Genomic DNA, 288,358 nt, shown 5'->3' with positions numbered 1-288,358 from the left:
GTGTGGTGGGATCAGCTTGGGTGCAATTCCCACACTGTGTCTTCAGTGTTGTCCCCTGTAAGACTATGGGTCAGTGAGGGATGTCATGTCTCATAGTGGGGCCGGACATGTGGTCTTCTCTGTGGATTGGCTGCTCTGAGTGGGAATATCATCCTCAAGGCTTGGTGGGCCAGGCTGTGCTCCACTTTCTCTTCCTCCCCCTTCATTTGCTCCCGTGTGCTCTGATCAGACATGCCCCTCTCCCGGAGCTGCAAATTCAGTGCCGTCCTGTGAAATAAATTCTTCTGGGTGGAGGGGCAGGTGTCCAGGTAGCTGGGATTGGGGCTGGCCCCTCAGACCTCTCCACTGGTTCCCTATTCCATGCTGGCATGTTGCACTCACATATTGGAGCACTGGGTTGTAGTCTGGTCCCTCTTTCCCCGTGGAGATATAAACAATACCCTCCCCTAAGGGGACTTTTCTATGGCCTCCCAATATTGTATTGTAAATCACAGAGTTTAAATTGTGTCGGGTGAATCCTAGAGACATCCTTCACTGGGAGGGGGAAGGAGAGGGGCTGAGTCTCAATTGGCACAATTGGGACACAATTGATACAATAATGAAGATGCTTCAAATGGATGAAGATACTCTCCCTACAGAGGGCCTAGCCCTCTAGAGGGGCTCTGCTCACATGGTCAGGAGGGGAGTTGGTAGCCCCCATCCTGAACAGCAGCAATAGTATCAGAGAGGTTTATATTTGGAGTTAGAAGAGGGGGGATTTCCTAGGATCCATAGTGATGGGCAATAAACCAGTCAATGTTTAATACGAACCCTCATGATGTAGTGGTAAAGTTTTGGGGTGCGATCTGCATGGTCAGCAGTTCTAAACCACTAGGAGTTCCGAGGGAGAAAAACTGAGCTTTCTGCTCCCATAAACAGCTACAGTCTCAGAAACCCACAGACCCGTAACTATTTATAGGCTTTTCTGTTTTTGTCATTGGCTTTCTTGTTGTTTTTAGTTTTTTGGGGGTTTTTGTTGTTGTTGTTGCTGTTACTTTCTTGGTTTTGTCTTCCTTTGTTGTTTGGTTTGGTTTTGCCTGGATTTTGTGCTTATTAATATCTCTGCATGTCTATCTAGGTAAGATAGACAGGATAAACAATTCAGAGACAAAAACAACAGGACCAATGATTCTGAGGGACACGGGAGAAGGGGAGGTTGGAGAAAGGAAGGGGGTGGTGTCAACCAAACTAGGCACAAGGGAACAACAAATGAACTAAAGTCAATGGAGAGAAGGGTTTAGGATGCCTAGTGGGGCTTAATCAAGGGCAATCAATGTAGCAGCGAGGAATTACTAAACCTGAATGAAGGCTGAATATGATGTTAGGACAAGAGGAAAGTAAAAGGAAATAGAGGAGAAAACTATGAAGCAAAGGGCATTTATACAGGTCTAAATACAGGCATGTACATATATAAATATATTTATATATAAAATGAAAGGGAAATAGATCTATGTACTTATATCTACATGTTAAGGATTAAGGTAGCAGATGGACATTGGGCCTCAACTCAAGTACTCCCTCAACACAAGAACACTTTGTTCTAGTAATCCGGCATTCTGTGATGCTCACCTTCCCAACACGATCACTGAAGACAAAATAGGTGCGTAAGCAAATTTGGTGAAGAAAGCTGAGGGTGCCCGACTATCAAAAGATATAGCATCTGGGGCTTTAAAGGCTTGAGGATAAACAAGGGGCTATCTAGCTGAGAAGCAACTAAGCCCACATGGAAGAAGCACCCCTGCCTATGTGATCATGAGGTATCAATGGGATCAGATATTGGGCATCAAAGACCCAGAACAAATTACATTAATGTGAATGAGGGGGAGTGTGGAGTGAAGACCCAAAGCCCATCTGTAGACAAGTGTACATCCCCGTACAGAAGGGTCACAAGGAAGAGACAATCCAGTCAGAGGGCAGTATAGCACCGATGAAACATACAACTTTCCTCTAGTTCTTTAATGCCCCCACACACTATCATGACCCCAGTTCTGCCTTAGAAATTGGGTTAGACCAGAACATGTACACTGCTACAGATAAGAGCCTGCAACAGAGGAAACCCAGGATAGATAAGCCCCTCAAGGTCAACCATGAGAATAGAGATACCAGGAGGATAAGGGAAGGTGAGGGGAAATGATCAGAAGGATCAACATTTAATCCCCTCCCAGGGGGGTGAACTACAGAAAAGGGGGTGAAGGGTGACAGAGGACGATGTAAGATATGAAAGTAATAATCTATAAATTATCAAGGGTTCATGAGGGAGGAAGGGTGGGGGAGGGTGGAGGGAAAAATGAGGAGCTGATATCAAGGGCTCAAGTAAAAAGAAAATGGTTTGAACATGATGATGGGCAACATATGTACAAATGTGCTTGACACAATGAATGAATGTATGTATTGAGATAAGAGATGTAAAAGCCCCCAATAAAAGTATGCAATAAAAAAACAAAAAGGGAGAGTTACCCTGGAGATCTGGAGAGGGAAAGAAATAGCTATGAAAGTGAAGTAGAATTATATGACTTGTTGAATTTAATCACAAGTAAAATGAAAATAAGCATTATAAAATATAATGTAATGCTTCTTAGATTAAATGAATATGAACAACAAAATCGTTTGGCAGAATCTTTCCACATTGAATTACAACATTATCAGTTACAATATAACGGATGATTTGGCAGAAGCCTCTTTGATTTTTCTTCTTCTTGAATCGCTACCATATGTAGCCTGCTTCGTGTACAGTAAGGCAGGGGAGTCTTAGTGGGGCAACCCTCACCCCCACATGTCTGGACTCTGGGTTTGGGTCTCAGCAATGCACAGCCACTCCCCATTTGTCTGTGGCGGCTTGCCTGTTACTATGATGCTGAACTGCTTGCATGCAGCTTCCAGACTAAGACAGACTAGGAAGAAAGATCCAGTGACCCTTTTCTGAAAATGAATCAACGAAAACCTTATGTATAATTGCTCCAGTTGTTAAATAGTTTCTGTTTTGTTGTCCATTGAGGTTTTCCTTTGTTTCATTGGGTCACAGTTCTTGCACTGCATGTTTGTTTTCTGTCTTGTTTTGTACGATTTTCTGTATATGAAGCCCAGTTTAGGGAAACCTAGAGAGACAAAAACTGGATCAATAGATCCAAAGGGACCTGACAGGGGAAGCAGGTAGGAACTGAGGTGCTCACAACAACGAGTACAAGGAAGAAGCTATGTCCTGGAATTGACTACACTGATGGCTGCCCAACTCCTGGGAATGTGATTGAACTATTGAAATGGATGAGATGTGAATTGTGCCTTAGTGAAATTGTTAAAAACAAATAAGCCCATTTAGTAAAAAGAGAACAAGCATCTATCTTGGAGGTACAGCCAGAATGCCCCACAGAAGCAAGAATGACAAGACTTATTTCATGTACTTTGAACCTGTTATCAGGAGAGACTGGTCCCTGGAAAAGGACATCAGGCTTGGTAAAATAGAGGGACCGTGTAAGAGAGGAAGGCCCTTGACAAGCTGGGTTCACAGATCCGACTCAATGACACCCAACAATGACAACAGCAACAAGTCCCGCTACCTAGCATGAGGCCCTTCTCCAGGGACTGGTCTCTCCTGGTCACATTTCCAGAATAGGTGAGACCAAGTTTCACTCTCTGTATTAGTCTGGGTACTTTAGGGAAACAAATCCACAGAAACTCATGTATAGGAGAGAGTTTTATATAAAGGTTAAATGCGCACCAAGAAAACATCCCAACCCAGGGCTGCCCAAGCCCACGAGTCTAATGTTAACCCATTGACCCATATGTCCAACACCAATCCACAAAGTCCTCCTCCACCTCACAAAACAGACACAATGATGCCGACTGCAGGAGGAACGCCGAATCAATGAATGTGTAAGCATCTCACCATTGTCAGGGGTCTCCACACGGCTGCTCCAGTACCCGGGTCTGCATCGGGGTAGGTCCTTGTGTCTTCTCCTTGGGGATGTTTTGCAGGAAGTGAGCCTTGCAAGCTGAAGCAGGGAACTGCCCAGGCAGCGGCACCCTGGTCCGACCATCACAAAGCAAGAGACCCGAGAACTAGAAAGGCAAGGCTCACTGAGCCATTTATCACTCCTCCCTTTAATTAACCCCACATGTGTTTATTGGCCAGGTTGGCACAATAAACTACCTCACTCCTTGCTGCAAGGAGAATTCTGATTGTACTTCCAAGACAACAGAGCCGTTCTACTCCGTGCTGTAGGATTTTTATGCACTGGAATTGACTTGACAGCGGTAGGCTTGGTTTTACGTATTTGGGGAGTGAAGGGTGGGGGGTGAGTGGGGGTGGCATTAAACAGGAATATAGTTTGAGTTTCTCCTCTTTGGAACCCCACATATTGTGCTTACAGCCCAGAAATGGGCCCCCTTCCTGTAGGTCCAGAGCCCCTCGTGTTCTTGCCATGGAAGTGACTTTCCACTCTGGTCCTAGAGCCCAGAGTTCCACTGAGTGTGGCCTGGGAGCCTGGTGGCTGGGGGCCCAGTCACAGCCATACCCAGCAGTAAGTTCCTGAACTAAGGTACAGCAGGCACCACTGTTGGTGAGAGAGGCAGCCAAACCTCCCCAGTCCCCCAGCTGCACTCGCAACTTTCAGAACGGGCCCATCCCGCCTTGTTTATGCATTCAACCTATTCCAGAGAATGACCAACTCCCATTCCTTGGGGGAGAAAAGTGGAGAGTAAGGACCATTGACCCTCACTTTCCATTTGGGATTGGAGATCCATCGCTGTGGATAAATTCCCTCCCGGGCTCCGGAGCCATGGCCGGCTGCCCTGAGTGGCCGTGAGATGGGCCGCATGCTTCGAGAGAGGGCTGAAGCACCGTCCCCAGAGCTGTGAGCAGTGTGGAAAGAAGGCGGGGTCTGCTGGGAAGCTGGGCAGCATGACTTCATTTGTACACAGCAGCCCAGAGGCCCCCAGCTGCACTCCCTTGAGTTTTCTCCCCCTTGTCCCGCTAGAGTGGAGTTTTCCCAGCTCTCCTTGGCAGACAACTGCATGAGTACCCTCCCAGAGTCCAACTGTGGCAGGGCCTGGGCTGAAGCCGAGCTGGGAGGAAAGAATCCGGGATGGCCTCACCTAGGACCTTTGGGAAGACATGGCATCCTCCTGCCTGAAAACAAAACACAAAAACCACTTCTGCCCTAAGGGTCCTGGCTGGGTGAGGTGAAACGAGGTGAAGAAAGAATCTGCACAGCTGCCTTCTGGGAGCTGGAGGAAAACACTTACTGGCTATTCCTATGCTAGTCAAGAGCAGATGGTTCTGTGAGATCAGCCTGTTCAAGACAGCAACCCAGTGCCTCCCACAGAGCAGTGATAACAGCTCGTCCTGCCTGAGCACCCATCCGGTGCCAGGTCCTGCTCCCACAGTGGTCATCCCTGCGTCCTCCCAAGAGCCTATGGAATGGGTCCTGGCATCATCTCCATGTCCCACAAGGACCCAGAGAAGGGATCTGAGGCACCTAACTTGACTCAGCTCTAAGTTACAGATTCAGGACGCAGAGCCTGCAGGGTGCTTCTGGAGTGCGGCCATTGACCATTGGCCATTCAACCTGCCGCCTCAGGAAGACAAGACAGGGATGGCCATCGCTTGACGCCTTCATGAGCGCGTGTTTAACAGGAATCAACACAATTTCTCATGGTTCATTAAAATCCATTCTAGAATTTCAATGCAAGACTCAGTCTGGTATCAATTCCTCCTTGTAAAAAGCAATGGAGCTTTTCCTTGATCCCACATTTAGTGTGGGCACACCAGGGTGATGTGGGTATTGTCAACAAAGCCAAAGACTTCAGTCTGCCCCGAAAGAAACCCTGTGCTGGGGATGGGAGGTAACTGGCCCTCTGGATTGGGCAGGAAGTCATCTTGGAAGCACTGTGTTCAGTTTCAGGCATATTGAAAAGCTAGGTTGTCCAGAAGACACAAATCAGTTGCACGAAGTTGTAGAAACCAAAGTGTTCCAAGAATGATAGAACGGGTTGGGACATTTTTGATAATTTGGTGGAAAAATAACTCAGATGGTAGATAATAGGCATCTTCAAACACAGGAACTCCTATGTGAATGAGGACTTAGATTGTGTTGATATCACTCCAAAGGATGGATCTAGGTTCAGGAGAATGTAGGCAAGTTCACGCCAGACTCTTTCTGAGTCTTAGAAAGACTCTCCTAACTTCTAGAGCTTTCTAACCAGAGCAGCCCAACAACACGGCCAGCCAAAGTTGAGAAATGACCACTTCAGCCTAAGGGGAAAAGCCTGATCAGAGACCATGGTTAACAAAATTGCTGTGTGATTATCCATTCTTCGTGTTTTGTCAGGAGCGTGCATGGGAAGGATGGTCACATAAGGCATTGAGCCCTGATTCTTTTTTCAAGCCCTAGATGTAGCAGGTATTTGACCTGAGTTGGGTCCCTTTGTGTCAAGAGTTAAGGAAACCTATGAGACAATGCTGATCTAAAACTTAAATCTAAGGGGCAACTAGGGGGTTCTAGACTGGACTTGAGTCTCAGGAAAGAGTCCAACACAGACTTGGAAGTTATGCCAGTCAGCATGTTCATGGCCAGAGGCTGACATTTAGCCAAACCCAAATGTACATTTTCTTCTTCTTTTTATTATGTGTTTCTTTTACTTCACTCTTTGATTTATGCATTCTCTTGTAAACAGTAAAACGATGGACGTAGGAAATAGCAACGAGAATGAAAAGTAATATCCTCCATTTGATGGTTAGGGATTCTGTCAACTAGACCCTCCTGGGCAAGGGTAAGGACCAAGCCCCAACAGAGTCATTGGTTTTGATAGAATTGCAAGTTTAGAGGAACATTGTAAGAATTCTCATTTACACAGATCTTCAGTTACTCCGTTATTAGCGTTTTTCCTGTAGTTGCTTTATCGTTCTCTTGTTTCTCTTTCTCTCCACCCACCTCCCTGTAATGCATTTTTTACTGGAACTACTTGAGAACAAGTTGCAGACATGATGTCCACTTGCTTCTAAATACTGATGAAAACATCCTGTTGGGAAACTAGAATAGTGCAGCTCGGTGGCTTTCGCTAAAACCAGCTTGGAAAGGAGAGGCGCTAAGAAAGTAGCCTTGAGCTTACATTCACTTGGCAAGCTTTTCCTCTGTTCCACTTACGTAAAGTCAATTGTGTTAGGGCCCGTTCTGACGAATGCAACCCTACGTGTATCAGAGTAAAACTATGCTCCCACAATGTTCCAGGACTGGTGGGAAGGTGGTAGGAGATTGCCAGGCCTTTGTTCCGCAGGTGTCTGTCTTTTGGTGGATTAGAACTTCCAACATTTCAGTTAATAAGTCAGCGCTAACAAAACCAACCGAACTCACTGCCCCTGAGTCCATCCTGCCACACAGCTACCCTGTAAGACAGTAGAACTGAACTGGGCCCATGGAGTTCCGAGGTTGTCAAGCTTTCGGGTACCAGGAGGCCTTACCTGTTTCCCCACATTTTTATCTGCTGACCTCAGAGTTAATTACTGGTGGTTTTGAACTGCTGACTTTTCGATTCACAGCCCAGCAAGTAACCAACGGTGGGACTCAGCTTGTTCGCACTGGGTTGAGAGAACTGATCCCCAATTTTTGTTGAGTTGCTAAAATGGCCCTTGCAATCAGGGTTCTTTCTAAGGTGGAAGGTAGGTCCGATATGGAAATCATCGATGTAGATTTCTTACTCTTTTTTAAAGTTCATCTGGACGGCAGCACATTCTAAGCATCCGTAGTAATGTGCATTCTGTCCATAGGTAGAAAAAAAATTAGATGGAACTCTGCTTGTAATATTATTTATTCACTTCATAAAACTCATTATACTTTTGATGAAGCACTGCACTTTTATCCCTTTGCATTTGTTACTTCAGTAAACAAACATATAACGTAAAGAGAATAAGTGTCCAACAACGCACTGTCATTGGTTTGGGCTTTGGGTTCACCCCAAAATCCCACAAGATACTATGAGTGAATTTGCATATCTGAACGTGCTCAAAGAGCTAGAAATATTGTTGGAACAATTGCTGTAAGGTCAGCAGAAGTGGAAAGAGGTATTTCAAAGATGAACATAATATGTTCAGAGAAGAGAAGTTGCCTATTTCTAATGTATCAACACAATGCCTATTGTCGAATTGGCCAACCTCTTAAGGAATGAGGTCCTACTCCTACAGTGAAAAGACGGTTAAAGATAAATCACACGGCCGATGATGCTCAGATAAAGTGAGGAATATTGCAAGTGAGGACTCCAATCAAGAAGTAGTATGGAAATAACTTTAACAGTTTTATTGGATTTGGTGGGCTTTATTTAGTATTGTTCATTAATACTTTAAAACTCTTTCTTATAATCTAATTCTGTGTACCTCTTTCATTGTTCTTATTTAAGTATTAATTTATGAAATAATAAACTACCTTTTGGTATATATTGTTTTATACTTAAAATAGTCATTAGGGGAAAGCCCTGGTTGTTAAACTATCTGAATTCCACTACTGCTTGTAGCCCACTAGCCCACCAGGGTCCCTTGGTTGCACAGTGAGTTATGCCCAGGCTGCTAACTGCAAAGTCAGCAGTTCTACTCCATCATCCTCTCCATGGGAGAAAGATGAGGCTCTCTGCTTCCATAAAGATTTACAGCCTCAGATCAAGGACTCAAAAAGAAAGTAAATGTTTAGAATATAATGATGACAACATATGTACAAATATACAACTGATGTATAGATTGTTATAAGAACTGTAAGATCCCCGAGTAAAGTGATCTTAAAAATAAACAAACAAACAAACAACAGATTTACAGCCTCTGAACTCCAAATAGGGGCAAGTTCTGCTTTGCCCTATAGGGTCACTTGAATCAGAATCAACTGGATGTCAGTAAGTATATTTATTTCCAAACCAATCTTACTGCCATCAGTCAATGCCAACTCATAGTGACCCTAGAGGACAGGGTAGAACAGTCTCTGTGACTCTCTGAGACTGTAACTCTTCATGGGAGTAGAAAGCCTCATCTTTCGCCCAAGGAGTGGCTGATGGTTTTGAATTGCTGACCTTGTGGCCAGTAGCCCAGAAAAATCTCCCAAACCCCCTTTATCTGCATTATACAAAGGATTGAGAAAACATATCAGATAAGAGAAGGGTAGTTAATGCCTCTGGTCCCAGCCACTCCATGCAAGAAACCGCAGGCCCACCATTGCTTCATAAAAAGGCAGATGACAGAGAAGGCAGAGAATCATCGTTAGCATGTTGATGCTTCCTTAATTAATTCTAAAACACACTTTAAAATGTATTATGTCTTCTAAACCAAGGTGTATCTGACACATCAACAGCACAATTACAATCAGCAGCCTTTTCCATTTTTTATTAGTACATCAAAATAGTGGTTCATCCTATAAGTGACAGCTCCTTTTGATTGTTAAGTGCTGTCAAGTCAGCTCCAGCTCATGACAACCCCTGTGTACAACCGAATGAAATGCTACCTGGTATTGTGTCATCGTCACCACCATTGCTTAGTTTGAGCCCATTGTTGCAGCCACAGTGTCAATCCTTATCCTTGCCCATCTACCTGTTCATCACAGACCCTCTACTTCACCAAGCACGATGTGATTTTTCCAGAGACTGGTCTCTCCTGATAACACTTGCAAAGTATGTGGGACAAAGTCTCACCATCTTTGCCTCCAAAGGAGCATCCTGGCTGTCCTTCTTCCAAGATAGATTAGTTTATTTTTCCGACTCTCCATGGTACAATATGCTTCACTGGTAACTTAATCCAAATGGAACAATTCTTCTTCAGTCTTCCTTAGGCAAGGCTCAACTTTCACACACATATGAGGTGATTGAAATGCCATGGTTTGGGTCAGGCACACTGCAAGATAAAATCCTTGCTCTTCAAAACTTTGAAGAAGTTTTGTGCAGCAGATTTGCCCAGTGAAATATATCATTTGATTTCCTGACTGCTGCTTCCATGGACATTGGATGTGGCTCCATGAAAAATGAAATCTTTGCCAACTTCAATATCTTTCCCAGTGATCATGATGCTATTTATAGGTCAAATTATACAAATTTTGGTTTTCTTTACATCACACCTTAATCTATATTGAAGGCTGTAGTCCTTGATCTTCATTCGTAAGTGCTTCAATTCCTCATTTTCAGTGAGCAAGGTTGGCTCATATTTACAAAACAGGTTATTAATAAGCCTTCCTACAATCCTGATGCCGAGTTCTTCTTCATATACAGAGTACAGCTTCTCGGATTATTTGGTCAACATACAGATTGGATAAGTATGATAAAAGGATGGATATACAGCATTCTTGATGTAAACCACTCAGGATTCCCTTGTTCTTTTCCAACAATGGTCATGGACAGATCCCGCACAGGCACAGCAAAGTGTTCTGGAGTTCCCATTTGTGTTTGTCTGAGTATTCTAGAGAAACAAATTCATAGACACTTACATATATGCATATAAGAGAGAGTTTTATATTTAAAACATTTTTCTATTGAGAAAACATTCCAGCCCAGTCCATATCAAGTCCAGAAGTCTGATAATACCCCGTGGGTCAATACCAGTCCATAAATTTCTCTTTAGACTCACTCAGCCATAAAATGATGCCGAATGCAGAAAGATCACAGCCCAGTGGGTGGAGAGTCTTGTGGATTCAGTGGTGGTGGAAGCATCTCAGTGCTGGCGTGGGTCTCCACATGGCTCCTCCAGCACCAAGACTCTGGCTGCCATCAGCCTGTCTCCATGTGGCTTGTCAACAGGAATGCCTCACAGGAAGTCAGAATGTGTGCCACCTCCAGCGAGCTATTTAACTCCTTAGCACCTCCAAATGAAATCATCAAGCTGCGACCTGATTGACAGGCTAGACTCCACCCCTCCATAAGTTGACACCAGATTATGTAACTACCACACCGTTCTTCTCAATGCTATCCATAGTTCTTTACAATCTCCATAGTCAAATGCCTTTGTACAGTCAATAAAACACAAGCAAAAAAAAACCAAAACAAAAAATTTAAAAAAAACAAAACACAAGCAAACATCTTTCTGGTGTTCTCTGCTTTCAGCCAAATTCCATCTGACGTCAGCAATGATATCCCTGGTGTCATGTCCTCTTGTGATCCAGGCTTTTAAATGTCTGACAGCTCCCTGTAGATGTACTGCTGTTTCGATTGTTGAATGATCTTCAGTAAAATTTCATTTGCATGTGATGTTAATGATAAGGTTCGATAACTTCTGCACTTTGAGGAGTCATCTTTCTTTGGAATGGGCACAAATATGGATCTCTTCCAGTTGATTGGCCAGGTCTTGGCCTAGGCTAGGGAATTCTTGCACTGCTTGATCAACTTACTGAATATTTCGGTTGACATTCCATCGGTCCCCAAAGCCTCATTTTTCACTAATGCCTTCAGTGCAGCGTGGACGTCTTCCTCCAGTACCATCGGTTCTTGATCATATACAGTCTCATGAAATGGTTGCATGTCAACCGGTTCTTTTTGTTACAGTGTCTTTATGCATTCCCTCCATCTTCTTCTGTTATTCCTTACATCACTCAACACGTTACCCATACTACAACTCAAGTTGCAACTTTTCCTTCAGTTCTTTCAGCTAGAGATATGATGAGTAATCCTTCCTTTTCGACTTTCTAAATCCAGGTCTTTTCACATGTCATTACCATACTTCATTTTGTCTTCTTAAGCCACCCCTTGAAATTTTCTGTTCATCTCGTTTACTTCACCATTTATGCCATTTGCTTCCGCTACATTAACCTCAAGGGCAAGTTTCAGATTCTCTTCTGACATCCACCATGGCCTCACTTTCTTATTTCTTCAATGACCTTTTACTTTTTCACACATGATGCTTTTCATGTCATCTCACAGTTCATTGGGTCTTCTGTCATTAGTGTTCATTGAGTCAAATCTATCCTGGATATGCTCTCAAAGTTTGGTTGAGATATAAAGTAGTATTTTGGCTCTCATGGATATGTCTTAATTGTCTTCTATTTCAACCTGAACTTGCATACGAACAACCAGTAGTCTCTTCTGCAGCCCTGTCCTTGTTTTGACTGCTGATATTGAGCTTCTCCACCACTTCTTCCCATAGACGTCGTCAATTTGATTCCTGTGTCCTCCATCTCATGAAGTCCATCTTTGTTTCCACACCAATGCCATATTTTCCAACTACTGTTCCTTCGTCTTTGTTTCCAACTTTTGTATTTGCTTGCTGATAATTACTGATGCATCTTGTTTGAGTGTTTGATCAATTTCAGACAGAAGAAGCTGGTGGAATTCTTTGACTTCTTCATTACAAGCATTTGTGGTCAGTGTTTAAATTTGAATATTAAATGTATTAACTTGATTTCTTTATATGTGTACAGATATTATCTTGCCACAGATTGCACTTTAAGGGAGATCTTGACATGTCCTTTTTGATAATGAATGTGATGTCATTCCTCTTGAATTCATCATTCCTGGCATAATAAACCATACGTTTGCTTAATTTAAAATGGCTAGGGTATTCATTTTTGACCACTTCCAATTTCCTGGAGTCATATTTTGTGTGTTTCACATTCCACTTTTTTGTAGATGTTTATAGCTATTCCATCTCATTGTAAGTCATGCCCAATCAACAAGTCCACGCCCTGACAGCTTTACTCCATCCCTGTCATTAGGATTATGGTCTGCTCTACTTCGAGAAGGCCGCTCTTCCTTGGTTGTATTTTGAGTGCTTTTGGAGACCGAGGGGCTCAACTTCCAGCGCCGTGACTGAGAACGTTCTGTGGTTCTTCATTGGGTTTTCAGTGCCTAATCCCTCTGAAGCGGACAGCCTTGTCCTTGCCATCTGTGATTTATAATCTAGAAACTCTGGTGAAACCTTTACACCTTGGATGACCTTGCCTTCATTTTAAGTACCCAGGGAAATACCCACGACACCGTTTCAACATCACAGCATCAAGCAAGCCTCCATAGTCGGGCAAACTGTCATGGATGTGGTGGGAGAGCTCTGTAGATTGCATGACATTCACTGTGTGTGGTTTTGCTTGGTTGGTCTGTTTTAAACTCTGGTTCTGCGCCTGCGCATTGCGAGGAGGAAGGAAGAAGCTGTGCGGTATCGGGCTTTGGTATCAATTCCTAAGAGTCCTCTCGATTCCTACCACATGGCGTGCCACGTTATTAGTCACGTCTCCAATTTCCTGTTTCCCAGCCTGCCGACAGGTGTCTACTGATGGATGCCTGCTCACCCTGCACATCCGGGACTTGCAGAGATTGTTGCTGCATTTCTTCTCGCATCTGGGTGCACGCATGAGTGTGTTCGGAGAGGGGAAGAGAGCCCAGTGCTTACCCTTCAAACCAATAGATGATCATAATAGAAAGGCCAAGGAGAAAGCCAACTTCCAACCTGGTGGCACCGGCAGGCCCCAGCTTTCTTGGTTACTGTCTTGGAACACAATGTATCCATTTAGTTTCCTGATTACAATGATTCCGGTAAGGAGGGTTCTCCTCCAACCCCAAAGAAAGTGATTGGCAGCAATGGGATGTCGAGAGCAGATTGTGGTGGCACAAATCTTTGACTTGCTAGTGAGTTTCCTTCATTCTCTTTTGATAACAGACACAGCCCCTTGGCTAGAGGGCGAGTACCTGATGCTGCTTTGACCCAGTAGGGTCCTTCCACACGCTTTGCATAAAGGACTTTGAAGGAAAACTGCTGTCTTGTTGTGGGGTTAATTTGAGGCTGATCAGTGCCAGCTCCTCTACCACACAGAGAGAGCGGTTCTTGTTTTTGCAGAACTTAGCCAGATACCACATTTATGCCTCTCTGCCACAGGAAGTCAGTGCATTCCTATCTTGCTTAAACAAGCTGAAGTGAGGATTCTGTTTTTTGGAACCGATACAACATAAAGTATGCTAAACCCCTAGACCAGTGGTTCTCAACCTGTGGGTCACGCCCCCTTTGGGGATCGAATGACCCTTTCACAGGGGTCATCTGCTTCATAACAGTAGCAAAATTCCAGTTATGAAGTAGCAATGAAAATAATTTTATGATTGGAGGATCACCACAACATGAGGGACTGTATTCAAGGGTCACGGCATTAGGAAGGTTGAGAACCACTGCCCTAGACTATCCTTTTAGTTTAGTTGTTCTTTTAAAAGTTATGTATGGCAAGCATACAAATCTGATACTTGCATGGGCGTGTTCTGTGTTGACTAAAAGGAGATTCCTGAACATTTGCTACCTGCTTGGGTTGAGAAATTGTGCTGGTCATGAAAGAGCCTGATGTGGATTCTCATCAGAAGGAGGGCATTATCTTGGCCTGAAGGTGGATCACAGGTACCCACAAGACTCTATATTTACCCAACGTCTTCATCTGATGGGGCCTGGGGCAAAGGTCTGTACCATGAAGATGGGTGAGCCTGAGGACTGCAGGTTCTGAAGGTGCGAAGAGTTACAGGTGGTTGTCATCGTTGATAAGGATCTGTCTTTTTGGCATTTGCCTAGCTGGTTGTTGCTCTTTTCTGGGCCTGCCCTAGAACCGGAGCTGAGCCCAGAGAACCAGAGTTAAAGGACAAACTTGAATTATTTGATGTGGAGGGAGGGCATGCATTCCACGTTGTCTAAAACCGATACAGCATTCATTATTCAAGAGTTAAACTGCCTGAGAACAACTCTGCTTTGGGAGAGGAATTGACTGATTTTAAAGCAATTTCTATCCATTTTGATTTTGGTAGAGATCCTGTGATAAAGGCTTTCAAGCATATTGAACAGCTCTGAGTTGGCATGAATCCAGAGATCATTTCCATTCGCTACATTAAAGGCAAGTGAGAGATGCGTGGCATGCAGGAGACCTTTGAATTATCATCAGGTCACAGGTATTGCCCAAGGCGGGTCTCTTATGTGGGCCAACATGTTGTTAGGTGTTGCCAAGTTGGTTCTGAACCATAGTGACCCCATGCACAACAGAATGAAACAGCTTGATCCGGTGACATCTTGGAATTGTTCCTATGCTTGAGGCCACTGTTGCAGCCTCTGTGTTAATCCATCTCATAGAGGCCTGTCCTCTGCTTTACCCAGCATGATGTCCTCTAGGGACTGATCTCCTGCGGCACAGGGTCCAAAGCACGTAAGATAAAGTCTCGCCAGCCTTGCCTCGAGGAGCACTCTGCTCAGGCTTCTCTCAAGATGGATTGGTTTGTTCTTTTACAAGTCCACGGTGCTCTGAATATTCTTCACCAGCACCACAACTTAAATGCATCAATTCTTTATTCAATGTCCAACTTTCACATGCATAGGAGACCACTGAAAAGACCATCGCTTAGTTCAGGGGCACCTTAGTCCTCAAAGTAACATCCTTGCTTTTTCAATTCCCTAGGCCAGCGGTTCTCAACCTATGGGTCGCAACCCCTTTAGGGACCACCTGATTCATAACAGGAGCAAAATTACAGTTTTGAGGGAGCAATAAAAATACTTTTATGGTTGGGGGCACCACCACATGAGAACTGTATTAAAGGGTCACAGCATTAGGAAGGCTGAGAACCGCTGCTCCAGGCTAACATAAGCTCTGGGAAACAAGTGTTTATTTATCCACACAAAAACAAACAAACAAAAAGCCTAGATCAACTCCATTGCCGCTAAGTTGATTCTGACTCAAAGTGACTGGTAGAACAGGATAGAACTTTCCCATGGATTTTCCAGATTGGAATGGAAGCAACTTGCCATCTTTTCCTCTGAGGACCATAGGTTGGTGGGGGTTGAACCAGCCAAGCACTTTAACAGCAGTCTCACCAGTGCTCCTTATTTACCCAGTTGCTCAAAACAAAACAAAACAAAACCAAAAAACTTAACTGATCTAAGTACTCTTTTAAGGGGTAGGAAATCATTTCCAGAGAATCTCTCAAAAACTATTGAACAGAGATGTTTACTATAAACGTAATTTCTAATCAGGTCAAATATTTTATAGTTGGTTTAAAAAATTCAGTCCGCAAGGAGCCAGTCTCTATTCAAGATTCCCGCTCCCCCCCTTTTCTTTTTATCAATGACTTATGAGGCATATTCCACAACCCTCCTCCATTCAAGAACAATTTGATTGGGAAAGGTGAGCATACTATATTTTCCTTTTTATTCCCAGAATCCACACTCTGAAAACAACATAACGATACTTAAAAATCTTCCTAGCTGGTAAGAACAATTCGTGACTTTATCGTGAGTAAACCCGGCGTGGGAGTTCATGATTTCAACTCCCAGGTCACCTCTCCGGAGGAGCTGTGCGATCTTGAGTTAATCACATAACCTCTCCCAACCCTTGAGATCTGCAGCACACACCAAGTACAAAGCGAGCAGTTGGCCAGCTGTCAAGGCAGCACAGCTTTGATATTCACTCTTGAGGACCCCGGAAACCGGGGGGGGGGGGGGGGGGCTTCATTTCTGCCTGGTTACAATACATCCCACCGACTCCCATCTCCTGGGTTCACCCTTTTTTTCCCAGCCTGGAAGAGAAATCCTAGTTGTCCCCCGTGCCTTGCGCCTGTAGCTTGGAAAGGAAAGCCGCCGGCCGAGCGCCTCCAGCAGCACGTTTGTAGAAAACGCCGGGGCCAAGCTGTGGACTGAGCCGCGGATGCGCAGCCGGGCGGGTGCGCCCGAGGGGAGGGGTGCCTCGAGAGCGTGCGCCGCGGAACGTGGCGCGGCGGCACGCGGCCCCGGGGCCGCCGCCCCTGCGTGACAGGTGCCGTGAGAAGCGCGGCAGGGGCGGCCGCGAGCAGGCCGAGGGAAGTGCCAAGAGCCGGCTTGCCAGCCCCGGAGCACAGCACGCAAGGCCCAGCTCCGCACGCAAGGGGCGGAGTCCGCACAGGAAGTTTTCCACCCGGCCTGGGGACGCAGCCAGTGCGGCCGCGCCACCCGTGCGCGGCACCACCTGGAGCGCTCTCTCGGTGCCCGTCAGTCGGGGCTTCGGGCGGGGGGCAGGGTTTTCGGGGATCTCGCCGGCGCCCTCGGCGGAAAACCTTGGTGCTGCCCAGGGCCTCACCTCCGGCGCTGGCTTGTTTGGGACAACATAAAGGGGGGGGGGGGTGCATGAGGGATGTAACCGCCCCGCAAACAGGCTTTGCTCCTTTCCAAACGCACAGGTTCCCTTCCTACAATCGGGACAGCCAAGACCCCAGAATACGTTCATCTCCGGGAAGGCAGCTTAAGGTTTTCCAAGGGGAAGGGGGGCCCGGCGAGCAAAACACACTCTGGGTTGTGGCGCGCGCTCCCGCGGGGAGCGCACCTGGAGGGGCAGGTTGGGTCCCGTGACATCTGGCTCAGGGATGACCGCAACTGCGGGGAAGCCGGAGGAAGGGAGGCTTTCCGGCCAGCGCAGGACGCACGCCGCCGCGGCTGGGGGAGTCGCCTGCCCCACGCCCGTCGGAGTGCGCCGCGGCTGGCTCCCGGGACGGCGGGCGCGCGGACCGAGTGTGGGTTGGTGCGGCGGAGCCCTCCCTGTCCGCCCCGGGCTCCGCCCAGCCCTCCTGGACCCACACTCTCCTCCCTCCTCTCCCGCCCTTAAAACCAGGAGAAGGGGGATTGGCGCGTTTGGATTCTGGAGAGACTGTGCAAAGGGGCCACATCTGTGCGACCCCAGCTGGGAGCGTCGCGCGGGCACGGGGAGTGGGTGCCGGGGGCTGGGGATTGACGCCACGTTTGGACTTCCCAGGCCCTCTCCCCACGCTGTTAAGAAAACGTCGACCTTGCCAGGACCCCAGGTGCATAGGGGGTCGGGCCAAGGAGGCACCTTTTCGAACCGACCCTGGCTCCCTTTTTCTGAGTCGGCCGGGATCCCGCGCTGCTGGAGCCTCGCCTTCGCGCAGGTCAGTCTCCTCGGATCCCCCTTCCGTGGCCCGTCTCTGAAGGGGCCTCGCCTGGAGGGTGATGGTGGGGCTCGGGGCCCAGAGAGTAGGCACCGCCTCCCAGCGCTAAGGTGCAGGAACCGTTAAGCGGCTACAGGCTGGGCTGGGGGAACTGAGTCACCCAGAAGAACACGCCCCTTCCCCGCTGGGCCGGGGACTGGGTTGGGGGATGCGAAGGGGCAACTTCAGGCACTTCCCCCGAGTTGCAGTCTTGCCCTGTCCCTCACAGGACTTCTCTCCACTCAGTGACCTCGCGGTCACGGCCTTCGGACGCCGGTGCTGCTTCTCCTGCATCCTTGAGACTAGCGCCCTCGCCCTTCTGTCCCCAGCATGGCCACCAGCCTCAGCGCAGAAGATCCGCGGGCGCCGACCCCGCTGTCCACTCAGCAGACCACGCTGCTTCTCTTCGTGGCCGTGCTGGGCGCCGTGCACGCGGGCCTGTGGCTGCTGAGGCAGCGGCGGCGGCAGTCCCTGTCCGCGCCCCCGGGGCCTTTCCCGTGGCCGCTGATCGGCAACGTGGCCGCGGTGGGCCAGGCGCCGCACCTCTCGTTCACGCGCCTGGCGCGGCGCTACGGCGACGTCTTCAAGATCCACCTGGGCAGCTGCCCCATCGTGGTGCTGAACGGCGAGCGCGCCATCCGCCAGGCCCTGGTGCAGCAGGGCGCCGCCTTCGCCGACCGGCCGTCCTTCCCCTCTTTCCGCGTGGTGTCGGGGGGCCGCAGCACGGCCTTCGGCAAGTACTCGGCGAGCTGGAAGCAGCGGCGGCGCGCGGCCTACCACACGGTGCGCGCCTTTTCCACGCGCCACCCGCGCAGCCGCCGGATCCTCCAGGGCCACGTGCTCGCCGAGGTGCGCGAGCTGGTGGCGCTGCTGGTCCGCGGCTGCGCGGGCGGCGGCTACATCGACCCGAGGCCGCTGACCTTGGTGACCGTGGCCAATGTCATGAGCGCCGTGTGCTTCGGCTGCCGCTACAGCCACGACGACGCCGAGTTCCGGAAGCTGCTCAGCCAGAACGAGGAGTTCGGGCGCACGGTGGGGGCGGGCAGCCTGGTGGACGTGCTGCCCTGGCTGCAGCGCTTCCCCAACCCCGTGCGCACCGTTTTCCGCCAGTTCGAGCAGCTCAACCGCGACTTCTTCAACTTCATCTTCGACAAGTTCCTACGGCACCAAGAAACCCTTCTGCCGGGCATGGGCCCCCGGGACATGATGGACGCGTTCATCCTTTTGGCAGGGGAGGAGGCGACCAAGGACTCGGAGGGCGGTGGCGCGCGCCTGGACTTGGAAGACGTGCCGGCCGTCGTCACGGACATCTTCGGCGCCAGCCAGGACACCCTCTCCACCGCGCTGCAGTGGCTGCTGGTCCTCTTCACCAGGTAGCGCTTCCCGGGGCGGGGAGCGGAGCGCCTTTTCTTCTTTCGGTTAAGGCCCCAAGAGACCAGAATTGGCTGAGGTCGCAACCGGAGCTCGAGGTTTGGCAATGCTCCCAAGGCCCTCACCCCTCGAAACTAAGACCGCACCCCAAAATCGGAGCCTGGGAAAGCGAGACGCGCGGCACACGCACGCCCTCCTGGCATCTCGGATTTTGGTCTCCCGCTTTCCAACCCCACCCCTGTTGAAGAGTGGGGACAAATTTAGGAGGGAACCCCCTTAGAAAAATAAGATTTAAAGTGCCGGGCAGCTCTGCCCTGGTCCCCCTCCCCGGCTCGGGCAAAGCCTAGCTGGGATGGTGCGGAAAGAATGGGCAACGCGGTGAACACATTTTTAAAGAGCCTCAGTCTAATCCGATGCCGCCCCCGTTGGCTCCGGGGCGCGCGCCGCCGGCCAGGAGGAAAGGCCGGGCTCTGAGACCGGTGGCCCGGCCGGCAAACAGTCTGCCGGCACGGAAACCCTGGGACCGTGGCCAGCAAGCAGCAGGCGGCCCTGGGTGTCTAAAACCACCGAAGGGCGGCGTCGAGGTAGGCTCACTGACCCAGGGCAGAGCTTCTAGAAAGACAAATGGGGCGACGAGAAAACCCTGCAGACCGCGCTGTCCCTAGCCTTCTGCATAGCGCCCTGGGCCGCAGCCGGCGCTTTCTTGATGAAGAGCACCCACCCACCTGTACTAGGCTCCCTGCACACACGAGTTGAGCTGGACTCGTGGTAGGGTTGTCAGGGAGGGGCGGGGGACGGCACACGCTCATACTAAAAGAAGAGAATTGTTTATCTGAAATTCAAGTTGTATGAAGGACCCTATCTATGATCTGGCAACTCTACCTCAAGGGCCAGATGTAGAGCTCGCGGTCCATCTTGATTTCTTTGCGGGGGAGGGGACCCCTTCCTTAGCCTTCTAGGGAGCAGTTGTTAATTGAATCACCGTGTCTTCCAACACCTAGCGACCCTAAAGGATGGAGTAAAACTGCCCCATAGGAATTCTGAGACTGCTCTTTTTAGAAATCCACGGCCACCGTGTCCCCGCTGGCTGCTGGGTTCCACCCTCCCACCCTTCAGTTGGCCACCCTGTGCTTAAAGCACTGCCACTTCAGGAAACTGGGGGTGGGGGTTGCTGAATCAAATGCACTGTCAGAAGTATTGGGAAGGCATGGACATTTCTTCTAGCCACCTGTATTCTGCTAGTGACTTTCTACTTTCACACCTCATACTTTTTGTACGCTGAAGTTCAAATCACATTGCAGCGTTAAGATCATAGAGAAACATGGAAGGGTCAGGGGTCCAGTATCAAGTACTATTACTACTGGTAGACACTGAAAAACAAGAAAGAAAAGACAAGAATTTGGGGACCACATTAAAATCAATTGAACTAAACCCATAGTCTCCGTGGAGTCATTTCTGACTGAGTACAACTGCTGCTTAGAATTTCTGAAGCTCCGAATCTGAAATTGACCAGTTTCAGTTTTCTCCCTAGGAACCACTGGTGGGTTTAAAATGCCTACCTTGCGGTTAGTGGCTCCATCCTTCCTGCTTTTAGGAAAAGATCTCGGGACAGCTCTGCAAGCTACACCACTACCTTTTACTGAAAGGTAGTTTGTTTTGGCATTAACTGCTTTCACCCCACAGCACAGGCAGTCAGGTGGTTGCCAGAGCCGTCCCCAAAGCTTAAACTACTTACCACATGGCCCTTTGTTCCACCACATATGTTCATCCCCTCCCCCCCCCACAGTTGCAGTAGTTAGGTACTTTTGTAAAACTTCCTTTACTGTTGTGGATCCTTCCCCACATTTTCACGTGCATTAAGTAATTTTGGGCAGTATGTGACTTACCCTAGTCCAAACCCAAAGCCACATCTTGATGATTGATCGGGTCTGCCATAAGAAGTGTACCTGTCATTTTGATGATTCCCTTAAACCTGTGAACTCGGTTCTCAAACGTGCATTTGTAGTCACGAGTCACTGAGATTAAACGGGGACTGTGTGGGTTGTTGCTTGTAATGAGACCTTGTTTCTCAGAAGAATTTTACCAGTTTAGGTAGGCAAGCATGAATAACTCTTACAGTTTGTCTCTCAGTCTCACTGACACAAGACCTTGTTTTTGTCCTCCTTATTGTGAATATTTAAGCAACCATCATTTGCCTGCGATCATTATCCTTCTGGGAATATGATTTAAATGTACCAAACAGCCCTTTATTTATTAATATAACAATGCTCTTTGTTTAAAGTTGAGAACAATCACTGGCTCAGATAAAGAAGCGTGGGATTAAGATAACTTGTAACGTGCTTTTCTGGATGAAGGATTAATTTCTCTTGCTTCTTCACCCCCTCTTTTAAAAACTGAACAGGTACCCTGAAGTGCAGGCTCGACTCCAGGCAGAACTGGATCAAGTGGTGGGTCGAGATCGCCTCCCCTGCATGGATGATCAGCCTAACCTGCCCTACATTACGGCCTTTCTGTACGAAGCCATGCGCTTCTCCAGCTTCGTGCCTGTCACCATTCCTCACGCCACCACCACCGATGCCTCTGTCTTGGGCTACCACATTCCCAAGGACACTGTGGTTTTTGTCAACCAGTGGTCAGTGAATCATGACCCAGTGAAATGGCCTAACCCGGAAGACTTCAATCCAGCCCGATTCTTAGACCAGGACGGCTGTTTGGACAAGAACCTGGCCAGCAACGTGATGCTTTTTTCCTTGGGCAAACGGCGGTGCCTTGGGGAAGAGCTCTCCAAGGTGCAGATGTTTCTTTTCATCTCCATCCTAGCTCACCAGTGCCACTTCAAGGCCAACCCAGAGGAGTCCTCCAAGGTGGACTTCACTTACGGCCTGGCCATTAAACCCAAGTCATTTAAGATCAACGTTACTCTCAGGGAATCCATGGAGCTCCTTGACCACGCTGTCCAAAAGTTGCAAGCCGAGGAAGATGGCTTGTAAGGAGCCAGAGGCTAGCTAAAATCGCAGAAGAGCACAAGCCTTGGGGGATGAGAGTACGGTTCTAGTTTTTCTCCCCAGCTCCTCTGTGTCTTTCGCCTCTGAGGCACGCAGAAACCAGCGGATCTGCAGAGGGGCGTGCTCCACCCAAGGACTGAGCGGCTGGAATGGAGTCACTCCTTATGAGCACTGAGCTGTGTAGGTGCCCCTGGAAGATTCTTTTGTGTCCAGCAACTAAAATGACTCAAGGAATTATATCATACTGAATCCTGCTCATTATAATGTCTTGAGAGAGCATTAATTGGAGTTACACACATACTCACAAAGGTATTTCATTAACCTAATCTTCTTGAGGAAGATCTCAGATTTATCCTCCATGAAATGAAATATGCTCCATAGAAATTTATATTATGAACAGATCAGAATATATTGGTATTATGCAAAGGTAAATAATTTCTGTGCACGGTATGTGATTGAGGGCAACCGTGAAAATGGGAAAGGTCAGCTATTCCATCTCCATCTTTTCTAGGAGAAAATTAAGAGAGGTTGTAGTGCTTATGGATAGGTTTACCTTTCTGCCTATTGATGTACTTTGTCAAACAAGTCATCAAATTGATTGCTCAAAACAAGTTGATCGTTGACATCGTGACTACAATGGGTTTCAGTGACTTTTTGTGTTGACTTTAAAGTATTAAATTTTATACTGAAGTCTCTCTCCATTTCCAAAATTATAATATTCCAAATAGGAGGAAAAATCACCTACCTAACAAAGCTTTAAATTCGGTGATTATGCTCCACTGATTATTACAGTAAGCCTCCCAGGTATAAATGAAAAAGTCATCAAATCATGTTAAATATATATATAGCAATAATTACATATGTATTCGTGTTAGTATTATTTTGTTAAGAAAGGTTAATTCATATAGTATGTTTCTAAAAATTTCATTGCAGATCAAAATTACAACAAATTCACCCAATTTTGCTCAAATACATGAAATGCACCTTATTAAATTAGATGTAACTGAGGTCTCATTGGATATCACATAACCAAGCTTGAGAAGTCTCTTCTCAACCCAAACATGAATGAGAGTAGACAAATCTCAAATTTGTTCCGTACCATTTTCTAAAAGTTATGTTCATAATGGAGAATTTCCTTTTGAGACATCACAAATAGATCTGATTATGTTAAAATGCCAAACTCTTAGCATGTGTACATTTTAACTTAGTTCTAACGCCATCTATCTAATTATAGAGCATCGAGTCAAAGAAAATGGAGGGCTGATCATTTGCTGGGGAAACAAAGAAATTTCGCCTTGTTCTATCTGATTCATAGTGGAAAATACAACAAACTGTGTTTATTAGGTTAACCTTATTAAATTGACTTTACTAGGTTGTCAAGCCAACTGCTCTCAAGTGGATTTCCACTCGTAGCCTGCCTACAGGGCAGAGGAGAACTGAGCCAGAGAGTTTTAGAGGCCGTAAGTAACGAGGAGGAAGAAATGTTATTATAACTGATTTAGAAATGGAAAAAAGACAGTTCTGTTTTGTTTCTTTTCTCTCTTAGACTGATTTTTTTTTTTAAGGCAGTGAATGCCTACTTTTTTCAAAGTCTGAAGATTGTCTTGCTGGCTGTTTTGTTTCGTTGCAGTGTATGTGATCCAATTAGTTGTGCTGTTTAGAATGGCCAACCCAGTGAGCAAACCCTTTGGTGGCCGTGCAAACCTAAAACTTGAGTGAAATGTGTATGTCCATTTGATGTCAGTATCCCAAAATTTTGTTCAAAAACCGATGGAAGATTTCAAAACTACAAAGGGAAGGTGGGCTGGGTTAATGTGCGTTGGCTATGCTTCAGAAAGGAAGTTCTACAGTGTCTCGAAGGCATAGGACTTTTTATGTTTTACTCAGTGTTTTTGGTCTCTTTGTTTTATCAAACTTACAAAGGGTGGATTGTATGACGATTAGTTTAGGGGAATCAGAGGAAGAATAGATGAGAGGGAAAATTATTAAACATTTTCCCATCCGCTCCAAATCACTTCACTGGAAACCAAAAATTCAAAGCAATATTTGGTGTGAAGATGTCAACTCACAAATTGACCTTTTTTGGGTAACTGTACACAGTCCCAAATGATGGAGTCCTGTGCTGTCTTTAAGTAGAACAACCAGTGAGGTACATCAGTTAGTCAAATGGTTGTCTTAATATGCATAGATGGTGTACTTTTCTGTGCATAAAAAAGCATGAGTGTTTCCAGAGACACGAAAACATCTTTAACATATTAATGCAGTAATAATAAGGCTTTGATATTCATGACAAAGCGAGCATTTGTTGTTGTGAACCATTGTGTGTACCTCGGGTTTTTAATATAAAAGGCTTTCCCTTGGGTGAAGGAAACCCATGGGCTGCTTGCCCCTGCGGTGGGGCAAATAGTCTGAGTTGACTGGCAATCAAAAAGCTGGCACTTTGGAGCCACCCAGTGACACCATGAGAGAAGAGTTGTGGAACAGTCCGCTGCTTTAAAGGTTCCCGCCAAGAAAACCTTAAGAAGCAGTTCTACTCTGGGCTCTCCAGGAGTCCCAGTCGACTCGGCAGCACAAAGCACAAAAAGCTCAGTCGAGCTATTTTGTGATTTGGAATTTCCTGTAAACAGGACGCGCATTCAATTTTTGATGAGCACTTTCATGGCTGTATTTCTTGAATATGAAAAAGCATGTCAGTATTTTCATAAGGGCATTTAAGTGAGTAATGGAAATCGGGCTTGCCCAATACCTTGCCATTCTGGGGGCACTAGTTAGGCCCAAATGTTAGCTGGGTCCGACTCGATGAGACACTCGGTTTGGGCTGCCTTAGCCTGTTTACTCTGGTTTAAAGGCAGGCGGCAGCAAAAATAATCTGGTACCAATCTGGATGGTTCCTTAAACCAGCCGGGCCCTGGTTGTGCCAGAACCTCTTAGGCTATAGTTCCCATCCGGGGGTGGGGGTGGGGGTGAAAAAGCTCTGCTTCTGTCCAGAGGCTTCCAAAAGCTCGTGGAACAATGGAATTCAAAGATAAGGGAACCATCCCACAAACCTCGGGAAGCCGCCTTGTAGAGCAGAAAGCAGACAAATGTTCAGGAAGGTCACCTGATTGGTACGCCATCTGTTTGTAGCCTACCCGAAGGACACCCAAGTCAACAAAAAGCGAAGCTTGGAGGTAACAGTAAGCAAACGACTGGTTTTATCAGAAAACCTGATTTGACTCCTGCCAGAGGGCCAAGCGTCGCTAACGCCAGGAGAGCTGTTAGAACAGCACAGAAGAGCTGTCACTGTAGTCGCTCAACTGCAGCTGCTGGTGAAATGTGTGCCTGGTTTGTACTTAAAAAGCTGCCTGGGTTTCTAGCAGAAAAGGGTTCGCTCCCCGCAAACAGAAGATGTCTCAGGTCTGTTTTGTGGGTGATCCAAAAGCTTTCGTGTTCCAGAACTTAGCCTCTACCTGTGAAATGTGACAGCCTTAGAATTTACAGGTGCCATTTGTAATCGATCGGAGAATTGCATAGCAAGGCCTTCATTTTGTATTTCAGCTGGGACTCAATCATGTGAATAAGAAGGTACCTTTAGTAGTTGATTACTAGAACTCAAGGAAGACGTGTTTTAACCTTTTCGTAATTTTGTAGCCGCGCGTCATGCTTTTTATAGGCACAGAGCAATTATAGAACACAGTTGGAGATTTGGGGGATGCAGCAATAATATTTGGTTTTTACCGCTTGATATTCTGTCGTAGAAGAATTTATATCTGTAATTATGATAGCACATCATTGCCAAAATAATAAAAACTGCTTCCATAATCTTGCTATGCCGTTTTGTTTTTATGTTGTTGCTAAGGCAGTCTAGTGCATTTGTTTACTTCAGCTGTTTATATATGCTTGAATTAAAATGTTAAAATTGTAAATGTCGTATTTGGTGCTTCAACATTGCTAGCTACATGATTCTGCTTCCTCCCCCTCTCCCGTGGGCCTTCAGTATCCAGTAACCTACCAAATTCCTGATCTCCATGTTTTTTAGTTTATAAGAACAATCCCTGGAGTTAAATTCTAATAATGAGCAACGTAGCAAAATTTCACTGCACCAGATGATTCCAAATTGATTCTTTGAAGCACTGAATGGGTCTTTTTGGAGAATGGCCCTTTGTGTTAGGCCCGGTTGACTAGTGAAACAAACCTAGTGACACTAATATATGTGTAAGAGAGAGCTTTATATCAAGGAGTAATTATGTATTAAGAAAACAGCCCAGCCAGTGCAACTCAAGCCCATACATCTGATACTAGTCCTTAAATCCCTCTTCAGACTCAGGCAGCCACATGCAATGATGCAGAATGCAGGAAATCGCTGGCTGGTGGGTGCAAAGCCCTATGGATCCAATAGTGGTGGGAATATCTCCAGGGCGCTGGCTGAAACCAGGGTCAGTCAGCAGGAATATGTAAGCAAAGAGAAAAGGGGAGGTTCCCAGGGCCCTCCCTATGAGAAGGCCACACCCACAAGGAGGCACCAAATGACAGCAGACCCGATGGATGGGCTGAATGCCACCCCTACACTTCTTATATATCTTCAAGTTCACATGAAATTATGTAACTACCACACCCTTGAATCAAAGTATTATGTTCATATCAGATACGCAAAAACATTTCCTTGATCTCATGAAAAATTTGCAATTTTGAAGCTTGAATAAATTGAGATATGTAAGGCCCTGCATCTCTGCTTCATTTGAAAGAAGCAGGCCAGGTTCTGTTTTACTCTCTCATCCGCACCCTGATCCACAAGTTTATTTTTAAGGTATGTATGAGTTAATAAATGCAAAGTGGCTGATAGAGGAGATGGGTGAGAGTAATGTACCCTGTGTAAATCTGTTTCTGCTGATCTTTTGACCTGGCTGAAGACTCTTCAGCCTTCATGACCCCAACCTCATCGACGGCAGGGCTGTGCCAGGCCAGGACCCCACCCCTCACCCCCCAGCTCTTGTTGCTTTGCCAACAGGAACAGAATCATGAAGTCAAAGTGCACCAGCCCCCACTACTTGCTAATGATGATGTTTTGGACTTCCCTTTAGCCCCAAGAGAAATGATTCTGAACTGGCTTAAGAGACGGCTCACTTGTTTCCAGATGTGCGAGGGTAAGCTCTCGGAAGAGGTCCTAAAGGTTCAGGACAAGTAAATATTTTCCCGGGAAGAAAATTCCTTAAATGCCTGTTACAGGTCAGATTTGTGCAAAACTGTCAAGCGAAGTTGCATTCTGCTCCGGCAATCCTAGAGGGGATGCCACTGAGTGGGATCATGGGAAAGGCACGCAGCTTTGCGCGTGAGGCAGGCGGTTGCCAAATCGTAGACTTTGCATCTAGAACCCCAGTCTCAGTCCCTTATTCTATACAAGCGCTGCGGGAATTTGGACTGAGGCATTTCTCATGTCTGGTTGGCTCAGTGAATCCCATATTCTCTGGTGTCCACTTTTGGCCTATTCGTTCTAATTCTGCAGAAAGGAAGAGAAAGAAGGAAAAAAGAAATGAAACCTATTCCGAACTAGTTAACTTTAGCCTGAACAGGCGGATGACAGTAGTTTGAATAGCAAGTCATGAGCAAGTCCAGTGGCTGATGGCTGTGCTTGCTGCTCCTTTACCCACTTACCCACATGTTAGAGGAAGAATGCTTTGGTCTGCATTAACCTTTGTAGGCTGGTCAATGGACCTCCTGCACAGCCACTGCCCTCTGGCAGCGGAAGCTATGATGATGCTGAACAGGCTTCAGCAGAGCTTCCTGACTAAGATTAGGAAGAAAGGCCTGGTGACCTTTCCCTGAAAATCAGCCACTGAAACCCGTGTGCGTCACAATGGTTTATTCTGCAACTGATCATGAGGATGCTACAGGACCAGCCAGTAGTTTCTTTTGCTGCCCATAAGGTCGCCCGGAGTTGAAGACATAATGGTCACTAACCACAAGAAGACCTGTCAAGTTCAGGGAAAGAAACGGGACAATCATATGCTGCCCAATCATTAGTTTTACTTCACTTTCATTCCATAACAGTCTCACAAGGGAAGCAACGCTCTATGTCCCACCAGCCATACATTTTAAAAACGGCCCTGTCTGTACATCAATTGTATAAAGCACATCTGTACAGATGTGCTTTATACAATTGATGTATGTATATGTATGAACTGTGATAAGAATTGTATGAGCCCCTAATAAATTGTTAAAATTAAAAAAAAAATTTTAAAAAAAGATAAGAAAAAAAAAGAAAAGAAAATGATTAGGGCAAAGAATGTACAGACGTGTTTTATACAATTGATGTATGTATATGTATGGATTGTGATAAGAGTTGTATGAGCCCCTAATAAAATGTTTTTTAATAAAATAAAATAAAATACAAAAAAAAAAAAAGTCCCTGTCCTGATTGTCCCTGAAGACGAATGAACTTCCACGCCATTGTCTTCCTACTAAAGCTTGCTCACGTGCTTGCCTAGGGTCTCGCCCGACCATTTTTTGGCAACATGGATTGGATGGAAGTTTACAGAGCCAATGGGTTTCCCCTCCAGCAAGTCATACGCGGTTTATTTCGCTACATGGACTGCAATCCCCACAATGCAACAGCTCCCTTCCCAGTCCATCCTTTCTTATCCCATTTTTAATGACTAAGCGGTTCCCTGAGCAAATGATCTCCTTTGCCAGGGCACATTCCACGCTGACTGAAGAGGTGGGGGAGTGCCAGGAAGATTCTCAAACTGCCCCCTGCAAAGCCAGCTAATGGAAGCCATCCCCAAAGACTTGCTGAGAGAAGAGAGGGCTCTTGGAGTTAACGTACTTGACAAGGAGGCTTTTTTTAATTTTAAATTTATTTATTTATTTATTTTTGACAAGGAGGCTTTTACAATGACCATGGACAAGGGCCTGCTGCCGCTCCCACGGTATGTGTGCTGAAGGACGCCCAATAGATTCTCTGCAGCCTTTCACGGACCTTTTCCTGGGATGTTTCCCGGATTCTAATTCTGGCCTTGAATCAAACTTGAGTCAAACCCTGGTCTCGGTGGGGAGCGGGCAGCTTACTGATGACTGTTTTCACGACCTGCCGCCCCTTGGTGGGGTCACTGCGTGGGCAGGTCTGCTTCCCTTGCGTGGCCTTGCCTTGGTAAAGCAATGCAGCAAAGTGATTGTTGTGTTTCCCACCGGCTCTTGTTCTCTGGCAGGCCTGGGACAGCAGCAAGCAGATTACCTCCAGGCTGGAGCACCGCAGTTCTGTCTCCACGTGTCGTGGAAACTGCTCGTGTTCACTGGGATTTGCTGGGTGTTCATGAAATGAAGACTCTGGGCCAGCCCTCTGCGGCCCCTCCTGTTACCCTCTCTCTGCACAGTTCTCCGCTGAACAACCTTCAGAGACACAAAGGGAAACTGTGCTCTTACTACTCTGCCCAACAACCATCACTTAAATTCAAGGCTCTGTGTCTGCAGCTTTCTCTCTCTCTCTCTCTCTCTCTCTCTCTCTCTGTGTGTGTGTGTGTGTGTGTGTAAACAGGTCGGACAAAGCAAGAGGAGAATAAGATTGATCGTTTATATGATGATATCTCCATCAGGTTTTCCAGGAACCTTCTGCAGTAAAAATACCGTACTCTGGTAGCTCAGGGGTTAGAGCACTTGGAGGTCGGTCAGTGGTTGGAATCTGCCCACTCTGTGGTAGGAGGGAGGTGTGGCAGTCGGCTTCTGTACAGCTGGACGGCTTTAGAACTTCTATTCCTGAGTACGCCCTACCCTGCCCTTCAGGGTCCCTATGAGTCAGAATCAACTGTAGTGCCATGGGTTTGTTGTTGTTTTAACTGCAGTAAAAAGCAGGAGCCTGCCTGCTACCTGCTTCAATTTCTAACTTCAGGATATGGTTCTGGAAATGCCCACCATCATGGCTTTGCTGACAAAAATAGCACCGGGTACCCCGCCTTCTCAGTTACCCCGATCCCGTAGGGCTCATCTGTCTGTCTCCGTGACAGCGTGTTTGGGAGTGCAAGGACAGCAGTAGAGACCCGCCCACGTGGCTCTGTCTCATATCTTTGTCCAGCATCCTTCCTGCCTTCTCGTTTGGGTTCCAGTCTTCTTAATGAAACTTACTCTGACCTCTTGTTTCATGCTCAACCTGCCCTTGCAGGCCCATCCAAGGCCCTTTACCTTGCCATATATATATATATATATATATATATATATATATATATATATATATATATATATATATATATATATATATATATATTTCACAGCTCAGTCCCCTTTTAATGTTACATAGCTTTAAACTCACAGAGGTGAGTTGTATTTTTATGCCCATCCAAGGCCCTTTACCTTGCCATATATATATATATATATATATATATATATATATATATATATATTTCACAGCTCAGTCCCCTTTTAATGTTACATAGCTTTAAACTCACAGAGGTGAGTTGTATTTTTATGCAACTTAAAAAGTGGAATATGCAGTGCTTCACTACCATTAATAAACATTTGGATCAAAAATTTCAGAGAAGAATCCTGCTCAAAAGCGGGGAAAATACAGAATAAATTTTAAAACTCTAGACTTTGTGGCAACATAGAGGCTGGATTGAACTCTTAAAATGATTGCCCTGAGATGTCTTTAACCAAAAATACCTTCTGATGTCTTCTTAAAAACCGAACATTCTTGTCCTTGTTGTTAGGCGCTGTCAGATTGTTTTCGACCAATAGCCACCACTTCCTGGTCTTCCACATCCTTACAGTTGTTGTTATGTTTGAGCCCTTTGCTGGAGTTACCAGGTCAATCCAGAGAGTGGGGGGAGCAAAAGAAGACTGTCTCAGCGAGAAGGATTGACAAATCCATCAGCAGTGTAGCTAACCTAGCGAGTCAAGGTCAGCCTTGAGCACGGTACCCTCTGAAAATCTAGAGGCAATCAAATTGACAACAGCAAGGCAAAAGATTGTGTTGGGACCTTCAGTGACAGTGAATTCATGTTAATGGGGGAGGAGCAGCTCCGACAAGGAGGACAAGAATGGTGCACAGCTAGTAGAATGTCATCAGTCACTAAATTGTCCGTGTAGAGACTATTCGTGCATGATTTGCTGTGTATATTCTCAACAACACCAATAGCCCAAATGATATATTAAAACATGTAATATCCAATCTCCCTACTATGTTTTCTACAAAATGGCCAATTGGTTTGCATTATAATTTACATTAAGATTGTCTGATCAATACCTGCATAAACAATCCACTCAAGAGAAGACAATAAAATAGTTGTTTATGGCCCAGATCCTGGTGTCACCCACTACAGTAACCCAAAGTACAAGGGACTACCTACATTTATTTTAAAATTTTTTGACTATATACAGTTAAGGGAACTCAAACTGAAAATTCAGTTCCTAGTTATGACATCCAGGAGTCACAAGTGGTGAGTGGCTACCTCAGGGGACAGCACAGAAAGAGAATTCTTTTCTTGTGGCAGAAGATTCTAATGGGTAGGTCTGCTGTAGATGAATTAATTGGTCACTTTGTTGAGTATTGACAACTCTTAATTTAGTATCTATATTTAGGCACCCTGGTAATGAACAGGAGCTTATAGAAAGGATTCAAAATCTGTGCCTCTTTTTAGCATATGAGTCTGCATATAAATATAAAATGAAGATCTATAATTAAGAGCCTTGAGGTAGATACCGATGAAGAGCTACAGGAATACAAGAAGGAGCTATTTTGTGTTTTACAATTCAGGGTAGGAAATCAGGGAAAACTTCTTGGAGGAGAAAGTCCTGGAAGCGATAACTAAGAAATAAAATCCCTGCACAGTCAGGATCTAGTATTAAAGTTAAATCCAAAATAGAAGATTTGAAGTCATGGCTCCTATGACTTTAGCTTCCTGCTCTTTCTTCTCCCCCACCTGTGGGCTGGACCAAGTAACCCCTCAAACAGACTGCCATCAAATCCCTTATGACTCACAGCGACGCTGTGTCAGCAGAAATAAAGATTTCTGCTCCCGGTGTCCTCATTAACAAAACCAGGGCCGTGCAAAAGTCCTGTGCTTGTGCAGCGCTCAGCCAGCCAGGGGAGAACAAAACATGTTCCCCTGCCCCTTGAAATTGCAATTCTTTTAATGCTGCTGCTGCTTGGGGGACACAGCTTGAAGTCCTGAGTGTGTGAAGGACATTGAATGACAGAGGATGGTGTTTAGGTGCCCAAGGTCTCCACCCTGGGCTCATCCATCCCTTTTCTGAGCCTCATGGAATTGTCTTTTATTGAGTAAAATAAACTGAAAGGTCAAAAGAGCAGGCATGTGAAAAGCACATTTTTCCCCAAAGGTGATTTAAAATGTGAAGCGCTGTTGGGCTGCCCAGGGCTCCGACGCTGAACACTTTTCAGACGGCTAATCTCAAGGCCGTCAGACGGCCTGAGCGGCTCCATTGACTGCCAGCTATCTTGGAATGTGAATGTTATACCTTTTACATCACGAGTCAGCAAAGTGTGGCCCGTGGTCCTAATCTGCCATGCTTTTGCACGGCACAAAAGCTAGGAATGATTTTTACAGTTTTCAATGGTTGAAAACAATCCAAAGGAACATTATGTGACATGTGAGCCTCATGTGAACTTCAAATAGCAGTGTTCCTGAGAGTTACCCTGGAACACAGCCACACTCATTTGGTTCCTTATTGTCCATGTCTGCTTCCACACTATTATGGCAGAGTGGAGGGTGACAGAGACCACATGGCCTGAAAAAACCCCACAAAATTTACTATCTGGTCCTTTTCAGAAAAAATTCGCTGACCCCTGATCTACATCATCAATTCCGCAAGACACCGATTCTTAATGGTAATAACTGCCTCATGCTTCTAAACACTTCAGTGTTGACAAAGCACTTCCACCCGCGTGTTGGCAATTACAGACTTGCACGGCCCTGGGCTGTGCCAGCCCCCTCCCCAGCTAATACTTTACGGAGAAGCTTGAACCCACGAGGCTAATCAATGAAGCCACAAGGGAGTAGAAATTGACCTAAAGCATTTTCCACGAGAGCACTATTCCCTATTATTTCAAGATATGCTTTATTGTAAACTAAGGACGACATCAGCTAAAAGGAAGGTAACATTCAGACACGTGCATCTTAATAACACTGCTAAAATGTTCCTAGAAGGACCTGTCATGCTTGTTCAATTATCTTCTCCCTGAATGATGTTGCCTCTGTCATTTTCTATCACTCCAGACTATGCCTCAGTTCCACAAACGTTACACTCTGCCTAAGAGGGTGGAACCAACCAAATAAATGTCACCTTCTTACAAAGGGACATTGCAATGGGCTTTTGGAGAATTCGAATCTGTTCTGACACGCAACCCCCTAAATGCAAACCTCTGGATGATGAGCTAATTCTGAATCATCATGTGCCCATGTGTCACAGAGGACAAACCCCCTCTGTTACTGAGTCAATTATGACCCACAGAAACCCTTCAGGACAAGGTAGACTGTCCTTATGGGCTTCTGAAGCTATACATCTTGACGAGAGCAGAAAGCCTCGTTATGCTTTTGAAGAGGGGCTGTGGGTTCCAAACTATTGACTCTGCGGTTAGCAGCCCAAATCACAACACAGCGCACTCTCCCAAGGGGGCTTCCCAAGTGTTCTGGGAAAGCGGGATTAAAAGGCAATGAAAAATCCCCAGGTTTTTTTCCTGAAGACCCTCATATAAGTGACCACCACACAGTTTTATTGGTGGAAGCATCTCTCCAGGCCTCTCTTGCAGGTTCTTACACGTAGCTCATAGCAAATCGAGTATAAGACATATACAGTTATCCAACCAGCTCTCATCTACTCAGCATCTTATTTATGCTCCTACATGTTGTTAGCTACTGCTATAAAAAACATAAAAGCAATGATGTCTCTTCAGAGGAGCTCATTAGCTACATACGTATCTTCCAAAAAATTCATGGACAAATTCCATTGTCATAATTTTATTTTTCCACAAACTTTTTTACATCCTTCACATTTCAGACTCAAATGTCCTTTAACATGGTGTGATGGATGTTTTCAGGTATGTGTGTAGATATACCAAGTAGATCTATCTCTATATATGTATATCAATGACAGTTGGACGCTGAATAAGGAAGGCTGAAGAGGAATTGATGTGTTTGAATGGTGGTGCTGGTGAAAAATATCGAAAGAACCAGGGACTGCCAAAAGAACTAATAACTCTGTTTTGGAAAAAGTACAGCCAGAATGAGTCTCAGAGGCAAGGACGGCAAGACTTCATCTCACCTACTTTGGACATGTTGTCTGGAGAGACCAGTCCCTGGAGCAAGACATCATGCTTGGAGAAGTCGAAAGGCAGCAAAAGAGAAAGGTTGTCAACGAGATGGATTGACACAGTGGCTGCAACAATGGCCTTAAGCATACGAACAATTGTCAGGATAGCACAGGACTGGGCAGCGTTTTGTTACTTTGTACATAGCGTTGCTATCGGTCAGAACAGACTTGATGGCATCTAACAACAACAACAGCAACAACAACAACACACATATACAGATTTGCTCTTGAGCTGGGCTGGAATCATCTTTAAAGATTGATTATTATGAAAAATCAAAGTTCTATTATCCAGGAAGTAGAGACGTGGGATAAAAGATACGTATAATCGAGAAGATCTACAGAACGTGGAGATAAGGGTTAGGAAAGGCTCCATAAGAGAAGGAGCTCTATGAACTGGGCCTGGAAAGATGCATTGGGGTTGACCAGAGAGACGTCATCACAATTTGGGCAAGGGGATAAGAAGATGCTGGGTGAGGCCCTGAGCTATGGAAGAGCCTGCGGTTCCCTGCAGGGTCCCACAAGCCTGGTACAGGACTGGCAGCTCACATGGGGCCAATCGCTATTCCACGAATGACTTTAATGAGTGGTGGCAATCCACTTGGGTGGGAAGTGTGTGAGCATCATTGTGCAGAGAGGGTGCTGGTTGTCAGGGAACATAGCTGGGAACATTGTTGGGGTTTACCGAACATTCAGCCCATTGCTGCTCAGCTGATGCTGACCCTTTGTGAACCTAAAGGTCAGAGTAGCACCGCCTCTTAGCATGCTCCTAGGCTGTGATCTTGACGGAAGCGGGCTGCCACATCTTTGTCCGACAGAGCTGTTGGTGGGTCCAAACGAATGACCTTGCAGTTAGCAACTAAATCACCAGGGCTCATTCCATTCTTCTGCTTTCTGGTTAATAGAACTTCAATTTTTCTTAGATACTGAATCTTCAAAGATGATGAGACCAGCCCACTCAAGAGTATGCCCTTATTTGTCTAACTTAATCATGGTATTCTCATTTCCTTCCCTAATCCGGGGTTTCAGCATGGACCCGTAACAGAGTCTTGCTGATGACTTGCAAGGGCAGAACCTACTGAATGGCTTCCCGGAGGCCTTGGCTGCTCTCAAAAGAAAACACACATCAGAAGTGGTTTCTCTTCTTCTGCAAGATGCTGTCGTGTCTGGGTGAACTAAGGAAAGTCCCTGGGTTAAAACTGGACGTATGGACAACTCCTGCTTTCTCTTCACTTCAGGCTTTCAAAGTGGTTTTGTTATGGCTGACAAAGGGAAACAGAAGCAGACGTGAATGTGGGTGGTTACCTTTTAAAGGACTCATGGCAGCAATCAGACCGGGAAAAGTATGGGACTGAGTCCTGGAATGAGAGACTTGAGGAGGTGGGGCAAATCCTTTCAGAAGACTGATGCGTGAGATTGGATTATTGTCACAAGTGGTACCACCTTTGAGCTTCCTTTGACTGGGCTGAAGGAGGAAGAACCGGTTGGAAGCCCAGCTTTGAAACAATTGAAACACTTGTAACCACAACAAATCATTCAGCGCAATTGCATCCCCTTGCTGCAAGGGCAGCTTTTGAATCATTGACTGACGCAAGCTTTTTCTTGCACTAAAGTCTGGTTAAATACACAAAGGCTTATCTGGTTGAACATCCAGGAATTTCTTTGTCCCCCCACCCGAATCCTTTGTGATGGGCAGAAGACAGAGCCACTTATTTATGGAGCAAGGATGACAGTCTATATGACGTGTGGGCTTGGTGCGAGATGATCCAGTGGGGAGATAAACAGTGTTATGAACTGGATAGTTTAATGGCTTCAGAGCTAGCTGAAAAAATGCTGGAAGGAATGTCCCTTAAGAGAGGTGGTAGGGAGGTGAGGAGACGGCCCCTAACTGGGCAGATGGTCATGCTGTGGACCACAGGATGATCCAAAAGGGATCCGAAAGGGATGGAGAATCCAGGAGTACAGCCTGGAGCAACAAAGGACTGGCAGGAAGAGTCTCTCGGTTGCCATGAGTTACGGGAGCCTGCTGGTTTAACACACGAGTCATTCTGTGAGAGAAAGATGAGGTTCTCTGCTCCCATAAAGATACAGCTTTGGAACCCTTTGGAGCAAGTCTACTCTGTAACATTCTCTCTGTGAAATGCTCAATAAAAACCAAAACCACATTGCTGTTGGGTGGGATCCAACTCATAACAACCCTAGAGGACAGCGTACACATGCCCACAGAGAATACCCCACACTGTAGCCTGAACTTACACACGAGCAATTGATGGTCTGTTCCACGGTCAGGCCCTGGCCTGGTTTTAACCACGAATAGGGAGTCTCTCCATCGTCCCTTCCCACAGATACAGTCCGTTTGATTCCTGTGTAGTCCATCTGACGAGGTCCAAGGCCTCAGGGAGATGGTTTGGCAGAGTGGCTACAATGGCTTCGAGCATCAAGAACAATCGTTGAGGATGGCGCAGGACTGTTCTGTTCTGGGTAGGGCTGCTATGAGTCAGAACCGACTGGATGGCACCTAACAGCAACAATCAGGGGAGAAGACTGCCACATCGTTCTCCCATGGCGGGGCTGGTGCATTCAGACTGCTGACCTTTCAGTTAGCGGTGGAGCGCTTAGCCACTGCACCACCAGGGCTTCGTATCAAAACCAAGAGGGACTCAAAATGCTCAGTACTAAGTCTTGGATTTTACCCAACTTACAGATTGTCACTATTTCATGGAAGCACAAGTACTGAGTCAGAGACAAGGGACTGTATTACTCAGAGCATAGCAAACAGCAGGCACATCATATTTGCTCTGGCTCTTTATACTTTCCAGGTTCCTTAGCAGTGATGTGGAGTGTCCCACCTGACTTTTGTACATGCAGTATATTTGTTTCAAGTCCATAAGCCTGATATTAGCCCACATGTCCAATACCAATGTATATAATCCTCTTCAGACACACGAAATCCATACAATGATGCTGACTGCAGGAAGATCACAGACCAGTGGGTGGGAAGTCTTGTGGATCCAGTGGCTTTGTGAGCCTCTCAGCACTGGCAGGGGTCTCCCTGTAGCTGCCTCCTGAAATGGTGGCGTGTGGATTAGTTCTTTTTGGTACAGTGACTTTGTGTAATCTTTCCATCTTCTTTTAATTCTTCCTGCATCATTCAATATTTTGCCCATAGAATCTTTCAATATTGCAACTTGAAGCGTGATCCCCCCCACTCCCCAATTCTTTCAGTTGAAGATATGCTAAGCATGTTCTTCCATTTTGGGTTTCTAATTCAAAATGTCTTTGCACATTTTATTATAATATTTGGCTTTGTCTTCTCAAGCTGCCCTTTCAAAGGTTCTATTTAGCTCTCTGACTTCATCCTTTCTTCCATTTACATTAGCTATTCTATGATTTAGATAAAGATTCACTCTCTTCTTTGTCCATACTGATCTTTTCTCTCTTTGCTGTCTTTTTCATGACTTTCTTCATGAATGATGTGCTTGATGTCCTTCTACAGCTTATCAGGTCTTCAGTTATTAGTGTTTAATGTGTCAAATCTGTCCGTGAGATGTTCTTAAAATTCAGGTGAGATAGATTCAAGGTCGTATTTTGGCTTTCATGGATTTGTTTTCATTTTCCTCAGCTTTAACATGAACTTACATATAAGCAATTGCTGCGGCTCCACAGCCAATCCTGACCTGATTTTCACTGCTGACATTGAGCTTCTCCAGTGTCACTTCCTACAGATGTAGACCATTTGATTTCTGTGTATTCCATCTGCAGAATTGGCAGGTTCAATCTCTTCATCACTAGCTTTGCTGGTTGATGCACAGAGCTGAATAATAGTTGTATGGATTGAATTTCCTTGAAGCCAGATAAATGTAATCCTATTGCAGACAGCACTGTACTTCAAGACCTATCTTGCAATGTCCTTTTTTTGAGAAGGAATCCAATGCCATTCTCTTGATTTTGTAATTCCTGGCATAGCGAACCATATGATTTTATTTGTAAGGTAGCACATCAGTGAAGGTGATAGAACCATTAATGACCAGGGGTGATACAGTAGTTGCAATGATAAACTTGAACAGACCAACAATCATAAAGATGGTGCAGGGGCAGGCAATGCTTAGTCTTGTTACATAAGATTGCTATAAGCCAGATCCAGCCCAAGGACAATGAATGGCAACAGCAATAGTTTTGAACAACAACAGAGCCTTGGTATCTGTGAATTGGGCAGTTGGGGATTTGGTGACTGAGGATCCACTCTAAGCGGGGACTTAATCCGCCACAAATTTGGATCCCATGGGTGACTTGGCCCATGTAGGCTATTGAATCCCATTAGCTAGGGAGCCTAATCCATTGCTCGCAATCTCTCCTTGCAAAGTTTACTTAACTTTGAGTCCTAAAGTTCTAAAATTCTTGAGAACTGATGAACATTAAAACCAAACCAAAAAAAAAAAAAAAGACTGCTACTTCTTGGGTACTAAAAAAAAATTCTTAGAAAAGGGCCCCAAAAGAAGAGCGATTGCTAGCAACAGCAAGCAAAAGCAAAAGCAGCCGTTGGAGGAGGCTCTTTAGCCAGCTTCATAAATGTCTAAAAAGCATCTACCCAAAATGCAAAGGTCTGTAAGAATTTTCTTTTCCACTGGGCTGCTTGTTGTGTACACAGGGGATTTTAAAACTCTACCAGCACGATGCAATATATTAAAATCATCATCTATAATTTGTCAAGGGTTCATGAGGGAGGAAGAGTGGGGGAAGAAAGGGGAAAATGAGGAGCTGTTATCAAGGGCTCAAGTAGAAATAAAATGCTTTGAAACTGCTGATGGCAACATATGTACAAATGTGCTTGATATAATGGATAAAGGGATGGATTTTGATAAGAGATGTAAGAGCCAGCAACAAAAGTATTTAATAATAAATAAATAAATAAAAGTCTATCACCATTCAGAGATGCCTCCCACCATGTCCCAAGTAAAGATGAAGAGTCTACTTTATCTTAAGCATCCCCTCCTTAATTTTATTTTTTTCCTATCCATTTACCTGACTGTGCACTAAGACTGGCAAATAGAAGGTAAACATCAAACCAAACTCAGTCAAATTGCATAGATTCCAGGTTAATGAAGCCTGAGCTAGCGACGTTTCATGTGCGAAAGTTTCTTTTAATCCCTGTCCCTGGTGTCAGCGATGTTTCTCCTGAGAGACGCGCATCACCCCCCGGGCACTTCCAGCCACACCAAGCCAGGTTACAGCTTGTTCTCTCCTCTCCACAGAGCATAGTCTGGCACGTCTCTACAACATGCCCTGCACGGGCCCTTCCAGGTCATTTCTCCAAGTGTAAGCTTCACAAAAGAATCCCCGGTGCCTTCCTTGTGCACCGCTTCCTGTCTCACACGTCCCTGTCCTTACTCAGGCACCACCCATTGCGGGGTTACCCAACTTGAGTTCTGAAGGTCAATGATTCTCTCTCTGCCAAGAAACCGGATTCAGGATAAAGGTGACTAGTCTTCCTAATCCAATATTACATTTGGAAGCCATTTCTTGTTTGGAAACACTGGGAGGGAGCGGAATGATAAAATGGGAAAGTTAATCAAGAACAAATAGTGAGAGCCTCTCTCTTTCACTTTGTAAGCAATCTACATCTTTTCAGGGAGAGCTTGCTTTCACCAAATGTGTTTTTCTCGAGTCTTTGTGTGTCTTGCTTCATTTGAGCCTAACACAGATCTTGTGGATAACAACACTTACTGCCGTTGGTAGCTGCTCTTGAACCGATTCCCATGAATGGGGCTACCATTGGCTGATTTTCTGAAGCAGACTGCCTGCTTGCCTGAGCCTGGATGCCCCTTGGCAACTTGTTGGGCCTCATGGCAACATCTGAGCCTCCGCTCGCACAGGGAGGTAGCTGTGCATGAAGTGCCCTGATAAGGGACCAAACCTAGGGCTTCCCGAGAAGGGGAGATTTCTGCCACTGAACCATCAAGGCACCATAAATGTTGTTGCTGCTAGGTGCCATCAAGTCGGCTCTGTCCCGTATCGGCCTTATGAACAACACAACAAAACACCGCCTGGTCTGGGGCCATCCTCTCAGCCTCCTAGGCCTGAGCCCGTGGCTGCAGCTCCTGTGTCAGTTCATCTCATTGAGGACCTTCCTCTTCTCACTCTTCCTCTGTTGCACCAAGCATGATGTCCTTCTCCAGGGACTGGTCTCTCCTGACATCGCCAACGTATAGAAGACAAACCATAGATAACAACATAAGAGTAACTCAATGGAAGAACGCGTAGTCATATTATGTTCATTCAGTTAATGAGGCGATTAAGCAATTCACTTCAGTGCCACACAGAGAAATGGTCCTTTGTTCTTACATTAAGAAATATCTATGGAAGTTAATTCAGAATTGTGTTTCCCCCAATTGCCAAGTTCTTAGTGAGGTAACTAAGAACTCTATTAGAAATTAAACCAGGAAAGATATGTAGGTAGGCTTTCTGCCCAACTGAAAATTATATTGCATCCTAGTTGGGCTGGACCTATGCCCTATTGGCTTTGAATATTCACCCCACAAATGCCACCCTCCATGCTTCACCCCCCCAACCCCCCAAAGGGAAAAAACAGACACAAACCTCAAACCATTGCCATTTGGACTCTTTCAACTCATAGTGATCCTAGCGGACTGAGTAGTCCTGCCCCTCCCAGTTTCCAAGGCTGTCCATCCTTACAGAAGCACACTGTCCCATCTTTCTCCCATGGAGCAGCTAGTGGCTTTGAACTGCCAGCTTTTTTGGTTTGTCTAGCACTTAACTGCTGTACGACCTGGACTCCTCAAGGCTTTCAAAGACTCTACTAAGCATCTGAAACCTGAATTGCATTACTTGCTTTTCAGGTACAAGAGAAGGGAATCAGAGATATTGGAATCACTGATGGGGACATGTGTGAGGCATTAAAACAAAATTAATATTAAGACACCAATAGCAAATGATTGTTTGACAAGAACGTGAAAGATGTTCCAAAGGAGAACAATCTTCTGCAGATTATTATATTCAAGCCTCCCTAAATATAATTACTAGTGATTATATATTGCCGTGGATATGGGACAGAATATGTTCACATAATAACTTGTGAACATGCAGAATGCCATGTACTGTTCTCTTGAAGAACTATTCAGGAATTGCTGCTTTTAATCTGCCCTTGGGAGATTTTGTTGATGAAACTGACTGCTCATGGATAATTCCTTCAAAGACCACAAGGTTTAAGGCAAACTCTCTTTATTAGTGAAGTTGAACTGTTGTTGACTTACAAATGACTTTCTGGAAACTAGCTCTCTGGAGGATTGAAAGTGGGAGTATTTGGGAGGGGTCATTTCAGCCCATGTTCCAGAAGAGAACTGAAAATATTCGTTCCTCCGAAGAATAAGAGGGGCTTTGATTTTGTTTTCCTCTTCAAAACACAAAATACATGAGAGCATGCCGGTGAACACGGGTCATCAGAGCAAGAGAAGGAGAGTGGAAGAAGCAGGCAGAAAGGAGACGTGGGTAGGCGTGACGCCCAGAGAAGGTCTCACATGATGGGGTGTGTGGCACACAGGGACGTGGTCCCACTTACATGGAGTTCATGTAAAGAGATATTTTTTGTCCCCCCACCCAACCCCAGGTGTCACATCTGAATGCAAGTTGTGCGTCCATCATCTTTTGTGCCTTTGTGCAAGTTACTCAGATTAGTCACGTGGGGCTTTGTGGATGGTTGTGACTATCTGAGTAAACCATTCATGCTAAGGGGTTATCTCAGCTCAGGGTGAGGGATCAAGCAAACACTCAGCAAGCGTTTGATACAGCAGGAACAGTCCTCTGATCTGTAATTACAGTCACTATTAAGTACAGAGGCTGGGGAAGTACAATGAAGAAATATATACCAATCATGGCCTCTGCTGTGGAGGAGCTGACAAGTCAGCACGGAGAGAAATGTGTCAGTCATCGTAATCTAAGGCTGAACTACACCTGTACCTCTGCAACCTTCCCGTTCCACACTCAGCAGAGATTTAGGGACTGCTGAGTACCCTAGGGTGTCAGTCATGAGACCCCCAGGCGGGACCCCTGCGTTTCCATTGCTCCTTTCTTCGCCCTGTCACAGCAGAATAATGGGGTCTACTCTCGGGGCTTTGTGGCTTTTGCTGGGTCAGGAAGAAAGCAGTTGCTCCTACTGAACCCTGTTTTCCCAGCCGTGACTCGCCCCCCAGCCTGGCTACAGGGTGATAAGCAACAAGGCCTCGCACTCTCAAGGAGCCAGCCCATTCAAGGAGCAGCTTCTGAGAAAACAGGATGGAACTATAGTCTCCATAGTTTACAGACTAGAAAATTCACCTACAAGATAATTCATGTCAATCAGCAAGTGACCGGAAGGCCTTGGCTAAATGTTATTCATTTATGACTCTATCACCTACGAAGAAGCTCTAGCAGCCCTGTGGGTAAGCTAACCACAGAGCTGATGGTTCAAAATCAGCAGCCACTTTAAGGATGAAAGATGAGATTGGCAGCCTTGGAAACCTATGGAGCAGTTATGTGTTGCGTCTAGGGTTTCTATGACTCAGAATTGAGTGAATGGCTGCGAGTCACCCCCCATGACCGTGGACAGCTGGAAGCTGGTAGAGACACCATTCCAGTTTGGTAAACGATCTGAACGAGTTCATTAATCCATTAAGGTGACACATTAAAATCTATTAGGAACTTGTAAATGGAACTGCAGTCCACCAGCTCATGGCTTTGTCTTATCCTCGAATCTTTCCTTGCAAAGTTAATAAAGACGCTCTTTCCCATCATACCCAGGTGGACTGAGAAGGGTGCTCTCCAGAAAGCCGTGGAACTCTTGCTTTGCAGGTGAGCCCCTCCCTACCCTCAGACAGCAGGTTTCCTGTGAGGATTTGTGACTGGCCTCCCAGGCATTTGCTATTTGGGTCCCCTTCCAACTTTAGGCCATCCTCTTCCTTTGGACAGTTGGGCAGTGGGAGCTCTGCCCTGGGCTTGTGAGGGTCTGCTCTGTACCAGGCAGGAGCAGTGTGCATGGTAGGAACTTTCTGGGGATGCGCTGGTTCTCTTGTGCCTCCCTTCGGACAATAAGGGCACAGGAGGCCTGTGCCTCTCTGGCACCCTGGATGCTGCTCTTAATTCTTCTTCAGGGATCTTGGAGGAGATGAAGAGAGGAGAGAACAAGAAAAGCTGCTGGGGAAAAAAAAAAAAGCAATCCTTTCAGCAAGACCTGCTCGTTACCTCTGCCCAGACCCTAGGCCTGTGGTTGCTTGTTTTTCCAGCACCTGCTTATACATTAATATCACAGTGAATCCCATAGTTTTACTCTCCTTCTTGGCATAAGAAGGAAAACACAAGAAAAAGCCGGACATGCAGTCTCCAGCAAGGAGTACGGAAGCAAAGCTCCCTAACCTTCATCTTTCTCCCATGCAGCAGTTGGCGGATTCGAACCGCTGGCCTCACGGTTAGCAGTCCCACGCTGACTTCACAATAAGTCTCTGCGTTCATTGGTTCCTTGCTGCTTGCCCACTGGGTGCCAGAAGGAAGGTGGCCTCAGAAGTTCTAGTCACACATGAGCTCTGCCCGCGTACTATTGCCTACGGCTCCTACTATGTGTAATCAGCATCTTCTGTTCTGACGCACTTTTACTGGTATCTGCTGCGACAGGCTTTCTTCCAGAGGGTGTGGACACAAAGATGGAAACTTCCTGGTTCCTGTCTGGCTGCACCAGAGCCAGGATGTTCCAGGGAGAAGGTCCAAGGGCCTCCAAATGTGAAGGCTCCGAGGGGAGCGGGCAGAGAGCTGTCGCCAGCCTTCCACCACGCGGGAGCCAGGACAGCATTTCCCAGAGAACAGTTTACACAACGCACGGGTATCAGTTTCCCCTTGGCACTTACTCCCTGGAACCGAGATAACAGAGCCCCATTGCACAGACTCAGGGTGGGTGGGGTAGGCAGTGGGGGGGACCCGACCATCCTTCTGGGAAAGCCGGCAAAGTGCTTCTGCAAGGTTCCTGCTGGCCTTTGGGACTCGCTCTGTCTGTGTGACCTCCCACCCTGAAGCCAGGGCCCTGGGGTGAAGCCCCCCCCACTGCAGGCCTGGGGGGGGGGTCCGTGGGGACCTTTCTAAGGTGCACCGGAGCTAATGAAGAGAAGGTGGAGGGGAAGCAGAAGAAAGGCCAACAGAGAGGGAAGAAGTGTACCCAGCGCTGTGCACCAGCCTGGCACAGAAAATACACCACCAGTAGGCATCACGGGTTTTGTTTTGCTTTGGGCCAATTTACAAAATCCCTGGGAGTGTCCCATTTTTGGCATTGGGGGGACTCCTCATTCTCATCACCTCAGTTTGAAAGATAGGTCTGGCTTTGATCTCAGCTCAGGCAGGCCCAGTGCTGTGACTCTGTATGGGTTATTCACCCGCAGGGAGCCTGGGTTTCCTGCTGGGTTTAATGATAATGACCTTGTGGGCAGTGTTCAAAGAGCTGTGTACCACAGAACTGAGGGCCACCATTCCAGGCCGGGTTCTGTAGGTATTTGTTGAACAACAGCATCTAGGGGAGTACTGACAGCTTTTCCCAAGTTCTTACTGGTTATGGGAAACTCTAGCGGTGATGTTACAGGCGTAACCAGACAAAGAACAACATGGAAAAGTCTGAGCTGGGACTTAGCCATAAGAGTCTGTCCCTCTGGGAAGGAAGCTGAGAAAGAAGAGTTTCCATTCCACGTTCTCTATGCTTGTGATGCATTTCTGTGACTTTTCGAACAAACCCTTTCCCCAGAGATATTTTTATCCCATGCTGCAGAGGAGAAAATGCGCTGAAGGTTAAGTCCGTTCACACAGGCAGCAAGTGTCAGGCCTAGATTTGAACCAGATCCCTCATTCAGGGTCTTTACCTCTTTTAAATAGTGATACCCTCCTCCCCTCATTCCCTTAGGTATCATATATCATTCATCAGGCTCTCCAAGATGCATCACTGCCTTGCCAAGTGGCAGGCAAATGAGGCGGCTTGCAGGGTAAATTTACCTGCTGGTGAGTCCCTGGCTCTCCATTTCAGCACCCCTTGGGGAAGGGATCTGCTCTCCTGCTCGATTTTCAGAAGTTCTCACAGGCCAGGACCCCTGTGGAAATCAGAGGGGACGACAGGGAAGTGAGACCAGGTTGCAAGCAAAGCTCCACTGAGAGCAAACTGTAATTCTTCCTTTGATTTTACCCATGAAGCAAACTCTTCATTTCTGTCTGTGTTTGTCTTTCATGTCATCTTTATGGGAACCCTTTCAGCTGGACCCTTGGCATGCCCAAGTTTATGCCGAGTCCCTGGGCACCTAGTACAGTGCCCTAGAAGGCGCTGGCTGCTCCTGCATGCTGCTGTGATGAGCTTTCCAGGATTCCCCATCAAAGCACGACTGCATCTTCAAGTTGTTCCCATCAACAAGGGCCCCAGGTACATGTGCCCCACGAGGCTCATCTTCCCCCACCCACCCTCACTTTATACATGCCTTCTTCTCTTCTGAGTCTTGATGTTGTTCCTGGTTGGCACACCTTTCCCTGCTGTGCTGCTCAGGATGAAATGATGTTGGCACCTCTGATCTTTACTAGGAAGTTACTTTGTGTAGTTCCGGGAACAGTAGTGCATCCTGGGAAGGCAGTGGTGTGTACGATGCAGTGGGTGTTCTTGGGGGAACTTGTGATTATGGTTTTGTGGGAGAACTGGAACCCTGGGTGTGCAAATGGTTAATGTGCTCCACGGTTGGATAAAAGGTTGGTGGCTCAAGTCTACCCAGACGTGCCTAGGCAGAAAGGCCTGACAAGCAAGGTCTATAAGTCATCCATTGAAAAGCTCACGGAGCACAGTTGGACATGTGCAGCTGCTGTGAGTTGCAGCGGACAACGGCAACTACCTTTTGTTTCTTTGTGGGAGGGCTGAGCTCAAGATACAGCTCCATATTGCCTGGTTACAGTAGATCCAAACAGATTGTTTAACACATTTACAAACTGCCCTAGCTCTGTCACCCTGTGTTTCGTACCATCACTCTGTCTCACACTGAGAAAAGCAGACTAACTAAGCTAAGGAGCTAAGTAGCTCTTCATGAAATCTCACACAAGACAAATGCAGTCATACCTATATGGGTGTAATTTCCTTTTCTCACCAGTGCTTTAAATCATTAGCTAAAGCTATACTGTTAGACATACTAATGATATTTTCAACAGAATCACCGTATGCCCCATAAGGATGATATATAGTGTTCTCCAATAAAATGATAATGATGTTTAAAGATATATAGACACCATAGATAAATGAATGGATTTGAGGCTCACACGTCAATTGTAGCCAGGATCTAAGAGCAATTAGTTCTTATGACATGGCCCTATTCAATACTTCCTTCATGAAGAGATCACTGAAGATATTAGTGCTATTACAAAGTGTGATGAAGAAATCAGATGGTGCCCGCTGTCAGAAAGAGTAGCTTCTACAAGGCTAGTCTTCAACAAGCAGCCATCTAAGTGAGGCATCGTCTAAGTTCACATGGAAGAAGCACACCAGTCTGTGTGATGCAAGGATTTTAAATAATAACATTAAAATCTGGAGGAAGGAATGGTGTTAGTTCTTAAATCTTGAACATCTGGTTTGCGGAAGGCTATGGACGACAGTGGCAGCCCAACATCCATTTGCAGGATCCTCACGTGGATTAAGCTTCCGATGAATCCTCTCTGACCATAATCCTGGGATGTGAATGGCCTTGAAGAGTTGATTATGGAAGATGTACTTAGGTTAAAATGTAATAGCACTTTATCACTTGATCTCTCTTTTGACCCATTTAAAAGTCCCAGTTTGTAATAGCGTCTGCCTTCTTTGCAATTGTTTTTCTGTTTTAGTTTGTCCTTGCTGTTCAGCTTTCCTTATTTCTTCTTTGTGTTTTGTATGGTTTTTTGTATATGAAGCCTAGGCTAGGCAGAGCTGTAGAGACAGTAACTGGGTTAATAATTACCAGGGGGTAGCATGGAGCCAGAGCATGGCGGCGGAGTGGTTGTCAGTTGGGCTGCAATCCACATGATTGGCAGTTCAAAACCACCAGCACTCTCCATGAAAGCAAGACTGGGTTCTCTACTCTCATAAACAGTTACAGTCATGGAAATTCACAGCGAGGGAAGTTGAGGAGACATGGGGAGCTAACAAGTATGAAAAAGAAGAAAATGTGCTAAAGTTGATTGTGGTGATGACTGTGCCACTCTCCTGAATATGTTTCAATTATTGAATTGTATGATATGTGAACTTTATGCCAATAGAACTATTTTAAAACGCAGCCATAAAGCCAGAAGGTTTTAGAAATGGGGGTCATGAGTTGGACTTGGCTGCTCCCTCTAATCCCCTAAAATCCTTATCCAGCCATAGGGGCAATGGGATCCAAGGTACTCTGTCTTACAGGCTGCCTGTGGCTCCCTATTTTCCACTAAAGAAAGGATAAACTCATGGTTCCAGGAGTTTCCACCCCTTGTAACTTGTGGTCAGGACACAGGAAACACTTTAACATTCTCCCAATTCATTTTCCAAGGCCATGAATAAACTCTGTCTTCTGTGTGGATTTCTTTCTCTTTTACTGTGAAGGCAAACAACCCATCATCCGAGGTACAGTTCCAATACATCCTTCCTGGGAAGGTACTGAAGGTACTGAAGCCTCACCTCTGGTGAGAGCTGGCGTCTCCCTCCTGCATACCCCTCTCAATCTGAGGTCACTGGATCCAGCGCCCGAGGGTCATCATCTGCAATTTTCCCCAATATTTTTCTAAGGGGTTGTATTTTCATGAAGAGGAGAAGCTAAACACCACAGTCATAAAACAAAGCATCATCTGGCAGATTCCCTTATAAATAAGTATGGCTGTGAGATTTCAATACGGGCATTTTATGGACCCTGTTGTGGGAACCAAGCGGCAACCGCCTTCACCATTGCAAACCAATGCGAAAAGCAGAAGATTGCAAAGTGGCACAACATCAGGTGGTGGGCCAACAATGCTCCCCACCCCTCCAAGATTCCCATGTTCATTGCAGCTGTAAACAAGATGAAGTACTTTGAAGTGGGGCAGATTACCCTGGATTACCAGGGCAGGCCCTGCTTCTCAGCCTTTAAAGCTAAGAAAAGGCAGAGAATTGGCCAGAGAAAGGCAAGCAGGAGAGATTCTAATCATGAAAGGGACTCCACCCACTGTTAGTGTTTTAAGGTGAAGAAGGAGGTCATGAGGCAAGGTATGCACATGGTCACTAGCTAGGATTCCTCTTCAGCTAACAGGCATCGGGGAGATGGAGACGTCAGCACCAACCCCTGAATGAGAAAGGGGTTGAATTTTTCCCGAAAGCTTCCAGAAAGGAGCACAGCCCTTGACTCTGGCCCAATGAGGCCCACCTCAGACTTCTGGCATCCAGAGCGGGTGGTTCTGGGAAGCAGGAAAGCACCCCCACATTACAGAGCCCCGCGTCTTAAAGCACCTGGTAATGACTCTGGTGACTCAAGGCCTGCTTCTGAAGATGATGAGATATTCTAGAACGACCACAGAGAGAACACTCCTTTCCTTTGGGGGTCCTCCAGCAGTGGTGGCCCATCCAGCAGCGCCAGAGGGTGAGTGGTGGACACTGGGATATATTTTGAGGGATCACTTCTAAACCCATGTCACCTCTTCAAAGACTTCCTGAGCCCAGGATCTCGGGTGACTCAGAGTCACAAGGCTTTGAATATGCTCAAGCACTCACAGATCTCTGTGGAATTGTAGGCCTTGGTCCTGAGTGGTGCTGCCCTTGATGAGCTATTTAAACCATTGGCTCCTGACTGGCTGTTTTAAAAATACAGATTCCATGGTATTCTCTCAGAAATTCTGACTCATTAGGTCTAGAGAGAGATTCCAGAAAAATATTTTAGAAAAGCTTCATAGGAGGTTCTGATGATCGGTCTTGTCGGTTGAGTCACTGTCAGTTGTTAAGGGTGGTTCCTATCCACTTTGAACTCAGAATTATGCCACTGTGAGGCTAAGTCCCTCTACATCTCTTTGCCAATCAGAGGTGAGCCGGAGCACATGTGGCAGTTCTATAACATACTGTCAACTTGAGCGAAGGGGTGGAGTCTAACTTGTCAATCAAGTCATAGCCAATGAGGACTCTGTGTGGGCATGTATCTTCCTCCTGGGATGCAGGGACATACACTATCTCTGCTTTGTAATCCCGTTGACAAGCCACATGGAGCTACTCTGATGGAGCCAGAGCCCTGGATCTGGAGGAGCCTCATGGAGACCCACACCAGCGCTGAGATGCTCCCACCACCACTGGGTCCACAAGACTTTCCACCCACTGGCTTGTGATCTTCCATTGCAGGTGTTGCGTGAGTCTGAAGAGGAACTTATGAACTGATATCAGACATATGGGCTATTATAAGACTTATGGACTTGATATGGACTGGGCTAGGATAAAGCTCTTTCATTTTCTTTTTTTAAAAATCATTTTATTAGGGGCTCATTCAACTCTTATCACAATCCATACATACATACATTATGTAAAGCACATCTGTACATTCATTGCCCTCATCATTTTCAAACCATTTGCTCTCCACTTAAGCCCCTGGCATCAGGTCCTCATTTTTCCTCTCCCTTCCCTCTCCCCCCTCCCTCATAAGCTCTTGATAATTTATAAATTATTATTTTGTCATATCTGGCCCTGTCCGACGTCTCCCTTCACCCACTTTTCTGCTGTCCATCCTCCAGGGAGGAGGTCATATGTAGAACCTTGTAATCGGTTCCCTCTTTCCAACCCACCCTCCCTCCCTCTGCCCTCCCAGTATCGCCACTCACACCCCTGGTCCTGAAGGTATCATCCGCCCTGGATTCCCTGTGCCTCCAGCTCCTATCTGTACCAGTGTACATCCTCTGGTCTATCTAGACTTGCAAGGTAGAATTTGGATCATGATAGTGGAGGCGGGGGAAGGGAGGAAGCATTTAGGAACTAGAGGAAGGTTGTATTTTTCATTGTTGCTACATCGCACCTTGACTGGCTCCTCTCCTCCCCTAGACCCCTCTGCAAGGGGATCTCCAGTGGCCGACAAATAGGCTTTGGGTCTCCACTCTGCACCCCCCACCTCATTCACTATGGTAAGATTTTTTTGTACTGATGATGCCTTATACCTGATCCCATTGTTACCTCATGATCACACAGGCTGGTGTGTTCTTCCATGTGGACTTTGTTGTTTCTGAGCTTGATGGCCTCTTGTTTACCCTCAAGCTTTTAAGGCCCCAGACACTATATCTTTTGATAGCTGGGCACCGTCAGCTTTCTTCACCACCTTTGCTTATTCACCCGCTTTGTCTTCAGCAGTTGTGTCAGGAAGGTGATTATCATAGAATGCCAATTTAATAGAAGAAAGTATTCTTGCATTGAGGAAGTACTTGAGTGGAGGCCCAATGTCCTTCTGCTACCTTAATACTAAACCTATAAATATATGCACATAGATCTATTTCCCCATCCTCATATATAAATATATTTTCATATGTACATGTCTTTATCTAGACCTCTATAAATGCCCTTTACCTCTCAGTTCTTTCCTCTATTTCCCTTGACTTTCCTCCTATCCCACTATCATGCTCAGTCCCCACCATGGTTTCAGCAATTTCTCTTGGTTACATTACCCTTGATCATGCCCACCAAGGCCTCCCACACCCACCTCACCACCAATTTGTGTTACTTGTTGTTCCCTTGTCCTCCCTGGGTTTGTTAACACCACTACCTTTCCCCCCACCTTCCCCTATCCCATTTTATCCCCTTGAACTGTCAGTCCCATTGTTTTTCCTTCAGCTTATTCATCCAGCCTATCTTATTTAGACAGACCTGCGGAGATAATAACATGCACAAAAGCAAGACAGAGCAAAACCAAGCAACAACATACAACAAAACAACAACAACAAACCACTGACACAGAACAAAACAAAACACAACAAGAAAAAAAAGCTTGTAGTTAGTTCAAGGATCGTTTGTTGGCTAAAGCTCTTTCTTATACACATATGAGCATCTGAATTTGTTTTCCTAGTTAGCCCGGACTAACACAGCATCTCAGTGGAATTTAAACTGGCATATTTCCATGATAAGATTTTTAAAAAGAGAATAACCATTTCCATCAGTGGATTCCAACTCATGGTGACCCCAAATGTAGCAGAGTACAACTGTCTATAGGATTTTCTTGGCTGTCATCTTTGCAAAAAATATATCACCAGATCTTTTTCCTGCAGCCCTACTGGGTGGGTTTGAACCACCAACCCTTTAGGTTGGTCAAGGGAAACCTGTGAGCACCACCTAAGTATAATTTGGTAGGTTTCAGAACCATTTGTGCTTTTTCCTGTAGACTCTCTCTCTCCATGTACTTTGCCTATTTCTAAAAGATGGGCGTTGATCTTCTTCTTATTGGTTTGTAAGGCATCATTAGTAGGATTTATATCATTTTCTGTGATATAAATTGCAACTGACTTTCCAGGTTTGTCTTTCAACTTTGCTTCAATACATTTTCCATATAGACACTTTCTTTGTTGCATTTTCATGTCATAGAGATTTTAGTCTTTTTATGTCTTCCGGATGTTGAGCTGTAGTAAGCAAGACCATTCACATTCCTAGGTTATAAATTCTCTCCTTTTCCCCCCAAGAACTTTTATGGCTTCCTTTTTATTTATTTCTTTGGGAATTTATCTGACTGTATGGATTTGCATGATTTATATTGGTATTTTTCCCACAAGGCCTGATGACGTTTCTGAAATCATCCATTTTACATATGCCACCTTTATCATATATTAAATTTCAAAGTGGACTTGGCTGGAAGTGTGAGGTTTCTATTCTATTTCATGCATCTGTTTGTCTGTTCATGCACACACTGCTTTAATTATTGTGGGCTTTCTTGTATCTAATTCTTGTGATTGTTCTGCATCACTCTACCTTTGCAGAAGTTTCACAATTGCTCTCCTTTGTTAGTTTTTCCATTTGTAACCTTAGAGCACAGACTGATCTTGGATTTGTATTAAAAGTATATTGAATTTGAAGCTGGTCTTTTTCTTAACCGAGGAATACAATGCTAAGTCTAGGATGCTTTTTTTCCTGGTGGTTACAGTGTATCTTTCTATTTGTTCAAACCTGAAGAATACTCTTGGGTTTTGTTTATCTGTTAGGCACGAGTCTTAGGTTTGCTCCGAGATATCTCGTTTAGTGCTTATGGTAAATGAAAAATGATTTTCCATGACATCTTCTGAGTTATTTGTGTTTGGGAAGAGAAATGGACTCCTATCCATCTAATTGATGTTTGCTGCACCATCTGGGTAAATTCTACAACTGCTTAGAAATGATTTTGGCATTAATTCTAGAAGCCTTTTTACATATCCATTTAAGTTAGTGTTATTTCATGCTAAATATATTCTAATTTAGTTGTCTTTTCTAATTGGACCCAGAACCTCCATAACAATATTAAATAATAATTTGATAGTGTCCTCCATGCCCTATTCCTGATTCACTAAGTAAATTATCCCTCAGTGAGCATGAACTCAGCTAGCCTTTTCCAGGCTAAGAAAACATCTCCTTATTTCTACTTCGTTACTTTTTTTTTTAATATGGGAAAAAGGTCATCTTACCCTTTAAAATGCTCTGCATTTGTATATGTTTTACCATTCATTTATACAGTAATAGTAGTGTGTGTGATTTATAAATAAATAAATGTAAGTATATCAGGGATGCTAATGCCTCTGTAACTGATTCAAGCATGCAGTCAATGAAGTTTAAAGGTCATGGGTTTAAAGGGTTGTAATAAAATTACTCGCATTTGCTGCATGCACCTATATACATGTCTGTCTGCATTTGCTGCATGCACCTATATACATGTCTGTCTGTCTGTCTGTCTGCCTGTGTTTATAATGAAGAAGACTCTGCAGGATCTTGAACGTTCTAGGATCATCATTATGGACACTGATGTCTTATCAGCTGGGGGAAGTTGGTTAACATTGAATCAGTCCTGGGAAGCCCGAGTTCTCTGGGAAAGCCTGATTGGAATCTTTCTCCACACTGGACAGTCGTGTCAGAGCAGTAAGACGCAATGTGCAGGGCTGCCTGCCGTCTTGACCTCTAGAGTGAAGACATCGTTATAGGTCCAAAGCAAGGACTCAGAGTGAGCCTGTCTAGAGCCAGCCTCTCTGGATCACACCTCACGCGTATGAAGAGTCATGGTGGAAAGACATTCTCTTTGGCAGAAGCAGCCTGGGAGCTGACCTTACATTGGGCGGACAAGTCAAAAGGTGAGGACCAGATCTCAAGAAGACCCTCTGCCTGGCCTCAGCGCAGTGGTGACTTGCTGTCGGAGCCACAACTAGACATCTTCCTGAGCAGATGATTCTGAAAGTAAGGCAACACCCAAAATGAGAAAGGCAGCCGGAGGGGTAAACATCTTAAATAGCAGAGTCTTTTCATGGGATGCCTGGCTTTCTGCACATTGTTACTGAACCGAGATATGTGTTCTTTACAAATCAATGCATGCAGTGCAGAAACTCCAAACAATGTGCTGATTTATTCCATAAAAGATAATTCTCCATTCGGTGTGGTTTATGTTTGACATTGTCAGCGAGACGAGATGGGAAAGGGATTGCAGCAAATTCTGGGGAGGAAAAGTTTGGGTTCATATGAAATGACTTCTCTGATCTATGGCAAACTCAGTCACAGCCTCTCTCGGTCTCTTTCCAAAACGCAACTCATTGTCAAGTCGAGACTGTCTCCCACGGAGATCCTGGTGGATGTAAACTGTCAGTCATGCAGTTAGCAGCCCAAAGTCACAAAAATTGCCATTTTAATTCAACTTTAAAAGTGTTTACTGAGCACCATGGGACCACAGGCATTCCCTGCAAATAGCAGGCATGGTGTCTAGGTGAAAAGATGGGGGTCAAAGAGTACTTGGAGGTGCCTCAGAAGAAAGGTCTTGACTTTCCCCAATAAATCAGCCGTTGAAAACTTTCTGGAGCATCTGTCTCCCCTGACACATCGAAACGGACCCAGGAGCAACTGCTGTTTTGAAAAGGGAACACTGAAGCAAGATTCGGTGGGCGTCTTTTACCTTGTTTAGGAAGGAATGTGTGCACGCACGTAAACAGTAGATAATTCAAAGACTGAGTAACAAAAAGACAAGCACAGGCTGCTTTTCGAGTTCAGAAAACTCATGGCTCCGTGTCCAGATGATGTCAATAGAGGTCATGTATGTATGGCATGATAAGAAGGACTGACTCCCACTTTCCTCTCAATGCCCTCAAGCCACAGGCTCAGTTTACGGACTTAACCTCCTCTCCTGGGGATGTGTGAACTCCTTTATCATGCGCTCACTCTTGAGTGGGAAGGGAAGGAGAGCTACTGTTAATTTGCCTCTGTGTTGCCAGTGTGAAGGCAAGTGACAACCTATTTGCAACTTCTTAAATTTAGTGCTACGAGACTAGTCAGACCAACTAGATCAAGGGTGAAGATAGCAGATGAGAACATGGGAGAATGTTCTTCTTGAACACTTTGTTCTATCAACCTGGCATTCCACAATGCTCACCTTCCCAACACGGTCACTGAAGACAAAGCAGGTGCATAAGCAAATGTGGTAAAGAAAGTTGATAGTGCCCGGCTATCAAAAGATACAATGTCAGGGATCTTAAAGGCTTAAAGATAAACAAACGGCCATCTAGTTCAGAAGTTAAATAGCCCACATGGAAGAAGCACACCAACCTGTGTAATCACGAAGTGTCGATGGGATCAGGTATCAGACATCATCAGAACAAAAAAATCATATCATTGTGAATGAGGGGGAGTGCAGAGTGGATACCCAAAGCCCATCTGTAAGCAACTGGACATCCCCTTACAGAAGGGTTGCCGGAAAGAGACAAGCCAGTTGAGGTGCAGTGTAGGAACAATGAAACAAACAACTTTCCTCTCATTCTTAAATGCTTCCTCCCCGCTCCCCCCCACTATCACGATCCCAATTCTACCTTACGCATCTGGCTAGGCCAAAGGTTGTACACTGGTACAGATAGGAACTGGAAACGCAGGAAATCCAGGGCAGATGATCCCTTCAGGACCAGTAGTGAGAGTGGTGATACCAGGAGGGTGGAGGGAGGGTGGGGTAGAAAGGGGCAACTGATCACAAGGATGTTAGACCCCCTCCCTGGGGGACAGACAATAGAAAAGTGGTTGAAGGGAGATGGACAGTGTAAGACATGACAAAATAATAATAATTTATAAATTATCAAGGGTTCGTGAGGGAGGGAGTGCCAGGGAGGGAGGGGGAAAACGAGGAGCTGATACCAAGGGCTCAAGTAGAAAGCAAATGTTTTAAGAATGATGATGGCAACAAATGTACTTGACACAATGGATGTATATATGGATTGTGATAAGACTTGTATGAGCCCCCAATGAAATGATTTTTTAAAAAAGAAAGAATGTTCTTCTTGATGCAAAGAATGTTCTATCAAGCGATTCAATTTAAGATCACTATGAGTTGGCACCACGCACCCATTAGAATAGTTATTATTAAAGATTGAGCTTGACCATACCAAGTAGCTGTAAGGACAGGGAGCAACTGGAACATTCATACATTTCTGGGGGAAATAAAAAAGGGTACAACCAGTTTTGAAATTTCTCTACCTCCCTACCCACCCTTATGCTTCATTAGGCAGGTTAATAAGTTAGCAGACCATTGAGGCTTAGACATGCTTAGGACACAGTACTTTGGTTAGGATAGACTCTTCCCAGCCATGCTCACAAACAGACCTCTTTCTGATCCTCAGCTATGAGGCCTTTATGACACTGCCCTACTCAATGCTACGAAGCTCTCTAGTGCTGCTGATAACGGCAGCACTTATCAATGGGCATGCCACTTAACCCTAAACTTTAGCCTGAAAGAACTCAAGTCTAGCTCCGTGGATCAATAAACCTAGTGCCCCCAATTAAGTGCCTGGAAGCATCCTACTCCGCAAGCTAACTTCCTGCCAGACAGCGTTCTGCTTTAGGCACTCAACACCCTGAGCCAGGGAGTCCACTGCTCTGTCTTGTGTGCTTGATTCCATTGCTGCCATTCTTCTGCCATTCCTCCCCTTCCCTCCGGAACCTCGGTGCTGTCTCTTGGATCAAGAAAGTTCAATGAACAGGGTTATCAGGGTCCAAAGGAAGAGCTCCACCCCTCTTTTCTCCTGCTGGTAATGAGATTCACCCTTCCTGCTTCTGAGATGGCTCATTTCATACCCAGAAGAATGGCAAAATGGACCAATCCCCATGTTACCATTTGATATTTTTACAGTCACAGTTATCCCTGCTAACAATCATGAAAAGTGGAATCATATCACCCTATCAACATCTTCTCCCACCTTCTATTACTTGGACCCATCAGGAAAAAGTCATTGGTGGGAGTTAGAAGGATCATGTATCGCAGAGCCATAACCAGTGATTTATTGTAACCTGGTGGTCTTGGGGATGCAAAGAAATGTCACTTGGATAGTCTCTAGCTTGATCCTGCACGACTGCAGCCCTGACCAGTCCTCAATTCATAAAATTAGCCAGTTCCCTGCTTTAGCTGGCAAGGCTCATTCCTTGTAAGACATCCCTGAGGAGAAGGCACATGGACCTATCTGGATGGAGCAAACATATGGAGAGCCCTGTCGGCACTGAGCTGCTTACACATTCACTGATTTGGCTTTCCTCCTGCAGTCGGCATCATTGCGTCTGTTTTTTTTTTAAATTTTAACAATTTATTAGGGGCTCATACAATTCTTATCACAGTTCATACATATACATACATCAATTGTATAAAGCACATCTGTACAGTCTTTGCCCTAATCATTTTTTTCTCCTCTTTTCTTTTTTTACATTTTATTAGGGACTCATACAACTCTTATCACCATCCATACATATACATACATCAATTGTATAAAGCACATCCATACATTCCCTGCCCCAATCATTCTCAAGGCATTTGCTCTCCACTTAAGCCCCTTGCATCAGGTCCTCTTTTTTTTTCCCCTCCCTCCCCGCTCCCCCCTCCCTCATGTGCCCTTGGTAATTTATACATCGTTATTTTGTCATATCTTGCCCTATCCGGAGTCTCCCTTCCCCCCTTCTCTGCTGTCCCTCTCCCAGGGAAGAGGTCACATGTGGATCCTTGTAATCAGTTCCCCCTTTCCAACCCACTCACCCTCCACTCTCCCAGCATCGTCCCTCACACCCTTGGTCCTGAAGGTATCATCCACCCTGGATTCCCTGTACCTCCAGCCCTCATATGTACCAGTGTACAGCCTCTGTCCTATCCAGGCCTGCAAGGTAGAATTCGGATCATGGTAGTTGGGGGGAGGAAGCATCCAGGATCTGGGGGAAAGCTGTGTTCTTCATCGGTACTACCTCGCACCCTAATTAACCCATCTCCTCTTCTAAACGCCTCTATGAGGGGATCTCCATTGGCCGACACTTGGGCCTTGGGTCTCCACTCTGAACTTCCCCCTTCATTTAATATGGTATATATATATACATATACACATATATACACATACATACACACACTTATATCGTTGTTTGTTTTTTTTTTGCATGATGCCTTATACCTGGTCCCTTTTTTTGTGAGATGCAGGAGGACTTTGTGGATTGGTGTTAGATATATGGGTTAATGGGTTAATGTTGGACTTGTGGGCTTGGGCAGCACTGCGTTGGGATGTTTTCTTGATGTGCACTTAACCTTTATATAAAACTCTCTCTTATCCATGAGTTTCTGTGGATTTGTTTCTTTAAAGTACCCAGACTAACACATTATGAGAAGTGAGCCTTGCCAGCTAAAGCAGGGAACTGGCTAAGGCAGCTGCACCCTGGTCCTACCATCATAAAGCAAGAAACCCCAGAACTAGAAAGGCGAGGCTCACCAAGGAATTTATCCCTCCACCCTTCAATTAACCCCACATGTGTTTATCGGCCAGGTTGGAAAAATAAACTAACTAACTCAGGGCCTTCAACTGCTGGGATACAAACCACCTAATACTAATCTCATGAAAGGACCTCATAGCAACATCTAAACTCATATTTGCCTAACAAATGGGGTGCCGTAGCGGAGCCAGGTTGACACATAAGTATCCAGGATATCTGGCGTTTTCCTTGGTCAGTTTCATATTGTAAGGTGTGTGGCTAATGGGAATATTGAGAAAACATTTCAAATGGGAAAATAAGGCCAAAAGATGACTGCCAACTTGACATTAGGTCATTACCTAGTAAGATTGTCTAATGCTTATGCAATATCCTAAAGAGATGTAGCTTTCATGAATCACGCCCAGTGGCGTAGTTCTGTGACATTGCTGCCTAAATGTTGGGCTGCTGACCACAAAGCTCATGGTTCAAATCCACAAGCCACACTTCACAGGAGAAACCCTATGGAGTGTCCTACCCTATGGAGTGTTCTACTCCGTCCTATAGGGTCACTAGGAATTGAAACTGATTAGAGGCAGATTTTTGTTTTGTTTTTCATATAGATATTACAAGCTTGATACTAACGTGTAGGAAATCGACAAATTGCAAATGATTTGCAAGTAGAGCTTCTTTTTTTTCTTCTCTCTTTCCCAGTGCGACAAAGAAAATGAGCTGGAAGATGATGGCTTTATTGCTCTGTTTCATTTGTAATTTAGGAATTGTATCCCATCATTCTCTCTCTTCCTTTTTTTCAAGGACTCCCATATACATTCTCACTGTGTTTTTTTGAGGACTACATTTGCAACAGTTGGGAAAGTATATTTTAACAGAGCAGGGCCGTCTTCCACCAAATGGAAGTGATTTGGCTTTCATTTACTAACCACCCATATTTAAATACTTTGTGGGCAACATTTTTACTATTTAAGTAATAATTCCCATTGTCTTTTAAAGCACAGCTTTAAGGTTTTTGTTTTGTTTTTACAAAAGAATATGAGCTGGCTTGAAGTCATACAGTATTTGGCTCATTGCTAATGGTTCTCTATCGTCTATAAATGTTCTCTTGACGGCTGTTCTTCATATAAATCACTTTCCAATGTTTCTCGCAGGCTTCTGGCCAGATTTCTTAGCACACACACACACAAACACACACACACACACACATGGGCTGTTTTCTTTTTAAATTTTATGTAATTGCTAACCACTGAAAACATGCAAACTCTCCCACGGAGTGGGCATGGAGGAGTGGGGAGGCTCACTGGAAAGGAGAACAGAGTAATTTACCTAATCCTTTCCTTTGCCACAGGGGGAAAGAAGTGGCTTCACACCACCAGACTTCAAACAATTTGCATGAAGCTGTTGTCTGCCTTCTGGCCCTCTCTTTCATCCAGATTTTCTTGCAAATGTTGAGCTGGGAACAGGGCGTCAATAGTTTGAAACTATCAGGTGCTCAAGGGGAGAAAGATGAAGCTTTCTGCTCTTGTAGAGATCGACAAGTCTCTGAAACCCACAGGGGCAGTGCCACTCGGTGCTCTAGAGTCACTGCCTCAGATTCACCTCGGTGGCTTTGGGTCTGCTTTGGTCTCCTGAGGCACCAGGTATAACAGTTCTGTGGGAGTTGATTTCAGCTTCGGGAGACACCCTGTGTGTCCGAGTCAAACTACGCTCCATAGCACTTCCAGTGGAAGTGTGGACGAAGTAGATCACCACGCCTGCCTTCTAAGCACCTCTGGGTGGGCTTGTGTTTCCAATATTTAGGTTAGCAGATGAGCACAGGAATGTGAGCACTAAACAGGAACGAGAAAGTGCCCTCATTCTCCCAGGTGCTTGGGACCCAGATCACAGGCTCAGCCTTCTTGGAATGGCTTTGGCCCCATGCGGACGGAAGATCTAGTGGCAGACAGACTTTTGGCCAGAGAGGCTACAGTCGACATTTGTTCATCTACTTACTCAAAGAAGGCTCTTCTCCTAGCCTTACACACAGACACACACACACACACACACACCACCACCACCACCGCCACCGCCACCACCACCACCACCACCACCACCACCACCACCACCACCACCACCGCCACCACCACCACCTCCACCACCACCACCGCCACCGCCACCACCGCCGCCACCTCCACCACCACCACCGCCACCCCACCCCCTGAAGTAGAATAAAGAGTCTTTCCAGGTCATTCCTAAGAGTTTATCTTACATGGACACTAAACTGCTTATCCAGAGTTCATCTGTTTTCAGTTCCAAATACTCATTTTTTTCTCTGTGGGAGATGTGTTTTTAGCTAAGTTAACAATCAAATTTCAAGACGCCTCTCTGTCTTTAACAACATCCCTTTTAGCTGCCTTAAGCACTTTGTTAAATATATATATAATTTAAAGCAAACAAAAGAAAAGAGTTAGTCCTTAGGGACACTGAAATCTAAGAAGATTTCATTCTGTTCCATGTCACACTGCACAGGGCAGGCTAGAAGTCAGGAGACCTGGGTCTAGCCCCTCTCTTCATTAACTAGGCATGTGACCTTGGCCCCTTCCCCGGCCCCTCCTGCTTCCTAGGAGGAAGATCGTTTCACTTTCTTAATCTACTGCTGCAAGTTCAGAAGGTTAAGAAACAGACCTATGGCCATTGAGTGAATCCTGACTCCCAGCAGCCTTGTACTGTAGAGTGGACTGTCCCCTGGCTGTCCAAGGCTGGGGGATTCCAATCGGTGGCCGTGTGATTAGCAGACCAGGCCTGAACCACTATGTCTCCAGGGAGTCTTCACCATAAATATACAGCCGAGTTGATGTTGGGTTTTACTTTGCTCTTAGGAAAAAAAAATCCTGAAGTGTTATAATAAACATACTATGTGTGTTCTCTGGGTCTCTAAAGTCCAAAACAAAACAAAACGTTTGCCATCCTATTCTTTTCCCAGTCTGCTAGCGGTGGGCTCGAGGGAGAGCGAGCCCCCAAAGGAGCACTCATTCTTACCCGGATAAAATCCAAGCCCACCTGACTCAGCTAAATCTTGTTCAGCTTCGCACTGGGGCAGGACTGGTTACCCTATTACTAACACAACCGACTGAAAGCCGAAGCCTAAATATGGAGTGAAAATTATAATTGGGTTTTAGGAATCTCACCAAGATGAATGCTGGAATGTACTCTGTTCACCATTTCATGTAAAAAAAATAGAATGTAGTTATTTTTTGCATTGCTTTCAGGGAGTAAGAGGCATATTAATTACATGTTGGGTAACCATCAGCCGCTCAGAGGGAGAAAGGCTCAGGCTTTGTGCAGTGACAGGCTTGAAACCCCAGGGGATGCTGTGAGTCAACATGGAATTCAGTTCCATTTGGGTTCCACTCCCTTCAAGGTTTACAGTCTCAGAACCCCCAAGGGGCAGTTCTACCTTGTCCTAAAAGGTCGCTATGAGTCGGAATCTCCTCTATGGCAATGACAGAGAAGACAGGACCTTGTATTTGCCTCTTTTCTACTCTGAGGCGCGGGGGGGGGGGGTGGTCCCCAACCCCTTTCCTACCACACTCCATCTCTCTGTACCTCCTTTCCTGTGTCCTGTTAGATCCGAGGGTATCTGTGGCTTGTTCAGTGTTCCATTTAGAAATTTTAGGAATAGGTGAAATGTTTGTGTTTGTTTGTTTTTATTTCGATTTAGTTCAACGAGCACTGAGTAGACATATCTGCTAGGTCCTTGCCCTTACTTGGCTGAAGATCTAAGGTAGGTTATGCTAAAATGGGACACACACACGTCTAGCATTTGAAGAAGGGTTTTGTGGCGGAACGTCCGTCACTTGAGCCGGGCCTTGAGTAGGGACAGAGAATGCTGGGTGGACACGAGAAAGATAGTCTCATAGGCAGAAACAGTCATGCAAGCAGAACACTGAGCAGGTTGAGCAAAGAGCCAGCCAGTCTGTCTACAGTGCGTGGCGCTCGGCGAGGAGAGGATGGGTCTGTGAAAGGCAGTCTGGGCGGGAGGGAGCATGAGGCTCTTTGGAAGCCTGCAAAGGACCTTGGGGAAGGCATGGCCATCTTCTGCTTCCTGTTTCTCCATCACAAGTCACCTGGAGGCACAGACTCCACCGCATACTTCCAGCATCACTCAAAGCACTTGCGTGGCTCTAGTGTCTTAATGCAGCTCGAGACTTGAGGGACCTCACAGGATGCATAGCCCTGTACCCAGGAAGAAGGCTTGGAAGCTGGAAGATCAGCTCCAGCCTGGGGGCTCCTTCATCTTTCGCCAGGGGATGTGGAGGAGGGCTGAACGGTAGGCTAATTCTAACCCCTACTTCATCAGGCCCCATGTGCTTTTGGAGGCTCAATGCTGAGCTTCAGACCCTGACCGTGGCTCCAGGGAGAAGGGTCAGAACAAAGTGCGGTTCGGTTCCCTGCTCAGGTCCCCTACAAGCCCTGGGTTCACGCTTTCCGCGATGAGCCCAGGCTTCAGTTGAGATGGGTGCGAACCACTGATGCCAAGAATGAGCGGAACTGGACCAGCAGCTGCAAGAGATGTTACCTTCTCCCCAGGGTGCTCAATGGACCAGAGTTCCCCGAGGATTCACCCTGAGAAAGAAGGGCTGCTGAGAAAGTCACCCTGTCCAAGTTGGGTTTCTGTGCCAGCCTGGCTCCCCCTCCTCGTGGGTACCTGTGGGCGGGGTTTAGCCTGTCAGTCAGGTTGCAGCTTGATTGGAGGGCAACTGAGATAAATGGCTCTCTAGAGGCCGGCTTCCCTCTCTCTGCTTCACTTTCCTGTTGACTAGCCACTTGGAGCCACGTGGATGGCATCCACCACCACTGGATCTACAAGTCTTTGCACCCACCGATCTGCGATCTTCCTGCATTCTGCATTGTGTGTGCTGCCTGAGTCTGAAGAAGGATTCATGAACTAGTATTGGCCTTATGGGCTAATATCGGACTCATGGACTTGATCTGGACTGGGCTGGGATTTTTTTAAATATACAATTACTCTTTGATATAAAACTCTTTCTTATATATACACACGAGTGTTCCTGGATTTCTTTCTCTAGTGATTCTGCTCTAACACACACCCCATGCCATTTGCCAACAGAAAGTGAGGCAAACTGCAAGGATTTCTGACTCCCTCGTAACGCACAACCAATTCAATCAGTCATACTACAGTCTGACCTCTTTCTTCTCTATAGAAAAAAATGGCATGAAAACATTGAGGTCATGAGATGAAGTGAAAAAAAGGGATGTGGCAAAATAAAGGGGGGTGGGAGGGAAAGTATCCTAGAGCTATGTCATACCGTTTAAAAATAATGAAATATTACATTATTTTTCTGGATTTTGTGTTGTCAGTTTGTTAAAAAAGTTATAATTTGTGGTGGTGTTTTGTTTCTTTTTTTAATCCTAAATAAAGTCACTGACATGCCTCATTTTTTTTGTGATTCTGCATTCTTTCCCTGAAAGGCTCCCCACGTTGTGTGAGCTTCAGGCCTCATGAAACTTGAGTCGGTTCCTGGATGGTCTTGGACTATTAGCTCAGTGACTGCTTGATTAATTGCAATGGCAAAGAACACAGAGATCCCGAGGCTGAAGAACGCTTGGGAAGGAAAATTCATTTCAAGTACAATGACAGAGTAAATAGTGGAATTAATGGCTTGGCTGGAAAACACTACCTTCATGACTGGGACCTCTTAAAACTTAGGACAGTTAATGTCAGATTCCAGACGAGTTCCACACCCAGCACGCCAGTCTGCGTGACAGGAAAGGCCTACTCAGGATCTGTGAGCTAGAATTAGGGAACATAATAATTTCAAATGCTGTTTTCACATGTAATTTTCATCACATTATTTTCCCAATCAAATTTTACAACATAAAGTTAATTGAGTTGTGTGAACATAAAGTACACAGGAAAGAGGAGAATGATCATTAAACTTTTCACATATAAATGATATCTGAGCTTAAAGATGCTTGTGATGTATTTTAAAAGTTACTTTGGAAATTCAATGGAATAATTTCAGAGCACAATTAACTCGTTCTGTTTTATAGAGTGAGTGCCTTTGCAACATAAAAATGTTTTAAATCAAATAATTTGAGCTTGGTATCCATATAAAGGAGCCCTTGTGGCATAGTGGTTATGCGTTGGGGCTGCTAACTGGAAGGTCAGCAGTTTGAAACCACCAGCCGCTCCTTGGGAGAAACACGAGGTTTCCTACTTCTGGAGAGTTACAGCCTCAGAAACCCACAGGGGAAATTCTACCTGCCCTATAAGGCCACTAGGAGTCAGAATGAACTCAATGGCGGTGAGTTGAGATCTGTCAAACAGTGGTTTCTAGAACTGGAAAGGGTGGGAGGCAGTGGATTTTTAAAAATACGTTAAAACGCTGTGGGGATGCAGCTTTCCTGTTATAATAGCTTGCAAAACCGGAAACATGGACAACGTATGAAGCAATGGCTTCCAAGGCATTGGGCAGGAGGAAAGGAAGGACAGGGAACCTAGAGAGAGATAATAAAAAAGGCAAACCCTGCGTTTGCCCAGGGCTCGTGCTTTGAAAGCTTCCAGGCTATGGAGCACAGAGAGGGAAACCAACTGGAGTCCAGGAGGCTCCTCATGTTGAGGGGACAGACCGGAGTCTGGGCAGACCACAGTGGTTAGAATGCTGGATACATGAGAGATGCACCAATGAGAAACTGGTGCTTCTCAGAGAAGAGCCTGGAATATTGAGCTTGTCAGCGCCAGACTTAGATAGTTCTCGTTGCCTACCAGCAAGATTGGAAAACCTCATGAGTCATGCAAGGTGGGTGAGAACAAGATGATCTTACCTCCATCGTGAATAATTAGCACTAATTACCACATGTTGGTCCTGCTGACCAAATAATATCAAACTGTCTCCAAGTAATTTTACCGTGTCCCCAATCACTGCTCGATCATATTTACGTTGTTGTTCGGTACCATCAAGTTGACTCCACCTCATAATGACCATGCTCACAACAGAACCAACAGTGGACAGTCCCAGGCCAGCCTCCTGATGGTTCTTACGTTTGCGCCCATTGCTGCAGCCACTGGGTCAATCCATTTTGTCAAGGGCCTTCCTCTTTTTCGATGCCCCTCGACTTTACCCAGCATGACGTCCTTATCTAGGGATTGGTCTCACCTGATAACAAGTCCACAATACTTCAGACAAAGTCTCGCCATCCTTGGGCCTAAAGAGCATTCTGGTTACACTTCTTTCAAGGAAGATTTATTGGTTCTTTCGGCAGTCTGTGGTAGTTTCCATATACCTCTCCAGCACCGCAGTATAAATGCACCCATTCTTCTGCAGGCCTCTTTAGTCTATGTTCAACTTTAACATGCATATGAGGTGACTGGGTCAGGCACAGCATAGTCCTCCAAGTAATCCCCTTGCAAATACGGATCTGTTCCAGTCAGTTGGCTAAGTAACTGTCTTCCAAATTTCCTGGCAAGGACCAGTAACTGCTTCCAGTTATCCATCATCTTGTTGAAACATTTCAGTTGGTATTTCAGCAATTTCTGAGACTTGTTTTTGACTAATGCTTTCAGTGCAGCTTGAAGTGGTGGAAGTTTGATGAGTTCTTCTTGGTAATATGACGATGTATTCTTTCCATCTTCTTTTGTTGCTTCCTGCATCATTCAATATTTTGCCCATGAAATACTTTAATATTGCTACTCAAGGACTGACTTTTTTCCCTTTAAATTCTTTCAGTTTCAGATGTTCTAAGTATGTTCTTCCTTTTTTTTATTTCTAACTCTAGGTCTTTTCACATTTCATTATATTTGTCTTCTCAAGCTGCCCTTTGAAATGTTCTATTCAGCTCTTTAACTTCATTATTTCCATTTGCTTTAACTACTCTACAATTAAGAGAAAGTTTCAGAGCTTCCTTTGACATCACTTTGGTTTTTTCTTTATTTCTTGTCTTTTTAATAACATTTTACTTTCTTCACAAATGATGTTCTTGATGTCTTCCCACAGCTTATCAGGTCTTCTGTTATGTGTTCAATACATCACACCTGTTCTTGAGATGTTCTAAAAATTCAGGTGGGTAGACTCGAGGTCATATTTTGGCTCTCATGGAGTTAAAAAAATTATTTCTCAGCTTGAACCTGAACTTAAATATAAGTAGTTGAGGGCTTGTTCCATAGTCAGCCCCTAGCCTGGTTTTAGCTTCTAATATTAAATTTCTCCATCATCTCTTTCCACAGATGTAGTCAGTTTCATTTCTGTGTAATCCATCCGGAGAAGTCCATGTGTATAGTCACCGTTTACGTTGTTGAACAAAGATACTTGCTATGAAAAAATCATTGCTCTTGCAAACTTCTATCATGCGATCTCCAGCTTCATGTCTATCGCCAAGCCCTTGCTTTCCAAGTACTGTTCTTTGCTTTTTCTTTCCAACTTTTACATTCCAATCGCCAATAATGATCCATTACGTGTTTGATCAATTTCTGTCTGGCCGTTCTTCAATGTGATTGTTGCATAAATTTGAGTAATATTTGTTTTGATTGGATTTTTTTGAAGGCTGCACTCCTTGATCCTCATCAGCAAGTGCTTTAAGTCCTCCCCTCTTTCACTGGGGAAAGGTCACACACACACAATGCCCCCCTGCAAAGAACAACAACGACAAACCCTACCCTCCAGTCCCAAGTCCAATTCCTAACAACCCTACAGAGGGTTTTAAAGGCTGTCACCCTTTATAGGAGCAGGTACTCTCATCTCTCTCTTGGGTACATGGTGGCTGTGAGTTGGACCTGACTCAGTGGTACTGAATAAAACATCTATTTCATAAAATGTTTATAGAAAAATATCTTTCTGTGTGCCACCTCCAGGCATCATTGCTACCATGCGAAGCTTCCTGAAAGAATACCCTCTTGCTAACAAAACCAAGATCTATTGTAATTTTATTTCCATTTCTCAGATCACCAGATTTAATATCTTCCTTTTGTTCTTTCACTTTATGAACAGATTTATACTGTCACATTTTACACTTTTTATTAGTATTGATTTAATTATCTTCCATCTCCATGAAAGCCAAAAAAAATACTCACTTCAGTTCATTTTATTGGTCTGATTTATTTTATTCAAATATTCTGAAGACTATGGTTTATTGATAGTGAAAATAAAAAGCATACATGTTGATAGATCTTTTTGATAATAAGTTGATAGTAAGTGGAACATGATTAGTTCTGTAGTGCTATTACTGGAATTAATTTTTCAGAATTTTGATTTTACTTTCAAATCTGAGCATGTTACCCTTACACGAAAATTAAAAAGGATAAAAAAAGCCCCACAAATTTGATTAACTTAAATTTTAGTAGACCACATCTGATTTTTTTTGGAGAGTAAGTTCTTTTATTTATCTCTTCAAGGAGGTGATAATATTTTCTGTTGCTTTCTGTATTTCTTTATCCTATAAAAAGAGAAATATGCAATTACATTACGTAATTTCACACACTCATCTTAATATTCTTTGTGCTTTGACATAATTTTTGTTAAGTGAGGGCATATTTTTAGATCACCCATTACAAGGAGATCTTGAATTTCTGAGAACATATTATAATCATGATCTATGAGATTATGGGTAATGAGCGTGTTAATTCCAAACTCTTTCTTCACTAGTTTGGGAACACTGGGACACAGGAATGACAGACTTTCCTTATAAGCTGACATACTGGATTCTATCAATACATAACATCATGATAAACAGAAGAGACCGAAGTGGCCAAGGATTTCATTTTACTTGGATCTTAGAGCAAAGCTCATGGAAGCAGCAGTCAAGAAATCAAATGATGGAAGCAGATAACTTCATCTTTCTCCTGCATAGCTGCTGGGGTCTTAAAACGATGCCTGGGTGCTTACCAGTTAAACACTCACCCAACTCTGACCGACTCCTGGTCACACTCCTTGGAATATATTATTATTATTTAAATGTCTTTGATGGCTGGGTCACACTCTCTCCCCACACCACGCTCTACTCTTGCTGTTGGAGACTTCGCCATTGCCCCAGACTGTGTATATAAAATGCTGGCCTCCTCATCTCCGTTCTCCACCATTCCATGAGCATACCCTGGTTGAGCCAGGAGTCAACACGGTTCTTCCCCGAAAATATGCATCCTCTTCTCTTGACAAGGAGTCCAGGTGGTGCAATGGTGAAAGTGTTCCATGGCTAACAGAAAAAACGACCCACCATTTTGGGTCATTTATTCAATTACTCTCAATAATGATACCAACTTTTCAACATCAATAGGTTCTTTGAGCGGTTTTCTCTCACGTAATTTGCTCTATCAGTCTGTTCTTATCTTGTCTCATTTTCTATCTACTTAAAGTTGTCTTAGAAAAACCCTAAACCTCTTACTTCCTCACTGGTACCCACCCTGGGTCACAACAAACCTACAAACTCGTGTGCTTCTCCTCTTAGTTTGTGACAAAGAGGCCCCAATGTGCTCTGGGTGCCTTTTTCTCGGATCCTTTTCCACAAGATCTTATCCCTTTCTCTTGACAGTCTTTCTTTGTGGTCCTTTCCCATTACTGTTGTAATATGCTCCCACGTTTCTCATCTCAAATACTCACTCAACAATTCCCTTAACATCTCCCTATACCCCTCCTTCTCTCCCCATCAAAGTATTCGGAAGGGTGTCTAGACACAGTGATTGCACTTTCTCGTCTCTGGCCCCTCTGCACACTTGTCTCCCCTTTACCAGCCTCTTAAAAAGTCTGGGATAAGGTCAGCAATGTCCAGCACAACATGGCACTGAGCAATGTCATTTCAGTTCTTTGCTTCTTGACTCTTGATAATATCTGACATCGTTGACCACTTCTACATCCTTTGGTTCCTAATGCAACTTTTGTCTCTTCAGCTTTACCTGCAGATGCCTCTCCCCTTGCCCATTTACTTAGGTGGGTGCTTCCCAGCAGTCGATCTTCATTCAGTCCTCTGCTTTACACACACTATAGACGCTCAACTAATCCTAGAAGATGGACGATGAGGAAAAAGAATAAGGTATCAGGATGGGAGGAAGGCTTATCAACACCTCTGATACCGATGCCACAACCTTTCTCGCTACAGGAGAGGAGGGCTTGCAGCACTTGCTGGTGAAGAGTAAGGGCAGCGGCCTTCAGTAAGATGACAACTCAGTGTAAAGAAGACCCAAATCCTCACACCTTGACCAATAGGAAACATCGTGATAAACGGAGAAAAGACTGAAGTTGTCTAGGATTTCATCTTGCTTGAATCCGCAATCAGTGCTCATGGGAGCAGGAGTCAAGAGATCAATGATACACTGCCGTAGGTAAATTTTCTGTACAAGACCACTTTAAAGCATCGGAAAGCAAAGATGTCACTGACCCAAGCCATGGTATTTTCAATCACCTCATATGCATGTGAAAGTTGGACATTGAATCAGGAAAACTGAAGGCCTTCAGGACCACGATGAATCTCCTGTTGATTGCTGATCCATATCAGCTGACCCATATCAGCCTCAATAAGAAGCAGTATACTTGAAGCACTCACAAAGCACACCTCTTCCTTTGTGGCTGCTTTGGATGCATTGTAGTTGGCTGTCATTAGAGCTTGTCAGCTGTTCACACTCATAGTGAGAACATGTGCAATAGAAAGAACCACTGCCCCGTCTGGAGTCATCCTCACCATTGTTACATTTGAGCCCATTGCTGCAGTCACTGTATCATCCTCTTTTTGACAGACCCTCTACTTTCCCAAACAGGATGTCCTCCAGAGACTGGCCTCTCCTGACAAGGTGGCCGGAGAACCTAATACATTGTCTTGCTATCCTCATACCACACTGGCTATACTTCTTCCAAGACAGATCTGTCGGTTCTCCTGGCGGTCCACAGTACTTCCAATCTTCTTTGCCAGCACCATCCTTCAAATGCATCCATTCTCCTCTGGTCTTCCATAGCAGGCAACTCAAATCAACGTGGCTCGGGTCAGGTGCACCTTAGTCCGCAAAGTGACAGCTTTGTTCCTGAACACTTTCAAGAGGCCTTGTGCAGCTGTAGACAACGGGACACACTCTTGCAGAAGGGTCACGGGGAGGAGACAGGCCAGTCAGGGTGCAGGGTAGCAATGATGAAACATACAACTTTCCTCTAGTTCCTAAATGCTTCTTCCCTTCCCCCCACCACCCACTATCATGATCTCAATTCTACCTTACAAATCCGGCTAGACCAGAAGACGTACACTGGTACAGATAGGAACATGATCCCTTCAGGACCAGTGGTGAGAGTGGCGATACTAGGAGGGTAGAGGGAAGGTGAGGTAGAAAGGGGGAACCGATGACAAGAATCTACATATAACCTCCTCCCTGAGGGACGGACAACCAAAAAGTGGGTGAAGGGAGATAGACAGTGTAAGACATGACAAAATAATAATAATTTATAAATTATCAAGGGGAAGGGAAAATGAGGAGCTGATACCAAGGGCTCAAGTAGAAAGCAAATGTTTTGAGAATGATGAGGGCAACAAATGTACAAATGTGCTTGACACAATGGATGGATGGATGGATTGTGATAAGAGTTGTATGAGTCCCCAATAAATTGTTTTTTTTTTAAAGAGGTCTTTTGAAGATGATTTGCCCAATGGAATATGATTTCTTGACAGCTGCTTTCGTGAGTATTGATTGTGGATCTAAGCAAAACGGAATCCTTGACTTCAGCTTTCCCCCCATTTATCATGATGCTGTCTACTGCTCTGGCTGTGCATATTGTTTTCTTTGTAATAGGCTCGGAGGGCAGCTGGCTTTGACTTTCATAAGCAAGTGCTTACCTTCAAGGCCTCCTCGCTTACAGTAAGCAAGCTCATGCCATATGCTTATCACATTTATTAATATGCCTTCCTCCAATCTCGGCTGCTGTATTATTCTTCATACTGTCAAGCTCTTGGGATTATTTGTTCAGCATATACATTGTTTTAAGTGTGGCAAGAGGACACAACTGTGATTCACAGGGAACCGGTATTTACTGCCCTAGGAAAGTCTATTTATATTAGAAGGGTGACCAAATGTCACAACCCAATATCATCATTATAAAATGTAGTTTTTGCTAGCGTCGTACCCTGTCATGGTAAAGTTAGATGCTTTAAGATCATACCTTTTCAGTTTATACCTTCTCAGTACACTCTAAGCCAATGGGCTTTCATGCTGCCTCCAGGCAAGTACCTTCCCAGCTGCGGATGAAGTCATCACTTCATTCAGCAATCATTCTCATGCTGCCTAGACATGGGAGGGAATCCCTAGTACTGTGAATAAGGAGTGTTTCTCAGGACCCGCGGTTACCTTCCTAGGGTCAAGCAAAGTCCACATGAATAATAAAAATAAAGCACTTCCAAAATTGGAGGTGGGGGAAGGGGATGGAAATCTGCTTACAAGCATGAATCTTGGATCTAGAACCCAAATGGCTGACATTCCCAATGTCAAATAGCAAAGTGATGAGCTTAGAGTTCCCTGATAGGGAATGAAGACGGAAGAATTTACAAATGCCCGAGAAAGCTGTTAAATGCGCTGCAAATTCACATGAGGTGGTGCACCTGATGGCTCGGTACTCATCCCTAGGGGTAGCGGCACTGAAAGACATTTGGAAGCGAATAAACTAGCCAGCCAGACCAATAATGGGATATGCAGTACATACTCTTTACCTAACACTTCCTCATTTCCAACATTTGACATCTATGGTAACAGTAAAATGTTTACTATCCATTTTGCACACGTGCCTGGAAGTAACAAGAGCTGTGAAGAGAGTGCAGCTCTGGCTGTGATGGAATTTACATCAACTTGGTTAGGCCATGATTCTCAGTGGCTTGGCAGTTGTGTACTGATGGATTTGGCCGTTATATAGTGATGTTGTCATTCTCCATTTTGTGATTGAAAGTGATCATCCTCCAGTTTTGTATAATGCTAATTTTGGCATCATAACCTAGTCTTTAGAACTTGACCATGATGGTGAGGAGTGAGGGTCATTTAATCTAGCGAAACTCGAGAGACGGGGAATACAACATACAACTCACTTCATCCTATTGTCTCATTGAAAAAAGAAATTGAGTACATGTACAGTTACTTCCTAAGAATATCAAGCAGAGATATCATAGAAGAAAATAAAAACTGTCATGCAGGAAATATTTACTAATGCGGTTTGGCTTATTAGTATGCACTGCAAATGACTCAATGGCACTGAACAACAACATTTTGCTTGTTGTAGAAATACTTCTAGAATGTCTAGGTTTTTTGGTTACATTTAGTATCAGGCCTATTTTATCATCATCATCACTGTTATTTTTTTGTACAATACGTAGTAGTCTTGATCACTTCTACCAATATTAATGAGTGTTTATTATGTACCATGCTCAATATTTGGCACTGGGAATAAAGTGTGAACAAAAATAGACATAGGTACTACTTTCATGGGACTGTTTAGCGTGGTGCATGGACATTACATAAACAATGGTATAGATCAATATAACATCCCAACTGTGCTAAGGGATATGGTAAGTACAGGGTGCTGTCTTGACTGGAAGCAGCGAGGAATTCATTCCTGAAGAAATCACTCTTCCACCGAGGCTTGAGAGGTGAGTAGAAATAAGGCTGATGAAAGGAGAGGAGGGTCAGGTGGGAGTGTTTCCAGGTGAAGTGATCTTAGGTACAAAGGGTGCATGTCAGGGAAGACCCGGATGCAGAACAACACATCCCTAGTCCTGGAAGGACAGGGAGAGGGAACAGATGAAGTCTGAGCTATTGTGTTGGGAGCTGGATCACAGTATAAAAGGACACACTTAAACTTGGACGTCATCCTAGAAGCAGAGGGTTTTATGTAGAGAAGTGACAGATGGAAGCTCATGCTTTCAATGTCGCCTTGGCTGCCCTAGTGAGCCAACAATGATCTGGTTGGTGTCCCTGAGTTGAGAGGCTACCATAATGCCCAGTGTATGTGAGTGAAAGCAGGGTCCTGACCCGAGTCAAGCAGTGTGGTGGTCCAAGGCATGCTCTGTAAGGAAAGTTCAGACCGTGGTGACTGGGTAGATGTCTGGATCGGATATGCTGAGGGAGGAGAAGGTGTCCATGAAGATTCCCAGCTGGGAGAATGGAGCTGCCATTTACTAAGAGGGGGTTTTGTCTTTTTAGGAAGAGCATCAACAATTGGTGATGTACTTTACCAAGCGCAACTGAAGCAATGTAACACGATAATTATATTTGTTTTTTTAGTAGTAGCCGGTATCTACAGGCCAATAAAATGTGAGCCTTCATTTCTAATGTTCTTCTGGCCTGGGAAGCCATACTCTGATGGGTGGACTCACGTGCGGTCTGATGCTGGCAATCCCTTGTACATTCATCCTGTAGCTCTAGTCTGGACAGCCAATCTTGTTAGCTTTCTGTTGTAGTTTAACCCCCAGTCCCCCAGCATCACGTTGTCCCATTTCCTGATTTCTGACCCCCAACAACAAACCCTGGGTATGTTTTAACTGCTAGCTTCATCTCAATACAAGAGATCTTCTAGTGGCTAGTTAGTTATCCTAAGGGGAGAGAGCAACTCATGTTCTTGTTAGTATTTGCTATGAAGTCAATTATGACTCATGGTGACCTCGTGGGGTCCGAGTGGAACTGCTCTAAGGGATTTCCAAGGTGATGGCCCTTTAGGAGATGGTCAGATCCACTTTCTGAGTGGGTTCACATTGGGCTAGAGCTTAACCCCGGGACTCCTTCATAGTAGACATAAAATTCAAGTAGAAACGATTTAGCATAAAATAAAACATGAAATGTATGTAATTCAGTTGTCTATACTTTAAGCTTGGAATGGTATCAGTAAGTTAATAGCCCTCATTGTCACTGTTGGGACTTACCTCTTTGGTAACTGAAGAAAGTGACAATCCCAATTTACAGAACTCCACAGCATCCTTCTTTTTATTAAGATCTATAGAGCACTGGAGGTGAAAGATAGTCAATATTAAAGGCAACCACGCTTTCAAGGAAAAGGGTTCTACGTAATCTTAAAATGGTTCTCATTACCTTTGCCAAATATAAATAATTGGACTTGGAATAACCAGGATGCAGTTCTTCAGCCTGATTTTAAGATCAAACACACAGAGAACAACAAGACAGTATTAATGACAACAACAACAAATGAAAAAAAAATTCAATAAATTAACTAAGTTGCCCTATATACTTAGTTTGGCTGGCTCACATCTGATTACGTCAGTTCAAGTGTCCTTTGGGTGGAAACAGAAAGAGCTTTTGAATTTATCCAGCAAAGGCAGTTAATTACTAGGGTCATAAAGCTTCCAAAGCAATGCTATCCTTCCTTCTCTACTCTTCTGAGTTTTTTTTTTAAAGTAAAAACACCAGGCGACACACTTTCTCATGGACAAAATCTACATACTTCAAGTCTATCTAGGAAGTGACAGTAAAGTGTGTCCAGTATCCAATGGCAAGTGTCTTCCACTCGATTAAGAGTTTATTTCTCATAATTTCAGCATATCCCATAAAGGCTGAGTCATATTTGAGGTTCATCATTTCAAGCACTTCGGAGGGAAAGACAGATCCTCAAAACAACCCCAATCTCTCTTTAAAAGAGCAAAAGCGTGTAAGACACAAAAAAATAGTAATAATTTACAAATTATCAAGGATTCATGAGGGAGGGAGGGGGAGGAAAGGGAAAAAAGGAGGAGCTGATACCAAGGGCTCAAGTAGAAAGCAAGTGTTTTGAGAATGATGATAGCAACAACTGTACAAATGTGCTTGACACAAGGGATAGATGTATGGATTGTGATAAGAGTTGTACAAGCCCCAATAAAAAGTTTAAAAATAAGAATAATAAAAACAAGTTGAACTCTTTAAAAATAAACAAACAAATAAAAGACCTGTAGCTGGCTCAACTAGTAGCTGGAGGGCCGGTCTTCTGAACCCATACAGAAATGTCACCAAGCCTGGCTTATCTGCTCCTGAGAGATAACAACCTTCGAAACCTCTCTATGAACATTCAAGTCTCATGGGTCCAAACTGACTCAATGCTAACTGATTAGCAATGACTACGAGTTTCTCCGTGGTGTACGGACGGTGCTTGGATGACAACCCAAAGAGTGACTGGGCACGCCCGGAACATGCCTTGTAAAAAAGCCTGGCGGTCCGCTTCCAACACATTATCCATGGAAATCCTTATGGACCAGAGCTCTCTGAGGATGCCCATAGCATCACCAGGAGTCAGAAGTGACTTGCTGCCAATTTACACCAACTGCCGACCTATTTGCAGGTTTTAATAAGTGAGAATCTCAAAGGCCTTTTTCTCTCTGTTTGCCCATCTTTTATGGTAAATGCGCATTTTGTCGGTGTGATGCGATTGCTGCCAGAGGCAGCGCTTCTTGGAGCCTAAGTCAATCTTGGCTTCAGAGCGTTTCCGCTGTGGCAAGCTTCCCCTGGCCCCCAACCCAGGATGCAGAGCCCACTAGAACAGGTATTCTTTGAAAAGTTTACCCCTCCCCCAAAGGCTTCCACTATGAAACACTAACAAAATAGGAATTTTCAAATTTAACAGGTGAAAGTTTCTGCTTTTTCACTTTATCCTCAACTTTAATCTGATTTCCAAGGGTAACCATGATCAACATACAAGCTACATGACCTCACCAAGCATATGCAAACAAACAAAAAATTGTTAACTTTTCTTTTTCTAATTAAAATGCAATTATTTCCGCATAGTTTTTGGCAACTGCTTTTTTACTTAATACGTATCACAGATATTTTGCAGGCAGGAAGTGTATGAATTAATTTATCTCAAATTTTAAGTTACGCAAAACTAATCTATAGCCACAGGAAGCACCTCAGTCGGTGGTTGCTTAAAGCAGGCAGTCGGGGGAACTGACTGCAAGGGGGTTAAAGGAAACTCCCTGAGACCATGACAATGAACTCTATCTTGAAATGGTGCTAGTTTCATGGGAACGTACGTGGTCACACTCACTGAACTGTATACTTCAAATAGGTATATCTATCTTACTGTATGTAAATTATACCCCAATCAGGAAACGAAATACAACTCCTGGGATCACTCCTAGAGATTCATAATTAGTCTGGTTGTGGCCTAGGCTGATGTTTTTTAAAGCTTCCTGGATGATTCTAATGTTTAGCTGAGGATGAGAAACATGGCCCAAGGCAACCGTGCTCAAATTCTGGCTAAAGTGGGAAGCATGTATAGTTAGAAAAAGTTCCCACAGAGGACCAGAAATCACCGCTGGCCTCAAACCACATCCTTAGATGCTCTTTCTCCAGATTTCTCCCACCGGGAGAGGAAAATGAATAGTAGTTAACATTCCTTTTCTATTAGAGCACTTTATGGGCTGAACCTGGGGCCAATGCCTGGGGCAGATAGATGATAGATAGATAGATAGATAGATAGATAGATAGATAGATAGATAGATAGATAGATAGAGATATATCCTGTCATGCAATATGCACAGAAAGAAACCAAGGTAGATGTGCTATGTCCACTCACAGATAAGTCATTTCAGAAGTGGAGAAACTAAAGGATTTAAACAACAAAGAAGATCAGACAAGGCTCGGATCCCAAGCCTCCACCGTTTGACTCTAAAACCAGGGCACGAGACCTTTCATCTCATCCCAAGAGTTACCATTATCAACCTGCAAGATACGGGACCTTCCCCCAGAATAAGCAAATAAACAACCCCAAAATAGATAATTTTTTCTAATTAAAATGTGATTACTTCCACATATCTTTCAGTAACTTTAAAAAATTATTATTTAATAGTAATACGGATACTTTTCTGGCAGAAATAGTATGGATTCATCTAGCTGAGATTGTAAACGTCATAAAACAAATCTGTAGGACCAGGAAGTAGATCAGCAGACTCGACTGGATGGCTCTGGACATTGCCTCTCAGTGCTTTGCCTTTTTGTGGAGGTTGGAGTGAGAAGCAGGGGACTACAATCCAGCTCCAACACTCTCCCCGATGGTGGAATTTGAGGCTCATGCTAGATTTTCTTTCTTCTCTTCCACCTCCCTGAATTCCCAGTTCTTCCATGGTGTCCACCCTCAGCAATTGTAGTCATTATGGGAAGGTGGTATCCCGATGCCTCCAGCTCCACCACGAAACACATTCTCCAATGGAAGAGGGGTCATGACCCAATGGGATAGGGTCCCCAAGGTTTGCCAGGGTGTTTACATTTTAATGAAGCCAAATTTGTTACTTTTCCTCGAGCACTTACTACATGCTAAGCACTCTGATTTATTTAATCCTCACAAAAACCGTATCCGGCAGGCATTATCATGACCCCCATATTGCTGATGATCTTGAGAGCATCTAAGCAACATGCACTCTTAGTCAGCCGCAAAGTGTCAGAGCCAGCAGTCGGCCAGGTAGCTTGGTTCCAGAGTTTGTTTTCCTCATTGCCTCTCCATTCTCATGCCTACTGCTACTTTTAGTTTCCATTGTGCACTATTCCAGGTTCATGAAGCCCCTTAAGGCATTTTGTGCAGTGCTGTGGAAACCCATTCCTCAGTTATCACGTTCAGACTATGGGGGAATGAGTTTCAGGCACAAAGGGCACTTTGGTTAAACATGTCATTCAATCTCAACTCATGCCCATCCTCCCTGTGCAAATCAGAACCGCTCCATGGGGTTTTCAACGCTGTGGGGCCTTTGAGAAGCGAGTGCCAGTCCTGTCTACTGACGCACCTTGGGGTCAGTTTGAACGACCCAATTTCAGTTGGAATTCGTAGCGTGGTCGTTGTGTTTTCCAATTTAAAATGGAAGAACTAATTTTCTGTGGTTGAAAAATGGCGAAGAAGTAGGGATACTGCAGTCATGGAATGCATTTGTATCTTAGTTGCAACTCTGGTTTATTATCATTGTGCGACTGTAGACATGTCAAGGCCCCCAAATCTTGATTCCCTTCTTTAAAAACAGACAGACGCCTTTAAATCAGAAACATATGACTTTTATGCCCTGCACTCTCTTCTGTTGGGCTCTGCTTGAATTCAGAACACTCATGTTTCCACAAAACACCCAGGCAGCCACTGGCAGTTGCTCAGAGATGAAGAGTGAGGTGAAACTTATTGTCAATATTAGGGAATATAATTGCTAAATTTCCAACCTGCTCTAAAGAAGTCAATCTAAGAAAAAAGATCAGCAAGATTTGTACAGTACAGTGTACAGCCTGCTTTTCTCTATGAGGTTAAAAACCCAGATGGGTAGTTGGGGAAAGGAGACATTTTCATAACCACAATATTCCACCATAGGCCCCAGAGCAAGATGAAGAGGTTAACCCAACAGGAAACAGACTAAGTAGAAATAGTCCATAGTAACATGTGCCACAAACACATAATGCTTTTGAGAGTTTCGTTCGCATGTTGTCGCTAGGTGCCATCACTTGGTTTCCATCAATAGCAACCCTACGGCAAGCACAACAAACTGCTGTTCAGAAAGGTGCAATCCACACATTTGTTCTTAAATTTGAGCCCCCACTATGTCAATCCATGTTGTCAAAAGTCGTCTTCCTTTTCAATCCCCTCTCCTTCACCAGACACGATGTCCCTCTCCATGGACTGTTTGCTCCGAACAGTATGTCCAAAGTACTTGAAACAAAGACACGCCATCCTTGTCTCTAAAACAATTTGTTTGCTCTTGTGACAGCCCGTGGTACTTCCAATATTCTTAACCAGTACCATCAATCAAATGGATCCATTCTTCTTTGGATGGCCAACGTACTGGATATCCTTCTTCCTATTCAATATCCTACTTTTACATGAGACAATGGAAAATGCCATGGCTTGGGTCAGGCACACCTTTGTCCTCGAAGTGACATCGTTGTTTTTCAATACTTTAAAGTGGTCTTCGGAAAGAGAATGGGTTTTCTACTCCCTTAAAGAGTTACAGTCTCAGAAACTCATGGGGACAGTTCTACCCTGTCCTTGCTAAGAGTTGTAATCAACTCTATGACAGAGAGTTTTTGAGACTGTTTTATTAAGTGTAAAGGTTTTGAATCTCTTCTAACATCCACTTTTGATCTTTTGTTTCTTTCTTGTCTTCTTTTTTTTTTTAGCATATGCTTTACCTTTATTTTTTTGAGTGCAGTCTTTTTTTTTTATTAAAAAACATTTTATTAGGGGCTCATACAACTCTTATCACAATCCATACATATACATACATCAATTGTATAAAACACATCTGTACATTCTTTGCCCTAATCATTTTCTTTTTTTTTTATCTTTTTAAAAAAATTTTAACAATTTATTAGGGGCTCATACAATTCTTATCACAGTTCATACATATACATACATCAATTGTATAAAGCACATCTGTACAGTCCCTGCCCTAATCATTTTTTTCTCCTCTTTTCTTTTTTTACATTTTATTAGGGACCCATTCTTGTCTTCTTTTTATGGGGGTGGGTGGGGCTCAAAAAGGAGATTCAGTGGTAAGGTGTTAACTCTCGCATCCATCATTTACTTTACAACGTCTTCTGTCTGATAGCAAGGTTGTTCACATCACTGGACTGTGGTCAGAGGGGTTCAATAGAGGTTGAATCCATGTGGGGACCCTGCAGATGGACTTTTAGATTCCATTATCATCCATACCCTTCTGTAAACTGGAGATTCAGCATTTGAGCTCTAATCCTGTTCCCTCCAGATTGGGATTTCATTATTCACAATCCTTGGATCACACAGCTGCTGTGGTTCTTCCACACAGACTTAGTTAAGGCCTCACTTAGATTGGCTGCTTGTTGGAAGACAAGACTTTAAGACCTCAAACAATATTTTTTCTGATAGCCACGCACCATTTGATTTCTGCACCACACTTTGCTATCACATCATGTCTTCAGTGATCTCCGTGTGTGTGCAAATCTCGAGTAGGGCCGTATTATAAAAATTGTTGTTAGGTTAGGGTTCTGATTAAATGGAAGCCCCAACTAATTCATATATTTATGGTTTATATATGTCTCTTGTTCACATTAGAATGATCATTCCATAATGGTTAACATTATAAATTATCCTCATAAAGCAAAAGGTGATTTGACTAATAGTATCATCAATATAGCCATTGGTATAGATTTTAAGACATTGTTGAGAGAAATAAATGATCTATGGATAAGCTGACTTTTCAGACAGCAATACATGAATTATTGGTCTATACAGATTAAAAGCTTAAGTGACTGGGCACTATGTACATGAACTGCAAGTGTTGGGGACAGGGCGAAACTTTCAATAACACCAACTCACAAATTCAGAACCAGGCCTGGCAGAATAATTCGTGTTGTCCAAAAAAAAAAAGCATTAAAATAGTAAATATATGGTAGACCTGGAACAGTGGTTTTCAACCTTCCTAATGTCGCAACCCTTTAATATAGTTCCTCATGTTGTGGTGAACCCCCCAACGATAAAATTATTTTTGTTGCTACTTCATAACCTTAATGTTGCTACTGTTCTGAATTGGGTGACCCCTGTGAAAGGGTCGTTCAACCCCCAAAGGGGTTGCAACTCACAGGTTGAGAACCACTCTCCGGGAGCATCCATTGGGCAACCTCAAAGTCCAATGACCAATGATTGTAACAGATGTCGTCTTTTGCAAAAAAGCAGACTATAATTTAATTCCTAACATATAAAATTGCTGTACTAATAACAAGGCATTTGCATACCTTGTTATAGCAATTCTTTATTCTTAGACAATAATGAAAATACTGGTTGACCTCATGCACCAAGACTTTACAAAAAACAGTCTCCAACTCGTCTCGAGAACTTGTCAAGTAACTTTTCCTTTTGGGTAAGAGGACACTGACTTGAGTAGGCACCCCGTGGGAGAAAGCTGTGGCATCTGCATCTGTAAGCATTCTCTGTCTTGGACACAGGGTGGGGCAGTTCTACCCAGTCTTTCTGGGTTGCTATGAGTTGGAATCGACTAGGCAGCAGTGCTTTGGATTTGGTTTATATTATGAACTTCCATCCATTTGCTGCTTGTTGCACTCTGGTGGCTTGTGTGTTACTGTAATGTTGGACGTTATGCCAATGATCATTCATATGCCACCATGATGCCCTGTGGCAGACAGCATCCAGTGGAGCTCCAAAACTCACATGGGCTATGAAGAAAGGCTTGGCATCCACTTCTACGAGTTCGTGGTGAGGACTCAATGAATCACAACAAAAGACCGCCATATACACTGCTGGGAAAAGATCCCTGTGGGTGGTAAGCACTCAAAATACACAGTGCAATGCACAATCATGAACTCAAGCATACCAACAGTCATGAAGATGGCACAGAACCAGGGAAGGTCTCATTCTCTTACACATGGGGTCACTGTGTCACTATGAAGTGGACCTGACCCGGTCTCAGACAACAGCAACAACAATCTAGTAAGTTAACCAGGAGCATTTGGCGCCACGTCTACTAACCAGGGTATGGCTTTTATACACACACGCATGCCTTGGAAGGCTGCTCCTAGAGATTGGTAGTGGGGTTGTGAGAGCTAAAACCTTTATTTAGACCACTGGCTTAGTTGTTGGAAAGCAGATTCTGATGTACAGGACATACAGTGTCATAACCAGGTGCTCCTACTGGTTTCCATTTAAGGTATTACTCACATTACAGGAGGCTCACAACAGAACACACCAGGACTAGAATGTAAACTGGGGCTTCCGTCAGAGATGTATGTGGGGAAGAGAAAGACTTGCTGGCAAAAAGGGTGTCAAGGGCTGATGCAGTGGGGTAGCCATTTAGATTTTTAAATAGAGATACACAAAATATACCTTAAGGAAATTGTGCAAAGCTTCTCCAACGGTTGATGTTGGTACTCTTCCAAACAGAGTAATAGCCATTTTTTTCTCAATCCAGTTAAGTTTTGAGACCTGAAAATAAAAAGCAATATAATCCTTAAAAGCTTGGTGATATTTGACTGAATATATATATATATATATATATATATATATATATATATATATATATATATATATATATAAACTGTATGAAAGAACTTCAAAAAGCTTATGTGAAAATGCCATTATCTTTTACTTCCATATTTCTATGAACTTTTGAAGCCCCCTCAAATGTATAGGAGAGCAAGTTGAAAGTATTGGTATTAGAGCTCCACTTCATACAAGCATAGGCTTATTACAAAGAATACGTGTCTGAACATGTGTCTCTGATCAGCGGATGGCTGCAGACAAGTTAGCTCAGCAGTATGTCTATTTCAGTGTTTTTAGGGTATCTTAAAAAAAAGGTCCAATCAAAAGAACGGCTTCCAAAGGGATCTTCTGGGTCAGTTCAATTTAAGGCAGAGGTCAGCTCCGAAAATTACAGTGGCGTTTGCTGTGGATTCTCAAGAGGTGACATGGATAGATTTTCCCAAAGGAAACCATGGGTTTAGCTTTTTCTTTTGAAAAAGATGCCTGTCCTTATCACGTAAAACAAAATTAAAATGCTTGAAAGAGCTGTTTTATATGACTGGAAAAAAGAAATATGAAAATAAACTTCCTTCTGGAGGTACGAAAATTAGAGAATGAATTTAAACACCCTCAGCCTATGTAACTTGGCTGTATATTAAGGTGATTATCCTTGCTCAATTACATACTTTCTCATAGCTAAAGGAATTAAAATTGCCAGAGTCGTGTGGAATTAAACTTGTTTTATTAAACTTAGTAATAATCAAAACATTACTAGTCAGGAACTTTATTGGCTGCAAAGTTATAGCTGAGCTTGCATTGATGGACCCCTGAGGAGCCTTGGTGGTATAGTGGCTATAAGTTGGGTTGCAATCCCCATGGTTGGCAGTTCAAAGCCACCAGCAGCTCCGCAGCAGAAAGACTGGGCCTTCTACTCCTATGAACAGTTAGACTCAGACACCCACAGGGGGTTGCTATGAGTCTGCCTTGATCGCAGCTAGTGCCCCTTTCTAGCAAATCCTTCCTTCCATCTTATTACTTCCTTTGGGATCATTTCTTTCTCTGCACTGGTCCCTCCTTTTGTTAGTTCCTTTACTGGGAGTCTGTAAATTGTCTAGTCTATTTTGATCACATTTTTAGAAGATCATTTAGCTAGATATAAAATTCTGTATTCTTACAACTACTACTCCTGGCACTGGGAAGACAGAACTCCTCAAGGCTTCTGTCGTGTCAGGGAGAGATCAGCTTGCAGTCTCATTTTTGTTACTGCATAGGTTGTGCTTTCCTCTGATTGCTATTAATATTTTGTCTTTGCACTGCACTCTGCATTTTCACGTGGATGTGGCCTAACTAGATATTTAGATTCATGGGATTGATTTTATTTACAGCACAGCTGCTAGAAAACAAGACACACCGAGTGGAGGTAGCCATCCTGGCACAGAAACTCAATATCATTTTAAATGTGTCATATCATCACAGTATGTCCATGTACAGTTGATAAAGGCATTCAACTTACAGTATAGCAGTATCTTCCTTTGAGGTAATACAAATGGGGTTCTTCAGGTAGTAATTGGATTGCTTTATCAAGATGTTCCTGAAAAAAAAATTGTCCAAAGGAAATGACATCTTCTGAGCTTCAGATATGGCTGAGTGTGACTCCACCCAAACCCTGGAGGCTCTCAGTGGGCTTTCCAATGTTGCCTCCTTTCCCCCAAACAATCTCTATCATGTTACAATTAATTCATACAAGTCATTCAATTTTCACAAAAGGACTGCATGCAGCTAGAGCTAGAGCTATGGTTTAATAAGATCATATATAATTTAAAGTCAAAATGTCACTCTAACAATAGGAAACATGCAAGTTAAATGCATCTACCCACAATTAACCTAGTTCGGTAATGCAGAGGTGGATTCCAGCTACCAAGTGACATGCAACAGGGTGTGAGGAAGGAGAGAAGATCAAAGCGGAGAGGAATCCAATTCCCTGGCATTGTCAAGACGCTCACAAGAATTTGGAAAGCAAGGAAGAGCTGTTTGCCTTTCAGATAGTTAGTGACCCTGAGAGGGTATTTCTGAGCTGTTCTAGATAGAGGAAAATTATAAATGATGTGCATGTGGATTGCTTAGTTCATTTTTAATTTTTAGCTTGGCTCCTTCTTTCCCGCACCAAGTAGTAAGCAGAGATTGGTCACTAATGACTCACACTCGTGTTTATCATTCGTGGAGTTGGTGAGTTCATGACCAGAAGACTAAAGATCTAATTCACGATCTTTGAAAATTGATACTCATCTCCTATGGGGCTTCCTTCAGGCTAGAAAAAGTTCATCTCTAATTGTCCAAATGGATTCTTTTTGTCATGGTACAGCTTAAAGACTGAATTTTATGTTTCAATTGTTTAAATTGAAAAGTTGAATCCCTATAGTTTAATGTATTGAATAATTAAGACATGATTATGAAGCATATAGCTGTAATAAGACATTTTAACATCAAAATATACCTTGAAGCGATGGCCATAGTTGACTTTGTTTTGCAAACCCTCAAACTCAGATACATAGCCGCACAAAATTGCAAACCTGGAAAGGACAGACACAGCGGATAGTGTACACCTTTTAACCACACAGTACCGATGACACATGTAAAATTCTCTATAGCAAAGCTTCTTAAAATAAGGCTCAGGACCCTTGTAACTGAACATGGGCGAGGGGGTCTTGAAAAACCTGTCAACAGTAAAAGGTTTCTGAACGGGCAACAACCAAAAATGAACTCAAAGTGAACGGCGTAATGAATCCAAGGTGTTCCTGGCAGCGCTGGACAGCTTCAAATTCTTGTTGAAAGGGGTTGCGAGTGGAAAAAGACTGAGCAGCTCTGGTAAAGCATCCATCAGTCGTTAGCAAAAGTACTTACAGAATATCAATGTCCTAAAAACAGCAAGTATTTGACATCAACCTGAGGCCCGTGTTCTTATCAATAACCAGGGGATACTAATACCTCCTATGCATACCTCTGTTGTGAGGGTAAATGAGCTAAAATGTGTCACGTGAGGAGACCAGTGCCTAGTGCCCAGTGAGTTTCAGAAAAGGTGAGCAGTCACCATCAACAGCAACATCGCACCGATGCTCTGGGCAGAAGGTGAGAACCTAGTCACATGAGCATGAAACTGGAAAATATTCTGTAGCTATTGATTTATAAATCTTAAATGCTATTCAAAGATTCCCAACTTTTTAAAACATTCCCCTCTTTAATAAAAGAGTAAAAATTCATGTTCTATTTTAATATCATTTGAAAATAAAAATCAGTACCATGACTAAACAATGTTAGAGCAATTTTAGAATGTTTTTTTTCTAAAAAAACTCACCGTCTCCCTCACCCCTTCACGAAATTGCTACAATGCTAAAGTGGTGCATCCTAGATTATTTAACTTTTTCCTCTGGGAATGCAAAATTTACATATAATTATTTGACTATAATGTGGGTATAATATTAATTAATTAGCTTATTTACTCTAAAATTGGGAATGTTACTTTTCTCGTGCAAAAGGTCTCTGCCTGTGCAAATGGCTTATGAATAATGCAGCATTTCTTTCTTTTCAATGCAAAATAGCCACTATGTAACTATTCAGAATGTAGGTGTTCATTTTTACTTCCATTATCAAAATAACAGATAAAATGTAATTTTGGATGTTATTTATCTTGATCATTTCTGCGGATAAGCATGACTTCTAAGCACACAAATGAACAGCTTTCTTAATTTAGCAGAAATGCCATTTCTGGACACTCACCAAATTCAAACTCACTGCTATCAAGTCCCTGTTGACTCAGTGACCTTCTAGGGCAGGACAGAACCACCCCATTCTGAGACTGTAACTCTTTTGTGCCAGTTATCAGAGAAGATAAATTGTTCAAGTCTACCCCAATATTCTGGCCTACTTTGTGTTAAGGCCATATCCTCGATAGCTCCCTGCCCCCTTGATAGCTTGCTATGCCAAGCTGCCCTGGAAATTTTCCACCCTAAGTTTGTAGCCTTCACATAACTCTCTACCGCCACCCTGTTCCAGGATGTTACTGTAAATCTCATTCCTAGAGGCTATGTATGTACCTCCAGCCTGGTCCAGGATGTTACTGTAAATCTCATTCCTAGAGGCTATGTATGTACCTCCACCCTGGTCCAGGATGTTACTGTAAATCTCATTCCTAGAGGCTATGTATGTACCTCCACCCTGGTCCAGGATGTCACTGTAAATCTCATTCCTAGAGGCTATGTATGTACCTCCACCCTGGTCCAGGATGTTACTGTAAATCTCATTCCTAGAGGCTATGTATGTACCTCCACCCTGGTCCAGGATGTTACTGTAAATCTCATTCCTAGAGGCTGTGTATATACCGCCACCCTGGTCCAGAATGTTACTGCAGAGACTAATGCTTCCTTCAGCTTCTGCAATCAGCTAGAGTGGAAAAACAGAATGCAGCGGGAGTCTTGCACTCTGCAGCTTGAAAAACGGGATAGGGTTTTTGCCTTTCTATACCCTAACTGCTTGCTATTCGGGGGTGCAGGGGTTGAAGGCATGCTTAAAAACAGTCTCCTAATTTGAATTTACTCTCTCGTGGCATATAACACGATCTCTATAAAAGGGCATCTTGTTTGGTAGAGAAGACTGCCAATGAAAATGGGGACCTTCACCGAGATGGATTGACATGTAGTTGTAATTTTAGGTTCAAATGTAGCGGTAATCATAAAGATGGAACATATCTGGGAATATTTATTTCTGATGTATATATAACGGAATGTCACTGTTTTGGAATGAATTGTGTCTCTCAAAATCCGTGTTGTAAAGCCTCACCTCTATGTGGTTACCATCTTACTTAGGAGTGGGTGTGTATTTGTTATACTAATGAGGTGTGGTCAGTGTAGATCGTTTCTTGAACCAATCTCTTTGGGGAATAAAGAAAGATGTAGGTGGAGATGGGCTAAAACAGAGACTGAGACCCTGGAGATTGCTAAGGAATCAAGAAGTAGAAGCTAACGAGAGGAAACTCCTGCAGAGCCATCAGATGATGAAAGGCGACAAGGACCTTCCCCAGACCTGGAAGACTTATCCTAGAGCTGGTGCGCTGAACTTGGACTTTACAACTGTGAGCAAATAAATTTCTGTCTGTCAAGGTCCCTCGCTGTGATATTTCTGTTTCAGCATCACTTGATACCTAGAACAGCCACCAAGATTGGGAATTGCCTCAATGACAACTAAACAACAACACTAACGATTTCACGCAACTTCCTAAACCAGACCGACTTTCATGTCGGTTTCCACATCCACTGCTAATCCATCCAGCAGTTGAGAACCTCCGAAAATCAGATATTGGGAAAGCCGGCACTGTCTCCCAAGAGTTCCAGATTTTGGAAGCAAGTACAGTGCTCCCTAGACCTCAACCAGCCACATCCGGAAGGTCCTCATTTTTATTATGAGCGCGGTCATTTCCTGACCTGTTCGGATTTCAAACCTTAGGTTAATTACTATTTAAATGAACAGTTAATTTTCAAATAGTTTAGATTAACAGAAAAGTTGCAGATAGTACAGAGATTTCCGTCCCCCTTCCTGTGTTCATTTCCCCTGTTAACATCTAATATTACAATAGGACGTTTACCACAACGGAACTGACTTCACTGCACCAAACCTTCACCCAGCACCGCTGAGGGGATTTCTACCCATAAGAATCCTGTATAGGATTTCTGAGGCTGTAAATATTTACCAGAGATGAAAACCTCATCTCTCTCAAAACAACTAGTAGCCAATGCTTATACAGGATCTTTTTTGGGCTTTTAATTCTTTGGGAAGTCTGTAACTCTTAGACAAGAGGGTTCTTGCGCATCTTTCAGGTTGGTGTGGATAATTCCAATGGACCGGGCGCCAGCTTCAGTGAGCTGACGTCACTTAATCAGGTGGGAAGATGGGTGGAGTAAGTCTAGCAAATGGAAGAAATGTCGTTTGCTGTCCTTAGTAGCGCTGCCACCGGACCCTTGACCAACAGGGTGTGAAAATTATCTAACAATATTGTTATGATCACATAGACGTAAAATTTTGCTGAAGCTGATCAAAGACCAGTGCATCATTAGAGAGCTGCAGAAGCAAGCTGGATTCGGAAGAGGATGTGGAATGGGGGCTGTCATTGTGGATGGATCTCGTCGGAAAGGAAAGAATACCAAAAAGCTATTTAACTTGAGCTTTATTGAGTGTGCAAAGGCATTCAGCAGGGTGGATCATAACAAATGATGAATAACAATGTAGAGAATGGGCACTCCAGAACACTAAGTTGTGCCCTTGGGCTCAAGTCCTGGAACAAGTGTGAGGATGGCGCAGGACCAGGCAGTGTTGTGCAGAAGGTCACTGTGGGTCAAAACTGACTCAAACCTAACGAGAAGAGCAAATGGTGCTTATGTAGAACCTGTACATAGACTAGGAGACAGCGTTCACACAGAACGAAAGGGTTACTGAGTGATTTGCAATCAAGAAAGGTGTGCGCTAGGGTTGTATTCTTTCACCATACTTACTTAATTTGTATGTTGAAGAACAGAGGATCAGAACTGGAGGAAGCATCAATTACAACTCAAGATCTGCAGCTGATACAAACGTGCTTGCTGATGAAGATCAAAGATTACAGTCTCCAACTTAAAGGAAACAAAAAACCTCACAACTGGACCAATGAACATCGTGCTACATGGAGAAAAGATGGAAGCCCTCAGGGATTTCATTCTGGTTAGATTCACAATCAGCTCTCCTGGAAGCAGCAGCCAAATCACGTCTGTGCTGCACTGAGTAAATCTGCTGCGGAGATCTCTTCAGAGGGTTACAGAGCACAGGGGCCACTTGGACGACGAAGGTGGGTCTGACCCAAGTCATGGCATTTAAACATTTTTTCACTAATCATTTTATTGGGGGGCTCATACAAATCTCATGACAATCCATCATTTAATTGTATTAAGCACATCTGTACATATGTTGCCATCAACACTTTCAAAGCATTTTCTTTCTACTTGAGCCCTTGGTGTCAGCTCCCCTTCGGCCCCCTCCCTCTACCACCCACCCTTGTGAATCCTTAATCAAATACACATTGTTGTTGTTATTTCATGTCTTATACTGTCTGCTGTCTCCCTTCACCCACCTTTCTGTTATTTGTCCCCCTGGGGGGTGGTCTATATATCCAACCTTGTGAAATGTTCCCCCTCTCTCCCCTTTCTAACCTCCCTGTCACTACCCACACCCCCCTATGATGTCACTATTCCCAGCACTGTTCTGAGGGCTTTATCTGTTCTGAATTCCATGTGGCCATGGCCTTCTTAACAGCCAAATATGTGGTAACTGGACAATGCATAGGGGAGGCTAGAGACGAATGGATGCATTTGAGTGATGGAGCTTTAGAAGAAGACTGAATGTACCAAGGACTGCAGACGGGACACACCTGTTCTGGAAGAAGTTTAGCCTGATTGCTCCTTGGAAGCCAGGGTGAAAAGACTTCCGCTCTCATACTTTGGACATTTCATTGGAAGGCCAGTCCCTGGAGAAGGACATACTGCTCAGTACAGTAGAGAGTAGGTGAAAAAGATGGATCGACCAACGTGATGGAGCGACAAGCATCAAAACAATTGCGTGCGGAGCAAACACAGGCCGTGCTCCATTCTGTTGTTCACAGGGCCTCTAGGATCCGGAACTGAATGGTAGCAGCTAACAGGAGCAACGACACTGTGAAACAAGTGAACTAACAAAGGACCCAGTCGTTTTCGAACAACTGATTCCAGCTCATAGCAACCCTACCGGACCATGTGGTGTCACCCCACAGGGCTTCCGCGGCTGCACATCTTTCTGGAGGCAGACTGCCATACATCCCTCCCACAGAGTGGCTGCTGGATTCACACCACTTACACCTAGCTGAAATTTCTGTTGTCCACAAGCAATCTGACTCAAGGCCTTGTGTTAATGCAGATGTATGAAACCAATTTCTCTATCGACCCGCAAAAGAAATCCTATTTAGAAAAATGCATGTGAGAGCTAGTTCATAGTATTTGCTCTTTTTATAGATTTACCAAATAACCCAACTACCGTAATTATTTGCTATAGCCTCAAAAGGAATAAATACTATGTTCACTGGTCTATAGTGATAAGATTCATCTTCTCTTTTCTGAAAACAGGGGCTACTTATACACATATCCAGGCTTGTATTTTGTTCTCTGAGTGAACAAAATACATTGTAAGAGAATAAAAAGAGAAAAAACCCCGCATGATTTACTACATGAAGTAGATGTATTTTCCCATGTTCATAATTTATCATGACTCGGACTTCTCGCAATATTATTTTAAATCTTTAAAGCCTGAAAGATTTATTTATCTTCCTATATCTGACAAATGCAAAGGGACCTGATCCCTTTTACACAAAGGATTATCACATCTTTTTTTCCCAATAATTCCATTGATGTGCGAGTGCAAGATTTTTAAAGTATTGTTCACTAAGCAATGTAACAAAGTTTTCTTTAGTAACTTCTCTTGGGAAAGCTAGAGTATCAATCTAAAAAGAAGTCCACAGTCTCCATCTAGCGGCCATTCGAACTGTACAGAGTACAAATTCTGCATTTTCTTGGCATTAAAATGGAATCTATCCTTAATAACTGTTTCAATAACTACAGAACCAACTCTGTGAATTTCCCTGCCACGCTCGTTATTGCACACTGATGCTATTTATACTGGGAGACAGTAGAGGTAGTGTAGCATCATAGCAGACAGACTGAGGAGATCAGAATGCAAGATCTGGGTTCTAGTTTCTGTTTTTCTACTTATTTTGAGGCCCTGTTACTAAACAACACATGCACACTGCTTGTTTTCTCTAGCTATACAATGGAAACAGAAGGCCCGTGATTCATATGCCGTAAGGCAAGCGGATATAATCTGTGACCAGTGGAGAACGAGTCATCTGTGAGGCATGAACTAGCAGGGCCAGGCCTCTTTGCAAATAAACAGCAAACCCACTGGTGTTTCTATTCTCTTCATTTCAGAAGTTTTAATGAGAACATTTTGATCGACAGCCTAGGTCGTCTTAATGTTCCAACAATGAATATGAAAAGTAAGCCTCTAAAGAGAACGTTCCTCGTATATTAATCCTTTATAATTAAAAGTAAAAGCAAATAAATAAGGTAAAATAAAACGCAAACTGCACCAGTTGCTGTTGAGTCCACTGAGTCCCGGGAACGCCAGCGTGCACAGCGAGAGCTGCTCCAGCGGGGTCTCAAGGCCATGAACGTGCAGAAGCAGATTGCTAAGTCTTCCTTTCAAGGTGCTCTAGGTGGACGTGAACTGCCAGCCTTCAGTCCTAAGAGAGGAACCTGTGCCACCAGAAGCTCCTGTCCATCATAGCAGTCACTCTTAAAGATGGTATCTTGTTTTACCATTATCCTAGACCTCTGCTATTTAGTTAGATGAGGACTCTTACATTCAGTAGATGACTATATGAAAGGATACCCTCCAAGAAACAAAATTGCGCTGGGCAGAGCATAGCTTTTGTAGAATGTGTTTTTCCCACTTGGCGAGAACCAAGCAACCAGCTCTGAGTTAGTGCACCTGGTGGCAATGCCTGGGAAGGTTCTCTGTTCCAGGAAAGCAGTTTCTCTGGAACTTCATTTTTTGTGATGGCTGATTTAAGAGAACACTGTGCGGCTGTGAAATTTTGCGTCCTGCTTGGGGAAAATGCCGCAGAAACTGTTGCAATGTTAATCACAGCTTACAAGAACAGTGCTATGGCAAACACTCTAGCATACATGTGATTTTTCTCATTTCAAAAAGGGTGAAATGTTTTTTGATGACATACCTCCTTCTGTTTGGGTCGGCTCATAGTGCCTTTGGAGTTCGTCCCACCAGGTCAGCCTGCTAATCAACATTATGGCAGTGAGTTTGGTTTGGGCTTACCGCCTCATTCTCACATGGTAAGACTCATTCTCATTCTATTTAGAGATTCTGAAAAGATAGGTCAACCATCCTAAACCTAGGATCTGCCCACCTTGTCACATGCAAGCCTCCTAATTACTGGTGAGGACATATGTCACTGGAAGAGGCTGTCCTATAGGTAATACAGTAATGAGAGGGGGGTGGTCTAGGGACATACACACAGTAGGAAGGGGAGGGATTGGGGTTATACATTCCCTATTCCCTAGATCTCCATAGGAACCATTATCAGTAGGGTATAAACCCCACTTACTGGAACCAAATAGATGTCTGCAGGCATCCACTGTCTTTAACAGCAGGGAGTGGGGCCTGACATATAGTCTGGCAACTGATCGCGCTCTGGGAAAGGACAAGAGAGGAAGAGCAACCGAGGAGGAGCTTGGCCTGGGTGTTCTTCTGCTTGCTCATGCGGCAAACCAGCTTCAAACACTTCCCGCATCACAGGATATCATTGCTTGCGCTTCACACATCCATTCCTACAACCAGAAGAGCAGAGGTGCCCCCACACATCGTTCATTCATTAGTACATGTTGTATAGTACATGTTGGCTGGCAGATGCTTAGCCACTCAACTCTTAGCCAAAAGGTTGATGGTTCTAATCCACTCAGATGGTTTCAAACTCACTCAGAAACCTTGAACGACAGGACTGGCATCTGCTTCGGAAAGCGCACAGCCTTGAAAGCCATCAGGTGAACTTGGCTATAGAAACAATAACTAAGACCTTTTGATATCTTATCTACGCAGATGCTAACTGCCGAAAAGCCTTTCTTCTTTCTGGAGTTGTGGGAGAGGTGTTGAGGGCACAGAATAATACAATGCATAGAATTCTCACTGCCATTGAGACAATGCTGCATCACAGGAACCCTGTAAGGCTGCCCCTCGCTATGGGTTTTGGAGGCCATAATAAATCTTGACGGGAGGAAATGGACTCAACAGTCTCCTGAGGAGCAGCTGGTGGTTTCGAACAGCTAACCTTATGGTTAGCAGCCTGGATTGTAACCCACCACACCACGTGGGCTCCTCAGCCTGTGTAATAGGGAAGTTCTTCGATTCATAAAGCACAATAGCCTATTGTCCATGCATGACAATGCTAAGGAAGTCATGCTACGATTCTGCTGGCCTTAGCCCTTCCCACATCTCCAGGATTTAGAAGGTGGAGAATCCATGGGGAGGAGTTAGACAGTGGATTGAGTTTTTGCGGGCAGAACTGTGAGGGTCCTGTGGGTTCCACCCTACACCTTCTCACGGGAGAAGGCGCATTTCATTAAGATGCATCTCATCATAACTAGCAAATGAGAGCAGGTTCCAAAGCAGTGCTCCTGCTTTGGGATGTATCACTTGCAGCTGAAAAGCTATAGACACCAGGATCTCTGCAATCAACTTGTTTTTCGTTTGGGTTTGGGTCCAGAGAAATGGCCAGAGGTGAGTTTGTGACGAGAGCGTGCCCTGCTGCTGGGAGAGTAAATCCACGGCACTGCTTAAGGAAAGGGTCTTGTGGTTCAGAGTCTAAACCAAACCTCAACCCAATGATGCCTACTCCAGTCCAACCCCCAATGACCCGATAGAACTCGCAGAACTACCCCAGAGGGTTTCCAGGAAAGCAGACTGACTCAGCTTTCCCCTGAGGAGCCTCTGGCTGGTGGGTTTTTGCTAGCAGCTGGGTGCTTAGCCCCCGGGATCCTTTGTAAACACACAGGACATTCACCTGGACTCATCTAACTTATTAAGCTCCCTTTGAGCTGTATTATATTTCAAATCACTTTTTTTACCTGCAGAATTTGTGTAAATTCATTGGCTTATCACGTTATTTTAAAAATGATGGAAGCCTGTGTGATCACGTGGTTCCAAAGGGATCAGTTATCAGGCATCAAGGAACAAAAAAATCATATCATTGGGTGCACACCTCCATGATACGATCGCCGAAGATAAACGGGTGCAAATATCTTACCATAGTGAATGAAGGGGGAAGTGTAGAATGGAGACTCAAAGCCCATTTGTTGGCCGCTGGAGATCCCCTTGCAGAGGGGTCTAGGGGAGGAGATGAGTCAGTCAGGGTGCGATGTTGCACCAATGAAGAATAAAGCTCTCCTCCAGTTCCTAAATTCTTCCTCCCCCCCAACTACCATGATCTGAATTCTACCTTGCAAGTCTGGATAGAGCAGAGGATGTACACTGGTGCAGATAGGAGCTGAAGGCACAGGGAATCCAGGGAGGATGATACCTTCAGGACCAGGGGTGTGAGGGGTGATACTTGGAGGGTAGAGGGTGAGTGGGTTGGAAAGAGGGAACCAATTACAAGGATCTACATGTGACCTCCTCCCTGGGGGACAGACAACAGAAAAGGGGTTGAAGGGAGATGTCGGACAGGGCAAGATATGACAAAATAATAATTTATAAATTATCAAGGGCTCATGAGGGAGGGGGGAGGGAGGAGGGAGGGGAAAAAAGAGGACCTGATGCAAAGGGCTTAAGTGTAGAGCAAATGCTTTAAAAATGATGAGGGCAAAGAATGTATTGATGAGCTTTATACAATTGATGTATGTATGGATTGTGATAGGAGTTGTATGAGTCCCTAATAAAATGTTTTAAATAAATAGATAGATAGATAGATGGATAAATGATGGATACACTTTACTCAGAAAATAAAAGATTTTGATGAAAGGTTAATTCCCGAGTGTCACTGCGGAGGAGGCTCATCTTTTGAGGGAGTCTCATTTGTGACAATCTGATATTTCACTAGGTCTTATCTTGACCCCGCCAGGCCAGCTTCCCGAGGATTGGCCTCAGTGTCAGATCACATTCGAAGAAGGAGCTGTTCTGTGACTAATGCTCGGGGCTCGTAGCCCAGGTTCTTCCTTTTGAGGTTTGTCATCATCATTCTGCCCTTGGTTTCATTCCAGCTTCCTTCCCTCCTGGAGCCAGTACAGGCAGACTTTGTTTTATTGTGCGTGACTTTACGTTCACTTTGTAGATACTGCATGTTTTACGTGTTGAAGGCTTGTGACAAGCCCAGTCAAGCAAGTCTGCTGACACTGGACTTCCAGCAGCACATGGCTTTGTGTAACCTTTTGGCTGTTCTCACAATATTTCAGACTTTTCCATAATGGTATGGCACACGTAAATAGACTCTAGTGCAGTGGTTCTCAACCCGTGGGTCGCGACCCCTTGGGGGGGGTGGAGAATGACCCTTTCCCAGAGATCACTCGATTCATAACCATGGCAAAATTACAGTGATGAAGTAGCAACAAAAATAATTTTATGGTTGGTGGGTCACCACAGCATGAGGAACTTTATTAAAGGGTCGCAGCATTAGGAAGGTTGAGAACCACTGCTCTAGTATAATATAGATATAACTTTTACAGGCACTGAGAAACCAGGAAAGCCCATGATATCCACCTTACTGTGGTGATCTGGGCTTGAACTGACAGTACCTCCGAGGTGTGCCCACACTCGAAAGGCAACAGAGTGGCGTGCTAGATTTTTCCTCTGGTTGAGTGCTAGGACAAAAAGAGTTGCAATGAAGAAAATATTTTGCCCACGTACAAGCTGAAGAGCACACTCGTATAACCCGCCCTTTGCTTTAAAGACGTAATATATGGCATTTGTTGATGTATTTCAGGATTCCTGACTCCATATCCCTACTTAATACTTTCACTCTTGGCTTCTCAGACTTATTTCTCGATCTTTGGGGCAAAAATAAAAATGCAAACCCTGGCTATGGGCAGAGACACCTGATTGGTGGTGGTGCTCTTATATCAGCCAGGGACAGAGCCAACTTGTCCTTTGTTCATCCTAGCTTGATGCCTGGATTGTGGCCAGAGCTGTTTCATGCCTAGGGCACATTTAAAAAGTTGTCATATACATGTTGTCAATTTAAGTGTCCTCAAGTTTTTGGAGGAATTTATATTCATCTCGTGAAGGTTAGTCTCAAATCTCTTGTCTACTCACAAGGAGGAGGAAGGCCTTTGTTTTTTAATCCATTTTTGATCTGGTGAGTTGGATACTTAACACAATAAAATTTCCTCCAGTTGCTTCATTTTTTATTCCCTTTTCCCACAAATTTACTATAAAATAAAAGATATTTAAATATCTAAAAAAAATAAAAAATGCAAGTTTTTGTAGCATGTTTCATAAATGCATCCAAGTATTTGGAATTTGTAGTTAAGCAAAACAAGTCAATCATATTGACTGTCTAGAATAACTGAGTGAGAAGCTTGGCGAATGTGCCCCCAACAAGCAATGATGAAACTGGACAAAACTGCCAAAACAACCATGTAAGGACACTGGAAATTGACCAGAGGCATGCAACAAATGAAGAAGTATTTATTCAAGAAAATCTACTGAACTTTGGAACAATACAAACAATAGGAGTCTGATGTTGTTCCCTGATGCTAAGACGCCCATTTCCCAGCTATTAGAACTTCTGCTGCATAAATTCTGTCAGGAACAGGCAGGGCCAGTCGTCTGCTGCTGGAGACAACTAATTGAAGCCAATTCCCTGTCGCTAGAGACACTAGGATCACGGTGGTAATATAATCCAAGAAGACTATCATCAGTGACAGCTGTCGGGGCTTTGATAACAGCATGCTCCTCCCTGGGGGTGACACAACGCGATCTGAATTCATGCTCAGCAGAGACCACAGAGTCCGCTCTCAAACTCACTGCCACGGGGTCAATTGGTGACTCATAAAGACCCGCTGTGGGTTTCCAAGGCTGAAACTGTTTATCGGAGTAGAAAGCACCATCTTTCTCCTGGTTAGCACCTGGTGGATTCGAACTGCAGACCTTTCAGATGGTACTCAGCTGAACGTGTAACCACTAAACCATAAGATCCCCAGTGACTCACTAATCTTGAACTAAATTTAAGGCCTTGAAGGAAGTAAAAGATAGAATAGGCTTGTACATTGCCTGAACTTTGGATGCATTCCCTAAACTACAGAGACCCACAAAGAACAGAAGCCTTCAAAACTCAAAGTGTTTCAGCACAATTTTTGACCATTTATTGTCTGATGGTGATGTTATTCTGACCCAGGCGTGGTCAAAAGAGGTCAGGGTTGAAAAGAAACAAAGTAGAGCAGAGGAAAAAAGAATTACCAATGTCTACAGAGCCATAGAGTGTGGAAGGAAATGGAGGGCATAGACTTAGGCCAGGCAGTCACTAAACAAACACCCTCACCCCCCCCCCCCCACCAAATCTAGTAACACTACTACCCCTTGTGTGGAGTCAGAAACCAGGGTTCCAGTAACATTACCTAAAATGCACAGTTCTCACACAAAAAATTACACAAGCCAATAAAGAGAGAAAGGACGACCCATACATAGGATAAGAAAGAAGAAATGCCCAAAACTATAGAAACAAGGTCTGAGAGGAGCAAGAGGTTGAACTGAGAGAAGAACTTCGACGGAGCTATTTCAGAGTCGGAGAACTAGAGGAGACCATGTTTACAGACTCAGGAGAAACTACAGGACAAGAGCTGCTTAGGCAGAATTCAGAATTAAAAAGTTAGAAAGCGTTTTTTTAACGAAAGAACAAGAAAATTCTGGAGTTGAAAAGTGAAACAAGACATTCACTGGAGGCGCTCTTAGAAGATCGGAGCTTGCAGAAAAAAGAACTTGTAAACGGGAAAATTGGTCAATGGTCCCTCTACAATCTGGCAAGCACGGGGGTGGGAGTTGAAGGGGGGAATGAACAGCGCTGCGGAGAAACATGGGGCTCCATTACACACACCCCGGAGTTGTGGAGGCTCAGTGGGTGTAGCCCTGGGCCGCCAAGCCCATGATCAAACCCACCAGGCCACTCTAGGAGAAAGAGGAGGCCAAGGGATAGTGGTATGTTCTATTTTCTCCATTGAAATTAAACAGAAGTGTCCAATAAGGTAGGAACTCTAGTGGCTTAGTGGTGAGGTGTTGGGCTGCTAACCTCGAGTTCAGCAGTTGGAAAAGTTGGAAACTCGCAGCCTCTCTGCAGGGAAAGATGAGGTTTTTCTCGCTTACAGTCACAGACTCAGAAACCCACAGGGGCAGTTCTAGCCTGCTCTGAAGGCTAACCAGGAGTCAGAATGGGCAGTGATTTCCAGTGGGCATGAGGTGGAGAGGGAGTATCAAATATGAATTCTAAACAAAGCAAAACTTTCCCCTGGTTTCTGTTCTACCACCTACCTCACTGCATAATGAATGAGGTGTTAATGGCCAGCAGGCAGCCAACCAAGGCCAACAAATGATCTCAATCCCCCAAGCAACAGAGGAAAGAGAAGCAAAGATTACAGGAGACAATTGAGCGGTTCTGGGTGCCCCCAAGAGCAGTTGCCTCCTGGATCAGGAGAACTGGATAGTAAACATTTTGAACCAAGATTCTGTAAAAGAATCTCGATCCAGAGAAAGAAAATGCAGAACAGAACTGAGATAGTTTATTGTGCCAACCTGACCGATAAACACATGTGGGGTTAATTGAAGGGCGGAGGGATAAATGGCTCGGTGAGCCTCGCCTTTCGAGTTCTCTGGTCTCTTGCTTTGTGATGGTTGGAACAGGGTGCAGCTGCCTTAGCCAGTTCCCTGCTTCAGAGGGCAAGGCTCACTTCCTGCAAGACATCCCCAAGGAGAAGCTGCATGGACTTACCCCGATGCAGCCCTGGGTGCTGGAACAGTCGTGTGGAGACCCCTGCCAGCACTGAGATGCCTACACACTAACTGATTTGACTTTCTGCAGTCGCCTCATAGTGTATGTTTTGTGAGATGGAGGAGGACTTTGTGGATTGATGTCGGACATATGGGTTAATGTTGGACTTGTAGGCTTGGGCAGCACTGGGTTGGGATGTTTTCTTGATGTGCACTTAACCTTTATATCAAACTCTGTCTTATACATGAGTTTCTGTGGATTTGTTTCTCTAAAGTACCCAAACTAATACAAGAACTTTCAGATTCTCATGGACTCCAGATAACATGAGCCTATATTTAGAAAATCCCTGGGAACCTCCAAAAACAGTACCAGAGCTAGTAAACGTATTTAGCAATGTCTTAGGACTGGAAAAAAAAAAGAAAAAATGAACATATAGTAAAAGCATCTGTATTTCTACATACTAGCAATGAACACATCTAAAACAAAATTAAGAATACAATCATATCAAACAAATATAGCCCCCCAAACCCATGGAATACTTAGGCATATGTGTAACAAAAGAAATGTGAGACTTGAGTTGTTGAATGCCACTAAACATTGTTGTAAACTATTAAGGATTTTAAAAAACAGTGCCAAAATAACCATTTTGATCAGTCTATGTCTAAAATTATATCTAGCAAAGAATATAAAAATAATTTGGAAATTTTAATGACTAAATATTATCAATTTAAACATACTACACACAGAAAATTTTACGAGGGGGGTTTAAAAATTAATAGAAAAATTGAATTATCACCAGCCTGTTTGATCACGAGGTGTCGAAGGGATCAGGTATCAGGCATCAAAGAACAAAAATCCTATCATTGTGAATGAGGGGGAATGCAGATTGGCGACCCAAAGCCCATCTGTAGGCAACTGGACATCCCCTTAAAGAAGGGTTGCAGGGAGACGATGAGCCAGTCAGGTGCAGTGTAGCAACAATGAAACATATAACTTTCCTCTAATTCTTCAATGATTTGCCCCCACATACTCCCATGATCCCAATTCTACCTTACAAATCTGGCTAGACCAGAGGATGTACACTGGTACAGATAGGAACTGGAAACACAGGGATCCAGGACAGATGATCCCTTCAGGACCAGTGGTGAGAATGGCGATACTGGGAGGGTGGAGGGAAGGTGGGGTAGAAAGGGGGAACCAATTACAAGGATGTACACATAACTTCCTCCCTGGGGGGACGGACAACGGAAAAGTAGGTGAAGTTAGACGTTGGACAGTGTAAAATATGACAAAATGATTTATAAATTATCAAGGGTTCAGGACGGAGGGAGGATCAGGGAGGGAGAGAAAAACCTGAGGAGCTGATACCAGGGGCTCAAGTGGAAAGCAAATGTTTTGAGAATGAAGGTGGCAACAAATATACAGATGTGCTTGATACAATGGATGTATGTATGGATTGTGATAAGACTTCTATGAGCCCCCAATAAAATGATTTAAAAAATAAAATTTAAATTCTGCTAAACTCTAAAAAACACAAACAAAAAAAAGAAAATTTGAATTAGAAGGTAATGGATTTCTTTTCCCTATGAACTATTTGAAGACCTTTGGTAGGCAGTTTAGTTTTTATTCTTTCTAGGTACTGTTTAGAGGCATGGCACGTTTTTAGTTTATTTTCAAATAAAATGTTATGGTAAAATATTCTTAATTTAAATTTACCATGTTCAAAACCCCTTACCTTGGTTGATTCATTTCAGAAATTCTCACTGAATGTTTACTCTAAATGAATTAAAAATATGAGTAAAAAATACACGAGAATAAACAGAACAAGAATAGTTATGCCATCTAGGAAAGATTTTAAATAAATGTGTTTGACAGGTGAATTAGGTCAATAATATTTTTTAAAACCTGCCGTAGTTTATGAAGAAGCACATTAAAATGTTCAAACACTGCCTACATTATGAATACTTACCACATATGACAATATCCATTCGTGGGTGCTTTCATAACACCTTTTTCACCCAACGTTTTTCCTGAAAAATAAATATACGTATCCTTAGCACCTGTATGTAAGTTGATAGGGGTGAATTCTTTAATTAGGTAGGTAGTTATTCAAGGAGAATCCCAGGACTGGATGCACAAGCAACGTTTGGACACTCAATAGAACAAATTTTCAACCACACAGGAGACCTACGTGTTCACAAGTTCTCAAAGCAGGACCAGCGATCTGTGTTTCAGTGAGTATAATTCTGATGCACATTCAAATTGAAGACCCTTTGGATTAAGTGATTTAGCCAATCACAAGAAAAAGCATAATAGAGTAATCCATCCGCCAACATTACAGAGGGCCTGCTAATTGGCACATCATCTGAGCTTCTAAACCAAAAACCAAACCAAACTCACTGCTATAGAACTGATTCTAACTCAAAGCAACCCATAGGACTCAGTAACCCTGTGGGTTTCCAAGACTGTGGATCAGCAGTTCTCAATCTGTTGGTCATGACCTCTGTGGGTCGAATGACCCTTTCACATGGGTCACCCGATTCACAACAGTAGCAAAATGACAGTGATGAAGTATCAATGAAAATAATTTTATGGTTGGGGGTCCCCACAACATGAAATGCATTAAAGGGTCATGGCATTAAGAAGGGTGAGAACCACCGCTGTAGATCTTTATAGGAGTAGAAAGCCTCTTCTTTCTTCCATGGAGCAGCTGGTGGTTTCAAACTGGCGAGTTTATACTTAATAGCCCAACACTCATAAGCCACCAGAAACACAATTCTTGACCTCTGACAGTCCAATGGGAAGAAAGGTAATAAACAAACAAATTATAGGCAAAAATAAGCCATGTAAAGAGAGCGCCTGGCAGAGCACCTCTACCTGAAGAGTAGGGGAGTGTTTTCATCATCAACAAGGGACAGGCTCAGTGACCTAAATAACAGCCCACATCATTTTGTTTTGTGTAAGATAATAACGTTGAATAATGCCATAAGTACTTTAGAGAGCAGTTTGTATAATCGCTAGAAAACATCAAAATGGCTATAGCAAAACAGAACTGTTTTTAGAAAATCTCTCTCAAAAGTGGTTATTTTGTCATACTCTGTCACCTTTTTATTCCTTATTCCATTTTTCCCTTGACTAAAATATGCAATGACCTGTAAAATTCTGTCCTCAATAAGTGGTTGAAATAATCTTCATAAATATAGATTAAAAATTTAAACTATATAGCCCTATTCATCTTGGGTGGAAAACTACATAACATAATTCTTTCTTGCATAGATTAAAAAGTGAAACATTTGAGTACTAACCGATGTTCCACTGTGGAATATATTAATGCACTGTCATCAAGTCAATTCTGACTTTCAGCAACCCTATGTAGTGTACCTGAGATGGTAAAACTTTATGGGAGCAGACAGCCTCATTTTAATTCCCGTGGAGTTGCTAGTAGATTTGAACCACTATTTTGGCCAACGGAGTCACTAGGGCTTCTTGGACATATATTAAAGGAGTTAGTAACTTTTAGATGCATAAGTACTCATTAATGTACAAACATTAAAACTAAACCAACATTTCGGCTAGCTAGAATGAAGACTGGCAAACTAATTACACAGTTGAAGTTTGAAAGAAAGCGGATTCTCTTCCAGAATCATATTTTGTAACCTATCTGAATCATTCATAACCATCATTTAAGTATGAGAACTATAGTAATGCTCTTTTTAAACTTAAGAGTCATATTTTACTTGGGCTGCAAATTATGATCAGTCAAGATGTGTTGCGTAGTGGTACGCCCCACCTTGAGTTTCATGAAAGAATTCCACTCTCCAGTGATGAAGTCTTCTCTAGCATATCAAATGTCAATCATGTGCTGTACTGGATTTAACATGGCTTTTCAGGCCATAGTCTCTGTAACCTGTACAAAACAACTTTGTCCTGATGTGGCTTGGTAAGGGAGGGTGGGAAAGATACAAATAGTATTATATGATCAGTTGTGATTTATTAACTAAGTTCATTGTCATTGTAAAAACTTGGAAATCTAATAATGTGAGTGGTCAGTTGTGCCATTTTGCTGGGTTTTAAAAGAGCCAGGAACAGACAAGGGAACCTCACTATCAACAAGAAAGAAGAGCCAGTGGTGGAGAGCATCCATCATCTGGACCCAGATCTCTGTCATTGAACCTCTTTGATCAAGGAGACAGAAAGTTTGACCCCAGAAGCACCAGAGGACAGATGACTACAGGAGAGAGTGAGCGTGAGAGAGTAGTGGGGATCCAGGCCCACACAGTGAGCAAAGCTGAGTGCCTGCAAGCAGAAGCTCACCCGTGGACTGCCCCACATCTAGGACTGCCCCACAGAGATGAGCAAACCTAGAGTAGAGTGCTCTTTGGGCGTTTACCAGCAGAGCTAACGGAGCTGTGTAACACTGCCCAAGCAGGGTAGTGGCTAAGGGACTGTGAAGCTGAGAGATCAGTGACATGAGCGAGATGTGACTGGAGCATGGCTGTGAAGAGACTGCCCTGACCGGAAGAATTGTGTCCTGAATATGCCGGAACCTGAGCTGAAACCTGAGAATGTCCCTAAGAATCCCCATAATCATGAGTATAGTGTGTGAGTTCTACATGGCCGTTGCAATGAACTAAAGACCCCAGATGAGAAGTGGACAGTGCTGTGGGAAGGTCAGTCGGTAGCAGAATGGGTAAGGCAGGTTGGAGGCGGGAGGCATATTGAACCTCAGCCTCAGGAATGATCCTTGGGCAACGGATGCTGATGGTGGCGATTATCCTTCCCCCTTGTGTAGGCAGAGGAAGTAAGCAGCAGCTCCCATGCCAGGCTTACAGCCCACCCCCCATAGTGAATTTCCATACCCTCCCATGGATGGATTTATACCTTTGCCTTCTCAGCTCCAGTGCACTATGTCAAAGGTTTCCTACTTTTAAACTGTATTATAATTGTTGATCGCTGTGTTGATGTCTTTCATACAACAAGTTGCAGGAGTGTCTTCATTATATTTGTCGTTCATTTCCTCCTTTTCCACCCCCTCACCCCTCACTTTGATACTGTTCCTGGACAGAGGAATTTTGAATAAAGAGTTCTTAAATGAATAATTTAAAAAACGTGTTTCAATATCTTACACATCTTGAGGCTTTATTCCTTTTCCTTTGGCACTATAATTTTTCACCATTTCAAAACTTCATTAAACTCCCACTCCATATAAAACCAGAGATCCAAAGTGGTGTTACCGATGTGAAATGGTGAGTTCCGTAAAGGAGACTTCCCTACCTCGACCTCAACCTGGCCACCGTATCCTCCTTCCTAGCGTGCACCCTGCAGTGTCCTTTAAGAACACTTACGTCTCTTGTTTCTCTTTGTTGACCCTTGAGGAGCCGTGGTGGCATGTGGTTACGCATTGGGCAGTGGTGACCTGCAGGTCGAAACCACCAGGGGAAAGACGGGCTTTCTACTCCTGTAAAGTGTTACAGTCTCAGAAACGTACAGGGCATTTCTCCCACGTCCTATAGGGTTACTAGCAGTCAGCTTCGACTGGAGGGCAGTGAGTTTGAGAGGTCTACAATTACGTCAGGAACACTGCCGCAAAGCCATCGTACTCCTTTCCGCACCAAGCTCAGACTAGGGCTAGTGCTTATGAGGGAAAAAAACGTATTTCATATTGAAGACCATCGGAACAGTTTATATACTTTTATTTTTTTCTCCATAGATATCAAAAGAAACTGGTTTCTCTCCTTTGATGACATTTTCATTTCATTTGCAGTTAACAACTCCCTTTTCTAGAATTCCATTTGGTATCTGACCTGCAAGATAGATTGCTCCAGAAAAACTGGCCCCCTCTCCAGCTGAAGGGGAATACATAAAAAAAAGAAGATGGTGGGAAGAATTAGCCATCTCCCTCCAGGGAGACAAATCCTAGTGCAGAGGGCAATTTGCAAAGGAACTGATACGTGGAAGGAATGCTTGTGAAGTCTGACAGACAGGTACAGTTTTACAGGAACACTTCCTTCTAGGAATACAAAGAGGGAACTGGGAAAGGAGGTGAGAGCAACATCCTCTTCATTCATAAGGTGCTCGGGTAGTTTAGTACATTTTGCATTGGGCAAACTCAGCAGTTGGAAACCACCAGCGCAGAATCCCGTATCCCACCTGAACTTGAACTTTTGCCAGCAGTGGTCTATGGAGACAGCAGCCTGACATAGTGTTGCCTGGTGATGAGAAAGCGGGCGACTCACTTATTCTCAACATGCTCCAAGTGAGTATGAGGATACTTTGTCTCACATACTTTGGACATGTTATTAGGAGAGAGGAGTCCCTGGAAAAGGACATTTCACCTGGGAAAGTACAAGGATGGCAAAAAAGAGGAATATCCTTGACAAGATGGATTGACGCTGTGGTTGCAACAACGGACTCGAACATAACATCATTGTGAGGATGACACAGCGTCTCATTCTGTTGTACACAGAGTCAATGAGGCGGACCGATTTGACAGCACCGAACAACAACATACTGAATCAGCACGTATTAATCACTTAGCTCAAACAGTGATTAGTGCAAAGCTCAGCTTGTTGTTTATCAAGATAAATTCTGGGGGGGGGGGAATAGCATAGTAAGTATAGCTTGAGAGAAGTTACTTCTTTGTAGTGCCTAGGTTAATATGTTCCTGGAAGGAAGCTGTGTTGTATTAACTGTGGTGAAGGACTACTGCTAAAACAACTGTACTCTGCCTGGAACTATTTCTCAAATAGTAACACTGGAAGTCTTGTCTTTCTGTGATTCTATAAAACTGAAATAAGAACTTTTTTTAGTTGCCTACTATAAGTCAGATTTGACTTGAGTTTGTTGGTTTGGTTTTTAGTTTATTCTAACATGCAAGGAGCCCTGGGGTTCAATGTTTAGGTGCTCTGGATGATAGCCAAAAAAGTTAGGGCATAGGCCAACAAAATGATTCTGCAAGAAAAGACCTGGCAGTCTTCCCTGATAAATCTTAAAGCCTATGAAACCATATGAGGCAGTTCTATTGTCATGTGAGGTCATGATGAGTCTTAATTGACACAGTGACACTTGATAATAACATTCTAACATGTTCATTTTTAAAATAACCATATTTTAGGTTTATAAATAATTTATATATATCTATATATTTGTATATACATATATGTGCATGTGTATATATACACACATATATTAAGCAGGATATATTAAACAGATTAAACTATTATCAATCTCTTTCATGGTTTATTATAGACTATAATTGCCACTCCAGGACAAGCTTTAAAAAATACTCACCAATATTAGCATAATGTTTCTTTTCTTGTGCATTTGTAGATAAATCATACATGTCCGCGTAAGCACGAGTTAGCCGCCAAATAAACTCTATTTCTTCTTTAAACTGAGAAAAGAAAAGAATTGCTCATTGGTTTACTACTTGATTAACTCATTAATCAGACCTCAATGTAAATGTCTTCTAGTGCAACTTTTATAATTCCAACAGGTGAATTGGTATTTACAGATGGTTGAATCTATACTAATTGTATCTATCCAAAAGCATAGAGCACTGGTGGAAAAGTGGATTACATGCTGGGCTGAAACCACAGGGTCAGCAGTTTGAATCCACCAGCCACTCCATGGGAGAAAGATGAGGCTGTCCGCTCCTATGAAGATCTTTAGCCTAGGAAATCCAAAGAAGCAGTTCTACTCTGTCCTGTAGGGTTGCTTGATTGAGGTATATGGTTTTTTTTTTTTGTCCAAACCCAAAATCAAACCCACTGTCATAGACCATTCAGCCTCATAGTGATCTTATGTTGAGTTTCCAAGATAGTTAATCAGCCCAGGAGCAGACAACCTGACCTTTATCCTATGTAATGGCCGGTGAATTTGAACAACCAACCTTCTGATTAGTAGCCCACCACAGAGCCACTAGAGCAAGTATTAATATGTACAATGTTAAATTCAAATATTCATGGCTAATCTATATGGCCTACTATCTCCACCTATGTGGAAGAAAGACTTGATAGAGCCCATCAGGCACCAAGGCTCCCTTACACTATTGTTCTCCTAGGGCTACTCCATATCCCCTACCTACCTATACACAGCTAACATAGCTGCTGTCCCTACGATTCCTCGATGAGCACTTCTATAACATCTATAAGTTAAATCACATATACTCAAAAGTGTAGCCACAATGTTTGTTTAAATCACCAATACAGTCCAGGGTTGGTTTGTTTAAACAACTTTCAAGCGAGGTATTTAGAATTGCTACCGATTCACATACAAAGGTTAGACTTAATTTGCTCATGGGCTAGAAACAGTAGTATGACATCGGGAGTCATTACTTGTCTATATTATAAAATATTTATTGAATATCAAGATTAATAGACAATAACATTAAAATAACAATATATGATTATAGCTCAGGTTCTCATTTTTATGACTGTAGAGCCTAATAAATTCTTACATTTACTTTTTAATTAAAAAAACCACTTTGTAGAAAAATTATATATCTCCCATATAGTTGATATGGATTGTGAAATAGTTATGGTCATAATATGAACGGAATATTAAATCCAAGATGAAAGCTATGCAAACTTGTTGTTACCGATCTCGTACCTTTTCCTTATGGTCACAAAGTAGTTCAAAGCTCTCCACCTTGCCAGACTCGGTCGTACGTAAGTGATCTGCCTTCTGCAGAAGGGCTTCTAAGGTTAATTTCTCCACGTGTGCGTTCAATGCCTTAGGGACCGGAAAGCCCTGCTCTTCTGTGTCAGTATTCGCGGTAACATACCTAGAATTATAGAAATGATTGTCAACACCTTTAAACATGAAAGTAAAACCATGCCACCCATTATGGAGACCCTGCGCTGCCAGCTCCTTCCACTCAGAGGAAAAGCCCCAATCTTAACAAAAGCTCACAAGGGCTCGTCTCCCAATCCTGTGACCGCTATGACCCCATGTTCTGCCTCTCTTCCTCTTACTCATTCAATTCCATGCTGGCTCCTCATGTCACTGCCATTGGTGACCCCTTTGTTGGACTGTTCTTTCCTCCAGAAGCCACATCCTGGTGCCTTCCTCTCCTTTGAGTCTCTGTCGCAATGTCTTCTATATGTGCCCTATTCAGACCACTTTATTGTACACTGTGACCTCCTCACTCCACCCCATCCACACTCCTCTACCCACATCTCCACTCCTCTTCATCACGCTTGACTTCCTTTTGCCACAGCAAGTATGCTTTTCTAACATAATCTGCAACCTACTAATCTCTTACACGTGCTGTTTCTTCAACTAGAAAGTATGCTGCTTGACGGTAGTTTGTTTCTATCAAAGGTCTATCAAATGCTAGAACAGCAATCACCTAGCACAAAATGGATATTCAATGAAGAGAGTTGAATGGGTAACACAGAATGATAGGACCTTAGCAGGCTCTCTTCCTTACCCAAATTCTCTTTATATATATAATAAATGGTGTTCTAACATTTAGCTTTAAAAACAAAAACAATGCTATTCCTGACATTTCATTTCTGGGGATATCCAATGCAAACAATATTTATTCATTTAACCCACCCCATATTCTAAAAATATTTTAAGGATGTATATAAATATCCAAAGCCTGCTGCTATTGAGTTGATTCTGACTCAAAGCAACCCTCCACAGGGTTTCCAGGGTTGCATATCTTTATGGGAGAAGATAACCTCATCTGTCTCCCATGGAGCTGCAGGTGGATTTGAACTGCCAACCTTGAAGTTAGCAGTCCAATGCTTACCAGACAGTATCACCAGAGAACACAGATTAAAATATAATAAAATTCACTAGAAGTAGAAATTAGGAAAGAAAGATAAAAGCAAATATGAATAAGGTTAATAAAGAATACTATGACCTGCTCTGTAAACCTTCACCTAATTCATAATAAAAAGTTTTCCAAAAATTCAATATACTATGATATCAATAAAAATACAGTACCTATAAGGGACAAAAATGTGCTTCTCTATCTCCTAAGAGTCTATATATCTTCTAATACAATTAGTCAAGCAACTCTTTCCCCCTCCCCCTTGAAAAAAAACAACAACCAAAAAAAAAAAAAACAACAAAAACCCTCGCTAATAAATCAATTCTGATTCACACACAGAGACCCTACAGGACAGAGTAGAACTGCTCTTTTTTTTTATTTTTAAGACAAAAAGCTAACAAGAATAGCCAAGAAAAACAAATAAGAACTTCAGTTGAAAAGCAAGCCATAAATCATACTTCACCCCCCTATGTGAACTTCTAAGAACCTCCATGAAAGAGGAGACTTCCCATGGGCTGGGGTCACTCCTTCAGGACAGGGGGAAAGGGAGATGGCCATCCACTTGATGTCATACAACACTGAGACAGGTCTCAACAAATAAACAGATCTTTCACAGGAATAGGACAGGAACTGTGTCAGTCTGGATACTTTAAAGAAACAAATGCACAGAGAGTTTTATATAAAGGTTAAGTGCACATCAAGAAAACATCCCAACCCTGTGCTGCCCAAGCCCACAAGTCCAACATTAACCCTTATGTCCGACACCAATCCACAAAGTCCTCCTCCATCTCACAAAACACATACTATGATGCCAACTGCAGGAGGAAAGCTGAATCAGTGAATGTGTAAGCATCTCAGTGCTGGCAGGGGTCTCCACACAGCTGCTCCAGCACCCAGGGCTGCACTGGGGTAGGTCCATGCGGCTACTCCTTAGGGATGTCTTCCAGGAAGTGAGCCTTGCCAGCTGAAGCAGGGAACTGGCTAAGGCAGCTAGCTGCACTCTGGTCCAACCATCACAAGCAAGAGACCTGAGAACTCGAAAGGCGAGGCTCAAGGAGCCATTTATCTCTCTGCCCTTCAATTAACCCAACATGTGTTTACTGGCCAGGTTGGCACAATAAACTAACTCAGGAACCTTACCGGAAAGCCAAGTGAAGACCAGGGTATGGGAGCATCTAGATTTCAGAGCAGGCATCTATACTTCTGTTTGTGGGTCAATGGAGTAGGTCAATCTCACACCAGAAAGGGATGCTCAACAATCAGTGTAGAAGATCCAAGGGGATAATAAACCCAGTACTGTGTTCCTGGTTAGACACTTGAATTTGTTTCTAGCCAACCCTTGGTGAACCACAGCATGAACTATGCACTATGATGACCGTAGACTCTGGCCTTATGGGGAACACGGGATCCCCCATAGACCACATCAAAAGGACTTGACATGGAAACTCCACTGAATGAACTGGGTCCTGCCTCAAAATTACCTGGAGCCCTTGGACTTAGACTGAAATTCCCTGATGAGAGAGAAACAAATGACAGCCACCCCAAGACTGTGGAATAAGGGATCATTGGACCTTGATTAGGATCCCTGACTTGGTGGTCGTCAATGAAAGAAGTCCCAGAACACCACAAATCAACTATCTTAAGGCCCTCTTTCTATTAATATGACATCTATTAATCTGATTGGCAAGGATCTACCCTTATAAGGAAGATTAGAAAAATTTCGCTAGCATCAACCCAACCCCCATGGTCAATGTAAACAGAACTCAATTATTTAAGAATTCAATCTCTACAAAGCATGGATTGTTGCTTCCACCCGGGTTATATTCAAATAATCTCCTTTTTAAACAGTACCTTAAATTCTATGCCATTGGATAAATTACTGATGTTATCAATGGAATTGCCAAGGGGATGATATATATATATATATATATATATATATATCATAAAATGAGAATGGGACAGCTAAAATAAACCAGTCATACATGACCAATGGACATGCAGGTGAATTCTGAGCTCCCACTTGATGCTAGCCCCAGCCCAAGAACAGTTAGTTCTTATGACATGGGCCTGCTCGATACCCGCCTTCATGAAGTGTTCACTGAAGATATGGTGTTACAGCAAAATGTAGTGAAGAAAGCAGATGGTGCCCAGATATCAATTGGAATAGTGTCTGGGGCCTAACAAGCAGCCATCTAAGTGGTGGCATTGACTAAGTCCACATGGAAGAAGCACACCAGCCTGTGTGATCCAAAGAGGACAAATAACAAAATCCAAATATGATAAAGGGAAAGGCATCAGAGCTTAAATTGTGAACACTTAATACATAGAAGGCTTTGGAGTACAGTGAGCATCCAAAATCCATCTGCCGATCCCTATTCAGATTAAACCTCTGGCAGAACCCTCTGGCCAGAATTGAGAAACTTGTACAGACTTACTATCTGCCTGAGATTATTGTAAACTTGATTATGGAGGACGGAACTCCAGTACAATATGATACCTGGTCAGTTTACCTCCCTTTTGACCCATCTTGACTTTGCTCTAGCTTTAAATATTTCTCACTTGTACCACACATAAACTTTCTCTCTGGCTTATTTTAATATTGCCAGTAGTTTTTCTTTTAAAAAAGTTTTTTTTATTGTTTCTCAGTTTATGAAGCACAGAAGCGCAGCTGAAAAGCGCAATAACTGATATAATAACTTATCAGGGATGGGTAGAGTAGGTGGGGAGTTGGGGCACAAATAATAGGAGAGTGCACTAGAATTGATTGATTGCCACTCTTTTAAAAAGTGACTTAACGATAGTCACAGGCGCCAAGGCTGAGACCCTCCATGGATCTTACAGGGAGACCACCTCAAATTGGCACAACTGGGAGACGTGCAGGGAGAGGAGACAGGAGGACTTGGAGATGGATGAGGGATAGCGTGGACGTTCAATTCTCAGTGGCGTTGGGAAACTGCCCCCCTCCTGGAAGTTCTGAAAGTGAAAGGGCTTGTGGTCAAGGGAGTTTGGGAAACATGGCCCACAGGATCTGGGAGATGCCCTGTGCGTGTGCACACACATGCGTGCACACATGAGAACACACATGCATTCACATGGCGCTGGATTTCCTGCTGTTTCAACAAGGGTATGAACGGAAAAAAAAAGTGACTTAACTCTGGAAGTATATTATATGTGAATTTTATATCAATAAAACTATTGAAAAAGGAAAGAAAATATGAAAAATTAGAAAAAAAATTTAAATGGTTCATAAGGGAGATCAAATGACAGGGTGCTACATTTTAATCTAACTGCATCTGCAGCCATCCACTTTCCAATGGAATCTGCACTGTAACCAGGCCATTCCCATTCCTGGTCCTGGGTAAGAGGGGATTCCACAGGGCCTGAATCATGCGTATTTCCCCTTCACTTAAAAAACACTGAAACGGCTTTAAAATGGGCCTAATGGAAGATCAAATGGTAAGATATTACATTTTCACCTAACTCTTTCTGCCATGTCGACTTTACAACGCTGTCTCTCTGATGGCAGAGCCCGTAACTATGATCGGAGGGGATTCACCAGAGGCTAAATCCCTGCTGGACCCTGCAAATGGATTTGGGGTTCACTGTCATCCATAACCTGCAAACCGGGTGCTCACCATTAAAGCTCTGCTGCCATTTCCTCCTTCAGATTCTATCATTTACGATCCTTGGATCACACAGGCTGGTGTACTTCTTCCATGTGGGCACAGTTGACACCTCACTTAGGAAACTGCTGCTTATTTGAAAACAAGACTTTAAGACCTTAGATACTATTCTTTCTGATAGCTGAGTATCATCTAGTTTCTTCACCACCCTTTGCTACAGCACCCATATCATCTGTGATATTTTCATGAGGTCAAGCATAAAGCAAGACCATGTCCATAACATGAGTCCCCTAGGGTAAGTACAATCGGCACGGCAGGAAAGGAAGAATAGACACTTATCTCACGATACACGGGTGGAAGCATAGGGAGTTGAGGGGAGGTAGACCAAACCCAGGGAGGTACATGTGAGTCCAACATAAAGAAGGGGAAAAGGGGGAAGGAGGAGGGAGAATGGGGATGAGGAGAAACTGAGATGATGACATGGGGGGAATAGGGCACTAATCCGCCCAGGTGGTTGTGTCCCCACAGAATCAGAATGTGTAAACAGACCCCACCATGATGCACCAAACCAGGAGGGCAACGTAATACGTGGAGGAATCCATAAAAAGACTGGACTACAGGGCCGGCCCCAACCAGAACCAGTCTGACCCCCACCATTCAAGGATGTGTCACAGAGAAAGATAATAGAACTTCTGGTGGGGAAAAGGAACCAGCCTACCATACCCAGCTGGAAGTGGAAGCAAAGGAAGGGGAAGAAGGGAGCAGAGCACACCCTGGCCCATCAAGCCCTGAGGACGACAGTCCTGCTCAGAGCAGCCAGTGCACAGAGAGGACCATAAGGCTGGCCCCACAATGAGATGCGACATCCCGCACTGACACATAGCCCTACCTGGGACAACACTGGAGAGAGACACAGTGTGGGATGTGTGACCGTGCTGACACCACATCCGGAGACAAAACACTCAGGGCGTGCAATAGAACAGCAAGGGGAGCAGAACAAGGAAGTTCCGAGGGAATACAAAAAATAGACTTTGGGTCCAGGGCGTGGCACCCCATCCGACCCGACCAGAAGCTACTCCTAAAGGTCAAAAAACAGACCTTGAACTATTTACAGACTTTTCTTTCTTTCTTAATGAAAGCTGAGCATGATATTGGGACAAGAGGATAGTAAAAGGAAATAGAGGAAAGAAGTAGGAGGCAAAGGGCATACATAGAGGCCTAAATACAGGCATGTACATATGTATATATATTTCTATATGATGAAATAGGGATGGGGATAAAGATATAGAAATATATGACAAGGAAATAGATCTATGTGCATATATCTATAGGCTTAGTATTAAGGTAGCAGATGGACATTGAGCCTCCACTCAAGTCCTCCCTCAATATAAGAACACTTTTCTCAACTAAATGGACATTCCACGATGCTCACCTTCCCAACACTATCACTGAAGACAAATGTGAGCATAAGCAAATGTGGTGAAAAAAGCTGATGGTGCCTGGTTATCAAAAGATATAGTGTCTGGGGTCTTAAAGGCCTGATGGTAAATAAGCAGCCATCTAGCCCAGAAGCAACAAAGTCCACATGGAAGAAGCACACCAGCCTGTGTGGGCATGAGGTATTGAAGGGATCAGGTATCAAGAGTCAAGGAAGAAAAAAATCATATCACCGTGAATGAGGGAGCATGTGGGGTGGGGACCCAAGGCCCATCTGAGGGAACTGGACATCCCTCTGCAGAGGGGTAGCAGGGAGGAGAGCCACTCAGGGTTCAGTGTAGCATTGATGAAACACACAACTTTCCTCTAGTTCTTAAATGCTTTCTCCTACTCCCAACTATCATGATTCCAATTCTACCTTACAAACCGGGCTAGACCAAAGGATGTACAGTGATGCAGATAGGAATTGGAAACACAGGGAATCCAGGACAGATGAACCCCTCAGGACTAGTGGTGAGAGTGTCGATACTGGGAAGGTGGAGGAAAGTGAGGTAGAAAGGAGGAACTGATTACAAGGATCTACATATAACCTCCTCCGTGGGGGATGGACAACAGAAAAGTGGGCAAAAGAGACGTCGGGAAGTGTAAGATATGATAAAATAATTTATAAATATCAAGGATTCATGAAGGAGGGGAATATGGGAAGGGAGGGGAGAAATGAGGAGCTGATACCAAGAGGCCAAGTGGAAAGCAAATGTTTTGAGAATGAGGGAGGCAACAAATGTACAAATGTGCTTGACACAATGGATGTGTATATGGATTGTGATAAGAGTTGGACAAGCCCCCAATAAAATGATTTTTTTAAAGCAGAACCATGTCGTAAGAACTAATTGTTCTTCACTTTCCCCCTTGGATTTATGGGAGCAGAGAGCTTCGTGTTCCTCTTGCAGAGTGGGTAGTGGATTCAAACAACTGACTTTGCAAGTCACAGCTCAGAGTCACTCTGCCACCAGCGCTCCTTTCCCAACGCCCAGTCCACATTCAATAAAACCCGTTAGTTCTCAAGTGAAGTATAACTGCTTCTAATACTAAGATCCAAATTAATTTCTTTTAAAGTTCTTATAAAAATGACATTATATGAAGCAATAACATTCTTCAATAGTATTCTCCTTTAATGGAAATTACTGACTTCCAGTTGTTCAAACTAAAAATCATTGACTCCTCGTTTCTCCTAATACTCAATCTACGAGCAAATCCTGCTGGTTTAACCTTTAAAACATATTCTGAATATTGTCACTTCTCTGAACCTCTACCACTACTGCTTGCGTTTAAGCCACCATCATCACCTCATCTAGATTTTCATACCTCCTGTCATCTCTCTCTGATTTCGTCTTTGATCCTCATGGTATTCTCATACTAGCTGTACTCATGGCCAGGACAATCTTCCAAAATCTTAAATCGGATCGTGGCACTCCTTCGCTGAACTGTCCAGTGCCCACATCAGGGAGAAACTATAAGTCCTTTTAAGTGCACTGCAAAGTCCTGCATAATATAATAGCTCTGATCTCATCTTCAGCTACTATGCTGCATGCACAACACTCCTCCAGGGACATGGCTTCCTTGATAGTCCTTGAAAATATTATTTGTTGTCTCGCCTTGGCATTTTCTATTCCCTCTGCCTGGTATGCTCATTTCTAGATATCCATACAGGTTACTTCCTTGACTAATTCATATCCTGTTCAAATGTCACCTCACTTTGGGAAATGATGATTAACTACACAAAAGATAATCTACAAATTATGAGAGTTTGAGAGTTTAGCAAGTTGGCTGGATAAAATTTTAATAGAAAAAAGTATGTTTGATTGTTATACTCAGAGGGGGCTTGAAGCACTTGCTGATGAAAATCAAGGACTAGATTGAAAAGCAAACCAGAATCCTCACAAGTGGACCAATAGATAATATGATGATAGACAGAAAAGGTTGAAGTTGTCAAGGATTTCATCCTGCTTGGATCTACAATCAATGCCCATGGAAGCAGCAGTCAAGTGATCAAACCACATATTGAAATGGGCATATCTACTGTACAGAAAAGCCTCTTTAGAGTATTGAAAAGCAAGGATGGTACTTTGAGGAGTAAGGTACACCTGACCCAAGCCAAAGTATATCATGAGTTTGAGGATGTCAGTGCACTTGACGTAAGCCACAGTAATTTCAATTGCTTCATATCTATGTGAAAGTTGGACATCGAATAAGAAAGACCAAAGAAATATTAATTCAGTTGAATTGTGATGCTGGAGAAGACTATTGAAAGCTCCACGGACTGCTAAAAGGACAAGCGATCTGTTTCGGAAGTACAGCCAGAGTGCTCCTTAGAGGCAAGCATGGGGAGACTTGTCTGGAGATGCCATCAGGAAAGAGCAGCCAGTCCCTGGAGATGGATGGCATGCTTAGTAAAGCAGGGGGCAGCACAGAAGAGGAAAACCCCCAATGAGATGGATTGACTGCAACAATGGGCTGAGGCATAGGAAGAATTGTGAGGATTGGGTAGGGCCCACAAGTGGTTTGTCTGCCATGCAGTCCTAGAAAGGAGAATGCTTTCAGGAGCCCAGATGCTTCCTGCCAAGATGCAAACTACTTGCTCAATATGTAAAAAGCCAAAGTAGCATTTTTTTATTCACTTCAATCCGCTCTAGTGGCAAGTTGTGTCCAAATGCAAAGGTCATGACATTCAAAAGCACTGGGTGGGGATGACCTTTCCTAACCCTTTTTTGTGGGCAAGTCCTCACACTCATTCAACAGACTAATTTAATATCTGATCAGAGGCAGTGGGCTTACAAACTCTCTCTAACTGTACTTCCCAATAATCATTTCTGTTACCCATTATTTCAATAACAGTGGTAGAAGAAATCAATATAATCCTAGAGTTGCTAGATCCCAAACACAATTTTTTCCCCTTCAAAATCATTTTATTGGGAGTTAAGATAGACATCGTATCATTCCATAGTTCAATCATATCAAGCAGTACTGTGCAATCCCTACCACAGTTTAGAAACATCCTTTTCCTGCCTGGATTCCTCCCTTTTATGCCACCCTTCCCCAGTCCCCCCAGTCCCACCCTCCCCTCCCCGCCCCACCCCCACTGTATCCACCCCAGAAACCTTTATTCTACTTGCTGTCCCTATAGGTTCATTAATCCTGGGGTTCACATATCGAAAAATGAAAAAACAAACATTAACACTATTTCAAGGGGCTAAACCCCAATGATTTAACACATCTGAAAGAACCCCCAATATGAACAAAATAAAACAAAGCAAAACAAAATATGTAGAAAATGTTGAAAACCAGATGGGGCCCAATGTGCATCAGAGGGGGATCAACTGACAAAGCTTTCCGTGTTCCGGTGGGGTTTATTCTCTTGATCTTCTGCAGTCCTCTCTCCAAGGCATTCTGTTTAGTAAATATCTTCCTCCCCTCCTTCTATTATGGATATGGAGCGTTCACCTGAGGCTTATTTCCTATGTAGTTCCCCCCCCCCCCCCCCCCCCCCCCCCCCCCCCCCGCACCAAACACAATTCTTTAAACCAAAGTCAATCCTTTCTTATCTAAACTACCCACTCATATGCAAACCAGGGCCTTATTCCCCCCTCCTCCCCCCTTACCAGATCAAACCAGGGCCAGGCCTACCAGCCATTGAGACTAAGCAATATGATTTTTGCCTCAAAAAAGTTCAATAAGAGTTTTGCCTGCCCCCCTCGCCCCCACCCAACTGCAATTGAACGTCCATTTGCTCCATTTCAGGTACCAAAGGACATTTCTAAGACTCAAAAGTTTCATTCCCCACACCCTTTCCAGATAACAACTGAGTAAATCATGTGGCCACATCTGACCTCTGGCTTTCCAAAGAAGAACAATCGCATTGCACCAACAGCCATAGGAGAGGTCAGACAAGGCTCGCTCTCCGTCTTCATGATTTGTTTCTCTAGCCCCTCACTCAAGCGGTACCATAATGTGTTGGGCTGGGTTGTCTAGAGAAACAAATTCAGTGCCATTCATCTATGTATAAGAGCTTTATATCAAGAAGTAAAAAAAATATATATGACATCCCAGCCCAATCAAAGTCAAATCTAAGTCCAATACTAATCCCTAAATCCCTCTTCAGACTCACATAGCCACACGCAATGACGCAGAATGCAGGAAGATCACAGGCCAGCGAGTGCAGAGCTGTATGGATCCAAGCTCAGCAGGAATACGGCAGGACCAGAAGCTCTAGGGCCAATGATAGAGTCCCAGCAATCAGGAAGGTGAAGGGGCAGAGAGTGATGTCTCTAGTGTCTCACGCTCTTGGTTTCTCACACCATGATGATGTCATCGGGCTGCAACTTGATTACAGTTTTGACTCCACCCCTAGCCAGGAGTGTCAAATAGACACTCCCTACTCTACCACACTGCGATATACACAATCCTGGAATCAAGGTGGTCTATGAGTACACGTCTAGGCTGGTGGATGAGCAGGCTGAAAGTGGATGGGAGGGAGAGTGGGCGTATACCTACAAATATATATATATAGCAGCGGTTCTCAACCTGTGGGTCACAACCCCTTTGGGGTGAACGACCTTTTCACAGGGGTCGCCTGATTCATAACAGTAGCAAAATAACAGTTATGAAGTAGCAACAAGAATAATTTTATGGTTGGGGGGTCACCACAACATGAGGAATTATATTAAAAGGTCACGGCATTAAGGAGGTTGAGAACCACTGATGTATAGGCTCGACAGAGGACATTTGTGCATACATAATTACATGTGCTGCTGCGAAACAAATTCCATACGTGTGATGGCAGTGACGGCCCAGATTCATTTGCTGTGACCCCATTGACTGCTTAGGTTTCCATTGACTGCTTTTGATCATTAATCAAGGAGTAGCTGATCTTGCTCCAGGGAGGGGCAGTCTCTCTCTTAGGGGCCTGCCTGGGTATGTCCTTGATAGAGGTCTCCAAGTTGGAGACACAGAGTTAGGAGTCATGCCTTATCAGTCTGGCCCTGAGTGCCCTGCTCAGAAGGCGGAGGACCAATCTTGTAAACCCTTCTGTCTAACAATGGTCTCCTTGCTACTTCTGTAGTCCCATCTGTAATCCTGATGGACTGATATGCCACCAGTCATGCTTTTGTGACAGTTTCCTTTTCAAAGCTTGGTACTCAATGAACCCCTAGATGTCATTTCAACCTTGTGTTGGTGGCTCCTTGTGTTGGTGATGACCTGTGTCTTGGTGTTGTCTTCTCATTTAAGACTTAATAAATGTTTTCTTTAAATTATCTTCAAGATGGGGTCTCTTTGGTACCCTAAAACAACATGACCAAACACCTTGCGGGAATAGACCTGTAAGTTCACATCGTCCACAAGATCATTTTCTACATCTTAGTTGGGTGAGTAGGGACTGTGGTCGTAGAGGCTCATGAACATCCATCTTAGGTGCAACTACCAGTCTCTCCCTGTGTGGAGGAAAGAAGAGTGAAGAATTTTGAAGAGTCAAGGAAACAATCAGTGAAATGGACCAATGGACCATATAATGGACAAAAGGACTAATTGGTTTCCAAGACCCTGAGTCCAGAAGAATTAGAAGGTGCCTGGTTATCGCTAACAGCTGCTCTGAAGGGATCACTTAGTTCCTGGATAGAATGGGATGGAAATGTGAAATAATGATCAAAATCATTTAAACAACAAAAAAACATCCTTAAGAGTTGGATAGCAACTAGTGAAAACCATTTGTAACCCTCAGATCTGGGATGGAATTCACTCCATGGCTCAATTTCAGCCAAACAACAGGTAAGGGAAATAATAATTCTAGGGAGGTATGTATCCCTTTGAATCATTCATCGTCAGAGTTCAAAAGGGCAGCCACTACCCAAGGGCTAGGAAAGAAGGCGAAAGGATTCAGGAAACATAGGGAGGAAGTGGGATACGTGATGGTCCACTGTGGTCAGTGCAATGACTGAGATGAAACAAAATGTGTATTGATTGTTGAACAGAAAATTGATTTGTGAATGAAGTCACCCAATTCACAAGAAAAAGTGAACGCAACTAAGTTTTAAAATTGAAAAACTGTTGTGGAATCAAAAGACACAGCAAATTTACAGAAAGACAAGTTGCAAACCAAGAATATATGTTGTGGAATGTATATATTGACAGATTAATATTAAGAATATATAAATATTTACCAAAATTTATTAGGAAGATCAATAAAAAAACAAACTCAAAATACAGACAGTTCCTAAATGAGAAAATACTTTCAGCCATTAGACTTATGAAAATATATTCAACAGCCACAAGGAATCTAGAAAACACAAAAATAAATCACCTTTTCCTCTTCCCCCCAACTAGCATGATCCAAATTCTACCTTGAAGGGCTGGATAGGGCAGAGGTTGTACACTGGTGCATTTGGGGGCTGGAGGCACAGGGAATCCAGGGTGGATGATACCTTCAGGACCAAGGGTGTGAGGGGTGATGCTGGGAGAGTGGAGGGTGAGTAGGTTGGAAAGGGGGAACTGATTACAGGGATCCACATGTGACCTCCTCCCTGGGAGAGGGACGGCAGAGAAGGGGGGGAAGGGAGACTCCGGATAGGGCAAGATATGGCAAAATAACGATGTATAAATTACCAAGGGCACATGAGGGAGGGGGGAGCGGGGAGGGAGGGGAAAAATAAAAGAGGACCTGATGCAAAGGGCTTAAGTGGAGAGTAAATGCTTTGAGAATGATTGGGGCAGGGAGTGTATGGATGTGCTTTATACAATTGATGTATGTATATGTGTGGATTTTGATAAGAGTTGTATGAGTCCCTAATAAAATGTAAAAAAAGAAAAGAGGAGAAAAAAAAGAAAATGATTAGGGTAAAGAATGTACAGATGTGCTTTATACAATTGATGTATGTATATGTATAAGAGTTGTATGAGCCCCTAATAAAACGTTAAAAAAATAAAATGATTAGACATAAAAAAGAAAGAAAATCACCTTTTCCAACTTACATGTGGGTTCATAGCCTCTCAATATTTATTACCATTAGATGTTGAAAATTTTGCAAATCAAATACATCTACATGTGCCCCTGCAAAATCTTCAACATCCAACAGTAATAAATACTGGAGAGGATGTGAACACATCATGTAAACTGGTAAAGCCAGGTGGGAAAGCACTCTTATTACATCTCCTAATATTGAGTGTTCACCTATCATCTAGGACCCAGTAATTCTTTTGCATATGTATAAAATGAGGTGTGTAGAAGAATAAGCCCAACAATACTTTCATAATAGGAAACATTAAGAAACAATCTATTGCCTGTCAAGAGACAATAGTGACTACTACAGAACAATCAAAATGGATGAAGTCCAGTGAGATGCAAAATATGGATGAATCTTGTTGGTTATATTAAGTGAAAAAAAAACAACAAACCAAAACTGAACCCATTGCCACTGAATTGAATGCAATGGTAGAGACCCCGCGTGTTCCCAATGGAACCGTTCCACAGCATTTTCTTGCGTGTACTCTTTATGAGAGCAGATCACGAGGTCAGTCCTATGTTGCACTACTGGGTGGGTTTGAACCACCAACCACTAGATTAGTAGTTGAGAATAAACCATTTGCACCACATAGGTATTCAGTGGAAAAATAACCTCAAATCAAATATTAATCTTTAAGAATATGTAATGAAACTACTTTAAAAGGAAAATAAAAACTGAATAATGTACAGTAAAGATTCAGGATGATAGCAACTCTCAGATGAGGGGACACTGGGGAGTCATGTGGTTTGATGTAGAATACTGTTGAGGTTTTGTTTGCCCTTAAGGAGTGTTACTGTGGATGACTGTTACATTATAAATAATGACTAAGTAAATAAATGAATAAAAATGGGCATGTCCAGACCAATAAACAGAGTTGGCCATAGGCTAAAGGTAATTTTTTCTAATGCTACTTAGCAGAGATTTAACAGAAAAATAATAACCCAAACAAATTAACTAGCTTCATATCTGACACAAGAGTTTCTAGAGCAGAAAGCATTAAGCTTAAAGGAGGACACAAAACAATGCTAAGAGAGGTTTCCAGGAGGTAGGATAGTTTTAGATTTGTACATAACGGAAGACACAAGCCTCTATTGTTTAAGAAACACAGCTGACAGACATGCCAAGAGAACCTAATAGAATCACTATCAGAACACAAGGTTTTTAATATAATATTCTAAGTAGTTAACAGATTGTTGTTATACCAGGTGAAAGGTCACATGTTATATAACTCCATTTACATGAAATGTTCAGGAACATTTCAGTACCCCCACTTGGATGGCTATTAGTAGTTATGTGTTTGTCAGGGACACAGGCGGAGAGTAAAATGGAGAGTGAGGGCTAATGAATGTGGAGTTTCTTTTTGCAGTGATGAAAAATGTTCTGAAATGGTAGTGGTGATGATTGTACAACTCCGAGTGTACTAAAAATGACTAAATTGAATATTTTAAAAGGGAGGACTTGTGGTACAAAAATATCTCAATAAATCCCTTCATTAAAAAGTTTAAATGTATATGTATGAACTGTGATAAGAATTGTATGAGCCCCTAATAAATTATTAAAATTTTTTAAAAAAATAAAAAAAGAAACAAACAAAAGAAAAAAAAAGTTTAAATGTTCCTATAATCATGAGACAGATTAAATAAGAATTCTCATATTATATATATATTCACACACTCATAATATATATATATCCACACACCCTCTCTCTAGCTCTTCCCGTCTGTCGCACATACACAAAGACCAGATAGTTTGTCGTGTCTACTAAACTGTCACAGAATTAGAATCTTCAAACGCTTCCTAGAATTGAAGAAAGAGGAAACAACCCTTCGTTTATATAAGGGGTTTAACTGTTACCACAACAAACAAGAATAGGAAGAGAAGTGAAAAGCTACATCAACCTTAATGTAAAACTCCTAAGGTAAACAGTTAAGTTAGAACTCCAGCCAGCCTGAAGGAATGGACCAATAATCAAATTTATTTTATACCAGAAATGGCAAGCACAATTTAACATTAAAACAAAAGTTTTTTCTAGAAAAATCAAACAAACAAGCTCACTGCCATCAAGTCCATGCTGCCTCCCAGCGACAGGGGAGTGAGTTTCCCAGGCTGTCACTCTCAATCGGGGGAGAAAGCTCCCATCTCTCTCGAACAAGCAGTAACATGAGAAACACCGTGACCATTCAAATGGTTGTTAATCACGATAGTAATAGAAACAATAACCCAACACTACTTCAGGACAAGACAAATAACAAGCCTTAAGCACAGAATTGAAAGGCTTCCCCTAATTCTACTAAAGGTGATGATTACAATGTAGCTTATACTAATGATGAAACATTAGAAGCATTTTCCTTAAAATCAGGGATAGACAGGGCTGTCCGATATTGCCATTTCTACCCAGTGCTGTATTGGAAGCCCTGTTATCAGTCATCAAAGAAAAACAAATGAAAATTCTAAAAATTAGAAAAGATGAAACAGAATTGTTAATACTAAAAGATAAATCAAAAGATTAGAAAGCTGTAAAGAATTTACCGATAAGCAATTAAAAGTATGATTTATGTTCAATCTTTTGAAATCACTTGTGCTCTCTAGAATACATATTAAAATATAATTTGATTAAATATAATGTTTCTAATAGCATGAAAATATAACGTACTTAGTAAAAAAGTTGATGGTCTTTCCAGAGTAAATGATAAAATATTTCAGAAGACATTAAAAAAACACCCCAATAAAAGATGAAAGATATCATATCAGAGGACAGGAAGGCTTAACATGAGAGCAATTATATACTCCAAATTAACCTATAATTTCAATGCAATTCTAACCCAAACTTTAACAGTAATTTCCCATGGAACCAATAAAATAAACCCATTTTGTCAAGTCAACTCCAGCTCATAGCAACTCTATAAGACAGAGTAGAACATTCCCATGGGATTTCCAAGGCTGTACATTTTTATGCCTGCCACATCTTTCTCCTACGGGGTCAAACTACCAACTTTTGGGTTAGCAGCCTATCGCTTTGGTCACTGTGCCCCCAGCAAGCACCGTGAAACATGCTTGACCCTAAAATTAATATGGAAGGATCAAATGCAAGAAATCAAGACAATTTTCTCACTCAGTGCCGTCAAGTCGATTCCCACTCAGAGTGATTCTATAGGACAAGCGAGAACTGCCCCTGAGAGTTTCCGAGACTGTAATTCTTTACAGGAGAAGAAAGCCCAGTCTTTCTCAGGCAGAGCAACTGGTGGTTTCGAACTCCTATCCTTGTGCCCAGCAGCCCAATGTGTAAGCACGATCCAGAAATCAGGACTACGAGATAAAACTACAGTGATGAAGGCAAAGTAATGTGAGCATAGCAATCGGCAAGACAAAACACCGCTCCCATCCAGTTGGGGCACCCTCTGACTCATGAAGACCCTACGTGTGTCAGAGCAGAACTGGGCTCTGTAGGGTTTTTAATGGATTACTTATCAGAAGTTGACCATTAAGTTTTCTTTACAGGAGCCACTGGGTGGATCTGAACTGCTAACTACCAAACAAAACACAAGACAACATTAGATAAGACTAGTCTCGTCTTCACGTTAAAGAACACCCACAGGTGGAAACACTGTTTCTTAGGGATTGTCTATGTATAACTGGGCATGTTTCCGAACATTATAAGGGAAAGCTTTGAAAGCAAACCAAGAAGGAATAGCTAAACATGCCCTGGGAAACTTCAACCCTGTCTACAAACTGTGGGTTAGAGCTGATTTTTACTAGGGCAAACCACATGTCCTTTCATAGGGTATCCAATGTCAACCTTCTAATATCCCAACCCTCTTTCAGCAGGCCCGGAGAAGCTCAAACTTACTTACATTTGCCTCCTCAGAGAGTTTTCTGGCCTCAGTTTAAAGAATGGTGCCACTTTGTCTATGCCCCTCATTCTACACAATCAACTGCTTCCTTCAGGAGCAGTTGCAGTAGCCCTGAAGTCCCGGGTGTGTTAGTTAAAGAGTAGAAGCACCCCCCCCCCCCCAGGTCTCTCTAACCATTGGAGTTGGTTAAAATAAGGCTCAGATCCTGTTTCCCATGTAGATGATACACCCTCTAGGGGGCACTGGAATGATCCACTGGAATGATGCACAAGCTGGTTCCAACGCTTTCTCCTGGATTATGAGCACAGTAAAAGTTTTAAAACAGGGAGGGGGATGTTGAGTCATTTTTTTTCTGAAAGGAAGGCAGTAGGCCTAGTAAGTGTGGGGGCCTGTGCTCTAGACTCTCAAAAAGGGTAATGCATTTAGAAGACATATGTACCAAAGCTTGATGCTATTTTGCACATCACAAAAGAAGTGTGAATATAGTCACTCAGAAACTGGGGGTTCGAGGGCCACTGGTGGCACTGTGGTTTGGGCACTGGGCTGCTAACCAAAAGGTCAGAGGTTCACACCCACCCATCACTCCTTGGGCAAAGGATAAGGCTGTCTGTTCCTTTCAAGATCTACAGTCTTGGAACATTATACAGGCTCCCTGAGGCGGAATCAACTTGATGGCAGTGGGTTTGGTTTGCTTGAATTTGGGCTTCTAAGTAGTATATCTGCTAAAGGCCTGAAACGGAGGGAAAAATATTCAACTTCCATATTCACATACTGTTAAAGTATTTTTCAACAACTTTTCAACAAAGCAAAGCAACGAAAGCTTCATTGATATGGCAGCGTAAAGATCTTTCTCAGTAAATGCAGCTGAGCTAGTGAGGTGAGGGGCCCTCTAAGCGAACAGAGTAGTGCTTTCATCTGAGAGAAGATAAAGCCAGAGGTGACCTGGTCTTAGGAATGTCGATCGTTGCGTAGCTGCATTCATGGTCAAGTGAGTCAGCAATGTTTCCATCTTCCAAGGTTGGGAGGGTAACTTCACTTTGACCTGGAGTAAACCAACCGTTGTACTTATAAACCGAAGAAAATGCCTCACTCAAAGATGAGTAACTTGGACGGTGTGTTTGCGAGTCAGAGTAAAGGGGATCTGGGAGCTCTTTACTTAATGGGCGATTTCCTCGAATATTGGTGGCAATGTTATTTCCTGAATCCGGAGAAGAAACAAACGGATAAGAAAAGAAGCCCCCTGTGTTTGGGCAATAACCGGGTTCATCAATACTTTCACAGGCGGAAGGGCTGCTTGTTTCAGGGCTCATAAAACGTCTGTTACGCAGAGGATTAGTGAATCTTGCATATTTTTGAGTCTTTGCGGTGTCTGGGTCTCTAGAAAATACTCCAATTTCATTTACAGCAAAGTGTTTCGAATGAGCTGGCTGGATATCAAAAAGCGTAGCACTGTGGTAACAGGAAATGATACTTAGTCTCGGGGCAGAGTAAACCCTTTGGTTTCGAGTGTCATAAAGGTTTGTGGAAGAGTTTAAATTGTTGAAGCTCAACTGAGAATCAAAGTTCACTCGACTTTGCTGCTGATAGAGGGAAGGATGGCCGTTCCTAAAGTTTGAACATAAAGAATGTTTTCTTCCAAAGAAAGACAGGCGAGGAGATGCATTTGGTTGGTTCAGTAAACTATGACTTCTTTTCGATGAGCTGACTCTATGTGTTTCCAGAGGGTGAATGGCTAAATATCCAGGAGGAGCATTGGATTGAGAAACAGAAGCGGCTCTATGGTGTTGGAGATCAGTGAGAACTTGCTCTTCAATCGAATGTAGGTGGAATTGCTGGTCCCCGTTGCAGCAGCTAGAGCAAGAAAAATGGGAAGTGAGGCAAAAGAAAGTGTCTGCCTTCCCCAAATGGAAACAGTAGGACCTAAGGAAAACATGGCAGCGGAAGCTGGTGATCAGAGAGGTATACCCCAAAGAGTTTCTAAGTCTAAACTATCACCTCTGTATATTCAACCCGCACCCGCCCAGCTCCTCAAACCTTGGGATGTACATTGAAAGATTCCGAGAGGCAGGTAGAAAGTAAGATCAGGAGAATCCTATCAAAAGTCACTAGGACTAGAAAAATCCCCTGAAACAAAATATGGAATTCCCCCTTTTGAAAATAATAGATGGAGTAATGCCCTATGGACTACATGCATTCTAAAAATCTTTAGCCATGCATGAACTAAAATGCCTGTGGCGAGAATATTTCCAAGAAGATAATCCAGCTAGCCAGTTCTTGTGGGAAAGTAAAGGAAGCATAAAGCTCGGTTCATGGATATTTGCAATGTCCTTTACCCCATGAAACATGCGGATGGGTGGTGGGGCTGTTTGTTTCTGAAAGGCCTACCTGAAGCATTTGCCCATAATGATATTAATACAAAGTAAATCTCTCCCTTCCCTTGTAGGCCATCATCCTGGAGTCCTGAAATGCCCTGTGTAGGTGGGACAAGCCAGAAGACTGAATGCTGAAGCTGTTCATGGAATTAACATGGCAGTAGGGCGGAACCTGATGAAAGCAGACTCTAGAATCCGATGACATCAACGGTGAATAAGATTGTTCTGTGACTCATCGTTCTGAAAGGTTGCGACTTGAGCGGCTATGGGATGCTTATTCTACTGTCACTATGTTTGAAATACCAGCCAACAACAGAAGGCCAGGGAACTACAGGATGAGGGCGACAACACCCACACCACTGACACAACTCTCTGTGTCACCAGCTGCCCACTAAATCACAATCCTGACTCGTTCTTTGTTCACTGGAATGCTCTGTCCCTTCAGGTCTTTGGACCCCCAGTGCCATGCAAGGACAACTGCCACGGACTTTGACCAGAAGTGAAAGTGAAAACGGGAGAGGAAACAGGAGGAAATGACATTGTCTCCACAGTGAATGATCTTCAGTCACCGGGGTAGTAAAGGGTGCTACCTGCTTGTTTGGGCCAAGTGTACGATGAAGGCGGTCTGGTGGATCCTTGTTTATGGTCCTTCGGAACAATTTACACCCATCTAAAGGCAGAATCAATCATTATTAGGGGGAAATCATGCCCCTCGGCCCTTTCAACCCCATTTAGAACATTGAGCCCCATATGGGTACATGTGTGTATGCAGACATTTATGACATAAAGCAACCCCCCCCAATACTTTTGTTATTAACCTTTGAGATCCTAAACCTATGCACTACCATCATTTCCTATTGTTCTTTTCCCACCTTTCTACTCTGGGAAACCTTGCAACAAATTCTTTCAGAGATCTTGTGATTCTTAGCTTCTGTTGAGCCCACTTGGCAAGGTTGTCTGCACCTACTGCTCATTTCCTGACTATAGTGTCTTCTTAAGGACCACTAGGGCCGTGTCTGATCACATATATGCCAGTGGTCCCATAAAGTTTTGTGGGTTTTTTTGTATTTTCAAGGGAAAGCAGCTCCCCTTACATCTACTATTTTGAAAGACCCCAAACCCAGACCCTTGTAGTATTGGTCCAGGGATGAGATACAGCCAGGTGAGGCAGCGGACATGGCTGAGGGTTTGGGCTCTCAGGTCTCTCCAGCAGGCAAGCTGAGTAGCAGGTAATGCTGTTCTGCTCCCGCTCTGCTGGCTTTCTTCCCCATGCCACCCCCAGCTGCCCTGGAAGCCACCGCTGCTCTAGCCTCCAGAACCTGCGATTTCATGGGCCATTTTGTGGATATTAAACAACCCATCTTACCTTGCTTTCTGACATTTACATTAGCGACAATAGTAAAAAATTTGCAACTATAATTTTTGCATATTACATGGTTTCCTGTCGGCATTCAGCTCCTGGCCTACAGGGCCACTAAGTCTGTCAGGCTCACAGCATGGGCAGCCAGCTCTCCAGAAAACCTCTGGCCAGTTCCATGCCCACCGCTGGGGTCATTTTTGAAGTTCTTCACACAAGAGAATGGATTTTTAAGAGATCTCTTCTGAGAAGGCCCCCACTGGTGCCAGAGGGACCCAGGAGCAAGCAGAGGCAGGGGGAGTGGATACTGCTATCCCCCTCGAAGCATGCTGGAACGACAAACTCGTGCAGGGGAAACAGGCTGGTTTGGCAGTTTGCGGTCTGGGGGCAGTAGAAGGCACAGCGGCTCTCTCTCTCAGAGTTCAGGCTACTAAATCCCTCATCTGAAAAGTCATTCGTCTCTAGTCTCTCAATTTCGGATTTCGAGTCTTTGCTGGCCCAAGGCATGGTAGCAGATGGATGGAGGTATGGGGAGAAAGGGCTGTATGGGGCAAACAAACCCCCCTGACAATCTTGAGCCCAGCGCAGCTGGTTGCCTGAGTAGCAGAGCTGCCAACTGTACCTCTAGTCCAGGTCTAGTATAGCTCTGGCCCTGATGGCCAGGCCTGGGCTTTCAGAACACAGTGGTGCTGGGACCACAGCAGTTCTCAGGGGCTGGGCTCCCTCCACACAGACTGTTGATCGGGTCTGGGGAAGCCATCCAGGTCAGTAAGTGAGGAATGGGTGTGGACCATTGCTCAGTGCTGTGCCGCCTTCAGGACCACGGCAGTGCTTCAGTGCACATTTGTGACACTGGTGTGAAAGCATCTTGCTGACAGTGTCCTCATTTTTTGCTGACCCTTCATTTGACCAGCCATGACATCTAGTTGTTAGTCTTTCTTGACGTTATGCTCAAAGTAAGTGAGCCCAAGCCTCAGTCACCGAGCTTCCGAGGAAAATTCTGGGGGTAAATCTTATTGTAAGATTAGTTTGCTTGTCCTCTGGCAGGCCATGATCTGTTTGACCATCTTTGCACAGTCTAAAGGTACCCATTCTTCTGTCTTCCTTTTAGTCAATTCTTGCCAAACCAGGGTCATTTATGATTTGATTGTACCCCACGCACATGTCTTATGGATGCTGGCAGAAGAGATGAGACGACTGGGTCAGAGGCTGAGAATATTATTGTCATCTGTGGTACGGAAAGCAGCATAATCATCAGCATCTTTTCAGTGGTTCTCCTTGGCCACCAGTACCATGGGGGCAAGAAGACAGTCCAGGAGACAGTTCAGGAAAGGGCAACTGAACTTTGGGGGATCTTTCACTTTTATAGAGAGCACTAAACTAGTCTTTTGCCCCCGAGGGAAACTCTTGCCCCGTTGTTTAAGTTTTCTTTTCACAGCGCTGAGGAAAGGCCCTGATAAAGGGTGGTCGGAGCCTTGTCTTCATGGCCATCCCTAGAGAGTCATGTGAGCACATCAGAGAACCATCTTTCCCTACAGTGATCTATGACGTCTTTCCCCCGCCTTCCTTGTGAAATGGTGGTTGTTGTCTCCAAGTCACAATAAGATCTGCGATTGTCTTTTCTAAAAGAGCTTCTCTTACAAACGGCAGCAACAAAATATGTAACTTTTCCCCCAGGAATCTTAGAGGTGTCTGCCCACTGAGCAGCCCAAAGGAGATGTGGGTCAAGACTTGAACTCAATCATGCCAATTATTTCTGCCCAAAGGAGGGCATTTTAAAAAGTTGGATCACTCCCCCACTTGAGGCAAATATATGGTCATCCATCTAGAAAAGGAGTTTGTGTGTGTGGGCAAAAGGGATCAGGATGTGGATCTGTGCACTAGGTAAGATGCAGAAACAGCACATAAGGGACAGATTACACAAACCCAACAGCTTGGAAGCTGTTCATAAAACAATGGAAACAACGTGTATTTTTGGCCACCAAGGACAAATGTCTCCCAGCAGTATTATTGTTCTAAGTTGCAATTCCGTGGATTTCTAGAAACATCAGTGACATATTTTCTTATCTACCCTCTCAACATCCTCTGACTTTTCCTCTCTATGAAGCCCACTCTGAAAACCCCCACACTTAGATCAATTCAACCCTCTTACTACTCCACTTCCATACATGAAATGCCAAGCACTGTTGAAAAAGCACTCAACAGTACTGACTTGAAACCAGAATTGAACCCCAACTGGGGCAAATGTCTTCAGGGTAATCCACATCTATGTTTCCAGTCAACTTCCTCTTCCTCTCCCACAACTGCTCTCTCGAGCTATCTTCATTCACACACGCACATATTTAATGAACCTCGATAAAGTGCCAGGCACTGTGATGAGCACTGGGGGCATCACAGTGAACACAAGAGAACAGACAACAGAATACAGAGGTTCAAGTCCAAAGACGTGGAAATAGACGCTGGGAAGGGAGGTGGAATGAGGAAGGAAGGAATCAGGGCTTACGTACCCTTTGCTTGAATACCTTGCCTGACATTGCCCTTCACTCTGGCAGATGATCCACAGTCTCACATCCCAGCAAAAACTAGGGTTACGAAGAAGGGACTTCTTTAACCTTTGTCTCCTGCATTCACAAAGGTATTTAACAGAATCTAAAAGCCAAGTCATGGTATGCTCAAACGCCTCATATGCGTGTAAAAGTTGACCACCGAGTAAGGAGAACCAAGGAAGAATGAATACATTTGAATTAGGGTGCTGGCAAAGAAGACTGAAGTGCCACCGATTGGTAGAAGAACAAACAAACCTGTCCCGGCAGGAGTTCAGCCAGAATGCTCCTAGCGGCCAGGATGGTGCAACTTTGTCTCACATACTTTGAAGATGTCAGGAGACACCAGTCCTGGAGAAGGACATCATGCTTGGTAAGGTAGCAGGGAGGCAAAGAAGATGAAGGCCCTCAAGGAGCTGGATCGATGCCGTGGGTACAACAACGGACTCCAACACAGGACCAAGTGTGATGATGGCACTGGTCGGAACCAACTCTACACCAATTCACACCAGCACAACTCCATCCAGAACACTTACTGTGCTCGTGTAGAACCCGAGCATAAACCTGGAGGGAATCATTCCACCAGCACAGAGGAACACTAAATGAACTAAAATCCGAAAAGGTGGGTGTCAGAGTTGGGTCCTTTCCCCATAGGTATTCAATCTGTACGCTATACAAATAACCAGAGCCGCTGGAGTACAGGAAGAAGAATGCGGCACCAGGCTTGGAGGAAGGCTCAGTAACTACCTGCAATATGCAGATGACACAACTGTGCTCGCCGAAAGTAGACTTGAAGCAATTACTGATAACGATCAAGGACAGCAGCCTTCACTGTAAATTACAACTAAACGTAAAGCATACAGAAGTCTCTCTCCATCTGATAGCGAGGCTGCTGTGGTGACGCCATCCAAGGATGACAAGCAGAAGGATGCTGGGAAGTCGGCCAAGAAAGACGAAGACCCAGTGAACACATCTGGGGGCAAAGGTCAAGAAGAAGTGGTCCAAAGGACAAGAAGAAGTGGTTTGGGGCAAGCTCAATAGCATGGTCTTCTTTGACAAAGCCACACCTGACAAGCTCTGTAAAGAAGTTCCCAAGTGTAAGCTTATCACCCCAGCTGTCATCTCTGAGAGACTGAAGAGTCACAGGTCCCTGGCCAGGGCCGCCCTCCAGGAGCTGCTTAGGAAAGGAGTTATCAACTGGTTTCAGAACACAGAGCTCAGGAACACCACGGGCGGAGACTTCCCAGAGGCTGGTGGAGATCCAGCAGCAGGTCCAATCAAGGGCATATTGTCAACAATACAATTATACTAAACAAAAAAAGAAGAAGAAAAAAGTTTTCACAACTGGGCCAATAATCAACTTCATGATAAACAGAGGAAAGGTAGAAGTTGTCAAGGATTTAATTTCACTTGGATTCACAATCAATGCTCATGGAAGCATAATGAATCAAATGACATATTATGATGGGTAAACCTGCTAAAAAGACTTTTTTAAAGTATTAAAGAGTTAAGCCCATTGAGGCCGAAGGGGCACCTGACAAGGCAGGGTATTTTCATATGCATGTGAGCATAAGCAAGTTGAACGAGGAAGAAGGGAGACTGCAGAAGAACCAATGGCTTTGACCGACAGCATTGGCAAAGACTATTGCGAATGCCACGGACTGCCAGAAGAACAAATAACTTTGTCTTGGTAGAAGTAAAGAGAAAAGTCACTTTGAGGTCTAAGGTGCACGTGACCCAGGCCATGGTACTTTCAGATGCCTCATATTCACGTGAAAGGTAGGCATTGAATAAGGAAGACCAAAGACACAGTTTATGCACTGGAACTATCATGTTGGCAAAAAATATGGCAAGTCCCACAGACTGTCAACAGAACCAACAGATCTGTCTTGGAAGGTGTCCAACCAGAATGCTCCTTAGAGGCAAGGATGGGGACACTTTGGCTGGCGTAGTTTGAGCATGTTATCCGGAGGGACCGGACCCCAGGGAAGAACATCATGCTGTGAAAGCGGAGGGGCAGTGAAAAAGAGCAAGGCCCTCGACAAGATGGGACAACACAGCGGCTGCCACCAGGGCTCAAACGGAAGAAGAATGGTGAAGATGGCCCAGCACCACGTGGTGTTTCCTTCTGCTGCCCAAAGGTCGCCACAAGGCAGAACCGCTGACTTCATGGCACCTGACAGAAACAACATGCGTCGAACCAACTCTGAGACTTCGAACAACAAACAAAACACCAACACTTTCATTAAATGAAAAAAATCACAACTTAATAATCATGCAGTGCTATGATTCCTTAATGGTAAGACACGTCTTGATTTAGAAGATGTAAAAATGTGTGTGTGTGTGTGTGTGTGTGTGTGTGTGTTGGGAAGGGAGGGGGTGCTTGCCACTGAATCAATGATATAGCATATGCCTGTAACTTCGTTGGCTTGCTTAGCCTTTGAGGAGAGGTTGTGGGACCACCTGTCCCTCTCTGGCTTCAGCAGGGAGAGGAGAGCCCACCATCACATCCGTCAATGACTGCCAGCTACACAGCAGAGGGCAGACATGCAAACATGTCTTCCTCATTCACTCTCTTCCGACACCACCATTTCTCCCACAGCGCACTGCTTTGTTGGGTTCAGTAATTTATTTCATGCCCACCCAGAACTCACAGACAATGCCCACACTTGGGAGATTGATTGGGGAAGTGTACAGGTTCTGATCCACTGGCTAGGGTCAGAGAACACCAAGTGTACATTCTTTGGTCCACAGCACCCCAGTTCAGAGCCAGCAGCTGCACATCTCTCTGGTCTTCAGTCACTCAGCCCATGGTCCTTATTCCGAGGACCAGGAAGCCTGCCCCTTGCTCTGCCTCACCGCCTCAGAGTGTCTGGTCTCCATACTGCAGCCTCTGCTGTCTGAAGCCTCCACCACTACACACTCCGCTGGTGGCTATTCACTCTTGATGTTCCTGGGATCCTCTCCCCCTGTTTGTGAGATGGCTTTCTTCTCGCCAGGGGAATGGTATAACTGACAATTAGGGGAACACCTTAATTTACGCAGTCCCACCCAGTCAGTTGGTGGAATTACAGAGGCGGGGATAGAAGAGTCACTAGTAAGAAATTTCACTTTACCACAGGCATAAAAGCATATGCATGTGGAATCGACATTTTATACTTGGGGACTCACAAGCCCCAGTGGCATAGTGGTTAGGCTGCCAACCACAAGGTTCGCAGTTCAAACCAACCACCGCAGGAGCAAGACTTGGCTTTCCATTCTCGTAAAGAGTTACAGTCTTGGAAACTCACAGAGCAGTTGTACTCTGTCCTACAGGGTTGCCACGAGAAATTACTTAATGGCACCGAGTGGTGCACGCGTGTTTTTTGATGGAGCTGCAATTGTATACTGCGTTCTCACCTTGAGAGGAAGTCTGAATTCACAACTATTTCATATCCACCTTGGCCTTATCCCTTTCCCCCGTAGCTCCCATGACAGGGCACTGTACGGCATGTTTTACTATCTTAAATGTCGTAAGGGGAGAAGCAGTGTAACAGTGACCACTTATATAGACTGCCCGTTACGAGTGAGTTACCTAAGCTCTCCTGCGTATCGTTTCCTGATCGATAAATGAGGGCGATTGTATTACCTATCCTGCAGAGTTAACGTGCGGATTAAATGAGGCAATACACGGGAGTGCAGTAACTTACTTCATCTGACTCTATCTCCCACAAAATGACAGGCAGGAATATGCAGGCTGCGTGTACTTTCTCTTGTCCTAATGGGCTTTGATAGGAGGAGATGCTGGTAGGATTACATGACTCAGTGGTGGCTGTGAACAGTCACTCTCGTACTTTATAACAGTTTTATAATTGTGATTATAAAAACTTCGAACTCTAACGCGAGGACTGGTCAAATTTGCCATTCTGCTAGGTTTAAAATGAGCCACCCCTCAGGATCAAAACTGGGGGGTCTCACTATAATCAAGAAATTAGACCAGGAGTGGAGCCTTCGAACATAAGATCCCTCCTTGACCCATGGGATCGAGTTGTGGCAACAGCGACGGGGCGGCATCAGCGGAGGCAGCAGCACCAAGAGCACCAGGCAGAATGGTGGCTTCCTGGCCTTTCGAGTGATTAAAGCTGAGTGCCTTTGGGCAGGAGGGTTGCTTGCAGGGTTGGGCACCTTCGGGCACTTAATTGGGAAGCTAAATTTGCTGATCTCAAAGAGCTAGAACTGAGTGCCCTTGGGATGAGGCTATCATGAAGTGGAGTCCCGTTTGGGCAATCTTCAAAGGCACTAAAGGAGCTTTTAACATTGCCAAACCAGGCAGAGGTCAAGGAGCCTGGCAACTGAAAGACTGAGACCCAGAGAGGTGTATGCCCTCGGGCATGGCTAAGAAGTAGATATTCTTATTGTAAGAACTAGATCCTGAGCATTTCTGATCTGGAACTGTAACCTGCCACATTTCTGAGTAAACCACATGTGTGAGTGTGGTGTGTGAGTTCGATGTGGCCACTGCAATAAATCACCAGGCGCAACAGAGAAGGGAGTGTCATGGGAGAGACGTCTGGTCTCAGGATTGGTAAGAAGGTTGGAGCGTGGAGGCATGTCGGACCTCTGTCTCTACAAGGGCTGATGTTCAGTTTGATTTTCCTTCCTCCTTGTGAACTCAGGGGAGGTCAGAGTGCACCTCCGTGCTGCCGTGACACATATAGACATTGAGGGCAGGATCTGGAGGGGTGGGAGCATATTGATGAAACCATAATTGCAGTCACAAACTCGGTTGCTTACTGAATTTTCTTGTATAGTTATCTATTCCTTCTGTAATCTAAGTATTTTCGTGGTGCTCAGCTATCTCACCTCCAAAACCCAGCTCACTGCCGTGGACTCAATTCTGACTCATAGTGACCTAGGCCACACAATTCCTTTGTGTTCTTACCAGTAGATGGATGAATGTTGTACAAGTCGACTTTTGAAAAGGGGAACAAGAAACAAGATCATTCAGAGAAGCTTCTGCAGACAATGGTCTCCCAGCTGGAGGCAATGGCCCCTCGGATGTAAGTCAGTGGCGCAGCACATAGGGAAGGCTATATAATAAGCATTTGTTTAAAACATGGATGAATCTATAGACTTGTTCTTCCTGTTGTAAGAACCCACCAATTATAATATTCATATATTTTATGGTAATGAGAACAGCGACTGCATTATAAAGTAGGAAGAAGATCAGGTAACGGAGAGAAGGACTTCACCTATAGAAACCTTTGCCAAGTCAGAGCCACTTACTTGAGGGGGGTGCCGGGGGAGGATCTACATCAGTAGGCCCCATGGTACCAGATCCCGGAGGTTATACAGGTTCCCAAGGGTTGCAAGCAACTTTCTTTTCCTTCCCTGCTATGTTACCCCAGCCCCCGGGGTGCTCTGCTGCGAAAGAGGTCGCACTGGCTTCACTGGTTATTTCCTGCACGTCCCTTTTGTTGGCTTGTTTCCCCTTGTGTGTTTGTTTTTAAATGAAGAGATCTAGTGGCAAATAGACACCGGAAAGATAAGCCAATCTTTGTGTTTCTCTCACTGTCATCCTGCCAGTGCTGACTCATCACGACTCCCTGTGGGTTTCCAAGACTGTAAAGATTTACAGGAGGAGAAAGCCCTGTCTTTCTCCTGCAGAGCTGGGGCGGTTTTGAACTGCCAACCATTTGGATCTCAGTCCAACGGGTAACCACAACACCATGGAAATGCAAATAGAAATAACGATGAATTGTCACTTCATCTCCTCATGGCTGAAATGTGAAAGTCTGACAATAGAAATATCAATGTAGGCAAACAAGAAATCATATGCACCACGTAGAGGTGGATCGGTCCAAATACGTTAAAGAATAATCCAGCAAAACATAACAATACTAAATTGAGTCCTTAACCCAGCAATTCCTCCATTTTTAAGTCAATACCTTCAGGAAATTCTTTTAAAAGATTCTTTCTTGTGCTTTATGGGGAACATTTACAGAGTAAATTACTTTCCCATTTGACAGCTTGCACATAAACTGTTCCAGAACGTTGGTTCTATTTCTTCTAGCATCCCAGCGCTCTCCCCATTTCTGCCCTGTGTGTCCCATTTCTTTTCTTCTGGGTTTTCTCTCCTGTCTTCCCTTCCTATCTTTGCTTGTGGGGAAACGTTGTCCATTTGATCTCTTATGAGGACCTCATTTCTCATAGGTGTTAGTTTGGTTTTTAGGTCCGACTGTTATTCCCTGGAACTGATGATCTCTGGGGATGGCTTTAGTTTCAGGTAGGAAGGGTATCTTAGGGCACAATCTCTGTCAGACTAGGACATGCAGTCTTTTTTGTGAATTTGACGGTCTGTTCTCCATTCTTCTGCTGCTCTATCCAGGGCCTTCTGTTGTGATCCCAATTGGGACAGCTGGCAGCGGTAGCTGGTTCCTATCAACTCCTTTTGGTCTCTGAATCAGGTAGGCGGTCGGTACTTTAATTATGAAGCAAACAAAACAAAATACCTATTTCCCCCAAAGTAAGACATCCTCTCAAAATAAGACCTACTTACAGTTTTGCCTCTCCCTGAAATATAAGGCACCCCCCAAAAAATAAGACCCCCCCGAAAATAAGGTCTCGCAAAGCTACCATGACTCTTGACTCTGGACCGTAGCGGCAGGTGCCATGGCACAGCTCACTGTTGGCCTCAGCGCAGCCAGAGCAGACAGGAAGAGTGAGGTCTCTTTCAATAAAATAATGAACAATAAATGTGTACCGTATTCTTCTTCATGGAAAAATAAGACATCCCCTGAAAATAAGACCTAGGGCATTTTGGGAGCAAAAATTAATATAAGACTCTGTCTTATTTTTGGAAAAACAGGGCACTTGCTGCCATTGAGTCGATTCCAACTCATAGCAACCTCGGAGCCAGGGTAGAACTGCCCCTGTGAGTTGCTGAGACTGTAACTCTTTATGGGAGTAGAGAGCCTCGTTTCTCAACGGAGTATCTGTGGATCCTGCAAGGAGCAGTGGTAAATATGGCCCACAAGATTTGCTACCTTGACTCTGGCTTTCTCCTCGCTCCTTTGCTCTGGATGGGAAGGAAGTAGCAGCTGTCATTTAGATGGCCACTCAAAAACATACAAGGTGTCAGACACTACTCACCAGTGTAGGATGTAGAACACTGACTATGAGTTACGATGTGCCAATTGATATCCCCTGAGTCTACAGTCCTTCATCTTTGAGCTTAGGAACGTTGTCTCATTAGGTGCGCGGTTAGGTCTGAGAAGTTTCCATGACTGTACTCCTTGTACTCTCTGTTGTTTATATTAATATGTATGAAATGTCTACAACTGTGTATACAGAAATATCCACATCCATACTTGTATCACCAGGTGGGTCTGCTTCCTTACACCCTCCCAAACCTCTTGAGCATATCTACCTACCTATGCATCCATTTATCAATTGTGTTTGTTAATATAGTCGTGGAAGGAGTGTCTGTGTTACAGGAATCACTACAGTTGTCCATTTTTGCGTACCTCTCAGGGTCTTCCTTTGCCTTGGTCGTCCTGTGCCCATATCCCACTTTTAGTGTATCATCTTTCTCTTTGCCATATTTAAATATCTTCTCTCCAGTTAGTAATTTCCCCATCCTTCTCCCTTCCCCAGTAAGCATCAACCATTTCCCCCCCCCCCCTGTGTGTGTAAACCTTTTGCTTTTCTTACATTTTATAATAGTGGTGTCATTTAATATTTGTCCTTTGGTGATTGAGTTATTTCAGTTTGTTTGTCTGTTCTGCTGTTGATGGACATGTAGGGAATTTCCATCTTCTTGCTGTTGTGAACAATACTGCAATTGATATGGGTATTCAGAGGTCTATTGGTGTCATGGCTCTGATTTCTTTAGGACAGCTACCTAGGAGTGGGATTGCTGGATCGGATGGTATTTCTGTTTCCATAGTGGTTGTTACCATTTGCATTCCCACCAGCCGTGGATTAGAGTTCCAAACTCCCCACAACCTCAACAACATTTCTTAGTTTGTGTTACTTTGATGAATGTCATTCTTGTTAGAGTAAGGTGGGATCTTATTGTAGTTTTGTTTGATAACTTTCTAATGGCTAATGAAGTAGCCCTGGTGGTGCAGTGAGGTAAATGTTGGCCCACAAACGATGAGGTCAGTGGTTCGAACTCACCATCCACCCTACCAGAGAGAGATGAGACTATCAGGTACAAGAAAGATTTACAGCCTCTGAAATCCTAAGAAACAGTTTTACTCTGTCCTATAGGATCACTGAGTTGGAATTGACCAGGTGGTCCTGGTGGTGTTGGAATAGTTCACTATCAGGATCATTTCATCATGTGTTTATTAGCTGCTTGAGTATCTTGCCTGATGAAGTGTTTGTTTATATCAACTTTGCAATTGGATAATTTGTCTTTTTGTTGTGGCCATGAAGTTGCTTTGTTTTGTCTTTGAGAAATCTGTATCTGGTCTAGTATCTACTGATAGTGTCCTGTGATCTAGTCTCAGGTTGTTTTCTAATATTTTTTAAATCTTTCTGTCAGAAGGACTTCCTTAATATTTCTTGTAAGGTGGAAGTATTTTTTTAATAAATATCCTCAAGTTGTTTATCTGGAAATGCCTTAATTCTGTCATTTTATTTGAGATACATTTTGCTGGACATAATCTCATTGGGTAGCAATTTTCTATTAAAGTTTTACACATAGCATTCCACTGGTCTTCTTGCTTGTGTTATTTCTGCCACATAATCAGAGATTAGTTTTATTGGTTGTACTTTTCATCTTTCCTGAGCGCTCTCCTGATTCCTGGGAGCACTCCTTGTTTTGTCTCTATATGGCTTTACTGTGGAGACTCAGCTGGCCAGGCACTGGTGACGGGTATTTCTCCATGTCCACTCTTTGTGTGCAATCTCTCCTTCAACTTGGCACTCAACCCAACTCAAGCCTGGCCTTTAATACTCAGGGTTACAAAGCTGTCATCCATTCCCAATGCACGTGCTTTCTCAGGCGTTATTGTAGAAGGGATGTTACAAAGCATCTGACTATACCTCCATCATCTTAGACTGCCTCTCCCTTCAGGAAATTCTTACACATGTACTTTAGAAATTATGAAGAAAAAGTGCAATAAAGGATTACTTATATGAGAAAAAATAATTTAAACATGATATTTATGGTCATTCAATAAACACAGCATAGCAAATAAAAAGAATGAAGTATATTTACATTTATGAACATGGGAAAAATTTCCAAAGCACATCTAGTGCAAAAAGCAGGTTGGAAATGTCATGTATTATATAATATCACCTGTGCACATTTCAAAAAAAGGGGGCATTTATGTATTGTTTATATGAACATGCGCAAGTAGAAAAAAACCAAAAAATTCCAAGAGAAGAATGCATACTAACTTGAGGATAACGGTTCCAGGAGAAGAGCGGACCTTCAAGTATACATGTAAAGTTTATTAATGAGCAAAAATCTAAAACAACATTTTGTTGTTGTTACAAATCTAGACTACTGAAGCACTAAGGAATATAGAATTTCCACATACCGTATATCTAAGTCTATATTTACCTCAAAGACTTAACAAGCAAAAGTTCATCATGAAAACGGATTTGACAAGAGGAAACACTATTACAATAAAAATTAAAACATAAAGGAGCAAAAAGAAAGGTCTATATTTTGACTCATGAAAATAAAAGTTAAGGGAACATTTTTTGAGCCAAAGCTCAAATAACTGACTCTGTCTTCAGTCTCCCTCCCATCACCATCCTTCATTATTTATAAGTGATGTTGTCGAAGGTAATGGGCATTAGGCCTTGTAAGTATGCTGGTGTTCTCTCGGGGGTAGACTTAGGGGATTTCCTTTTCATTTCAAATAAACAATATAATGTTCTATTTTGCTCAAGGGTATCCTATGAACATAAAACCATCAGGGAAATACCTTAGGTCAAGAATAAAAGAAAAAGAAGGCCCATGGAGTTATTAAACAATCGTACATAGTGTGTAGTTTGGAAACACACTTATTCTCAGAGATTTCAAGCTGCGTTGACTCATTGTGGTTAGCCGCGGTGGAATCAGACCTTGACTCACAGTCACCCCATGGGCTACAGAGAAGTGTCCCATTGGGTGTTTTCAGCAGTAATCGGTATAGAAACAAATCACCGGGTTTGAAACGCCTCTAGGGCTTCTTTGTTTATTTACCTATTTTATTCTGCAAAAACATCAAGTACAATGACTGCATTCATTGAAAAGTCGTGGGGCTTTCCCCACCCAGAAAAGCATAGCCTTTATGCTGTTGGTGGAGGACGTCACTGGATTAGTCCATGCCAGGGGGACCCTGAACCAGTCACATACTCTTCAAGCCTGCCTGTCCAATTCAGTGGACATCAACTCATGAGGTTATTTAAATTTAGACTTGCTAAACTATTCAGTGCCCCGTCCCCACTAGCCACAGATGGCTTGGAAGGCACACATGTCGATCTTTCCACCATCACAGAAAGTTCCATTAAACAGAACTGGTCTAGAGAGGTCTTACATGGGAGGGTCTCACAATGGCCACAAATATAGGTTACATATTTTTAACCAAGAATGACTGTCTTCTCGGTACTCACCTGATGCTACCTGGTCCTGGTTATGTTATTTATATTGCTTTGTCAATACGGTGTAAATAAACTACCTTAAACACTGACCGATATCAAATACAGGTTGAATTATAATCTAACTCCAAGCTATCATTCATTTTTACTCGTGATGATAGTCAACTATATGACTCATAAAATACTGACTTAGCAGCGATCATGTAATCAGCCCTGAGTTCCACACAGGAAACATCTGAGGCAAACTTACCCTCCTTCACTCTCGGCTTCCTCCGAACTATTGCTCCTGGCTGCTGCACTTGCACCTGTGGCGACTCTTCTCTTTCTAGCTCGATGCTGTGGACTCGCCCTGTGAACAGCCACCTTCCCCCCAAGTTCACTTCGAACGCATTCTTCCAGATTTGAAATAGCTTCTCTAAGCAATCTTATTTCCTCTTTGAGTTCTTCCAGATTTATTACTAATTCATTCAACTTCTCCAGGGTCTGACACTGACTTCCTTGGAGGACGACTGCTGTGCCATGGCCATTACATAGCTCATCTTGTGATGTCATTGAATCCGAGAGACTGTCCAGCGAAAGTAGTTTAGATAAGTTCACTGCTATCCTGGGTTTACGGATTTTGTGGTACCACAAAAGAAGCAAGCTGATACCAGTAGTCCCCACCACGATGCCAAGAATCAGTCCTTTGTTTACGGAGTGAGGCATTTCTTGATTTTTGTTTCTAAAATGTAAAACATAAAATGTAAGTCTTAGCCCAAGAAAAATAGCAGTGCTCTTTCACTCAACAAAAGCAAGTCTACGTCAACAACAAGCACTCAACAAATGATACATGAAAATGAGCAAGTCCTTCTAGAAGCTATGTGAATCTGCATTATGACTTTTAGGATATCATTGAAGTCTAATATACAGTAGTGTCTGTCTTAATTCAAAATTTGTACTCCACTTTATTGGAAATTTACCCATTACAGTTTATCTTAAAAGGGTTTAATAGCGAAGGAAGTGTTACAAATTCATGAGAAAATGATCTAAGAATCCAAATTATTCTGAACAACCTGAACCTTTAATACTATATCAAATCATTGTGTTGATTGTCCTCCTCTGGCATTTAAATTAGGCCAAGGAGGGGTACATTCTTAGAAACTAGTTCATGTTAAAACTCAAATTTATAGTAATGAAACATTTTCTTACAGTCTAGGGTTTGGAAAAGTACAAGTATACTACTTTGTAATCTACTCCATCTCTGTCATGTGATATGGAAGGCAGAAATGCTGAGCGGTATGCAAGTTCATTCCTTTTCTTCGCACCCAGATTTCCTCTGCTCTCTCTATTCTATTTATGTCTGCAGCCTCAATATTTTTCTTGTCTTTCAATAGACTATTTATCCTCGCTTCATCCGGCTGACTTTGGACCTCTGCACTCACCAGCCGGTGCCCCCTGCTGTCTCTGCTTTGTCACCCAGCTTCCTGCTTTTCTAACAGGAGGAGGTTGACTTGAACTAGGCTTACTTATTTCTACAATGGTCTATGCCATTTCTTGAAATAAACCTCTTTCTATATACAACACATTAAAGTGTCACTGGTTTTCCTTCTCCAGGAAACCTAACTTAACAAACTTGTCAAATATTTCACTTTACATAGATCCACAATCAGAGCCAATAGAAGCAAGAAATATGGGATTGGCAAGTCTGCTACCAAACACCTGTGAAGTGTTAGAAAGCAAAGATGTCACTTTGAGGACTGAGGAACACTTGACCCAAGCCCAAGGAGCCCTGTGGCACTTTGGGTTAAACATTGGGCTGCTAACCTAAAAGCAGGCAGTTCAAACCCACCAGTCACTCCCTTGGGAAAAGAGAAGGTTGTCTGCTCCTAGAGACCATTACAGTTTGACCAAGCCTACAGAGCAGTTCTACTCCGTCCTGTCTGTCCATTTGCTAGGAGTTAGAATCCACTCACTGGTAGCGTGTAGGACCCAAACCCTGATATTTTCAATGACTTCACCTACATGTGAAAGCTGGACAATGAATAAGGAAGATCAAAGACGAATGGATGCCTTTGAATTATGGTACAGGAGGATAAAATGAAAATATATGAAGAATGAAAATACTAGAAGATAAAGACTTGAAGGTAAACAAGCAGCCATCTAGCTCAGAAGCAACAAAGCCCACATGGAAGAAGCACACCAGCCTGTGAGATCATGACGTGTTCAAGAGATCAGGTATCAGGCATCATCAGAACAAAAAATCTTATCATAGTGAATGAGGGGGAGTGCAGAGTAGAGACTCAAAGCCCATTTGTAGGCCACTGGACATCCTCTTATAGAAGGGTCTCGGGGAGGAGATGAGTCAGTTAGGGTGCGATATACCAATGATGAAAAATAGAACTTTCCTCTAGGTCCTAAATGCTTCCTCCCTTCCCCCCTCCCCACTATTATGATCCAAATTCTACCTTGCAAATCTGGCTAGACCAGAGGATGTACACTGGTACAGATAGGAATTGGAAACACACGGAATCCAGGATGGATAATCCCTTCAGGACCAGTGGTGTGAGTGGCGATACTAGGAGGGTGGGTTGGAAAGGGGGAAATAATTGCAAGGATCTACATGTGACCTCCTTCCTGTGGGACGGACACCAAAAAATGCGTGGAGGACGTCAGACAAGGCAAGATATGACCAAATAATAATTTATAAATTATCAAGGGTTCATGAGGGAGAAGGGAATCGGGATGGAGCGCGGGGGGAAAAAAATGAGGACCTGATGCCAGGGGCTTAAGTGGAGAGCAAATGTTTTGAGGATGATGAGGGCAAGGAATGTACAAATCTGCTTTACACAATTGATGTAGGTATGAATTGTGATAAGAGTTGTATGAGCCCTTAATAAAACGATTAAAAAAAAGAAAAAGACTTAAGATTTCTGCCTCAGGCCATGAGAGAGAGTTACAATTCTGGACAGTTGCTCTGAGACTAGACACTCAACAGCACAGCACTGAGATTCCCAAGAAAGGGAAACGAGTGAGGAAAAAGATAATTAATCCCTTTAATCTCTCCAGTTTCCCAACTGAGGATAATTTCTAGGTTACGGAACATGGAGGAGATGGTGAAGCAAAGCTGGCAGGATCCTTGCATTCAAGAGACAAAGACCCAAGTCCAGAGGGGCCAGAGCATTTAAAGTTTGCAGAGCACCCAAGATGGATGACGGCACTATGTGGGAAAAAGCGCCATACGTTTGCAGAATACCTTCGATATTTGATTGAAGACACGTCTGTCTATGCAAGTAGTAAACTTCATCTGGCCAAAGAACAACGGACAAGAAAAAAGCAATCAGGAGAGCCTGAGTGGCAGTGCAGTTAGGCACTCAGCTGCTAATCGGAAAGTCAGTGAAGGAATTTCAGGATGTCCAGATATCAGAAAGAACGACGTCTTGAATCTTAAAGGCTTCTTTTCAAATAGCCATCTAAGAGAGGTGTCAACTAAGTTCATGTGGAAGAAGCACAGCCACATGTGGGATCCAAGGACTGATATATAAATTTAAATTTCATCAGAGCTGAAATTGTGAACACTTGGTTTGCAGAAGGCTCTGGAGGATAGTGGAAACCCAAAATCCATTTGCCGGGTCCACACATGGATTCAGCCTTCAATGAACCTCATAGCTGAGGGATGTGAATAGCCGCGTCATCAGACAGGGCACTGTAAAGTCAATAATGGCAGACATAATTAGGTCAACATGTAATATCTTATTATTTATTCTTCCATTTTAAAGCTGTTTTGGTTTAAAAAAAAGTGAAGTGGTAATATACAAGGATTAAGCCCCTGGTGAATCTCCTCTGACCATGGACCAGGAATGAGAATAGTCTTGCTATCATGCAGAATGCACTGGAAAGTGGCTCACTGCAGATGCAGTGAGGCTGTTTAGTACCCTATCATTTTGTCACCCTTAGTTTTTAATGTGTTCTTCTTTCTTTTCAATTGAGGTTTTTATCTTTTTTTTACTTTGTTATTCTTGGTACTTTCAAACAATATGTTTTTCTGTATGTGAAATCCAGGATAGGTAAATCTATAGAGACAGTAACTGGATTAATGGGGGTAAGCCAGGGGTAATTGGGCAGAAATGGGGAGCGAGTAACGACGAGTACAAGAATGAAGAAAATGTTCTAAAATTGATTGTGGTGATGATTGTTCAATTCTTGATGGGATTGAAATACTGAACTGTACATGTAAATCATGTGTCAATAAAAGTGTTGGGGAAAAAACCCCAAACGCTTGCCTGCCTAGCCTATAGTTTAACGTCAATTGTATTGTTATACAAATCATTTATACTTTAGTTATCAAATTAGTAGCACATACACTTGAGTACCAAAAAGGAGCCCTGTGGATCAATGGTTAAAGATCGCAGCAGGAGAAATCCTTCACAAGAGAAAGATGGCGGCTTCCAGGAAGATTTCAGCCTCCAGAACTGTGTGGGGCGTTCTGTCCAATCAAGGTGCTGACTCCACAGCAGTGGGTTTTAGTAACCAAGCAGTTAGGAATCTTACCGACTGACTCTTTTAATCCTTTTTTACAGGTGCCTAAGTTTTATTTCTTGGCCGCACAGCGGTTACGAGTTGGGCTGCCAACAAGTGGGATGGCATTTGAAACCGCCCGAAACTCCGGGGGAGAAACGTCAGACTTTCTACTGGCTACAGTTACAGTCTCGGAAACCCACAGGGGCCCTGCCCTGTCCTATAAGGTCGCTTTGAGCCAGAATTGACTCAGTAGCAGTGGGTTTGTTTAATAAAAATAATAGGCATCTGAATATAAATCACCAGCACCTGGAATTCAGACTACATACATAATGATATATAATAACAAAATGATCAGACCCTAAATAAAGTGCCATAGTAAAATTCCATTATCAAAATTTCATGAAAAAAGATTCAGGAAACATTTTTTCGTCTTATTTTTTTAGATATGGAAATTATACTTTACAGGATGAATTATAATGCTCTTAGCATGTATCTAGCATATAATCATTTAAAATTCATCAGCAGACCTGGGGGGTGGGGCGGGACATAAAACACAATGATAAACATGGGAACATTAAGACTTTGTAAGGGTAAAGAGGCATTATGGAGTGTGAGTTAGAGGTCCTAGCTTCCCAAAGAAATTGCCCAGAGACCTTGAACCAGTGATCAGATTTCCCACGGATTGCCGAGCGCTCCACTGAGCGATCACATTTCCCACAGCGACCTGGATAATCCGATACTTTCTAAGGGAATTCGGTACTCCTTTCAGGTGCGTTTTATATTTTAAAACCTCTCCTTAACGAAGGGTGTTTGATGTTTGAGTTTTCTTCCTGTTGCCCTGGTCTTAACCGGAGGGTTAAAATAGGCAGGGAAGCCTAGAGTGAAAACCCAAACACCCAGTTCCGCGTTAAGCAATGGGCAGGTGTCTCCTGCAGAAACGCCCCGCGAGGCGCGCGGCCGGCCCGCGGAGGTGATGCATTCCCGGCCCCCGCGGCCCGGCACCCCCGGGGAGCCCAGGCCGGAGCAGCCCCAGGGAGCAGCCGCGGGGACGCCCGCCATCCCCGCGGATCCGCTGCCCGTGCGGCCCGAGCGACGCGCTGCCCCGCTAGGCGGCGGCGGAAATACGTCACGGCTCCGGGCCAGACGCTGAGCGACCCGGAAGCGCCACCGGAAGTGTTCCCGCCCCCGCCGGAAGTGGCGCCGTCCCCCGCCCGCCCTTCCTAGCCGCCGGGTCCCCAGCTCGTCTCGCCGCCCTCTCCCCTCCTCGGGGCGCCCCTGGGGCGGCCGCGCCGCCTCGTCTGCCGTCGGGGACGACGTACCTGCGGCCGGGCAGCCTGGCGGATGGTGGAGAGCGGCGGGCAGGCGGGCAGCGCGGGTGCCGAGTCCGGCGCCGCGGCCGCCGCGTTCTGACCCCGAGAGCAGAGGTGCCGGGGGAGGAGCCCGCGGCTCCCGCCTCCTCCCGCGGGGGGTGCTGCTGACCCAGGACGGGCGCCCTGCGCACCCTTCACAAAAGGAGCCACCTGGACCCTGCCGGGCGCCTTCGCCAGGTCCTGCCATTGTCGCTCGGACGCCACGTCCCCTGGAGGCCTGTATTCTCGCCTGGCCTCGGCGCTCGCGGGGACTCACTCTCCCCACCTCGCCTTCCCTTCCTTAAGTGAAGGAACACCCTCCTTTTGTCCTCCCATTTGTTCCCCATCCAGGATCCTGTTTTCTGCAGCCGCTTCATAAATAGCAGATTATCCATCAGAAGTGATTCCATGTGAGTTGGGTCTTGGGTTTTGTGTTGAGTTGCTTTCACGTCAAAACCACTGTCTTTTCAACATGCCCAACATTCAGAATTTCACCCAGCTTCACTTATTGTAGGATAACGCAATTCCACCACGCAATCTCTTAGACATGACGTTCCCCTTTCTGTGTTGAACCCTAGTGGGTTGTAACCTGGTGGGTTACAGCAGTTGAAACCCCTCAGTCTCTCCTGGAGAGAAAGATGAAACCCACAGGGGCAGCTCTCTGTGTGCATGTGGTCGCAATGAATCAGAATTGACATGATGGCAATGTTTTTTTGAGTTTGGCTTTGTCATTGTGCATGACTTTTAAAATAGGCTGGCATCGAGCTTGAATTCCATGCCCAAGAAACGGAATAGAATTTTAAAAGGACACATCTAGTGATAACACGTGCTCTATCGAAGAAAAAAAAATCAAGGCTAGTCTTGCAATCCCTCAAACACAATTTACTGACAGATGCAGGAATCCTATAGAGTCTTCAGAACCTAAGACGCTTTTTGAAGTTCAAGCAGGCATACATAAGGCGAGCCAGGGTCGTTTTATTACGGGGAAGTTACATACACAGATTTCAAGCAAGTAGATTCTTCTACGGAGCTCCCCTTGCTCTCATTTTATTATGGTTTACAAAAATCAGCTGTTGCAATAGGTTTCTTTTTTTAAAGGTTTTGGATCCCACAGAAATGTTAGCGTTCAGTAATCTTTATAAGAAACCTCAAAGCACCTTGAACTGTAGATAGTCAAAGGAAGAGCCGCTGAGCTGTTCTCTGTAGCGCACAGCCAGCACATGGCCACAGAACTGAAACACACACAGCTGTTTTGGCGCGGATTCCAACTCATGTGTCAGAGTATAACTGCGCCCCACAGGGTGTTCAATAGCTGATTTTTCAGAAGCAGATCACCACCCCCTTCTTTTGATAGGCCCCAGGGTATACTTTGAACCACCTGGTGGCCTCTTGAGCAAGAAGAAAACCAACCAACCAAACCCACTGCCTGCAGTTGACGCAGACTCAGAGAGCCTGTTGGGTCGGGTAGAACTGCCCCTATGTTTTTCAAAGACTAATGGTAGTAGAAAGTCCCATCTATCTCCTGCAGAGGCTGGAAATGCTGACCATGCAGACTACAGGCCAGCGTATAACTACTATGCCATCCATGTGTGTGGCAAAGTAAAGTATGGACTGGGATCAGGTGCTACCTACTCCTGACTAGGAGAATGGCAGATGTCGGTCAGTACTGATTTATTCTTCATGTGTAGATAGAGGGAAAATATCTGGGATCACCTTGTAGTCCTATTCAAAAACCTGTAGCCCTGACTGTTCTCCAATACCTTTAATTCTGTACTGCAGTCAGTGAAAATGATCTGAGAAATAGAGACTCAAGAGACGGTGATAGCCATTGACCAAGTTAAAATGCCAAACCACCCAGTTTGAAACAGTCCATTTGCCAGGCACTGTTGAAGGGATGACTGAAAAGAAGAATTACACAACTAGGAGTGTGAAATCTTAAAGGAATTCCCAGGGGAAGAAAATCAAAGGACATCAACCAAAAACATTACAAATTTGTTAGTCATAATCCTAGGAGAGCCTTACAATCATCTCCCATGAATGGCCATCGGGCCCTTCACAATTGTTCCCCGCTTCTTTTCTAGCATCCCCCACTCTGCTTGATGTCATCTGATACTTCAGCTATAAGCTCTCCATAAGCCAATCATTTTACAATTTCTACTTCCTTATGCTATCCTCAGTGCCCAGAAAGCCCTGCTTTTTTATTAAAAAAAAATACAATTGCCCCTAATAAATTATTTTTAAAAAAAGATAAAATTAAAAAAATAATAATAAATAAAAAAATGAAAGACAGGAAGATAAAAAAAAATACAATTTCTCCTCGCAGATCTAGGTCACTGTGCTTCCCTTGCTGTTAGCGCTGTAAAGAGATAAAAGCTTGTTGCTTTGATTGGTATCTCTTGAGTGACTTAAGGATTGTGAGCATTCCTTCAGGTGTTTGTTCACCACCCGACTCACTCTCTTCTTTGGTGGAATATCTCCTTATGTCCTCTGCCCATTTCTTAGTTGGAGTGTTAGTTGTTGAGGGATTGAAGTTGTCTATAATTCTTTAAAAAATTAGTCCCCTTTATGTAGATGTACAAATTCTCAACAAAAAATCTGGCCAAGAGAACCCAACACACATCAAAATAATAATAATACAATAATTCATCATGGTCAAATGAGATTCATACCTGGGATGCAAGGATGGCACAGCATTAGAAAAATACTCAATGCCATAAACAAGACAAACAGTAAGAACCATAGGATCCTAGATGCAGAAAAGGCATTGGACAATATCCAGCACCATTTCTTAGAAGAACTCTCAATAAAATAGGAATAGCAAGGAAATTCCTCAACATGGGTGGGCTCCTCCTTGTGGCTCTTTAGAGGAGGAAGCGCTTACCACACGGGGGAGGTGGGGGTTTCCTTGGCCTTTACCACTAGGGTAACCACAGGGCATAAAATGACGGTGTCCATCATCTTCAGCTTTAGGAATAGAGTTTGTGAGCAAAAGAAAAAAGAAGTCTAAGGTGAACTTAATTGATATTTTTTGACAACATCCCTTAAACTCACTACCATAGAGTCAATTCTGACTCCTAGCCACCCTTAAAGGGCAGGTAGCGCTGCCCCGGCGGTTTTCTGAGATGAAATCATGGGAGTAGAAAGCCCCATCTTTCCCCGGAGATGGCTGACCTTCAACCACCCAACTCTTAACCGACTGTGCCACCAGGGCTCCTTACTGAATCCCTACAACATAAGCTGTTCTCTCTCTCTCTCTCTCTCTCTCTCTCTCTCTCTCTCTCTCTCTCTCTCTCTCACACACACACACACACACACACACACACACATACGAGATTCTCAACAGATGACAAAATCTGAGCTTTTAAAGGCAGGAGGGATGCTTTCTTTGGAAAGACAAAGATTATTAAGTATTTCCATAGTATAAAGGATTCACACAGTAAATTGCTGATCAGTTCAATACTAGGAAATGCTTCTAAAGCATTTCTGCACTGATTAACTCAAAGAATTGTTAGAAAGTCATCTAAATGAGAAAGTATCTACTACTTCACACAGAGTCAAATGATCAAAATAGAGCCACCTCATTAAGATACAGCATCCTTTTTTGAAGCATTCTACTGTTTTTAAGAAAAATTAAGTTTTCCTTCAATGAAGAATTCATCCTCAGAAGCCACATGCAGTTCCTTGCCCAGCTGAAACTAACGGCACTCAGGGCTTACCGGTAGATTTGCTGTGAGACTTCAAGGTAGGAGGGCAATTGTAATGCTCTGAGCTTTGCTAGTGAGCTTGGATGCCCTCTCTCTGAAGCGGAACGCAGCAGATTCAGAGTCCAGCCATTTTGCTCCTCCCTCCTGCATTCTTTCTTTATCCCCAGAGAAAGGTTCAGGGACATCTTTGACACAAGCTAGGTTCACTTTACAAGCCCAAGGTCAGTTTTACTATTTGGTGGCAGATTAAAAATAAAGTTGATTCTCCATCAGCCAGCCAAATATTGTTACTGTTTGTGTATGAGAAAATTAGTTGAAATAATTGAGTGGCTTTAAGTCTGTTAATAAGTAGAACAAATGATTCCCTTTGGATCTGGGTAATCTATCGTGTGTGGGGGATGTGTTGCTGGGAAAAGAGGTTTGCAGTTTTCCAGACTCACTGTCCTTGACCAAGACAAAAACCAAACAAACCTATATTTTCCCCTTAAGAACAGATCTCTTTCAAGAAATTGTTCCACAGGCAGAGCCTCTTGATATGAAATGAATCTATAGCGAAGATCCACTCCCCTATACCACAGCAAAGACATGTTAATTAGCCAACCAATGTTGTCTTTTTTCTCTTTCCATTTTGTAAACCTTTCGTCCCCATCCTTATGATGAAGGCTTGGATCTGGGCTTCTTTCAAAGAACTGAATCTAGAAAAGGATAAAGAGTGAAATCCATCACCACAAGGATTTTAAGAGAAAGCCTCTCTCATAAAGCAATCTACCAACCCATTTGTATTGTGCAATAAGGAAGGCTTGGTTCTTTAGAACCAGGAGCATACTGACCGTGAAATACAGTCTACAAAACGTGGCAAGTTTCCGGAACCAGCCCATAAAATCCCTCATACTCTATGTGATAATGCACTGGAGGGCTTTCAGCTGAGTTCTGAAGAAGCCTGACAACAGGAAGTCATCCATTTGTTACCATGGCCTTCCTTGCTTCCACTGACAAAGAGAAAGACAGTGGATTTGTCCCTGCCAGCTGCTGCAGCTGATAACAGCCCAGGGGAGCCCCAGCCTCCAGCAGTGGCATCAGCTTAGCTGCTGGTGAGAATCCCTCCTCTTACCAGCCACAGTGTGTGCCAGCTTCCCAACAAGAGAAGAACCACCCTTCCAACTCAGGGCTCTTTTGACTTGCTCACATACGGCAAAACACCCTTCGACTCGCCTGGAAAAAGGAGAAAGATAAAAGACAATTCCAATAGTAATGACATTATATTTGCTTGCTCTTAGTACTGGAAACTTCTCCTCCTCCTCCTTTCTCCAAACAGAAGGTTCGAAGAGGGATTTTGTTCTGTAGCTAATGTTTAGCCATACACTCAGAGTGCCAAAACAAACTTGCTGTCATTGAGTTGGTACGTGGCCCTGTGAATTTCTGTAACTGTTTACAGAAATAAATAAGCTCCATCTTTCTCCCACTGAAGCTGGTGGTTTTGAAGTGCTGACCTTGTGAATCATAGCCCGACTTGTAACCACTATGCCACCAAGGCTCCTAGACTCGGGGTATAAGAAACTTAAAATTCACCCCTTCCTGTGACCCTTCTGTGAGGGGATGTCCCATTGTCTACAGATGGATTTGGGTCTCTGCTCTCACCCCCCTCATTTTCTACAATATGTTTTTGTTTGTTTGTTTGTTAGGGGTCTTCTGATGCCTATAAACTCATCCTGATAATACCTCATCGCAGGCTGGTGTGCTTCTTCCTTGTGGCCTTGTTGCTTCTCTGCTAGATGGCCGCTTGTTTAACTTCAAGCCTTTAAGACCTCAGACAATATATCTTTTGATAGCCAAGTATCATCTGGTTTCTTCATCACATTTGCTTATGCACCCATTTTGTCTTCAAGGTTTGTGCTAGGAGTATGAGCATCACAGATGCCATTTTGTTAGAACAAAGTGTTCTTGCATTGAGGGAGGATGTGAGCAGAGGCCTGAAATTCATCCACTCCCTCAGTGTATTAGGAGTCAACCAGGGCACAGTATAGCACTGATGAAACACACAATATTCCTCTGGTTCCTTGAGGCTTCCTCACCCCCCACTATCATGACCCCAGTCGTGCCTTTCACTGTGGGTTAGACGGAAGCATGTGCACAGGTACAGATAAGAGATACGTGCTTATGACACTCGGAATCCAGGAGCAGGAATGGGAATAGCAGTACCAGAAGGGTAGGGGAAGGTGGGGAGAGGAGGGGAGGAAGAGGGAACCGTTTGCAGTGATCGACACATAACCACACATACCCCCTCCAGGGGAATGAACAACAGAAACCATGAGGAAAGGGAGACAGTAGTCAGTGTAAGATATGAAAATGATAATTATAATTTATCAAGGGGTCACAAGAGTGGGGTGGGGGAGGGAAAAAGAGCTGATGCAAGGGGCTCAATAGAAAGTAAATGTCTAGAAAAGAATGATGGCAACATTAGGACAAATATGTTTGATACAATTGATTCTTATAAGAGTTGTATAAGCCCCAATAAAATGATTTTTTAAAAGCTGTAAGAACTCCCAATAAAATGATCTTTAAATTAAGAGCCTCCAATAAGATAATCTTTTAATAAAAATGTTTTTAAAAAGCTTAAAACTAAAGGCAACTCCAAGGATATCTATATAAGTGAAAGTGTGTTGATAAATTAATTTGAATATTTTCAATATATTCATAAATGCAATGTTTCTGTGCAGAACGATAGTGAGATAGCTGAAATGATTTTTATAAAATACTTAATTGGGATGACCCAATTTTCCTTTGCTAAATTGTTATTATGGAGTGATGGCCATAGAAACAGCATTAATTTCTTTATTAAGACATAGAAACTACAAGTATCTTTTATCAAAGAATACATTGCTATAGGGGTGTACATCTTGTAGGGATGTCTGATGTTTGACATCAGACATCAAATATGTAAATGAAAAATGAACATTTTAATAGATCCAAATATTTTTAAATACTTTGATATTGCTGATCATCCTTCCTTAAAAACTTTCCATTAGCCCTCTCCTCTTTTATGGTCACACGTTATCTCACACCCTTCACTACCAAATAGTTTGAAAGACGTTTTGCGCACATGCAATTCTGAAAAACTACAGTAACCACACTGCAATTGCTCTTACCCGTGACGTCAGTGACCTCCACATTTCCCAAATCAGTGGCTTTTGATCTCTGTAGAGCCAGATTTCTCGGCCTTGGAAATCTTGGCATTTGGCGCTGGATAAGACTGTGTTGCAAGGGCTGCCTTGTGCTTGGTAGAAGCAGCATCCTTAGCTTTTAACTCACTAGATGCCAGTAACACCTCCCCAGCTGTTGTAGTCAGGTGTCAAAAGTCTGCTCCTGCTCATAGGATGCTATTGTACCACAGGAGGAAACACTGGCCCTTCGCCCTCCTCACAATTGTCATCCTCACAATTGTTTTATGTTTGCATCCATGGTTGCATCCACTGCGTCAGTCTAGCTTGTCAAGGACCTTCCTCTTTTTCATGAACCCTCTACCAAGCATGATGTCCTTCTCCTCTAACAGCATGTTCAAAGCACACAAAACCGTCTGGCCATCCTTGCTTCTTAGGAGCTTTCTGGCTGTACTTCTTCCAAGACTGATTTGTCTGTTTGGCAGTCCATGGTACTTGCAATATTCTTCTCCAGCACCATAATTTCAATGCTTTGATTACCCCATGGTCTTCCTTATTCAGCATCCACCTTTCACATGCACGTGAGGCAATTGAAAATACCCTGGTTTGAGTCAGGTGCACCTTCGTCGTCAAAGTATCATCTTTGCTTTTCAACACTTTAAAGGGGCCTTGTGTAGCAGATTTACCCCAGCTGTGGCAACCAAAGATATCCCCAGATGTTACCAGATGTCTCTGTGTGGCAAAATTGCCCCCATCTGAGAACCACTGTTTTAGAGCATTGAATAATGTTGATCATTTCCACCTCAATACCCTTTTCACTCTTGGTTTTCATTTCCTAGTTGATCTGCCTTCCAGTGTGGTTACCCAAGTGGTTCTGCTTTAGATACTTCCTTGTTCCCTGAACATACTATTATCTTTCTCGCATCCAGGCCAATGCACTCTTTGTCTCCAAGCTGGAGCTGTCCCACTGGATCACCTGGTGAATCTCCACTTTAATCTTCAGCGATCAGCGCACCCCTGCTCTATGCTCCCTTAGGAATTTCAATTCTCTATTAGAACTCAAGGAGTCTTGGTGGCAAAGTGGGTATGTGTTGGGCGGCTAACTAAAAGGTCAGCTGTTTGAAACCACTAGTTGCTCCTTGGGAGAGCGACGAGGATTTCTACTCCCATGACGACTTACAAGTTTCAGAATTCCACAGTTCAATCTCCTCTATAGGGTCCCTTTGAATTCACTAACTTGGCCTTAATGGCAGTGAGTTGACAGCACAAAGAGAGCTGGGTTATAACTCCTTTTTTTTTTTTTAAAGATCTACCTTTCCTCTTTGTTGTTTTTGTTTTTTATTCATTAGAGATGTATAACGAATCAGAAGCAGATAAATGTATAGGCCAATGTATGTGACTGTTATTAGGTGCCAACAAGTGAGTTCTAAGTCAGAGTGACCCTGTGTCAACAGACAGAAACACTGCTCCATCTTGCACCATCCTCACCATTGCTGTTATGTTTGACCCGGGTTGCAGCCACTCTGTCAACCCATCTCCTGACAATCTTTCACTTTTTCCCTGGCCCTCTTACTTTACTGCCTTTCCTCTTAAACTGTGATCTATCTACTCGAGAATGGTAACAAGATATAATTTTCAAAAAGCTGAAAACATGGCTCTCAATGCAAAGAGCAATGAATACATATCACATACTTTGTTCAACTTCTTCAGGGAACTAGTGAGATGGCAAAGTCAGCTCTGTGGAGAACTAGAGGAGCAGCATTCTGGAGTACACCAGGAGGCCTATTTTGAAGTGGATTGCCAATTTAGAGACACATTATTTATCGTCCCAGCAAACAACAAAACTGTTACCTTTGGAGTTAGCTCTTTGACCAGATAGAAGTTATTTTTATCTTTACCAGATAAAAGCTACAGGTTTACATGTAACGTTACAGAACCTAACAAACCAAACTCACTGTGTTGGAAGAACATGCAATATTTGCTTAATTTCTAAGTTTGGGATAAGTTTTCTTGAAAATATGGATCATGTCTTATTTAATTTTCTACATTAAGTCATGTGTCTTGAATGAATGGATGTTTCATAAAAATATCTCACTATCTGAATCCTGTCCTCTATTAGAATGCTTGGTAAGTTCACCTTTGAACAATCTGATTGTGATCTACTTTTTACTGCACTGCGTGGTTTATGGACTAATTTCCCATGGTCAATTCTCCTCTCAGAGAATAAACTTTGTCCTTTTTTTTCTAGCTTCAGGTCTTACTTCAATTCAGAACCTTAGCATCTCCTGACCCATGATGGTAACATGTTTTCCTTCAGCTGTGAATGCTCCTGTGTTTCAGATGTCAGCAACTCTGTATTTAGAACTGCTATACAAGCCTGACTGGTCTTGAGTCTGCTATAACTCGTAGGCACTGGGTCTCTCTTACCCAGGCCTTGCTAAGCCCCAACTTATTCCCCTCTTCCTGGCAGTGGCTCAGCAGACCCGTGGTTCCTCGACTTTGCCGCACATTGGAATCACCCAGAGAGCTGTAGAAAAGCGAGCAACAACAAAACAAAAGAACATGTCAGGCCATAACCCAGACGAGTTAAATGCAAACGTTAGAAACAAAACACATCAGCAATTGGAAAGTTTGAGAGAAACAACTCTGGAGATTCACAACAGAATCTTGTCTATTACCTATTCATTGGACATGTTTTCAACAACATAAACACTGACTGCATACACCATTCTCGACAGATGTAACATACAGAAATCAAATGAGCTACATCTATGGAAAGAGATGATGGAGAAGTTCAATATTTTCCATCAGAAGGAGACCAGGGGCTGACAATGGAACCATCAATAATCCATATGTAAGTTCAAATCAAAGTTGAAGAAAATGAAAGCAAGTCCCAGAAAGCCAAAGTAAAACCCACCTGAACTTAAAGATGATCTGAAGGATACATTTGAGACTTCTGGAATGATGGCAGATGAGGCAGACATGCTACCCAAGCACCTCTATACAACAAAGACCCTTAAAACCAAATGAGGGCATGAACGAGGGGAACCGGTGACCAGGCAGAATGGAAGGCAGGAGCATGTCCCATCCTCAGCCTCTTCCTCGTGTGTTTCCCAAACACTGATAATCAGGTGCCCAACCTCCAGCACGGACACCAAGAGTTCATACAGGAACTCTATGGGACCCAGAAGATCCGGATACTCCTGCTCCCCATGAGACTCTGAGAGAAGCTGGCAAAGCAGCTTGTGTGCCCCGGCTCCCCTCCCCCCCCAGCCCATTCATATACCACACACACACATCACACACATCCACATCTCTGCTCACTCACACTCACACACATACTGACTCACATACACTCCCACAGTAACCCACAGGCAGATAAGAAAACAAGCAACTCCGTGAATGGAGAGGGGTTATTTCTGGGGAGGGAAAAAGAGAAGGGACAAAAAGTGGAGGAGAATGGGCTGAATCAGAAGCTCTTAGTCAAAGTACTTCTTGAATCATATATATATATATATATATATATATTTCTTAAAAATAAAAACCAAATTAGAAAAAAGAAAACAAATGTAATAAATGCAAATTATGTTAATCACACAGAGAAAGAATTGGACAAAAAACCAACACCTGTTCCAGATAAAAACACTAAAAGAAAAAGGAATAGAGAGGAAATACTCAACGTAACGAAGGACGTAAAAATGAAACCAATGGCAGTTAGTCGCAGTGGTGCGAAACGGAAAATGGGAACCAGACAAAGATACCCTTTACAAGCAATCCTACTCAACAGTTAGGAGACTGTAAGTCTAAATTCATAGCTCTAGGAGAAGGCTCACTCTGCTGGCTCCGGAGATTGGTCCTTGTTCCTCAGTTCCTTGGTTACCTTCAGGTTCTGCGACATCTGTCTTTCCCCATTTCTGCTTCTCACTTGTTTAATCGCTTGATGAGATGAAGACATACCCTACACTACTCATGTCTCACCAACAACCCAAACCCATTTCCAATTAGGAGTAGAACTACTAGTATAGAAGTTCAGAGTTAGAATACTTATTCTGAGTGGCCAGAGGCAAAGCATAATCCTCACCATTAACATTTGTTACTCTTTAGGGAAAAGATGGTGAGACCAAGGTGGGATGGGTTATACATCCAAGCTTGATAGTAAAGACTGTACTTGATGCTTTTGTGAGCTTCTTTGACCACACACTCAATGGAATGGACTCTTAGAACTTTTTCCAGGAGAGAAAGTAGAAAAATATGGACATATAGTTAGGAACACTGCCAGTTATAGGCAACAATAACAAGATATGACTAACAGTAGCATTAAAACTAAGGTAAGTGGTTGCTGGCATTGATTTACCAATCAATGATACTACCAAATATTAGACTATCTTTCTGTCCCTTCATGTTTGATGTTGACTCTGCCCTGCTGATTGTCTTGCTCAAGGCAAAAAGGAGAGAGAGAGAGAGATGGTGCTAGTTATCAAAAAATGAAAAAAAAATGACAGAGAGTCCCCCAGGAAACTTATGCTTGCAGCTCCCTGGCAAGCATTGGAACACAGCCACTCCCAGCTACAAGGGAAAGAGAAAGGAGTGCCGGGCTCCAGACCTTCCTAGTGAGAGAATGAAAGAGAGCAGGACATTGGAGATGGTTTTGTGTTCATTAAACTGCATGGTTGGCCACACTGACCAAGTGGGAGGTGGTGTGTAACCAAACCCATCTGGTATATCTTTAGTATTTTTCTTGTCTTAGCACAATACAATGCTGTCCTTAATGCGCTGTGCCAAACTGTAACATAACCCGACTGCACTTAGACTTACTGCTCTGAAGGATTTTAAAGCAATATCATTGCCCAATCACAGTCTCCTAATTTGTAAGTAAAATTTAACTCTCAATTTTTATATCGAAGAATACATTCACAGGTACTTCAAATAGCTGATCATATATATATATGTACATATATACACACATATATATAAAGAAAGGAGAATTTTTATGTATTCTGTGATTTCTTTAAGTCTTGAGATACCTTCAGCAAGGTTTCGGGCATGGATTAAGAGCAGGGAATAGGAGAAAATAGAAACCAGGTGGGTGGACATTTTTAAAAGAAAAAATGCTAAAGAATGTTGCTCCAAGGATTTGTTGAAAGTAGGTTCCACCTGATGGAAACCTGGGAGAACCAATAGCCATAGTTGGGGGTCACTGATGTTTGGGATTGAGGGCCTCGTGCCAAAGCTGGACCAAGAGGAAATGCAACAGAAGATGTGAGAGGACGTGAGCTCCTCCACAGAGAATTTTCTAATATCCGGGCCCTTCTGCGAGTCACTCCATATATCTCAAAGAAATTGAATAGCATATGAAGATTTGACATCACGGGATGTGTAACATGAAGAACCTGGCTTCTGACTCTCCTCCCATCTGAAAATGAACAGACTCAGAATGATACACAAAACTTGGTTTAAATGGACCAAAAAATTCTGTTTGCTAAGAACAAGTTTGCTCCGGTGACTGACTATATAAAATTAATTGGGAAATATGAAAAGATTTCTTGTGGTCATATTGTGGTCAAATTACTTCGTTATGCCTCTATGGATGTTGATATTACTGTAAATAATGTCCAACTCCATTTTCTAGCAAGTTTCAATGATGGACTCAAGGCTGGGCACATTTGTGAGGTTTGTACAAGACCCAGCACTGTCGTTCAGTTGTGCATTGTGGGCCGGAACTGATTCAGTGACACCTAATAACAACCATATCAATTATAAGTGTCTGAAGTACTTCTAATTTGACTGTCGTTCCTGTGCACCTTTTCATTTCTGTGCAGAATGTAGTTGCGAAGAGTCCATTACAATTAGTTATGCTTTTTGGAAGTCACCACAGAATCACAATGATAACTGAGCATGGAACCATTTGTCTACATTTTAAATAAATATATCACTTTTTTAAAAAGGTTGGGGGCAGAGAAAAAAGAAAGTAGGCTCAAGGAGACCCTAAGAAAAGAAATTGGATCTAGAGAGTACAATTTTCTTTCTTTTCTTTTTTTAAAGGTGTATTTAATATTTAAAACTAAACGGCCAAAGCATTGGGAATTGTTATAGGCCAATTAAAATAAATTAAATCATTTAACATTTAAAATAATTGTAACGGATGTGTACTCACAGTATCTGAGATCTCATGACCCGATTCTCCCAGCCCACATGATAGAATTGCAGAAGGGAGCAAAGAGCACCAGGGCAACCATTGTCCTGCTGTTCTCACAGGTCATGAGAATCAGTTGTCCTTTTGACCATTTTATGTGTTGATGGATGCTTCAGACTCTAAGTAACAGAAAACCAACATGACGCGGCTTAAACACGAAGGGGGTTTATTCTCTCAAATAATAAAACGTCTGGAGGCAGCTCCATCTCGTCATTAGGAACCAGGCTCTTTCCTCCTCGGGGCTGTCTCCTCATGTTGCAAAGGACAGGAGGGAAGGAGGAGGTGATTCTTCGCACGAGTGAGGGGAATGCTTCCAGGTTTGTTTTATGTGTCTGTGTACTAACTCATGCCACAGTGGTGAGGCTGTTCTTTTGGAAGAATGAGTAACTAGCATTTACAAGTCTGCTGTGGGAGACAGCCTCATATGCTAAAAATGAAATGGGTTAAATTGCAAATGTCTGAGCGAAGTAATAAATCTAGATTTATTTATACCAGATTGTAATATAATCAAAACAAGCTCACACCAGGTTGAAATCATGTACCCGGTCCTTTCTTTACTCTTCAGTGTGAACTTGGTTCTAAAGCCGAGTGGCCCATAGTTTGAATTTCCATTCACTTTCGCTGAGATGTGCGACTGGCCCTGGCAGGACTGCCGTGGTCTGAACTCGCTGCCATGAGTCAACACTGACTCTCAGCACCCCCTGTGGTTTCCAGGACTATAACTGTTTATGGGAGTAGAAAATCAAGTCTTTTGCCCGAGGAACTTCTGGTGGTTTCAAACTGCCGACCATGTGGTTCACAGCCCAACACATAACCACACACTACCAGGATTCCACAGGGTGGGGGCAAGTTGACAGGATGGGGATACATCATGAATTTCCTTATTTGACGGTAAGACAGAACACTGCCAGTTGACAGGTGTGTTAGGCCAGGCCCTTTAGAGAAGCAAAACCAATGACGCTTGTATGTACGTGTCTACGGAAGGAGATTTATATCAAGGAATGGCTCCCTCAGTGGTAGAAGTGAGCAAGTCCTGTCCTGTTAAAATGGCATAGGATTTGCCATTCAGAAGTTCGATACATCGGGCATGGGAGGGCAAAGGAAGCGGTTACAAAAGCAGGTCAATACATCACAATTACAGGTGGGACTGTAGAAGTAGGAATGGGACCATGATGGGGTTAAGTACATTTTTAGATGATAGAAGAGTTTTCAAGATTGGTCCGGGGTCTTCTGACCAAGCCAATCAGGATTTTGTGACAAAACTGCCTCCCCCACCCCCGTACCATCCCGAGTATGGTGACCTCCCTCAGGACACATTTAGCAAGCCTGTCAGAGAGAGATTGCCTCTCCTTGGGCTGGCCAGAGAGCAGGGAAGCACTATTTTCCAAGGCATTCAACATCATTGGTTAATGACCAGAAAGCATTCAATGGAAGCTTCATTTAGGTGGCGACTCTGTGCTGTCATTTGCCATTCATACCCTTCTGCAAAGCAGGGTGCTCAGCATTTAAGCTCCAATACATCGGTCACTGCCATCCATAGCCTTTTGCAAAGCAGGACACAGAGAATTTCAGCTCCACCATAGTCCACAGTATCATGTCGTTGATTCAGTGTGTAATAGCAATATGAGAATGTTTGAAAATCATGAGAATTACCAAAAGGGGACACGGAGACAAAAGATGAGCACATACTATTGGGAAAATGGCAGGCGTAGAAGAGCTCAATTTGTAAAAATTACAGTATCTGCAAAGCACAATCAAATGAAGGGCAACCAGACAAGGCATACCTGTAAGCTATAACTGTATTTAATGGTGGAATTCTTTTTTTTAATTTGTCATTTTATTGGGAGCTATAGAGATATCATGATACTCCATCGTTCAATCACATCAAGCAGTATGGTACAATTGCTACCACAATCAGTTCCAAACCATTTTCTTTCTTCTTGTACTCTTTGATATCAGTGCCCCTTTATCCCCACCATTCTCCACAACCCCCCTTTTCTTTCCTATAATAGTTTCCCCCCATGTCTTACACAATCCAGTGTATCCCTTTACTTACAATTCTGCTGTCGATCCCATTGAGCAGTGATGGCATTCTCATTCTGGCCAGCAGCAGCATGCGACCTCACTGCTGTGCAGTCTGTTCTGACTCACAGTGACCCTAGAGGTCAGCGTCCAACTGCCCTGTGGGTTTTCAAAACTGGGAACCTTTACAGTAGAAAGCCTCATTTTTATTTCTCTCAGAGCAGCTGGTGGCTTTGAACTGCCGACTTGGCATTTAGCAGCCCAACAGGTAGGAGGGAAAAAAATGTCATGGGAAGGTAATTAATTCCTTCCAGATCGAAAACTTTTGTTTTTTGGGTGGTGTGTGTGTGCGTGCGTGCGTGCGTGCGTGCGTGTGCGCGTGCTTGGGAGCGGGGCATGGACCACAAAAAGGAGATGGGAGGGAACCACTCAGTGAATTTCAGGGCTCTCTGGTACTTTCTCTCCTTCTCTCCGGGGGGCCTGCTGGAAGGGAAAATTCACTCTGATCCTCTGTGGCCATGAGCTATTCCTCTTCACTACCCAGGACAAGGAGCTTGTGCTACCCACCCCTAGCCCCAGCCCCTCCCAGGCTTTAGGCTTCCTGTTCTGGTACCTGCTGCTGATGTCTGCTTGTAGTCCCTTGGGCTTTAGTTTCAAGGCCCAGCATTTTGTTTTGTAAACATGTCTGCTTCCCCCGGTCTCCACCCTACCCCTGGATGGGGTTGGGATGGGGGGAGGTCAGAAATTCTACTTGCTTTCTTAACTGGGTGAGGTCTGTAAGGATTTCTGAGACAAACCAACCTATTCGTGAAAATAATGGTGATACAATTAATTATAAATAATGAATGGAAAAGGGACTTCCTGACCACATAATCTTATCAAATTGCTCATTTCCTTTTACAAGGTTCATGGAAGTTGTGATTGTCCTAGAGGAAAATAAGAAGCAGCCTTGCTTCCCAAGGTACCAAGCTGTTTTGAGAAAGTCAGAAGGCTTTGGTCCTGTCTTCTTAGAGCAAAGCCAGAGATAAGAGTGTCCCCCGTGGGAGGATGTTTGCTTTCAGTGATTTCCCCTCTCAGAGCCCAGCTGACCCTGAGGATTCAACCCTCAGGGCTGAGCCAGTGTTGGAAGGCCTGGCTTCAGTGACAATGAAACTCTCAAACCTTTCTGCCATCGAGTAGATGCCAGCTCATAGCGACCCTGTAGGACAGGCTAGAACTGCCCCTATGGGTTTTGGGGACTGTAACTCTTTTGGGAGTAGAAAGCCTGGTCTTTCTCCCTCATAGAGGTTGTTGGTTTCAAACTGCTGACCTGGTGGTTAGCAGCCCAAAGTATAATCACTATGTCCCCAGGACTTGTAGTGTCAGTGAGCTTTGTTTAGAAATCATATAGCTGCTGACAAGAAGGATCAGTGTTGACTCCCTCTACAGCAAAGCATGCCACCCGGCGCCGCGGTGGTATGCCAATTGTGCTTTTACTTTTTTTAATACGCAGGTTTTGTTTTTTTAAACCAGCTTTAAAATATGGAGAGCTACATGCAGTTCACAATTTCCAAATGTTCGTCACGTCATTCAGTGAAAGAGTGCTGAAGGATGATCGTCTAGATGATTAAATACACAGGACTTGGAAAGTTGTCTGGTGCAACTTTGAAAGTTGACAACCCTGACGCACACCTGTCCTGATTTTAAACCATGCAGTATTCCCTTGTTCTCACAGCTCCTCTTGGTCCACGTACATGTTTCTCATGTTCTGAAATTCACATTCATCTCAAGGTTATCCATAGCTTATTATGGTCCACACATACTTACTCAATGTGTGTGTGTGTGTGGGTGTTGTAGTTTTCTAGGTCTGTCAGCTTATGACTCTCCCCACCAGTAGTGGGAGGGAGGGGTTCCAGGAACTGCCCCTCCTAGCCTGAAGTCTATTTTGGGGGCCCCTCAAGGGGCTTGTGGCTTTGCTCCTGTTGCTGATCTGTCATGTTCCCCTTTTGGTTCACCCCACTGTGGAGGTGGTCAGACTGGACTCACTCCCCGCCATGGGGCCCCAGTATTGTCCTCTGTTGCAGTCTGCTCCAGCACAGGACATCATGTTTTGAGCTGTTGTCAGCTCTACAGTCTTCTCTGTGCCTTAGAAACTCCGTGCAGGGACATCATCCTCAGGGCTTGGGGTCTAGTCCCTCGTTCTCTCTTTTTTCCTTCTTGGTTTGCTTCTGTATGAGCATGACAGGCTGGCCCCTCTCCCCAACCTGTAGGTTTAGCGTTGTCCTCTGTAGCACATATTTCTAGAAGTGGTGGTGAGAGGTGGCGGTGTGTGTGTGTGTGTATGTTTGGCTTTGATTGGGGCCAGCCCTGTAGACCTCTCTGTTCATGAGTTGCCCTGCCCTCATGGTTTGGTGCACAGGGTGGGGTCTGCACTCACACTCCCATTTTTGTGGAGACATAAACAACACCCCTTCCCCTGGGGGGATTAGTGCCCTACTCCTCTAGTACCATAGCTGCCCTCTTTTTTTTCTTCCCCTTTCTCTCCACCCGCTTCCCCTTCTTTGTGTTGGAATGACATGTACATCCTGGGGTTTGGTTTTCCCCCACCTGATTGCCTGTACCTCAACCCTGTGAAGGGTGAGACAGTGGCTTTTCTTCTATACCTACTGTGCTGAGTATACTTACTTCAGTAGACTCATGTTGTACTGGTCCTTTTGTGATTTGCTAACTTCACTTAGCTTAGCATAATTTCCTCCAACTCTTCCCATTAGATGACATGCTTCATGCAAATATCAGTCTTTTTAGTGATGCATAGTACTCCACTGGATGTATGCGCCAAAGTTTTCTAATCCACTTGTCTGTCACTGGAAATTTAGGTTGTTTCCCATTCTTTGCAATTGTGAATTGCGCTACAATAAACAATGGAGCGCAAACGACTGGTTGTGTTCTATTTCTTACTTCTGAGTATATGCCCATAAGAGAAATTGTTGGGTTGTAAGGTAACTCAATTTCTATTTGCTTTAAATATCACCAGTTGGCTTTCCACAGAGGCTGTACACATCTACACGACCACCAGCAGTGGAGGAGAGTTCCTATCTCACCACATCCCCTCCAACATTTGTTGCTCTCTGATTTTCTGATTTGGGCTGTCCTCAAGGGTATTAGATGGTATCTCATAGTTGTTTTAATTCGCATTTCTTTGATGGCTAATAATCAATAGGATTTTCTCATATGCTTATTGGTCATTCGGTTCTCTTCTGTAGTGAAACAACTATTTCAGGTCTTTTGACCAATTCCTCAAGGTGTTAACTGTTTTCTTCATTTTTCAGGCTTAGAGGGTATTGTAAATTTTAGTAATAATCCTTTTGTCTGTTATGTCATTGCTAAAACTCCTCTCCCAGTCTGTGGGTTCTCTTGTTACTCACTTGGTGAAGTCTTTTGACACACACAGGTGTTTTATCTTAAGTGTATCCCATTTTTCGATTTCAGCTTCATCTCTGTGTGTGCTCTTCCCTATTAGAATTAGCTTATGTATTCCCTGTGCTAAGTTTCTTAGGTTAGTCCTGATTCCTTCATTGATGGTCCTGATATTTTGGGGTTTTACTTCCAGGTCTGTGATCCCCCTTGAGTTTGTTCTTGTGCATGAGGTGAGGTAAGGGTCATGTTTCATTTTCTACGGGTGGGTATCCATTGTTTCCACACCCCTTGTTAAAGGAGGATATCCACCTCCCACTTGATGCTTTTTGAAGATCAGATGTCTATATGCTGATGGTTTTTTTTCTGGGTTTTCTATTCTTTTTCATTGGTCTTAGTATCTCATTATTCCAGTTCCACGCTGTTTTGACCACTGTGGCTTTATAGTAGGTGTGAAAGTCAGGTAAGGTGAGCCCCCTGACTTTGTCCTTCTTGAGGAGTTCTCTGCTAATTCTGTGCTTCTTCCCTCTCTATATGAAATTGGTGGTCAGGGTTTCCAGTTCTTTGAAGAAGGTTGTTGGTATTTGAATTGGGATAGTGTTACACTTATATAGTGCCTCAGGTAAGATTGACATCTTTACTATATTTTCCTCCAATACATAAGCATGGCATGTTCTTCTACTTGCGGATGTTCCTTTTGATTTCCTGTAGTAGGGTTCTGTCGTTTTCCTTGTTTAAATAGATCCCTAGATATTTCAGTTTGTACTTGGCTATTGTGAAGGTTACTGCCTTCTTGATTTCCTCGTCCGTGGTTTTGTCTGATATATATTACAAACCAATAGACTTCTGTTTGTTGATCATGTATCCCGCTACTCTTCTGCATTCCTCTACCACTGCCAGTACTCCTGTTGTGGCGTTTATGGGGTTTTCAATGTATAGAATTGTGTGGTCTACAAATAGTGTTAGTTGTACCTCCCCCTCTCCAAGACGAAGACCGTTAATGTCTTTCCTATGCCTTAGGTTGTTAAGTAGGACTTCCAGTACGATTTTGACATGAAGTGGGACAAGGGGCATCCTTGGCTGGTTCCCTATTTCAGTGGGATTGTTTTGTCTTTACTCCATTGACTATACTGGCTATTGACTTTTCATAAATAATTTGTATTAACTTGAGAAAATTTCCTTCCGTTCCTATCTTCTTGAGTATCTTGATTAAGAATAGGTGTTGGATGTTAAATGCTTTGGTCTATCAATTTATCATGTGATTGTTATCCTCTTTCTTATCAATGTGGTGAATAATATGGACTTTTGCATCCCTGGAATGAATCCCACCTGATCATGATGAATGATATGTTTTATATACTTTTGTATTCTATGGGCCAATATTTTGTTAAGGATTTTTGCATCTATGTTCATTGACATTGAGATATTGGTCTGTAGTTCTCTATACCTATGGGATCCTTGCTCTGTTTGGGTGTCAAAGTTATACTGGTTTCATAGAATGAATTTGGGAGTTTGCCATCTTTTTCTATGCTCTTGAATAATTTGTGGAGGATCAGTGAATGCTTGGTAGAAATCTCCTATGAAGTCATCTGGTCTGGGAGCTTTTTTTTTGCTATGGATCTGTTGAGGTTCCCGACCTTTATCTGGGGTAATCTAAGGAGGGATTGTTTTTTCAAAGTATCTGTCCATGTCTTCCATTTGTCCATGTTGTTGAACTCATTAGAATACAGTCTTTCATAGTACTTTGTGATTATCATTTTAATGCCTTGAGGTCTGTTGTGATTTCCCTGGTTTCATCCCTCATTCTGGATATTGATGTTTGCAGCTTTTTTTTTGCTGCAAACATGTTTTGATTTTTTTTTGCATTGTTCTCTTGTGTTCCCACTCATTTAACTCTGTCCTGATTTTTATTATTTCTTTTCTTTTGCTATTGGAAGGGTTGTTTGGTAACTCTATTCTAGTTGTTAGAGATTTTGTGACAGTATATCAGTGTTTCTTTCTTTTTCATATTGCATTAAACACTTATCAACTTCCTCTCACAACTGCTTTTGCTGTATCCCATGGATTTTCGTCCATTATATTCTCATTCCCATTAGTTTCTAGAAACTTTTAAATTTCCTCTCTAATCTAAGCCAGTACCCATTTGTGTCACAGAAGATTGTTATTCATCCTCCAATTGTTTGCCTTGCTTTTTTTGGTCATCTTTTTGTTCTCCCGCTTTATGGTGGGGTGGTTTCAGAGGGGGTGTCTGAGTGATCTTTATGTATTTGAATTTACACAGGCTCAACTTGTGTTCCAGCATGTGGTCTATTTTAGAAAATGAGCCACGTGAACTTCAAAGAATGTGATTTTCTTTTTGCATTTGGATGGAGAGTTCTATAACTGTCTATCAGGCCCAGTTGCCTAATTGTAGTTTCTAGCACTGTAGCCTCCTTCCTCAGCTTCTTTCCCAGTGATCTATCTTTCTCTGATAGCGATGTATTAAAGTCACCTACTGTGATTTCTTTTTCTTCTTTTAAACAGGTTGATGAATTTCGCAGGTCTCTTGTGTATATATTTATTATACTCACTTTCTCAGTCATCTTTTGAGTGCCTTCCTCCCTGAGGGACTCAACTTAGGGCTTTATGTTTGATCGTGTTCTGGTGCTTGATCTGGTGTTTGATCGTGTCCATTAGGTTTCAGTAGGTGACAGTGTTTTCTTGCTATCCCTAAGGTTTCCAGTGGCAAATTCCTTTGAAGTGGAATTAGTAGCCCGTTTTTAGTCCGGAATCTCTCCTGAAACTCGTTCACTTTAGATATATAGTGAAATGCGTAGCACACACACCATCACAGCAACACACAAACCACCACAGTAAGCCAAACTCTGTGGGGCCAGGCTTCCTTAGCTCAGGGTGCATGGAGATAATGGCCACAAGGGGGCAGTAGGACGACACTGACACTCTCGGGCTGATTGCAAGGAGCTCTTGTGTTCATACGTATGGTGGTTCAACACATCCAGGCAGGAAATGGCCTACACAATATGATCCAGACTCTGCGACAGTCAGTAGTCCAGATGGAGGTTCACAGTTGACAAGGGTAAGCAAAAAATAATATTGCTGCAGAATCATAGAAACCTTTATTAAACAAAAATATCGCAATGTGAAGCTGCTGTTTCTTGACATATCCTCCATCTGGATCAGTGCACTTCTGAAAGTGGTGTTTTCATTTCTCTGACCTCTCCCCAGAGAACTGGGCTCTCTCCAACTGACACCACATCAAACGACAGCTGGGGCGCCCTGGATGGACTCTAGCTGTGTTCTTTCTAAGCGTTTGCTAAGCTTTCGGGAGGAACGGAAAGCAGCAAGAAGGGGCAAAGTCACAGCTTTAGGCTGGATGGGGTAGTTTCCAAAGAAATTCTCCCAGAACAGCCATTGCTACCCCTAAAGGATGAGCAGGTGCTGTGCCATGATGGGAAAAACGAGTTCCATGCGATCACTGTCTGCCGCTGTTTCCCGCCAATGTAGGTTTCATTGTTCTGAGCTCTTTGAGAACTTCTATGAAGATGGCTCCCTGGGAAGCCCCCCAAACCCTCACCATACCCTTCTGAGCTGACCTCTCTGCCCTGAATTGAAATGACCCGCCAGATTCCCTAGGAATCACTATTGAGTGATTTTTTTGTTTTAAAACCCCAAGACAAAGGTATTACCAAAATAGCATGTCTGCAGCCACCCACTGATTGCAAGATGTTTAAACAGCTTTTGTTGGGAATAAACTCATGCATGTGTGAAGTGGAGTTCTAGTAGCAATACTTTTTTTACTTTACTCAGGCCTTTTTAACGCACAGCACTCTCCACAGCTGACTGTTGGAAACTGTTCTTCTAAATCAGTGGTTCTCAACCTTTCTAATGCCTTGACCGTTAATACAGTACCTCATGTTGTGGTGACCCCCCCCCAACCATAAAATTATTGTCATTGTTACTTCATAACGGCAAGTTTGCTTCTTTTATGAATCAGGCAACCTCTGTGAAAGGGTGGCTTGGCCCACAAAGGGGTCGCCACCCACAGGTTAAGAACCACTGTTCTAAATTATCACTATCTTCTAGTCAGCTCTCTTAAGCCAAGATGACAAATATGATTTCTGAGAAAATAGCTATAAACATATTGGGACAATGGATATAATAATAATATAGTGATACTATAAATGTAATTGAATGTATAAAATATGTATATTTTAAAGAACAATAAAGCAAATTGTTGGGAAACCACCTCTTAGATTAAAATACAGATGTCACTTGTACCTATAGAAATTCTTTGTAAAAGCTTCTCGCTTCACATACCCTTCCCATCCTCAGAAGTGACCCTAATCCTGATGTTCACGATAAATGCCCCCCTTCTCTGTAAAGATTAACATTTCTGTTTCTACCCCTGCACAATACTTATTTATAATTTACCTTGGGTTGATTTTGAATGTTCAGGAATAGGGATCAGTTCTTTCCGTTAACAGTATATTAGTGAGACTCATACATACTTGGAGCCACACGTGTTTGTCATTTGTTACATTTTGTGACCATGCCAACATGTATTTATCCCATCTGTTAGTGTTGTTGTTATGAAATTTGGCTAAGATCTGCAAGGTTGGCAGTTGGAGGCTGTGTTAATCTGGGTACTTTAGAGAAATAAATCCACAGAAACTCATATGTCTAAGAGAGAATTTTATATAGAGGGGAAGTTCACATCAAGAAAACATCCCAACCCAGTATTGCCCAAGCCCCAAAGTCCAACATTAACCCATTAACTCACATGTCTGACACCAATCCACAAAGTCCTTCTCCATCTCACAAAACACACACTATGATGCCGACTTCAGGAGGAAAACCGAATCAGTGAACGTGTAAGCATCTCAGCACTGGCATGGGTTGCCACACATCTGCTCCAGCACCCAAGGCTGCATTGGAGTAGGTCCATGTGGCTTCTCTTGGGGATGTCTTGCAGGGAGTGATCCTTTCCAGCTGAAGCAGGGACTTGGCTAAGGCAACTACACCCTGGTCCAACCATCAGAAAGCAAGAGACCCGAGAACTAGAAAGGCAAGGCTCACCGAGCCATTTATCTCTCCGCCCTTCAATTAACCCCACATGTGTTTATTGGCCAGGTTGGCACAATAAAAACTAACTACCTCAGAAGCAGAGAGAAAGACGGACTTTCTGCTCCAGGAAGAGTTACAGTCTCAGACTCTCACAGGGTCAGTGCTACCCTGTCGTAGAGGGTTGCTATAAGTCCAAATCAACTGGATGGCAGTGAGTTTGGTGGACAAAGGAGGCCTGGTAGCGCAGTGAGTTAAGAATTGGGATACTCACCGAAATGATTAGCGATTGAAACCCACTATTTGCTCTTTGGGAGAAAGACGAGGCAATCTTCGTCAGTAGAGATTTCAGCCTCAGAAACCCTACGGGGCAGGTCTATTCTGTACTATAGGGTTACTATGAGTCAAGTGACTAGATGGCAGAGAGTTTGGGAGTAGGTTGATGGACATTTTGAGAATTTCCAAATTTTCCTTTTGTTCTGTTTTCCTATTCGGAGCATTAACTGCTATTAATATTCACACAACTGGAGAATTTACAAGTTTTTTTCCCCCCTCAAGGATTTATAGGTAGGCAGTTCTGGGTGGTGAATTGATTAGAAGCCTGGTTGAAAGATCAGAGGTTTGAGGTTGGGGGCTCAGAAGAAACCTAGTGCTCTACTTGTGAAAAATGCAGCCATTGAAATTTCTCATACAAATGGGGTTGTCTTGAGTGAAATGACTCAAGAGTTTGATTTGGTTTTATAACTAAGAATAGAACTGCTGTGTCTTAATGTCTATAGAGTAAACTATATCTACAAAAGCAAGAATCAGAAAACTGACTGATAAATTGATCACATAAAAATTAGGAGTTTTAAAAGGGCAAGCCTTTTAAAAGCTTGGGTACTGGCATAAAATATTTGTGATATATATGCCTGACAGAGGACTAATTATGCAGAATATATAAGGAACTTTGAATGAATAAAGAGGGGTCCTGATGGCATAATGATTATGCATTGGGTTGCGACCAGCAAGGTTGGCAGTTCAAAACCTCCAGCTGCTCCTCAGAGAAGGATGGGGTTTTCTAATCCTGTTTAGAGTCACAGTCTCAGAAACTCACAGGGGTCATCCTATTCTGTCCTATAGGGCCACTATGAGTCAGTATTGACTCAAGGACAGTGAGTTCGAGTTATGAAAAATAACAAAAAGACAGACAACCTGATAGAAAAATGATCTAATGTCACGTGCCCTTTACAAACAAGGAAACCCAGAAAGCCAATTAAAAAATTAAATGATACTCAACCTCCTTAATTATCAGGGAAATTCATATGAAAACCACAGGGTGATGTCATATAGCAAGCTTCCAGTTTGGCCAAGATGTAAGACTCTGCCAGTGCCTGGTATTGTTGAGGCTCTGAAACAACACACACTATCCCTCTTTGCGCACTAAAGGAGCTTCATCAATTTGGGAAGCACTTTGCTCTTACTTAACTCTTTCTTTGGGTGCTCAGCTGGAATGCTCCTTAGAAGTGAGGATGGGGAGAGTTGATCTCACATATTTTGGACATTTTATGAGGAGGGACTAGTCCCTGGAGAAGAACATCAGAAGAATATCTTGTTTGATAAAGTAAAAGATTAGTAAAAAAGGACTTGGCCTAAATGGACTGACCCAGTGGCTGCAACAATGGACTCCAACATAGCAATGATTGCGAGAACAGCACTGGCCTGGGCAGGCTGCCTTCGGTTGTACAGCTTGTTTCAGTTGGAATCCGCTCCTACCTACCAGCAGGAGACACTGCTGAAAGCTCCAGTATGGGAAACCAGGTTGGAGAAGGCAAAGACATTGAGAAGCCAATTGTCCAATCTCCAAAGTCAGATGGGTGATTGTGGTGACATCTGTGGGGCACTGTTGACTTTGTGTAGTTCACAGTAAAAAATCTAGTAGCAGATCTGGGACACTACCGGTCAGTGGGATCAGCCTTTTGGAAGAAAAGCTGGACAGGAAGCAGAAGAAAGTGGGGCCAACAGAAGCGAATTCCATTACAAAGCCCTTCAGAAGATGACACTACTTCATTACAGTCCCCAAATCTCATCCAAGTGTCTCTTTTGGCTGTCTTTCACTTAAAAAAATAAAACCAGTCAAAGGATTTCTGTGGAATGAAGTTTCCATCTCTGTTAGTTTTCTCCTCCACTGGCCTCTCCGTTTGTGATCTGCGGTGGCCTGCACGTTGCTGAGATGCTAGACACTGTGCCTCGGACGTCTCACATATCAGCGTGGTCACCTCTGGTGGACAGGCCTCAGAGGAACTTCCCACTTAAGGGAGATTAGGAAGGACTATTTGGAAATCTACTTCAGAAAAATTGGCCAGTAAAAGCTCTGTGAGTAGCAGGGGAACGTTGTCAGGTATACTGCCAGAAGACGAGCCCTTCAGGCAGGAAGGCATTCAAAACGCAGCTGGGTCTCAAATCAAAGGAGAGTCGGCGTGAATGATGTGACTGGAGTAAAGTTTTGGGGACGCTCATTTGCTGCTATGGCATGCTTTCAAAATGAGAAGAAGCAGCGGCACGCATCTATTAATAACGGAAACATGTAATGTGTGACATATGAAGCTAGGGAAATGGGAAAGCATCAACATTGAAGCAGAAAACATAAAGATCAACTCCTTACACCTTACTGAGCTGAAATGGATTGGTATTGGTTGTTTTTAATTGGACAATCATATGGTCTACTGTACTGGGTAATACAAATTGAAGAGGAATTGCACTCATTCTCCGAAGGAACACTTCAAGGTCAACCCTGGAGTCCAACAGTAATAGGGTAATAAACACACGCCTACAAGGAAGACTGTTAATACAGCTGGCATTCGTCTTAATCAACCACCATGAAGATGAAGACGTTGACGCCTTTTGTCAACTTCTTCAGTGTGAGATCGAGCAAACACCAACTTAAGCTGCATGGTGATTGGAATGTACAAGTTGGGAATCAACAAGGATCCAAAACAACCACACTCAGTGTCATCAAGTCATTGTGACTCGTTGTGACCCTGTAGGACAGGGCAGGACCACCTCGGTGGGTTTCTGAGACTCTAACCTTTTACAGAAGTAGAAAGTCTGGTCTTTCTCCCTTGGAGCACCTGGTAGTTTTAAACTGCTGACCTTGTGATTAGCAGCCTAATGCGTAACTGTCAGGTTTCTGCAGTTAGTAATACCTTGGTTCTTGCCTTCGCATGATGAAAGAATTCACTCAGAAGCCCGTTTTGTAATCCAAGTGGGTTTTTTTTTATGAAGGACAGGATAAGTTTCAGGTTTTACATCTTAAAGGGATTCACAACTGGGCCCAAACAACCACATGGACAAGAGCACGCAAGTGTGCAGACCTTGGGGGGATCCCAGGGGGCCAGAAGCCCAAGAACCCTAGAGGCTGAGAACATGTGGGCCAAGATGGTGACCAGATGTCCTGCTTTTGGCAGACAGTTCCGATTTTTAACAATTTTCCCTGGCGTCCTGCAGCATTTTTAAAAAGTCCCGATTTTTGCAAAGAATGCACAACAAGCTATGGTATACAGTTTTTGACTGCCATGTGGCTATTTTGCCAGGATATGAGTTTTATCAATGCTGTCCTGCTGGTGTCCCGCTTTACCAATGTTAAAATCTGGTCACCTTAGCGTGGGCCCTTAGTAGGCCCAGAGTGGGTGCATGCACTCCCGTGTGGAGGAGGAGACTCTCCCCCTCTACCAATTCTGACCTGAAGCAGAGTAAGAGGAGATCCCAGAGCATGCTCCCTGCCTTTAATCTAGCCCACCCCCTGGCTAGGGGAAGGCATGGTTGATGGTATTGGTTGATTCCATTGGCTGAATTATGCCCACCAGGGTGATGTCATCAGCCTGCATCTAGTTTGATCCGCCCAGGTGTACCTCCCACCTGGCTTGGAAGCTTGAGTAGGAGCATGCTCAGTTTGGGGTCTTCATAGGTATCTGCCTATTTCTTTTCAACCTCCTCTATGGGTCTCTTTTCAGGCATGGGAGGGACAACCCCCGTCCTAAGCTAGCTATCTAACAGAACTACTACCAGAGGACCGCATAGAAGGATCAGTCTTTGAAAATATGATTTGGTGAGAGACATGACACTGGAGTTGACATGATAAAATTTTGTCAGACCAATGACTTATTCACTGCAAAGATACCCCCCACTTTTTTGTGGGTTTCTAAGACTAAGTTTTTATTTATTTCTTTTAAAAATCATTTTATTGGGGGCTCCTACAACTCTTATCACAGTCCATATATACAGTTGTTTTATCAAGCACATTTGTACATTTGTTTCCCTCATCATTCTCAAAACATTTGCTTTCTCCTTGAGCAGTTGATATCAGCTCTTCATTTTTTCTCATCCTTCCCCAGCCTACTCCTTCACAAACCCTTGATAATTTATGAATTATTACTATTTTGTCATATCCTATACTGTCTGATGTCTCCCTTCACCCACTTTTCTGCTGTCTGTCTCCCAGGGAAGGGGTTATATGTAGATGCTTGTAATCAGTTCCTCCTTTCTACCCCATCTTCCCTCTACCATCCCAGTATCACCACTTTCACAATTGGTCCTGAGGAGTTCATCTGTCCTGGATTCCCTGTGCTTCCAGTTCCTATCTGTACTAGTGTACAACCTCTGGTCCAGATTTGTAAGGTAGAATTGGAATCATGATAGTGGGTAAGGAAGCATTTAGGAACTAGAGGAAAGTTGTATGTTTTATCGTTGCTACACTGCACTCTGACTGGCTCGTCTCCCCCACCATGATCTTTCCATAAGGGGATGTACAGTTGCCTCCAGCTGGGCTTTGGGTCCCCACTCCACACTCCTCATTCACAATGATAAGAATTTTTGTTCTTTGATGCCTGATCCCTGAGCTCTTCAACACCTCGTGATTGCACAGGCTGGTGTTCTTATTCCATGTGGGCTTTGTTGCTTCTGAGCTAAGATGGCTTCTTGTTTACCTTCAAGTCTTTAAGACCCCAGACACTATATCATTTGATAGCCGGGCACGATCAGCTTTCTTCACCATATTTGCTTATGCATCTATTTTGTCTTCAATGATCATGTCAGGAAGCAAAGACCCTTTATTGAGCCACAAGTGGTGACTATGCAAATGAACCAAAATCACGAATCACTGCACAGAATTCAACTGACTTCGTATCTTGGGACTACCAGTCATGCTCTGGAATTACGGTGGAGTCTTTCCCCCTGTTCTGTGGAAGATATCCTCATTGCTTTTCTTTCATATTTCCAGCATTTCCCCTCCTTTTATGGTTTCAGGAGATTAAATATAATGAAAAGGCTTCCCACAATTTCTCTGAGAAATTGAGAAATATTCTGCATTCTTGCCATGATTTTGAGCTAATGCATATGGCAATAGTTTTTATATTGAAGTTAGAAAGTAGATGCAATGATAATTGTGTAAGGCTTTCAAACTGCTTTCTGAGCAGGGTTTTTTAGTCATGCTCTTCCCAAACAGGCCCCCAAATATGATTCAGGAATGATTGCCACAGCTGAATAGCATTTAGTCACTAGGACTTGAGTGCAAAATCCCTTCCTCCAGCTCAATTCATCATACAAGTACTTCCTTTATCCCTGACAGTGCCCTTGGGTTTGTGATGCATCTGACACGGTCAGGGTCAATGGAGTCAATCTGAGCAAGTAGCCCAGCTCTAGTGGAAAGAGCTCCCACAGAGATATGGAATGCCCCAAACCAAACCAACCAAACAAATAAGCAAAAGCTTCACTGCCATCTAGTCAATGCCGACTCATAGTGACCCTATAGGACTGGGTAGAATTGCCCTGTGAGTTTCCAAGACTCTAACTCTGGATGGAAGTTAAAAAACCCATCTTTCTTTCTCAGAGAGGCTGGTGGTTTCAAACTGCTGATCTTGCAGTTGGCAGCCCAACTCATAACCACCACACCACCAAGGCTCTTAGGAAAGATCCAGGAGCGGTCTAGTCACCTCCCCTAGACCTCCGACTCCATACGTATGCCGGTGATGGGGGAGCGTGCCTTTCCCCCTTCTTCGGGCCTTGTCTGGGTAACTCTCTAGTGCATGGAGACAGACAGATCTAGACAGCCACACTGACGATTCAGCTTTCCAAAAATTGTCACCTCCCTGCTCCAGTCCAAATCTCCCAGAAGGCTTGCCCTATATTTCTTTGGAGGACTCTAGAGTTCTGCATTGCCAGGTTGGGTAGGGGACTGACCAGGATGGGCATAGCAGTTACTTATTGAGGCTATAAGGCTGCAGTAGGGTCTGAATGTTCTATGTTAGGTCGAGCCTGCACTGTTAGTTACTAGATCATAGGGTTACTCAGGGGAACCAGGAAAAGGCCCGGCAGAGCCTGCACAGTGGAGGTAAAGTAAGGATTGCAGGGGAGCTGGCCCAGCAGTGATTTATTTAATAGATTGAAAGCACTTCCATACATTAACAACTGACATGCTCTTAGGAATTCCTTGGTATCAAATATGTTGTGCTTGACTACTAACTGAAAGGTTGGTTGGTGCCTTAAACACACCCAGGGGTGCCTGGAAGGAAGGCCCAGAGAGCTGCTTCCCAAGGGTCACAGCCTTGACAACCCCACAGAGCACAGTTCTGGGCTGTATAGAACTAGCAGGGATACCGGGAGTCAAAATCAGATCTACACCAGCTGTTTTGTCTGTTTGTTTTAAAAATGGTGTCGTTAGATAACGGCACCTGAGTGACCCTCTTTGTTGAAGACTCGTCCAACATTTCCAAACACTTTTAATACAACTTTCACTACTTGCTGAACAACTAGAAAGGTTTTCATTGGACTAATCTGAAGTGCTGATGTGTAAGAAGCACACAAAGCACTCATGTTTAAATAAGACATACTGAACATTTGAGTCTGTTAGTTCTTGGACTTGATAGCCTTTCAAAAAACTTTTATTTCAATTTTGAATTTATTTTCTTTCTGGTTTATAAATGTCACTTACTATTTGGATGATTTCATTGCTTCATCAGCCAGCACTTCGGTCCATTGTGGTTTTGGCATACCTTCAACCTGGACATCAGATCTCTAGGGATTATATTATACGAACCCTTTTGGTCTTCATGTCTCTAAAATCCCCACATCTGGTTTACAGCTTCTGCCACATCCAATAAATTGTGTGTTGTCTTGACACAAAAAGGCCTAAGACACATACATCTATGTATAGAAAATAGCAAATGTTGGAGACCTCTATGTATTCCTGACATTTGGGAAATTTGCATTGTCTATATATTCCAAAATTTTTGTACATGAACATACATTTCTGGAATCAGAAAAATAAGATGAATTTCTTACACAAAAAAGTTGAGGGAAGCATACATCCCCATATATCATTGAGCATTAAAAATCAGTAATATAGTTATAATTAATTCTCTGGCATAGTTAGTGAAGTCGGTGGTGGCTTAGTGGTAGACTACTCATCTTTCATGCAGGAGACCTGGGTTCAATCCCTCATCAGTGCATCTCCTGTGCAGCCACTACGTAGTTGCTCGTGGAGGCAAGCATGTTGAATAAATTTCAGTGGAGCTTCCAGACTAAGAAAAGTCTGGTGAACAATTTCCAAGAAAACACTCAAGGAAAAACTTAAAGATCAAAACTCTCTGATCTGCAATGGATCATACATATGACATAGACCCAGTTAGCTTTTTGTTTCATGGTATGGGGTCACCATGACTCGGGGCAGTGAACAACTGTTCAGTTAGTAACATATAGTTGGCTGCTAGCCACAAGGTCAGCAGCTTATTTCTTCTACAGAGAATGGGTTATACATGTATTGGGGTCTATAGGTCAACCAACAATGGCCCATTCAAACCTCTATACAAGTAATGAATTTTCCCTTTGCTCCCTTTATATATTATAGATTTATAGAATGTCAGAGCTGGAAGGGATTTAGGACATCATACTTCATGTTGGCGACAGGAGATAGGTGTTTGTAGCAAGTACCCAATACAGGAGTATTCCAGTATCCAATTGAAAAGGTCCACATTCCTCCCACATTAGATATTAAGTAGGATCTGTGGTCTATCAAGGAAATGGAGTCAGCCTTTACAACATGAAAGAAAAACCTTATAAAAATATGAAACAGGAGCAGCTGCTCCGCGGGAGAAAGGTAAGACTCTCTGCTTTGGAACAGACTCAGTCTTGGAAACCTCCAGGGCAGGTCTACTCTGTCCTACAGGATCTCTATGCGTTGGAATTGACTCTATGGTCATGGGTGGTAGTTGTTTGTTTATTAAACAAGTTATGCACTTAAAATAGGCTTATGAAAATACACCTATGAAAATAACAAGCTGAAAGGTTCAGATGCTAACATTTGCTCAGACCCTTATGCATTCTTGGCTTGTCCCTGACTGATAGTTGTAGCATGTGTTGGTGCCCAGGCCTAGCACAGAGTTGCTTCCAACCTGGCCAGTGAAGCGATCCCAGCAGACACACGCTCGGGTGTTTCCACAATATCAGATTGCCATAAATGTTTCAGAACCATCATTTTCCATTCCTTACTTAGCTCATTAGTTTGTGGACGGACAGAGCTCTACAAGTCCTTCTTTCAGTAGCGCTACCTTCCAGGGGTTCAGAGTCCCAAATCTGGGAAAAGTGTACCATGACTAAATGATCTTCTACTTGGCTCGAATATTTCTGAAGTGGGCTGCATGTGCCACCCCCAGCCCTCCTCCATCGCCCTCACTCACACGTCTTAGTGTGAGTGAGAGAGGGTAAGGAGAGGCTGACTGTAAGACTTTACGATTGGAGTGTTTGTTCCATCCCTACACTTTCCTGGGGCTACAGAGAAAGTCCATCCTCCTCCTCCCCATCCCCCTTTTTTAAAGGAGACCTTGTGGCATAGTGGTTACACATTGGGCTGTGATCAGCAAGGTCAGCTGTTTGAAACCATTAGCCTCTCTGTGGGAGAAAGATGGGGCTTTCTACTCCCATAAAGAATTACTGCCTTGAAAACCCACAAGGGCATTTCTACCGTGTCTTAGAGACTCACTAGGAGTTGTCATCGACTTGAGTTTTTTGCGTATATGGACTTTTAAGGAGTCTTGGTAGTGCAGTGGTTGAGCAAGTTTCTGATAACTGAAAGGTCAAGCGTTAGCCCCTCCCAGAGGCTCTGTAGGAGAGAAGACCTGGCAGCCAGCTGATGTACAAATGACAGCCTAGAAACTCCTATGGGTAGTTGTACTCTGTCCTCTAGGGTCACCAGGAGACAGAATCGACTCAACAGCTTATCACAACAATATGTGGACTTTCACATACTAAAGAAGGATTTTAAATGATTTACAATTTCTTCTTTTGAATAACACCAAATTTTCAAGCTTAATTTCTTGCTACAAACACCTATCTTAAATAGCTGAAGCTGCTACTCAAAATACCGATTCTTTTCTTACTTTGAATTTTTGTCCTAACAATCTTAATGATGGCTCAGGAGTTATATTCCCAAAAAACATAACGAGGAAAGCATGCTAAAATTTGTCCAGATTTCTTCACAGAGTGTAGTAGGTGTTTTCTCCAGGCTTTGCAGCACCAACTATGGATCACGGTTTTCCCAGCCCGGTCCTGCGGTGCTGCAGCTGCAGTTCCTGCGGGCGTCCGCTGGACTCTGTCACGATCAGCGTTTCCCTCATTAGTTTCCATAGCTACAGTAGCTCTGGGCTTGCTCTCTAATCTCTTCCTGTCCCATGCCACAGGGGACGTGCTTTGCCACCACACGAAGGCCCCAGTTCATGAATGGGCTATGTTCTGAAAGCCTCCGAATGTAGCACTGGAGACCCAAAGCTCATGTTTTCTACAGAGAATGTGTTATAAATGTTTTTGGGGGGTCTCCAGGTCAGCCCACAATGGCCTGTTCAAACCCCTGCACAGGTAATGGATTTTCCCTTTGCTCCCTTTATACATTGCAGAATTATAGAATGTCAGAGCTGGAAGGGAATTTAGAACACTGCGCTTCACATGTGCTACAAACACTGCCCAGTCCGTTGCCGTCCCTACAGTTGGGATATGTGAGTCTGTTGTTGCAGCCACTGATCCGATCCATTTCATTCTGCACCCATTTCATTCTGTTCTCCCCAACCCTATACAATCACGCATGAGGTCATTCGCTAGGGACTGGGCCCTCTGGATAACATGTCCAAGTACATTACATGAAGTCTTACCATGTTGCTTCTAAGGAGCATTCTGATGCATTTTTTTCCCGTGACACATTTGTTTATTTTTATTCTGAATTGTAACCCCTACCGAATGCTGTCATCTTTGATTTTTATCAGAAAGTGCTTCAAGTTTTTTTCACTTCCAGCAAGGTTGTGTCATCTGCACATCATGGGTTGCTCAGGAAACATCCTCCAATCATGACGTTGCATTCTTCTTCACAGAGTCTAACATCTCAGGTTATTTACTCAGCAGACAGACTGAACAAATTCGGTGAAAGGATACAATGCAGACATACACCTTTCCTGATATCACACCAGGAAGTATTCCTTTGTTCTACTTTCTAGCCATATTTTCTTTCTATCTTTTCAGGTACACTGCAAGATCAAGTCTTTATCAATGAAATCCTACGTCTAAGTCCACATCGTTTTTGTGGGAGCCATTGAGTTGGTTCCGACTCAGAGTGATTCCATGTGTGACCGAAGAGAAACACTGCCCAGTCCTACATAAAAGTTGTACATGAGCACAATAAAGTGTTCTGGAAGTCTGAGCCTTCGCATGTCATCCAGAGTTATGATCCACGTAGTTGAATGGCTTTGCATAGTCCATGGAACGTAAGTAAACATCTTTCTGGTATTCTCTGCTTTCAACCAAGATCCAGCTGATATTTCAACTTCTCTTCTGAACTTAGCTTGGGTTTATGGCAACTTTCTGTTGATATTCTGTTACAACTGTTTTGAATTATTTTCAGCAATTTTTTACTTGTGTAATATTAAGGCTATTGTTAGATCATTTCTGTATTCTGTTTAGTCACCATTCTTTGGAATGGGCAGAAATAATGGATTTTTCTTCCCTGTGGATTGGCCAGGTGGTCTACCAATTTTTTTGGTATGAGCTAGTAAGTGTTTCTAGTACTGCACTGGTTTTTGAAATCAATTTAATTGGTATTCTGGTATTCTGTCCATTCCTGGAGCTTTGTTTTTCAGCAATGTCTCCAGTGCAACTTGGACTTCTTACTTCAGTACTACAAGCTCTTGAGCATATGCCACCTCTTGAAATGGTTACATGCTGATCAATTCTTTTTGTTCCAGTGAGTCTCTATACTCCTCATTTTTTGAGACATTTTATGTCATTCAATATGTTGCCAACCACACAGTCCTTCAGTACTGCATCTCAAGACTTGACTTTTTCCTTCAGTTCTTTCTGCTTGAGAAATACTGAGCATTGTCTTCCCTCTAGTTTCTCTAATTCCAGGTCTCTGCATGTTTCATTATAATCTTGTACTTTGTCTTCTCTGGCTGAGCTCTCCTTTGAAATGTTCAGTTCAGTTCTTTAGCTTCATCACCACCACCCCTCCAGTTATAGTAGCTTCTCAATCTTCCAGCGCAAGTTTCAGACTCACTTTTGATATCCATTTTGATATTTTCTTCTTCCTTGTCTTTTGAATGGCCTTTTGCCCTCTGCATGTATGATGCTATTGATGCCACCCCACAACTCTAGCTCATGGATGTGGCCACGGTGTATGCATTTTCAATCGTTTTGATGGTAGGAGCCATACTTCAGAAGATCAGAGCGCTCAGGAGTCGGAATACAAGTGGAATGGAGCCCCTCTTGATCTTTATTGAGCCCCGGGCCTTATGCCTCTGTGCTTTCTGTATGAAAAGTGTTCTCACAAACATCCCCATGGCTCAGTCTCTCACTTCATCAGCTTTTTGTTTGGCCAGGTCTTCAATGACTGTTCTACCTAAGCCAGTGTCTTCTGATGATCTTTCAATCCTCCTGCTCTGCTTCTCTTATTGTTCTTGGGGGTCTTTGAGCTGATGCTGACTCATAGTGACCCCAGAGCAGAACTGCCTCTCAGGATGTTCTCGGCTGTAGCTTTTACTGAAGCACATCATCAGGCCTCTCTATCATGGAGCTTCTGGGATTCAATCCATTAACCTTTTGGTTAGCAGCCACGTTCTTAACCATTGTGCGACCAGGGGTGGTCAATCAGGTTGCATCTTGATGGACTCATTTGGAGGCACCACAGAGATAAATAGCTCGCTGGAGGCCAGATCCATATAAATTCTCTGCTTCGTCTTTCTGCTGACAAGACACATGGAGCTATGCTAGAGCCCTGGAGCTGGAGGAGCCATGTGGAGGCCCCTGCCAATGCTGAGATGCTTCCACTGCCTCTGGATTCCCAAGACTTTCGGCCCACTGGCCTGTGGTCTTCATGCATTTGGCACCATTGCATGTGTTGCATGAGTCTGAAGAGGAGTTTATAGATTGTTATTGGGCATATGGGCCAATAATAGACTTATGGATTTGTTCTGGACTGGGCTGGGATATTTTCTTAATATATAAGTACTCTTTCATATAAAGTTCTCTTTTACACACATGAATCTCCCTGGATTTGTTTCACTAGTCTACAGGGACTAGCACATCAATACCTAGAATTTCAGTAATATTTGCCTTAAGTTCCTTAGAGGAAAAAACACTGGATTAAAAAGAAACCGTCTTTGAATTTAGCCATTGAAAAAGTCAACCGATGGCATGCTAAAGTGGTTTGTCTCAAGGACAATGGTCAGCCAGCCTGATTCAATTCAAGGTAACAAATTTCAAGTGAATAATCAATCAGGGGCTTGAGTGCAGCAAACTTAGGGCTCTTGCTCTTTAGGACTGGAGAGAGACCTTGTTTCTTCACCCACCTATTCAGCAAGCATCACTCCGCCCTTGCAGGATTCAGGTGCAGACGGAGAGACAGCTTGGAAAATCTATTGATAGCACGATGAGATAATAATAACAGAGATGTTATATACAGTGCTGAGGACATGTGAAATTATATGTTTATTATCCTTTTTCACCTTTGGTTATGCCCAAGATGACTTATCAAACTTTAACAATCTTCCTGGCCTAAAATAATTTCCTTAAAAATATACAGCAGTAGTGCAGCTTAAGAAAATTGGCTCAGCCATGCAATGAAATACATGTATACGAGTCTCCATGATTGGGAACCATGGTGAGAAGAGGGGTGTGAAGAGCATAGCCACGCTGATGGGCACAAAGTGACACCCCTGAAATGTATCAGAAGGGAATTCTGTGGATGCTACTGAGGTAGTTAGTTTATTGTGCCAACCTGGCTGATAAACACATGTGGGGTTAATTGAAGGTCAGAGGGATAAATAGCTCAATGAGCCTCACCTTTCTAGTCCTCGGGTCTCTTGCTTTGTGATGGTCGGTCCAGGGTGCATCTGTCTTAGCCAGTTCTCTGCTTCAGCTGGCAAGGCTCACTTCCTGCAAGACATCCTTGCGGAGGAGCCACATGGACCTACCCTGATGCAGCCCTGGGTGCTGGAGCAGTCGTGTGGAGACCCCTGCCAGCGCTGAGATGATTACACATTCACTGATTTGGCTTTCCTCCTGCAGTCGGCGTCATAGTGTGTGTTTTGTGAGATGGAGGAGGACTTTGTGGATTGGTGTCGGACATATGGGTTAATGTTGGACTTGTGGGCTTGGGCAGCACTGGATTGGGATGTTTTCTTGATATGCACTTAACCTTTATATAAAACTCTCTTTTATACACGAGTTTTTGTGGATCTGTTTCTCTAAAGTACCCAGACTAACACATTAATTTGTTTCCCTAAAGTACCCAGACTAACACAGCTATAGTGTTCTGTCATGCAGTTGACATGATAAAAGTTTGAGAGCCGTGGGAAAAACTGGATTCAAATAAAGCTCTTCCAGAGCTCAGCAACTTTGGGCATGGAACAGACATGTAACATATATACTTGAGTATAAGCTAACCCGAATATTTGCAGAAGCTCCTAATTTTGCCACAGAAACTGCATAACAAATGAGCTGAAAACTCGGCTTATACTTGAGTATACACTGTATATTCCAGCTGTCCCCACGTAACAGGATTGTGGTCATGCAAATTCCTAGCACAGTCCAACTTTCAGCTTGTGCTCCAGACATGTCATGGGCCAATAGCTGCTTTGTTCTATTAGTAATTCTACAGGTATTATTCAATCCACACAATTATATTATTCATATTTTACAGATTAAGGTGAAAAAACAGTTCAGTAGCTTAGCCGAAACACAATTCACTTGTATCCTTTTTCAAAGCTAGTGTTGTTAAGCATTATGCTATGGAAACTTAAATAATCCTACTTTACTTTGAGGGGTCCATCCTTTTGGTTTGGCTGTGGACTGAGGTGTGCCTGACCCAGGGCATGTGTTTTCAGTTACCTCTGATACATGAGAAATCTGGACAATCTACTTAGTCCTTCCTTAGAGTGATAGCAGAGATTGGGGTACAGGTAATGATTGCTAATAATAATGAGTACAAGAATGTTCTCAAATTGATTTTTCATTTTTTGGTGTATGAAAACCAGGACAGATGAATCTATAGAGTCAGCAAGTGTAACAAAGCTTTTTCAGGGAGGGGGGTATAGAGGTGGTGGCGGAGTAAAGGGGTGATGACGTCAAGGGGTCCATTAGAAAAAGAATGTTTGGAACTGATAGTGGTAGCAAATGTTCAATTCTGCTGGTTGTGATTGAACTATGGAATGATTTGATATATGTATTAATCCAAATTAATACAAAAAAGCATGTTCTAAAATTGTGGTTTAGATGGCAAAACTTTAAAAAATTTATCTAAACTATTGGATTGTATGCTATATTAATTATATGCCAAAATTGTTGAATAAACTAACATTTGTTGATGTTGGTGAAGATTAATGATGTATCACGAACTGCCAGTAGAATGAACAAATTTCCCCTGAAAGAAGTAGAGCCAAAAGACTCCTTAGATGTCTTCTTAAGCCTCCCGAGTGAGCTTTTGTTTCGCTGACCTTGAAGATGTTATATTATTATTACATGTCTTTAGAGAAGGACGATCAATAAAGTCAGCTAAGCTTAAGAAGAGCCTCAGGGACGTGTGTAGGCACAGGAGCCATGATACTGGGCTTGCACATAGCGACGGTGGTGCAGATGGTGTGAGGTCTGGCAGTGTGTCATTCCACCGTCCATAGGCTCATTGTGAGTGGGACCAGATTTGATGGGAGCGATACGATGGTATGGTTCATTTTGTAAGTTGCTTGAGGACCTCATAACCTAAAGCTAACAGGTAGGTCTGTAAATCTCTATTTCTTAGCTGAGTTTTGGGGTAACAGATAGCCGTACCCTCAGTGGAACCTAATCTTTGACAAGTTATTACACTGCTTTGTGACTTGATGTTTTGCCAGCAGATGGCGCTGCTGATTGTCAAACGAGCTATCTTTTTTTAAAATGAGCAATCTTTCTATGTCAATTTTTTTTCCTTCTCAATTTCGCAGTCCAAGGTCTGACACATGGAGAAACCAGGGCTTCTTAAATTTGTTGAAAAGCAAGTAAAAACTTTCATTTCAGGGAAAGGCTGAGCTTAACAATTCATAGCTGCCATGTAATTGAGTTGGACATTTATATGAGCCGTCTATGCACATGTTATTTTGCATTCTATGGGAAGTCTTTTGGGCTATTTGCAAAACTCCATGTCCAAGACTAAAACAAAACACAGTAAAACTTAATTACCCAGACAACCAGTACATGGAGAGGGGTTTTGCTAGGCAAATTTTATTTTCTGCGCTACAGTTTTAGGAAGAGATGAATATTAAAAGCAGCTACAAATTTCATTTACATATATGTGTATATGACATACATGTGAATGTATCTGTATATGTAACATGTATGCAATTTGTGCCCTTGTTTCCAGTGTCTCAATAGAAATGAAAACATAAGAGAAGGGAAAAAAATAATGAACCATGTTAGTAAATTACATAAGGTCTCAGGACATAATTTCCCCAGTCTATAAAACTGAAATATTTCTTGCCTAATAACAGGACTTTTGTAAGGATCAAATGCAATAATTGAGTGGAAAGAACTGGAGAATTGTAATGTCCTGTACACATAAGCCTTTCTTCATCCCTGCCACACATGCAACCCAACTTCCTATATTCACGACCATAACACAATGAGAACTTAAACTGAGAACACAACTCTCGAGTTCAACTGAGTCATTCATCTAAGAACAAGTTAATCACCTCTAGTGTATTAGATTCACGTAAGATAAGGAATTATTTTTAAACACAAAAGGACTGTTTGGCTTAACTGTTCAGAATATTAAACAAAAGAATAATTGAGTGCAAAACACTTACATTCACGGAGGGGACCTGGCCCCCCCCGCACTTCCTGTCACAGTGTGTGTGCGCCTGTGTGTGCAGTGGGTGTAGTCAGACTTAGGCTTGGAAGTGGGCATAACCATCACGAAGTCCCTCCCCTGGCCTTCATAAGAGGCCTCCGCAGTCCCTTGCGGTTCTACTGTTGCCTTATAGGAAGGATGGCAAGGCTTCATGTACTTTGGACATGAGCGGCCAGTCCCTGGAGAAGGACATCGTGCTTGGTGAAGCAGAAGGCCAGAGAAAGAGAGGAAGGCCCTCAATGACATGAATGGACACAGTGGCTACAACAAGGGGCTCAAATGTAAGACCTGTTGGGAGGATGGCGCAGGGCCGGGCAATGTTTCATCCTGTGATCACAGGCCTGAGACGGGTCAGAACTTCAGAACCAACTCGTTGGTACCCCTACCCCCACCACCAAGAAGTCAGAATTGAAATGAGGCAGGTGTTTTAAACAAAGGGTTGGTGAGGGATTAAATGAAGGAGAGGGCTTATCTTCTTCCAAAAAAGAATGACCGAATCCGTGCTGACCACGGTGGTCTTACTGCGACCTCCTGGCACTGACTGCTGACCCCTGACTGCTGCGCCAAGAGCACCAAATCCCCCCTCTGCACCAGCCACCTAGGGCCCTAGACTGGGCCGCTCCCTTACTGCCAGGAATGACCACTGTCGGGCTCCAGCATTTGGGGACTTAGAGAACCTGACAACAGCACAGCAGTGACTGGCCAGCGTCTGGAAAGACACACGGGCTAGTTTTCTGAACCTAGCATTCCACCTCCTGCTTTCTAGATGTTATGAGCCGCTGGGGATTGTGAGAAACGCTTCCCCAGCCTCCGTCTCCGCCTGGGCCACCATCCTGGCTCCCAACAGCATCCTCATCCCTTAAGACCCTGTGACATTCGAGATTACAAAGCTATCTGTGCGGCTATGCAATTTCTGCTCTCTCACTCGACTCGAAATTCAGGCAGGATGTGGAGCCAGCCTGTCTTCTTGACAGCTGTACCTACATGCCCTACACAGGACCTGGCACTCAGGAGTTACCTAGCAAGGGGGTGCAGGAACCCTAGTAGTGCAGCGGGTTAAGTGGTGGGCTGCTAAGAAGGTGGTTCCAGCCGTTGCTTCCAGGGAGAAAGAGAAGGCAGTGTGCTTCTGTAAAGACTCACAGCCTCAGGAGCGCTATGGGGCAGCTCTGCACTGCCGTGCAGGGTAGCTGTGAGCCAGATGGACTCAGAGGCAGGGCTTTGAAACAAAGGGTTGTTGAGCGACTCAACGAATGTTTGAGTTGATCCTTCTTTGGAAAGAGCTGGCAGGCAACGAAGGGACCCCCCGAAGCGCTTGCCGTTATGTCATTTTTTCCAGACTTTCAAGCGGGGGCTGGAGAAAAGGCGTCTGTGGAGGAGAGCAAAGAGTTTCTCCGGGACAGATGGGGGATGGGGTTGGGGGGGGGGAACTATGTGAAGCCTGCCAGGCGCTCCAGTGTTTTGAGCCCTCCAGAGCAATTTCTGCCTGCTCCAAGGTCCCCAAGGACTCTCACAGCATCGGCGTGCCCCATCCTCCTCCTTCCCAATGCTCACTGTGGGGCCGGGGCCGGGTCTGGCACAGAACTCGATCCTAAGAGCAAGTCTGTTCTAACAGGAAGCAAGTAATGTTTCTCCCCGATGGAGGTGTTTGCTTCTTCGAGATGTCACAAAGAGCTCTTTTCAGAGAGAAGGGGCCGGCCATATGGTGGGTGGCCTCGCTGCTGTCTGCCCAGAAGCATTTTCTGGGGAGCCGTGTTTCCTCTTCCGGAAGTGTTGCTAGCTGTGCCCTGGAATGAGACAGCCTCCCTGATCCTCAGTCCCCAACTGCTGCATGGGAGTGTCAACCAGGCTCTCCTGTAAGCCCTGGATTCACGGTGAAGGCCGGGGTTTCTTTTCTTGGTTGCCAAGAATGGCAGCCGCCCCCCTGGAGGCATCTACCCCTAATTTCTAATCTCTGTGTCCTAGACCCTTCTGAGCCCCATCTCTAGGGTTCTCATTGCTAACCACCCTCGTTTCCTTGGTCAGCACCTGCTGTCTCAGGCTTGACATTCCCTCGGGATATGAGGATGCCCACATGCTTCCTTCTGGCTCTGGCCTCTTTGCTGACTTGCAGAATTCTACACCCAAGCACTGACTCTCAGCTTCCACTTGGCTCGCTCAGAGGTGTTTCCCGTTTACTAGGAAGACCGGAGAAGAATCCATGCATTTTAATTATGGTGCCGGGGAAGAATATTGAACGAAAGAGGGACTGCCAAAAGAAGTAATAAATCTCTCTTGGAAGAAGTACAGCCAGAATGTTCCTTAAAGGCAAGGCTGGCAAGATTTCATCTCATGTACTTTGGGCGCATCGCTGGAGAAGGACCTCATGCTCGGTAGAGTGAAGGGGCTGTAAACTAAGAGGAAGGCCTTTGATGATTTGGATGGACACAGTGGCTGCAGCAATGGGCTCAAGCATAGGAACAGTTGTGAGGATGGCGCAGGACCATCCGGTTGTCCACAGGGAGACTCTGCGTTGGAGCGGACTCGACGGCACCTGACCACCACAACAGCAAGAGGGATGCAATGGGGAGGAGTCGTAGTGGCGGGGGCGGCGGCTCAGTAGTAGAAGCTTTAATTCCAGCCAGCGCACCTCACCAACAGCCAATACCCATTTCTCATTGGAAGCATGTGTGTGTGAGGATGCCAGGGAAGTTTCAGCAGAGCTTCCACAGTAAGATAAACGAGGGGGAAAAACTTGGTGATCTAATTCCCAAACAATCATCCATTGAAAACCTTATAGATCACAGCTACCCTACTCTGCTGTGCTTGGCGTTGCTGTGAACAGAGGGCTAACATGATCGGCGCTAACAAGCACAGGTCTAATGGAGAACCCTTGATTCTTTACCACCCGGTTGAGCAAAGTGGGCCGAAGTCCCTGTAGTGCCGATTAATGCCCAAAGAGCATCCTACTTTGCAGATCAGCTTCCTGCCTGAAACATGCAGCTTTCCTCCCTGGGAAGCCTCCTGCCCAGTCTCATGGCTTCAGTGCTGTGGTCTCTGGTGTCTCTGCTGCCACTTCTCCATACAAGGCTTTCAGCCACACTTCCCTCCTGCCTCTTCTTTGGCAAACCATGGGATTCTTCCTTCCTGGACCAGAGGTCGCTTCCTGGATACCCCAGGAATGGCAAAACTGACCAATCCCAGAGTTAGAATCCTCTACACCTCATTTGCATATTCATCCCACCCAGTCATCTGGTGGGAGTTACAAAGACTCTGGAGAGCAGAACCATACCAAGTAATTTCCCTTCACTAATGCAAACACTTTCTTTATGCCCCGCACCAAATTTCCCATGCTGTTAACATTTCATGTTATTGTTATAGGACCATGTGCATGTGTAATGGTATTCTGTTATGTGGGCAGCTGATAAAACTGGTGTCTGGCATTTTGGTTTCTGTGTGGTGGGATCGACCTCCCCACAAGACTGGGAGGCCGGAAATCTCCAAATGTAGAACACAGGAGGTCAGTCAAAAAAGAATAATGAATGTCCATTACCCTGGCTGGGCTTATCTGATATGTCCGTGTGTTTGTTTGCTGCCTATTTTATCTCACTAGGATGTCAGCTCATAAGATCAAGAACTCTGTCTTTTCCCCTCTGTGTCTTCAGAGTCCAGAAGAATGACATCAGAGGGGTGGCCCTTGACCACATGGGTTGAATGAATCTCAGATAATGTACAGAGAGCATTTGATGATAAAGATTAAACAATTTAGTTGTTTTTATTCTCTCCTTCGGTGGTCAGCACTCCTGGCCCCTCCTCCGGGCTGTTCTGTTCCTGGTCTCTAAGGCAAAAGCAGGCCAGGACAGCCTGATGTGTTTGTCAGTAAGAAGGCAGACAGGTGACAAGGGCTGGGCGCTCTGAATCAGGGACCGGAAACCCAGAGCACTAAAGGAGAATCTCAAAGAATTCCAGGGGGTAAGACACGCCTTCCCTGGGCAGAGCGCCAAAGCACAAGCAAAACACATTGCTGAGGCAGTAAGCACGCCCTATTGTGTCCCAGCTTCCTGAACTTGAGGAGAAGAGGGTGGAGCCCCAGGAATTAGGGGTCTTTTTAGCCAGACTTGGCAATCTCAGTGGGGGCAGTGGCTGGAAAGCCTGCAGCACCAAACAGAAAGCATATCAGTCAAAATCCTTACGGTTCAGAAATGGGGGACTGTTTTCCCAGTTCCCGTGACTGCCCTGACACATGAACAAGGAACTGAAAGCGTCTGAGTGCGTGTGTGCGCACGCGTGTGCAGCTGGGTGGAAGGATGAGATGAGAGTCTCACACGGCTATGGGGGATGCAGTGGAGTCCTGCTCCACCTCTCCGGGCTCTGCTTTAAATGCTCAGTAGCTGCGTCCTTCTGCCCTCTGCCCTTTGACCTTTCCATCTTTTGAGCTTGCATGTGATGGAGTGGGAGGAGCTGGCTCACCATCCCTTACTCTGCCTGGGAGCTCTGGGTGGAACAAGAGTGTGGGAAGGCCGTGGGACCACGTGCCCTGGCGATAGGCTCTCCTTGCCAGAGCAGAGGTCAGGGCGTCGGGTTGGATGCTCCAGCGGGATAGGATGGCTCCCGGCCATTTGGTGCCCTCTCTCCACCGGCTTCTGTTCTCCTTCGTCCGTTCCTGGAGTGCAGGCCTCAGGGGAAAGAAGCAGCCGGGGCTGTTCCCAGCCTCCTCCAGGGGGTTGAGCACCTGGCACATCCTTTAGTTGCAAGCAGCACGAGGCTGATAGGACCCCGGAGGCTAACTGGCCCCTGCAGGGCTGGAGAACAGGGACAGCCAAAGTGCTTTCGTTTTTTAAGGAAAGCGATGGGGTCAGGGAGATTTGGGAGCAGGTGGCGACGGCTGGACACAGGAGGAGCTTGGCTTTATGTGAAGAGGAAGACACAAGGCACGTGAAACCCTGAGCGTTTTGGGGGATGAGGGGCCAAGACTACATCTTCCCTTTAAATGGGCACTGGAGAAGAAGTGGGTGTCTGGGCTGGATTGTCATAGGGGTGGGTGGGCAGCGGAGTAGGAAGGGGAGAGGAGGAGAGTGGGGATGGGGCAAAGGAAGCAAGGAAGGGGGCTCTGAGGGGAGAATGAGCATGCGCAGCATGTCAGGGAAGTGCTTCCTGGGTTCCATTTATAGAGTCTAGAGACCACCTCCGAGAAACAGAATCTGCTTCACTGTGTTCAATGATTACTAATTACAGTCATTTATGGGAATCGCGGCTTACCGTTGCTAGCTAATCACCATGCAGAACGGCACCATCCAGGCGGCTGTCAGAGTTTCCCCTATGGCGCCTTTCATTGGGTGGCATCGATGTTTTCTGGCCAAGACACACTCTCTTCTCATGCAGCCTGGTTACGGACTCAGGATTCAAATACCACAACCCAGAAGGGATGCCGTGTAAGAAAAGAAGGGAAATAAGACAAAGCGCTGTAAGCTCATCTCAAAATGACCTTTTATTTCATTTAAAAATCATTTTATTGGGGACTCTTACAGCTCTTATCACAATCCATCCATCCATCCATTGTGTCAAGCACATTTGTACAGATGTTGCCATCAGCATTTTCAACTTGAGCCCTTGGTATCAGCTCACTCCTCCCGCCCCCCATGAACCCTTAATAATTTATCGTATTTTTCATGTCTTACACCGACTGCTCTTTTCCTTAACCCACTTTTCTGTTGTCCATCCCCCTGGGAAGGGGTTATATGTAGATCATTGTGATCGGTCCCCCTTTCTCCCCCACCTTCCCCTTCCTCTCTCGGTATCTCTAATCTTGGTCCTGAGGGGTTTACTGTCCTGGATTCCCTGTGTTTCCAGCACTTATATGTACCCGTGTACCTGCTCTGGTCTAGCTGGATTTGTAAGGTAGAATTGGGGTCATGATAGTGGGGAGGGGGCAGGAAGCATTAAAGAACTAGAGGAAAGTTTTATGTTTCCTCAGTGCTATATCGCACCCTGAATGGCTCTTTCTTCCTTGTGACCCTTCTGTAGGAAGATGTCCAATTATATATTTCATTTCTTTTAAATGGAAGTAGTGTTTATTTATATAACGTATCCTTGAGGTCTATGTCAAAAGAAGAAATAATCCATGAATATTTTCTTTAAACGTTTGGATACATTCTCTTCATCAATAATTTACCAGTTTATTTATAGCAATTGACAAGCTTATCTAGGTATACACGACCCTATTTCCATAAGACTTAGATCTTCATCATAGTTTAAATAGAAAACAACAAAAGGAAGCATCTTTTTTGTAATTGTTTTATTAGGGGCTCATACAACTCTTATAACAATCCATACACATCTCAATTTTGCAAAGCACATTTGTACATTTATTGGCTTCTTTATTCTCAAAACATTTGCTCTCCACCTAAGCCCCTGGCATCAGCTCCTAATTTTCCCCTCCCTGCTCCTCCTCCCCCATGAACCCTTGATAACTTACAAAGTATTATTTTGTCATATCTTGCCCTGTCCAACATCTCCCTTCATCCATTCCTCTACCGTCTATCCCCCAGGGAGGAGGTCATACTTAGATCCTTGTAATCAGTTCCTCCCTTCCAACCTACCCTTCCTCCACCCTCCAGTATCACCACTGACACCACTGGTCATGAAGGAATCATCTGCCCTGGCCTCCCTATGTTTCCAGCTTCCATCTGTACCAGTGTATATCCTCTGGTCTAGCCAGATTTGTAAGGTAGAATTGGGATCATGATAGTGGGGGAGGAGGAAGCATTTAGGAACTAGAGGAAAGTTGTATGTTTCATTGTTGCTACATCACACCCTGACTGACTCATCTCCTCCCTGAGGCCCTTCTGTAAGGGGATGCCCAGTGGCTTACAAATGGGCTTTGGGTCTCCACTCCGCACTCCCTACCTCATTCACTATGGTAGGATTTTTTGCTCTGATGATGCCTGATACCTGATCCCTTTGACACCTTGTGATCACACAGGCTGGTGTGCTTCTTCCATGTGGGCTTTGTTGCTTCTGAGCTAGATGGACGCTTGTTTACAGGAAGCATCTTAAGACTTTGGTTATACTTCAATATGTTCTGTGTCTGATGGGTGGGGGAGTGTGCATTTAAAGATGATGATGGACAGCTGGTGACTGGTGAAGCCTAAGGATGGTACTAAATGATCAAGAGGGTTTTTGTAAATGGGGAAGATCTTTGGGAAAGAAAACCCGAAACATGTGGAAGTACACGGAATGTTCTGAGAAGGTGAGGAGAAAATGACTGTATTATTGTGAGGTGGAGGCTGGTAGAAAAAGTCAACAGAGCACCAAGATTCCCCCCTGCCAAATATTTGCACCTCCCTATCCCCATTCCCTATGCTCACCACCACCTTCACCATTGAACGCATGCACACACACGCGCATGCGCACGCTTCTTTGAACACAGGATCCCGGATAATTTCAGAAATGGACTTTTGGTCCCATAAGGGGGCTTTGCAGATGAACAGAAGCTGTTTTTCTAGTTGGAACAAAACAGCATAAAAAGGCCTCGGTGCTCTTTGCTTATGGTGTCTGTCTGGGGTAACATAATCTGGTGTCAACCTGTACAGGGGTAGAGTCTAGCCTGTCAATCAGGTTGCAGCTTGATAACCTCATTTGGAGGCATCACGGAGATAAATTGCTCACTGGAAGCCAGAAACATTCACTCCCTGTGAGATATTACTGATGACGAGCATGATAGAGCCCTGGTGATGCAGCCAGAGCCCTGGAGCTGGAGGAGCCATGTGGAGACCCACGCCAGCGCTGAGATGCTTCTACTGCCACTGGATCCACAAGGCTTTCCACCCACTGGCCTATGATCTTCCTGCATTCAGTATCATTGCATGTGTTTTGTGAGTCTAAAGAGGAATTTATAGATTGGTATTGGGCATATGGAATAATATCGGGCTATGGACTTGATCTGAACTGGGATGTTTGCTCAATAGTCAATTGCTCCTGTATATAAAGTCCTTTCTTATACACATATGAATGTTTCTGGATTTGTTTCTATAGTCAACCCAGACTAACACAGTGTCTGGGTCAGTCAGGAAATCTGTGTGCTATCAAACAATGTGGGGTTTGGGTTAGAATAATAAAAGGTTAGGTTAAAGCCAAGGAAAAACATCTTGACTTTTTCTCTTTTTTTTTTTGGTGGTGGTTGTTAGCTTAAAAATGTGAGTCGTTATCTGCCTTGGATTTGAAAATGTAATTCTCCGAAGCAGATTCTGTGGTTGTCTACAGATATATCTGGAAAGAAATAGGCCAACATGGACTGAACTTTCAGGCCCGACGCCTGCTCCCCCCACCACGAGAGGATGAACGGGGGCAGCTGACCAGGATTATCCTGCCAAGGGCTGGAATGCAGACAGGAAACTGAATACAGAGAGCAACAACAGTAAGGATTCACATCACTTAGGTCCTACGTAAACTCACTCCAATCCAGCCAACGTTTGGCATCGCCCCTGGAGGATCCATCTTTGTAGGCCGGTCATCAGATGAAGACATTACAGAGCACAACTGGCATGTCGAGCCCAACACGGCAGCGGGCCCGGGATAAAAACCAGACTTGGAATCAGAGTGGGAACAAGCATGATTGTTTAAAAATGATCCTTACTGGGTGAGTGTTTGTTTTTGTTTTTTAAGTGAAAAATCAGGAATCAGGAAATAAGCGAAAAGGACAAGAGAGAAAATCTGTCAAGCATTTTTTTGTCCCTGAAACTATTATTACTACGTAGAATTATGACTTGGCCCTTTAAAAACAAACAAGAACAAAAACCAACCTACTGCTATCCAGTCCCTTCTGATTCATCACAACCCCCTGGGACAGAGTAGACGTGCTGCTGGAGGTTCCCGAGGTTGTAGATCTTTACCGGAGAAGGCTGCTTCATCTCTCTCCCAAGGAGCGAGCAGCTGGCAGTTTCAGACTGCTGACTGTGGTTAGCAGCCCAACACCCACCCCATCACCCCACCAGGGCTTCTTGATTTGGGCCTTAGCAAGGCCAATAGTTCAGAGCCACGGAGCTGCTCTGAGCGAGAAAGATGGGGCTTTCTAACCCCTGTAAAGAGTTATAGTCTTAGAAACGCACAGGGGCAGTTCTGTCCTGTCGTGTAGAGTCCAAATTGAACAACTAACAACAATACTATTTGTTATCTCACCTTTGTGTCAAGACTCCTTTAGACAGAAAACCCATTGCTTGTTGGGGCAACTCCGCTGTCTTTGGAGTGTGCTACTTGAAAGGTAGAACAGCCTTCCTGGCAGATCGAAGTCCTGGCGCTGTCACTTGAGACACTCAAGGCAAGTCTGATCTCTTCCCTGTGCAAGCCCTTCACCTGCTAGGACACCTCAGCCATGTGTCTCCGAAGACCTGGCCTTCACTCACTGCCACTGAGTAGATGCCGACTCATAGCGACCCTATAGGGCAGAGTAGACTTGGCTCTGTGAGCTCATGAGACTGAAACTCTATAAGGGAGCAGAAAACCTCATTGTTTTCCCACAGAGTGACTGGTAGTTTTGAACTGCTCACCTTAAAGATATCTTACTTAATAAAGTTAGCATTAAATTCAACCAATTATGAGCTAAGGACGGTAACTCATGCTTGAACAAAGCTAAGCAAATACAAGCATTCTCTGCATGAGACACATCGCAGCCCTTCTTGCTCTGGTCAGGACTAGGCAGCACTCTCAGAGGGGAACCACCAAGAGAAAGCACAACAATGTGAAACTATGGCGTTACATTCTCGACTGTTGCGATAAGGATACTTGTGTACAGTAGGAGAAACGAAACAGGAAGTTTTGGTATCATCTTGTTCAAGCTCGGCTGGGAACATGCCTGCCGAGCAACTCAATATGTGTGTCATGGTGCAGACCCACGAATGGCCAATGTGTCCCGAGTAGTGATTTAGGGTTATGAATGAACTTTAGCTAAAAGGTGAATTTGCAACTACAGGGTCCATAAACAATTTGGGTCGATTATATTAATGAATGAATAAAAACAATCTTACGTTAGTGCTTGGCTTAAAGCTGGGGTGTGTGCGTGTGTTTCACAAAGTGCCACCCCTCACCTGGCAAGAGCAAAGATCTCTCAAACGTTCTCTGCATTTTCATGCTGCTGCATCTTGACATCCAAAGGCCCCCCTTTCTCTCAGGAAAACTGTTAGAATTCTAACTCCAATATTTCCTTGTGGGACATCTCTGATTCCTTCAAGCAAGGTGGGGCTGCCCCTTATCTAGATCCCTCTCTGGTGGCAATGATCCCACTCCACTGCTGAGGATCCTTTCTGACTTCAGGATCAACAACTCTAGCCCAGTAGCCAGCCGGCAACTGCTGGATGAATGGAGAGATGGAGGAGCATCGACAAGGGGAAAAACTGGGCTGCCACTTACCCTTTCTGGGTTTTCAGCATGGCCTGAGAGCCACACTTCAAAACAGAAACTGCAGAGGCCTGGGTAGCAAACCAATGTTCGTCATGTAGGTAGGCTTTGAAAACTAAGAGTCAGAGTAGACACAACAACTAACAACAGCAGCTGCTTTAAGAAAGTTGAAGAATAAACACGGTATGTTAGTCCAGGTAGACTAGAGAAACAAATCCATAGAAACTCATATGTGTGTAAGAGAGTTTTATATAAAGGGTAATTGTACATTAAGAAAGCATCCCAGCCCAGTCTAGTCCAAGACCATAAGTCTGATATTAGCCCATATGTCCAATACCAATCTAGAAAGTCCTCTTCAGACTCATGAAACACATGCAGTGACGCCGAATGAAGGACAATCACAGGCCAGTGGGTAGACAGTCTTTGGATCCAGTGGCGTTGTAAGCATCTCAGCTCTGGCAGGGGTCTCCATGTGGCTTCTCCGGCTTCAGAGGTCTGGTTGCATCAGGTTAGGTCATTGTGGCTTCTCCAGCTCAGGGCACTGGGGAGTTCCATGTGGCTTGTCAGCTGCGATGCCTCCCAGGGAGTGAGCAGAGAGAGAGAAGCCTCTCCCACCTCCAAGCAGGAAAATACAGGAGTTCCCAGAATTTTCAGGAGAAGGCCATGCCCACATAGAGAACTCATTGGCTATAACCCAATTGACAGACTAGACTCCACCCTTTCACTCTTAATCCTCTCAAGTCCCAAATTGATACCAGATTACATATCTACCATACACGGGGTGAGTAAGGTCATTGTTTCACAAAGAATATTTAGGAGTCCCCAATTTTTTTCTTACAAAAAATAAAAAGGTGGCCAGGTGCTATGAGCAATTGCTTACTTAATGCATAGCAGGTGTGAGCAGTGTCCAAGGCCACTGCCAGGTGAAGTTACACCTGAAATAAAATCAAAGCACCCTAGAAATGAGTGCTGATGGGAAAATGGGAATCGGGGTTCCTCATGCAACTATGGACATGTTTGTGCACAGTGAAGGACACCTGAGTAATATTTGCTTGTACTTTTATCCTTCCACACAGAGTCAAGACATTTCTCCAGGTCACCGAATATTCCATATGTTGCAATATTGAATCCCAGGTTGTCGCTCTGAGCCAAGGGCTGTTCTGTGTGTTATGTGTACTTTGAACATAAGCATACTAAAAATGGTGATAGCCTGACCAGTGCTCTTTCAAGACCTTATGAACTGGCTACACAAAGGCAGTTCACAGATTTTGGGGGGCCTCTCACTGAGAGATGGTATCTGCTTCATGGAGACATTTTCCGTAGGTGGAAATTCCATCGAGGAGAACCTTTGGTCAGCCTCACCCCTGTGCATCCGACATCAGTGCAGAAGTGCAGAGGGAACTTGAAACTCAGTTGGGGTCACTAAGTCCATGGAACCCTTGCGAGTACAAACAGCAGAAGGGCATGACCTTGGTTTCATTTGAAGTCAAGGCTTTCCTGCTTTCGATTATAAAATGGTTTGGATGAAAACCAGCTGCTGTGTGGACAATCTGATGGGTTCAATAGGTTTCCAACCCTTGTAATTATCTCTCTCAAGTAAATGTTAGTGTAGCCCTTGACATTTTCGATAAATTGCCCTGTGCTACCCAAGGCAGAAGACAGACACACTTTTATCATTTTTGAGTATTTGAGTAGTTAATACACATTTATTGCCACAAAAGACTGTTATTTTGTTGAGTTGATGCATAAATGAGCATCATGCAGTGAAGTCAACATAATTAAACAAGCCTTTGAGCTTTCCTGTCTCTCCCACCCCCACGAGTATGTGCATAGTTTTAAAAAACAACAACAAGCAAACCTTGCATCGCTGCAGCATGGGTACATTTATTACTGGGGACACTATTCTATTTTGCTGGCTTGATGAACAGAGACATTCTGTACAGTGAAGTTCATTGTGTGAGCAGGTAAGTCTGTTAGAAAAGGCCGCGGGAATGGAGAGCTAAGAAGGAGCCCCACTGGGCAAAGGCACCAAATGCATGGTAAAGTTGTCCCGTGAGGGCCACAGGCCGCCCAGGATATATTTTTGCTCTCACTGATTCCTCAGCCCCTCAGTGACAGCAATCTTTCTCAAAAGATAAGGGACATGCTATTTCTCAATACAGAGCCAGGTTGTCAAAATTATGCACAGATAAAAACATATCTAGAGGAGTTCTTTGGGATGATCCTGTAGAGATGAGTGACGAATGGTACACACACAGAAACATGGGCACACTGGGAACTCCTGCCAACTCTCCAAGGGCTAAAATAGTCCCTTGGCGATGGAGCAAGAATGGGTTCCCGCCCTGAGGCAACTGTGCACATGGGCAGAATGGATTCCTTCCCTCCAGTCAGTGCCCCCAAGAATCTTGGAGTATTCCTTCTCTGAGCAGTCAGCTCTGCTTGGGAGCAAGCTAAGTAAGGTATAACAAAGGCTGGTGGGGGAGTAGCCCAGCCCCAGCCCAGGCCCATATGCTGCTACTGAGGATGTTTAAAAAATTGCGTCACATCTTTCTTATTTTCCTTAACAAGACAGAGGATCAGTGTCCTCCGGCCTCATTTCAGAATAGGCAACATTGATGCCATTGAAGGGATTCTGAAAAGATCAAGTCAAAAGAGCTTCCACCTCAGGCATCAAGAACTGATTTGCAAAGGCAAGAAAACCAGATTATTTCACATGCAACACACCTTTCACTATGTACATAGTGGAGTTCAGAAAGATGTGATGATGCTCATCAAAAAGCACGGCTCAGAGAGGAGTCATCATAATCATACATACGAGCGTATTGTACAGAGAGCTGAAGGGGCTTGGTAAAGCCAGACATGCCCAAATAGTGATTCAGAGAATGAGGAGTCTCTAGAACTTGTTAAGCAGTGAAGTGTCCTAATCAGAAACTAAAGAAGGATATGCAATGAAGGAGCGGAGTTACCAAAGAGGTGGGAAAACTAGGCAAAGGGTCAGGCAACTGGGTGTGAGAAAGGTGATTAAAGTTGTCAGGCAAATCTAAAAAAACAACATGTATATGTGTATGTAAATGTGTGTATAAATATATAGCATATGCTATAAAACATTAAGTTACAAGTATAATTGCAAAATTTCAGGCCAGTGCCTCCCTCTGGAAAGGATGGGTCAGAGATGGGAAAATGCAACGAGGGAAGGAGTCTCGGGCAGAAAGAATACTTAAATGCTCTGAGTTTGCGCTGCATGGGAGACAATACTGTTGAAGATGCTGTTCTGTGAATCCTACTTCCCGGCCATCCAGAAGCTCTCAGTTCTCAGTACCCTTAGTGTCTGTGTATTTTAAAGTGTCCCTAGGTAAAAGAAAATACCTAACAGGTTTTAAAAAATGTTTTATTAAGCAGTTAGGTCCATGTAATGTAAAAGTGGTAGAGTGTGTTGCTTTCCTGTGTGATCGTGAGGTGTTGAAGGGATCAGGTATCAGGCATCAAAGAACAAAAAAATCAAGTAATTATGAATGAGGGGGAGTACAGATTTGGGGACCCAAGACCCATCTGTAGGTAACTAGACATCCCCTTACAGAAGGGTCTCAGGGAGGAGACAAGTCAGTTAGAGTGCAGTGTAGCAATGATGAAACATACAATTTTCCTCTAGTGCTTAAATGCTTCCCTGCCCCCCAATATGATCCCAATTCCACCTTATAAATCTGGCTAGACCAGAGGATGTACACTGGTACAGCTAGAAACTGGAAACACAGGGATTCCAGGACAGATGATCCCTTCAGGACCAGTGGTGTGAGTGGTTATACTGGTTATCAAGGGAGGGTGGGGTAGAAAGGGTGAACCTATTACAAGGATCTATATATAACCTCCTTCCTGGGTGATGGACATCAGAAAAATGGGTGAAGGGACACATCGGACAGTGCAAGATATGACAAAATAATAATAATTTATAAATTATCAAGGGTTCATGTTCGAGGCAGGAGCAGGTAGGGAGGGGAAAATGAGGAGTGAATACCAGGTGCTCAAGTAGAAAGCAAATGTTTTGAGAATGATGCTGGCAACAAATATACAAATGTGCTTGACACAATGGATGTATGTATGGATTGTGATAAGAGTTGTACGAGCCCCCAATAAGATGATTGAAATACAAAAACAAAAAAAGCACTCTGGTTGATTGGGATAGAAATTTACTGCCCTCAAACCAAGCCCCATTAAAACTTAAAACCAGTGAAAAGTAATGGTTAAAAGTAAAATCAGAAAAAAAAGTAATATTAGTCGTTGTGTTTTGGGAATTAGGAAAGAATCTTATTATTATTTAAAACTTCCTTTATTGAAACCTCCATGTTAATATAATAAATACAAAGATAAAATTTGACAATCTCCATGGTGATCAGTACCCCACCACTGTCCTGTCACACCAAATGGATAAGACCATATCTAGGACCCCCTAAATCTCAAGCCGGAATGGTAAACAAAGTCGTCCTCCTTCTGTGGATACTTGCCTGTCTGAGCTTAACTACAAGACAGGGGAAAGGTTCTTCCTTCTCTCCCCACTGTCCCCCCTCTTTTGCTCCCTCTCTGTCTTTTCACAATGACCGCTGGTTTACCTGTGGGTCCTACTATGTCTTGGTCAGATCAAGCTCATGGCTATGTTGAGCGTCAGGGAAAATGGAGGGAAGTGAGGTCCCTGCTTTTCGGCCTGCATCAGAGGAAGAATCCAGGCATGGTGTCACCTCCAAGGGAGTGGGAAAGATGGGGAGAAGAGAGAGAAGATAGGATTCGTGGAGAATGTTTAGCTGTATAAAGTCCATCTGTCTATGCCATTGAGAGACTCAGGATGGATGACCAGGAAACACAATTCTCTTTCTTGAATCTTTCTCTCTTTTTACTCGATATCAATTATTTATTGCATACTCTCCAATATCATAAACGAGTGGGCTTGACCTTTCATGTCAGAGTCTTCCAGATAGGGGATGCAGGCGGCAGGGAGTGAGAAGACATGTGACAAATGAACACAACTGGCCGAAGAGCTGTCTTCATGAGAGCCTTCCTATTACCCTCACATGCAGAGCCTACTAATGACCCGCTCTTAGTCAGTGAAGCTACTTTGGGCAGGAATAAGCTGGACTAAGACAAGAACTTACAAGTTACCTTTGGCTTGACCAGCCCAGCCCAGCCTATCTTTCTAGTCCTTTCTCCAACTTTCTTATTCCTGGTCCTGTGGGCAGAAGGGGGTGTGGGGTAGTAAGAAACTCTCTGGCTAACTGCTGGCTTGTGGGGTCTGAGGCTAAGCAGAGGGCCCCTCAGCTGAATTCTCAGTGGGGAAGGAGTTACCACAGGCCACTGAATTCTCAGATTGGACCAGAGTCGTCAAATCCCAGAATTGCCTGTTGTCAACATGCATACTGGGACCTGCCACCGGGTATAGTGCTGGTTACGGCCATTAGGACCAGACCAGATCTTTGTGCAATCTCTGTGCATGTGGAGTGAGCTTAGCTCCAGGCCTGTGGTTGTTGGCTACCGCTCAGCTGCTGAGTGTTGAGAGATGTGAGCAGGGTCTACCAGGGTTGACTGAGGGGGTGCTGTTGTGTAATCAGGCTGGAGGAGGCTGCCTCTCAGAGTTCACAGCAGGACACGACACTCCTTACTGTCAAGATTTGCTCAGTGGCCACTTCCAAATTAGGAAGACCAGCTCACAAGGAAACTCTAGGGAATACAAGAAGGAAGAAGAAAAGGTATGTCCTGAAGAGAAGCTGTGCTGATCTTGCCCCACAGCTGGAGAAGGGTCTCTTTCTACCTCCTTCTCCATGACAGTGGACTTCTACTTCCTACAACTCATTTGCTTTAACTTCTGCAATGAGCATGTTTCTCCTGATTAAAAACGCCAGGAAGGAACACCTGCAGCTTCCTGAATTTTGCCTCTGGTTAGAAGGCAATGTCTTTAGAGGCCTCCATACCCATGAGCAAATTATTATGTGTCTGACTCTCGTTTGGTGGCAAGGACACAGGCTCAGACAATCCTGGCCAAGGATGATCCATTATGGTGGAGACTTTTATGTGGAATCTTGATTCATGGATCAATGATTGGCTGTCTGGTCTTAAAGTGGACAACAGCATACAGACAAAGAGGTGCTGCTCTCTTGGTTTGCAATTTCTGGGGATTCATCGGTAAGAAAGGGGTTCTGGTGGTACGGCAGGTCAGCCCCTGGGCAGCAACACTGGAGGAAGAAAAGGCTGTCTGCTTCTGTCACGATGGACAGTCTCACAATGGATGGATGGGTTGTGATAAGAGTTGTAAGAGTCCCCAATAAAATGATTTTAAAAAAGATGTACAGTCTCAGAAACCCAAAGGAGCAGCTCTACTCTGAGCTGTGGGATTGACTGGTTGGCAGTGGGTGAGTTGTTTGGGGTTAGTGAAGAGGGGCGAGGAGCAGGAAGGCGGACCAACACACTGTCTGCCTTTAGGTTAGGTGAGAACAAGATGCATTTTATTGGATCACAGGTAAAATTTCTCAGGACTCTCAGAACCGCTGACCTAATACATGTGTTGCACGCCAGGCCCAATCTTGAAGACATCTGTCACAAGAACTTGGGAAGTGAGCTGTCTGGTGGGGGCGCCGCGGGGGGTCAGCATCAGGGGATGCTGTGATACTGTGGGGAGGGCTCTGATCAGGGAGGCCAGGACCATTAACTTGCCTTCGCATGGCTTAGGGGACAGGCTGGGGTGAACAAGAATGGAAGCCTTCCCAGAGGAAGTCACTCTATATCTAAGGCCTAAAGAAGACTTATGAGCTGGTTTGGCCACGTGCTACTTGTAAGCTTGTGAAAGTGAGGAGAAGATTCTGGGGACAGCGCTGAGTTCAGGGGAGAGGGGACAGCTAGCGCAAAGCCTGAAGGAATTAGACGGGGCGCGGTAACATTGGAGTGCTGGACTTAAGGAAGCACGGCAGAGGAGTGCCTGAGAGAAGGCCAGCGGGGTGAGAGGTGACTCCAAAATCCCACTGAGGGTTTCACGCTGCGCCTGAGGGTCTCAAGGTTTCAAGAATTGGGTTTGTGCAACATCACTAGATTTGTGCTTGAAAACTCCCCCTCTGGCTACTGGATGGAGGAGCGCAGGAGCAGAAAGTAGAGACGGAGTGTGGGCAGGGCCGATCCAGTCAGGGAACAAGGTGGGAGCAGGTCCCTCCTGCTCACCTCTCCTCTTACGGTCAAATGTTCAATAGAACCCTCTGGATCTGGATGGGACAAGGGGCTGGGAACAGAGGAATGGAAGAAAGAATGAGGGAAATGAGAGAGAAACAGATCCCCAGGCCACCCCAGGACTCTGTCCTTGCCCGGCTCTCTGTGGGTCACCAGACATCCTTGTAAGTAGGAGGGTGGCAGGCTGTTACATTTGTTTTTCATTTCTAGGCTGTCTCATAAATGTCACTCTTATCTCAGGAAAAGCCCTCTGAAACGGAACAGACATGCCAGGCCCAGGATGGCAGAGCAGCTCTTACTTGCTCTGAAGGGGGTGGTCTCTGACACCCGCAACCAGGGCTGCTGTCGGGCTGCTCGCTACTGCTGACCCTTGGCCATGTCCTGAGTTGTCTGTGTCCCCTGCCCTGCCCCAAGGAAGGATAGAGACTTGTCTGTCAACTATCCCCAGAGTGTCCATGCAGAAACGGGTGATCTGGGGGGTTGGGGACAATGGTATTAATGTCATTGGTACCTGAGAGGGAAGAGGAGGGGAGGGAGAGGAGGAGAAAGGGGTGAGTGAAGGCACACTGCCAGTTAGCTCTACTGGGTGGGGGAAGCAAGGTGGTGAGCTTCCCACCCACTCGTAGAACCTGACTCACTGTCTGCATTGCTTCTCCAAGGGAATGAAACATGGAGACATTTGGTCTGAAAGGTTTTCCTGTTTCAGACTCTGGAAGAGGAAACACTTTTACCCTTTCAACCTGTCATTCGCCCTCCCTGGACCCAAGCCGACTCTCCTTCCCTCTGTGTCTCCCACCCTTAGATAAGCTGCCCCCCATCCTGCCCTGACTGCTGGCTGGGGCCCAGGCATGGCGCACCCTGGACACAGCAGGTCAGAGTGGAAATGCCTTGGCAGAGAGGCAGGGGATGGAGGTGGGGCACCATGTTCCTGGCCCTCTGTTCCAGACACCAGCTGGGAGCCTACTAGCACTCCCTTTATCCACACACTTGACCAGAAGATCATCTATTTGCATAAGGAAGGCTCAGCTGACAGAGGTGAGAAAACAGCCTTGGGATCCAAGTGACCAGGTGACCCCAAGAGCCCCTGCTACCTTGTGCTTCACTGACTTCTGCATTCAAGCCACCCAGGAGCCCCAACAATAGCCAACGCTCTTGCCAAGGAAAGCTGGCTGAGATCCTGGCAGGCAACACCCAGCTGCTCCCGTGAGCCTCTCTTGCCCCAGCACAGCAGAGACAAGAGCTATGTTACCTGCCACCCACCAACAGACATCTGAGCCCCAAAGACACCCACTGTGTTCCTGCCCAGGTCACATATCTTGCAGTCCAGTAGAATAAAGACTATGCAATTTAGCCCGAAAAAGGGGAGCGCCACATGAGCTAGAATGGTATGCCCCTGGTGGGGTCAGGGAAGTTGGGCCCTTTGGGGCTACGTGTGGATGGTTTAAAATCTCCCGTAGAAAGCAGTTCTTTGATTACTATTTAGTAGTCCTGAGAAGGAACCTCCAGAAGTTCAGGCCGGATTCAGATGAAGATGTGGAACAAGGGATATCATTGCTGATGTCAGATGAATCTTGGCTCAAAGGAGAGAATACTAGAAAGATACTTACTTGGTTCTCATTCATTATGCAAAGGCATTCAACTCTGTGGAGTATAATAAACTGTGGATGACCTTGAGAAGAATGGGAGCTCCAGAATACTTCCTTGTGCACATTCAGAACTTGTACATGGATCAAGAGGCAGTTGTGTGAACAGAACAAGGGATGGATTAAAATCCTGCATGGATTAAAATCAGGAAAGGTGTGCATCAGGGCTGTATCCTCTCACCATGTTGTCCAATCTCTATGCTGAACAAATCATCAGAGACGCTGGATTATCTGAAGAAGAGTGTGGCATCAGGATCAGAGGAAGGCTTCTTAACCACCTGAGATTAACCACTATGCAGATGATACAACTTTGCTTGCTGATAATGAGGAGGAATTGACACATTGTTTTGATGGAAATCAAGGATTCTAGCCTTCAGTTTGTATTACAACTCAATGTAAGCAAGACCAAAATCCTCACAACTGGACCAGTAGGCAATGTCATGATAAATGGAGAAAAGATTGAAGGTGTCAATGATTTGTCTAGCTTGGATCCACAATCAGTTCTCTTGGAAGCAACACTCAAGAAATCGAAGGGCTCATTGCATTGGGTAAATCTGCTGCAAAAGACCTCTTTAAAGTGTTGAAAAGCAAGGATGTTATTTTGAAGACTAAGGTGCACCTGACCCAAGCCATGGTGTTTCAATGGCCTCATGTGCATGTGAAAGTCAGATGTTGAATGAGAAAGACCAAGGAGGAATGGATGCCTTTGACTTATGGAACTCAAAACGAATGTTGAAAGCACCTGGACTTCCAGAAGAACAAACACATTTGTCCTGGAAGAAGTACAGCAAGGAGGGGGAGGCTTTGCCTCATGTACTTTGGGCATGTTATCAGGAGAGGCCAGTCCCTGGAGAAGGACATCATGCTCGCTACAGTCAAGGGCCAATGCAAAAGAGGAAGGTCTTTGAGAAGATAGACTGACACAGTGCCTTCAACAATGGGCTTGAGAAAACATTTGAACAATTAGGACGGCACACCACTGGATGGTGCTTCGTTCTTTTGTACACAGGGGCACAATGGGTTGAAGCTGACTTGATGGCATCTACCAACAACTGAAAACTCAGTGCTACGGACAAAGGATATTAGGGGACCTAGGTTTAAGAGTCATCTCAGTCTCTAGTTCTTCCAATCTTCAGCACGTCACCACTTTCTATATCTCAATTTCTCCAAATGGAGATTAAATACAACACCCCCCGAAAAAAACACCAGTGAAAATGTAAATACTACAATATTAAGATACGAAGCACTAATAGTATCACGATCTGTGCCTGGTATTCTTTCTACCAGAAAGATGGTTCACCTGTGTTTTATTGACTATGCAAAGGCATTTGACTGTGTGGATCGCAATAAATCATGAATCACATCGCTAAGAGTGGGGCTTCCAGAACTCTTTAATTATGCTTGTGTAGAACCTTTTACATAGACCCATAGGCCGGCTTCAGAACATAACAAGTGGATACTATGTGGTTTAAAATTTTAAAAAGTACATGCATCAGAATTGTACGCTTTCACTATATTTATTTAATCTATTTGCTGAGAAAATAATATGAAAAGATGAATTATATGAAGAATACAGCATGAGGATTGGAGGAAAGTCTACTAACAACCTGGAATATGTAAAAATACAAGGTGGTTTGCTGAAAGTGAGGAGACTTGAGGCATTTGTTAATGAAAATCAAAGACCACAGCCTTCAGTGTAAATTAGACTTCAGTATAAAAGAAAACAAAAATTCTCACAGTCAAACCAATAGCAACATCTTGATAAATTGGGAAAAGATTTAAAAGTTGCCAAGGATTTCATTTTACTTGGATCCATAATCAAAGCCATGGAGGCAGCAGTTTAAAACAAATCAAGGGACATACTGCATTGGGCATAGCTGTTGCAAAAGACCGCTTTGAAATATTGAAGAGCAAAGACATTCCTTTGAAAACTAAGATGTTCCTGACTTACATCATGGCATTGACAGTAGGCTCACATGCAGGTGAAAGCTGGATAAGGACTATGGAATAAGAATTGATGTCTTTAAATTGGGGTATTAGTGAAGAATCCTAAATATACTACAGACAATCAAAAAAAAAATCTTTGTAGGAAGAAGTATGGCCACAATGCTCCTTAGAAGTGAGAATTGAAAAACCTCACTTAAAATGTTTTGGACAAGTTTACAGGAAGAGTCAGTACCCAGAGAAGGACATCATGCTTGGTTAAGTAGAAGGACAGTGAAAAAAGAAGAATCCACCAAGGCGATGGATGACACAATGGTTGCAACAACAGATTGAAACAGAGCAAAGATTGTGAAGACGGAGCAGGATGGACAGTGATTTGTCCTGTGGTCCATTGGGTTGCTGTGGGTCTGTACTGATTTGAAGACATCTACTAACAACACATACCATAACATGGAGACTCTGGCATACACTCATAGTAATACGGTAGAAGAATCGTGTATTCACTCCCAAGGAACATAATAAATGTTTGAGAATTTGCTTTCTGATTTTCCCCGACCCGGCAGCTGCTCAGTACATTTGTACTTTGGATGCTTAGATAATGACTGGTTTCCCTTTATGGGTGTTCCAGCTTGGGTTCCCAGTGAAGCAGGCTGGGAGCTGGTGTTTAACACTCAGTATGGTTAAGTTATTTTGGGATCAGCACCTGTTGAAGGGCGGGCAAGGAAGCAGGAGTAGCCAGAAGGAGAAAGCTGAGCTTTGACCTCAGCCAACTCCCTAGTCTCTAGAGCTGGACTAGCCCTTCAGCATCATCCCGAGTTGTGTCAAGATGGCCAGAACTTATATCCTGAGAGTGATCTATTGTTATATTTTCCTACATAGTCCATGTAGTTTCCAAAATAGGAGAACTGAAACACAGAAGAGCGGTGACCTAGTGTTCTGGGTCACTTGAAGTGATGGAGAGCAGGAGGAAGCAGTTGGGACGAAAGGCTGAAGGGGGACCTGGTGGCACAGACTAACATTGATTAAAATGATCTGATTTCCCCTTGTTCAATACATTTGTCATATGGTGATTTTGTGACATCCTCATCCTCCACGAGCTCATGTTTTCTGTTACAACTATAGATTTAATTTCTCCACAGAGTTTATTTAGAGACTACACCATATCAGCGGGTGCTCCTTGGACTTAGATATGCAACCCTCTTGGACATCTTGGTGGTCACGGGGTGGGCCTGAGATTCTGCATCAGGTGATGTGATGCTGCTCATCCTGGATCCCTTTGAGAGGGAAAGGCTGCTCTTTTGAAGCTGCCTCCACTTTGGCTTCTCGAAGTCAAGACCATCTTAGACCCTGCTCCTGACTAAAGCTTTAGCTAGGTTGAAGCACAGCAGAGGACTCTTCTGCATCCCACGAGAGGAGCATCCCAGGCAGGAATATTTGCAGGCCGAGTGAATTTATGCGAGAGTCCTGGCTTTGCCTCACATAGTGAACTGGAACAACTTATTTAAGCTCTTTAAGCCTCTGTTTTAATTTCTTTCATTTGCAAGATGGGAATGTTAATATTGGCACTTACTCTCCAGATTGTGAAACTGCATGCCAAAGGCATGCACAGTGTCCATCAGTCTGTCACATATATTGAATACCTTATACAGTTTTAAAATGAATGACATATAAAAACGTGGGCTCCCCCCAGGTTGTGGATAATAAGATATATGTCTCTCTATAGCTAACAAGTGGCTGGATTTACTAGGATAGCTGGGAAGTCATCTCCAGGACCACGGGATACCGTCATAGGGAGAAGGTCCTCAATAGTCATGATCGTGGCTGTCACACAGGAGTGGAACAGCTTCGTTGGGTGCTGGGACATGCCTGTTGGGAACGGTGCTATTGGAAATGACATTTCCTCCAACGTCAATGGAAATGACATTGTGAATAGTATTCTGTGGTCAGTACCTCTAAGAAACTACTGAAACAGAAGGGGCACTCTTGGGACCCCAAGCAGGGGTGAGTCTGGAGGCTTCAAAGCCCATTTCATAGTTTATAGGAGACTGTAGTTTGTCACCATATCCCTTCGTCAGAAGGGGTGGCTACTGGTTGCCTGCTTGCGAAAAGCATTTGCTTCTAGAAAACCATACTTGTTCATGGGGACCCTGACTAAAGACAAGTTATGTAGACTATGAGCTGACACTGAATTTGCCTTGAGATGGCAGAATTAGGACCAGAGAACATCCCAGTGGGTTGAATTCATTTAGCTGGGCCAAGGTCAATAGAACAATGAGCAAATTTTCACAAGACTCAGCTCCCTCCCAATGCTATTCACGTGATTCCCACCACCGTGTTTAAGTGTATTTCTGTGTTTTTTTTTGGCTCAGTAGTCCTGATGCTGCTAAATTATACTCTTTGTACATTCACATTTCCTTTCTATGTATCTAGGTGTCAAACATGACACTAACCTAATGTTTGGGGCATCTCCCAGTACAGGGAAGCTCATCTCTGGGAAGCGGCACTATTCGGGGGAATGGTTGATGCTAATTCATAGGTTGCATCCGTGCTGCTCTCAGTAATGAAATTAGCTACTCTAACAACACATATGCGGGATTGTATCTCAAGAAGAAAGTAGAAAATAGTTTTTTGAGGATAGCGCCATTTAGTAATTATGATCAGAGCTCCAGGTATTGAGAACACACCACCTCTGTGGGATTAAATTGATGACTTCTGTAAAAAAATTTTTAAAATTATATTTCGCTTGCCTCCCACCAAGGCAAACAAACAAACAGTAGCCAGTGGGTCCAAAATTAAGACTTTATTTCAGACTTTTTCAACAGGGATAAAGAGTTTTTCAAACCCATGGTTCAGAAACTGGAAATGTAAGATTCAACAAATAAAAGGAGCACTTGAAATGTCAGACAGTGGGCATGCAAGAGAGAAAAAGAGAGGGGCTCTGACCCCGTGGGCAGTAGTGAGGGGTGGTGGTGGCAGAACAGAGAGGTGGAACAACTTAACAAATATGTTGGTTCAATAACGTCAAGTCCTATGCGGAACTGTGAAGAAGGTAGCAGGAAACGTGCTGACGAATAACAGGGCACCACCTACTGTGGATTAGGGTGACTAAGAGCGCTCCTTGAGAAAGTGACATTTAAACTGAGACCTAAGATGAAAAGCAACAAAGATGCTCATGAAAAGGGTGGGGTGGATAAGTACCCCTTTCCTGGCTAATCAGAGCCCCAGTGCTCTGTGCCAGGGAACTGACATTTATAGGTTTTGTGCAGCATCTTTCTGAAGCCCACACCCTAGGGCATAGGATGAGTGAATCTTCAGAAGAGAAATATGGTCCAGCGTGAAGACACTTGACCAGCGTTTTAACAACTTTGGTTGAGGGATGCCATGTCAGGAAAGCACAAGCATGGACTATTATGTTTTCAAATAACTGACCACAAAGTCTTTGACGAGCAGCTACCTCACACACATTTATAATAATAATTATTAGTTGTTGCAGTGCTGACTCTGATTCATGGCACCCTTATATGTCTCAAAACAAATGTCCCCAGAAGAGTGCACTACAGAGGACAGCACTGGATGCAGCTCGGAGAGAGGGGCAGGTCTGTTCAGAACACATGGTAGGGGTGGGGGAGAGAGAGAGAGAACTGCATCCTGGCCCACCAAGTCCTGAGGACAATATTCCAGTTCAGAGCAGCCAATGCACAGAAAGGACCGTAGACCTGGTCCCACCACGACCTATGTTGTCCCCTCACTGACCCATACCACTATAGGGGACAACACTGGAAACACAGTGCGAGAATTGTGCCTGATCTGATCCCCCTGCCCGCCAACACACACACACACACACACACACACACACACACACACACACACGGACAAAGCACAAACATGAAGGGGATGCAACAGAGCAGAAAGGGATGCAAAGCAATGAAGTCCCCGAGGAATCCCAAAAATAGACTTTGGGGGCAGGGCTTGGAACCTCATCAGACTCAACTGGAAAACATTCATAAAGGTCAACACACAGACCTGAAACTATTTATAGCCCCCCCCCCCATGTCTATTTATATAAGATAGGCAGGATAAGCAATCCCAATGAGAAGCCAATGGGACTGGAGGTTCTGGGGGGACATGGGAGAGGGAGAGATGGAGGAAAGGAAGAGGAGGGAGTCAACAAACCTAGGGACAAGGGAACAACAAGTGATCTAAAATCAATGGCGAGGAGGGCATCGAATGCTTGGTGGGGTTTGATTAAGTGCAATGTAGCTGAGAGGAATTACTGCAAGCCAAATAAAGGTCGAACATGATAGTGGGACAATAGGAAAGTAAAAGGAAATAGAGGAAAAAACTAGGAGGCAAAGGACATTTATAGAGGTATAAATACAGGCACATACATATGTAAATATGTACATATATTTATATGTATTATATGTATACATATATTTATATGAAAAGTATTAAGATAGAAGACACACATTGGACCTCTACTCATGTACTGCCTCAAGCCAAGAATACTTTGTTCTAATAGTCTGGCATTCTGTGACCTTCCCGACATGATCATTGAAGACAAAATGTGTGCGTAAGCAAACGTGGCGTAGAAAGCTGATGGTGCCTGCTTTTAGAAGATATAGCGTCTGGGGTCTTAAAGGCTTGAAGATAAACAAGCAGCCATCTACTTGGGAAGCAACAAAGCACACATGAAAAAGCACAATAGCCTGTGTGACCATGAGGTGTTGACAGGATCAGGTATCAAGCATCAGAAAACTGAAAACAAACAATCATATCAATTCGAATGGGGGTGGGAATGAGAGGTAATGGGGGAGGGTGCAGAGAGGAGACCCAAGGCCCATCTGTAAACAATTGGCCATTCCCTTACAGAAGGGTCACAAGGAAGAGACAAGCCAGCCAGAGTGCAGTATAGCACCAACAAAACATACAGCATTCCTCTAGTTATTTAATGCTTCCCCACTCTCCACTATCATGACCCCAGTTATACCTAACAAATCTGGATAGACTAGAGTATGTACACTCGTACATATAAGAGCTCTTGATACATGGAATCCCCTCAGAAACAATAATGGGAGTATCTATACCATGAGAATAGGGGGACGGAATGGGGAAAAAAGTGGAACTGATTTCAATGATCGACGTATAACACCCCCCACCCAGGATGATGAACAACAGAAGCATGGGTGAAAGGAGTCAGCAGTTGGTATAAGATATGAAAATGATAATAATTTATAATTTATCAAGGGTTCATGAGGTGGGAAGGTAGAGGAAGGAGGGAAAAAATGAGGAGCTGATACCAAGGGCTCAAGTAGAAATTGTTCTGAAAAAGATGAAGCAACATATGTACAAATGTACTTGACACAATGGATGTATGTATGGATTGTTATAAAAGCTGTAAGAGCCCCCAATAAAATGATTAAAACAAACAAAAAACAAATGTTGTCCAGTCCTATGCCATTTTCATAACCATTTGTGGTAGTTACATAATTTCATATCAACTTGAAGTGTAGGGGTGGAGTCAAATCAGGTCGCAGTCTAATGGTGCCTCCTTGGGGGCATGACCTCCTCATGCCTTGGGAACTTCCTCTCCCCCCTCTCTGCTTCACCTTCCTGCTGTCCAGTCACTTGTAGAGCTGCCAGAGACATCGCCATTGGATTCACCCAACTGCATCCACCGGCCTGTGCTCTCCCTGCATTCTGTATCATTGCACGCGGCTGCTTGAGTCTGAAGAGGGGTTTATGGACTAGTATTGGACTTATGGACCTGTTCTTGACTGGGCTGGGATGTTTGCTTGATATATAATTGCCCCTATGGGGTACCAATGAGGAGCTGATGCCAGGGGCTTAAGTGGAAAGCAAATATTTTGAGAATGATGAGGGCAATGAATGTACAAATGTGCTTTACACAATGGATGCTTGTATTGCAATAAGAGTTGTATGAGCCCCTAATAAAATGATTAAAAAAATAATTGTCCCTATGTAAACCTCTCTCACATAGATTTATGAGTGTCGTTGGATTTGTTTCTCTAGTCAACTCGGCCTAATATGCCATTAGTGTGTTTGAGCCCATTGCTGTGACTATTATGTCAGTCCACCTACTAGAGGCTTCTCTGTGTTTTCATTGGCCCTTTACCAAACATGATGTCCTTTTGAGTGATTGGCTTTTCTGGATGATGTATAACCTTCTAGATCACACACACTGGCTGGGACAGTGTGTAAGATCGAATGCTAAACCAAATACATTTAAGTTTAACCTGGTAATTTATAGTCTGATATAGCTATTATAATTTTAGCCTCATCTCCCTCTGTCCCAAGAGTCCTGGGGTGTTACAAGTAATTAAGCACGCAAATACTAACCACAAGGTTGGTAGTTCAAACCCACCAAAAGCTGTCTTGAAACAAAGGTTTGATGATTTGCTTCCAAAAGGTCACAGACTTGTAATACTTGAAAAACATCATTCTACTCTGCACTCCTGGAGCTGTCATCGGTGGGCATGAACTCAATCACAACTGGTTTGGTTTTTCAGTTTCTCTTTATACTCTCTGTTCTTTGCCGCATAGCACTGATGTTAGTGGCTGAGGTCAGGGGTTGTGAGTCACCTGTGTGTTTTCCTGATTATCCAAAATATTCTATTTATCTTACCAGCAGTCCTCTCCTTTATTATTTGCCCTATGGGAGTCATAAAGGCCACTGGATCCAGAATTGGGCTCTTCAATGAGTTTGTGGATTGAGTCTTGGGTTGTGGTTGATGATGGTGGTGGTGGTAGGGCATATGGTGCCAGCAAGGTCTGTGTACACTCTTAGTGCTCAGGGTGAAGTCTACTTCTCAGTACATGGTCCTGGGATCGCTGCATCTTGATGGGTGGGCTCTGGCATGACCACATCCTGATAGCCAAAACCCCTGCTACCTTTTACAATATCTTCTTGAGTGACCCACACTGGACAATGTACTGCCTTTGTTATGCCATTGAATGGTAGGAGGTCAGGCTGTCCTTCACCCTATTTATCATCTTTCAATTTTGCTATCTTTCTGCCCCATCTTCTCCCACACCCTTGAGTCATGAGCCACATCAACAGCGGCTCAGCACTAAGCTATGCCGGTCTCTGACTTAGAATTAGGTGGTGGAAGGGTTATGGAGAGACATCTCAGGAGCCTCTGATTTCATGAAAAAGAGAAAGAGCTATCCATAGTCAACCCTCTGTTCATTCCTCTAACCCCCCCCCCCCCTTTTTTAATAAGAGGTGTAGCATTCTTTTAAAGTTCTGTTGGCTCGTTTCCTCTTACAAACCTTCTGACAGTGTGTGGTACTTTCTGTTCTGACCAGGGAGCTAGCTGTCCAACTTTCCACTGGCTTTGGCTGAGCGATCCTTAATCTGTCCTCTCTTATGGACCATAAGTATGTGGCTCAGTCAGGATTCAAGCCCATGTCTCTCTGGCTCCAAAGCCCACATCTTCTCTGCATGGTGCTACTTCTGCGTATCATATTTTAAAGTTGGAACCTGCTCCGACAAAACGGCTCCCAAGCCAAGAGAGAGAATCAAAGAACGCGTGTGGATATTTTAAAAGATCTTTTCACAAAATCTGGGTAGAAAAATCCAAAGGGGGTGGATATAAGGAGATGAAGTTAAAATGTCTACAGCCGAATCGAACAGTATGTGCTTTGGCTTGGGGCCTTGTGCTAACCGGCTCCTCCCTGGAGCATAAACTCTGGCCTCATTCGGCTTAGCTTGGCCTCACCTACGTGGTAGATGTTTCCAGTGTATATTTTCTTCTTGAGCAAGTGTGCTTGTTAAAATGTGGGCTTGCACTGCAGAGCAGACATCTGTATAAGACTGCAGAAAGAACAAAGTTGCCTGGCCTTAAAGTTATGCTGGGCTGCAGGCATCCAAGACACGGAACTCACACCACCAAACCAGTCCTACAAGAGAGCCAAGGATCAGGATGATTGACAGGTTCTCCCAGGTGGATGCTGAGAGTAAGTATGAAGAGGAGCAGGGCTGGTGATGGGACAGAAGGAGGCCGTGAGTGGGCAGATAGACACCGTAGAACAAGGGTACTGTCCTTGTTACATTCAGGAATAAGTCAGCCTTCTTGCTGAGGTCATGAAATAGTGTCCTACCCAGGACACGTAGGCCTTTGTTATCCATGTCTGAAAATGGACTCAGATTCTTTACAACTGTTTCTTCCTAGTTCTTTAAACCCTGAGTGGTTTCCTGTGGCTAAGCCAGGTAATTGATAAGCTTGAGTCGTGCTGTCTGTCAGGGTATCTTGAGGAAGGGTGGTTCTATGGTTGGATTCAGACTGCATTTTGAAGTCATCTGACTGGATGTTACCAGGAACTGCTGAGACTCACGCCACCTGAGTTAGTTTCATGTAACAGGTCACCACACTCTTAGTAGCTTAAAGCATCAGAGATTTATTTTCTCATCGTGTGGACACCAAGGGTCTGAAATCAAGGTGTTGACAGGGCTATAATCGCTGAAAGGCTCTAGAGGAGCACCCTCCCTTGTCCCTGCTATTCTTTGGCTTCATCACGCACACCTCTGTCTTCACATGTCTTTTTCCTTCTCCCTCTGCCTCTACAAAGATATATGTCACTGGATTTAGGGTCTAAGCAAATAATCCAGAAGGATTGCATCTCAAGATCCTTAACTTAATTGCATATACAAAGATTCATTTTCCAAATAAAGCCAATATCACAGGTTCTCGGCTTAGGACATGGACATATTTTAATGGAAGTGGGCACAATTTAACCTACTACACCATACTAGTTGAACTAGATTGGGTCTTTATTTTATTATTGTTTAACTCCATTAGTTAAAAGAAACCTTTATCAATGTTTTATTTGAATTCATTTTCTATGTATTTCACTTATTAGTTATGATAGCAGTATACTGGCCAACAGAATTTTATGGGACGCACTTCTCGCCCTCATAAGGCAGAGAAAAGAAGGTTGCATGTGTGCAACACAAGTAGGACTTGAAGAGGCTTTAAGGAAACCAACCAACCCACAAACCACAACAAAGCATTAGGATTGTGAGAATTTAGAAATGTCCAATGTGATGAATTCATCTTTTGAGGAGAATAAAGGTAATGATGATCATGATGAAGATGAGTGAGAGACTATTAATGTTTGCTAAGGACCCGGTACTGTGCTAAATGCTTTCCATGCTGAGTCGGACTTAACATGCAAGGTAAGGGCAATGGCACGTGAGACAGAAGGATGAACAAAGGCAAGGAGCCTAGTCACAGAAAGGAGTAGGGCTAGACTGCGGTGTATTGAAGAGGGATAAGTGGTACTAAGACCACAAAAGTAGTTAAGATTGTGCTATGGACAATCTTCTTTCTCTAGGCAATGGGGAACCATGGGTGGATTTGGGGAGATTTCTTTAATGACTCCCTCCATTCCTAGCAGCAGGAGAGTTCGTGGTGTAAAGGTTGATTGTTCAAGCATTCAGTTGCTAACTAAAAAGTCCGTGGTTCGAGCCCCACCCATCAGCTCTGTGGGACCAAAGAGCTGCTGATCAGTTAGTTCATAAAAGGTGCCATTTCTTTCCCTGTGACCGTGGTATTCTGTACAGTGCGTAGAAGCATCTGTAGCACCTTACAACTGTGATCGCTACAAATCTGCACTTTCTACTTGCTTACAAGCTGCTCGAGAGCAGCACCTCGTGCAGAGTAGGCTTTTATGTGCTCATCAATGGAGTCAACCTTGCGTCGAACATAATCGTATCTGCAGTGAATAGATTGGATAGGCAGCTCCAAGGTAGAGTCCAGCAAAGAAAGAGAATGTTGAAAAGGAAGTGTGGATTGGGATGGTGGAAACAGAAACTGAGAGAGGGAAGCCTGTGAGAGACCATTTGGAAACCGGTGCTGGTAAAACACAGCAACTGTGATTTGATCTGTAATTTGTGGGGAGGTAGCTGGATTGGTTGGAGGGAAACAAAGCATTGGCTAAGGCTTCCAGGGAATATATTGCCATGGTAGGCAGAAAGAATCCTAATCCAGGATTCTTAGCTAGTCAAGTGGAAGGCAAACGCAAGAGGAATGTGTGTGACTTGATTTGCTGCTTTCTCTGCCTGGAATTTCCATGCACCCTACCTTAATGATTCAAATCATCGCCATCCTTCAGAGATAGAGCAAAACATTTTGCTTTCTTGAAGCCGCCTAGATTATTGATCCCTAGAGATGATACCCTCCTATATCATATTTATTGTTTCTGTGACTCCATGAGAGTAAAATTGTGTGATCCCTGTGCTCACACAAGTTTCCTCATTTGAGAGAGCAGAATGACCTCCAAAGACGACTATCAAGCTTTAATTCTAGATTCAAAGGGGAGAGAAAGAAGGCAAGAGTTACTCTAAAGTTTTTGTGTAAACAACTGGAAGATGTAGCTGCCATTAACCAAGATGGGGAAGAACAAAGGTGAAGCATAAACAGGAGGAAGGATCAGGGGGTTGGTTTGGGATGAGATATGTTGGACATATCTATTGGCACCCTGGAGATATTAGGCAGTTCAACATATTATTTGGAAAGCAGGACAGAGATACAAGCGAGAGATACACATCTGGAAGTCATGAGACTGTAAATGATATTTTAATTCTAGAGACAAGGTGACACCACTAGTATTGAGTGTAGCTAGAAAAGAGAAGACACTTAAAGACTAAATTCTGGGGTATTCCAGCATTAAAAGTTTGAAAAGAAAAGGAGAAATCAGCAAAGGAGACTGAGAAATGGCTAATGAGAAAACAAAGAGAACACAGAATCCTGGCAACCAAGGGATCAGAGGGTTCGCAGGAGCTGGTAATCATCTATCACATCAAATTCTCCTACTAGGTCAAGAGAAAATGACCGAGAATTCAATCGGCAATGTGGATATCTTTGTGATATTGGTAGAGCGGTGAAGACAAAGGTGTGATTGAAAAATGGGTGTAATAAAGAGATGAAGGAGAAAAATTTGAGGCAGACACTTTGTGAACTTTTCTGTACAGCAGAACAGAGAAGTGGCGGAGTAGCTGGAAGGGAACCATAATAATATTTTAAGGATAGGATATATAACTACATCTATATGCTGATAGAACTAAACCAGGAAGAAGAGAAAAATAAGTTCAAGAGCGATAGGGGAGAATTATAAGAATTATGAATGATGCCCATGAGCAAATGAGAGATAACAGGAATTAGTAGACAAGTGGAAGGCTTGGCCTTATGGGTACAGGTTTCAGAGGTGTGAGATGCTGTTTTAAAAATTTCTAAAATGTGGAAGAAATTTTGGAATTGAGGAATGAATAGAGGCTGAAAGAATTTTAAGACGCCTACAGTAAAAGTCTAGATTACATTGAAGAGACTGTTGGTAGGATTATGGACAGCAAAGGCAAGGCTTATGAGGGGGCTATAGTACCAGAGATGACGTATGAGAAGTAGCAGCAGAGAATGGCAACAGCAGAATCCAGAGACCTGTGCAAGGAAAAGTCCAAGTATGTTTCACAGAGCAAGAGACAGGGATATCGGTCTGTGTACATATATTTATAGGTTAAGTATCAAGGTAGCAGACAGACATTGGGCTCAAGTCCTCCCTCAATGGAAGAATACTTTATTCTAATAACCTGGCATTTTGTGATGTTCCCTTCCTGACATAATCACTGAAATCTAAATGGGTACATAAGCAAATGCAGTGAAGAAAGCTGATGGTGCCCAACTATTACAAGATATAGCGTCTGGAGTCTTAAAGGCTTGAAGGTAAACCAGCGGTCATCTAGCTGGGAAGCAACAAATCCCACATGGAAAAAGCACACCAGCCTGTGTGATCATGAGGTGTCGACAGGATCAGGTATCAGGCATTAGAAGACCCACATTATCATGACCCCAGTTCTACCTTACAAATCTGGCTAGACTGGAGCATGTACACTGGTACAGATAAGAACTCTCCACACACAGAATCCAGGACAGATAAACGTCTCAGGAACAATAATGGGAGTAGTGATACCACGAGGGCAGGGAGAAGGTGGGGGGATAAGGGTGAGAAAGGGGGAACTTATTGCAACGACGGGTGTATAACACCCGCCCTCCCGCCCCCTGCCAGAGGGACAAATGACCGAAACATGGGTGAAGGGAGAGAGCAGACAGTATAAGATATGGAAATAATAGTAATTTATAACTTATCTATGGTTCATGAAGGCAGGAGGGTGGGGGAGGAAGGAAAAAATGAGAAGCTGATACCAAGGCCTCAAGTAGAAAGAAAATGTCTTGAAAAGGATGATGGCAACATATGTACAAATGTGCTTGATACCATTGATGTATGGATGGTTGTAAGAGTTGTAATAACCCCTAATAAAATTTATATATATATATATATATATAAAAGAGAGAGAGAGAGAAGAGAAGAGAAGAGAAGAGCTGAGTGTCTTTAGGTAGACAGCTTCCTGATGGAATAAGGAGAATCCAAGCACTTGTCAGCAAAGTTAAGCTCACAAATGAGAGAGCGGAGTGCTTTTGGTTCAAGGTTTCCTAGGCCTTGTGGTACGGCTATTAGTTGTGTGTGAGCTATGTGGGGATAGTTGGCTCTGTTTGGTGATGTGCAGAGGTCTAATAAGAGCTGGAAAAACTACAGTGGTGAAATGGAGAAAAGGGGAGCGAAATGGGTAAATGGGTAAACCAAAAAGTTGGGGTGGCAGAGGAGAAAATGAAATAGAAATCATGATAATTACAATAAGAGGCCATATGGATAAGCCAATAGATTTATAAAAATAATAGGAAAATCTATTTTAAGAAGGGATCAGAACTTAGAGAGTTTGTGGAAATATATTTTGTGAGGACAAAGGAGATAGAGAACAGAAAGAGATTTGGGGTAGAGGAAGAGAAAAGTGTAAGCAAATATTCAGACAAGGATATATATACGAAGAAGAAAATTAAAGAAGAGAGAAAAAGAAAAAAGGAAGAAGGAAGAAAAAGAGAGAAAGGAAAAAAGAAAAAGACAAGGAGAAAAAGAAGAAAGTAAAAGTGTGGATGTGCAGAGGAGAGACAGAGGAGGATGAGGCTTGGCTGTGGGTGCTCAAGTTCTGTGGCAGGGTGAATGTGGGCAGGTCTGTGCACTCAGGAAAAGAAGAAAAAAATCTCTGGTTTGGGGGAGTGCCCGGATCTGCAAGCTTGACTGTTTTTGCCTGGGAGGCATGTATATTCTCAGGGAAATGTGGCTGCGTGGGAAGAGGGAGGAGGAGAGAACTAGAAAAATTGTATTATAATAGATCAAAAATACAAAAGTCAAATAAAGCCGCTGTGTGGAAGAGGGTTCCTGTCCCTTTGTTAGTGTTACTGTGGGTACAGGTACGCCTCAGAGAGGGTGGAGGTAGGGAGAGGGGCACCAGAGAAGAACGCAAGAAAGAAGGGGGAGAAAAGGTCACAAGGCATTGCTTGGGTCGTGAGAATATCTGGATCCAGCTTCCCATGCAGTCTACTATCCACACAGGGCCCCTGAGGCCAAGCAGGTAAGGATTTGGGTGGCTGGGTTGGCTCAGCACCAGGGAAGCCTTGCATTGGCTTGTGCAGCGGGGATAGAGTTGACAGATATTTCTCATGCTCTTGGTCAAGGGTAAAGGGGAGTCTGTCAGCAGGCATTGATCATCCACTTTAAGTCACGTCGGTATACTCCGCTCTTAAGTTGCTTTTCTCACTTCCAGGGAGCTCAGGATCTCCTTCTTAGTGGGACCTCTCCAGCAGTGGCTGAGGAAATTCTCCTGTGCTTATTATCCGTCAGTCATAGTCCCCTGTCTTGAATTCTAGATGCATCACTGTAGAATGACAGAGCACTACTAAGAAAAAATAATCTCAGAAACAACCCATGAAGAAGATACTTTTCTAAAAATGGATATTTAGACTTCAGTCTTCTAAACAGTTATCAAAATACACAGATGAAAATGTTAAACTGATAAACAAAAATAAAACCCATGTTAGAATTCTATAACCAGCTAAATTATCATTTAAGAATGAGGGTAAAATATAAACATTTGTGTTATGTTGGGTTTTCTATAGAAGTAAAACCAGTGACTTGTATATGTACATATTAGAAAGATTTCTATCAAGCAATGACTCACACAGTTATAGATGGGGTAAGTCCAGCCTGGTTCAAATCCATGGGTCCATGTAAACTAAAGGCTTCCTCTGAATCCTCTACCTGCAGGGACTGACAAACAGAAAGCAGGAAGACCACCCACTGGTAGATGAGCTTACCAAATCTGAGGTCATCTGAATAAACCCAAGGTCATGAGTTGGCTAATGACTCTTGAGGTCAACAGGTGATATAATAGGAGGTTGATGACCCAGATGCAGGATCCAAATCCAGTAGTCAAAGCTTCCACACATTATCAATTTATACTAAGAACAGGCCAACCTCAGAATGAATCCTCCTTCAGTCATAACAAGGGTGTGAACAGATTGAACCCCAAAGCAAACTCTCTGCAATCACTGCTGACTGATAATGAACCATTCCCCACCCTACCCCCCTTGTGGGTTCCCAAGATTTTAACTGCTTATGGGAGTAGAAAGCCCAGTCTTTCTCCCTGGGACATGCTGGTGGTTTTGAACTGCCAACTATGTGGATTGCACTCCCACCCATGAGCAGATCAAGAAAGTCTATTCTCCCCCACATTTGGTTGGCTATATCATGAAGAGCCTATCATGCCAGTTTATAGCATGGGAAAATCCTGTTGCTGTTGGTTGCCATCAGCTTGGTTCCGAAGCATAGCGACCCTGTGTACAGCAGAATAAAATATTGCCCGGTCCTCTGCCATCTTCACAATTGCTCCTATGCCTGAGCCCATGATTTAATTATTTATCTACTTATTTTAAGTCATTTTACAGCTCTTTTAACATTCCATACGTCAGTTGTATTAAGCATATTTGTACATAAGTTGACCTCATAGTTTCCAAACCATTTTTACTTGAACCCTTGGTATAAGCTCTTCTTTTCCCTTCTTCCACCCCAGCTTCCCACCTTGTGAATCCTGGATTAATTTTGTTATTATTATTTCGTATCTTACACTGTCTATTGTCTCCCTTCACCCACACCTCTGTTATTAGTCCCCTTGGGGGGAGGGAGGCTATATATCCAATCTTGTGATGGGGTCCACCTTTCTCACCCTTCCCCCTCCTCGACAAACTCCCTACCTTCATGATATCACTACTCCCACTATTGTTCCTGAGGGGTTTGTCTGTCCTGGATTCCATGTGTTAAGAGCTCTTACCTGTACCAATGTGTGTTCTCCAGTCTAGCCAGGTTTATAAGGTCGAACTGGGTCATGGTAGTGGGTAAGGTGGAAGTATTCAGAAACTAGAGGAATGATGTGTGTTTCGTCAGTGCTATACTACACTTTGGTTGAATCCGCCTTCCCTTATAACTTTTCCATACGGGGATATCCAATTGTCTACAGATGGGCTTTGGGTCTCCACTCCAACCCCCCTCATTCACTTTGATATAGTTGTTTGTTGTTGTTGTTGTTTTTTTGATCTTTTGATATCTGATACCTGATCCCGTCAACACCTCATGATCACACAAGCTGGTGTGCTTCTTCCATGTGGACTTATTTGCTTCCCTGCTAGATGGCTGAGCCCATTATTGCAGCCACTGTCTCTATGCATTGCATTGAGGGACCTTTGCTTTTTCAGTGCCCCTCCACTTTACCATAAGACATAGCTACCACAACATTTCAGATAAAAACTGAGTGCTTACCATTTTTAGATTATTTGATAGAACTACTAAAGAATATACATCAAGATTAAGAAATTGAACGTAGAAAGGAGTGGAGTCAAAGAAGCAATGCCATTGGTTATTTTTGGCATCCCCCCTTCTTTTTCTGAGATATCTTTAAATTAAAATGAAATATTTTTTCTATTCATTTATCTGTCTATATTCTAGAAAAACAGCTTTTGGGTGCAGTCTTCTCCAGACTAAGTCCTAGACTTGGATTGAGTCTAAGAGTAGTTTTCTTGCTTCACAGTTGGATTAGTCTCAATCAAAAGAACCTGACAGATTTTTGCCAAAAATATAGGCAGAAGCAAAGTCTTAGATCAGATACTCTGGTAAAACTTTGTGAGTCTCACTACTTAAAAGAAACAAAACAACGATTCTACAGGTCACCTCTGGCTGAAAAACAAACATAATTTAACAAAAAAAATATTCAAAGTCTCCATAAGTAGATAAATCATCCATTGAAAAGCCGGCAAAGCCTCAGGAGACTTGTCAAATGCAGAAGGAATTGAAAAGAATGCGTAGACTTGGGTACATGTCTTTTATCTCTCTGAGTAGATACTTCTCTGGGGATAGAGGGAAGGGACTTTATGAAATAGTGAAAATTTGTAAACATATAAAATTAATGAGGTATTCCTTTGGGAAAAGTCAGGATATATATTTTCTTAAGTGGAAAATAGGCTGTAAAAATACCGGATGCCGAGAAGCTGATGTTTCAAACCCTGTAAGGAATGCGAAGGTACCGATGAAGAGAACAATGCTAAGCTGGGAAATGAAACGTGGCAGTAAAAGTCTGTATTTGAGAAAGGCGCTTTCCAAGGAAAGGGTTTGTAATTCTATCACTCAGTTGGCAAAGATTGGAGCTCTCTTGGGTTGCTGGGAAGGATGCTTAAATCACAATTTTTATAGTTTCCCTCAATGGAACTGTAGGAAAGTGGCCAAATATGTACAATTGCATATGGAATCAAATGGATGAGTTGCATTTTGCACTACATTGTATTTAAATCCTTGGGTTGGCTCCTGCCTTAGATTCTCAGTCATGATTTATCCAAAGAAGATTTATTGAGCCAAACTCAGTGCCAGAAAGCAGGCAAGCTGTCCAGAGGTCCTATTCATTTTTCTCCTTGGCAATTATGCTACTTTTCTTGTTTCAATTTTCTAACAATTCATCTACCTTCCTCCCTCATTATTGATGATCTTTCTTCTTTCTCATGGAAAAGACAGCTGCAAACAGCTGTTTTCACCACCTGTAGCTGCACCTCCATCATCTGCCTGCCCTCTGGTTGCAATGACTTCTCCTCTTGTGGACTCAGGACTCAGCTCCAGCCATTCTCCTCTGTCTCCTGCGGCTTCTCTCTGATCTGGGACCATTTCCACTCTCATTCAAGTTCGTCACTTCTTTCCAGATGCACCTTCTATAAAGAGTTGATTTTGCATACAGTCATTACTTTCCTCTCACTCTCTCTTACAATCCTCCAGTCAGGTTTTCATTCTTACCATTCTATCAACACAGCCCTTTCCAAGCTCACGGCCAATCTCCATGCTGCCAAATCCAATGCCCATCTCTCAGTCCTCAGCATTTGACACTGTTGATCATCATTTCCTTTCTGAAACAATTTATTCACTCAGCCCTCAGTTTGCCGCATCTCTTGTTTTTTCTTTATCTCAGTGAGTTCTATCTTCTCTGTGGCCTTTAGTGCAGAAGGTTCTTCTTCATATTCCTGGCCTCTAACAATTGGAATGCCCCAGGACTTCAGAACATTTTCCCATCTACACCTCCTCCCTAAGTTATCGCATCCAACCTCAGGACTTGAAAGATCATTTCCCCATTGAGAATGTCAACATTTCTGGATCCAGCCTGACCTTCCTCTGTAACTCCAGGGTCTTGCCCTCTGGTGATCTCCATGTGAACCTCCAATATTAATCATGAACTTCAGATTTTCACATTCAAACTCTTTGTTCTCACCTCTGCATCTCATCAGCGTTTACTTCAGTCGTTCTCACCTCATTTAGCAGTTATTTTCTGTAACTGCTTAGCCCAAAGCCCTTTGCTCTACTGTGACTTCCTCCAAGGTCGCATCCCAACTTCCAATTTGACAAGAAATGCAAAAATGTTGGTTTATCTATTTTTATTGACTTTACTTTCTAAATTTCCCAAGTCTGATCATTTCTTATTACTTCTAATGCTGTTTATTTTGTCAATGTTTCCATCATGCCTCTCTTGACTTTCTAACAAGTCACCCCCAAATACTTGCTCCTAGTTACATACTGTTAAATTGTCTATACCCAGAATAGGTTCTATAATCCTAACCCTCATTCCTGTGGTATATTGCGCTGATAAAACGTATCAATATGGGATGCATTCTGAACCTACTTCCTGCTTCATTAAAAAAAAACAAACAGAGCAGGCACAAAAAGACACCCAATTGCCACATGAATGTGGCCAGGAGCAGGCCAGCTACAGAAGCAAAGATCTTCCCCTGCAGTCAATAGAAAGAGCCCTCTTCTAGAACCAGCTCTTCTGGATTGGGATTGCTAGCCCCCAGAACTCAGAGACAAGAATGTTCTGGGTTTTAAAGCCATCTATTTTAGCACTGCGACAGCAGCACCGGCTAATTAAGATAGCTCCTCTACAGTTCAGTCTCCACAGAGACACGCGTAAATCCTTCTAAAGCTTAAATCAGACCACTTTCCTCTTTTGCTCTAAACCCTCTAATCACTTTGATCTTATTTAAGTAAATAACGAAGCCCTCACAGAAGCTCTGCATGTCCTCGCATGTAATGGGGACATTATGTCTCCCATCTCATCAGTTTCCACTGTTCCCTCCACTCCAGCCAGGATGGGCTCCGCATCTTCTCACCTCAGGGACTTTTCATCCTGTATTCTCTCAGCCTGATGCTCTTCGCTCACTCACCTACATGATATATTCCCTCCTTCCCTGCATGTCTCCACTCAAATAACACCCCTTAGCAGGGGGCTTCATAGCACCCCCTGCATAATATAGCACCAGCTCCCCATCAATCCCTCTCTAGCTCCCACCTCGCAGAATTAGAATGTGTTGAAGGCGCCAACTTTTTCTATGAATTTTGAGATCGAGTTTGCTCTCAGTTAATTGAAAATTTAAAAGTGACTCAGAATGCGTCATTCTTATTCTTAGTGTTGAGTCCGTTCGGACTCATGGTGTGACGCCTTTGTGTGCAATTTCCCCAAATGTCATCTTTTGGAAATAGATGACTAGGTCTGAACGAGTATGAATATGTATGTGTACGTGTATGCATGTGTGTAAATGTATATCCTGAGGGTTCAGTGGTTTAAGTGCTTGGCTGCTAACCAGCGAGCCAGGGGTTCAGACCGTCTCCAAGTGCTACAACCTCGGAAACCCGCTGGGGCAGTTCTAACCTGTCTTTACAGGTTGCTTTAGGTTGGAATCCACTTGTGGGCAATTGCTTTAGTAAATGAATATCAGCACAGCGTGTTTCAGGAGCCTAATTACATCTGCATTTTAAAAAGAGCAGATTAGACACAGAAGCATGCACAAAATAGAGGCAGATGACTGTCATGTGAACATGGCCAAGAACACCATAGCTTGATGTTGTTGGCGGCTGTTGAGACAATTCCAACTCATAGCAACCCTATGTGTAAGAGACCAAATTACTGCCTGGGCCGACACCAGCCTCGTCATTATTCTGCTGGTGCCCATGGTTGGAGCCACTGGGTCAATCAATTGTATTGAAAATATTCCTCTTTTTGGCCGCCTGTCTACTTTACCGAGCATGATGTCCTTCCCCAGGGACTCCCCTTTCCTTACAACGTATCCCGAGCATGTGAGACAAAATCTCACCATCCAGCCTCTAGAAAGCTCTCTGGCTATACTTCTTCCAAGACACATCTGTTTGTGTTCTTTCAGCAGTCCACGGTACTTTCAATATTTGTTGCCAGCCCCATAATTCAGATACATTGATTCTTCTTCAGTCTTCCTTATTCAATGTCCAACTTTCACTTGATTATGAGGTGATTGAAAATACCATGACTTGGGGTAAGCAGTTTAGTCCTCAAAGTAACAGCCTTGCTTTTCAACCATTTAAAGAGGTCTTATGCATCAGATTTACCCAAATGTATGTATCCTTTGATCTCTTGACTACTGCTTCCACAAGAATTGACTACAGATCTAAGCAAGATGAAATCCTTGACAACTTCAAACATTTCTCCCTTTATCATGATGTTACTTATGGGTCTAGTTGTAAGGATTTGGTCTTCTTTGCATTGAATTGTGATCTGCACTGAAGGTTTCAGTTCTTGGTCTTCATCAGCAAGTGTTTCAAGTTCTCCTTTTCAGCAAGGAAGGTGTGTCACCTGCACATCTCAGGTTGTTAATAAGCCTTCCTGAAATCCTGATGCCACATTCTTGTTCATATAATCCAGGTTTTCTAATGATTTGCTGAGAAAATGAGAGGGTACCACCCTAATGCAAATCTTTCCTGATTTCAAACCATGCAGTATTCCCTTTCTCTGTTTGTTTGTGCAACTGCCTCTTGCTCTATGTACAGGCTCCACATGTGCACATGAAGTGATCTGGAAATCCCTTCATCAAGATTTATTTTCATGATTATCCACAGTGTATTATGGTCCATATAATCAAGTACCTTGGCTTAGTAAGTAAAGCACAAGTAAACATCTTTCTGGAATTATCTGTGTTGAGTCAAGATCCATCTGACATCAGCAATGATATCACTTGTTGCATATCTTGTTCTGATTCTGGCCTGAACTTCTGGCACCTCCCTGTCAATAAATATACTGCTGCAACCATTCTTGGATGCTCTTAAGCAAAATTTTACTTGTGTGAAATATCAGTGATATGGTTCTATAGCAGCAGTTCTCAACCTGTGGTTGCGACCCTTTGGCGGTCGAATGAGCCTTTCACAGAGGTTGCCTCATTCATAAGAGTAGCGAAATTACAGCTTTGAAGTAGTAAGAAAGTAATTTTATGGTTAGGGGTCACCACAACATGGGGAACTGTATTAAAGGGTCATGGCATTAGGAAGGTTGAGAACCACTGTTCTATAATTTTTGCATTCTGTTGGCTCACCTTTCTTTGGAATGGGCACAAATATGGATCTCTTTCAGTCAGTTGGCCAAGTATGTGTCTTCCAGATTTCTTGGTCTAGAGGACTAAAGTACTGACAGTGCTTCTTCAGTTTTCTGAAACCTTTCAGTGTATAGTCCCTCAATTCACAGAGTCTGTGTTTGGTTAATGCTTCCAATGCAGCTTGAACGTCTTCCTTCAGCACCATTGGTTCTTGCTCTTATGCTACCTCCCGAAAAGGTGGGATGTCGACTAGTTCTTTTTGGCACAGTGACTTTGTGTATTCTTTCCATCTACTCTTGTTGCTTCATGAATCACTTAATCTTTTGCCTACTGAGTCTTTTAAAATTGCAACTCGAGACTTGAGTTTTTTCTTGAGTTCTTTCAGTTTCAGATATGCTGAACATATCTTTCCCTTTTGGTTTTCTAATTCGAGGTCCTTTCACATTTCATTATTTTTGGCTTTGTCTTCTTGAGTTGCCCATTGGAATTCTCTATTCAGCTCATTGACTTCATCCCTTCTTCATTTGTTTTAGCTGCTCTGTGATTAAGAGCTACTTTCAGTCTCTTCTGACATCCACTTAGGTAATTTCTTTCTTTTCTGTCTTTTTAATGACCTTTTGCTTTCTTCTTCAATGATGGTCTTGATGTTCTCCCATGGCTCATTAGGTATTCTGTTATTAATGTTCAATACATAAAGTCTGTTCTTGAGATGTTCCCAAAATTCAGGTGGGATAGACTCAAGTTCGTATTTTGACTCTTGTGGATCTGTATTAATTATCTTCAGCTTTATCCTGAACTTACATATGATTAATTGATGATCTGGATATTGAGCTTCTCCATTCTGTCTTCCCACAGATATTGTCAATTTAACTTCTCTGTATTCCATCTTAGGAAGTATATGTGTATATAGTTGCCTTTTGTGTCATTGAAAAAGGTATTTGCTGTGAACAAATTATTGGATTTGTAAAATTCTATCATGCACCCTCCAGCTTCATTTATATCACCAAGACCATATTTTCCAACTATAGTTCCTTCTTCTTTGTTTCCAACTTTTATCTTCCAATCACTAATAACTATCAATGCATCTTGATGGCCTGTTTCATCAATTTCCAACTGAAGTCATTGGTAGAATTCTTCAATCATCATCACTAGCTCTTGTGGTTGGTGTATGAAGTTGAATAATAGTTTAGTTGATTACATTTCCTTGAAGACAAATAGACATAATATCATCACACATAGCATTGTACTTCATGATGGATTTAGCAAGATCCTTTCTGACAATGAATGTCATGCCATTCCTCTTGATTATGTTATTCTGGACATAGTAAATCATATGATTTTCTGATTCAAAATCACCAATAGCAGTTCATTTCAGTTCACTAATGCCCAAGATATCTATCTTTATGCATTCCATTTCATTTTTGACCACTTCCAATTTTCATAAATTCATCTTCTCACACCCAAGTTCCGATCATTAAAAGGGGGGTTTCCGCTGTTTCTCTTTATGTCAAATCATGCTCCAACTAGCAAATGAAGGTCTCTAAGTCTCCAATTCCACAGCTTTACTTGACTCACTCATTTCATCCGTAGAATCTTTTAATATTGCATCTCGAGGCTTAACATTGTCTTTAGTTCTTTCAGCTTAAGATGCACTGAACAGGTTTTTTGTAATTCTAGATCTTTGAACATTTCATGATGATATTTTACTTCCATAGCTTCAAAAGCAGGAAAAGTCAGGATCTTCCCCCTGGGAAAGATATATAAAAGTTTCCAGAAGTTCCTGCATAAGTCAATGATCTCTCAGTTCCATACACTTTTTGAAGTCCCTTTGTGTTTCTCTACATCTTTATCTATATTCTATATGTGTATGAGACATCAAAAGCCATGGAAAAATTCCATTATCTTCTAATTCCATTTTCCACGAACTTTCTGAAGCAACCTTGTATATATTGACAATATATAATATAAACAAAATTTCATCTTTTATGCTTATTGCATTATCTATTTTAATTTTTTTTCTTAAATAAAATTTTAAAAAGTTGTGAGGGGAAACTATCCAAAGATTTAGGTGAGTTGGAATATTCTAAGCTCTACTATGAACCTGCTATCTGCCTGCAGGCCTATCAGCTCAGTGCCTGGAGCTTCAGTTCTTCCATGACAAAATTAGGGAGATGACTGATAGTATGTCTGTTAGGGAACCAACATGCTGAGGGTCTTTATTGAGTTAGTGCCACTTACAATGTACTCTATTCTATTCCATTTCATTCAACAAATACATGTCAAACATCTATCAAATGAAAGGTACTGTGTTAATGACAGAAAAGGAAAGCTCAAGACTTTGACCTATTAGAATTAAAATAAATCATTTCAAATCAGTATGTAGTACAGCTTTGCATACACTCTTATTTTTAGGTGAAGAGATTGAGCTGAGCTTCAGAGAAGTGATATGACTTACTGAAAATTAAATACACAGTTGAAAAGTAGTGGGGGGTGGCTGGAGCTTTCCAACGAGGCCTGCAAGTTTGATTACAATAACAGGCAGAATGCAACTCATTCCCCTAACACACACAAAATGTTGTTTCATTGAGTTAATTTTGATTCAAGGCAATTCCACGTGGATCAGAGTAGACCTGTGCTGCTCTGGGACCCCAAGGGCTCATTTTTCAGAAGCGGATCACCCACCCTTTCTTCTGAGGCACCTCTGGGTGGATTCCAACCGTCAACCTTTCTACTGGTCACTGAATGAGCTAATCATTCCCAATATTCACCAGTTAAAAATACTGGAGTATAGAGTTCAAAGTTGAAGGCTTCTTCTCTATTTTCATAACCTTTTGGAAGCTGTATGAAAGGGCTCATTGGGAGATGATCTTTATATTTTTGCAGCTTGAAAGTCTATCTATACCAATAGGCAAAAGCCGCTAGGATTTAAATGCCTAAAGATGAATAGCCAGTCCACCTGTGTACACAGACCAGTGTTTGGACAGGATGAGTTATGATTAATTTAAATCAATGACTGAAAGGCCACTCCTCCCATCCCTAAAGAAATGGAGGGAGAGGACGTTTATGGGGCGGAGAATCACAAAATTCACAGAAGGCACCTGGAACCATCTATAAAATACAGTTATAGGTAAATGCCTGGGTCAACACAACCCACCTTGGGTTTACTTTACAAAAACCCCATGTGTGAGAAAGCCACGGGGAATTCAACACCCTTATACTGACTATAAACCTGTTCCTCCCAGATAATCAGGGGATCCTTTGCTAAGGAATTCAGTTCCCTGAATTTGACCTTGTTTAGTGTCTCTAGACCGAAGCAGAAAACGACTGCCAGATTACAAGAAAAATCTTTATTCTTTGGCCAGACTCTTATCAGCAGAGAAATAAGATAGTGATGACTGATATGTGAGCATCCCTGAGAAGTCTTCCCTCAGTCCACCCCTGTAGGGTACAAGAAAGCGATGCAAAGTGGTCAGGGATGCTGGATACCAGGGATGCTGGATGCCTGCCAGGGAAAAGTGTGCTCTGTTCTCCCATAAATGAGTCCACCACACCATGAAATCTAAATGAGTCTTAATTGCAGCATTACCATTCCAACCCTCCACTTCATAAGTATGCTTTTCAGTTTCAAAAGCATTGTTATCAGCATCAGACAGAACCTTCTGGAAAACAAGGCTGTTTTTGTTATTCCATTTTATATTGGGATCTATAATGCACATATATTTTATTATCTGCATATTGGAACAAAATGTTGCCCAGTCCCTTCCTCCTGGTAACTCCGAGTCTGGAAACTTTGTTAAAAGCTGCTCAACATTGTAACAGTGCCCAAGCCTCCCCTACCAGAAGGATGGTAGCTGCAGATGAGGTGTGTTAGTGGAGAATCAAACCCAGTTCTCCTGCAAAGTAAGGCAGATATCAATATTTCTATTTAAGGTGAGAGAATAAACTAAGCCATGTTAAGTGTTTTTCCCAAGGTCACATTTAATTTGCCAAGGAGGATCCTGAACTTCGTTTGCCTCCTCTGAGTCTGGCACTGGCCACAGCCGGTCCTCCATATTGGGACCCAAAGCTCATTGACGTGAAGTCACATGGGGGATTATTTGACAATTCCAGAGGGCATGGGCACATGTCATCCGGGGAAGCGTCCTGTGTCCTTCCTGTTTATCCTTTCCATACCCCAGGCATTCACCCTTCTGCCCTTTTTTACTACAACCATCTGTATTCCCAACTGGATTCCTCTCTTCCACTCTTCTTTCTCCCAACAGGGGTACAAAACAAGTCATGATGTCCTGATTTCATAAAAAAAGCAAGAATGTCACCTTGAAGACTAAGGTGTGCTTGACCCAAACCAATCCATTTTAAATCCCTTCATATGTGTGCAAAAAACCAAAATAGTAATTAAAGAAGACCTAAGAAGAATGGAAGACTTTGAGTTACGGTGTTGGTGCCGAATTTGGAATAAGCCAGAAACTTCCAGAAGAATGAGCAAATCTGTATTGGAAGAAGCGCTGTCAGAATGTTCTTCCGAAGGGTGAGTGTCAAGATTTCATGACTTTGGACATGTTACAGAAAGGGGCCAGTCCCTGGAGAAGGATGTCACATGTGGTTAAATAAAAGGTCGACAGGGAAGATGCAGACCTTGATGAGAGGGATTGACGCCATGGTTTCCACATTGGGCTCGAGCACAGCAGTGAGTGCGAAGGTGGTGCCAGACCAGCATTGCATTCTATTGCACATGGGCGACTGGACGGGTCGATGTTGACTCGAGGCACCGAACCACCCCACCCCGGCCCCCATGCTGAACTTGAAAATCAGAAACATCCTTCAGTTTTTCGAAGGGAATTTCATCTTTAAACATAATCACCTCAGGAAGTAAATGAGATCAGTTAATGAACTACCAGAGCGTCTAATTTAATTATTAGGAAAAAATTAAATAATGGAAATCGTTTTCTAAAATAATTAAGTGCTTAGCATAGCTTTGTAGGTGCTCATTGAATGGCAGATCTGCCCATAATTATTATAATTGCTCTTAGCAGCCCAGCTAATTAGAAGCAGAAGCAATGTTTGAGGTCCCAATGCCCAGTGCTCTATCACGGCTTTCTCATTGGGCCGGTGATGCTTGAATTGAGTAGAGTAACTCCAAGGGAACACTGCTAACTTGAGGGTGGGGTGTGGGGAGGGGTGAATAACCACGGTGAGGGAAGTCCCTCTCATCAGTCACCCAGGAAGTGATGGATGGCTGAGGCTGAATGTATACACTGCCTGAGAGGCAGAAAGATGCTAAAGGGCTTAGAAGGTTGTAAATATTCATCCTTGAACTCACACTTGTAATAGAAAGAATTGAAGTTGGTGCTTGTGCTGGCTGGCTGGCTGGAGAGGAAGGAGTTGAGACTAGATGATGGAATCACCCCTTTGCGCTGCCTATTTTGGTAGAGTTACACATCTTTTTTTGGTGGCAGTGTTTAGAGTTAAAAGAACCTGGGTGGAACAAGCAGTTTGCAAGTGGCAGCTTACCTGTAGGTTTATGGCTAACTGCTCCCATACAGATCACAGTCCTATCTTGTAAGGCTTGGGGTTGCCATAGATAGGGCTGGCCTTCACAGCAATGAGTCACTCACTCACTGCCATTGAGTATTTTCCACTCTCAGCGACCCTGTATCCTGGACAGAATGCCCCTCTGGTTTTCTGAGCCGGCAAACCTTTACAGGAGTTGACAGCCTCATCTTTCTTCCATTGAGGGGCAGGTAGCTTTGAACTGTAACCTCGTGGTTAGCAGCCCAACGAGGCACCTCAACAATGGGGTAGGAGAGAAACAGAAGTGTAGCTGAGTCTGGGATGAAGATTTGGAAACTCCCAAAGAGGACTGGAATCCTGGAGAAAGCAGAAAGTTGTCTTCCTAATTTTTTTTTTTTGGTTTGTTTTTTATTGGGGGCTCTTACAGCTCTTTTTAAAAAAATCATTTTATTAGGGCTGTGTAAAGCACATTTGTACATTCCTTGCCCTCATCATTCTCAAAACATTTGCTCTCCACTTAAGTCCCTGGCATCAGGTCCTAATTTTCCCCCTCCTTCCTCTTTCCCCTCCCTCATGAACCCTTGAAAATTTACAAATTATTATTTTGTCATATCTTGGTCTGTCTCCCTTCACAAACTTCTCTGTTGTCCGACCCCCCAGGGAGGAAGTCACATGTAGATCCCTGTAATCGGTTCCCCCTTTCCAACCCATCCGCCCTCCACCCTCCAGTATCACCACTCACACCACTGGTCCTGAAGGGATCATCCGCCCTGGATTCCCTGTTTCTGGTTCCTATCTGTACCAGTGTACATCTTCTGGTCTAGCCAGACTTGCAAGGTAGAATTGGGACCATGATAGTGGGGAAGGGAGCGGGGGCAGAGGAAGCATTTAGGAACTAGAGGAAAGTTGTATTTTTCATCATTGCTATACTGCACTCCTCCCCGAGACCCTTCTGTAAGGATGTCCAGTGGCCTACAAATGGGCTTTGGGTCTCCACTCTGCACTCCCCACCTCATTCTCCATGGTAAGATTTTTTTGTTCTGAACATGCCTGATACCTGATCCTTTTGATACCTCATGGTCGCTCAGGCTGGTGTGCTTCTTCCATGTGGGCTTTGTTGTTTCTGAGCTAGATGGCCTCTTGTTTACCTTCAAGCCTTTAATACCCCAGACACTATAGCTCTTTTTTTTAAACAATTTATTGGGGCTCATACAATTCTTTTCACAGTTCATACATATACATACATCAATTGTATAAAGCACATCTGTACAGTCTTTGCCCTAATCATTTTTTTCTCTTTTCTTCTTTTACATTTTATTAGGGACTCATACAACTCTTACCACAATCCATACATATACATACATCAATTGTATAAAGCACATCCATACATTCCCTGCCCCAATCATTCTCAAGGCATTTGCTCTCCACTTAAGCCCCTTGCATCAGGTCCTCATTTTCCCCCTCCCTCCCCAGTCCCCCCTCCCTCATATGCCCTTGGTAATTTATACATCGTTATTTTGTCATATCTTGCCCTATCCGGAGTCTCCCTTCCCCCCTTGACACTATAGCTCTTGATAGCTGGGCACTATCAGCTTTCTTCATCACTTTTGCTTATGCACTCATTTGTCTTCAGTGATCATATTATGGAGGTGAGCACACAATGATATGATTTTTTGTTCTTTGATGCCTGATAACTTATCCCTTTGGCACCTCGTGATCACATAAGCTGGTGTACTTCTTCCCTGTGGGCTTTGTTGCTGCTGAGCTAGATGGCCACTTGTTTACCTTCAAGCCTTTAAGACCCCAGATGCTATATCTTTTGGTAGCCGGGCACCATCACCTTTCTTCACCACATTTGCTTATTCACCCGCTTTGTCTTCAGTGGTTTTGTCAGAAAGATGAGCATCATAGAATGCCAATTTAATAGAGGAAAGTATTCTTGTATTGAGGGAGTACCTGAGTGGAGGCCCTATGTACTGCTGCTACCTTAATACTAAACCTATAAATATATGCACATAGATCTATTTCCCTATACTCATATATAAATATATTTGCATATGTACATGTCTTTATCTAGACCTCTATACATGCCCTTTGCCTGCCAGGTCTTTCCTCTATTTCCTTTGACTTTCCTCCTGCCCTACTATCATGCTCAGTACCCACCAGGGTTTCAGCAATTCCTCTTGGTTACATTATCCTTGATCATGCCTTACCAGGCCTCCCACACCCTCCTCACCACCAATTTGGATCACTTGCTGTTCCCTTGTCCCTGGGTTTGTTAATACCACTACCTTATCCCCCACCTCTCCCTCTCCCATGTCCCCCTGACATTCTTAATTTTGGACTGCTTTTGAATGATACTGAATTCTGTGGATTTTCCAAAAACAATCCCTTGGCCCTACCACGTCTTCCTCCAAGCTCCCCTCTGGGCCCCACGGAGCATTCTCCAATGCCCACACCGTGATTTCCTGCTCTGCCTCAGTCCCGACCACGCAAAGCCAGATAGGAAGCCTCAGCTCCTCGCTGCACATGCCCCTCCACCCCCCAACCCTCAGGCAGGCCATGTGGAGACTGTCTTTTTTCCTTCTGTTTCTCTGCACTTGTGTGCGTATTTGGTTTTTGACGCAGGACTGACCCAGCATGCGATATGACTGTGTGCAGAGCCCATTCGGCAGCCGAATGACTTACAGCACATGCTTCGTCTTCTGTTCTATTAGGCGTGTGATTTAGAAGATGGATGTTTATAACATGACCCAAGGAATTTCACCCTCCTCTGGAAAACTGTGTAGGAGAGAACGCCAGTAGACCAAGAATAATGTCTCCTGGGCACCAGCCAAATGTTTGGACTTGTTCTAAAAAGCCCCTGCCTTCACCCTCGCCTATTGTTTATTGTAAACTCGCGCCTTCACCACCGGGCCCAGTTCACTCGGAAGGGAGCGGAGACAAATGACTGTGCTTCTCATTTGTTTTCATGGAGAGAATTCTCTGCCATGAGGAACTGTTCATTTTGTAGTAAGTAACTTCTTGATCAGGCACCTTAAAAGGCCATGGCGACGCTCTCCTCTCCTGCATTACATGAGAGAACCCTGATGCCTGCAAGGGGAGTCCGATGGAATCTCTGGGGCTACCCAGGCAAAAAAGCAGCTCTTGTTCAACAGAGAGCAGCAGCACTGCCCCTCTGGAAGGAGTGTGACATGGTAGAATAACAGGTTTGGGAGGCAACCCTGGTTCAGTCACTTGAGAGAGGGACAGCCCCTTGGAGGCTCCCCATTGCCTCATCTGCAAAGGAGAATAGTAACCAGCCCCCCTCAAAGCTAGTACAAGGGTTACCTAAGGTCCAAACAGACAAACAAAACCCATCTTGGCTGCCAGTGAGTCTATGCTGACTCACAGACCCTGTCGGACAGCGGTGAAGTGCCTCTGCGGGTTCCCAAGACTGTAACTCTTCACAGGACTAGAAAGCTGCATCTTTCTCCTGCTAAATAAGGTAAAGCATGTGCAAAGAGGACCATAAGAAAAAATACTTCCCAATGGGTTATCCTTTGATGGGTCTCTTGCCTTCATTCTGAGCCTGGGAGAAGAGGAAGATAGATGCTCTGCCCCACCCCACCCCCCGGCCCGATGGTTATGTAAGAGCATCCCTATTAGTCAGGAAGGGGAATTGAAACCCTGGAATGAATTTGGAGAAGTAAAACAAAACAAAACAAAACCATAAAACTTTGAGAGAATGGTAGAGCAGAGGTTCCCCTGGACAGAGACAGAAAATATTAAACAAAGAGAAGAGAAGAAAGAACAGGAAAAGAAAAGTTGCTGAGGAATTGATGATAACTTCTGGTAATGTCATACATGGTCCAGGATAATTGGGTTGTCAGTGACTGGTTTCTTGGAAGTTGATCATCAGGTCTGTCTTCTCAGGGTGGGCTTGAACTGCCAACCTTTTTTGGTTAGTGGTCAAGCTTGTCAGCCATTTGCATGATCCAGAGACTCTGACCAAACCCTAAATTCCCTTAAAGAATTGCTCTGTCATGAAGGCCAAACATGATGGTGGGGGAAAAGGGAGGTAAAAAGGAAATCGAGGAAAGAACCAGGAGGCGCATAGTACATTTATAGAGGCTTACATGCAGGCATGCACGACATTGAGCCTCGACTCAAGTACTCCCTTAACACAAGAACACTTTGTTCTAACTATCTGGCATTCTGTGATGCTCACCTTCCTGATAGGATCACTGAAGACAAAATGGGTGCATAAGCAAATGCGGTGAAGAAAGCTGATGGTGCCCGACTATCAAAAGATATAGCATCTGGGGTCTTAAAGGTGCAAAGATAAACATGTGGCCATCTAGCTCTGGATCAACAAAGCCCACATAGAAGAAGCACACCAGCCTGTGTTATCATGAGGTGTCAATGGGACTAGGTATCAGGCATCTAAGATCCAGAATAAAGCCATACCCAAGGGGCGGGGGCTGCGGCCCTGGAGTGGAGACCCAAGGCCCATCTGTAGACAATTGAACAGCCCCTCACAGAGGGGTCACAGGGAAGAGATGAGACAGACATGGTGCAGTGTAGCACCAATGAAACACACAACTTTCCTATAGTTCTTGGTGTTTCCTTCACCCCACTATCATGATGTCAGTTCTACCTTACAAATCAGATTAGACCAGAGCATGCACACTGCTACAGATAAGAGCCTGAAACACAGGGAATCCAGGGTAGATGAACCCCTCAGGACAACAAGGAGAGTAGAGATAGCAGGAGGAGTAGGGGAAGGTAGGGTGAGAAAGGGGAAACCGATCACAAGGATCAAACTAAAACCCCCTTCCAGGGGGACAAATAATGGAAGAGTGGGTGAGGGTGATGGAGGATGATGTAATATATAGAAAAAAATAATCTATAATTTATCAAGGGTTCGTGAGGGAGGGTGGGGAGGAAAGGGGAAGAAATCGGGAACTGATATCAGGGGCTCAAGTGGGAAGAGAATGCTTTGAAAATGATGATGGCGGCATATGTGCAAATGTGCTTGACACACTGAAGGAATATATGGATTGTGATAAGAGAAGTAAGAACCCCCAATAAAAGTATTTAATTTTTTTTTTAAAAAGAATTGCTCCATCAATCAATCATGTAAGATCAAAAGGGCAGCATTTACCCAAGGGCAAAGTTCAGAAGGGTTAGGAAAGAATAAAAAAAACAGAAATCGGGAACTTAGGTAGGACGTGATTTGGTACATGGAAGAGAGTAAAATGGATGAGATGAAACGAACTGTGTAAGAGTTGTTGAATGTTGAACTGATGATCTGCTCTGTAAATCTTCTGTAAATGAGGGAGCATCTATCCCCAACTGAATTGTATGCTCTGTGAATTATATGCCAATAAAACTGTTGACAAAAAGGTTACATTGAAACAAAGTTGTATGAGCCCCCAATAAAATGATTTTAAAAAGAAAGAAACAAAAATAATCTGTGAATATAACACAGCATTGGAGAAGACAAGGTGGTAATATGATAATCCGGGATATAGCATAAGTTTGCTCAAAAAATGAGGTTTAAACAAACAAGCAAACAGAAGAAAAAACTGCCATTGAGTAGATTCAGACTCGTATCGAGCCCGTAAGAGCAGACTGTAAGTATGGAGCTGCTACATAGAGGGTTGAAGACTCTCCATCCTCACGGAAGCAGACTGCTGCGTCTTCCTTCCACGGATTCAGACCCAACACAGGCATAACCAACCAAGCCACCAAGGCTCCTCGAACACGAGATTACCACATGGGATATCCTAGACTTCCCAGAACCCCAAGGAGATCGTACCAGGTTGATCTGCCCCATCGGGAGAAGGAATGTCACGTGATGGCTGTGGAGTCGATCATTTCTAGCAGGGGGTCATTGACTTGATGACCACTAACAACAGCAGCAGCAGAGATGGGGCAGTAGAGAGGACAGCTGTGCCACCTGACCCCCAGGAAGTGAGGATGTGAGTATGTAACTAGTTGTCCAAACACCAGCAAACATGTTGCTCGGTAGACCCAGTTGTATAGTACGTGCACTCCACGCTAACCTAAGGGTTAGCTATCCAAGTAAACCCAGCAGTATTTTGGAAGGAAGGTCTTGTGTTAGGCTGGATTGACCACAGGAACAAATCCAGTGACATTCATATATATACATATATGAAAGGGCTTTATCTCAAGAAGAAATTATATCAAAAAAGGATCCCAGCCCAGTCCAACTCAAGTTCATAAGTCCAATGCAAGTCCAAGAAGTCTCTCTTCAGACTCTTACAGCCACATGCAATGATGCAGAATGCAGGAAGATCACAGGCCAGTGAATACAGAATCGTGTGGACCCCAAGGTTGGCAGAAACTTGGCACAGCTGCAACGGCTCTAAGGGTGGCCACCAGAGTCCCTGCAAGCAAGAAATAGGAGTGACAGAGAGAGGAGGAGGCTCCTAGGGTCCTCCTTATGAGAAGGCCATGCCCCTAAGCACAGCATCAGGCTGTGTCCTGATTGACAAGTCTGACTCCACCCCTAGCCAGGTGTATCTAATTAGCATAAAATCATCTAACTACCATAAGCCTGGTGATTTATTTTCCCAAAAATGAACTGTTGAAAACCCTGCTGATTAAACTCTACTCTGATGCACCTGTATCACTAGGAAGCGGAACAACCTCCGCAGAAGCTGGTGTAATTTGCCCACCCTCATGCTCTGGACAGCGAAGGGTGGTAACCTAAGAAGATTAGTTGCAGAGAAAAAACAGAGATCCAACTGAGTTTAAGACTATCATGTTTTAACACTAATGATATCACAGCGAGTAGACACTCAGCTCATGGGAGTTCCCCTAAATGTAATTAAAAATATCAAATAGATTGGAAGTCTTCAAGGTGAAAAGATAAATTTAACTAAAATGACATCCAAAGAAGCCCCTTTGGTATATTCAGTGGGGTACTTAACGTGTAATTCTTAACAGAGAAGGAAGTGGAAGGCACATATTCCAATGAAGCACACTGTGTAACAACCAGATCTTCTGGTGCCTTTCTGGTATAGGCCAAATGCTCACCACACTCACTTCCCTTGAGTCTACTTTGATTCATAACAACCCTATTGGACAGGGTGGAGCTAGCCCCATGACTTTCTGAGCCTGTAACTCTTTAAAGGAGAAGAAAGCCGTATCTTTTTCTCATTGAGTGGTATGGTGGTTTCAAACTGCTGACCTTAAGGTTAGCCGCCCAGCACACAACCACGATGCTATCAGGGCTACATCATGGTATCATGAGTGCTGCTGATACAGACAGAAGGTGTACTGGTTCAGTGGCAGAATTCTTATCTATGTAGGAGACGCACATGCAATTTCCTTCCAATGAGCCTCTGCACACCCACCACTCATCTGTCGGTAGAGGCTTGATTTTTATGCTGCTGCTGCTGAAAAGTTTCCAGACTAATAAGAAAGGCATGGCATGCTCTTCTGAAAATCAGTCAGTGAAAACTCTGTGAATCACAAAGATCTAATCGCGACGTGACCAGGGGGGTGGCACAGGCTAGGGTAGCATTTCATTCAGTTGTGTGGGGGGTTCCCAAGAGTTGAGGACAGACTCGATGAGAGCTAAAAACAGCAATACAGATAGGAAATCAACCTTGCATATTTGATTGGCCGTGAGTGGATTTTATTTAAAACACAGAGGGAAAAGAAAAACAGGACAGGACATATTTAATTATATTGGAAGGCACTCAAAATACAACTGGAAGAGCTCCCTCGGCAGAAGAGAGTCAATCACAATGACAACGATAGAGTAAAGCTTTCAGGATCTTCATTTGCTAAGGAAGAAGTATGGCCCAAAATGGGTAGAAACAGCTACAAACATCCATAAGGTTGAGGAATATATGAAGTGAGAATCTAGGAAAAATTGGAAGTTGTCACAAACAAAATGGAACTCACAAAGATCAATATATTAGGCATTAAAAACACTTAAACTCAAAGGGGGAACCCATTGCAATGATCAACGCATAAGTGCCCTGCCCCCTCCCCCCTCCCCAAGGGATGAACAACAGAAACATGGGTGAAGGGAGACAGTGGACAGTGTAAGATATGAAAACATAATAATTTATAATTTATTAAGGGTTTATGAGGGTGGACGAGGGAGGGGGAAAAAAGAGCTCATACCAAGGGCTCAAGTAGAAAGAAAATGCTTTGAAAATGATGATGGTAACATATGCACAAATGTGCTTGATACAATTGATGTGTGGATTGTTATAAGAGTGATAAGAGCCCCCCAAAATGATGAAAAAACAAACAAAACACTCAAACTCACTTCCATCCAGTCAGTTCTGAATCATTGCAAACTTAAAGGACTGAGTGTACCTGTCTCTGGTTTTCTGAGACTATAAGTCTTTCTGGGAGCAGACAGCCTCATCTCTCTCCCTAAGAGTGACCATTGACTTTGAACCATTGACCTTATGGTTATCCGCTCAATGTATAGCTCACTATGCCACCAGGGCTGCTACCCGAGGCATTAGTCAACTGAAATGGACTGATATTGGCCATTTTGGCCATCAGACAGTCATATTGTTTATTATGAGGGGAATGACAAATTCAAGAGTTAAGGTGTTGAATTTATCATCAAAAAGAATGTTTCAAGATCTATCATGAAGTAAAATGTATCTGTGACAGGATAACATCTGTATGCCTACAGGGAGACCAGTTAATACAGCTATTATTGTGACCCACTATTTTCAGATGACCCACTAAAGCTAGTGATGAAGATGCTGGTAAAGTCTACCAACTTGTTTGATGTGAACTTGATCAAACATGCAATCAGAATGCACTGATAATTATCAGAACACAAAGGTCTGAGACGAAGAAGGAATGGTAGTTGGAAAAGATGGTCTTGGAGATAAAATCAAAGCTGCAACTCTCACACAGAAGTTTATAAGACCAATGGCGTCGTCATTGCAGGTATCTTTTATTCAACAATATAAATGGCGATTGTACACATGGACCTTGACAAATCGAAGACACGGGGATCCAACGGACTACATCTGTGACAAGAGATGCCCGAGAAGCTCATTACCATCAGCCAAAAGGAGCCCTGGGGCTGACTGTGGAACAGGTCAAGAGTTGCTTGTATGCAAGTTCAGATTGGAGTTGAAAAAAATTAAAAACAAGCCCATTAGAGCCAAAATAGGACTTTGAGTAACGTTCACCTGAATTTAGGGAACACCTCAAGAACAAATTTGAATCATTGATCACTCATGACAGCATCCTGACAAGCTGGGGGTTGGCATCAAGAATATCAGGAAGGAATCAAATGAGTATTAAAATGACAATAAACAAAGAAAACACTAAGGTGATTGTCAGAAGACCTCTGAAACTTGTTCTTGAGTGTAGGGTGGCTGAAGGAAATGGAAGAAATGAGTTAAGTAAAATAATTGAACAGAAAATTTCGAAGGGTAGCTTGAGAAGACAAAGCAAAGTGTTATAATGACATGTGCAAAGAATTGGAAATAGACAGTTAAAAAAAGAAAGAACACACTCAGCATATCTCAAGCTGAAAGACCTGAAGAAAAATCCAAGCCTTGAATTGAACTACTGAAGAATTCTATGGGAAAATATTGAGTGAGAAAGAAGATGGAAGACATACGCAGAATCACTGTACCAATACCAAACAAAACATTTAATTAAAAAACCAACATCATTGGTTGAAACTCAACCACCTTAAGCAGTAGCATTTGGTCAAGAACCAATAGGACTAAAGGGAAAAGTTAAAGTTGTACTGAGGGCATTAGCCAAAAACAAGGATCCAGGAATTGATGGGATACCAATTGAAATGTTAAAAACAATTTCAACAACCCGATGAAGTACTGGAAGCACTCACTTATCTATGACAAGAAACTGGAAGACACCTACATAGTCAATCAACTGGAAGAGATCCATATTTGTGTGCATTCCAAAGAAAGGCAGCCAAACAGTGTGAAAGTTATTGAATAGTCTCATTAATATCACATGGAAGTAAGATTATAATACATGGACAAGGAGTTGCCAAAAACTGGAGTTCTAATGCTCTAGGGTTTGAATCATGGATCTTGGTTGAATGCAGAGAATAACAAAAAGATGTTTCTATGTGTTTTATTACTATGAAAAGGCATTTGACTATGTGGATTATATCAAACTATGGATAACATTAAGCAAAAGGAGATTCCTAGAACAGTTCATTGTATTCATGCAGAACTTGTATGTGGGTCAGGAGGAACTTGCTCTCACAGAATAAGGGAATACTGACAGATTTGAAATCAGGGAAGACAAGTGTCAAGGGTACATCCTTTTGTAAAATTTATTCAATCTGTATGCTGACCAAATGATCCAAGAAGATAGACTATATGAATAAGAATGTGGCATCAGGATTGGAAGAAGGTTTATTAACAACCTGCAATATGCAGATGACACAAATTTGCTTTCTGAAAGTGAGGAACATTTGAGACACTTGCTGATGAAGATCGGTGGCTGTTGTCTTCAGTGTGAATTGTGCCTTAATGGAAAGAAACCCAAATCCTCATAAATGGACCAATAAACAATATCATAATAAAAAGAAAATATTCAAGTTGTCAAGGATTTAATTTTTCTTGAATCCACAACCAATGTGCATGGAAACGCTATTCAAGAAAATAAACTGTGTGTTACTTTGGGGAAATCTTCTGCAAAAGACCTCTTTAAAATGTTGAAGAGTAAGCATGTCACTTTGAGGACTAAGGTCATGGTATTTTAAATCACTTCATATGTATAGAAATGTTCAACATGAAAAAGGAAGACTGAAGAAAAATTGATGCTTTTGAATTATGGTGTTGGTGAAGAATATCAAAAGTACTGTGACTGCCAGATAAAGAAGCACATCTGTCTTGAAAGAAGTACAACCAGAAACTTCTTTAGAAAGAAGTATGCCAAAGGGATCAGTTATCAGGCACCACAGAACAAAAAAAATCATATCATTGTGAGCTTACCTTCCCGATGTGATCGCTGAAGACAAATGGGTACATAAGCAAACGTGGTGAAGAAAGCTGATGGTGCCCAGCTACCAAAAGATATAGTGTCTGGGGTCTTAAAGGCTTGAAGGTAAACAAGCGGTCATCTAGCTCAGAAACAACAAAGCCCACATGGAAGAAGCACACCAGCCTGTGTGATCATGAGGTGTCATAGGGATCAGGTATCAGGCATCAAAGAACAAAAATCAAATCAGTGTGAATGAAGGGGAGTCTTGGGAACCCAAGACCCATCTGTGGCAACTGAACTTCCCCTTACAGAAGGGTCTCAGGGAGGAGACGAGTCAGTCAGGGTGCAGTGTAACAACGGTGAAACATACAACTGTACTCTAGTTCCTAAATACTTCCTTCCCCATCTCTATCATGATCCCAATTCTACCTTACAAATCTGGCTAGACCAGAGGATGTACGCTGGTACAGAAAGGAACTGGAAACACAGGGAATCCAGGGCAGATGGTGAGAGTGGAGATACCGGGAGGGCTGAGGGAGGATGGGATGGAAAGGGGGAATTGATTACAAGGATCTGCATATAACCTCCTCCTTGGGGGACGGCCAACAGTGAAGTAAGAGAAGGGAGATGCTGGGCAGTATAAGATATGACAAAATAATAATAATTTATAAATTATCAAGGGTTCATGAGGGAGGAGTAGGGAGGGCGGAGAAAAAATGAGCTGATACCAAGGGCTTAAGCAGAAAGCAAATGTTTTGAGAATGATGATGGCAACATATGTACAAATGCGCTTGACACAATGGATGTCTGTATGAATTGTGATAAGAGTTGTATGAGCCCCCAATAAAATGATTTTTTTAAAAAAAAGAAAGAAGCATGGCAAGACTTGACTTCACATTCCTTGGAGATGTTATCAGGAGAGACCAGGTGTTAGAAATGGCGACGATGCTTGATAAAGCAGATGGTCATTGGAAAACAGGGAGTCCCTCAGATAGAGACTGACACGGTGGCTGCAGCAGTGAGCTCAGCCAAAACAAGTGTGAGCCAGGTGCAGGATGGGGCCATGTTTTCCCCTTTTGTGCACGGGTCTCTGTGAATCAGAACCACTTGACGGCATCCAGCAGCATCAACGACGTGGTGTTCCCTGTCCCTCGGCTTCCTAGTGCTCCATGGTTACACTCCTCATCTCAGCCAAAGTCCTGTAAGTCATGGTTCACCCTTTCCAATTTATTCAGTCTCCATTTTTCAAAAAAGAGGCAACAGACCAGCAGAGTTGGATAATAAAGTTACTTTACTAGTTGTGGTGACTTCAAGTACTTTACTCGTAGTAGTAGTAGTAGTAGTAGTAGTAGTAGTAGTAGTAGTAGTAGTAGTAGTAGTAGTAGTGGTAGTTTTTTTCATAGTTCTAGAGACATTATTATTTTTTCATAGTTCTTGAAGCTCGAATGCTGAAATCAGTACAGCTCCATGTAACAGCTCTAGACTATTTGGCTAGAAACAAGGTGCTTTTACAAATAGTTGGAGGGAGAATAATTCCTAGTTTATTTTGTCCCTTATAGAAAAACTGAGAACATTGATCTTATTTTTCAATTTAAAATGAACCACCAGATTTTTATTTTAAACTTGGGAGCAGAAATACTCCTGTTTAAACAAGTGTGTGGGAAATGCTGCCATCTGCATTTACAATGTGAAACCAAGAGTTAAGATATTCCTAAATATTTATAGCTTGTAAAAAATGACAGGATTGGCCTGAACCCCAATTCCTTATTAAAATAGGATTCCTAGAGGAGAGCTGACAGCCATAAGCTATCCCCTGGGCCTTGGAGCTGGAGGCCAGCCCCCTTCCATGAAACTCCAAGCACGGGCCGCTAAGAACCTAGCTAGGGGTGGAGATAGGAAATGTGTCTGCTCATTAGCCCATTCATTTTTGCAAATTGTCCAGAGAAGATCAACAACTGAGAAGATTCAATGACCCATTTTCAGGTAGATGTCTTTCATCTCTGCATCAGAAAACCCTACAGGGCATCTTCCGAGACGTAGTGCCCCAAAGTGGCACAGCCAGCTACTTTGAACTCTTCTGTTGAGAAGCATGGACATGATCATGTTTCCCACCCTTCCGATCTGGCCAGGGAGTGGGTCAGCTGATGGTTTTCAAGCCTCTTTTTCCAAAGGAAATACACAGAGAAGCCCAGTGCACACAACCACTCCCAGCCAACAGCTCTTGGTGAAATAGAGGGCTTATGGGAGCCCCACCCTCGACTCCTTCTCTTTTGGCCCCTCTCACACATCTCTGAGCTATCCCTTTGGAATCTTGAAGGGTTCACAGAGCATAGTTTGGAAATCACTGCATATATTAAAAATATATGAGAGAGAAAACCACAATTACTAAGGGCTCCCATAAGCATCATGTTTGGACTTTGGGGAATTATGATTCGTTGGCCAAACAAGAACATACCATTTCTATAAGATCAGGTACTTTATCCTTGGAATAGCCAAGTGCACACAGAATGGATTTATTGGATTTCCAAAGTGGCTATATTAAATTTTAGTAAAATATGTCCCCTTGCTTTGGTTCTTCTTAAATATCCAAGTTTGATGCATTTTTTTTTTACAGAGACACCCTTATGAGACTTAACAGGAGTCGTATTAACAAGACTCATATTTAAAACAGAGGAATGTCACAGGGAACTTCTAGTCAACCTAGTGTGACAAGACAAAAAACATACAGAGTGCAGTAGCAATAAAAATAGCCAGAGCAATTGAAAACAAGGAAGATGTGTTGCAGGACAATATGTAAGTCAATGCCAAAGTCATTGCTCAATAATAAATGCTACAGGTGCTCAGTGCTGTATTAGTTTCCGGGTCCTGCCATAACAATGACCGTGAAGTAGGTGACTTCAAATAACAGACACTATTATTATTTTTCACAGTTCTAGAGGCTAGAATGCTGAAATCAAGCTGACAGCCCAGCCCAACACAGGGCTCTAGAATAGTTGGCCTCTTTTTTTGTGGGGGGAGGTGGTGTCTCTGTGTGATCATTCCTCCTTTCATGAGGACACTATTCACTAAATTTATGCAGAATTTAGATCCCACTGTAATATAATATGACCCCCTCTTGACTCAACTAATTGCATGTACAAAAACATGATTTCCAAATTGGGCTACATTCTGAGGATCAAGTTGAACATGAATTTTGGAGGGACATTAATTTGCCCACTACTAGTATCTAGATTAACTTGTATCACAGAGATATCTTTGATTACTGTATCTAGAAAAATGAAGGCAGTCATACCCTTCTACTTGGCCAGGGACACGCCTGAAATGTTGACTTAATTCTATGCCCCTGCTCTGTCTCCCACAACACGCTACCTTTTCAACTGCTTCCCACGGCATTCTATTTTGATTGCTAGGTTTTATCACGCATACAATGGCCATTTAGAACACACAATACTCGTGATTATGGACTTTATATAGATGCGAACAGGTTCCAATGCAGATGAGAAATACTCGGGACTTACTTGTGCAGTCTGGACATGCTACAAAGTTCTTTAAGGACAAATAATAAAATCGCTAAAGAGCGTGGCCACTCAGCTCCAGTTCCATGGGTTAGTGAACCCAGTTCTCCCAAATGAAGGGCCCAGAGGCACCCCCCTCCAGGAAACCTCAACTCAAAGATTCTCAGCTCCAGCTTCATGGGGCAGTAAACCCAGCTCCCTGAATTACGGACGCGAACCAGCATCCTTCCCCCAAACCCTCAACTTTACTAGTGCTTTGGGCTGGGAAGTCCACCTCTCTCTCTCATGCTCTGGCTCCTAGTTCTGCTGCTGTTCCTTCTCTGTCTCTCCTCTGGAGTCTAAGCTGTCTCCTGGATCACAGAGGTTCACTGTGCGGGCATTGTTGGGATCCAGAGGACATGCTAAACTCTGACCTCTTAGAACCACCCTCTTGCTTCTGAGATACTCAACCCCCCTCTTGCCATCAAGCTGATGCTGACTCATAGCGACCCCTGTGGGTTTTTGAGACTGTATGGACCTGTTTACAGGAGTTGAAAGCCCAGTCTTTCTCCCTTGGAGCTGCTGATGATTTTGAACTGTTTCTGAGATAGCTCTTTTTCTACCCAGCATGATGGCAACCACTCATAGATGAATTGTACAATACAGTCAGTATGTTCCCCACGTTCTTACGCAGACCCATCAAATTAATTTGATAGGAATAACAAAACCTGTGGCCACAAGTGGGAGAAAGACTGGGCTTTCTACAGTCTTAAATACTTACAGTCTCAAAAACCCCACAGGAGGTCACTGTGGGTCAGCATTGACTCAGTGCAGTGACTTTGGTTCTGAGTTTACGGCTAGAGGAGCCATCAATCTCCACAGCACCCTACATGAATAGGAACATAACCAAAGGGCTTACAGACTTGGATGTGAAATTATTTCCAGGGGAGAAGCACTGATGTTACTGCTTTGCCTGGAGAAGGTGATGGTTAACGTCATCCTTACCTACCTGGGGGCTTTATGTAAAATAATATGGTCAGACTGTCTACAACTCTTCTTCCCCGCATACTCCCTAGTCATCTCTTGAGTCAGAACTGACACCAGGGAGTGATATGCACACAAGTGTGATGTGAAGGGCGCCCTTTAACCTCACGCCATTGGGTTGATTATGATGTATAGCAACCCAGCGGAGGGTGTGTGAGGCTGTAAATGTTTACAGAAGCGGACAGCTTCATCTTTCTCCCATGGAGGAGCTAGTGGGTTTGAGCCAGTGATCTTTCACATGTCTGTCCAATGCCTACCCAGTCACGGGCCTTAGAGCTGTGGAACACAGTGGTCTAGACATTGCCCTGGAAAGGGATTTGGATTTTCCCCTGGGCCTCCAGAAGGTAGATCAAAATTAAAGACCAGAAGATAAAGGAAGTGAGATGTTGGTTCTCTATGAGTCAGAAAAGACTCATTCAAGGCCACCAAACAACAAAAAACAACTGAGGGCAGATCCTACCTTTAAGATTGATGGGTAATAAGGATGATAGCAACCAGAGGATTTTGCTTTTATGTCATAACTTCCCCATAGTGTTTTGTCTTTTTCACAAGAATTCTCTTTAGGAAAAAAAAAAAAAAGAATTCCCCTGAGTCATCACAAGCTTCTGAGGTGGTTGTTGTTTGTGGCCACTGAGTTGTCCCCTGACTTGTGATGGTCCTATGGAACAAAGTGTTATCCAGTCTGGCTCAGACAATTGTGATCCACAGGACTTTTGGATTTTGAGAAGGAGATTGTCAGGCCTTTCCTCCTAGTTCTTCTTACTCTTGATGCTCTGCTGAAACCCGCTTAGCATCCCAACACCACTCAAGCCATCCCTGACCAGACCAGTTGCACAAGAGGTGCATTGGCTGGGAAATGGACTTAGGTCCTCAGCCTGATGTGTTCAATGATTGAATTGGAGCTAAATTTGATCTAAAAAAAAAAACTGGACTGTGACCTTATAAAAAACGGTTAAACCCAATTTGGGGGGCCAGCAGTAGGCATGTTCAATTGGTCTTTTTCTTTCTACTTACCACTATCTGCAGCCAGGACTCGGATGAACCATCACACCTGGCCTCCAGATGGAGCAAGCCATCCTACATGTAGCATCCGGTGGCCAGTTCAGTTCCATCACTCTGGCACCCGAAGCACAAAAAGACGGGCAAAGATCCCTGCTGAAAATTTTGATTTTGTCATTCCTCAAATGTCCCCTCCAAAAATAACATCTGAAGGAGGAAAGAGGTAGCCTTCTAGGCTAGTTCAGAGCTGCTGGTGGGAGCTGAAGGCAGTGGAGCCCGTCAGCGCACACTCAACGTCCACCGTCACTTTGGAAATACAGAGATGAAAGGGAGACAGCCCCGTAACTGTGTGCATCTGACAGCTGCGCTCTCCCGTGGCCGTGCCTGTGTCTGCGCACTGAAGACCACGGGAGGCCCATACAGATTCTCGGTGAGCGCTAAAACAGATGTTCCCTCAGCGCTCACATCTTAGGTGGCTACTTCCACAGGGTGGAAAGGATAATCTAAACCTTCCTGCCCTTGCCAAAATAACCATGTGTAGGTCTTTGCTCTATACGTCTCTGGAACACACAGCTAGTTTTCCCAGCGGCGGGAACCTCCTGTCCTGCTCCGTCTTTGGACAAGCGCTTGCTCTGCCCATTTCCCTTCAGCTTCCTGAAACGCAGGCAGCAGGGCTTCCACGGCTGAAGCCTGTGAGAGCCTCCTTTGTGTGAAGAGTTTTCACAGCTAAAGTCTTCAAGGTAAACAGTGAGAGACACTGGGCAAAACGCCAACGACAGTGATGACAGATACTGCTTGGGCTGCTGGGATGAGAGGTCACCCCCCGGCAGGTCGGCTTGCCTCCATCAGGACTCTGTTCCAGAAGTTAGGGCGGAGGAATTACTGGCTGGCCATGGTCACCACTGGCTCTGGCTGGGTGCGGGGGAGTTAGCATAGAGAGGGCGAGCCTGTGGCTGGTTTACAGCACAGGGAGCCTTTTTCTCTTGGAGCCCACAGAGGAACAAGGAGGGTAACACTCACGTCAATCCTCCAGAGCAATCTGAAGAGGGCAGCCTGAGGGCCCTATTTCGACATCTCCATGAATTTCTTTCCTCATAAATTTAGGGATTTGGGGAGTGGGATGATATGGATTATAAAGGAGAGAAAGAAAAGGTTATGCGGGTACACAGAAAGACAGTCTACTAAAAGGACCAAGAATAATGCTCTTGAAGCAGAAGCTTGCTTGGGGTCTAATCTCTGTGTGGCCCTTAGCAAGTTACCTTTCACTCCTAAAACTTGGATTGTTCATCTTAAAAGATGAGGTTAGATCTCTAAAGTCCCTTTCAACTGTAAGATGTAGAGTTCTTGGTTATATAAACAGGATTCTTTTAAGATCATCATCATACCCATAATTAGGAACTATATATTGATTGATTGAGAACTAGCATGCGATTTTCTGAAGATAAAAACAAGAACTCGTGGTTCTAACTGGCTAGCTGGCTGTGACTTGGAGCAACAACTGATCGTGTTCAAGTCTAAAACTTCAACCAATCCATCATGTGAGTACTTTGATTAAGCCTCAGGACAAGTTTGCACCTCATGGAGCTGTGAGTGAAAGCGGTTTATGGACCAGCAGATTTTCAACAAGGAAGGACTCAAAGAAACTCAGTCCCACAGTTCTGGATGGCACCTTCTATGTTTATTTTAATTGCTCAAGAGCTTGAGCCAGGTAGGGCACCCCGCCAGTCTCTGTATAGCAGAGCTAGGTGACATCATCTTTGTAACAGACATGAAAGTGCACTGGGTCAAAGAGAAGAACTGCTCTGTGGTTGGTTCTCAAAAATGCTGAAGCACAAGTCTAAATATCCACACTCACCAGAGTAGATTTCCTTTTACGAAACATGTTGGTCATACTAGCGGGGCTAAAGAAAGTTAGGTAAATTGCCAACACTCAGGAGGAGAATCAAGATTAAAGTGCAGGCAGTTCTGACCCTGGAGCAATTTTAGCCACACATTATACTTGCCTGAGGAGCCCTGGTTGTGTAGTGGCTTACGGGGGATTGCTCACCACAAGGGCAGCAGTTTGAAACCACCAGCCGCTCCTTGAGAGAATGATGAGGCTTTCTGCTTCTGTAAAGGGTTAGAGTCTCAGGAACCCACAGGGGCAATTCTACCCTGTCCTATAAGGTCAGGGTGAGTCAGAATGGACTCTGTGGCGGTGGCCTCCGCTGTCTCCTTTAGACTTCCACTCACCTAAGCAGTAGTGAATGTTCAGTATCTGTATCGGTGGCTCTCCGTGCTGGCTGTGCGTGCAAAAACTGTCCCTGCCTGAGGTCATTTCCAAAGATGCCAGTATTCTTAGTGTAAGAAGGCACCTGGGCATCAATAGCTTTTAAACATTCCCTCGTTCCAGGTCCTTCTAGTGCAATCAGGATTCACATCGCCGATGGAACATGTCAGACTGCACATACCTCTAACTCAGATTTGGGGGCCTTTATGATAAGCACCATGGCAGTTTTGAGGTTGTGAACCCACATCTCTGACTCTCCTAAGGGGCATTGAGCCTGAGAGAACTACAGTCTTAGTGAAATTTTCCGGGACACCACAGGTTCGGAGGAGTTACCCAATCAAAGAATTCATCTACTCATAAGGTGGATGTGCATTTCAAGAAGATAATTAAGTCTTAAAGTTCCTATTAATGAGTGAACATGTATCCCCTCCTCTGTAGTTTCCAGGAACAGGGGTTTTCCTCAGGAACCAACCCCCCCCTTAGTTCTTGTTTCACTCCTAATCCCTTACAGGTATTGAATGAGTTTCCCAATGACATCTAAGGGAAAGGAACAAGCATGTGTAAGCCAGGGCCCTCCTCTTCTCTTTACACCTGAAAAATCTGACTTCCTGCTCTCCTCTATCCATATGCTCGACTGGGCTCCTCAGTGATGAGGTTCCACTTTTCTTAGATTGCACACCATTATGTGGATGCTCAACATCCAAGCTCACAGCTATAGAGACAATGTTGACTCATAATGCTTCCTACCTCTGGGACAGGAAATTTGGTTTATCAATTTCAAGTCGTATTATACAAGTAGCATTGGTGCTATTTTGATCTCTTTATCCATTCCTTAATTAGTTCAGAACCTGGATGGGGGAAAGAGAAGTGCTATGTACAGACCTTCTGACTAACTCCCATCCGTTCCCTTTAAAATGCCAGTTTTCTTTCTCTTCATATTAGCCCACCTTCCGGCCACTTCCATCGGAAGGCCTTCATCTTTTCTTGAAATAACAATAACCAAGCCATTTGTGATCCATATGTTTTTACCCAGAAGTGGCAACCAGAATGTCAGGATTAATCATAAGAACTTCAAAGAGCTTTTTGAACCTTTCCCCCAAGAGCTTCCATGAACAGCAACAAGACTGAGCAGTCACCTCCGGCCTCACTGTCCTCTCCTCCACATCACGTTATGATGCCTTCTCTCCTGAGCAGAGGCCAAGAGCAATGGCTTTTCCGCTCTTCCAGAGGACCTGTGGCATGGGAAACCCATTCTAGTGAAATGAACCGTCCCTTGTCATCTGACACGAATGAGATGCCCTTCCCTTGGTTTCAGGGGACAAGGACAAGCTGATAACCTTCAGCCGAAATAAGTCATATCATCACTCCTCTGGAATCTCTGAAGCACGCCAGTTACAGTGTGGAATTCCACAGAGCACGTGTCCTGCTTGGACTTCATCCAAAGGAGGAAGTTGTCAGAAGGCCCTCATTATGGCATGTTAATTGGCAGGGACAGTGTTAATTGGCAGGCTTTAGGAGAGCTGGTAGGATCCTGGTGCTTGCCAGCGAATCCCTCCATGCTCATGAAGCCAGTCAAGCCTCCGTTACGTAAGAATCAATGAGCCATTTCTCATTCCTCCACTGCCCATTTGAGTTTCCAGCTTGTCTGTGCGGACACGTCTGGGTGTCTGACAAGTGAAATGACTCTTGTTTGCAATGCCCAATTCAAATGATTTTCTCATCATTTAAAAATAATCATTATTCTCACCTCTGCACCAGAGCATCAAGAACACGATCGACAACAGAAGAGAAAATGCCCAGCTGCCATCATCCGCTTTGGTGCAGACTGGTCTCATGGGGGGCAGAGGAGCAGATCGCTGCTTGGAGTTTCAAGTGACCATGATCTCTCCAAAGCAGATCTCCAGGCCCTGTGTTCCCAGACACCTCTGAGCGTGCTGGAATCTCCAGTCTCCTGGTTACTAGCTAAGCGCATTAACCCTCCGCACCACCCAGAGCATCTAATGGAAGTCAGTGGAGCCGCGGGGATCCTTCTAATGGGTTTGGTTTCCCCGTTATCCTGAAGCAAGGCTCCCAAGTGTTCACTTACCAATCTATCGAGAACCGGTTCAGAGCCCAGATGTGGTGGAGACCCATGTGAAATTGTCACGACAGATTAGTGAACACAAGTAAACTCGTGTTGACTTGACATACCGGGCAGTTTGTCCCTGCATGTGACAGCGGAGGAAGGTGGAACCCATCTGGGCTCAGGTGGTGGAAGACCTTCAGTCTGTTTCAAGGCTCTCTCTGGCTTTAGATGGAAAAACATCTTCGCTTCATCCACTTATGGAAGTGATTTTATGAAGGTCCTGTAAAGCACGGAGCTTAGACAGAAAGAAGAGATGAGCTTGGGACAGGAATGTAGTCTCCAACAGAACTGCCAGCCCAGATTGCCACCCCCCTCCCTCCGGTATTTGATGAGAACCAACGATGGAAGAAGTTTTCTTTTGTTCATCTGGCCTTTGGCGTTGTTGACTTTCTTTTTATGATTCGGAACGGCACTTAGTGCTCTGGCAGGGTTTCACTCCTAAAATCTTGCTGTCAGGGGCTTGTAGCTCAGCTGTTTTAAATCATAGCCCATAAAGCCAGTGCTTTGCCCAGGCGCGGCGCTTCACCTCAGAAGAAGCAAAGCTGACTCTTGAAAGGACAATACTGATTGTCCGCAGTTTTAAACTCTCTCCACTTAACCTGCAGGCGCCATCTAAAAATCTGTGTGCCCTCATCAGAAAGAAGCTACGGTCAGACTTCTGGCTCGTCCACTCTACTGCGATTTGGGAAATGACCTCACACCTCCGGACTAGGGCTGCATGGTGTCAGAGGGTCGCTGTGGACAGAGCAATTCCTCATCGATGGTGGGTTTGTCAATGGTGGTTTTGAGGCAACGAGGTTTTATACTTGTACTTGAGATGCTCAAAATAGACAAGCTTTTAACATTGGCAGAACCTAATTTAGTTCGTCTTAAAAAGTAACCCCATTTGCTGGTGGTATTCCTGCCCATGTGTCAGTGGAGGTGGGGGAGGTGTAGACATGGATTTAAGTGCTGCCCTCTTGTCAGAGGAGCAGAGCATCAGCCCAGAAGAACATGTCCTCTAGCCCTGTGATGATTTGTGAAAAGCTCACATAATTTAGCAGGCATTTTCCCTGAAACCTATGAAAGTAAAAATTGGAGAGTGGAGTGTAATGGTGTCAAGACTCCACTCTAGAGCTGGACTACTTGGGTTGAGTCCCAGCTGCTCAGGTTTATTGTGTTGAATGGTGGCCCTCCCAAAAGACGCGTCTATGTTCTACCCCCCCCCCCCCCGGGAGCTTAATTAGACAAAGTGAATTTATTGAAGGCTCTCTGGAATTAACTCATCCTGGAGTACCCTAAATCCAAGGACGAGTTTCCTCCTAAGGGACAGATGAGGAGAAGCAACCGATGTAGAGGAAGAAAAGGCGATGTGTAGACAAAGGCAGAGATTGAAATGAGGCAGCCAGAAGCCACGGTGTGTCTTGGACCACCAGAACTCACCAGAAGGCTACAAACAGACTCTCAACAGTGTCTCCAGAGAGCACAGCCCTGCCAACACCTTGATTTCGGACTTCTAAACCTTTCAGATCTGATAGATTCCATGTCTATTGTTTCAGGTTGTCAAGTTTATGATGACTTGGCGCAGGAGTCATGAGAAACCAGCTGAGTGTCCTTACGCAAGTTGTTTAACCTCCACGAGCCAGTTTCCTCTGAGTAACACCTGCCTCCTCATCTTGCCGGGTTAAGATATCTTAACCTCAATGGTCAATGAAGAGCAGGGCCTTCTATCACATCCGGTGTGTTCTGTATAAGTGCTCTCTGCTACCTCCGCAGCAGACAAATAGAACAGAGATTATACTTCAATCCGGTAAATTCTGGTCAAGAGAGTTAAAGTTGGGAAATAGGAAACTTCTGGGAGAATCTTTCTACTTGATCTCAGCCCCTCTGCAGAAGAACAGGACGTAGGAGCAGGGATCCTTCCAAGAGCTATAATGTAAAACCCCTCTAAGTCCAGCGATTTTAGAAAATAGGTGATTTCTGGAGATTTATATGCTAGAGATTTGAAGAGTATACATATGAAAAGTCACTTCTACCCACTTGATAGCAAAAGATGGCAACTGCAGTTGGCTTGTCAGGGGGCTTCGTGGGAACTGGTGCCTAGGAGGCTGACTTCTTGGCCTTAAATACCCTTTTCTATTCTGATCAACCATTCAATTTTTCTGTGACTCCCTGAAAGACACAATCCTATAACAGAAGTGTAGCTCTAAGGAGAAACCATAGATGTCTTAGAAAGTTTAAGACTCATTTTACACAAGAAGAAGAAGAAGAAGAGGAGGAGGAGGAGGAAGCTGAAACAGACATAGCACCTGACCTGAGTGCAAGATAAGGAGCTTGTGGCCAAAGCAGGTCCACCTCAGGTTGCTCTGTCTTGGAATGTTTGTTCTGATAAGTAGCCCTGGACATGGAAGACATGAGGGCAAGGCTAGGGAAAACATCAGGACTTGTGGATTTATAAGCACTGGTCCTAGCACTTTGTGGTCCTAGGACTTTGAGCATTGTTGAGGCTTGACCTTGCTACACCTACATAATGGCCAACTCTTGGCTTGACCAGTATTTTTGTAACTTACTAGAGCCACCCAGAACACAAGTAGGAGTGAATGTGGAATTCAACATTGGGCTTTATATGTCAGCACTTTTCTACCCAAAGTGACAGCAACAATAATGATTCCCTTTTAGAATAGTTAGAAAAATTAAACTTCTGTTGATCACAGGCCCTTAAATATAGTGAGTATTGAATATGCATGAGCTATTGTTATTTTTTATTAATATGACTATAACAGCTCACTATGAATTTGTTTTGTCAAATTCACCAAGATACAATATGCTGTTTAATTTCCTTTCACCTCATTTTCTTCATCTGTAAGATCAGGCTAGCAATTGATATTGGTAGGTGATGTCAAATTTGTTCCAACTCATAGTGACCCTGCCTGGTCCTGTGCCATGCACAATCGTTATGTTGAAGTGCATTGTTGCAGGAATTATGTCAATTAACCTCTTTGAGAGTCTTCTTTTTCATTGCCCCTTTACTTTACCAAGAATAATGTCTTTTTCTAGTGACATCTGATAACATGCTCAAAATAAGTGAGATAAAATCTCACCACCCCCACTTCTAACGGGCATTCTAGCTGTCATTCTTCCAAGACAGATTTAGTTGTTTCTCTTGCCATCTATGGCACATTCGATAGTCCTTGCCAGCACCATAATTTAATGCACCGATACTTCTTTGATCTTCCTTCTTCAACGTCCAACTTTCATTTTCATCTGAAGCAATTGAAAATTCTCTGACTTGGGTCAGGTGCACCTTGGTCTTCAAAGTGACCCCATTGCTCTAGAACTCTCTAAAGAGATCTTGTGTAGCAAATTTACCCAGCGCAATGCAGTTTGATTTTCTGACTGCTGCTCCCATGAGAATTGATTGTGGATCTAAGCATAATAAAATCCTTGACAACTTTAATCTTTTTTTTCCATTTATCATGATATTAACCATTTGTCCAATTGTGAGAATTTTGTTTTTACTATATTAAGTTGTAGTCCCTGTTAAAGGTTGTAACCTTGATGTTCATCAGCAAGTGCTTCAAGTCCTCCTCACTGTCAGCAAGCAAGATTGTGTCATCTGCATGTCACAGTTTGCTGATAAGCCTTTTTACAATAGTCACGCCATGTTCTTTATAATATAGTTTCGCTTCTTTAACTATTTGGTCAGCATACAGATTCAATAAATCTCATAAGAGGATACAACCCTGATGTACACCTTTTTAAAATTTGAAACCACTCAGCATTCTCTTGTTCTGTTCAAAGAACTGCCTTAATCCATGTACAGATTCCTCATGAGCATAAGCAAGTGTGATGCAATTCTTATTTTCTTCAATGCTATTCATAGTTGGTTGTGATCCATACAGACAGATACCTTTGCATAGACAATGGCTAGTATTCTCTGCTTTCAGCCACGGTCCATCTGACGTCAGCAATGATATCCCTTGCTCCCTGCGCTCTGCTGAATGCAGCTTGCATTTCTGGCAGCTTCCTGTCAAGATTGTTGAAGTGTCTTCAGTAAAATTTTACTGATATGTAATGTTAATGATATTGTCCAACAGCTTCTGCATTCTTTTGGGTCACCTTTCTTTGGAGTGGGTACAAATATGGAGCTCTTCTAGTCAGCTGGTCAGGTAGCTATTGTCCAAATTTCTTGGCATGCATGACGGGGGTTTCCAGTGCTTCATCGGCTTGTTAAAACATCACAGGTATTCTGTCAATCCTTGGATCTTTGCTTTTCACTCATGCCTTCAGTGAAACTTAAACTTCTTTCTTCGGTATCATTAGTTCTTGATCATATGCTACTTCTCGAAATGGTTGAATGGTGATGAAGTCTTTTTGGTTCCATGACTCTGTGTATTCCTTCCATCTTCTTTGTTTATTTTTTCTTTATTTTCATTTTTTAGTTAAACATTTTATTGGGCACTCCCTTCATCTTATTTGGATGCTTTCTGCATTGGTCAATATTTTGCCCATAGGATCTTACAATACTTCAACTTGAGGCTTGAATTTTTTATTATAACAATAATGTGTGCCTTATGGAGGTCTTATGAGAGTTCAGTAAATTAATACATTTACTCACATACCTCTTAGAATAATGCCTTGGTATATGGTATGCAATCAATTAGGTGTAGTCTCTATATTACCTTTACTTATTCCCTATGACAATGGTGGGAATCAAATATGATAATATAATTAGAAGCATGCAGCATATTAATTATCACCATCATCATCACCTCTAAATGACTGGGACTTTTCACCTGCCATGGTCTGTTCTCGTGTTTTCTAATTGTTGCTGTTGTAAGCTACTTTTGAGTTAATCCCATCTCATGATAACTCCATATACGAGATTAGATTGTTGCAGTTCAAGCTCCATTGGCTGATTATCAGATCCTGAGAACCAGGCCTATCATCCTAGTGTGTCTTCAGCTTCACCGAAACCTATTCACGCTCATCACAGCACATAAGCCTGCGTTGACAGATGGTAAAGGCTGCCCATGAAGCACATTGGCAGGGATTCGACCCTTGCTCTCCTACAATGAAGGTGAATAGTCTACCACCAAACCAATACAGTCCCCGTTTGTAAAGTAGCTAGTATTTATTAAATGTGTACATTGTGCTAGGATCTGGGTATGTAGGATGTGGACTTGGAACAATCACTGAACTGGGAGCCAGAGAACCCACTTATGATGAAACTAGTGCCCTGGAGAGACATATTTATAGAGCATACCCAATGGAGTATCTGCTCAGTGTCCAGGATTTCCCTTTTCTTGGAATGAGTCCAGTCCACAGAGTGTACGTCCCAGTAGCCACATCTGTAAAGCATGGCATTGTCCTCTACTCATAGTTGATCGGCTATGGGATGAGACCCCACCCAACTCCCAGATGTTTTCAAATCCTGCAATAGGAACAGCCCAAGTCCGATGGCAGGTCCGTGTAATGTGAGGTGGAAGCCCTCAGTAAGTAAGTTTCCTGCCAACCTGACGCCAGAGAGAATGAACCTGATGTGCAGGAACTATTTTCGTAAGCCCATAGGAAGGGTCTAAGCAACCTTCAAACAAATTTATCCCTGTATCCCCGCTTCCCAAGTATTGGGAGAGATCTTACATCTTTCCAACATATCCTTTCTTTTGCTTAAGTACTTGGAATGCTATTTCTGTTCCTTGCAACCAAGCGAGCACCCATCTGTCTTCCAGATTAAGCTCAAGGAGCTCCTCAACTGTAAAAACGTATCCTGGGTTCTCCTCTGCACACCGAGTCTGTGCCCCGGCCACCGAACCCACCTCCTCTGCTCCTCTGAGCCCCTTCAGGAAGGCAGCTGCTTAGTTGGCCCAAATTTCGGTATCTGACACAGTTCTAGGGCCAATAGCAGTTTGGCTTTGTTTTTCAATGAATACATGCTATAGAGGACACACAATTTGCATATGGCTAGTAGGGCAGGTTACTTGTAAGATCTCTTCCAAACGGGAGTTTCTGTTATGATTCTAGGTTATTTGTAAAGGAAGATCCTGAAAGTACTCAATGGATAGTTTCAGCGCTCTGAAGGGTGATATGATCAGCTTCATATTATTCACATTTGTTTCCATACACCTCTATCTTTCCTCCTTCTTGACACGGATATTTCTCTACCACCACTCGCATGGTGTGGAGTCCTGAGTAACGAGGCTCACTCTGGAGTAAGGTTCACAAATGGAGTAAGGATGAACGAAGGAGAGAAAGAGACTTACCAGTAAGAGATGACTTTGTGAAGTGCTGAAGGAAATCCAGACATGATGTACACATGTACACATGTAAGAAATTTCTAGAAGGAGAAGCTAACTGAATCACGAGCAAATAAAGACAGAGGAAGAAGGCTTGTCTAGTCAATTCACCCCGTGAAACCACTAAATCGAAGGTTTTAAGTGATATTAGAATTTTCTGTTCTTGGTAACATATTTTTTTGCTTCCCAAAGTGCTTATCTTGATCCCAGGGAAAATGTCACAGGAAAGAACCTGGGTGGTTATTGCAGCAAAGAATCACATGGCGCATGGGGTGATCTGAATCTGAGAAGAACAATACAAGTGAAGTGACTATGAGGGGCTTCCAAAATTTGGGGTGGGGTGGGGAACTAGAGGTAAGTGATGAGAAGAATACACTGTAGAGAGCGACCTTTGCAGTAATATGTGTGTGTGTGTGTGTGTATATCGTGGTAGTTATGTAATCGTTTGTCAATTTGAGAGGATTAAGAGTGAAGGGGTGGAGTCTAAAATAGCAAATGGACTTAGGCAGCCTGCATGTCTATCTCCATGGAAAGGAACAAAAAGGACTCTCATATCTGCCTTGTAGATTGTGGGGTGGGAAGACTTGGACCATGCTATGTTTGCTTGGGGACCCAGTATTCATGGTGGCAAGGAGCTTGAACTTTGGGATCTGTCTATTCAAATTCTAGCTGTTATCAAGCAAGAAGCACCTTGGCAAGTTATACAACTGCTCTGACACAGTACCCTACTGTATACTGTGGAATTGTGATTGCTTATCTCATTGGGGCATTGTGACGTGCTCAAAACCATTAGTCATTATCCCTTAATAAGGATATATCTAATAGTGAGGTGTGCCAATATATCTAATAGTGAAGTGTATCAAAGGTACCGAAGGAAGAAGTTCAAGGTGTACTAAAGGCATTTTCCAAAAACAGGGCTTTAGGAGCTGATGGAATACCAATTGAAATGCTTCCACAAGCTGACGAAGCCCTGGAAGCATTCACTCATCTATGCCAGGACATTTGGAAGACAGCTGCTTGGCCAACTGACTGGAAAGGGTCCATGTTTGTAGCCATTCCAAAGAAAGGTTACCCACCAGAATGCTTAAATTGTAGCACAACATCATTAACATCACATGCAAGTAAAACTTTACTGAAGATCATCCAACAATGGTTTCAATAGTACATTAGAGGGAACCGCCAGAGTTCACACCTGATTCAGAAGAGGATGTGGAACGAGGGATACATCACTGATGTCAGATAGATATTGGCTTAAAGCCAAGAATACCAGAAAGATGTTTATTTGTGTTTCGTTGACTGTGCCAAGACATTAAACTGTGTGGACCACAACAAACTATAGATAGCATTCAGAAGAAGGGGAATTCCAGAAATCCTAATTGCTCTTATGCAGTACCTCTGCAACAATCAAGAGACAGTTGTGTGACCAGAACAAAAGACTACTGGATGGAGTAAAATCAGTTTTGTATCCTGTCGCCATACTTATTCAGTCTGTACTCTGAGTAAATCATCAGAGAAGCTGAAATCTATGAAAACAAGGTGACATTGGGATTGGAGGGAGGGTTATTATTATTTTTAAAAAATCATTTTATTGGGGGCTCGTACAAATCTTTTTAAAAATAATTTTATTAGGGGCCCATACAACTCTTATCACAATCTATTTATCCATCCATTATGTCAAGCACATTTGTACATTTGTTGACATCATCATTCTCAAAACATTTACTTTCTGCTTGAGTCCTTGGTATCAGCTCCTTATTTTTGGCCCCTCCCTCCCTGCTTCCCCCTTCCTCATGAACCCTTGATAATTTATAAATTATTATTATTTTATCAAATATTACACTTTCTGACATCTTCCTTAACCCACTTTTCTGTTGCCCATCCCCCAGGGAGGAGGTTATATATAGATCCTTGTAATCGGTTCCCCCTTTCCATTCCACTCTGCCTCCACCCTCCCGGTATCGCCAATCTCAGCACTGATCCTGAAGGGATCATCTGTCCTGGATTCCCTGTGTTTCCAGTTCTTATATGTTCCAGTGTACATTCTGATTCGTAAGGTAGAATTGGGATCATGATAGTGTGTGTGTGTGGGGGGGGAGGGTGGTAGAGAAAGCATTTAGTAACTAGAAGAAAGTTGTATATTTCATTGTTGCTACCCTGTACCCTGACTCATCTCCTCCCTGTGACCCTTTTGTAAGGGGATGTCCAGTTGCCTACAGATGGGTCTTGGGTCTCCAGTCTGCACTTCCCCTCATTCACAATGATTTTATTTTTGTTCTTTGATGCCTGATACCTGATCCCTTTGACACCTCATGATCATGCAGGCTGGTGTGCTTCTTCCATGTGGGTTTTGTTGCTTCTGAGCTAGATGGCCGCTTGTTTACATTCAAGCCTTTAAGAGCCCAGACACTATATCTTTTGATAGCTGGGCACCATCAGCTTTATTCACTACATTTGCTTATGCACCCATTTGTCTTCAGTGATCATATTGGGAAGGTGAGCACACAATGATATGATTTTTTTGTTCTTTGATGCCTGACAACTGATCCCTTCAGCGCCTTGTGATCTCACAGGCTGGCGTGCTTCCATGTGGGCTTTGTTGCTTCTGAGTTACATGGCTGCATGTTTACTTTCAAGTCTTTAAAACACTAGATGATATATCTTTTGATAGCAGGGATCCATCAACTTTCTTCACCACATTTGCTTATGCACCTGCTTTGACTTCAGTGATCATGTCAGGAAGGTGAGCATCATGGAATGCCAGTTTAATAGAACAAAGTGTTCTTGCATTGAGGGAGTACTTAAGTGGAGGCCAAATGTCCATCTGCTACCTTAATACTACACCTATAAATATATGCACGTAGATCTATTTCCCCATCCTCACATATAAGTATATTTACATATGTACATGCCTTTATTTAGACATCTATAGGTGCCCTTTGGAAGGAAGGGATATTAACCTGCAAGATGCAGATGACACATCCTTGCTTGCTGAAAGTGAGGAGGCCTTGAAGCATTTGCTGATTAAGATAAAAGATTGACCTCTTCAGTATGGATTACAACTTAATGTATAGAAAACCAATCTTCTTACTCCTGGATCAATAGGTAACATAGTAATTGGAGAAAAGCTTGACGTTATCAAAGATGTTTTTCTCGCTTGGATCCACTATCAATGCTCATAGAAGCAGCAGTCACGAGATCAAATGACACATTGAATTGGGTAAATCTGCTGCGTACGACCTGTATAGATTACTGAAAAGCAAGGCTGTTGCTTTGAGGACTAAGGTGTGTGTGACCCAAGCTATGAGATTTTCAATTGCCTCATATGCATGTGAAAGTTGGACACTGAATAAGGAAGATCAAAAAGGAATCAATGGATCTGAATTGTGGTGTTGGAGAAGAATATCAAAAGTGCCATAGTCTGTTGAAAGGGGAAACCTATCTGTCTTGCAAGAATGGCCAGAGTGTTCGATAGCAGTGAGGAGGGCGAGACTTCATCTTACATAGTTTGGACATATTGTTGAGAGAGACCAGTCCCTGGAAAAGGATATAATGCTTGGGAAAGTAGAGGGGCAATGAAAATGAGGAAGGGCTTCAACAGGATAGACTGACTCAGTGGCTGCAACAACCAGTGGGCTCAAACATAAGAAAAACTGTGGAAATGGAACAGGACCAGGCAGTGTTTGACTGTGCCACTGTAAGTTGGAACCAACACCATGGTACTTGTGGTAGTTACAAAATTTCTTGAGGTGTAGGGGTGGCGTCTAACCTGTCAATCAGGTCGCAGCTTGATGACCTCATTTGGAGGTGCCATTGGGATAAATGGCTCTCTGGAGGCAGGCCACTCTTTCTCTGCTTCACCTTCCTGCTGGGGAGCCACTTGGAGACCTGCTGGAGACCTGCCAAGGTCCTGGAGATGCGGCCACTGCCATTGGATCCACGAGACTGTGCACCAACCTGTCTGCAACTTTCTTGTATTCTGCAACATTGCATGTGGTGGTGTGAGTCTTAAGAGGGACTTATGGACTAGCATCAGATAGACTTATGAACTACCATTGGATGTATGGACTTGATCTGGACAGGGCTGGGAGGTTTTCTTTCTAGATAATTACTTTAAAAAATCATTTTATTGGGGGCTCTTACAGCTCTTATAACAACCCATACATCAATTATATCAAGCATATTTGTACATATGTTGCCATGATCATTTTCTAAAAATTTACTTTTTATTTGAACCCTTGGTATCAGCTCCTCTTTTTACCCTCCCTACTCTCCTCTCACCTTCATGAACCCATCATAAATTATAAATTATTGTTATTTTCATAGCTTACACTGGCCACTGTCTCCCTTCACCCATATTTCTGTTGTTCATCCCCCAGGGGTGGGAGTAAGCTATGCATTGATCATTGGAATTGGTTCCTCCTTCCTCCCTTCCTCCCCTCACCTTCCCCCTACCATCCTGGTATCACTACTCCCATTCCTGTACCTGATGGGTTTATTTGACCTGGATTCCATATGTCATGAGCTCTTATCTATACCAGTGTACATGCTCTGGATGAGGCAGAACTGAAAGGTAGGACTAAGGTCATGATTATGGGGTTGAGGAAGCCTCAAAGAACCAGAAGAATATTGTGTGTTTCATTGGTGGTATACTGCGACCTGGTTGACTCATCCCTTCCTTGTGACCCTTCTGTGAGGGCATGTCCTATTGTCTACACATGGGTTTTGGGTCTCTGCTCCAACCCCTCTTATTCTCAACAATATGCTTTTTGGGTTTTAGTCTTCTGATGCTTGTTACCTGATACTGTTGACACCTCATGATCACACAGATTGGTGTGCTTCTTCCATGTGGGCTTGTTGCACCCCTGCTACATGGCTGCTAGTTTATCTTCAAGCCTTTAAGACCCCAGACACTATATCTTTTGATAGCCAGGCACCATCAACTTTTTTCACCACATTTGCTTATGTACCCATCTTGTCTTCAGTGATCCTGTCGGGAGGGTGAGCATCACATAATGCCAGGTTGTTAGAACAAAGTGTTCTTGCATTGAGGGAGAGCTTGAGCAGAGGCCAAAGGCTGTCTATTTCCTCAATGTATTGCCAAATAAATATATGTACATACCCAATACCTCTATTTTTATGAATCAATATATTTACATAAGTGTTTACCTACGTTAATACCTCTATCCATAGATTTGCTTCCAAGAACTTTCCTGTTTCCTTCTTCCTGCCCTACCATCATGCTCGCCCTTCTTCTGCCTCCTAGTAATTGCTCTCAGCTAGTAATTGCTCTTTCTCCAACACCACTGGGATCTCTGCGCCCTCCTCATTGTTGCTTTTAGTTCCCTAGTTGCTCCCATGTCTATGACCTTGTTTGCTCACTGCTCCTTTCCCCTACCTCCTCCTTCCCCCAAGTCTCTCCAGAACCATAGGTCCCATTGCTTTCTTCTTGGTTTTGCTTCCCGTGTGTATCTTATATAGGTAGGCAAAACAACAACAGCAGAGATGATACAAAAAGAAAACAAAGGATCAAATAAGAAGAGAAAAAAGAAGAACAAGAAAACCAACAAAAAACCATACATAATTCCTAGTCTGTCAGCTGACTTTTATGACTATCTTCCCACTGGTCCTGAGGTGGGGGCGGGTTCTGGGAACTGCCCTTCCTAGCCTGAAGTCTATTCTGGGAGGTCCTCAGGGGCTTTTGGCTTAGCTTAGCTCCTGTTGCTGATCTGTTATGCTCCCTTCATCGTTCACCCCACTGTGTGGGTGGTCAGACCAGACTCATTCCCTGCTGTGTGGCCCCAGTATTGTCCTGTCTTGGTATGCTCCAGCAAGGGGGCATCATGTCTCTAGCTGCTGTCACCCTCTCTGTGCCTTAGCAGCTCCGTGCAGGGATGTCATCCTCAAGGCTTAGTGTGCCAGTATGAGGTCTAGTCCCTCACTCTCTTTTTCCGTCTTGGTTTGCTTCTATTTGGGCATGGCAGGCAAGCCCCTATATAATTACTTCTTAATACGGATCTCTCTTATGCACATATATGAGTGTCTCTGGATTTGTTTTTCTATTCATCCTGGCCTGATCCAGTATTTACCAACAACAATAGTGAATAAAAAGGCAATGTTACATATGCTGACCTGGCCAGAGAACTTGCAGGGAGAGAATACTGGAAGGTGCCCGCAGGCCCTTCGTGGAGTTCACACCCCTCTAATTAATAATTTGGCAGCATGGAGATCAGAATGGTCTTTTCCAACAAGGCCCGTTTCTTAATGCTTTGTTTTCCGACATGACAAGCTTCATTCTGTGGTTCTTTCCGTTTGCAGCAAGGGTGGCGGTCACTTCAAACCAGCAGTGAGTGGGGAAAACATTGCTTCAGGGTTAACTCAGCACCACTCTAAACAAAGCTTTTCCAATTGGTTTGTAGGATGACTGATGGAGGCTTCCCTGGCAAAGCCTTCCTGAGCATTACGGAAACGCTCCTCAGGGTTACAGATTCAAACCTGGCCATCAGAAAGGAGGCAGTAATAACTGAAGTGCTCTTCTAGACAAAGTAATATTTAAAGAGGTTAGAAGGAGGAGTGTGCGTGTGTGTGTGTGTCCACTCTTTATTTTGTGAGATTTCCGAAGACAATGTTAAAAAAAATCATGTTTATGGAGACAGCATGAGATTGTATAATTAAAATGAAGTAATATCTGTGAAAGACATACCAAAGAGAATTGAACCACAAAGCCAAGCTTAGCAGACCAGATTCAGCCAAATATTCCCATTGAGTTAAAGCACAGGCTGCATAAATATGTGCACAAGATGCCTTTCAAGGCCTATAAATTTGGCAGAAAAAGAATAGTCCGACCAGCTCTCCTAAAGCAAAGTCCTTTACTGTGGGTTTATAGGCACTAGTACAAGTGGTTCCCAAATAACTTTTTTAAAATTTTATTTTATTATAAATAGAAAGAACAGATTCTACCCTCACGACTTCCCGTCTTTGGCAGTCTTCAGGAACAAAGGACAAAGGTCACGGAAAGGGAAGACTGACCCCTAGTTTCTGAAAGTGAAAATAGAGTCCGACTACATATTGATTGCAGTTTCAATCCATCACATTCGGCATTTGAACGACTCCCGCCCCCCGCCCCGAATACTTCGCATCTTGAATGATTTACATTAAAGCTGTTGAAAAACTCTCCCAGTATTTTCAGGTCTTCATCGTGATGTTATTTCTTTCTTTTCTTTCTTTTTTTTCCTTTTTAAAATCATTTTATTGGGAGCTTGTACAACTCTTATCACAATCCATCCATCCATCCATCCATCGTGTCAAGCACATGTGTACATTTGTGGCCATCAACATTCTTAAAACATTTTCTTTCTACTTGAACCCTTGGGATCAGCTCCTCATGCTCTCCCCTCCCTCCCCGCTACCCCTCCCTCAGAAGCCCTTGATAGAGTTCGTGATGTTATTTTTTTTTTCCCAAATGAATGACAGGCTCAAGTCAAATGGGTGAAGAGACGTACGTCTTCTAGTTAATATCGTGTTTTCTTGGTGTTTGCCTTCACGTCTGCGTTGATACCAAGTGGTTTCTACACAACGGCAGGAGTAGCGGGGGCCCACCGAGGCAGCACGTTGCGCTTCGCTGGAGGGGAGCTGACTCTGCTGCCATCAGGGACTCAGGAAAGGGACTGAAAAGGAGAACAAAGTGGCCGTGTAGAGCCAAAATTAATACGTAGGCTTCAGTGCTGTTCACGCAGTTCCACCTCATCGTCACAGAACCAAACACTGCCAGGTCCTGTGCCCTTTGTCCCATTGTTGGTATGCTGCAGTCCTTGTGCCAGTCCGTCTCCTTGAGAGCCTTCCGCTTTTTCTGCTGACCCTCTGCTTTACCAAACATGGTGTCTTTTCACAGGGACTGGCCTGTCCTGAGCGGGAGCCCCATGGTGTAGTGGTAATGAGTTGGGCTGTGATCTGCAAGGTCCACAGGTCCAAACCACGGGCAGCTCCACAGGAGACAGATGGGGCTTTCTACTCCCATGCACAGTCTCAGAGACCCACAGGACAGTTCTGTGTGTCCTATCCAGTCACCCTGAGTCAGCATCGATGACTGGATGGCAGTGAGTTAGGGTTTGGTTTGATATCCTGATAACATGACCAAAGAACAAGAGACAGAGCCTCACTCTCCTCGATGGTAAGGAGCATTCTGGCTCTACTTCTTCTAACAAGGTTTCTTGGTTCTGGAAGTTCATGGTGCTTTGAAAATTCTTTGCCAATACTTTGTTGAAGTCATCCTGTTCTCCCTCCCGTCACTTATCATCACCAAGGCTGACATGAGATCTCCTGATTGTCTCATGGAAAGAGCCATGCAGGCTGCCTGGGTCCGCTTCTCATTTCTGAGTATTCCTTCAACTCAGCTCCTAACACTACTGAGCTCTGACTTCATGATGTGGAAATGTGTTTGATAAAGACGTCTTGGGGAGACTCTCTTTGAGCCCACATCCACATGGAACACCAGCTAGTCTATAGATCAAAGAGTTACAACTAAATGGGGACCATAAATGTTATAGAAAGGTACTTTTATTCATTTCCTAAGGAGCTCTGGTCAAGCTGTGGAATAAGCATTGGGCTGCTAACCTCAAAGTTGGCAGTTCAAAACCACCAGCCACTCGTCACGAGAAGGATGAGATTTTCTGCTCCTGTGAACGTTTACAGCCTCAGAAACCCCATATAGGGTCACTATGAGTTGACATCCGTTTGGTAGCAGTGGATTATTAGTCTCCAAGGGCTTTCCTAACAATTACCCTCAGATAGGTAGCTTAAAACAATCAAAACTCATGGTCTCACAGTTCTGGAAGGCTAGAAGTCCAACTTGGGGCATGGCAGGGCAAGCTCTCGCTGAAAGCCCAAAGGAAAAGTTATTTATTGTTTCTCTCAACTTTTGGTTGCCTCAGGCATTCCATGGCTTATAGCAGCATAACTTCAATCTCTGTCTAATTTTCGTGTGCCGTTCTCCCCACCGTGGCACTCCACCTGCCTCTTCTCCACTTTGTATAAGGACATCAATCAGACAGACGAGGGGTCACCTTACTGTAGAATGAGTCACAATAACTAATTACAACCTCAGAGGACCTTGTTTTCAAACAGTGTCACATTCACAGATAGCAGGGCTAGAACCTCAGTACACCTTTCAGAGAGACCCAATTCAACCCACGAGGGCCACATAATTTTATTTATGAGGTATTTGCTATCATCACATACATTTTCTTAAAACTCTATGATATAGGTATGAATGACCAATTAAGAGACAATCTCAGTAACAAATATAAGAAAAGAACTTGATCTTATTGATGGCATGAGCTTTGCACATTCAAAGGAAAAAAAAGCTTATTTGGACTCTCAAAATAACAAATACATAGATAATCAAATTGGCAAGATTAGAAAACAGATAATGTCTTCTACTGGAAAGTTTGTATTGAGCCAGGCAGAACTGTGGCTGGCGAATGAGAAGGAAGCACACTGGTCTGTGTTTCTGAAGAGCAGGTTGCAATATGCATTCAGACCCTTAGAAACAGTCACGCCTCTAGACCCACTAATGCCATTTCTGAAGTTCTAGTTTTTGAAAGTAATGAAACAAATGAACACATTTGGTGTAAAAAATGTTCTTTCTAATGGCCCAAATTGGAAAATAATCCAAACGTTTAACCACAGGGAAGCCATTATGATACATTTACATAGTAGAATATTATGAAGCCCCTGAAATTAATGTCTTAGAAGAATTTCTAATGGCTTGAGAAATTTTCTAGAATTATAATGTTAAGTGAAAAAGCAAGGCAAAGACTTACACCATGTTATAGTCACAACTGTGTAAAAACATAACCCCTTTAGAGCTAGGCTGGAAGAAAATATAACTAGTTTTTAGAGGTTTGGGGGTTATATTTAATTTTGGATCTAAAAACAATTGTTGTTAGTTGCTGTTCAATTGACTCTGACGTGGTGACTTTATGTACACCAGAACAAAGTGTGTCTAATCCTGGTTTTGTTTGTTTATTTTCTTCTGATGATAGAAATAACATCCACTCCCTCTAAAGATATGAACTATACCAAAAAGGACAAAGGGGGATGTATTATATAAAAGAAAACATAATAAAAGTTCTAGTGTACTTTCAGAAAGTAAAACAAATACGCTCAGACTTATTAGTTAACTCTTCTAAGTTCACATGGCTAATAAACAGAGGACCCAACCCCCAAACCCAGTTCTGCTTCTAATACCAACCTCTCTATTCTCATCCTGTGTGGTCTCTGAAACATTCAGATTGAACAACACATCTTTGATTGTTTAAATGATTAGGAAATAAACTTTCTCCAGAACAGTTATAGAGTCCATTATTTTAATTTGCAATCAAAAGAAGCGTCAGGGTCTCTTCCAATTTCACTCGTCCTGCAGTCGCTGACACCTATATTGAGGGCGTTCGGGTATGCCGAGCTCACTGTTGGGACCTACTTTCCAAAATGCATGACTTGCACTTGAAGTGAAACCCTTTAACTTGAAAAACCCCCAAACAGAAGTTGACCTGGGAAGGTCATTTATTTTATAACTACCAGGATGGGTTTTTAAAAGAACATATCTATATCTCACTCTCAAAGATTCAAAGAAAAAAACCAAGAGTCTCTCTCCCTTGAGAAAGTCTGGGGTAGAATCTGGCCTTCTGTATTTTCAAGGGCACTCAGGGAAGGGCCTTTTCTGAAGTATTCTAGGCAATGGCAGAAATGTGTCATGTAGATCTTTGTATCTTAAAAGGAAAAAACGCCTCCTCAAAATGAAGATTTATCTATAGTTTGAGTCTACTGGCCACTGAGATCCGCAACTACTTGGTCCATCCACTCTTTGATGAATGGAGGTATCTAGCCCTACCTTTCTTATTGTTGCTATATTGATTACTTATTGCTACTTAACAAAGTACACCCAATATGTAATGTCTTCAACAATGAACCTTTATCATCAGTTTCTGTGGATACGAATGTGGGCTTACCCAGGTGAGTCTGGCTCAAGATTTCGCTTAAGATTGCAAATAGTCTGATGACCACAGGGAAGAAAGAAGGCAGAAGTCGGATTTCAAGAGCACTTCTGTCGTTCTTGGTAGGCTATTGTCCCTTTCCACAAGCAACTTCATAGCTTGACAGCTGACATCACAGAAAGATCAATCCAAGACACACACACACACACAACCACGGAAGGGGAGAGGGAGGAAGGGGGCAAGAGAAAAGCCAACATTAGAAGCCACAATCTTTTGTCCTAATCTTGGATGTGACATCCCATCACCTTTCTGTATCCATTAGAAACAAGTCAATACATTCAATCCACACTCAAGGGTTGGTGTGGTGGTGTCATGGATTGACTTGCATCTTCCCCCAAGTATAGGTCAATGTAACGGGGCCATGAATCTCAGTAGTTTGGCTGTTAGGTCATGATGTAATCTGGCAGTTATGGAATTATGTCATCAGCCCTATGATGTCATCTGAAGTGGTCAGCTAATATCTTGTGAAGGTAAACCCTTCACAAGTGGGATGCAACATCCTTACCCCTGGTCACAGCCCTGAACCAATGGAAGGGGGATTTTCTAGAGGTGTGGACTACATTAGGTTTTATCTTGTATAAGATAAAAAGAGAGAATCCAGAGTCGAGGAGCGACGTCCTTACTGCCAAGAAAGAACTGGGAGTGGAGCACGTCATTTGGATCCAGGGTTTCTATACTGGGAAACTCCTAGATCCAAGGGAGTATAGATGCCAAGACATAAGATCTCCAAGGGACTCTGGGTCCACTGATGTCGAAAGGCGGCAAGGACCTTCCCCCAGAGCCGACTGGGAAGGAAAGCTTCTTGTAGAGCTGGGGCTCCGAATTTTCCCTTCCAGCCTCCTGAGCCAAGGAGTCCCGGTGGCCCAGGGGATGGCTCCTTGGGTTGCCGACCACTCAATGGCAGTGAGTTTGGAGTGTTTTGGTGCCTCTTAAACCAGGGGAAATGAAGTGCTGTTTGTTGAAGCCATCCATTTATATTATACAAGTACTAAATAATTAAGATAGATGGTATCACACAAGGATGTGAATCCCCAACCATAAATGAGGGGTTATTGAGAACCGTCTTAGAGGCTAGTTGTCACATTGTCCTAGGTAAACAGCAGGGAGAAAATTCTACATTAAATCACCCTCCCTTCTCCCCCTTCAGCTAAGTGAACAGAGTTGAGGCTGGAATGAATTGAACCTAATGACAAGAAAGTGATAGGCCTCAAACAAATCAGAACCAGGAAACAAATTCCCTGCCATTGAGATTCTGACTCATCCCAATTTCACAGGACAGAGTTGAATGCTTGTTAGGGTTTCAGAGATTAAATCTTTACAGGAGTGAAAAGTCTCATCTTTTCTCCTTGGAGTAATTGGTAATTAGCAGCCCAACACATAATCTCCCATGCCACAAGATCTTGCTGATAGTTGCAAAGCAGAAAAAAAGTAATTGAGTTCTTGCAGGCCAGTGCTTGAATTTCCATATGTACAGCATGGGCTACAGACCTCACGTGTGGAGACCGCGTCAGTATACATGGCTGCTCACGCTCTTGTCTTTGAAAGGGGTGCCAAATTCAAATGACCTTTCATCGTTTCAACTCATTCATTTCTTTTCTTCTAGCCCCGATTCAATGTTCCTAATTTCTTAGCTCCATACCCAGTTCTCCTAGGTTTTAAAATTTTTTTTTGAGCTGTTCTATTGGCACTTCATCCACATACCACAGAATTCAATTGGTCAATCAAATCAAGAAGAGTTGTAAAATTATTATGACAATCGGTCTTAGAACATTTTCTTCTTCTTTGTACTCTGTTAGTCGTGTAATTATCTCAGCTTGGCCTTGGTAGCAGACTCATTCATGTAGACACAGCCAGGCATCCAGACTCAGCTCATTTGATCAACTAGACCTGCCGTGTAAAGTCAAGTCCCCTTGCCATCTGGTTGCCATCTGATGGCTGCTATAGGCGTTTTCCAGCATCTCAGCTTGCGGTTTAGTCAGTGCCACAAATGAAACCAGTGTCTCCAGCTGTGCCGTGACTGCTTTTAAGATGGGCTCTTTTCCAACTCTCCCTGGAAACTCACTGGTAAGAAAGGAGTCCCCATTGTCATTTCAGCTGCCAAGACATGTCATGCTAACGAACTGTGAAGGGGAAGTTGCTAATGATATGAAATCCCTTTTTTATGGCTGGGCTTGGCCAAGGCCACCAGATAGGCAGTTCTTTTCCCCAAAGGTGCTAGACCAGTAGGAGAAGGGTCCGCCTGACCAAGGCTGAGAAGACTTGGCCAATCCACAAACAAACACCCACACATTCTGGAGACATTGGCAGGATTCCATAAACTGCTTCACCTTCCCATCCATACCGTGACATTTTAGAAGGAAATTTAAGTTAGCTAGGCTCACACGTAAAAAGGAAGAGGAAATACTTTTGGCAGATCATCTACAAAAAGCAAAAATAATTCCCAAGGTACCTGTTTCGAATTATGGAAATCTCATAAACATCGCTAGCCCATACGCACCCCCTCATTCACACCAGCTGATGACCTGCGGACTTAACACGAAGGGGTTATGGAGTTAGAGAACTGGAGTCTGTGTTTCACTTTTGCTTACTTCCTGGCTGTGTGAGTCTTTGTAAAACGCTAGGGATTTCTGCATTCCATGTCCCTATCTCTAGGATTCTAATCACCACTTCATATAGGTATTATGAAATTCAGTCGAGAAATATACATACAAGGGAATATTGAAATAATGTCGCTATTTCTTCTTTACTATTCCTTTCCAATGACAGAAATTCAACTGCCAGGCTCTACTCCGGAAAAAGGGGTGTTCTCCTGGTGTCATCTTTTGTCCAAACAAACTACTTGGAGAAAAGGTAGCAGAGAACCTATGAACGATCAATCGTTACAGCTATTCTCTCGGTAAATAAATCATTTTAACGTGTTGGAGGAATGGGTGGAGGTGAGTGAGCAGGGATTGGGGGACCATGGATGCTGCCTTTGTAGGACAGAAAGGAGGTACACCATTAGTGCTGATGGGAAACCGTTAGGCTGGGTGGAGCTTGGACATTTCTGCGCAGAAGATGGGAACCTTGTGTTACTTGAATCTGATACTTGAGTTGCTTACATGTCTATCTCCCACTGAATGGCCCGTTCTCATTTTTTGTTCCACAATATAGTGCTTGCCACGCAAAAGTTCTTCAAAAGATGCTTATTAAATAAAAAATATGTTTTGTGGCCTTTTCCCCTTTTTGCTCATGGTCAGTTATTGCGATACTAACAAACCAGTCTTGTGGGTACCTTTCCTGGTCACAAGCCAGTTACAGATGGTGTTGGGTTCCCTAATAATATATGTTCTAGCTCAGGTTCCTGTACTTGTAAACGTAATCCTGTTTGAAAATAAAGACATTCTTTTTGTTATGTTAATGAGGTCAGGCTGGAGGAGGGTGGGTCCTAAACCTCAGCCTTTCTGAGTGGTGTTTTATAAAGTGAAACATTGACATGGAGAGACTCATGGGGGGGAGACACGGCAAGACAATGAAGCCAGATGCACAGCAAGGGCATTGCGAGGATGACCTCTCAGCAGTCACCAGCAGGTGGGAGGGAGACTCAGGAGAAATTGTTATGCATTTTGCGACAACAGCCCTAATGTACTTCCCTCCCTGGTGTTCGGGCTTCTTCGAGGATACTTCTGAGGTGGATGAGAACCTGCACTCATCAAAGGCATTTCCAGCCTAAAGCTGGCCTGAATGCTCAAGATGCCTCATACAGAGGTTTCCATGGTGTGGTCCCTTCCACAAACAGGTTGGCACCTCATCATCTGTGATCTACCAGAGTCTGAATGCGCGCTTGCTCTACGTGTGGCAATGCAGGTGTAGGTGAAGTCCTGAGACAGGTGTCTGACTCGATATAACAAACAGCATTGCAGTCAGAAGCTAAGGAACCCACCAGCTCCAGGGACAGTGGCTGGCCTCACCCATTGAGTCCAGGCTCAGGCCTCCTGGTTCCTTTGGGTCCCCATGTTTATAATGCCCTGGTTTATGCTTATTCTGCATGAACTAAATAAAATATCATAACTTTTCAGTGACCGGGCTCAGAAATAGACTGAAGTAAAAATAAACAAAACAAAAATCACAAATACATTTCTATCTGATTTAAAATAGCAGTTCAAATGTCCCGTTGTATCCAGGCCATTCGTGATATATTTTTGAAGTGCCACATACCTGTGGCAGTTACATAACCTCCTATCAAGTTGAAAAGGGGTGGAGTCCAGCCTGTCAATCAGGTCATAGCCAATGAGGTCTCTGTGTGGGCATGGCCTTCTCCTGAGGATTCTGGGAACTCCTGTCTTTCTCTCTGGAGGCAGGACAACTCTCTCTCAGCTTGGTCTTCCTGCTGACAAGCCACATGGAGCTGTGCTGATGGAGCCAGAGCCCTGGAGCTGGATGAGCCATGTGGAAACCCAAACCAGCACTGAGATGCTTCCACCGCCACTGGAGCCACAAGACTCTCCACCCACTGGCCTGTGATCTTCCTGCATTCGGTCTCATTACATGTGTTGTGTGAGTCTAAGAGGGATTTATAGACTGTGATAGGACATATGGGCCACTAATATTTTGATCTGGACTGGGCTGGGATGTCTTGTCAATATACAATTGCTCTTTTATATAAAACTCTTTCTTATGCACATATGAGTATCTATGAATTTGTTTCTCTTGTCAACCCAGACTAACACAATGCCTGATCCTCAGAGTAGATTGAGGTGTTGACACAAAGTCAAAGGTGCCTGCCATTGGGCTAATAAAAAGAAGTAGGCAGCAGAATCATTTCTGAATTTCTCTCCACACGGGCTCTAGTTCTGTTGAATACCTGGTGTTCCCTCAACCTTTAGAGCAGCCATTTGGAATCAAAATGCTTGTAGGTGTCTATCCAGTCCGGTTAAGTTCTAGTATTAAGGGGCTATTTGGGATGAGAGGGACAGAGTGATGAGCAATCGTTTAATTTAAACAAGGCAAAAAAAGGCAGGACAATATGTGATATCAGGCTGATAAGCCGTGTCAGAAATGTATCTCACAAGTCTGAGAGTTGCCCCCACCCTCATAACACTAAAATTACAACACATTTCCCTGGAAGTGTCATTTGGTTAGGCATGGTCCCAAACTACATTCTCTATATACTAACTCTAGTTCTTTGAATGCCTGGGTGGGGTTTCCTCAGCTTTTAGAGCATCTATTGGGGAACAAAATGCTTGTGAGTATCAGTTCCAGTTAGATTCTGTCTGGAGCATAGTTTTGCCTTAGTCCATGAGTGTGTTTGAAACTTTTGCCTTGTGTCTAAACTTCATTGCTTTCTTAAACAACGTTCAGAAACTTAAGTTTTTTTTAGATACTTAAGATTTTTGCCTGTGCAAGTGAATGTCATGCATTTTAATGTAAAAAGCTCTCAGATATATGCATATTTTCCCTTTCTCAATAGTATGTTAAAATCTATATCACTAGCTCAATTGGGAGCAGGCAAATTTTGGAGATGGAAGAGCCAATCCTGTCCCTCACAACAATCTAAAAATTATGTAAGAGCCACGAGTATGCGTTTAAACATTAATGAAACCATCATTATCTAATCATAGTTTTATATTTTTAGTTTTACTTCAGAGCCATATCCATGAACCAAAAGAGCTGCCTCTGGCTCACAAGCTGCAGTTTGTTGGCCCCTGGCTAGTTTAATAATACTATTATTAGAATTACCAAATGTCTCATGGCGCTTATTTAAATTATTTCTCAACAAGCTGATAATGCAGCCTCTAAAGTAGACTAGGGATGTATGTAAACTTTAGCTATATGAGTGGATGTTGAACTCCATTTACCGTAAGCCCCGAGAACAATTTGTTCTTACCATGTGGCCATGCGCAATACTAACCTTATTAAGTGACATGGGTGTTAGAGCAGTATGGTGAAGAAATCAGCTGTCACCCAGCTATCAGGAGGAATAGCATCTGAGATCCTTAAAGGCTTGTATTAAAATAAGCAGCCATTGACATGCGGTGTCAGCTTGGTCTACCCGGAAGGAACACATCAGCCCATGTGATCTAAGAATGGTAAATAATTAAGTCTAAGATCACAGGAGGGAATTGTATTAGAGTTTAAATTCTGAGCACCTGGTTTACAATAGGCTATGGATGACAGTGAAAGTCCCAAATCCATTTGCAGAGTCCCATGCAAACTAAGCCTCCATTGAACTCCCTCAGACCATTGACTAGAGATGTGAATTGTTTTCTCTTCAGACACAGTGCATTGAAAAGTAGATTATTGTAGATCTATTTAGATTAAAATTTAACATATTGTCATTTGTTTTCCCTTTGACTCATTTTTACTTTGTTCTAGTTTCTATTCTACTTTCTTTGGGGTTGAGATTGTTTTGCTTTATTTTTTGTTATTGCTGGGGTTTAGGGGTAAGCTTTTCTTTATATGAAATTCAAGATAGATAGTCCACAGTGATAGTAACTTAGGGTTACTATCCCTTAGGGTTATGGAAGGAGTCCTGGTCGTATAGTGATTACTCACTGGGCTGCTAACTGCAAGGTCAGCAGTTTGAAACCACTAGCTGCTCTGTGGGAGAAAGACAGGGCTTGGAAATTCACAGGGGCAGGTCTGTCCTATAGGTTCACTCTGGGTTGGCATTGACTCTGGCCGTGAGTTTCATTTGAGTTTGATAGGGTTATGGTAGGAGACGTTGAGAGACAATGGAGAGCTAACAATAATAATCGTAATGGGTACAGGAATGAAGAATACATTCTAAAATTGATTGTGATAATAATTGCACAAGTCTTTTCAGTATAGGTAAGCCATCACATTGTATTTTGTTAAAGCTCTTTGGATCTCCCCACTTCGCCCTCCGCATAGGGTATCAGGCTGCCCCAGGGAAGTGGGGCTCTGGAGATTGTGCCTCGGGGACATTGTACAATGAAAGAACAAAGCCATTGGAAGACGAAGGCTCTCGGAAGTAATGCACCACTCTGGGATCATTTGTGTGCAAGCCCACAGCATGGCGGTAGCAGACACTGGTCTGGCAGCTCCCCTGGGTGCGGATGGTGCAGCCTGCTTTTGCACCCCTTCTCAAGCGAATGTGGCCATTCACACACTTAGCTTAGAGGGCTTTCAACCTTCCTTCAATGCCTGAGCCAAATGATCAGCTCAGGGCTTTCGGTTCATTACGTAGTCACACATCAGATGAGTTTGCTTTAAATGAGGACTTCTTGGCTTGCCAACTGGTGACACAGTGGGTTAAGAGTTGATCTACTAAATGCAAGATGGACAACTCAGATTCACCAGCTTCTCTGGCAGAGAGATGAGGCTGTCTGCTCCCCTAAAGATTTACAGACTTAGAAACCCAAGGAAGCAATTCGATTCTGTCCTATAGAGTGACTGAGTTGGAATTGACTCGTTGGCAGCAGGAGGATGACCCTTGTCTGCCACTTCACAGGCCCGGAACCATATCTTTCTCTCTTTCTCCCATTCTGCATCAGCACTGGGTTAGCCCTCTGGCCCTTATTATATCTTCAACTCAAGATAATTCCATCGTTGGCCCAGGCTTCAAACACAGAACTGGCTGTGGCAGTTGATGCTCCGACTATCACATAAAAGGAGTCAAAATAAACGTCTATGTCAATGACCCCTGAAGATAAGGCAAACAGCTAGGCAGGAGAAATCACTCTACTCGAGTCAGAAGCAGAGCATGTGTTTCTACAACATAGGTGACAGGGACAGATATTAAATGAAAGGACCTTGTCATATCCAAGCAAATATATACTATACTTCTCACTGGGCCTTTTTACCACGTGAGATTGGTCTTTCCCAGGGTCTGAAAATTGACGAATTTACCTAGTTGGTGAACTTCAAGAAGCTCTGCTGGTCACGGACACTGTCTTACTGCAGAGAACGGAATACTTATAAATAAGGGCTCTGCTCCAGGTGCCAAGACTATGGAGGATTAGGCAGGTCCGGGCCTCCTCATTTCTCTCAGCAACAAACTTTGGATATTTTTGAGGTTTGAGGATTATATGCTGATACCTAGGAACTCAGGGTCATACTTTCACACAGTGACAGCTCTTCCTCTGATGGCTGGTGTTTTTCACATAGCAACATGACCACAGTCATTGCACAAGTTAGCTCTACACTGGCTTGTGCCACTGGCGAATCTGAATGTTTCCTGGTAGGAATCCACAGGGAAAGGTAAGAAGAATTCATCCGGGTTTGGGGAAATTTCCTATATAAGCGTATTCGCATTGTACTCAACTCGCGTGCAGTGAAAAGTCTTTCTCAGCTCAGGTGAAGAGATGGCTCTATTCACCATGTCAATCCACAAGGAAAATCAGATATAAAGTCAGAGGCTTCATGTCCCCTCTTCTGAGAGCCAAATAGTCCTCAACTGCAGCTTACCTGCCTGGAATTTTAGTCTTAAGAGTGATTTACCCTGTCACCCATGCTCTGTAATGGTCAAGGTCTTTTTCAGAGGAAGGACTTTGGGACTAGAATCCTCCCACCCCCTCCTACAGGTTTGATTGTTAACATTCTTTTGTCTCAGCCCGGGGGTGGGGGCAGTGCTTGGTGCCTTGAACTATAACCTCAGATCTTGTTCACATGAGTTTTGCTGACCCTGCTTCATCATTGGTGGTGGCGGTGGTGGTGGTGGTGGTGGTGGTGGCGGGAGGGTTCTTAATCATGACCATGTGCACCACGACAATGACCTCCTGTGTCAGTTGGGTTTATAAGTAGAGTCTTTGGGGAGCTGGTTTGGAAGTAAGTTCTATCGCCTGCAAGTTGGTGAGTGTGTATGTGCACGTACTTTATTTCCTTTTATTAACTTGGGGGCCATTTCTCACCTTGTTCTGTGGCTTTGCAGCCAAGCCGAGACAGGGCTCCTATTGAGTTTTGTGGCCCAGAGTTGGGTTACTCTCAATGAAAATGAAACATACTCAGATCAGTCTCACTGAGCATGGGGCAAACAGAGAAACGAGCCATAAATCCGGGAGTGTGTAAGAACTGGCTGCCGTTGGAGCCAGCCCCTCCTTTGTGTGCAGGCCAATCCTGAAGGCGGCTTCCTGACTGCAGGGGGCAACTATGTGGAGCTTTCCCGATGAAGCATAATTTCCATTACCCATCCTACCCACTGCAATTCTTCCAGCAAAGAAACTACTGCAAAGGCTGTCCATAACTCAGTTGACCCAAACTACTAGTTCACTGAGGCCAGGCATATTTGAAGGGGGCTATCTGAGGTGAGGTTTTTTTGTACTCTATTGCCATGTCTATAATAACATCACCGGGCATCTGTATGGGTGGGAACAAAAGGAATTGTATTATACTCTATTTTACCTTTTAGAATGGCATTTTGGTTCTATAGTTTGACACCTTGGGAATATAGAAACCAACGCTTTTTTTTTTGGAAGGGTTTTGAATTGCATCTCTGTTGTTTCTGTCCAGCAAACACAGCTGAATGACTTCCCAACTCTCTTGTGGAGTATTAGACTTGGTATCCTGATTGAAGGCCACAGTCCTGAGGCGCTGCTGTGTTGCAGAGGTAGACTCTGACCCAACGACAGGCCGGCATTTCTGCAGAGTGAGTGTGTTTCTTATCTAGAAAGAGACAGCCAACCTTGCCTACCCCAGAAGCCATGATCATGCTCTGGTCCTTCTGATCAATTTCCAAAGAGATTAAATTCCACAAAGTGTTTAAACCTCAGACTCTCATCTGACGCAAGGAGCAGAGGCTGCAGAGGCCACGCTCATTTTGAATATTTTTCTTTTAGTTATTATTTTTTTAGGATGTTAGAAAAAGCCGATGGGCGATTGTTTGTTGTGTTTTGACGAAACGTCTGTGAGGAGAGTCAAGGTAGAATTTCCTGTGTGTGTTTTGCTTCCTTCCTTTCTTTCCACTTCTCTTTGCTCATCTTGCCAAAACTAACGTTTCTCTGTGGCTTTGGTATGCTTTCTCCTCTTGCAAGACTTTTGATATCTAAACATTCAAAGATTGGAATGAGCATTGGTAGCCTTGAGTTTCAGGGGGAAAGTCTTAATTTCCTTAATGTCTTGCTGTTTTGAGCTTGCTGTCATTCAGTAGTGTGACCTTCCTTACGTAAGAGCCAATTAATCAAATCAAAACAGTGCTGGGTAATTATCTGGTGAATTTGGAACGGTGTAGCTAGGTCCAAGTGTGCTTTTGGGAAATCATGAACTTACCACATGTGACCCTTGACCCTGCTTAGCGTTGCTCATGTAGTCTTGGCAGAAGGAGCTTAATTCTGGTCAGCATTGTTCTATTCATTCCTTAAAGTAAAATAATAATAAAGCTCTTTTTCATAATCTATTGTTCATTTTCTTTCATAGGAAAGTAAGTTTCATTTTCTGATATTCTAGGGCATCTCAGAAAATGACATGGGAGCCACATCTGACCTCTTCTAACTTCACCAGAGAGAAGGCAAATCCAACATTTGCCCAAGGACAATTTTGATGAGACAGAGAAGCGACCTGCATCCATCCTCTGACCCGCTTTATCCTAGTCCGACACCAGCCATCCTCCCAGAGCACTCTACTTCTCTGCTGGGCTCAACAATCCTCTGAAATGGTCACGCACACACCCGCAGGCATTACTCACAATTACGGCGTTTAGTAGGGAAGCGAATAGGTTACAAAACGTTAAGGACACAGTTCTCCGCCATGCTGTCAGGCATGGCTCTCACTGGTCCTCGGCCTTTCAGTCATGTGACCCCTTAGTCTCCAACCTGCTCGAGCCAGTGTTACAAAGCTCCATTAGCTGTGAGAAATGCCCAAAGGGCCCTAGTTACATAATCTGGTGTCAATTTGAGGATCAGGGGTGAAGGCGTGGAGTCTAGCCTGTCAATCATTATATAGCCAATGAGGCCGCTGTGTGGGCATGGCCTTCTCCTGAGAATTTTGGGAAATCCTGTATTTCCTCCTTGAAGGCAAGAGACTCTCTCTCTGCTCACTCCCTTGTTTTACTGACAAGATGCATGGGAGATGCTCTGACAAGACATTGATAAACCCTGTGCCCTGAAAACTGGAGAAGCCACGTGGAGACCCCTGTCAGTGCTGAGATGCGTCCAACGCCACTGGATCCAAACACTTTCTACTCACCAGCCTGTCATCATCCTACATTCAGCATCATTGCATGTGTTTCGTGAGTCTGAAGAGGACTTTATCGATTGGTATCTGACATATGGGCTAATATCAGACTTACGGGCTTGAACTGGACTGGGTTGGGATGCTTTCTTAATGTACAATTGCCCTTTATATAAAAAAATTCTCTCTTCTACATACATGAGTTTCAATGGATTTGTTTCTCTAGTCTACCCAGACAAACACAAAGGCACTTAGCTTTACTGGTTCCACAGGCCAGGAAGCCCATCGCTCTGTCCCGTGGACTCACTACTGGATCTTTATGCTCTGCCTCATGATTTTGGTGCTGTGGCCTCAGATGCCTCTGCCACTTCAAACAGGGGTCTTGCACACATTCCACTGATGGGTCTTCTTTCTCGTTAGCCGTGGGATTACTCCTCTTGCTTCTGAGATAGCTCTCTCTTATACCGAGAGCAGTGGAAACACTGACCCATTCCCAAGTTACAGTCCTCTAGGCAGTATCTGCATGCTATGGATAGAAGAGCCATAATAAGAAATTTCACTTCGCATCAGCATCTTTTATTTTAAAAATCATTTTACTGGGGGCTCATACAGCTCTTATCATAATCCATCCATCCATGTGTCAAGCACATTTGTACATATGTTGTCATCATCATTTTCAATACATTTTCTTTCTACTTGAGTCCTTGGTATCAGCTCATCCCCCCTCCCTCACCCTCCCTCCCTTGATAATTTTTTTTCCTGTCTTACACTGACCACCACACCAGCATCTTAAGCACAAACCTAGTAAGACTAATACTCATAGCGGATCTCCAGGTGGGCACCTTGTTCTCCATTCTACTCCCCGAGCTGATCCTAGTTACCTCCTGGAAAATTCCGACTGCTCATTCAGGCAACAGCTAAGTATATATATAAAATTGGAAAACGCATCCCACTTCTGTAAACCTACCATTAGGAGGAATTTTACTGCTAGAAAATCGTCCTCAGCTCATTTTATGTTCTCCTTATGAATTATTAGAAGACAGGAACTATTTGATACTCTATAAATTACAAGGAAGAATTTTTTTACGACAAAAGGAGTCTTGTTTTGCTGAAGTAGTAAGCCCTTTAATTCCTGAAATTCTGGAATTTCCTTTTCTGATAAAACTTGTGTATTGGTCCAAGCTCTGAGTTTCCAATAGCATCATCTGCTGTGATTGGTCAAAGCAAGAAATAGATTTATTCAAGGCTAACAGGTAGATTACAGAAACCTCCTGGGGATCGGAGAGCGAGGGCTGAGGTTTGCTGGAACCATGCCAGGCCCCATCAAGGGGGAGGGGAGACTTTCCCCCCCATTGCGGATGCCACTGCAACCACACCACCTCTCCACTGGCAGCTTCTTCCCCAGGCTGCTCATCTCTGAATCAAAGGCACCCTAACTGCTAGGGAATTTGGATAGGCAATAGTTCTAACTTTGACCTTGTTATCGCTAGCTTTTACTTTCATCCACAGGGGATGTATAAAAGTAGACGCTAGATGTCTACCTAGCTAGATGTCTGTCCTCCAGAACGTAAGGAGAATAGACATCTGCAAATTTTAAAAAGCTTGTGCTTCAAGGGACACTCCCAAGAAAGTGAGGAGATCATCCACAGAAAAAGTGACGGGTTTTGAAAATTCCGTATCTGATGAGACTTGTATCTCTTGCATATAGTTATAGTTCAATATAAAAAAACAAATAAACCAGTTAAAAAACAGGGACAAGATCTGAACAGTCATTTTTCAAAAGAAGATAGGCAAATGTCCAGTAAACACATGGTAATCTACAGAAATAAGCACATTAGTAACCATCAAGGAAATACAAATGAAAACCACAACAGAATACCACTTTCTATCCACTAAAATGAGTCATTAAAAAAGACATATATAACCAAATGCTGAAAAGGTTGGGAGACATTGGAATTCGAGCACACCGTCGGCGGTCACGTAGCCTGGTCTATCTACTTTGGGTGACAGTTTCTCAGAAAGTGAAGCACACACTGCCGCGGAGCATGGCCACCAGGTAACAAGCACCGGAGGACCTCCTCCGCAACCACCAGGTGCTTCCAGGAAGTGATTCTCCTGCAATCTCCGGACTGGAGAAAATCACCTTAAAAGCTAAGTATACCACCGTTTCTTAAAGTAGGAGATCAGTAGCCATTAAATCAGGGACGACTTATAGTACCCTATTGCGTAGCAGAGTAAAACGGTGCTTCACGGGTCTTTCAATGGCTGATTTTTTCAGAAGTAAGTTTCCAGGTCTTTCTTTTGAAGCGTCTCTGGGTGGGGGGTTTCAAGTGATTAATGTTCTCTGAGGTGGCTAGCCAAAGGATTGGATGTTGGAGTTCACGATCACCCTCCACTTCCCCAAACAAAAAACTTACTGCCATTGAGTCGACTGTGACTCATAGCAACCCAATAGAACAGAGTAGAACTGCCCTGTGAGTTTCCCAGGCTGTCACACTTTGTGGAAGTAGAAAGACTCATCTTTCTCCCGGACTTCACCCAGAAGCTTTACATTCTAGTTCCTTGTTGATTGACTAGATATATATATATCTTTTTCCATATGACTTTATTTCAAGTTCTAGTGACAGATTTAGGATTTACGGGTTAATCATATTGTATCTTACATGCAGTTAAGCTTGAGAAAGGGCCTCCTATCTTAAAGCAGATAAAAATAAAACCCCATGAAAGTAGACTCTGGTCAATCCTGTTGAACTAACCTTAATGAAAAAGGGGAAGATGGGTGGAGGGGATACTCTTGTCAATTGCTCCTTATTCTAACTTTATTTGCTGTGAATTAAGGTTGAGGAGCAGGAAGAAGTAATCAAGGTGCCAGATCATCTCAATTCATCTCGAAACTACATAAGAACACCCCAGCCTTTTTTTCAAATCAAAGTGTTCCCCATGGCTACCCTCTTCAGGGAGAACTCGCTATGAATAAAGAGCCATAGGTGCTATTAGCTGGGAATTCAGGGCTGGGGACTTACAATGTCCTCCATGAAGGAGGGCTGGGCTGGGGTGTAGAAAGTACCTAGCTGAAGGACAATATTCTTTCCATGAACAAACATGAACTGAAACCTCCTAAACTCTAGACACTGTGCTACAATTGAAAATGCCCACACAGCCGCTGATAGACTGGAAGAGGGGAGCAGACTTGCCAAGAAATAGAGACATTCAAGTATTAATACCACTGCACAAACGGAAGTCTCTAATAGAAACAGGGAGGAAGGGCGATGTATGCTTCTTAGAGGAGAATCTTTTGGGGATGAGTCTTCGAGGCTTGATGGGGATGGAGGAGGGAAAGGAAATGTGAGGGAAAGCAGAGAAAGGGAGGTCTATGGGCACTGTGGTGAGGGGAGCAGAATTGCAGAGACTTGATAAACCCTGAAGTGCCGGAAGAACTGTGAGAAACTTGATTTTACTTTAGTTTCAGCTGCAAGGTAGAGGAAAGCATGGGAGATGGAGGTACCCCTGACAGGCGGCTGGCCCGGGGAAAATGAAACAGAGCCAGGGGGAGACCAAGCGGAGGACTGTTCAGGCCAACTCTGTTCCAGCATAGTCTTAGGATCTGAATGGCTGTCGACATAAATGGTTTCCAAATGTTATTCAAGGACTGGCATCTTTTGTTTTATGTTCACCCAAGTCCACTAAGTTATTTTCAAAAAGGAATCCAGGAAATCTTGCGGAGCAATGAAATGGCATCAGCCCACATGTGTGTTGGCATTGAGTACCAAGAGAAGCTTCAAATGGATGCAGATAGGCAGTAAGGGAAGCAGGAGCATGGCAGGATACTCAGTATGTATGTGAAAGAGAAATAAAAGTAAGTTGCCTGTCATCCTGAGCACATCCCTGTGACATCCCTGTCACAGATGGCCATGCCCCAACAGGTCCTTGGAGAAAACATGCAACCAGCAGATATCAGGCAAAGGTAGCTCCACCTTTCCCTGAAAAACTCCTCATGGTATTCCGCTAAGCCTGGCGACACCACTCCTTTTGTCTGGATTCAGAGCCAATAATCTTAGAGCTAATGTTTCTAAAAAGACAGACTATCCATTCATCCATCTGTCCGTCCGTCCATCCACCCACCCACCCATCCAAGCTTTGAATCCCTGTGCACTATGTAATCTAGCGCCCGCTTCTAATTT

The 288,358-nt window shown here is 43.7% G+C and overlaps 2 protein-coding genes, 1 long non-coding RNA gene, 1 other non-coding gene and 1 pseudogene across 8 annotated transcripts; 4 read left to right on the top strand and 1 right to left on the bottom strand.

The window, feature by feature from the left end:
- Positions 1-16,837: 16,837 nt before the first annotated feature.
- On the top strand, positions 16,838-26,087 carry CYP1B1 (cytochrome P450 family 1 subfamily B member 1). Of its 5 annotated transcripts, XM_075535545.1 has the most exons (5): positions 16,906-16,959; positions 17,149-17,215; positions 17,718-17,871; positions 18,140-19,283; positions 21,683-26,087. In XM_075535545.1, exons 4-5 carry the CDS (start codon positions 18,241-18,243, stop codon positions 22,269-22,271), a joined length of 1,632 nt encoding a protein of 543 aa, XP_075391660.1. In that variant the 5' UTR covers positions 16,906-16,959; positions 17,149-17,215; positions 17,718-17,871; positions 18,140-18,240; the 3' UTR covers positions 22,272-26,087. The 5 variants fall into 5 exon arrangements, with proteins under 5 accessions (XP_075391661.1, XP_075391660.1, XP_075391662.1 ...); XM_075535546.1 differs by lacking the exon at positions 17,149-17,215 and having other exon boundaries at positions 16,838-16,959; XM_075535544.1 differs by lacking the exon at positions 16,906-16,959 and having other exon boundaries at positions 17,025-17,215.
- Positions 26,088-67,586: 41,499 nt separating this feature from the next.
- On the bottom strand, positions 67,587-147,664 carry RMDN2 (regulator of microtubule dynamics 2). The gene is made up of 11 exons (XM_075535622.1): positions 147,402-147,664; positions 141,836-142,306; positions 107,593-107,767; positions 106,273-106,375; positions 100,952-101,012; positions 84,886-84,961; positions 83,905-83,982; positions 82,257-82,355; positions 74,519-74,572; positions 74,353-74,433; positions 67,587-67,917 (listed from the first exon to the last, which is right to left on the bottom strand). The coding sequence occupies exons 2-11, from the start codon at positions 142,288-142,290 to the stop codon at positions 67,864-67,866; spliced, it is 1,236 nt and encodes a 411-aa protein (XP_075391737.1). The 5' UTR covers positions 142,291-142,306; positions 147,402-147,664; the 3' UTR covers positions 67,587-67,863.
- LOC142431237 (small nucleolar RNA SNORA48) lies at positions 96,073-96,211 on the top strand. Its single transcript, XR_012780775.1, has one exon. It is a non-coding gene; the product is annotated as a small nucleolar RNA SNORA48 (small nucleolar RNA).
- Positions 147,295-235,643, top strand: LOC142430610 (uncharacterized). The gene is made up of 3 exons (XR_012780639.1): positions 147,295-147,841; positions 181,502-181,743; positions 233,598-235,643. It is a non-coding gene; the product is annotated as an uncharacterized LOC142430610 (long non-coding RNA).
- LOC142430403 (mitochondrial import receptor subunit TOM5 homolog) lies at positions 156,582-159,945 on the top strand (annotated as a pseudogene).
- Positions 235,644-288,358: the final 52,715 nt, after the last annotated feature.

Source organism: Tenrec ecaudatus, chromosome 17, assembly GCF_050624435.1.
Source record: "Tenrec ecaudatus isolate mTenEca1 chromosome 17, mTenEca1.hap1, whole genome shotgun sequence".
NCBI classification, from domain to species: Eukaryota; Metazoa; Chordata; class Mammalia; order Afrosoricida; family Tenrecidae; genus Tenrec; species Tenrec ecaudatus.
This window is presented reverse-complemented; position numbering and strand designations above follow the sequence as displayed.

What these genes read in the sequence shown, in the direction of transcription:
- RMDN2 (XM_075535622.1), bottom strand. Translation starts at nt 142,290, where the DNA reads ATGCCTCACTCCGTAAACAAAGGACTGATTCTTGGCATCGTGGTGGGG. An exon ending in GAAACATTATGCTAATATTG is followed by an intron (nt 101,013 to 106,272) that starts GTGAGTATTTTT and finishes TTTATTTTTCAG; the next exon opens with GAAAAACGTTGGGTGAAAAA. An exon ending in ACTATGGCCATCGCTTCAAG is followed by an intron (nt 83,983 to 84,885) that starts GTATATTTTGAT and finishes TTTTTTTTTCAG; the next exon opens with GAACATCTTGATAAAGCAAT.
- CYP1B1 (XM_075535546.1), top strand. Translation starts at nt 18,241, where the DNA reads ATGGCCACCAGCCTCAGCGCAGAAGATCCGCGGGCGCCGACCCCGCTG. An exon ending in CTGCTGGTCCTCTTCACCAG is followed by an intron (nt 19,284 to 21,682) that starts GTAGCGCTTCCC and finishes AAAACTGAACAG; the next exon opens with GTACCCTGAAGTGCAGGCTC.